Source organism: Bos indicus x Bos taurus, chromosome 15 (assembly GCF_003369695.1).
Source record: "Bos indicus x Bos taurus breed Angus x Brahman F1 hybrid chromosome 15, Bos_hybrid_MaternalHap_v2.0, whole genome shotgun sequence".
NCBI lineage: Eukaryota > Metazoa > Chordata > Mammalia > Artiodactyla > Bovidae > Bos > Bos indicus x Bos taurus.
This window is the reverse complement of record NC_040090.1, coordinates 11,858,869-12,147,226: the sequence shown is the minus strand read 5'-3', so window position 1 is coordinate 12,147,226 and position 288,358 is coordinate 11,858,869.

The following is a 288,358-nucleotide window of genomic DNA, read 5'->3' as shown; positions in this document are numbered from 1 at the left end:
TTATTGTGACAGCAAGTCTGGAAGGCCAAACAAGACTTGATTTAGGCCTACAACACAACAGCAAGAAACACACAGCAGAATGTAACTGAGGCACAGCAGGAATGTCCTAATAAAAGCAGTTTACCAAGTTTCCAGGAGTGGAGGTAGGGGAGAGGATAAAGCACTCTAAAGAAAGAAAAACTGATCTAAATAGGTTGGAAATCCAAGGAAGAGGGAATGTATGTATATGTGTGGCTGATTCACTGCTGTACAGCAGAAACTTAATATTGCAAAACAACTATATATCAACTTTAAAAACTGTAAATATTTTAAATTAGCAAACAACAATAAGAGTGCAAGCACTTTAGGCATGAGAGAAGATGACAAGAACTAACATTATGTCCCAAACACATGCCATGCATGATAATAGGCATCAGGTTGCTATTTTATTTGTTGAATTGTCTTCATTTACATATGGCCAGCTTCTATATTTTTCTGTACAGTTCTCCAAAGTTTGACACAGGGTAACCACTGCCACAATCAAGATATATACCCACTGGATGACACCAACATCACCCTGTGTCCCACTCTGGTCCACCCCCTCCCGCCACTTACAACCCATACAAACACTGGCTGGATTTCTACTGTTATTTCTCAAACTTCCCCTCCCACCACCTACAACCCATACAGACACTGACTTGATTTCTCCTGTTATCTCTCAAACTTCATCTCTCTAGAATGTCATAGTAATGGGGTCACGCAGTATGCTATCTTTGGAATCTGGTATCTTTCATTTAGCATAATGCATATGAGTCTCATCTGCATTGCTGTGTATATCAAAAGTTCACTCCTTTTTACCACTGACTAATAGTCCATTGTATAGTTCTAGGCTCCAAAATCACTGCAGATGGTGGTTGCAGCCATGAAATTAAAAGACGCTTACTCTTTGGAAGGAAAGTTATGACCAACCCAGACAGCATATTGAAAAGCAGAGATATTAATTTGCAAACAAAGGTCTATCTAGTCAAGGCCATGGTTTTTCCAGTGGTCATGTATGGATGTGACAGTTGGAATATAAAGAAAGCTGAGTGCAGAAGAATTTATGCTTTTGAACTGTGGTGTTGAAGAAGACTCTTGAGAGTCCCTTGGACTGCAAGGAGATCCAACTAGTCCATCCTAAAGGAGATCAGTCCTGGATGTTCATTGGAAGGACTGATGTTGAAGCTGAGACTCCAATACTCTGGCCACCAGATGCGAAGAGCTGACTCATTGGAAAAGACCCTGCGGCTGGGAAAGGTTGAGGGCAGGAGGAGAAGGGGACGACAGAGGATGAGATGGTTGGATGGCATTACAACTCAATGGACATGGGTTTGGGTGGACTCTGGGAGTTGGTGATGGACAGGGAGGCCTGGCATGCTGCGGTTCATGAGGTCACAAAGAGTCGGACACGACTGAGTGACTGAACTGAACTGAATAGTCCATCGTATAGATACAACATAGTTTGTTTATCCACCAGCCACTAGAAGCACAGTTGGGTTGTTTCTGCTTTGGGACAGTTATGAATAATGTTCATTTGCAAATAATGTTCATTTGTGTAGAGATTTTTGTATGAACATAAATTTTCATTTTTCTTGGGTAAATATGTAGGAGTGAGATAGACTGGTAAATATATGTTGATCTATATGAAATGCTGTCAGATTACTTTCCACATGGCTGTATCATTTGTATCATCATCAATCCAGCCAATGTACAGGAGTTTGAGTATTTCTGTATCCTCACTGAAACTTGGTACTATCAGTGTTAAAAAGGTGACGACGATGATGTCACGGCTAAGGATTTCCAGCAGTCATAAGAAGGTAGGAGAGTCAATGAAAGATTCTTCCCTAGCACCTTCAATGGGAGCAAGGTTCTGCTGATACTTGGATTTTGTACTTAAAGCCTCCAGGACTGGGACAATAAATTTCTGTTGTTTTAAGCCACTCTGCTGCCGCTGTTTAGTTGCTAAATCATGTCCGACTCTTTGCGAACACATGGACTGTAGCTTGCCAGGCTCCTCTGTCCATCGGATTTCCCAGGCAAGAACACTGGAGTGGGTTGCCATTTCCTTCTCCGGAGGAGCTTCCTGACCCAGGGATCTTATATGTCTTATGCTTGGCAGGTGGATTCTTTACCACTGAATGACCTGGGAAGCCCTCTTAAGCCACCCAGAATTTGTGTTAATTCACTCTGGCAGCCCTAGGAAATGAAAACACCTACTAATGATGCTGAGTATCTTTGAACTTGCTCATTGACCAAAAAATATCTTCTTGGGTGAAGTACTCAAATAGTTTCTCTGCCTATTTTGTAAACTTGTGTTGTTGTTTTCTTATTATTGGATTTTGAATATTCTGTATATGTTTTAGATACAATTTTAGTTTTAAGATATGCAATTTCAAAACATTTTCTCCTAGTCTACAGCTTGGCTTTTCATTCTCTTCATTCACAGAGCACACATTTTAATTTTAATACAGTTGTATTATCTTTGGTTCTTTAATAGGCAATGATATTGGTGACCTAAGAACTGTCGCTAATTTGCATTCAGAGGTCAGGACTAGCATGGATTCAAACATACATTAGGGGTTATCTTTCTGCATATTCCTTCTCACTGATAAACACCCATATTCTTCAGGTTTTAGGAACTCCTTGTCTTGTGCCTTTGGCCAAAAAAAAAAAAAAAAAAAAGGGAGACTTTTTCCCAAAGTTTTACTGCTTTCATCTCTACTACCATAACTCCAATTGAGAAAAAAAAATTGGAAAAAACATGAGGCAAGTTCACCCGCTTTCAGGGTGTTTCTTCAATTTTTGACCTTCTTTCCCAATCTGCCTTCCTCTGTTTAATTTTCAGAGTATGCACATTTTTTTTAAGTTTTATTTTTATTTTGTCCAGAATTTGGGTCATAATCAGCAAGAAAAGATGACTGGCGAGGGTTTTCACCATATTGATCAGAACATCTGATTTTTTATTTATTTCACATATTTGTTTTTATTTGTGCTTAGGGAAAAGCTAAACCCACTTTGGCAAAAATATGATGTGTTCATGAAGGTTGCTGTGAGAATGTAAAAGGTAATTCGGTGCTAGATTGAACAGAGGCTGACATGCCAACCTAAAAATTCTGTATTTCTATTTAGTAGGTCATAGAAAGCTATAGAGGAATTTTCATTCAAATGCCTCAATGTGGTTGGCAGTCCTTGAAAATAGTCTTGCTGCCTTTTCCTTTTTTTTTGTCAACCATTCTGAAATAGCAGTGAAATAATTTCAAGTTTGCTTCCATATTCTAGTCCTGGCACCAATCTTATTTCCCCAGAAGGCGTTTCTATTACTGCAAGTGGCATTCAGGCACTGACAACCACACATTCCCTCATTATACATTGCATAACACAAGAGGAAAGACCAATAAAATCATGGGCTCTACTTATAGTGAACCAACAGCATTTGGGGCAGGGCTGGCTTTCTGCTACATGCATATGTATCATATATCGTGGATAAGACCGCTAAAGATGAATTGATGAGGCAAGACATACAAGCGACTATGTATACCAAATGTTAAGCATCCCCATAAGAAGGCAACACCTTAACATTTCTTTTTTTTTTTTCCTTTTTCTTAATTGACTCTGTAGAATAATCCATGTTGTCTCTGGTAAATAACTGTCATATCAAACACTTAACTGACACTCTCTTCTGGGTGCCTGCCTTTGACTAGGGTCTCCAGAAACACACCATGAGACACAGATTTGTATGAACGTTTACTGACAAGTACTCTTGATCAATACCCATGCTGGGAATGGAAACAAGATTGGGCAAAGGGAGGAGTTAAACAGTACAGTGATTACAACAAAGGCCCTTCTAATCCCTTGGGGAATTTTGGAGCCAAAGCAGCCTTTCAGTGATGCCCCATATCTGCTGGGGGAGGAGCAGATCATTACAGTCTCCCACCAACTAGTCAGAGAAAGATGGCTGATCTGTGGGAATGTGGTATAAACTGTGGCCACGAAGCTTTCTTCGGGGGAGGGACTTCAGGAGGCTCCCAGTGGCGCAGCCACAGCATCTGTCTCAGTGAAGTAAAGCCGTGTCAGTTTTCTCATCTGCGAAATGGAGGTAATAACCTATCTGAGCCTTACAGCAGGTAGAGTGGTTTATGATTTTTGAGGGTTGCTTGCCTGCTCAGTTGCTCAGTCATGTCAAGTTCTTTGTGACCCCATGGACTGTATGTCGCCCACCAGGCACTTCTGTCCGTGGGATTTTCCAGGCAAGAATACTGGAGGGGGTTGCCAAGTACCCACTAAATAAATCCACTTTGAGTTTGGACTGGGAGTTGTACGTGTCTGTATTCATATTCTAAGCATATTGTCTCATACGAAAGTAAATGTTACTGTCATTTTTCACACAGTATATATTGCATGTAAGTATCAATAATTGAGAAACCAGTTTTTTTTTTTTTTTGGTCATACCACATGGCATGTGGGATCTTAGTTCCCCAACCAAGGATCAAACTTGTGTCCCTTGCATTGGAAGTGCAGAGTGTTAACCGCTGGACCACAAGGGAAGTCCTGAGAAACCATTTTAATATCTTCCAGGAAACTGATGTAAAGGGAAGCTGATGCTTTGCCTAATAATTTCCAGATAAGAAGATTCTATTTCTTGTCCTAATTCCTTTGTGCTACAGCTCTTCATATGAAATCTCGAGAGATTTCAACTCAAATAAATTCAGCCAGATTTCTACATGTTTTATTTTTTTGTTGTTTTTGCTTGTTTGCTTAATTATTTGTTTGTTTCCCTACAGGTTGGTTTTTACCTCTGAAGATCTCGGGTCTGTATATTCCCCGTTCTGTAGGAAGGGGGAAAAAAGACTGCATGTTCTATCAAGTCTTTTTAAATTAAAAAGAGCGAGTTTAAAATAGAAAATGTAATTTTAACACATGCAGATATCCCCATGCTGAGAAGACAATTCTATTGTATTTTTCAAACATTAAAAAAAGAGAGAGAGCCAGAGACAGTGAGGAAAATAAAATTAGGCCATATTGGCATAAACACAAGCAGGCCCTTGGCAAAGCTGTAACAGCCGTTCCTGCCAGTGTGCAGCAGAGCAAAAAGGGTCCGCTTTTGCTGATCATCACGTATCATGGACACCTCTAAATATGATATTTCAAATCAGAATGAGTAATATGGCAATTTTTCTTTCACAAGGGAGTCAATAAAATCTGACACATACCATTAAGTGGAAATTTTGGAGGTATTTTCATTTCTGTTGGATGGAAGCTGGCATATTTATTTTTTGTTTCATCAGTTGTATAATGATTTGGCCTATTTAAGAGAGAAAAAGAGTGTGTGTGTGTGTGTGTGTGTGTGTGTGTGTGTGTGTGTATGAGAGAAAGAGAGAGAGAGAGAAAGAATGACTCCAGGAGAAAGGAGAGTAGAAAAATTCATAGCTTCGTGCACCCTCCTCTCATATGACAACAGAGCCTGGGGTGACTCTTTCATTTGCTTCCTGACTCATTTCCAACAGACCTCTATTGCAACAATTGTCACAGCAACAATATTTTCTGTATGGCAAAGAGATTTCCCAATTCACCTATTTTAAGAAAGTCTGATTTCTAGGCTAACGAAAAATAAGTCTAGTCACATGGCTGGTTGTAATAGACTCATGGAACAGTCTAATTTAACAATAAGCATAATGGAGAAAAGACTATCTTACCGAGACTCAGGATCGCCACTGCTGCTAAACAACCTGTCTGCCTTGGTTCATCTCCCCACTCACCTACGGAACAATGCGTGTGTGGAGACGTTCTGTTTCTGTCTGCTCTGTGTAGATCGTGTTCTTTCTGAAACATGCCTCACTCATCTTAGTCGTTCATTTAACCTGGGCTTTGACCCCGTTCTGATAGTGGTGGAGGGGCGTGCATGATCATGTCTAGACAAAAAAGTACGTATTTATTTTGCTTCCCTGGTCTATATTATCCAATGGCATTCAGTCCAAGCCTTTCACTAGAACTGTTGGGAAAGTGAAGCTCCTTTTCATCAGGATAGCTGAGCTTCTCGATAGTTACGAGATGCTGATGGCCATCTTAATATCAGACCACAAACAAGGAGAGATCTTGCCTGGGACTGCAATTGAGAGAGAGCAAAGCAGAGACGAAGACTGACCCAAGTGCTATGGAGCCAAGTATCGGGACTCAGCTGCGTGCAAAGACAATGCCATCCATGCTTTTCATTTGTGTAAGCGACTCAGTTCTATTCTGTGGCTGTGGAGGTGCTTTTTTCCTTTCCACTTAAAGTTGAAAAACTCCTGAGGAATTCACCTCACAGTTGACATATATTCATTATTCACTTAAAAATATGCCCAGTTTGGAGGAGCTCCACTTTCAAGCCACTCCTTGCCTCTCTCTGCTGTGTCACTAACTCCCCTACTGGAGAGCAAGAGCCCCTCAACCTGTTGCAGTTTGCAGGGGGAGAATGGGGCTCTGTCCTTTCTCTTCTCATTGGGGCATTAGCCTGCCACAGAAGAGCGGGTGTTCTCTATCTGGGACATACAGTAAGATGAACGTGTGATGAAGCTTCAGTTTTCTCAAACTGTCTTTGATTGGAAGACTGTATAAGTCTGTCTATTTGACAGTTTAGGGAGGACCACTTGCCTGACAGAATAAACTGCACATTCTAATAAATAAACATCGTCAGGGTAAAGGTGACATTTGCTCCCTACCTATCTTACTTTGTGCTTATCCCTGTGTTGAAGCTGAACTCTGGCAGGCAAGAAGAATGTAATTTATTGGGTCTCCTCACCGAACTCCAAAAAGATGATACATGCAAAGACACTTAGATAAGCAAAGCCACTGCATGACTAGGGAATACTAAAGTGTTTGCTGTATCTGGAATATAGGATACAAGTGAGAGAGTGAAGAAATTAAGGCTAGGCATATAGGCAGGGATCAAGTTGCAAAGGACCTTCAGAGACATCAATGGCGTTGGAATTCTACTGTACATGCAATGTGGTGCCACTGAAGAACAAAAATTTGCCATTTGCAGCCACAGCTAACTCCTTTCTTACCTTGGAAGCATTCGGTAACTGAGAAATAGTGGAGCTAATCACATAATAATCTCTGTGCCTCATTTTCCTTATTTCTTAAATGAGGTCCTAATAGGGCTACCTCACAAGTGAAGGTAGTTCTGGTGGTAAATAACCCACCTGCCAATGCAAGAGACATAAGAGATGAGGGTTTGATCCCTGGGTCAAGAAGATCCCATGGAGGAGGGCATGGCAACCCACCCCAGTATTCTTGCCTGGAAAATCCCATGGACAGAGGAGCCTGGTAGGCTACAGTCCATAAGATCACAAAGAATCAGACATGACTGAAATGACTTAGCACGCACACAAGTGAACAGGTGATTGTAAAGATTAAGTTACTGTGTGTAAAACATTTAGAGCACCACCTGGTTTCAATAAGTAGTCTGAATGTTCACTGGAAGGACTGATGCTGAAGCTGAAACTCCAACACTTTGGCCACCTGATGCGAAGAACTGACTCATTGGAAAAGACCCTGATGCTGGGAAAGATTGAAGGCAGGAGGAGAAGGGATGACAAAGGATGAGATGATTGGATGGCATCACTGACTCAGTGCACTTGAGGCTGAGCAAGCTCTGGGAGTTGGTGATGGACAGGGAAGACTGGCATGCTGCAGTCCATGGGGTCATAGAGTCGGACACAACTGAGTAAATGAACTGAACTGACTGAATTGAAGTATTAACTACTGCTATTATTATTTAAAATCATTGTGATGGTAATGCACAGATGCTTTCCTGGGATTAATGAATAATTTCCGCTTCCAAAGTTCTCAACCATATTGCTTATATTTTATATTTTATTTGTTACAAATGATAGAAGGATACATTTTATAAAAAACTGAGGTGCTTTGACATAGACTCGTCATTTTTTAAAGAATATAATTACATTTGAGAATGATATTATTTTTTAAAATGCATAGGATTTAGAGAAATTTTTAGTCCTAATACAGGAAGGTAGAATTATATAATAAGCCAGAACATACATAATTAATATAGGGCCTTTTATAGTGTACCCTAAGCATTATAGATTCTAACTATAAAAACCCATAATTTTTCCATTTTCCATTTCATTAATTCAGAGAATGACAGATTGAGGGGGTAGAGCACATAATGGATCTGACACGAATTTAATTGATGTGTTATTATTTGGAGGAATCAGAAGAAATATTATACAAATTATTTTAAATGATTTCTGTTGGCAGTGCATTCTTAGTTAGCAAGCCCCATCTCTGCAACCAACTAGCTCTGTGACCTTGGGAAAGTTACATGTTTTCTTTGGATTTATTAGGAAGTTTGAGACCTTATTGGATCATCAAATCTTCAGGCGTCCATTAAGAAAAGAAAAAAAAAAAGAAACGGTACTAACAGGTGCTCATTACCAGTCCACTGACAATATCAGATATGTTCTGTCTGCAGACCAGGGACAAGAATCACACCAGGTGGTATTTGATCCAGTTGAAACATACCCAGTAGCTCAGTCAGTGCTTAATGTTGAAAGATTTTAGTAATTCCAACAGTCTCCAACACCTCCTACGTCTTTTGAAAGCTGATCTCTCCTTAATTTTATCTTTACTGAGAGTATGTATGAATAATGAATCTCAGAGATTATTCCTTAACCTTGAACTGCGCATCCTGCCTTTGGCAGTCTACATGGACACGTATGGATACAGTACCTTGTAAACACCTACAACCACTTGGCAACCCTGGTGGAAGGGTAGAAACACAGTGCCTGGGACTTAACAGGATCTCCTTAAATGCATGTTTAAAGGGTGAATACCTCTAGACATGGCATGATACAGAGACAAGGAAGATCACAGGACTTTACGCTATTCCAGCCTCAGATCAAGTAACCAGCTCAAACTAATCTAAGTAGACTGTTTTGGGAAAATTGTTTCCACTCTCTGGGGCTGTGGGCTCACGATGGGAATGATAATATCCGCTTCGGATACGTTGTGAAAATAAGAGATAACATGTTCTCGTGGATGTAGGAATGCCTGTACAAACTTTATTTATGCCATATAATAGCCAAGATCCTAAATTCTAACTTTCAAAAAACCAATTCTAGTTAGCTTAAGCAAAGAGGATAGCCTTAGAATTCAGGGGTTTGAAACGCGGTTTTAAATAAAAACAGATACTGGGGATAAACATCAAAGCTTTACTTTTGATCTGTTTGCCTTTTTCTGAACTTGATTCACATTCCTTTCCCTTTTTCTAGAGATTCACAATTCTGGAGTTGGTATGTTACTCTTCTAGTTACCAACAGAGACTTATTAACAGTCTTAACTTCATTCACAAAGTCATGGGAGCAAAAATCAAACTGCTCCCATTTCAGTAAGATGTCCACGCTGGCTCAATTTTCAGTGACCAGAAGACAGGCTCCTGGGCTCCTGTTTTATAAAGTGACTGCTGAGGAGACTGTAGATCCGGCTGGGGATGGCTTTTCCAGACAGAGAGTCATTGCTTCTAGTCAATCTCTAAGTTTTTCTCCAAAAGGTATACAAGACAGAAATAAGGTGTGTAAAACACCTCATGCAAAGCCGGGAAAACACCAAGCATTAGATCAGAGGTTATAATAATTATGAAGATGAAATATAAAGATAGCCTAGCACGGGGGGAAAAAGGAAGGTACAATCTGTTTGTAGGACTTAACCTTAAAAATGCATTCCAATATACACTGCTGCTGCTGCTGCTGCTGCTAAGTCGCTCCAGTCGTGTCCGACTCTGTGCAACCCCATCGATGGCAGCCCACCAGGCTTCCCGTCCCTGGGATTCTTCAGGCAAGAACACTGGAGTGGGTTGTCATTTCCTTCTCCAATGCATGAAAGTGAAAAGTGAAAGTGAAGTTGTTCAGTCATGTCGAACTCTTCGCAACCCCATGGACTGAAGCCTACCAGGCTCCTCCGTCCATGAGATTTTCCAGGCAAGAGTACTGGAGTGGGGTGCCATTGCCTTCTCCGCCAATATACATTAGGTGTAGACAAATACTGTTTGATTACACTTATATGAGGGACATAGAATAATCAAATTCTATGATCAGAAAGCACACTGGTTGATGGCAGGGGCCAGGGGGTTGGGGTGTGGGGGGAGGAGGGGAAATGAAGAGTTCGTACTTAATGGGGACAGAGTTTCAGTTCAGGAAGGTGAAATATTCAGCAGATGGATGATGGTGAGAGCTGCACAATGTGATTGTACTTAGTGCCACTGAACTGCGCAGTTAAATATGGTTAAAGTAGAATGTTTATATTATGTGACTTTTATCACAACGAAAATATATTTTTTTAATTTAAAAAAAAATGATAACCTACATCTGCACCTTCACTGAATCAGCTTTCACTGAGCTCCATATTACAATTTAAATGTTAGCCTTGTACTGTGAAGAACAAAATAACTCTGGCCCCAACCATTGGGAAGCTAATTAACACAAAGAAGAGTTGTTCCTCTCCCCTTAACTCCCCCAAACTTAGCCCTTTACAAAAAGATTTCTCTCTCTAAGAATTGGTAATTCTGATACATTTTGCAACTCAAAAGAGATGTTCTTTCTTTGTAATTCACAAAACAAATTAAACTCATCTTTCCAAGCAGGTAACCATCCTGATTTGAAGCAATTCCATGCTCATGGTTCTTTTCATAAACTTATTTGAAAATGCTTTTCAAAGGGGCATTAGTGTTTTGCGTTTACATCCCACAACTGGGAAAATTGAATCAAAGAGGGACTCAAAAGTTGCCCTAACTGACAAGACAAAGAGACTGGGTTAGCTGATACTGTATTCCCTTCTTGTCCTAAAAAGGACTCTCATGCTACATCCAAAATAACTGGAAATTTCCATGTAGTGACTGAACTGAACTAGCCATAAAGTAAAAATCAAGCACACTTCATAATTTTAACAAGTTGTCATACATAAAATACAAATACCCAAGATGAAAGGGGAAAATCCCTCATCTTAAAGTCTCATAAATACTGATTTCTGGACTGGCTTCATTATCTTCCAAGCGTATGACCTTGTATAAGCCTCTTCACCCTCCCTTGTCCTCAGTTTTCTCATATGAAGAAAGAACTTTAAACGTTCTACTATTCCTTTCAATTCTAAATCAGACATTGTAATTACCCTGGCTATAGAATGATTTTGTGGGTATAAACTTCTAGGTTTTTTTGGATAAATTATATATATGAATTGTGGAGAATTCAGAAAGCACAGGTATATGAACATAATATAAATTAAAAAAAAAACAAAACACATCAAATTCTATTTGCCAGAGTCTCCCACATCCAATATTATTATGTTGAGTTTTATTCTTTAGTCTATTTCTCTGCATGCATATATAATTTGCTTTGCAAAAAGGGATTTCATAGTGCATATAAAGCTTTGCACACATTGTGTATTTATAATGTAAGCATGTTGGGAATGTATGTCATATTTACTGCCATCCGGCACCTTATCAACATCATAACTATAGTTGAGGCAATCCCCACATCACGAGTCCTACCAGTCCAAGCCAAGGTAGAAGTCAGCTCAATTTTCCAGCCTAGGTCACGTCCTAGGTGTTCCAGGCTGCATCAACAACCCGTACTTACAGCGTCAGGCTTCTCAGATGGTAAAGAATCTGCCTGCTATGTGAGAGACCAGGGTTCGATCCCTGGGTCAGGAAGATCCCCTGGAGAAGGGCATGGCTACCCACTCCAGTATTCTTGCCTGGAGAATTCCATGGACACAGGAGCCTGGCGGGCTACAGTCCATGGGGTCACAGACATGACTGAATGACTAACACTTTCGCAGCTTCAGGCTTCCATTGAGAATAAGGTGGCATAAGGAAAGAGACTCCACAGGGAAATCATCTTTGGCATAGTCTGGCCTAGAGGCATGGTGCTTTCAGAAGCTCCCACTGGTGGTGGCTCAGGGGTAGCGAAATTGCAGAAAGGCCTCTTGAGGGCTCTGAGGAGATGCGGCTCTTTCTGTTTTAGCACAGGTAGAATTCAGTCAGAGGCTAAGTGACAGATAAGAAGTGATTTATTAGACTAGGACCCTTGTGAGGCTTACATGTAGGTGGGTGAGAAGACGCCAGGTGAAGACCTTAGTTGGCCACAGTTTTATAATCAAAGGAAAAGTAAGGAGGAGGAGGAACCCACCTTCCTTCTCTTTCCTGAGTAGATATCAAGCTTCCATCATCAGTTCCTCCTCCATGGCAGGTGGGGGAGTTTTCCTGTTCCAGTCACGGCACAAAAGAAATAAGCATAAAGGTGGTAATATATGCTAAAAATAGTAACTCATCTCGGGTTTTAGTATAACATCATCTTTTCCTTATATTTTTGCTTTATTGCATGCAGAGAACTGTGTCCTACCCTGGAGAAGGAAATGGCAATCCATTCCAGTATTCTTGCCTGGGAAATGGCACAGACAGAGGAGCCTGGTGGGCTACAGTCCATGGGGTCTCAAAGAGTCACACACAGTGGAGCATCTGAGCATATTCTTATGAATAGCAGTGTGTTTTAATGAGTAAGTAATGTTTCTTGCTGTAAAATCTTTTAGTTGTTTTGGGTCGGGATAATCTAAGCAACATAAATTCTCAACATGAATAACTCAGGATTGGCTGGAAAATAAGAGTCTGAATTGTTGCTCTTCAACTCTGCTGCTGCTGCTGCTAAGTCGCTTCAGTCGTGTCCAACTCTGTGCGACCCCATAGACAGCAGCCCACCAGGCTCCCCCGTCCCTGGGATTCTCCAGGCAAGAACACTGGAGTGGGTTGCCATTTCCTTCTCCAATGCATGAAGTGAACGGTGAAAGTGAAGTCGCTCTGTTGTGTCCGACTCTTAGTGACCCATGGACTGCAGCCCACCAGGCTCCTCCGTCCATGTGATTTTCCAGGCAAGAGTACTGGAGTGGGGTGCCATTGCCTTCAACTCTGGGGACCCCTGAATTATACAACCTAAGATGAAAATGTACAAACTGCAGCTGACATCCAAATGCTTGGCTGCTCTCATCTTCAGTTATTTGCTCCTCTTTTCTCTTCATGCCAACTGGGCTTCCCCTCCCATGTTCCTTTCATTCTGTTTGCTAATCTTTTCCAACCGCAGGAAGCCCAGAGATGCGTGAGACTGCCCTCAGCACTGGGCCTTTCAGCCAGTTGATCCCGGCTGACTGTGACCCTCCCCGTCACAGCATGCTGTCCTCTGGCTGCCTTGTATTGACCAACAAAATCCTCTGTTTTCATGTTGCATTTTAACAGGAAATCTTTTGCCAAGTCATGACACTTCTGGCTGGGTGTAAGATTGTACCGATAACTTCAAACACTGCCTTTCAAACGCACAGCAAACTGGTACTCAACCCACACCACGTTTGAAAATCAAAATGGCATTTCCCTACCTTTAAAAAAATATGCTTTTATTTATTTTTTGAAGATGGGGTAAAATAAGTTCAAATCAATACAGCCTCTAATAGAAGTGAGACTTCTAGCCTCAGGCTTTTTCTATAATCAAAGTTTCTCACATCCCAAGGGTTCTACTTTAAACATCTGATTAATTATCTCAGGAATTATAATGACCTCAGATTTTAGTCTCAGCAATCATTTGTGGCACCATTTAATTATTTATTTTCTAGCTGTGACATGTAGAACTGGCACTAAAAGAATAGGATTGAATAAAATAACAGAAGGAAATCTCCATCTCAAAAGCAAGCTGTTGAAAAAACTCTCAAAGGTTCTGATAACTCCCATCTTTTTACAAAACTTTACAGATATGACTTTCTCATCTAGAACTGAGAGAAGCGGTAAACTCTATGTGTCCACTGAAAATAAAATTTTAAAATGCACTCTCTAGTTTATATTGTTACGTGAATTTCTTGGAGAAGCCAGAAGAGGGCAGAAGATGCTGTGTGTAGAACTACATTTGCATTTAAAAAGTTCCTTTAAACAAAGATCCCAAAATCTATTCAAAAGAGTATGAAGACATTCTGGGGTAACCAGCTTGAAGAGGGCCCATCTTGGTGAGAATGAGGCACTTTACACAATAGGGTGGTTGTGTTTTATTTTCACTTCAGCCAGACCTCCTGAATTCTTTCCTTCTGAACATCCTAGTTTAAATGAAAAGAATAAGAACTCAACATGAAAAATAAGTCAGTCACTATACCTGTTCCTTTACACTGGTAATTTGCTCAAGTCTACACAGTAGAGAGTCCACTATTGATTCCATTTTATAGATGCAGAAACTGAGGCTTGGAGAGATTAAGGTCATGGGCACAAAGTCAGGTAGCTGTAAAATGCAATTGTTGTTTAGTCCCTAAATTGTGTCTGACTGTTTCTGTGACTCCACGGACTGTAGCCCATCGCGTTCCTCCATCCACGGAATTCTCCAGGCAAGAATACTGGAGTGGGTTACCATTTCCTTCTCTAGGGGATCTTCTAGACCTAGAGATCAAACCTGAGTCTCTGCAGATTCTTTATCCCTGAGTCACCAGGGACTTGATTTTAAATATAAGGAATTGAACTCTGTGATGGTCTGAATGTTTGTGTTCCTTGTAAAATTCATACATTGAAATCCTAACCCCTTACTATGGTACCAGGAGGTGGGGTCTTTGGTGGTGATTAGTCTTTGGGAGTAGAACTCTCATGAATGGGATTAGTGATCTGGTAAAAGACACGGAGCTTCTTTGCCCCTTCTACCATGTGAGAAGGTGCTGGCTTGGAAGCAGGGAGAAGGCTCTCACTGAACCAAGCTGGCACCCTCATTTCAGATGTCTAGGCTCCAGAACAGTCAGAAATATGTTACCAGTTTTGATAAGCTACCCAGTCTGTGGAATTTTGTCCTGACAACCCAAACAGACTAAGACATCTTTCTACATTATGATAACCACATGGTCATCCCAACACTACCAGGAAAAATGATCTACAAGAAACTCTGGAAAATTCTTAAACAGATGGGAATACCAGACCACCTGATTTGCCTCCTGAGAAATCTGTACGCAGGTCAAGAAGCAACAGTTAGAACTGGACATGGAACAACAGACTGGTTCCAAATAGGGAAAGGAATACGTCAAGGCTGTATACTGTCACCCTGCTTATTTAACTTCTATGCAGAGTACATCATGAGAAAAGCTGGGCTGGAAGAAGCACAAGCTGGAATCAAGATTTCCAGGAGAAATATCAATAACCTCAGATATGCAGATGACACCACCCTTATGGCAGAAAGTGAAGAAGAACTGAAGAGCCTCTTGATGAAGTGAAAGAGGAGAGTGAAAAAGTTGGCTTAAAACTCAACATTCAGAAAACTAAAATCATCTGGTCCCATCCCTTCATGGGAAATAGATGGGGAAACAGTGGAAACAGTGTCAGACTTTATTTTTCTGGGCTCCAAAATCACTGCAGATGGTGACTGCAGCCATGAAATTAAAAGGCGCTTGCACCTTGGAAGAAAAGCTATGACCAACCTAGACAGCATATTAAAAAAGCAGAGACATTACTTTGCCAACACAGGTCTGTCTAGTCAAAGCTATAGTTTTTCCAGTAGTCATGGGTGGATATGAGAGTTGGACTATAAAGAAAGCTGAGAGCCAAAGAATTGATGCTTTTGAACTGTGGGATTGGAGAAGACTCTAGAAAGTCCCTTGGACTGCAAGGAGATTCAACCAGTCCATTCTAAAGGAAATCTGTCCTGAATATTCATTGGAAGGACTGATGTTGAAGCTGAAACTCCAGTACTTTGGCCACCTGATGTGCAGAATTGACTCATTTGAAAAGACCCTTGATGCTGGGAAAGATTGAAGGCAGGAGGAGAAGGGGACTACAGAGGATGAGATGGTTGGATGGCATCACCGACGCGATGGACATGAGTTTGGGTAAACTCCGCGAGTTGGTGATGAACAGGGAGGCCTGGCATGCTGCAGTCCATGGGGTCGCAAAGAGTCAGACACAACTGAGCAACTGAAATGAACTGACTGAACTTTCGCGGCTTCAATCTTAGACCTAAAAGTGGATTAATTCCCTCTTTTTTAGGTCTGATGTGATTCTTTGGGGGAAAAAAAATGTTAAAAAGCAAAAAAAACCCCAACTTCAAGTAACCCTGGACACAGAGCCTGTTGTGATCACATGGGACATTTGCTGACTCCCTGGAGAGCTTCATCTTCATCTCAGCAATGCTGCGTTACCACCTTGGAGCTGGCATCACACCATGTCTCCTGTTCTCCCCCTACTTCCTTGTCTTGGAAATGACTCTCAGTTAGCACTGAGCCAACTTGCCTGGGCTTGATGTATTAATTCTCAGTTTTTGATGTCATTCATCTCTGGCATATTTGTATTTGATGAAAGGCCAATCTCTATACAGCCAAGGGCAAACAAACTTATCTGATGGTAGAATTTTAGTTAGGGATGGCATGGGGGCCAATATCCTAATCAATGTTGATTTTACTTAAAAAAAAAAATGGAGGGCATAGTTGCCTTATAATGTTGCATTAGTTTCTGCTGTACAATGAAGCAAGTCAGCCATATGTTTACATATATCCCCTCTCTCTTGAACCTCCCTCCCCACTTCCCCTTCTTACCTCTCTGGGTCATCACAGATCACCAAGCTGTGCTATACGGCAGCTTCCCACTACCTATCTCTTTTACGCATGAGAGTATGTATTTGTCAATCCCAATCTCCCCATATACCCCCATGCCCTGTGTCCATTCTCGACGTCTACGTGTCCATTCCTGCTCTGCAGATAGGTTCATCTGTACCATTTTTCTAGATTCCACATACATGTATTAATATATGATGCTTGCTTTTCTCTTTCTGATCATTGTAAGTCTGATCCTGATGAAACTATGTGTTCAGATCAGAGCCTTATTTTCACTGTCCTAGGACAGAGAAGAAGAGCTTTGCGAGAGGATGTAGGATTGGAACCAAAAGGTGATAAACCATCTATTTGCTATCAGTTACTTGTAAGAAGATAAAATTTGACCTGGATATCACAGATTGAACATGAAAAGTCAAGGTTGTTCATGAAACTCTGCCAGATTGGACTCTGCATTTGTGTTCTGTATCCAAAATAGCTCCAGTCATCTTCAGTCAATACCCCGAGACTGCAGCATTACTTTATCTAATGCTCTGTGTGATAAGCATTATAGAAAGACCTGTTAAGTGATCCATAAAAAACTGTGGTTACTCCGAGAGATCAAACCAGCAATGGTGAGGATGGCACAGAGAGAGTGAAGAGAAGAACAAAGAGAAGTAGTATTAGTAGTGACAGAAGAGGAAGGGGAGAGGACCAGAGACAGAAAGAAGGAGAGAAAGGGGAATAAACAAACGGAAACCCTCCTGGAGGTTCATCGGCACTTTGCTTTTGTTGAGTTGTGTCCAGCTCTTTATGACCCCACAGACTGTAGCCCGCCAGGCTCCTCTGTCCATGGAATTTTCCAGGCAAGAATACTGGAGTGGGGCTGCCATTTCCTTCCCCAAGGAGATCATTCTGACTCAGGGATCGAACCCAAATCTTTGTGTCTCTTGTATTGGCAGGTGGATTCTTTATCCGTGAGCCAGCAGGGAAGCCCTATATATGGTGAAAGTCAAAGGCACTTAAGTGGGCTATCGATTTCCTTTCATTTTTAACTGTGCTTTTTAAATATTTCACTATAACTATCCATTTAATTATTTCACCATAAATAGTCTATGCCACTGCATGTTGCTATCGTTCATCTTAATTGAGGAAGAGGAGAGAAAGAAGAAACTCTTTGAATAGAGAGGGAGAGAGGGGAGGGAGAATGAGGCAGTGGGAGACAAAGTGGAGGAGGAAAGAGAAGAGGAGGAAGGAAAGCAGAAAGCAGAAACAGTCCTCTGACATCACGAAATAAAGCAACCCAGGGAGCCTGGTGGGCTGCCATCTATGGGGTCGCACAGAGTCGGACACGACTGAAGCGACTTAGCAGCAGCAGCAGACTGGAAGCTGAGCTCATGGGTTTGAGTTTCCTCTTCTTTAAAATGGGGATTGGAATGTATCTACCTCTCAGAGTGGCTGAAAAAATTACATGAGAAAATGTATGCAAGACAATTATCAAAAAATCCTTGGAATAATTACTGGCACACAGCAAGCACTTAATGAATGGTAGTGACATTACCACTATTCTTATTAGCTCCTATAAACCTTCGTGAGAGTCAGAACTCTATGGAAATCTATTTCCCTTTGCACCACAATAGAAAAACCAAGTAATTTTGCTGAACTGTAAATGCACCAAATTAAATGCCCAGGCATATGAATTAGCATAAGCAATATCTCTCCACAAAATTGGCACTCAATATCTCTCAGCACATAATCTTTACCATCAAAGGAATGAGCATCTAAAATAAGCACATTAGTCAGCTACCAGACACAAGCAATGTTAATATCTACAGCGAGCTACAAATTATCCAACAACCACAACACATGTTTTTAGAGGAAAATATCAGAGTACAGAAAATCAGACTTTGGTAGTACAAGGCTCACGATGCAATCAGCTTCCAGGGAGGAAATCAGGAAAAGAAGGAACTTAGCTCTGGGAAAGGAGCTGGAAATGGGGAGACATGTGTTTTTCCTACCTGTGTGTGCGTGCATGCTAAGTCACTTACTTCAGTTGTGTTCGACTCTATGAGACCTCATGGACTGTAGCCTGCCAGGCTCTTCTGTTCATGGGACTAATCAGCAAGAATGCTGGAGTGGGATGCCAAGCCCTTCTCCAGGGGATCTTCCTGACCCAGGGATCAAATCCATGTCTCTTAAATCCCCTGCATTGGCACGTGGGTTCTTTACCACTAGCACCACTGGGAAGCCCCTTCCTACCTTAATTATATGTAAAGTGATAAAGTTTACTTAATAAGTGTAACATATTTTAAGTCTGATATTTTCTCAGGTCTCATACCCACTTAATAAAAATCTAAAATATCAGCCAAGATTTTTCAGGACCAAACAATTGACCATCCTCATCTAGGTCATTATTACCCACTTTCTCCATAACCAGGGTAAAATATGTTAGAAAATCTTATAACCTTAGAAAGTTGAAGCTGAGAAATAATACAGAGAACATAGCTTCTAATATTCTCATTTTGAACATGGGAAAACCTGAAGTTAAACAACTTCCACAAAACACTACTTTTGGTAACCAGCCAAATCAGAATTTGAAATTACAACAGGCATTGGGTCCCACAGTAATTCTAGTTCCATTTTTCACTCTTCTGCTCTGTTCACACTGCCCCTGGCCCAGTTTTTCTCTTATTTCCTCTTGCCTAAATCTTGCAGCCCAGTCATATCTTACCTTTCTGCAAGCCATTGAACCCTTTCTCCAGCTTCCACCCAAGAGTCCATAAACACTGCCTTAAATGCACATCTAATCTTGACTTTGGCTGGTGGCAGAGTGACCACCCCAAAGCACTCAGTATATAAATCGGAATCATTTCACATGACTTTCAAGGCCTTGTGCATTACATATCTGCTAACTTTACATATCTGCTAACTTTATATATGGGCATTACATATCTGCCACATAACTACATATCTCACCAGCACTCCCTTTCCTCTCACCCTCTGGGTTTTCTAACCTACCTGTGGTTCCCCCAGGGTCAGACCACATGCTCTGAACCCCTTCACCTGGGACCTTTCTCTATCTGCCTGGGTACCTCCTCCCCATTAAGCCCAAGTCTTCATCTGCAAGGTCATAAGTCCCTTCTTTCTCACCCAGCATTAGACAGGTTCTTCCCTCATGCTCCCATGTATTTCTTTCATAATAATAATTACAACTGGATGCAAAAGCCTCTTTGATTCTTTTTCCCTCTCAATTTTCAGCTCCCTGAAGGTGGACACTGTGTCTCATTCATGATATTCCCAAGGCCTAGAACAAAGCCTGGGACCCAGTGAAAGTTCAATAACCCTCCTTAATTAAATGCCTTAACTCCCAAGCCTGATATATTTTTGGTATTCTACCATATCTCCCTAGCACTTAATTATCTACTATTGGCTTCACATGGATTAGCCATGGCTTATCAATTGTATGAAAAGCAACTTGAGGGCAGAGATAGTGTGTTACTCATCATTCTTGTCTCCTTTGGGACCAAGTCTATAGGGCACCTTGTTATGGCTAAAGGAGTTATTTATTTTCATATTTTATATCTAAGGAACACTTTATATAAAATTGTATGTAGAACAGAATAAAATATTTTTTAAAAAATCCACAGAGAGAGAGACAGGAAGAGAGCTACTTAGCAAGCTGCTCTGGTTTAAACGGGGGTCTGTGGAAGCCCACCTACAAGCCCTGAGGCTGTATCTCTACAGGTGTCTGTTTCAAAATGTGAGTCATGGTCCATTACTGGTGAGTGACATTAATTTATTGAGACACAATTTGCATTTACAAAATGCAAAAAGAAAAGATTAGCTTTCATCATATGTAGTAAAGACAAGCAGTGTTATGGCAGATGCCTATTCTATTATTATTAACTTATACAAGGATCTTAACTTATGTTTGTCAAAGAATTAATCAGGAGGTCTGCTGTACAACACTGTGTCTATGGGTAACAGTCCTCTATTATAGACTTAAACCTTTGTGAAGAGGGTAGAATCTCAGGTTAGGTATTCTTACTATAAAATGAAAAAAAGTTTAAAACATTTGAAATCCACCGCTTAATCACAGGTGAAAAGACCTGGAGGAGTAATTTGTTCTCAACGTTGGTTCACATGGGGAAGGCCTCCATATTTGAGGAAAATACAGAGGCCCAGCCACCCCTGCAGCAGACTGTACGTCATGTGGTGTAGGGGGGGCGAGGCATTGCTTTAAAAAAATGTTTATTGTAATTTAGTGCTTTACAATGCTGTCCTACTTTCTACTGTACAGCAAAGTGAATTAGCTAAATATAAGCCTTCCTCACGATCAATGCAAAGAAACAGAGGAAAACAATAGGATGGGAAAGAGGAGAGATCTCTTCAAGAAAATTAGAGATACCAAGGGAACATTTCAGGCAAAGATGGGTACAAATAAAGGAGAGAAATGGTAGGGACCTAACAGAAGCAGAAGATATTAAGAAGAGGTGGCAAGGATACACAGAAAAACTGTATAAAAAAGATCTTCACGACCCAGATAACCATGATGGTATGATCACTCCCCTAGAGCCAGACATCCTGGAATATAAAGTCAAGTGGGCCTTAGGAAGCATCACTACGAACAAAGCTGGTGGAGGTGATGGAATTCCAGTTGAGCTACTCCAAATCCTGAAAGATGATGCTGTAAAAGTGCTGCACTCAGTATGCCAGCAAATTTGGGAAACTCAGCAGTGGCCACAGGACTGGAAAAGGTCAGTTTTAATTCCAATCCCAAACAGAGGGAATGCCAAAGAATGCTCAAACTACCGTACAAGTGTACACATCTCACACGCTAGTAAAGTCATGCTCAAAATTCTCCAAGCCAGGCTTCAACAGTATGTGAACTATGAACTTCCAGATGTTCAAGCTGCTTTTAAAAAGGCTGAGGAACCAGAGATCAAATTACCAATATCCCTTGAATCAACTAAACAGCAAGAGTTCCAGAAAAACCTCTACTTAATCTTTATTGATTATGCCAAAGCCTTTGACTGTGTGTACTACATCAAACTCTGGAAAATTCTTAAAGAGATGGGAATAACAGACCACCTGACCTGTCTCCTGAAAAATCTATATGCAGGTCAGGAACTGGACATGGAACAACAGACTGGTTAGAACTGGACATGGAACAACACACTGGTTCCAAATCAGGAAAGGAGTATATCAAGGCTATATATTGTCACCCTATTTATTTAACTTATATGCAGAATACATCATGAGAAATGCTGGGCTGGATGCAGCACAAGCTGGAATCAAGATTGCTGGGAGAAATACCAATAACCTCAGATATGCAGATGACACCAGCCTTGTGGCAGAAAGTGAAGAAGAACTAAAGAGCCTCTTGATGAAAGTGAAAGAGGAGAGTGAAAAAGTTGGCTTAAAGCTCGACATTCAGAAAACTAAGATCATGGCATCTGGTCCCATCCCTTCATGGCAAATAGATGGGGAAACAGTGGAAACCGTGACAGACTTTATTTTTCTGAGCTCCAAAATCACTGCAGATGGTGACTGCAGCCATGAAATTAAAAGACATTTACTCCTTGGAAGAACAGTTATGACGAACCCAGACAGCATATTAAAAAGCAGAGACATTACTTTGCCAACACAGGTCTGTCTAGTCAAAGCTATCATTTTCCAATAGTCATGGGTGGATGTGAGAGTTGGACTATAAAGAAAGCTGAGCACTGAAGAATTGATGCTTTTAAACTGTAGTATTGGAGAGAAGATTCCTGAAAGTCACTTGGACTGTAAGGAGATCCAACCAGTCCATCCTAAAGGAAATCAGTCCTGAATATTCATTGGAAATACTGATGCTGAAGCTGAAACTCCAATACTTTGGCCACCTGATGCGAAGAACTTACTCATTTGAAAAGACCTTGATGCTGGGAAAGATTGAAAACAGGAGGATAAGGGGATGACAGAGGGCAAGATGCTTGGATGGCATCATCAACTCAATGGACATGAGTTTGAGTAAACTCCAGGAGTTGGTGATGGACAGGGAGGCCCGGCATGCTGCAGTCCATGGGTTCTCAAAGAGTCAATACAACTGAGTGAATGAACTGAACACATATAATCCCTCTTTTCTGAATTTCCTTCTCATTTAGGTCACCACAGAGCACTGAGTAGAGCGTTTTTGAAGGTCCTCACTAGTTACCTATTTATTGGTGTTTAGTTGCTAAGTCATGTCAGACTCTTTGCAACCCCACAGACTGTAACCTGCCAGGCTTCTTTGTCCATGGGATTTCCCAGGCAAGAATATTGGAGTGTGTTGCAATTTTCTCCTCCAGTGGATCTTCCTGACCCAGGGATCAAACCCAGCTCTCCTGTTTGGCAGACTATTTTAACACTGTGTCACTTGGGAAGCTCTGGATATTTTATACATAGTATCAATATTATACATATGTCAATCCTAATTTCCCAATTCATCTCACTGCCTCCCTTTCCCCTTTGGTATCTAAACATTTGTTCTCTACATCTGTGCCTCTATTTCTGGTTTGTAAGTTTGTCTACACCATTTTTTTCAGATTCCACATATGTGTTAGGTCCATATAATCAAAGCCTTGTTTTATCCAGTAGTCATGTGCGGATGTAAGAGTTGGATCATAAAGAAGGCTGAGTGTCAAAGAATCGATGCTTTCCAAATGTGGTGCTGGAGAAGACTCTTGAGAGTCTCTTGGACAACAAAGAGACCAAACCAGTCAATCCTAAATGAAAGTGAAAGTCACTCAGTCATGTCTGACTCTTTGCAACCCCATGGATTACATAGTCCATGGAATTCTCCAGGCCAGAATACTAGAGTGGGTAGCCTTTCGCTTCTCCAGGGGATCTTCCCAACCCAGGGATCAAACCCGGGTCTCCCACATTGCAGGCAGATTCTTTACCAGCTGAGCCACAAGGAAGCCCAAGAATACTGGGATGGGTAGCCTATCCCTTTTCCAGTGGATCTTCTTGACCCAGGAATCGCACTGGGGTCCCCTGCATTGTAGGTGGATTCTTTTTATTTATTGCACACATCACCTCAATTTTCTCATCTCTCAGGGTGCTTGAGAGAGGTTCACAAAATACCAAGATCAGACATAAATGAATAAACATAATACGTAAGCTATAATGTCATGAACAGTTTTTCACTATTGTAGGAGTTCAGGAGTATTTTTTCATTAGCTGAGAGCTGATAAAGATGTGTGCTTCTTACATTCCAAGCTAACCACTGTCCTCCTTTTTCCTTCTAAATTGACTACTCGATTAAGCCTTGAAAAACAAGAATCCTTGGGACTTCCCTGGTGGTCCAGTGGTTAAGACTTCACCTTCCAATGCAGGGGATGTGGGTTCGATCTCTGGTCAGGGAACTAAGATTGCACATGACTTAGGGCCAAAAAAAACTAAAACATAAAAAACAGAAGTAATATTGTAACAACGTCAATAAAGACTTAAAAAAAAATGGTCCACATTAAAAAAAAAATTTTAAAAACAAATCAAAAACAGGGACTGTTTTGCTCTCTGAATAGCTTTGGTGCTCAGCACAGTGCCTGCCATTAAGAAAATGTCTATAGATTGAATGAACCCACAAGGTAGAATCAAAATTCCTCTAAATGTGGTATGTGTAGATGAACTCTGTCTCCATAGACCTTTCTTGGTTTCTCAGCCCAGTGTTCACTCCTTTAGGCTTGTACTCCAGTTGCTTTCCTCAGAAGGTACACATATCTTGGAGACAGCAATTGTAAGATGGATGGAGCTCTAAAGTTTTTCACAAGTCTGCAACTTCCCAGCAATTTTTAATGGTTGCAATAGAAATGACATGAAATGGCTTTCTTATTCACAATTGTCCAAGCATCTCTAAAAATAAACTAAATGTCTCAACTGAATACTGAGACAAGCAAAGGCATTTATGTGCACACACTCCTCCCGAATACTGGTTAAATCTGGAGATTCCAGCCTGATTTTATTGGTTGTAAAAAAAAAAAAAAAACAAATTGAAATAAACATGCTCTTTAAACAAAGAATCAAATCAAGGTCAATTTCCATCCTACGCTCTTATACAGATTATCATGTAAATCATTATTGCAGGAATCATTACTACTGCGGGAATATTTTGAAAACCTATTAACTATTTTAGTCTATTTTGCTGACTGTGACTCAATAGTGAGAAAATGCAAAAGTTAAATATCACAGTTTTGATTTATCCTCTTTATAAAAATTTGGTCTATTTGGTCATACTGGTCAGACAAATTGACAGAGAAAGACTTGTTCATCTGTCAGTGATCTTTAAGAGTTCTGTTGAACTTGCTGCTGCTGCTGCTAAGTCACATCAGTCGTGTCCAACTCGTGCGACCCTATAGACGGCAGCCCACCAGGCTCCTCTGTCCCTAGGATTCACCAGGCAAGAACACTGCAGTGGGTTACCATTGAAGACCTCATTATTATAGGTATTGCTATCCATGCCATTTGGCAACCAAATATACTTTAGCAGCACTTAAGCAACTTTTTAAACATTCTACAGCTTAGTTGAGAATCATTATGTCAGGAGAGCCAATGATGTATATGTACATGTTTGTGTAAACCTGCCTGTGAGTTCAGTTCAGCTCAGTAGCTCATTTGTGTCTGACTCTTTCTGACCCCATGAACCACAGCACACCAGGCCTGCCTGTCCATCACCAACTCCAAGAGTTTACTCAAACACATATCCATTAAGTTGGTGATGCCATCCAACCATCTCATTCTCTGTCGTCCCCTTCTCCTCCTGCCTTCAATCTTTCCCAGCACCAGGGTCTGGCCAAAGTACTGGAGTTTCAGCTTCAGCATCAGTCCTTCTAATGAATATTCAGGACGAATTTCCTTTAGGATGGACTGGTTGGATCTCTTTGTTGTCCAAGCGACTCTCAAGAGTCTTCTCCAATACCACAGTTCAAAAGCATCAAATCTTCAGTGCTCAGCTTTCTTTATAGTCCAACTCTCACATCCATACACTACTACTGGAAAAAAGATAGCTTTGACTAGAAAGACGTTTGTTGGCAAAGTAATGTCTCTACTTTTTAATATGCTGTCTATGTTGGTCATAACTTTTCTTCCAAGGAGAAAGTGTCTTTTAATTTCACAGCTGCAGTCACCATCTGCAGTGATTGTGGAGCCCCCTAAAATAAAGTCTGTCATTATTTCCACTGTTTCCCCATCTATTTGCCATGAAGGGATAGGACCAGATGCCATGATCTTAGTTTTCTGAATGTTGTTGAGTTTTCAGCCAACTTTTTCACTCTCCTCTTTCACTTTCATCAAGAGGCTCTTTAGTTCTTCTTCATTTTCTGCCATAAGGCTGGTGTCATCTGCATATCTGAGGTTATTGATATTTCTGCTGGCAATCTTGATTCCAGCTTGTGCTTTCTCCAGCCCAGCATTTCTCATGATGTATTAAGTTAAATAAGCAGGGTGACAATATACAGCCTTGACGTACTCCTTTTCCTATTTGGAACCAGTCTGTTGTTCCATGTCCAGTTCTAACTGTTGCTTCTTGACCTGCACACAGGTTTCTCAGGCAGCAGGTCAGGGGGTCTGGTACTCCCATCTCTTGAAGAATTCTCCAGTTTGTTGTGATCCACACAGTCTAAGGCTTTAGTGTAGTCAATAAAGCAAAAGTAGATGTTTTTTCTGGAACTCTCTTGCTTTTTCTATGATCCCTTGGATGTTGGCAATTTGATCACTAGTTCCTCTGCCTTTTCTACATCCAGCTTGAACACCTGGAAGTTCATGGTTCATGTACCGTTGAAGCCTGGCTTGGAGAATTTTGAGCATGATTTTACTAGTGTGTGAGATGAGTGCACTTGTGCGGTAGTTTGAGCATTCTTTGGCATTCCCTTTCTTTGGGATTGGAATGAAAACTGACCTTTTCCAATTCTGTGACCACTGCCGAGTCTTCCAAATTTGCTGCCATATTGAGTGCGGCACTTTCAGAGCATCATCTTTTAGGATTTGCAATAGCTCAACTGGAATTCCATCACCTCCACTAACTTTGTTCTGAGTGATGCTTCCTAAAGCCCACTTGACTTCACATTTCAGGATGTCTGGCTCTAGGTGAGTGATCACACCATCCTGATTATCTGGGTAGTGAAGATCTTTTTAGTATAGTTCTTCTGTGTATTCTTGCCACCTCTTCTTTATCTTCTGCTTCTGTTAGGTCCATACCATTCCTGTCTTTTATTGTGCCCATTTTTGCCTGAAATGTTCCCTTCTAATTTTCTTGAAGAGATCTATAATCTTTCCATTTTTATCGTTTTCCTCTATTTCTTTGCAATGATCACTGAGGAAGGCTTTCTTATCTCTCCATGCTCAGTAAATCTTTAATTCAATTTTCTATTGATGGGTGGGGCTGTGTCCCCTCCCTGTTATTTGACCTGAAGCCAAACTATGGTGGAGGTAATGAAGATAACGCCTAGAGTATCATATGATAAAGCAGAAGCCAGAGTTATCATGCTTCTAGATAAGGCTGCTGCTTGCCCTCTGCCAACTTCCCATTAAAAAACTTAAATCAGATCCAAGACCAACTATACAATCTGATGGGATCCAGTGAAAAATGAAAATATGGAGCCGGCTGTCCAAATTTTATTAATAATTTCAAACTGGTGGCTTTAGAGCATTAAACCAAGAGGCCATTTGTGACTGCATAGATCACACATCCAAAAAGCTGCCCCCGAATGCAGGGCAGATTTAGTGTGGGGCACTGACAGAGTTTGTAAAAGAGTACAAAGATTTGACTTGACATATTAATCAGATTGCGCTGCACCAGCAAACAACCCTCAAATCTCAATGCCCTTAAAACAATAGTCATTCCTCACTCCCCAATGAGCCCGCAAAGGTGTCCTGAGCTTGGGTTCAAGTCGGCTCTCTGTGTCTTTTGTTTTGAAACCAAGCCTGAAACAGCAGCAGCTCCCCAGAGCACAGTAGCTAGTCAGCCACAGAAATGCATCAAAGCCTCTGCTCAGCCACCTCTATTCACCTCCTATTGGCACAATAAAATGACATGACCAAGCTTCAGGCTGGTGTGGTGAGGATGAGAAAGCACCTTCCATGGAGGTGGGAAGGAAGAGTATTTGCTGAGCAATCATGTCGTCTGCCATGGTTGAGAGGGTGCTCTCCTGAGCACCTAATTCAAGCAGTATTTGGAGCAGGTTTGCCTCAGCTGCAAAGGCATCACATAGGTTTGCCTGCATGTTCTTTCTTTATAGGCATCCACAGTGGTGCCAGTGGTGAAGGAGCCACATGCCAAGGCAGGAGACACAGGTTTCATTCCTGGGTTGGGAAGATCCCCTGGAGAAGAAAATGGCAACCCACTGCAGTGTTCATGCCTGGAAAATTCCATGGACAGAGAAGCCTGGTGGTCTTATAGTCCACAGGGTCACAAAGAGTTGGCAACAACCGAGTGACTGAACACACACACATAGCTTATTTACAAGGTTGTGTTGTGTCCGATGTACAGTGAAGTGAGTCAGCTGTACATATATCCACTCTTTTTTAGATTCCCTTCCCATAGAAGGCATTACAGCGTATTGAGGAGACTCCCCTGTGCTATACAGTAGGTTCTTATTAGCTATCTATTTTGTATATTAGTGTTTATATGCCAACTCCAATCTCCAAATTTATCCCTCCCCCTAAATTTGTTTTCTACATTTGTGGCTCTTTTTCTGTTTTGTATATAGGTTCATGTGCACCATTCTTTATAGATTCTACCTATAAGTGATATCATATGATATCTGTCATTTTGTCTGACTGACTTCACTCAGTATGACAATCTCTAGGTCCATTCATTTGTCTGTTCTAAGGACAGTTAAAAAGTGCCATCAGGGAGCCAAGAAAATTGACTCGTGAAGGTAAGTGTAATCCTAAGACATACAGCTTGTTTCCCCTCTCTGAAGTTAAGGAGAGGAGGATATTAAGAGACAGATGAGTTAAGTATGGGGCATCTTAAAGGAAGGAAAACCTGGGATTTCATTCCCTGACACAAAGCCCGTTAAACCATTGTGGACCTTCCGCATACAGCAGGAGCAGACAGAAACGCACGAGTGGGATGCGACGAAAGAAAAAGTCAGAAAGACTGCTTTAGAAGCAACCTGCATTTCCGCCACTTAGGGGGACAAGTGACCACTAGCTGCAGCTAGCTAGGACATGCCCTGCATTGCCCACACTCAGGGGCATCTTCTGGACTAGAAAGCTATCACAATAAAACAGTTGAGGAAATACAAACTGGAATCAAGGCTGACAATTAGCGATGAAGAAGCTGAGTCCCAGTCAAGTACTTCATGCCAGGAGACTAAGTAGGAGGGGACCCAAGAACCATTCAAAAGAATCAACAAATATGTACCCAAGAAGGAACCAGAAGTTGAGCCTTATTTTGCACAAAAGCAAAGTCAGGTAGCCATTTGCAACAGACGTCAAAGAGCAAACAGTCACAGAGGTGATTTGCAATTACAGCTGAGAAAGGAGACAACTAACCTGCTACAACTTAAGGCCATCTTTTCCTCTTCCTCTTCCTTATTCTGATGTCAGAGAAGTAAACGGAGTAATGAAGGTCAAGTCATGGATGGCAGAAAGAACAAATGGGATGTATATAGCCGTTCCCCACTAAGTCCTGGACAAGAACCATAAATCTAATCTACACCTGGAGGAATATGGGAGCTTTAGGCAACATATGAAGAGAAAAGTCTTAAATGGACAAGACTGTCAGTTGTGATCATTGAAATGAGTCTGTTTTAATACCTGGAAGTGTTTGCAACATTGTAATATTGGTATGAAATGGTACAAGAAGTTCACTGTCCAGCAGGAAAGGGGATCTGATGACAGTTAGTGGGAGTTTCCGGAGAAGGCAATGGCACCCCACTCCAGTGTTCTTGCCTGGAGAATCCCAGGGACGGGGGAGCCTGGTGAGCTGCCGTCTATGGGGTCGCACAGAGTCAGACACAACTGAAGCGACTTAGCAGCAGTGGGAGTTTTGCATGTTTTCCTTTACAAAAATCCAAAATGTCATGAAAGCATACAAAAAATAGTTTCAGGGGTCAAAAATCAGTGCTTTTCACTAAAATGTAGAGAGAGAGAAGTTATAATGCCTTTATCTTTAGAAGACTGCTAAAAAAAGCGATTGGAATTACTGAGTGTATGCTCGGTACAGTTGAGATATAATATGTGGTTTCAACTCTTGAGGTAGAAATAATAGGTTTGCATAAAATGAGAGAGGAACAATGTTTCTGCATATTCCTTAAGTATAGTTCTCTGCTATATTGGCACATGCGTGTGTGCTAAAGTCGCTTCAGTTGGTCCGACTCTATGCAACCCTATGGACTGTAGCCCAGCCCACAAGGCTCCTCTGTCCAGGGGGATTCTCCAGGTAAGAATACTAGAGTGGGTTGCCATGCCCTCTTCCAGGGAATCTTCCAGATCCAGGATTGAACCCACATCCCTTATGTCTCCTGCATTGGCCAGGGTGCTCTTTACCCCTGGTGCCACCTGCGAAGCCCCTTGACACATAGTTCTGTCATATTAGCTGTTAGGCAAATGAATATTGAAATGCTGATGTTCAGGACAATTATTTTTGGATACATCTTAAAGGAGATTCAATAGTATCTCTGTAAAAAAATCACTCTCACTTTTACCTCTATGACAAGATGCTGTCTTGAATTAGAAAAAAAAGGACTGGGAGAGTTACAGCCAGCTTGTCAAGCATTCCCAGAGACCCTCAGGGAAATGTGACATTCCTATAAACACCATCCATCACGCATTTCTAATGGAAGACAGCTGGGAAGTGCTGAGCGTGTAACCACCTCCTTGCTCCACCACGTAACATAGACCATGGCTCGCTTGCTCTTTCTGCAACACAAGGCAGTTGGAAACAGAGCAACAGAGAGAAGGGATTGATGCAGGTTCCCTACAGAAGGCATTTTCCCTAGTGGCTTTTCAAACAAGATTGGGAGTAATTTCTAAGAGTCAGCCACACAATAATGCTGCATAACAAATCACCATAAAACCTGAGTGGCTCACGATGAGCACTTAATTCTCTCCCTCAAAAAGATTGTGCATTGCCTCATTGCTCAAGATGCCTTTGCTTCAGGCTGCAGGTGAGTTTGTGCTGAGTGATACTCTATTATCTACCACAGATAGTACACTGGTTTGGTAAGTAAAAGAAAGCCTGCTCTCTGGTACGAAACTTGAGGGAAAACACCTTAGAATAACTTGACAAAGAAGAATTAAATGAATCGGGAACTGAATAAGTAAACTGAGGGTTTTTTTATGTTGTTCATTTGTAGAGTTGAGATAAATTATTATTATTTAAAATGATTAGTAGCTTCAACTGTACCAAGAGAATAAGACAGCAGCAGTCTATGAAATATTAAGCATTTAGTGTCTCATTCAATTATTGATTTCCCATTAAATATTATTCACATATTTAGATCAATGCATACTGACCAGAGACCATATAGTTTAGAGAATGGTTATTTATGCTAGATGTGAATGTTATGATTATTATATAAATATTAGATAACATCATTACATTCTTAATGGTGGTCATTGAGATGAAAAAACAAAACAAAACTGAACACTGGAGTAAAAAGTAAACCACAATTTAAATCTGGGTTGGACACTTTCTATAAATGTAACCTGGAGAAAGATACTTAACTACACTGACTCTTACTGTCATCTACAGGGACTGGTTAAGAATTTGCCTGAGGGAAGGAAAAGAAATAATAGATTTTTCTTCCTCATCCACAATTTAGATTAAAAGACTGACTATATTTGGAGAACATAATGCTAAGTAAAATTAGCCAGTCTCAAAAAGACAAACACTGTATGATTGCACGTATGAACGTCACTCAGTCATGTCTGACTCTTTGTGACCCCTTAGACTGCAGCCCATGGAATTCTCTAGGCCAGCATACTTCAGTGGGTAGCCTTTCCTTCTCCAGGGGATTGCACTTTTCAGTTCAGTCGCTCAGTCATGTCTGACTCTTTGCGACCCCATGAATCGCAGCACGCCAGGCCTCCCTGTCCATCACCAACTCCCGGAGTTCACTCAGACTCATGTCCATTGAGTCAGTGATGCCATCCAGCCATCTCATCCTCTGTCGTCCCTTTCTCCTCCTGCCCCCAATCCCTCCCAGCATCAGAGTCTTTTCCAATGAGTCAACTCTTCGCATGAGGTGGCCAAAGTACTGGAGTTTCAGCTTTAGCATCATTCCTTCCAAAGAAATCCCAGGGCTGATCTCCTCCAGAATGGACTGGTTGGATCTCCTTGCAGTCCAAGGGACTCTCAAGAGTCTTCTCCAACACCACAGTTCAAAAGCATCAATTCTTTGGCACTCAGCCTTCTTCACAGTCCAACTCTCACATCCATACATGACTATTGGAAAAACCATAGCCTTGAGTAGACGGACCTTTGTTGGCAAAGTAATGTCTCTGCTTTTGAATATGCTATCTAGGTTGGTCATAACTTTTCTTCCAAGGAGTAAGCGTCTTTTAATTTCATGGCTGCAGTCACCATCTGCAGTGATTTAGGAGGCATCTAAAAGGGTCAGTCTCACAGAAGTCAAGACTAGAACGGTGGATGCCAAGGACCAGGGAGAGGGGGATACAGGCAGATGATTTTCAGTGAATATAAAGTTTCAGTTATATAAGTTAAGTAAGTTCTAGAGCTCTGCTGTACAACACTGTAGTTAACAAAACAGTATACACACTTAGAATTTTGCTAGAAGGATAGATCTTAAGTTAAGCGTAGTTATCACAGCAAAAAAAAAGGGAGGGAGCACAAGAAAACTTTGGAGGTGATGGGTATATTTATTAGCTTGACTATACTGAGAAGTATCATGGGCATATGTACTCATCACATTGTACATATTTAACATATGTAGTTTTTTGCATATACATTATACTCTAATAACCCTGGGATTTCTTTGGAAGGAATGATGCTAAAGCTGAAACTCCAGTACTTTGGCCACCTCATGCGAAGAGTTAACTCACTGGAAAAGACTCTGATGCTGGGAAGGATTGGGGGCAGGAGGAGAAGGGGATGACAGAGGATGAGATGGCTGGATGGCATCACCTACTCGATGGACGTGAGTCTGAGTGAACTCCGGGAGTTGGTGATGGACAGGGAGGCATGGCGTGCTGCGACTCATGGGGTCGCAAAGAGTCGGACATGACTGAGCGACTGATCTGATCTGATCTGAAACCTGTTTTAAGAAATGAAAGAATATAAAATTTTGAAGGTGAAGACAAAAATGTTGCTTTACTATTGATAAAGCTGAGTGGAAGATGTCACTTTAATAAGAAACAATAATTCACCCGTTCACCTCCAATGAGACAGACTTACCTCCTTGTGATGTCAAACCATTTTATATTTCTCCTAATAACTACTGTATCTCTAGTGATTCTCCTGACATCACCAGTGGGCAACAGTTGTCCCTGCCTGCCAATGAAAAGCTCAGAAATGTTTCAGAACAGCACATTAACTCCAAGGTACTGCTGTAGACTAGGCTGAAAATTAATACTTGAGATTCCACTTCTCATTTCAGAATATCCACAGGTAAGCTGTCTAATATATTGTGCTAGACGTTAGATAATGATTTTAAGTGACAGTATAAACTCCAGTAACACAATGCCTGCAAAACAAAAATTCCCCCAATTTAACATAACCTCCCTCCCTTATCAGCTTTCTGTGCTAAGTCGTTCAGTCATGTTCGACTCTTTGCAACCACATGGACTGTACCCCACCAGGCTCCTCTGTCCATGGGAATTCTCCAGGCAAGAATACTGGAGTGGCTTGCCATTCCCTTTGCCAGAGAATCTTCCCAACCCAGGGATCAAACCCAGGTCTCCCACAATTCAGGTGGATTCTTTACCGTCTGAACCACCAGGGAAACCCTATCATATTTCTAGTGGAGATTAAAACAAAACAAAATCACAAGTATATGGTAAGATCCAGATAAATTAAATCTCACGTCTTATGGTGGTGAGTTAGTTGCTAAGTTGTGTATGACTCTTGCAACCCCATGGACTATAGACTGCCAGGCTCCTCTGTCCTTCCCAATTTCCATTTTGCCCAGTCAGGCAGGATGCTGACTCAAATTTCTAGATAGAAGGATGTCCCCCACTTTTTTTTTTTTTAATTGTGATAGATGCAAGTCCTTTAAAACTGTCAAACTTTTGATTCTTTTTGCATACCTTACTTTTTAAAAACTTTTTCTTTTGAAAGAATTGTGGATTTACAAGAAGGCTGTAAAAATGGCACAAAGAAATGCTATGGTAAGGTTGTCAGAAAACACACTGGCCATCCAATTAAATTTGAATTTCATGTAAATAATTATTTTAATATAAATATGCTCCAAACATTGACAATAAAAGATATTCAGATATGTTAGAATTTTAAAAACAGCAATTTTAAATATAAATCTATCCCATGCGCTAGTTGGATAAATCTCTAACAAAAATACCCCTTAGTTATCTGAAATTCAGATCTAACCAGGTGTTCTGTTTGCAAAATCTGGCAATGCTACCTGTATACCCTTCACTCAGATTCTCCAAATGTTAACATTTTATCACGCTTCTTTTCTGATTCCCTCTTTCTCAAGGGAAAAAAAAGTTTAAGTTGAAAATATAATATGATGTCTCTATACTTGTATAAATAGAATATCCTCTTACATAACCATGGTATAATTTTTCCAATCAGGATATTTATGGTGATTCAAAGTGTTATCTAATCTAGGACCTTATTCAGACTTCGCCAATTAAATATCCTTTTTCTCGGATGGCATCCAGCAGCAGGCACTTGCTTTCCCTGTCCTGTGTCTTTCGTCTCCTTCAGCCTAATAGAGTTTCTTTTTGTCCTTCATGTTGTTTTGACTTTAATGTGTTTTTTTCTTTCTTTGACGTTTTTTCTTATCTTTAATAACCTTGGTAGTTTTGAAGATTACAAGCCAGTGATTTTGCAGACTCAATTTGGGTTTGTCTGATATTTCCCCATGATTAGATTCAGATTATACATTTTTGGCAGAAATCCTGCAAAAGTGAGGTCAAATATGTCTAGGTGCCTCATATCAGGGTGCTTACTTAAAAGTACAAAATGATAAAAGCAAACACTAGTTTATCACAGCACAGCCTATCCTTATCATATTTAGAAACATAACCTGGTACCTGTCCCCTGGTACAGCTCTTCAAACAAAATGATATATTATTTGTATAATTCAGACCCAACTTTTGCTCGAAACCAAGAAAAGATTCCTTTCAATCTGAGGCAAGTTGGGCAGATGAAGTAAACTTTGATTTCTCTCTAGGATGATAATCAAACTGTGTCATCCATCCGCAATTTGTGAGTTTACACTTAATTTGCAGAGACTTCTATTCAAGAGATCCATGATAGTTCTACACGTGGTCTAGGTCAAGTCAAGGTCTAGGTCATGGTCAAGATGATGGTCTTCCCAGATTCACATATGGTTGTGAGAGCTGGACTGTGCAGAAGGCAGAGTGCTAAAGAATTGATCGCTTTTGAACTGTGGTGCTGGAGAAGACTCCTGAGAGTCCCTTGTACAGCAAGATCAAAACAGTCAATCTTAAAGGAAGTCAACCCTGAAACTCCAGGATTTTGGTCATCTGATGCAAACAGCTGAATCTTTGGAAAAGTCTCTGATGTTGGGAAAGATTGAGGGCATAAGGAGAAGAGGATGTTAGAGGATGAGATGGCTAGATGGCATCACCAATGCAATGGTGCAAACTTCGGGAGACGATGAAGGATAGAGAGGCCTGGTGTGTGCTGCAGTCTATGGGGTCTCAAAGAGTTGGACACACCTGGGTGACTGAACAACAGCAATAACACATGTGGTCTATAAGGGAAAAACCACACACAAAACTGCATTCTACTTTTACACTTGGTCCATTGTCTTCTTACACATTTTAAAGACTTCTAATGGTGGCATTCACAACTTGATCTTCTTAGAGTTGCCTGTCTTTTTTTTTTTTTTTATTCTTACAATCATTTTATTTTATTTTTAAACTTTACATAATTGTATTAGTTTTGCCAAATATCAAAATGAATCCGCCACAGGTATACATGTGTTCCCCATCCTGTCTTTTTTATCTAGGACACCCAAAACCCTTAAATATCCCTTTCACCTGCTAGCCTTAAGTTTCTGATACATGAGTGCTGAATAGGAGGATCATGGCTTATCATTTTTAAGCAGGTGATTCTAGTCTGATGCTAAAGTAACTACTGCTGCTATTTCCTGCCACAGCATCACCTGAGATTATAAAATCTCCATCACAGGAAACGTTTCCACTTCATTCTTAATTTAGATTTTGCCAAAGGATCACCCTCAACAGATTCTGTTAATGCTTCTGATATTAAACTCCTAGGGGTATCACCAGAATCAATATCTTTGCTATGTTTTCTTTATTGACACCTCACCCTTCCCTGACTTCTAAAATTTATAGACTTGAATAACTTATGTTACTTCAATGGCTGCTAAAATATTTTCAACAATTTCGTTCATGGTAGTAGACTATAGATATGTTTCTAATACTTTCTTCTCTCAATCCTCTGTCACTTTGGGGAAACTTTTGTTGAGATTCTCACATATTATCCTGTCCCTTTCCTTCTTTCCTGGTTGGAGCTGGAGAAATTGCTGGATATGAGGACTTCTGTTCTCTCTGAGTTTTATATTGCCTTCTGGCCCCTGTTTTAAAGTCATTTTTATTTTGGGGAGCTTTAGTTCAGTTGCTCAGTCGTGTCCGACTCTTTGTGACCCCATGAATCGCAGCACGCCAGGCCTCCCTGTCCATCATCAACTCCTGCAGTTCACTCAAGCTTATTTCACTATATTTTGTACTGTTTCATCCTCTCTTTTGAAGAGATGGGATAACAATCATCTGAGGTCTCCTAAAAGGATTCATGTTTAAGCAAATATCATCCACACTCACCTTTCTGAGGTGGAGAAACTCAGACAGGAATTTACTTTTCCCTGTGGAAGAACCCAAGCCTCAGCTTGCTTTATTCTTGTCTGGCCTGGCTCCCCTGACATGTTTTATTTTTGAAGTTAATTTGTGTTGGCATATAGTTGCTTTACAATGTTGTATTAGTTTCTGCTGTACAGCAAAGTAATCAGTTGTATGTATACACATCTATCCTCTCCTTTTTGGATTTCTTTCACATTTAGGTCACCACTGCTGCTAAGCTGCTAAGTCACTTCAGTCGTGTCCGACTCAGTGCGACCCCATAGACGGCAGCCCACCAGGCTCCCCCGTCCCTGGGATTCTCCAGGCAAGAACACCGGAGTGGGGTGCCATCGCCTTCTCCACAGAGGACTATATTTTGTTCTTCTTCCTTTCCATGGAGTCCTAACTCCATAAATTACTTCAACTTGTTCCCTCAGGGCACAGAGAGTATCTTTATCTTTTTCTTTGGTAGCTATGTCAATGTGGTGGTCATCTCCCAAAGCTTATGATCATCCACAAGGAATGTTTCCAAATGTTTTTTCGCTTCTATCTACAACTTGAAGAGGGACCTCTGAATGTTTTCTCTAGGACTCTTGGGAGGCTTGGGGGGATAACACTTCAGTCTCTCATTGAGATAATCTTTTTTTGTGCTAGACTAATTTAAACCCTAGATATCCTTCACATCTAATAACAATTAAAGTGTCTGCCCTTTTCCAAGTCCCTCTGTTAAAAGCAGTTCTCCCTGGGTACAACCCTTTTCCCTTTTGAATGTATCTAGCCTGATTTCCAGTATCTAATTTCCTGTATATATCTAATCTACTTGTCAATCTTTCTCAATGAAATTTGTCTCTTTCAGCTTAATCATGTCATGTGTCTTTATTTTTCTTTTATTACCTCATTGCTCTGATTCTTGTACTTAGAGTAAAAAAAAATTTTTTTCTAAGTAATACAGTTCCTCCTGAGCAAAATTGGTTCTTTGCAAGACTGTTCCAACTACAGGCTTTTCTGACTTTCGTTATTGACTTCTTAACCATTGGGGTTGAAATAAAAATATAGGAAGTTGCTTTTCTAGGTTATAAAAAAAAAATCTGTAGCCTGTGTATAATAAGGGCATTCATTCCTTTTTATAAAAATTTTCCCCTTCCAGTAAATAAAAGCACAGTCATGGACTTCAATATTTTCAATAGTATTCAAAGACTATGTAATTAAACTATCTGGAGCCAACTTGGACCATTTGGTAAGGGTTTAAACCTTTAACTGTGACAAAGCCCATGAGGCAAAGAGCCTTGCCCAGTCTAGTTCTTCCTGTTGGCTCTAAATGCTGCTCAAAATAACACAGAAAGGAACAGAGCTTGGACGTTGATCTAGTTTTGTCTACTAGGCCTGGCAGGCACCACACACTCGGTTTTGTGGAAGCCAGCTGTCTTTGGAGTGTCACGTTCCACGTTGCAGACACAGCTGAACCACCAAATAAAAGCAGTCAAATACTGCTTTTCGAGATCCCCATAGCAAGACTGCAACCCAGGAGGCTAGATACTAAAATTCTACTAGTTTGAAATAACTTTTGACTAGTAATAAAAGCCTTGCTCTACATCCCAACATCGAGCTTCGTTTGCTCAGGTAAAATGTGTTTCTGCTCAAGTCAACCAGCATTACCTGCAACAGCTGAGCCTCGAACGCCCAAGGAAGGCCCAGGAAGCCTGGCTTCCTATTAAATATTCTCTCTGCATCCGAAAAACTAGACACAAGGAGCAGCTCTTACCTGTCAAAGTGGGCGGTCGTAGGTCTTCATGCCCAAATCCCAAGTCTGAGGTCGTCATTTTCAGTTATATCAGCAGCCTTAAATCTGTGCCAACTTGCTCCCGAAATGCCAGCGTTTCAAAACTGCAGGCTAAAGTCCAAGATTTTGGTATGTTCAGGGAACCAAGAAACAGCGCTCTCCTTTTCTCCTCCTGGGTTAGAATCGACTGAGAGCTAAGCACTCCAGTTAGAGTGAAACAAAAATGCTAACACTGCTAGCTTAGTTCTGGACAAAGCTGAATGGAGATGCGCTTAGCTCTGTGGTCACAAGAGGCTTTTGAAAGTTCGCCCCTGGATTGTTGAGCCCAACCTACCAAGTTCTGAGCAGAGAAGGAAGCCTCAGGCCTTCTCAAAGAGCATATATACTCCAGTTTGTTTTCAAGACGAACACCTCCAAACATCTGCAGATCTAGATGAAAAAGCCAGAGGAGGTTAAACCAAGCTTGTTCTGTTCTCGCTCTTAAATATACCAATTAGATAGGTCATTTGTCTTCCTTTGGAGAAGAACTGGGGAGCTAGAGGGAATAAGAAAAGCCATAAATATTCTAATAATTTTCTCTCCCAGAGCATGAGGTAGAAAAATCTCTTCCATGTATGGAAATGTAGATCTTGGAAAATATACATTTTTGCCTCCAACAGACATTTCACGATGATTATAAACAGTGAAATAGAGGAAAATCTTAGCAGGGAATGATTTTTCCTTACTCTTCACGTTTCCATGGGGAAGGCCTTCCAATAGGGCACCGCTGCTGATTCTTTTCTTATTTTCCCCACCTGAGAATCGTTCTTCTGATATAAGATTCAGCTGTGCTTAAACAGTCTTTCCTCTCTCTCTCCTCTGAATATTCACAGTCCTATTGCATTCCTCCGTGGAAGGGCCTGCAGTTTGGAGTAAGTTGTGGTATATTTGCAGGTATATGTGGTTGCATCTGAATCACATTCTCCAACACCTTCAAAAGTCATAAAGCTGATATTTTCATCTCCATCTGCCAATACCCTTTGTTTGCCTCTCAACTGCTTATGAACGTAAGTGAAAAGAAGGGGTATTGTTTATCAGGTTTCCTTAGCCCCAATAAGAATGTAGAGGAAATATGCAATAGTGCCTAGCATGAGACAAGCAGTTAATAAGTCTAAGTTTTCTTCCCTTTGAAGCTAAAACATCTATCATACAGATTCAAAGGCCATTTTTTCCCAGACACCCCACCCCTTAGCTTGCATATGATTTAAAGACTATTCAACTGGATAAAATTCAAACTCTTCTCCACTCCTTCTATTATATTTTACTTCATTGGGCTAAAATAACACATCAATTATCTTCCGGCAAAATCCTTGAATGTTCTTTTTCATATCTCTCTATTCATCTACATACTCTGGGCCCAAGTGATGATCAGCTTTTTGTCAACTCTCACCACTCTAAACAGGCCTTGCTGAAAAAGAAGGTTAGGAATAATCAGGCAGTACGGGGCAGTTAATATCTGTGAGCCCAAAGACAGCTAATGGGACCGCAGACGCTCTGAGGGGAGTGGTTCTTTGTTGTAAAATGGGTCAGATTTGTTTTCCATTATGAGTCTGCATTGTGCAAGTCTGCGCTATTGTATTTCTCTATTCTGTTCAGAAAGCTCCTCTCATTCCTGCTGTGATGAAACAGGAATGTCTGTTTTCCCTGAAAACAGCCCGGCTTCTCAGCCTAGAGATGGAACACAATGCACATCCCCATTGCGGTTGTCCCAATTTGCAGCTTCCATCCTTCTCTGGACAATCCCCAGGGCCATTCTTGAATAACCACCTTCATATGTAAGAAGAGTGATTGTATGGCAAATCTACTTCTGAAGAGGGCTGAACAAGAGGACATAGCTTGGAATTATACCAACTCTATGCAAGTTGAACATTAGTAAGAACTCTCAAATAATAAAGCTCCTGTTGAACGTGGATAAAGGTTACAACAGGATAAGATTATCCAGGTCATCCTTAGGAATACATTGACAGAAAGTCAGTATGTAGAAAGCTGTAGGCCTGAGCCGGGCACCTAGCTGGCCCAGGTGCCACTGTTTCCCAGTTCCCTCATCACGACAGACTTCACTAATTGATCTTCGAACTCCCATTGAGCCCAGACATGGCCATAGAATTACTCTCAATATTGTGTTTCAATGGGCTATTATCGATAGATCAAAGGAGGCACATGAGATAAAAATGTTGCCATTACTATTTTAGGCATGCAAAGAAGTCTCTGAAGTCTCGGATATCAGTACTGGCTTTCAGGATTTCATTTTCGAACATGCTTTCCTTTGACATAGCAAGGTGCGTTCGTGAAAATCCATTGTCCTTTTAGTATATTATGTTCTAAGGAAACTGGACTAATAATGATGAAGTTTCTGAAGATGCTGAGCCCAAAGATCTCTAGCCTAATCCTGCCACATACTATATGCCAGACGGAGTGAAAAACAAAACAAAACAGCATGGATACTTAAAGAAAGATACCCTCAGGAGATGGAAAAATCACTATATAATGCATGAAAATATTCTTATGTGCTGTTCTTTTAAGTATTTAGTAAAAAAGTGCTGCAACCATTTTTTTTAATTTAAATTTATTAACTTTAATTGGAGGCTAATTACTTTACAATATTGTATTGGTTTTGCCATACATCAACATGAATCCACCACGGGTGTACACGTGTTCCCCGTCCTAAACCACCCTCCACCTCCCGCAACCATTTTAAAAGATGTTAGATAAAAATGCAAACCAAAAAACACAAGGTAACTTCAAGCAGACATATACCAATCATTAATTTTCATGGTTGAGAAGTCACCATGAATTTAAGAAAACTAAAGAGAAAATGTAAAATCCACCAACGTGATTTTCATATATTTTTAATTTTATATTAGAGTATATCCAGTTCACAGTATTGTGAGAGTTTCAGGTGAACAGTAAAGGGACTCAGCCATACATACATATGTATCCAATCTCCCTCAAACTCCCCTTCCATCCGGGTTACACATAACAGTGAGCAGAGTTCCCTGGGCTATTCAATAGGACCTTGTTGGTTATCCATGTTAAATACAGCAGTGTGTACATACTGAGAGATGCTCCAGTCTGGACAGATAAGAGACTGCCCCAGCAGGCATATTGGAATTGTTTTTTTCTTGTTGTTGTTTTTGTTTTTAATATAAATTTATTTATTTTAATTGGAGGTTAATTACAATATTGTATTGGTTTTGCCATATATCAACATGAATCTGCCACAGGTATATATGTGTTCCCCATCCTGAAGCCTCCTTCCTCCTCCCTCCCTGTACCATCCCTCTGGGTCGTCCCAGTGTACCAGCCCCAAGCAACCAGTATCATGCATCGAACTTGGACTGGCGATTCGTTTCATATATGATATTATACATGTTTCAATGCCATTCTCCCAAATCATCCCACCCTCTCCCTCTCCCACAGAGTCCAAAAGACTGTTCTATACATCTATGTCTCTTTTGCTGTCTCGCATACAGGGTTATCGTTACCATCTTTCCAAATTCCATATATATGCGTTAGTATACTATGTTGGTGTTTTTCTTTTCACAGGCATACCTCAAGAAACAAGAAAAAAAAGTCAAATAAAACCTAACTCTACACCTAAGCAACTAGGAATTGTTATATTTTGTGACTCTCCATTTCATTCTCTTCAAAAGTAATCACAGCATAAACAGGATTCATGACATAATATAACCCAGCAATAGTCACAGGATAGCCACTTCCTCATTACTGTCAGGTTCCTGGGAATATAAGCCACAGAAATGCAGAAGTCCTCATTAATCAGAACACATAAATATTTTTGTACATGGAATACACAGGACAAGAAGGTACTCACAACGGCCACCCTTCATGTTGTAATTGCCCTGTAGCTTTAAAGCTGAAAGTGAAGTCACTCAATCATGTTTGACTCTTTGCAACCCCATGAACTGTAGCCTGCCACATTCCTCTGTCCGTGGGATTTTCCAGGCAAGAATACTGGAGTGGGTTGCCATTTCCTTCTCCGAGGATCTTCCCAACCCAGGGATTGAACCCAGGTCTCCCAGCACTCCAGGCAGACTCTTTACTGTCTGAGTCACCAGATAAAGCTGAAGCAGTTATGAAAAAGAATACTGAAAGAAGAAAAATATTTGTTGTGCTTTTATGATATTCAGTTCAGTTCAGTCACTCAGTCATGTCTGACTCTTTGAGACTCCATGAATTGCAGCACACCAGGACTCCCTGTCCATCACCAACTCCCAGAGTTCACTCAGACTCATGTCCATCGAGTCGGTGATGCCATCCAGCCATCTCATCCTCTGTTGTCCCCTTCTCCTCCTGCCCCCAATCCCTCCCATCATCAGGGTCTTTTCCAATGAGTCAACTCTTCACATGAGGTGGCCAAAGTACTGGAATTTCAGCTTTAGCATCAGTCCTTCCAGTGAACACCCAGGACTGATCTCCTTTAGGATGGACTGGTTGATCTCCTTGCAGTCCAAGGGACTCTCAAGAGTCTTCTCCAACACCACAGTTCAAAAGCATCAATTCTTTGGTGCTCAGCTTTCTTTACAGTCCAACTCTCACATCCATACATGACCACTGGCAAAACCATAGCCTTGACTAGATGGATCTTTGTTGGCAAAGTAATGTCTCTGCTTTTGAATATGCTATCTAGGTTGATCATAACTTTCCTTCCAAGAAGTAAGTGTCTTTTAATTTCATGGCTGCAGTTGCCATCTGCAGTGATTTTAGAGCCCCCAAAAATAAAGTCAGGCACTGTTTCCCCATCTATTCCCCATGAAGTGATGGAACCAGATGCCATGATCTTCATTTTCTGAATGTTGAGCTTTAAGCCAACTTTTTCACTCTTCTCTTTCACTTTCATCAAGAGGCTCTTAGTTCCTCCTCACTTTCTGCCGTAAGGGTGGTATCATCTGCATATCTGAGGTTATTGATATTTCTCCTGGCAATCTTGATTCCAGCTTGTGCTTCTTCCAGCCCAGTGTTCCTCATGATGTACTCTACATATAAGTTAAATAAGCAGGGTGACAATATACAGCCTTGACGTACTCCTTTTCCTATTTGGAACCAGTCTGTTGTTCCATGTCCAGTTCTAACTGTTGCTTCCTGACCTGCATACAAATTTCTCAAGAGGCAGATCACGTGGTCTGGTATTCCTGTCTCTTTCAGAATTTCCCACAGTTCATTGTGATCCACACAGTCCAAGGCTTTGGCAGAGTCAATAAAGCAGAAATAGACCCGGAGACAGCCTGCATCTGAGTTGCATAAACTTCAGTATTACATTGTTTTCCATGTTACCCTGTTTTAGTATTCATTACATAAACATCCTCATGCACACATATGTAGCTCTGTGTAGTTTTCTACTTATAGCATCACATATTGTAAGTAATACAACCTTGGGGTCAAAAGACATGGTTTTGAGTCTCATTTCTGTAGTTTATTTGGTGTTTGATTTTGGGAAAGTTAAACTTGATGTATGTTACTTTGAAATCTTTTATGACCAAAAAAAAAAAGAATCCACCTTCAATGCAGGGGACACAGGAGACCAGTGTTTGATCCCTGGGTCAGGAATATCCTCTGGAGAAGGAAATGACAACCCACTGCAGTGTTCCTGCCTGGAAAATCCCATGGGCAGGGGAGCCTGGTGGGCTACAGTCCATGGGGTCACACAGAGAGTCAGACACGACGGAGCGACCAAGCACACATGACCATTCTACTTAACACTCTTATGAAGTTATTAAGCAGAGTGTCTGACCTAGAGTAGTGATTTAGCAAAATTATTTCCACTGCTTTATCATAAACAAACAAACTCAAACCAAGTAGACTGACTTAAATTTCCTTGGTAGTCCATTTCCCTGAGAAACCTAGGAGGGATCACGCCAATGGGTTGCTGCCCGCCACTCCAAGCTTTACCTGGTGCAAACCCCTGAGGCCTAAGGTCTCCTTAAAGGCATCCTGGTATCTACTGGGCTGACCTTTGAGACAGCAGTTAGGAGTTTATCTGCCAGTATGTTTTTATGTCATAAGTAGTACAGCACAGGGAATGGGAGACAGATCGCCTGACTTCAAATCCCAGCTCTGTGTCTTACTAGAGATGTATACCCTTGGACAAGTTTCTTCACTACTTGGTACCACTGTTTCTTTCATCTGTAAATCAGAAATAATGATAAGTCTCTACCTAATAGGGTTGTCCAGAGGATTAAATGATTTAATGAATGAAAGTACTTAAACATTCTCTGATATGCAGTTTTGTGTGTGTGATATTATATGTTGTTGTTGTTTAGTCACTAAGTTGCGCCTAACTCTTCTGAGACCTTATGGACTGTAGCCCACCAGGCTCTTCCGTCCATGGGATTTTCCGGGCAAGAATACTGGAGTGGATTGCCATTTCCTTCTCTAGGGTAATTTCCCAACCCAGGGATTGAACCCGTGCTTCCTGCATTGGAAGATGGATTCTTTACCACTGAGCCAACAAGGAAGCCTGATATTGCATAAATGCCAGATACTGAAGAATTGATGCTTTTGAACTGTGGTGTTGGAGAAGACTCTTGAGAGTCCCTTGGACGGCAAGGAGATCCAACCAGTCCATTCTGAAGGAGATCAGCCCTGGGATTTCTTTGGAAGGAATGATGCTAAAGCTGAAACTCCAGTCCTTTGGCCACCTCATGCCAAGAGTTGACTCATTGGAAAAGACTCTGATGCTGGGAGGGATTGGGGGCAGGAGGAGAAGGGGACGACAGAGGATGCGATGGCTGGATGGCATCGCTGACTCGATGGACGTGAGTCTCAGTGAACTCCGGGAGTTGGTGATGGACAGGGAGGCCTGGCGTGCTGCGATTCATGGGGTCGCAAAGAGTCGGACATGACTGAGCGACTGAACTGAACTGAATGTTATGTCTACCAGGCTTGCTCATCTGATGCCCATAAAATCCATTCATGGTAAATGCATCCCATTCCTTACAATACAGTGTATGTACAACTCCTTAGCAGTGGGTTTACTCAGAAGATGAGGATGTGTAAAGGGTTAAGTTCCCTGACATTTATTTCCTCTGAATAGGAATACCCATACTGAGAAGCAGACACAGCATTTTTTCCCCACTCCAAAGAGGAGGCTGAATTTCAGTGTATTGGAAAAAAGAAAAAAAATTAAAAGAAAAAAAAAAAAAAAAGAAAGGGAAAATAATCCTGGTAAATGGACCTGAAATGAAAATTCTGTCTTATTTAAGAATACTATTCACAAGTACAAAGATGTGGCCTTGTTTTCCATTGCCTGGCCCTTGTTCTCTTTCCGACTCTTCATTCAATTATGAAGAGCACATTCCAAGTAGCCTACATATAAAAGGAATGTTTTTCTGATTAAATATCGAACATTAAGATGGTCAGGCCTATGTACAAACAAGGGAGGCCTGAGTCAGTGGGAAATCTCGGCAACAAGGAAGGGTCCCAAGGAGGCTATCCATCCCAGAAAAGTGACAAAGACATTTATAAAACTGTCTGCAGATTATAAATCAGATTGAGAGCCCAAAGAAATTACTGTATATTGGATATATAAATATATATAATCACGTATACACAATAATGATTCATGGCACTGAGGGATGCAAAAAAGCAAAGTTTAAGGCATAAATAATTCTGAGTTTCTCAGATGTGCTTTTGCCAGGAGACAGGGAGCAAGGATGGAGCTCACTGCTCATTGGTCAAACAAGCATAAAATAAATGAGTGGAACCTGAGAATTTCAGGTTTTAGGCTATGCAAAATTATGGTGTGGCGCTAAGCATCACCCTACTTAGCAAACTTGACCGATAAATCTCTCTAATAGCCCCCAGGAGGCAGATTGTGGCATTATCCCATTTTATGGATAAGGACTCTATAAAATGTAGGCTTGTGAGTCTGCCCAAGGCTAGAGGAAAATTTGTTTTGGTTCTCCTTGTGAGGCTTAAGCAGCGGAGCTGTAGTAGAAAGTAGGGTAGACTTGGAGCCCATTTAGGTTCTGGACTTGGTCAAATACCTTATTTCAGCCTTAATATCCTCAGTTTTTATCTTAAAATTGGATTTAATATTTTAGTTATGCCTTTAGAGAGCACTTCACTATGGAGAAAAGAGTGCGTGTATGAATGCTAAGTCACTTCAGTCATGTCCGGCTCTTTGCTACCCCATGGACTGTAGCCCGCCAGGCTCCTCAGTCCATGGGGATTCTCCAGACAAGGATACTGGAGTGGGTTGCCATGCCCTCCTCCAGGGGATCTTCTGGACTCAGGGATCAAACCTGCATCTCTTTATGTCTCCTGAATTGGCAGGTGGGTTTTTTTTTTACCACTAGTGCCACCTGGGAAGTCATATAATTGAGGGAATGACTTATTGGGAAAGACCCTGATGCTGGGAAAGATTGAGGGCAGGGGGAGAAGGGAGCGACAGAGGATGAGATGGTTGGATGGCATTACTGACTCGATGGATATCAATTTGAACAAACTCTGGGAGATAGTGAAGGACAGAGAAGGCTGGCATGCTGCAGTCCATGGGGTCGCAAAGAGTTGGACACGACTGAGAGAAGGCAATGGCACCCCACTCCAGTACTCTTGCCTGGCAAATCCCATGGATGGAGGAGCCTGGTAGGCTGCAGTCCATGGGGTCGCTGAGAGTCAGCCACGACTGAGCGACTTCACTTTCCCTTTTTACTTTCATGCATTGGAGAAGGAAATGGCAACCCACTCCAGTGTTCTTGCCTGGAGAATCCCAGGGACGGGGGAGCCTGGTGGGCTGCCGTCTATGGGGTCACACAGAGTCGGACACCACTGAAGCGACGCAGCAGCAGCAGCAGCAGAGAGACTGAACACCAAATGTCTAAAATTGTAGCTAGCTTTTCCCATGGTCATTTCAGTTCTTCTCTGTTTCCTACATTATACCGGTATCCCCTCACCTCCCTTACCTGCCATTCTGGCTACTTTCAGCTCCTTCCCCCCAGCTACTGTGCCTGGGCTATCAAAACGATCTAGAGATCTATTAAGACCTTTAGAGGCTCACAGAAACAATACATTCAATGAGCAAACACTTATGTTCTCTGCTGTGTAGTATAGAAAGGTTATAGCAACAAAGTGAACACCGATTCATTGACTGGCTTATTCATTCATTTAAGCAGTCATTATTTACTGAATGCTCACTATATGCTGGGCACTTTCTGGGCACTGAGGATGCAACGGTGAACAAAGCAGACACAGAGTTACTACTCATGGAGCTATGTTCTAGTGGAGTAGACAGATAATATACAGATAAAGATGTAAAATATATAACATGTTACACTGTGAAAGGACTAATGAGAAACGACAAAGTAGAAAAGGAAGATATACAGTCATGAGAGGACGGCTAAAATTTTAGATAAGTCAGCCAAGGGCAACCTCAAGAAAAAGATAACATCTAAAGCAAAGACCTAAGGGTGAGTAGCTATTTTTACTGTTCTCTTTGGGCTTCCCAGAGGGCACTAGGGGTAAAGAACCCGCCTGCCAATGCAGGAAACATAAGTGATATGGGTTTGATCCCTGGGTCAGGAAGATCCCCTGGAGAAGGGCATGGCAACCCACTCCCGTATTCTTGCCTGGAGAATCTCATGGACAGAGTAGCCTGGCGGGCTACAGTCCACAGGGTTGCACAGAGTCAGACAGGACTGAAGCTACTTAGCAGGCACACACTGTTTTCTTTATGCAAACAACCCTGTGAAGTCAGTGTGTTTTCCCGATTTACAGATGAGGAAGCTGAGTCTGGTTAAATCTAGGATTTCCAGAATTATCAAGTAACAATACAGAACTCCCAGTTAAATTTAAATTTCAGACAGGTAAATTCCATGCAACATTTTGGATTCTTAAACTAAAACAGTGTTGTTTAGCTGAAGTTTCTGGCCTGGTAAATGACTGTGAATTGCCTAAAGAGATTCTCAGTAGTACTAATACTAATATGAAAGACTTATGTAGCATTTACTATATAAATTTATTACATTTTCTACATTAACATATTTAATATTCACATATTCACATAATTCTTTGAGGTAAGTACTATTTTTGTTTCCAACTTAAGAATGAAAACACACACACACACAGAGTAGTTAACCTGTGATTATGAATCCAGGAACTGAGTCTTGGATTGAAAAAATATTTTATCACTTTCCTAAGATCTAATATTAATGATAGGTATTGTTTTGGAAAAGATGTTTATTCTCTTTCTACATTGTTTTTTAACTTATGTACCAGCTAAAGAGAATTTTGTATTTTATGTTTATTTTGTGCATTTGAGCAGTTGCCAATTATTGAGCTATTACAGTCCAGATTTCTTATAGCCTTATCTTTAGTCCTTTAAAAATTTTTGTAAAAAATATTGTTTTTCTCAGTTCAGGAGGTGGCTGAGCTCAGCTGGGTAGCTTTGTTCGAGGTTTTTAGCATAGTTGCAGTTGATGACAACTGATGCGATTATCTGAGGGCCTCTTCATTCACACCTGGCTCCTGGACTGAACAGCAAGAGCTGTTGGATTATGGTCAGGCATCTCTCTCCACCTGGCTTCTAACTGTGAATAGCTTGAGCTTCCTTACAACCTGGCAGTCTAGGAGAAACCAGTTGCTTTCAAGAGAATCTGACTTCCCTCAACACTAGCATTCCAAGCGCAGAATCTATTATTTATAAGAATAGAGGAAGATGATTAAAATACTGGCCCTAGATAAAAAGGAATTTTAACTTGAATTCATCTTACCCAAAAGCTGATCATCTTATTCTTCCATGCTAACGCCTCAAGCTAGTGACAGAGGAATTTATTCTACAGACAAATTTCCCACCTCAGTATATCCTATTTAAATATATATATAAATATATATCAAGTTTTCATGTGAATATGAAGGATTTTTAACATGTCTTTAATTACAGCACAACACACTATATTACATTTTTTAACAAAATTCAAAATACAACTAACTTATTAGGAGTAAACGGGCTTTGCCTATAAATCAACCTCAATCACAAAGCATTCCTGCCAGATTTCTTCGTTTGTCTTTCCATTACAGTGTTTATCTCTAGATAAAAACTCAAGAGAAGAGTTCAGATGTAGCAACTTTTTCAAGGAGAGTATTAACTGACAAAGAAGGAAACAGGTTTTAGATTCTCACTTTACAATCTCAGCTAACTTTCCTTTGAATGAAGATCCCTAGGTAGAAGGAATATTCTCCTTGATCCTTTACAACAGCAGAATTTTAGGGAAAAATAAAAAGGAAAACTTTTTAGTTACCTTCTTGCTTGGATTCTAATTCTCCCTCATTTAAAATTTAGTTTAGGCATTTGCAAGGTACGGCTAGAAATACAAAATAATTTGCATTCCAAATCCATCTTAAAAATAGAATTTAAAAGTTTTTTTAAACTTGCAGGATCTGTCCTTGTGGCCATGGAACTCTGAGTCCTTGTGGATGCTACTGAGTATCCAGGAGGTAGAGAGCAAAAGCACAGAGGTGTAGATGAGAAGTTGTAAGAGGCTCAAACAGCAGCAGCACAGATGCAGTTCGAACAGACACGAAGAGGCTGCTGCTGCTGCTGCTAAGTCGCTTCAGTCGTGTCCGACTCTGTGCAACCCCACAGACAGCAACCCACTAGGCTCCTCTGTCCCTGGGATTCTCCAGGCAAGAATACTGGAGTGGGTTGCCATTTCCTTCTCCAAACACGAAGAGGCACATGAGTTCAAACTGAAGTCTTTGAACGCCCTATCTACTAGGGAACATTATTTCACCCTGTGGGAAACATAATCACTGAAGTCTTTGAGTAGGGAAATGTCCTCATTTTTTCCTATTTTTACGATTTAGAATAACTGAACCGCCTGTTTGAGGATGGATTGGACAGGTAAGTCACAAGATCTCTTTTGGTGTTAGTTTTCCTTACTGTAAGGTAAGAGAAATCACCCTAACTTCCTCTTGGTGTGATCTGTATATATATCAACCATGACCTCTTTTTCAAAAAAAAATTATGTATTTCTTTCTTTATTTTTGGCTGTGCTGGGTCTTTACTGCTGTTTGGGGGCTGTTGTGACCAGCGGGGGCTACTCTCTGTGTGGTGTGCGGGCCTCTCATTGCTGCGGCTTCTCTCGTTGCAGAGCACAGGCTCGAGAGCACACAGGCTTCTGCTCTTGTGCTCACGGACTTAGCTGCCTCAGAGCACGCGGTATCTTCCCAGAGCAGGGATCGAACCCATGGCAGCCCGATTCACATCCACTGGACCACCAGGGAAGCGCCCATGACCTCTTTTTAAATGCCCTACCTTTTCTGTGTCATCTCCAAAATCAAACTTTCATATAATTAAGTATTCAAATGGCTCCTTTCCTAAAGAATCACAGGCACGAGTCAATGGCATGACATGATTAAGCATATGTTTCACTGGATGTTTTACTTCATGTCTTTCCTTAATGCAGGATAAAATATTTTTTTTTATTTTGAATCAAATTTGAATCAAAATTGAATATTTGAAAGATTCAGTAAGTTCTTTCCATCTTTCTTAATCAAGAAAGAGTAAGCAACATTCAAAACAGACTTAAACAATAGCAAGGAACATTCTTTTTTTTCAGTAGGGACATTTTGAAATTCATAGTCCATGTGTAAGACTCTCACTGAAGTACTGAATTAAACAGGAGTTATAATTTCCCAGGTGCTTCATTTCTGGGAACACCTCCTTTTCTGCAAGATATCCTAGTACTCCCTTGGCACTAAATAGAGCTTGATTCATGTTTTAACTCTTCAAAATGCCAAGTCAAGCGTTCTAGCAAGTAAGAGTAAAATGAGTACTCCCAGGCAGACAATCTCACATTTTGGGTTGCTGTCTATGAAATCAAATAACTTCAGATAACTAGGGGATTTGATGTGCAAATATATGCAGATACCATTTTTAAAAAACAGTCTAATTACAAAATAGGAAAATGCATACAAAGAGACTGTTCTTGAAAAGGAAGATCCCAAATAAGACGACAAAACGGTTTCAGCATCATTAACCATCAGAGGAATGCATGTTAAAATCACCGTGAGATATTGACACACACCTATAAGAATGGCTAACATTTTTTAAAAGTAGTGACAACACAAAATGTTGGCAAAGCTATGGGTGAAAAGGAAGTGAAAGTGTTAGTTGCTCAGTCATGTCGGACTCTTGCGAGTCCATGGACTGTAGCCTGCCAGGCTCCTCTGTTCATGGAATTCTCCTGGGTAGCCAGGCCCTCTCCAAGGGATCTTCCCTACACAAGGATCGAACCTGGATCTCCTGCATTGTAGATGGATTCTTTACTCTCTGAGCCACCAGGGAAGCCCTGAGGCTAAAAACAAACATTGTATATTGTTGATGGGAATGTGACATGGTGCAGCCACTTTGGAAAACAGCTTTAGAGTTTTAAAACTAAACATGTAATTACCTTATGATCAAGCAATCATATTTCTGAACGTTTATCCCAGACACACAATAAATTATATTCACACAAAAACTTATGCATGCATGTTTGCAGCAGTTTACCCATTAATTGTCAAAAACTAGAAAGAGATGCCCTTCAACAGGTGGTTAAACAAACATTGGTATATCCATACCATGGAATACTATTCAGCGATAAAACAGAACAAATTCTTGATATACCCAACCACCTAGGCACATTGTATCGTCCCTGAACTCCCCTCCCATCCAGGCTGCCATATAACATTGAGCTATACAGTAGGTCCTTGTTGATTATCCATTTTAAATACAACAGGGGAAAAGGATCAGAGGAAGGGATAGTTAGGGAGTTTGGGATTGACATGTTCACTGTAACATTTCTAAAGACCTGGATTCTAGTCTAGCTATGGCCCATGTCCTTATGAGAATAATTTCCTTCTCCTTTTAATCTTTAACATGGATGTTTCATGACCAATACTTAAGGAGTTCATCCAGACTCAAGAGCACTTTTCCTTTTTAGTCATTTTTTTTCTTTGTTCCTGTTTCAGAAGGCAGTGTTAGCACCCCCACCTCTTTTACGATGCACCAGGAAAGAAAGCATGAGGGAAACACGGCGTGCTGGACTAGATGTCCGGGAGGCTGGCACCAACCCGGTCTCTCAGTGTGACATTGGAGCAGAGAGTTAAAACTGCTGATATTCAATTTGCTCACCTAACAATGGTGAGTAAAAAATAATATCCCATTCTCATTTATTATGTTTCTATGAAAGAACATATTTCTTCCTTTTTTAATTCCATTTTTTTTTTTTTTACAATTTTTCTACACTTTAGTTCTAGGGACACACTTCTTAATTAATTTTGTTCTATGTAGACAATCATTTTTCACCAAAATGTCTTTGTCAGACTCAGAGAAGTGAACATATATAAATCTCTATCAAGCTCTCATTTCATTTGTAATTTGTGTGCACACATGGGTATAAACAAAATATAGGACTTGACATTTTTTATTCATATAATTTTCTGAAAAAAATCTTACCATCACTGTTACGTATTTTTCAACTGATCTCTGAATTAGATTTTTTTTTTTTTTTTTAAAGAGAGCCCTGAGAAGCAATGCTGTTTCTGTTGTTTGAAATCCCACCAGGGTCTCTCCATTTGGCTCATCTTCCATTTCGAAAGTGTTGCCCCATCAACCTGGAGCATTTATTAATACTTCTGTCCATCCCATCCCACCTCAAAAGACAAATACTTTCTGTTTACAGGAGCTGCTTTATGTTCTTTGTATGGTGACAACCTACTTAAGAGAACTCATGTCCTGTGTAGGAGTATTTTGCTCTCGGCTTTAAAGGGCTTGTACTCAGCCTGTCAGAGAAGGGAAACCCAATCTCATTTTCACTGAATACACACTGCAGGAACATTACTCTGATATGAAGCAGAGCTTGAAAATGGAGAAACAATTGTTGTTGCTAATCAGACACAAATTTCATGTAGAGACAATTGCTTTTTTTTTTTCTGCACAAATAATATACTCACTCATTAAATTCAGTCACACTCTCAACACAATCTGATCAGAAGCCATTCTTAGCCCAAGATACCTCAGAAATGCTGGCTTATGTTACACAAGAACACACTTCCTATCTACTTCTCTCTGACGCGAGAGAGATGAAGGAAACAAAGCAGCTACCATTCACAAAGCGTGCAGTAATAGCCGAAACTTATTGAACATTCATTGTGTACCAGGTATTGTGATAGGTGTTTATTTCTTTTTTCATTCTAGAACAAGTCAAAGAAGTGTATACTGTGAGGCCAGTGTCATTGATAAAATTAAATAACTGATCCAAGCTCACACTGTTAAAAATAGCAGTAGAGGGTTCAAATTTAGTCCGTTTAGATGGCAAAGGCTGTGTACTCTCTCTACATACCAGATGGCTTACAAAAAAGGTACGAATTGCCTGCTCATCATCCATGTGAATAATCCACATCCACGTAACTTCAAAAATAAAATATATAGCATATTAGAAAGTGATACAGGCTATAAGGGATGAAAGGAGCAGAGGAAACAAGAAGGGTATATGCAGTGAGTGAAAGCTGGACACAGTTTTGAACTGAGTGATCAGGATGTGAGAAATTGTAAAGGTAACATTTAAACACATATTGGAAGAAGACAATGGAGTTTGATAGGCAGAAATCGGAGGGAGAGTGCTTGGAAGAAGCGGGGAGCAACTCGTGCCAAGACAATGAGGCAGGACGGTGGCTTGTATGTTTGGAGCAGGTAGGTCTGGAGGAGAATGGGCGACCGGGTGAACAGATGGAGCTGAGCTTGGAGAAGTAACATAGGCTAACAGAAAGCACTGGGCTTTCACTACGCATAAGATGGGAACCTTGAAAAGTCTGGGGCTATGAAAAGACATTATCTGACTCTGAAAAAGAATCACTCTGGCTGCTATATTGAGAATTGAATATATTGGGAGTGAAATGAACATAGAGAGACGTGTGAGAATGCTCATCCAGGGTAATAACAAGTGGTAAAAGCCTGGGTATAGTGTGAAGGGGGGACAAATAGGGTTTTCACTGAGACCTGATGTGTGAGAGTGAAATCCAGGATCGTCCAAGATTTGTGGTCTCAAAAAATTGAAGGCTAGAACTTTCATAATACATTGATAAAGCCTGCAGATGGAACAGGATTCCCTCATGGCTCAAACAGTATAGGGGAGTTTGGGGGAGAATGGATACATGTTTTTGTATGGCTGAGTCCCTTTGCTGTCCACCTAAAACTAACACAACATTGTTAATTGGCTATGCGTGTTCAGTCGCTTCTTTGTGACCCTATGGACTGTAGCCCATGGGGCTCCTCTGTCCATGGGATTCTCCAGGCAAGAATACTCGAGATTGCCATACAGGTTGCCATGCCCTCCTCCAGGGGATCTTCTTGACTCCAAGAGTAAACCTGGGTCTCCTGTGTCTCAGGCATTGCAGGCAGATTCTTTACTGCTGAGCCTCTGTGGACACCTGATATTCAGCTATACCCCAATGCAAAGTAAAAAGTGAAAAAAAAAAGTTTGGATTAGAAGTTCAGTTCTGAACACATTAAGATGTCAGTTGTACATCCAATTGGTGGTGCTGCACAAGCACTTGTACCTATCAGCCTGGAGTTCAGGGTTTTGGTCTGGTCTTGAGGTGTAGATCTGGTAGATGGTGGTACAAGCAGAGAGACCAGATCATCAAGAGGGTGAGTGTAGATGGAAAAAACAACAGGACCAAGGACCTCTGTAAGAAGTCCAGGAAAAGACGAAGGATCAACAAGAGAAGGCTGAGAAGGACTGTTGAGTGAGAGAAGATGAAAGTGAAGAAAACAATGTCCTAAAAGCCAAATAGTGAGAGTGTGTCCAAAAGTAGGGAGTGATGGCCATGTGCAAGTGTTACTTAAGGCTAAAGTGATATCCCTGGTGGCTCCGATGACAAAGAATTCGCCTGCAATGCGGGAGAGCTGGGTTCAATTCCTGGGTTGGGAAGATCCCCCGGAGAAGGAAATGGCAATCCATCCCAGTATTCTTGCCTGAAGAATCCCTGTGGACAGAGGGGCCTGGCAGGCTACAGTCCCATGGGGTTGCAAAGAGTCGGACATGACTGAGCAACGACTAAGCACTATTTATATCAATGTAAAGTTCTAAGAATTAAGATGAGTCATGTTGAAAACGAAGAAGGCAATGGCACCCCACTCCAGTACTCTTGTCTGGAAAATCCCATGGATGGAGGAGCCTGGTGGGCTGCAGTCCATGGGGTCACTAAGAGTCGGACACGACTGAGGGACTTCACTTTCACTTTTCACTTTCATGCATTGGAGAAGGAAATAGCAACCCACTCCAGTGTTCTTGCCTGGGGAATCCCAGGGACAGGGGAGCCTGTTGGGCTGCCATCTATGGGGTCGCACAGAGTCAAACATGACTGAAGTGACTTAGCAGCAGCAGCATATTGAAAAAGCAACATTCAAACAGGATCTGAAGTCATTTCCTTACCAAGAGAAGTAGCTCAAATATTGGTTAGTAAGAACATTAGTGAGGGATAGTGAGTAGATGATATAATGTGATGACATGAGATATCAGTCTGGGGCTTTTAGGCAAAGATCTGGAAACCTAAGTGGGGCAGGAAGATAAATGTCCCACCACCCTGACTAGTGGTTTGACAGTGACAGGAGAGAAGATAGCCACATTTTACTGGATGTTAGGGGATGAATGTTCTCAGAGTGTATCCAGGTTTCCTTCAGAGCAAAAAGATACAGGAACATCCATAGAACAATCTGAGGACACAAGGAATTCTGCCGATGACAGACTATTAATTCAAGAAGGCACATTGGAAAGCTTTTGGAAATTGGAAGTCATCAAGTAATGGAGAATGTGCAAAGTTTATGAAGATTTAAAAATACGAGAGACAAAGAAAGACTGCAACTTCTTTCTAGTTATTCTGAGAGCCCAGAATTCCTCTTTCCTCCTGATATGTAAACTGGCGTAGAGGGGATGATATATTCGTACTGTTTAAAATGGGTTAAGCTCATAATTCCAAAGAGAACCTTTTTATGCACTGTTCCCAGTTCTAATAAACCTAAGGTTTGGGGAGTATGAAAGTTTTTCTCCCCACCCCCCACTCCCACCTACAATCCAGATTACTGAGAGGGTGGCGGTGGGGGGAGGTCTAAGGATTGGAAATTCTCCCTCTGAAAATAGGAGGGAGTCTACAGATATCTCTGTGAGCAAGGAAAGGGTGTGTGTGTGTGTGTGTGTTTTGTGTGTGTGTTTTATTTGTGTGTGCATTCACTGAGAATGGAAAACCAGAGAATATGTTCTCTAAAGACTATTACTGTATTTCCCAGGTAATGAGGAATTGTGTGAAAGGAGAGACTTTCTCCCAATAAGACTAAAAGCTAACAGTTTTTAGCTTTCTAGCCCCAAATAGCTGATAATAATGAATCTTCCTCCTACCCCATGCCTGCCTCTGATACTCCACAGAGCCTCCCAGGATGCACAGAATACAGAAAGCAATGGTTTATCTTCCTGTAAACCATTTTTTATTCTTCCTCTCACTCAGACAGGGTGTGAGAGAATGGCCTTCAAGCATGTTCACTACTCATTTCCTCTGTGCGAGAATCTGTCATTTACCAAATCATTACCCCATGCTAAATATCAAAATAATATTTTTTAATTCCACACTTTAACATATTGGAGACTTTAATCACAGACATTTGATCCCTTTATCTGACCCTTATTAATATTAATACATATATTACATTTAACCCATTGTCAATTTTCTTCACAAGAACACCAAAGGATAGCCTCTTCTTTCTCCATTTCTGTCCAACTGCTGCTTTTTCACCCTTTTTCATCATCTCTGTGGACACTCAGTCCATTTTCATCCCTTGACTATCACTAGAACATTCTCTAAACTTCTGTAACTTGATTTTGCCATACAACAACCTCAATAATTGTCTGAATTCTCTTAGACAATAACCACCCCACCCCGCCCTTCCTGGAAGCCTACATTAATGCATGAGGCAGTACAAAGTGCTTCTAGAATTTTGGCCTCTTAAAAGACAGTAGCCAATGGTGGGCACTTACAATTCAGAGAATCAGGACAGTGGAGACAGTGCTTGAGTTCCCAAGATGTGAATATGAAACCCACTTCTTTGGGTTCAAAAGGAGAGAGGTAGTGGGATGTAAGAAGTACTGTACAAATTTTAACATGTTGTATAAAAGTTAAATCATCTTTTCTTTTTGAGTCAGAAGCTGTAATATATAGATAAGCAGCCCACTTAACCTCCCACAATTTCTACCCAACTGCCAATACTGAAACGCTTCTTGTCCTTTCTGTCCTTACCTTTGGCAAGTTTGCTAATTTCTCTAAGGCTCATTTTTCTCAACAGTAAAACTGATTAGTATAAACACAATGTGTGTGTTGTGTGTGTGTGTGTGTGTGAGAGAGAGAGAGAGAGGAAGGGAGACAGAGTTAAACACGCATGTTATTTGCATGCCACTCACCCAGGTAAGCAGGGGACCAGGAGCTTTGTCCAGGCTGGATTTCAAGGCGCCTTGCTAGGCATGGACATGTGTAAGTTGGTGAGTATCTGTGAATGTCTGAAGGTCATGGATCAGAACAAGATTCCAAGTTTGGGATGAAAGAAGGCCCAGAATACAAGGTTTAGTTGAAATACAGATAAGTAGCAAAGACTAATAATTGGATTCAGAGGAAAGGGCTGGCTCTACAAAATAGATCTGATGAAATAAACAGATTCAGGGAGCAAACCAAGAAACAATGCTGGGAAGCACACACGGGATTATAAATACACTCAGAGTAAAAGTGGGAGGGATGCTAAGCTTGTTTAGCCAAGAAGGAAAAAGGCGCCCCACACTGAGTCCAGTTACACAAGGATTCCTGATCTAACCAGATGTGTCCTAGACACTTTCGCGCCTCCAAAAGGATACTTGTCACAAGTGTAGAAACACCAGATCCTTTTGATGACTGGTGAGGAATAACAAGCCTGCCTTCCTAGCCCTAGGAGAGAAACAAAATGATCTTTTTCTATCATTTGGAATAATGTGAAAACTGACTTAAAAGATTTTTCTTTTAAACATTACCACTGGTGTGATATAAATACATATGGTGTTTCATGGCACAGTCAAAATGCGAAAGGATGTTGCAGAGAATGCTCGTTTTCTGAAACGCGCTCTGCAGAAAGCTGTCCCTCATGTGGCAAAGGAGAATTCCAGGCAGCTTTCCTAAGCAGGACTCCCGGTGGGTCTCTTTGTGCCATTGATCTTGTGTCCTCAGTTCTCCTGTGGTGGAGTGAAGCCCAAAGGAAGTGACAGGACCAGAAGCAGTGCAAGGCTTTGATTTAATGTCTTTCCTCTATTTCAGAATTGTCACAAGCGTACCAAGGTCCGAGGTGTTCATAGATATGCATTTCCTCAGCCCAGGCAGGGCTGAAGGGAGCCAGGGGCAGCCTCATCTGGTTTTCTCAGCATGCCTGACAAAAAGCACCCGAATTTGGGGGGCCCATGAGATGAAAAAAGATGTGACATGCAGAGATAATTAGTAAGAGGGAATCTGGAATATACATCTATTCATAAAGGATGAATCTCAGCATATAATAAGGGGTAGTATGACCGTGTGGAAAGAAGAAAAAATCTCTAACAAGTGAAGTTAGCTTGACATCCAGATTGTCTACCAGCTATGGGAAGTTTGCTTTATTTAACCCTCCTAAGTCAGTTTCTCGTCTGTGAAGTAGAGACAGTAACCACCCTTTTTGGAAACTTCTGACAGGCTGAAACACAAACTGCTTGGCCAAGTACTCTGTGTGCATACATGCTCAACAAACTTTAGTTTCATTCCCTGCCTTTTGCTCATCATGACTGTGACTGTATGTGACTACAATTTACTCAATTATAAGGCCCAACGCCCCTTTGAGTGAGAAAAGGATTTAGGAAACCCTAAACTCAGGGTTTCCCATATAAGAAAAGGAGTTTTAACAGTGCATAGAATGTCAACTATTGCTCCCTCCTATTTAAATATGACTCAGCTCCTCTCCTATGAAATATTCTTCACTTCCATCCTCAACTTCCAGTGAATCATTTCTTCCCTCCGCAGACCCTGCTGCTTGCTTATTTACCTTTAGTTTCTGATTCCATATTGCCCTGCATTAGAGTTATCTCATTGGTTTTCAGTAGGGCGTCCCAGCTTCCTGAAATGGTCTTTTGTGATGACTCTTTGAACTACTGCTCCTCTTAAATCTAATTCTAATGACAATTATTATTAAAACGGACTCTGTGCGTGTGCTAACAGCTAAGTCACTTCAGTCACGTTCTACTCTTTGCGATCCTATGGACTGTAGCCCACCATGCTCCTCTGTCCATGGGGTTCTCCAGACAAGAATACTGGAGTGGACTACATGCCCTCTTCCAGGGGATCTTCCCAACCCAGGGATCAAACCTGAGTCTCTTCCATCTCCTGGTTTGGCAGGCAGTTTCTTCATCACTCGTGCCCCCTGGGAAGCCACAGCTGATTCACATTTTGTAGGAAAGAAACCCACACAACAACGTCAAGCAATTATCCTCCAATTAAAATACACACACACACACACACACACACACACACACACACACACACACACACACACACACAAACTGACTATCTTCTAAGAAGGGTTTTAAGTGTTTTAATTGAAAGAGAGCATTTAATCCTCACAATGACTCAAGCAGGTGGGGAGTATTCTGGGTTATCCCAATTTTCCGAAACTGAGGTTCTCAGAGGTTAGGTCAGTTGGCCACGGTCATGTGGCAGAAACATGGTGGAGTCAGCATTCAAGCTCAGACTGACTGCTTCCAGAAGCCAGGTTGGTAACTGCTATCTGGTGACATAGCATGTTGATTTAGAACACAGGCCATCCCTTCCCCTCTCTGTCAGGCTGCAGCTGAGATTCCCAGGCAGAGTGACAGCATGGGAACATGAGCGCAGAGCAGACAATGTGTCTTTCAGAACCTAGCGCATCAGCAGAGGTATTTAAATTAAATTGTCATGTTCCCTCCCACGCACAGCGCAAGGATTTGAGTCATCTTTCAGGAGCAGCAGCGCGAGGCTGAGGGTAAACTGCCTCCCGCAGCACCAATTTGGATGGCAGTCCCCAGTCCAAATCCACATCTCGCCACAAATCAAGGTGGGTACCGTCTGTGCTGGGAGACAAATGATGTCAAACATCTGCTGAAAAACAGATTGTAGCAAGCCAAGCTTACAAACAAGCTCAGGCACAGACGGCTCAGTTACCTTGGTGGTGGGAGCCTCATGGGTCTCAACTGGGCTCTTTCAAATAACAAGAAAGTTCTTCTGCAAGAGATCACCTAGGCAAGGTGAGTGGGATGCAGAGAGAAGGAAGGGCCAAAAAGAGCAGACCTGGAAGTTAGCTTTATTGAGTTTCAGCGACTATGCACTGTCAAGCAGTTTACAGATGTTATTATTTTTAACTCTTTCTCCTTCTGTGTCATACCTCTGTGTGTGTGTGTATATGTGTTCAAAACACATATATACTGCATATATATGCACATATTGATATATATGATTTCCCTGGATATATTCAATTATCAAGGCAAGAGATTATTTTTGTATAAAGCATTATAATTTCCCCACTACTTCAAAGAAATCCAATAAGTAAATTTACAGTGAAGATTCTTGATGACAATTATGAGTGAACACCAGGCCCCGAGGAACTCAACCTACAAGCCCCAGTGCAATTTTATCTGTGTGTGTGTGTGTGTGTGTGTGTGTGTGTATCAATTTTCCATTGAGATAAATAAGACTTGTAAAAGTTTGGGGCTTCCTAGGTGGCATTAGTGGTAAAGAACCTGCCTGCCAATGCAGGAGACTTAAGAGACACGGATTCGATCCCAGGGTTGGGAAGATCCCCTGGAGGAGGACATGGGAACCCACTGCAGTATTCTTGCCTGGAGAATCCCATGGACAGAGGAGCCTGGTAGGCTACAATCTGTAGGGTCACAAACATTCGGACACAAATGAAGTGATTTAACATGCCATAAAAGATTAAAAAGTTGCCTAAGGTAAGGTGGGCAGAATCACAGAAGGATTCAGACTCAAGTTCAAGTTCTCCTGATCCTCTAGCTTGCTCTCTTCCTGCTGTCTTCCTTCAACCTCAAGCAATGGCTTTCATAAAGGCTTATTATATTTTATTCATTCATTGGGCAAAAATGATTGTGTACCTAATAAGCTCCAGTACTGTTCTATGAACTAGAGATCAAACAGAACACAAAACAGACATGGTCTTTAGATTCACGGAGAGGGTGGAAGACAAACAAAGAAACAACAACAAAATCGGTGTATCTGGTGGTGATAACTGCCATGAAGAAAAATAAAGCATAATTTAGTAAAGAGCAAAGAGACATCCTATTTTCAAAGAGGTCGTCATGGACAGTCCCTGATAGCATGGTGCTGAGCAGGGAGTGGAAGGATGCACTTCTAGAAGTATATGTGAGCTGCACTAATTTGAGCATGATAAGAGCATTTTAGCCACAAGAAGCAAAGACTCTAAGAGTGTATGTGTTTCATATGTTTGAGCTAGCTCTTTCATAAGAAGAACAAAGGGGCTATTGAACCTGGAGCACAGTGAGAGAGAGAGGAGCAATAAAATTTAGGATAAATTGATATTTGAGGTCAAATAAAGTAGGGCCTTATAATCCATGAGTTGGAAATTACTTTCAGTACAATGGGAGGCTACTGGTTTTGAATAGAAAAGTTGCACGATATGACTTAAGTTTACCCCTACTGCATAGAAAATAAATTATCATCGGGGGTGTGGGGTGAAGGTGAAAGCAGAAACACCAGTTGGGAGACATCTGAAATAATCTAGGTTAAGAGATTGCGGTAGAATGTTCCAGAGTCAGAGAAGTTGGGGGATGTGAAGTGCTTAAAACCAGGACGTGTTTAAAGATGAGAGTCTAAGAATCGGGGCTTCCTTGATGGCTCAGTGGTAAAGAATCTGCCTGCCAATGCAGGAGACGCGGGTTTGATTCCTGATTTGGGAAGATCTCACCTGCTGTGCAGCAACTAAGCCTCTTGTACCACGACTATTGAGCCTGTGCTCTAGAGCCCAAGAGATGCAACTACGGAAGCCTGAGTGCCCTAGAGCCCGTCCTCCACGACAAGAGAAGCCATCGCAATGAGACGTCTGCCCACCGCAACTAGAGAGTACCCCCCGCGTGTCACAACTACAGAAAAGCCCACACAGGCAAGAGGCCCAGTAGAGCCGAAAGTAAATAAAGAAAGAAAATTTTACAAAAGAGTAAGAATTTATGGGCAAACTGCATGAATGAGAGAAAGAGAGGAGCAAGTAAAAAAAATTATTTAGGCTACTAAAACAAAGGACCCTCCATTACTGAGAAGGGGAAACTGAAGGAGTAGCAGTTATGTGGGCAGAATCAAGAGTCTGAGGGGTTACTAACCTTCTCTTCTGCTTCTGTTAGGTCCTTGCTATTTCTGTCCTTTATTCTACCCATCTTGGTGTGAAATGTTCCCCTTGGTATCTCCAGTTTTCTTCAAGAGATCTCTAGTCTTTCCCATTCTACTGTTTTCCTCTATGTCTGCATTGTTCACTTAAGAAGGCTTTCTTATCTCTCCTTGCTGTGCTATGAAACTCTGAATTCAGTTGGGTATATCTTTCCCTTTCTCCTTTGCCTTTCACTTTTTTTCTTTTCTCAGCTATTTGTAAGGCCTCCTCAGACAACCATTTGGCCTTCTTGCATTTTTTTCCTCTGGGATGGTTTTGGTTACCTCCTCGTGTACAGTGCTACCTCTGTCCACAGTTCTTAAGGCACTTTGTCTACCAGTCTAATCCCTTGAATCTGTTTGTCACTTATAATGGGTAAGGGATTTGATTTAGGTCATACTGGATGGCCTGATGGTTTTCCTTACTTTCTTCAATTCAAGCCTGAATTTTGCAATAATGAGCTGTTAGAGGCACAGTCAGCTCTCCATCTTGTTTTTGCTGACTGTATAGAGCTTCTCCATCTTTGGCTGCAAAGAATATAATCAATCTGATTTTGGTGTTGACCATCTGGTGATGTCCATGTGTAGAGTCTTCTCTTGTGTTGTTGGAAGAGGATGTTTGCTATGACCAGTGCGTTCTCTTGGCAAAACTCTTTTTGCCTTTGCCCTGCTTCATTTTGTACTCTGAGGCCAAATCTGCCTGTTATGCACTATTATGTATTTCCCCATAATACTTTCTTAATTAAATGTGTCCTTTACATTTAGTTTCCAAATACATGAAATTTTAAAAGTATTTTTATATTAATTTCTCATTTTGATATTAATTTCTCATTTTAATGCTTTCTTCTCTGCAATCACCTGCTGTGTTTTTTCAGTCTTCTAACTTTATTGAGATTTTTCAACGGCTAAGTCAAAGATCTCCCTTGGTAAATGTCACATTGCACTTGAAAATATGTGGCTTATTTTCAAATATCTTTTGATATTGATTTCTAACATAATTCCATAGGGATAAGAGAACAGATTCAGTAGGACTTCAATACCTTTAAACTATGAAGTTTTTGAAACTTTTTTTATTACCCTGGACATGTTCAAATGTCTTCTAGTTTATAGTCTATGGGAACTTTGAATAGAATTTGTATCATACTATTGTGTGAAAATTGTATAAATCTGAATTATGTTGAATTGGCTCATGGTATTTTTAGGTCTGCTCTATCCTTATACTTTTCTGTATATTCATTCTATTAATTTTGAGAATTTGATACTGAAATTCCATCTAAAAATCCCAATTTATCTACTTTAAAAGAATTGTAATATATGTTGGGATTCCTGGTGGCTCAGAGGGTAAAGAGTCTGCCTGCAATGTGGGAGACATGAGTTTGATCCCTGGGTTGGGAAGATCCCCTGGAGAAGAAAACGGCAACCCATTCCAGTAGTCTTGCCTGGAAAATACCATGGACGGAGAAGCCTGGTGGGCTACAGTCCACAGGGTCACAAAGAGTCAGACACGACTGAGCAACTTCACTTTTACTTCATATGCAATTTGGTTCTGTATTTTCCAAGTCTCCTGTAAATGTGTTACTGTACTTTCATAATTTAAAAGATAGAAAAGGAAGAGGAAAAAAAAAAGTCTCCTTTAGTTCATTCACCAGAGATGTTACAAAGGGAATACATTTAACAAAATGAAAAACCCAGAGTTGGTAATTATGTAATCAGGGAGATTACAGGGGACAGTTAAACCACATTGCTTTCTCAATTTCCTCTCAAAATATATAGTCTGTGGGGAGTAAATTCTCCTTACACAATTGCTAATCAAACTCTTCTAGATTCTTTAAGTAAATCAGTCAGTGTTCTAAAAAGGCAAAGAATTATTGATTAAATATCTCAAGAAGAAACTGGAAGGATGAAACAGTTGCAGAAAACTTGAACATGTTTTTTTTTTGGCATGAGCATATTTTGATTAATTTGTTCTTGTAAGGAACATTGTTGAGCCTTGTATTATGCAAAAAGACATATTTTGGTACAGAAAATACAGTTACGAAAAAATCATAAACATCTTCCTTCATGAAGCACTTTGCTTCCTTGAAGGGGAAAGGTAAAATACATGTAATTCGGAAGCAAATAAGATAATCTCAGATAGTAGTAAGTGATATAGAAAATAGGTTATGGGATAGAGAATGTCTGGTGTAGGTGGTGGGGGTTAGAGATGGTGGAAGAGACATTTGAGCTGTAACAAGAATAAACAGGAAAATCTGGGCACGTGTTAATCAAAAGATGCAATGACATGTGTACCAACCAATTAATCAGCTGTCTTTAGTATATGGGGAGAAGCAGCAAAATTATGTTAAACGATGAAATATTTTCTCATGAGAATTATGCTACTATTTCCACATGGGAAATAATGTGAGAAAAATGAATCTTTATAAAAAACATTGGTCTTTTATATCTTTAAATATTCTCCAAGAAAATGTGTTTTATACTTTACTAGACTATACCCATAATCTACATACTGTGTACATTTTCAAATAGACTAGAATCTCCTATTACAACTGTTTTCGTTTGATGAAAACATCCAACATCTGGCCAGATGATGCATGTCCTATCACATTTGAGACCAGATCTGAACAAATATTCATTAAGCTTTTAAAAATCCATAAAGAAGCTATTAAAAAGCAATTGGATTTTTATAGCTGGTATTCAAAGTTAACAGATAAGCAGTTGGAAAGAGAAAGTGCTGTTGAAAAATGGAAAACAAATCTAGAGAAATAAGACGGTCTGGACTTGGTTTTGTCCCTCACTGGTTGTACAGACTTGAAAACATCTTGAACTTCTCTGATTGTCTATGTCCTCATCTCTTAAAGGAAAAGAATGGACTGATATCTCTAAAATTCTACATCTAAAATTTTATGAAAATATAATTTGTTTAACACAAACTCAGAGCCAATCCTTTCCCTTTTTTTCTTACCCACAGTCTTCAACTCACCTATTCCTGCTGTTTTTCTATTTTCATTACAAGGGCCTATTACTTTTTGAATAGCTCCTTTGAAATGAATAAATAAAGTCAATTCAAATCACAAGGTTAGCGTCTTGAAAATGTTCTTCTCTCTAGTAAATTGAATGTATGGTTTTTATGCACTAGCCACATTTCCCTCCTCATACTTAGAAATCCTTTTATGTTTTGCGGACTCTCAAGCATTTTCAAAAACCATCCATTCAAACTGGGACTGTTCTGGCTTGTCTTGTGTTTCCAAGAATATACAGTTATTCTAGAAGGCTTTGATTTAATTCGCAGGGATTTCCAGATCTATTCAGGAAAACTCAATAATGTCTTTGCCTTAGAGAATATTTAGAAAAGATGTAAAGACCAGCATCTCTCATAAAGATTCATTTCTCTAAGATTATTTTCCACATGGGAATAATAGTATCAGTCTCACAAGAAAATATTCCATCTTTTAATATAACTTTGCTGCTTCTCCTCAAGCACTAAAAAAAGACAATTAATTGAGATGCATAGTAGAGGAGAAAAGTGGTAGAATTCTGTACTCAGAGTCAAAAGAAATAGTCTTACTCTTTTACATGCCTCATGTGAGAATCTGAAAGACGGTTTATTTAACTTTCAAATGCAGAGGATGAAAAAATAATAATGCCAATTGAATTCTTACCACATAGTTTGACAGTGCAGTAGACCTGGGTTTGATCCCTGGATTGAGAAGATTCTCTGGAGAAGGGCCTGGCAACCCACTCCAGTACTCTTGCCTGGAGAATGCCATGGACGGAGGAGCCTGGTGGGCTACAGTCCATGTGGTCACAGAGTCAGACACGACCGAGCGACTAACACTTTCACTTTCACCAAATGGGCTCAGTGACAAGCGTGTCATGTATAACATCTCATTTAGTTATTCATAATTCTGCTGTGTAGGTATTCTCTTTTCAAAAGCAAAAAGTCTAAAGTTTGAAAAGAAAGAGAGCTCAAGGTCTCAGGGACTATTGATCTTTACACAGCTGCTGGATCTTGATCTGTACACAACTGTTGGATCTTGTCTTAATATCACTATATTTCGATGCATGGTGCTGGATGCTTGGGGCTGGTGCACTGGGACGGCCCAGAGGGATGGTATGGGGAGGGAGGAGGGAGGAGGGTTCAGGATGGGGAACACATGTATACCTGTGGCGGATTCATTTTGATATTTGGCAAAACTAATACAATTATGTAAAGTTTAAAAATAAAATAAAATTGGAGGAAAAAAAAAAAAAAAGGGTAATGATGATGTAAAAATGAAAGAAAAAAAAAATTCACTGTAGGCTATAATTCAATAAACCATAATGTAATTATTAGTAAAAATTCAAAAAACATTATGAAGACTAAATAAAAATAATTTATGTGAAAGAAAAAAAAAAATGCTGATTTTTATCCTCACAACATGCTTAATGTACAGTGTGCTGTGCTGAGCTTAGTCGCTCAGTCGTGTCTGACTTTTTGCAACCCCATGGACTGTAGCCCGCCAGGCTCCTCTGTCCATGGGGATTCTCCAGGCAAGAGTACTGGTCTGGGTTGCCATGCCCTCCTCCAGGGGATCTTCCCAACCCAGGGATCAAGCCCAGGTCTCCCGCATAGCAGGCAGATTCTTTGCCAACTGAGTCACCAGGGAAGCCCCATGGTACAATAAATTGTTTAAAATCATTATACCTATTCAGATAAAAAGGATGGAGATGATAAAGATAGATATGATTTAAATGATGCTACTGAATCTGTCAGCCTCGGAATTAACCCTGTGGGGGGAGACGATGCTTACAGAATGCGGTAATCTATTGAGTTTGTAGTAATATCTGCTGCCCCCATGTGGTACACTGTGTGACTGTCCTCTTCTCACTGTTGATTTCCCTCTTGCAGTTAGTTCCTGTCCTGTTACCCCTGCTGGGACTTCCCAGGCGGTGCAGTGGTAAATAACTGCCTGCCAAAGCAGAAGATCCAAGAGACTTGGGTTCGATCCCTGGGTTGGCAACTTCCCCTGGAGTAGGAAAAGGCAACCCGCTCCAGTTTTCTTGCATGGAAAATTTCATGGACAGAGGAGCCTGGCAGGCTACAGTCTGTGGGGTTGTAAAGAGTCGGACATGACTGAGCACGCACACACACACATTATATGTGTTACATGATTCTTTCTGCTTGCTCTGGAAATGAAATAGATCGTAAGGAATCATGATTATGGTTGGACGAAGTTTAATGACTGATAATGTATTCTTGTGTGTATCCAAGCATGTTGGTTGGCTCTTTAATTCACCAGAAACAAAGAGAATCTGTTGAAAAGATACAAGGACTTTCCATTATAGACGAGAAACCATGAAACAAATTCCAGTGGAAAACTCTAGACAGTCTTAGTAACAGGAACTATTCTACCTCTCTATCTCAACAATACCAGAATAAATAAACTCCAGCCATTAACTCTATTTTTGCCTTGTTGAGGTCAGTCATCAGAGTCCTGGAAGACAGCATTCAATTGATGAAACTGAGGGTAAGGTCCAATCTTTTCAAAGTGCTAACTGGAGAAAGGACTGATATAATAGAAGGGACCTCCAGGATAGCTGTTGACTTTTGTAGTGATAGCACAGGACATCTTGGTTTGCTATAAAGTAAATAAGAATAGTTAGATGACCATAAAGTAAGAAAACATAGTTAGATGACTTCAGCATGGAAAATTGAATATTGGGCAACCAAAACCCACAAATGCTCATTATGTTACTAGTTGTTTAGTCACAAAATCATGTCCAACTCTTTGCAACCCCACGGGCTGTAGCACACTGGGCTTCTCTGCCCCTCACCATCCCCCAGAGGTTGCCCAAGTTCATGTCTATGAATCAGTGATGCCATCCAACCATTTCATCCTCTATTGCCCTCTTCTCCTTCAGCCTTCAATATTTTCCAGCATCAGGGTCTTTTCCAATGAATCAGCTGTTTCCATCAGGTGGCCAAAGTATTAGAGCTTCAGCTTCAGCGTCAGTTCTCCCAGAGTATTCAGGGTTGATTTTCTTTAAGATTGACTGATTTGATCTCCTTGCTTTCCACGGGACTCTCAAGAGTCTTCTCTAGCACCACAGTGTTACTAGTCAATTGTATTTAATTTAAAATAATGAAAAGTGAAAGTGTTAGTTGATTAGTCATCTCTGACTCCGTGTGACCGCACAGACTGCCACACAATATGATCAAATATCCTTTTTGATAAATGCTACAGAAGGAAAGACTTCTACTTATGTATGGTAATTGGTATCAGACAAATGCACACACCTACAGACCAAAGGAAAGTTGAACAAAATACAGAGATCATCTGTTTGGGTGTGATGAAGAGTCAGCAACATAAAAAAAGATGGACCTAGATTCAGTAGAGGAAGAACTTCAGAAAGATAAACTGACCTTCTGAAACTATTTTTATCCTGGGGAATTTAATGATTCTGACTATTAGTTGGAGACCAAGAATCTAGGAGTCAGAACCCAGAACATCTTTGCTGAGTGACAGAGAGAAATAATAGAGTTTTGGCTGATATTGAAGTAACTGGAAGCACATGGACAGTCATCCTCTAAGTAAAATTGCTAAGTTCTAGTTTTGTTATGGAGGAAGGCCATATAACCTAAGCAGAAAAATATAGGAGAGAAAGGTTCTTAGCAAAATCATGTAAGGCAAAAATCCTAGAAAGACAGGGGCAAACCCAAAGTTGACTCAGTCTTAAGAGGACTTCAACCTAGCCTTGACTCAGCCCCACTCAAGATTTGATTGATATAAGCAATCACCACTGTATATGTCCAGTGTGGGAATGGGTGAACTCACTCTTGAGAGAGAGAAGATAATCTGCAACCATGGACAGTTTTTAAACTACTGTCTGGCATTCAACTTAAAAAAAAATCACTAGGCCCACCAACAGACAGAAATTCAGAACTGAAGCCACAGCAGAAAACAAAAAGCTATAAATGTAGACCCATAAGTGACTAAGTTATTGAAGTTAATTGACAAGGACTTTAAAATCATGTTTAAGAAATTGAGGGAAAGACAGGAAATAGATGGAATGACGAATTCCACCAGAGAGATGTCATCCTTAAGAATGAAACAGAAAATCTAGAAGTGATGCATGCTATAGAAAATTTTGACCTGCTTCTTGAGAAACCTATATGCAGGTCAGGAAGCAACAGTTAGAACTGGACATGGAACAACAGACTGGTTCCAAATAGAAAAGGAGTACGTCAAGGCTGTATATTGTCACCCTGCTTATTTAACTTATATGCAGAGTACGTCATGAGAAATGCTGGGCTGGAAGAAGCACGAGCTGGAATCAAGATTGCTGGGAAAAATATCAATCACCTCAGATATGCAGATGACACCACTCTTATGGCAAAAAGTGAAGAGGAACTAAAAAGCCTCTTGATGAAAGTGAAAGAGGAGAGTGAAAAAGTTGGCTTAAAGCTCAGCATTCAGAAAACTAAAATCATGGCATCTGGTCCCATCACTTCATGAGAAATAGATGGGGAAACAGTGGAAACAGAGTCAGACTTTATTTTTGGGGGGCTCCAAAATCACTGCAGATGGTGACTGCAGCCATGAAATTAAAAGATGCTTACTCCTTGGAAGGAAAGTTATGACCAACCTAGATAGCATATTCAAAAGCAGAGACATTACTTTGCCAACAAAGGTCCATCTAGTCAAGGCTATGGTTTTCCAGTGGTCATGTATGGATGTGAGAGTTCAACTGTGAAGAAAGCTGAGCACTGAAGAATTGATGCTTTTGAACTGTGGTGTTGGAGAAGACTCTTGAGAGTCCCTTGGACTGCAAGGAGATCCAAGCAGTCCATTCTGAAGGAGACCAACCCTGGGTGTTCTTTGGAAGGAATGATGCTAAAGCTGAAACTCCAGTTCTTTGGCCACCTCCTGTGAAGAGTTGACTCATTGGAAAAGACTCTGATGCTGGGAGGGATTGGGGGCAGGAGGAGAAGGGAATGACAGAGGATGAGATGGCTGGATGGCATCACCGACTCGATGGCCATGAGTTTGAGTGAACTCTGGGAGTTGGTAATGGACAGGGAGGCCTCGCGTACTGCGATTCATGGGGTTGCAAAGAGTCAGACACAACTGAGCGACTGAACTGAACTGTGATTAATTAGTTCCAGAATAATTGACTTGAAAGACAGGTTTAGAGTATATAATCCAAACAGGATATAAAATGAAAACAAAACAAAACAAAATTAGAGACAAATGAAATTTAAAGAACACGTCTAATATACATGTAATTGGAGTCCTTGGAGGACAGAAAAGAATAGGTCAGAAATAGTGTCTGTAGAGATAATGGCCAATAATTTTTCAAAAATTATAATGTACATCAATGTATAAATTCATGAAGCTTTGAAAACCCCAAAATAAGTAAATATAAAAATAACAACAACAACAAAAAAAACCAAAGTAAAACAAAAAGTAAATCATAGGTTTATCATGACAGGTCTGCTAAAAATTTAAGAATAAATCTTCAAAGAGTCAAAAAAAATTACCATCAAAGGAACAAGAATGAGATCGACACTTAACTTCTCAAGAGAGATGATAGAGGCCCTACAAAAAGAAAAAGAAATGCACAATAAATTAATCTTAAAAAAGAGGCATATTCTGTTAAGATTTGTAGATGTGGTTTTTTTTCATACAGAGCAGACTTAATTGTAAAACCCACAACGATTTAAAAAGTTTTGGAAAAGCACCCCTAGATTGGATCAAAGAGACTAAAAACATCCAAATTCAAACAACACCTCTGGCCTAAAAATTTCTAGAGCTAGGAAACAGCCTAGGAAATCATCCTCATCTCTAAGACTTAAATTATTCTATAATGTCTCTTTACTGCCTAAGCCACTAGAGAAGCCCAAGAACATATATTAAGGTGCCTGCATGCATGCTAAATCACTTCAGTGTTGTCTGACTCTTTGCAACCCCATGGATGCAAAGTCTGCCCTGCGGACAAAAAGTCACTGTGGATGTTGACTGCAGCCATGAAATCAGAAAACAACTACTTCTTGGCAGGAAAGTGATGACAAAGCTAGATAGTGTGTTGAAAAGCAGAGATATTACTCTGCCAATACATAGTATAGTCATGGCTATGGTCTTCCTAATGGTCACCTGTGGTTGTGAGAGCTGGACCGTAAAGAAGGCAGAATGCCAAAGAATCGATGCCTTAGACCATGGTGCTGGAAAAAACTGCTGAAAGTCCTTTGGACAGCAAGAAGATCAAACCAGTCAATTTTAAGGGAGATCAGCCCTGGATATTCACTGGAAGAACTGATGCTGAAGCTGAAGCTCCAGTATTTTGGTCATCTGGTGAACAGATGACTCATTGAAAAAGTCCCTGATGCTGGGAAAGACTGAGGGCAGAATTAGAAGAGGGAGTCAGAGGAAGAGATGGCGGGACAGCATCACTGATGCAATAAACATGAACTTGGGCAAACTCTGGGAGATGGCACAGGACAGGGCGGCCTGGCATGCTGCATTCCATGCAGTCACGAAGAGTTGGACACAACTGGGCGACTGAACAACAACATATACTGTCTCTTTAGAAATCACCAACAAAAAAAAACTGGGGAGAAAAAATGTATCCAGGAGTCATGGAGTCCTACGGACTTGGGACCATGCCAATGAAACAGATCAAGATCTCAATTAAGGAAGATTCCATGTCCCCAGAAAAGCCAAATGAAGCAAAATTTGTCCATTGAGATTTCAGAATTTCCAAGGAACAGTGATTGCTATGTGCTCTGTATTCATCGCTCTTCTAAATGAGTGTTTATTAATTTATTTGGCCCCTGAGTTAGGCATGTAGGATTGACTTGTCTTTTTTTTTTTTTTTTTCTCCCCTCTAAAGACTGCAAACAGGAGGAGGAAAATACTTACCTGACATAAAGCATAAAGTTCTGGTCTCTGAGCCTCCTACCATGATCAGATAAGACTTTGAGAGTGTCTTGAGAAATTCTGTGTATTAGATAAATTTTGTGTATTAGAGGGATGTAAATAAATGGCATCAAGAAAGCAAACTGTGAAAGGCTGTATTGTCATTCCCAACGTTTCACTATTCCCTGCATCCAGACATTTAAGTGATGTTGCAGCAGTCATATCGGACTTGGTCGTATGACTTGATTTCACCAATAAAATATGGACAGAAGTGACATTATGCTAGTTTTCAACCAAGGGTGGAAGAAGGATATATGTGTCCACCCACTTCTCTTGCATCTCTTCCATTGCCATAAGGATAAAATGTCCTAGGTGGCCCACTGATCCAATTAGGATGAAGAATACATATAACTAGTCTTCAGCAACAGGATACTAAAAACTCATGTTGAGAATATAAGTTATTCCACCACTATTGAGTGGCAGTATCTACTAAAATGTACCATTTGTTTGTCAAGCATTTCTATTTCTTGGTTTAGATTCTAAAGAAATGTATATGCCTGTGTATGCAAGATCACTGATGAATCTCATAAGCATAATGTTGAAAAAAATCAAGCCATACCTAAGACAATTAATGATTCCAAAAAGCTCAGAAGAGGACAAACTAGTCTAAGTTCATAGAAATCAGGGGAGTGATTACTTTTGGGGAGAAGTGACCTTAGTAGAAATAAGGGGCTATCTGTTTGATGCTAATACACCATTTCTTGATCTGGGATCTGATTCCTGGGTGTTCATTTTGTGAAAATTCATTGAGTTTCAGACTCATGATTTATGTCTTTTCTGTACGTATGCTATTCATAAACAAAACACAATAAAAATACTGCGGGAAGATTAATGGAGGATGTTCTATTTTTCTTTCACCGGTTACCTCTCCTTTTGTTGCCAAAAAACTGTTAGTAACTTATAATTTAAAAATAAAATTAATCAGAAGGTCTGATTTATTTATTCCTGGGTGAACCAAAGATATTGATTAAAATACACATAGGCTGCACTTATATTAAGGTTTGTAAATAAAAAGGTATGTAGCTGGTATTGAGAAGATAATAGAATTTTTAAAAAATTTCAGAAAGGGGAAATGTTAGGGAAGGTAGAAAAACTGCAAAATATAAATTACAGTGAATACACTCACTATATTTTGCTGCAGCTAGCAGCTTGGGTTAGGCCCAGGCCGAATATATCAGAGCAATAAATAGTTTCACAAATAGGTTAACCCAAAGCATGTACAAAATAAGTGTCAAAAATGTTTGGCCAGTTTGGATTTTCTCCTTACTCAAATAGACAATGAGATTTCTCTGCAGTTTTTAAACTGATCACAACCTTGCTTCAGAAAGCTACATCTGCCAGGAAGTAGGGACCAGAGTCACAAGTCATACCCATTTGAAAAGTTGTAAATTTTCAAGGCAAGAATAATCAAAGCCTAAACTTGGCCCATGAAAAGTAATTTCAAAAGGAGTTCTTTTGGTAACACTCCTAAAATGATGCAATGCAATCACTTGGCCAATTTCACTTCACAGGAACAAATTCTACTGATACTTCATTAGAAAATAGAAACAAGAAATAAAGTCCCTCTTTACCTGAAGTCATCACTGTGTTGTGTAATGACCAGACAGACTCAGAGCCTCCATATGGAGCCACAAATGCCTTCTTAACATTGTCTTAGCCTCTTCAGTTTCTGCTACTATACTCCTCAGAGTAGAGTTCCCTCTACCATGCAATGCATGTCCTACCACTGGGACTGTGGGTCAGAAAAGCCTGTGCAGATGACTCACAGCAATAAAATCCCAGTTTTATCCCATTTATGAAGTGCCCATTTGAAACAGTATCTTTTTTCCAAGTAGAAAACAGATTATATCCTATCTCCCCCCAAATGCAGCTTCAAGTTATTCTAGCAGGTTACGGATATTCTTTCTATAGTGCATGAACATTTCTGGAAAGGTTAATTTTCTCTCTCTACTTCCCTTATGGTATAAGGCAGGCAACCAAGAGAGGGGAATGTAGCTACATCTCTGGAATCTTTTTGGCATCAAAAGAGTTTTTGAAAATAATTTTACTAGACACTTAATGTTCTCCTATTTTTTGACATACTGCATCAGTTCAGTTCAGTTCAGCAGAGACATTACTGTGCCTACAAAGGTCCGTCTAGTCAAAGCTATGGTTTTTCCAGTGGTCATGTATGGATGTGAGAGTTGGACTATGAAGAAAGCTGAGCGCCAAAGAATTGATGCTTTTGAACTGTGGTGTTGGAGAAGACTCTTGAGAGTCCCTTGGACTGCAAGGAGATCCAACCAGTCCATTCTAAAGGAGATCAGCCCTGGGATTTCTTTGGAAGGAACGATGCTAAAGCTGAAACTCCAGTACTTTGGCCACCTCATGCGAAGAGTTGACTCATTGGGAAAGACTCTGATGCTGGGAGGAATTGGGGGCAGGAAGAGAAGGGGCTGAAGGGGATGAGATGGCTGGATGGAATCACCGACTCAATGGCCATGAGTTTGAGTGAACTCTGGGAGATGGTGATGGACAGGGAGGCCTGGCGTGCTGCGATTCATGGGGTTGCAAAGAGTCAGACATGACTGAGTGACTAAACTGAACTGAACCTTGTGGTATCTTATCTACCCCTGACCAGAGACTGAACCCATGCCCACAGTAGTGAGAGCACTAAGTCCTAATCACTGGACTGCCAGGAAACTCACTCCTACCCTTATATACAAACATCTAAAATATGACTTTCTTACCTATCTATCATCTATCTATCTCTTTGTATGTAGCCTATCTCTTACAGATAGATAGATGGGAATAACTACATCACCTTTATGTGACATTAATTATGTTGGCACGTACTTTTTGGGGGATTTGGCATGACAACACTTGTGAAAAATGAAATAAATACTGGTGTTTATAAATATATATATATATAGGAGAAGGGCAAGGCAACCCACTCCAGTATTCTTGCCTGGAGAATCCCATGGACAGAGAAGCCTGGAGGGCTACACTCCATGGGGTTGCAAAGAGTTGGACACAACTGAGCGACTAACACATATACCTATATGCAAATGAATATCACATTCAGTAATGTAAAGCAGCTGAGGTATGTATTCAGTCAATTTAATATTTAGTTAATTAGAAACTCTCTTATTAAAACTCATACCTGGTGGAAAACATATAATTTCTGGGTATCTGCCAAGGGTCTGAAGGCCACTAAAAAGTGATAGAAATATTAGAGGTCAAATATGTTTCTCCAAATTAAAATAGTTTTAAAGTATTGCAAAGGAATCAAAGTAATTGTTAGGACAGTGGAAGACGTGAAAAATTTTTGAGAGATCCATGCATTATGCATATCCATTGACTGTCTGAAACGGTTGCAAGGCCAGGAAGGTATGTTCTTACAAAGTGGTCTCCAATGTTTTTGGCGCTCGTGACCAGTTTTATGGAAGACAATTTTTTCATGGACCACAAGGTGGGGGAATGTTATTGGGATGATTCAAGGTCATTACATTTACTGTGCATTTTATTTCTATTATTATTACATCAGCTCCACCTCAGATCATCAGGCATTAGATCCCGGAGGTTGGGGATCCCTGTTTCTACAGGCAGGTGCTGAGAGGCTGTTTGGCATACGACATGCTTGCTTCCTGTCTTTACTGCGGATTCCATGAATGCAAAGAGAACTCTGCTACGATATAAGAGAGGAAATAATGAACAGCATGGTTATGGACTGCATGCTCATGAACTCCTAAAATGTAGGTGTTGAAACTCTAACCTTCTGTTTGGCTGTATTTGTAGGCAGGGCCTCAGTGGAGGTAGTTAAAGCTAAATGAGGTCATAAAGGTGGGGCCCAGATGAGATATGATTTGTGTCATATAATTAGAAAAACCAGGAGCTTGCTCTCTCCACTCACACATACTAAGAAAGGACCGTGTGAGGATAGACCAGGAAGGCGGTCACCACCTACAAGTCAAGAAGAGAGCCTGTACCAGAAGCTGGCCATCTCTGTGACTTGAGCTAGGACTTATAGCCTTCAGAATGGCGAGAAATGTTGGTTTAGCCACAGTCTATGATATTTTGTTATAGCAGCCCAAGAGACTAATACAGACATAAAGGAGAGCTTTTTCAATCGCCCCATGTATTCTAGTAGCTGCGTGAGCTTAAGAGACTTGAAAGGAAGGGCGGAAGCAAGTTAAAAACAAGAAAATTAACAGAAAGATCCCAAAGGGGCAGAGAAGATGCACAATCTTTGTAAAATATTTGGGTAGTGAATTATGTGGCAGTGGAGTGTGAAGGTGTGAGAGAAAAATGATGTCTGCTTCATTAGATTTACACATTAAGTCTAAAGCACTTCCCTTCCAGGACTGAATTACAAAGTTATGCATAGGATCACCTACACAGAATCACTTGGAAGCTTCAAAACACATGTTTTCAAGTCTTGCTCAAATTAGAGAGCTTGATATTGAACTGGGAATCTGTGGTATTAGCAAGATTTTGTATGAAACTTTTAAATAATACATTTTGATAATTTGCTGTCTTAGAAGGATAGTAAATGTGACTATTTACTACCTAGGGTAAGTCTCATGTGACTTACACTACGGTTTTGTCCTATTCAATCCATTTAAAATATTCTGGAATGAATTAAAAACTACATACAGAAGAATAAACCCATGCTTTGAGTTACACTAAAACATGATGAAGAAGGCTGAATAAAAGTTCAATAAAACAACCCATCTATATCATCTAAAATCTGTAAACATCATGGATTTGTAGATTAAAAAAATATTTGAAAATTTCAGGATGAAGAAGAGTCTATTGACCGAGATATTTTTTTATTTATACCAGGACTCTTTTGGTAGCTATGGCCCTGCAGGCAATAGGTATTGTCATAGTGATTTTTTTTTTTTTTTCCCAAAGGCATCTGATTCAGAAACTCAACCTATAAAACAGGTAAATTTGAGCAGATCTGGTCAGGTGAGGGTAGGGGCAAAGCATAGCTGACCCTGAATCTACCTTACCTGGGCAAACAGCCACTGAAACGCCCCCAGGCACTTGTTCATCATTCAGTCACCCAGTCATGCCCAACTCTTCGCGACCCCATGGAATGCAGCATGACAGGCCTCCCTGTCCCTCACCGTCTCTCGAAGTTTGCGCAAGTTCATATCCATTGCATCAGTGAAGCCATCCAGCCATCTCATCCTGTGATGCCCTCTTCTCCTTCTGCTCTCAATCTTTCCCAGCATCAGGAACTTTTCCAGCATCAGCATTGGGGAGTTTTCCCCAGACACTTGCATCCTCCTCAAAGCACAGTTTAAAAATGGTTATTGGACAGCCTCATTTTTGAATAGCTGTGTGCTAAACCATTGTAGGTGAAAGCCAACATTTATTTTACTAATCTGACTTTCCTAGGCATTTCAACCATTTACACTTTTCTCATTCCTACTGCACACAACGGGTGCCAAGCAAATGTGTTAGCTAAGTTTTGTGTTCATTGATAATTTCTTCAGTGATATTTCCTAAAAATTGAAAGAATTTTAAACACTAAAGAATATTAGCACATAATACTACATTGTATGCACTCAAAAAAATGAAAGTTGCTCCAATGAATTCTCTTCCCAGCTTTATACCATGTACTCAGGTCTGGCTGACATTCATCACAGAACACTATGTCTCAAGATGGAGTCATTTTGTCCTAAATTAGTTTTAAGTGGAAGAAAACTACTGGTCCTGCAGCAGGCCTAGAATATCCCACCCCAAAGTCAGAGTCTAGTTTCAGTAAAAGAAAGTGGACTTGGATCACTGAGAGGAGATAAATTAGGAGAGAAAGAGCCCATCAGTATACAGCTCACTGTCCCACTGAGGCACTGTATTTGTGTCTCAGGGTTACAAAAGATTACCATCAACTAGGCAGCTAAAAACAAGCACCACATATTGTCTCACAGGTCTGGAGGACACAACTCCAAAATCAAGGTGCTGGCAGGACCATGCTGCCTCTGAGGACCCTCGGGGAGAATCCTCCTTGCCTCTTCCTAGCATCTGATGCTGGTCAGCAATCCTTGGTGGCCTATAGCTACATTATTCTGGTTTCTGCCTCATTCAAAACAGCCTACTTCCCTCTGTGTCTTCAAATATGTCTGTCCTTACAAGGACATCAGCCATTGGATTTAGGGCCCGCACAATTTTGCATGACCTCATTTTAACTTGATTACACCTGCAAAGACCCTATTTCCAATTAAGATCACATTCACAGATACGAAGAGTTTGGAGTTGAGTGTATTTTGGAAGGAACACTATTTATCCTCTAACAGGCCTTAAGTGAATTCTGGAAAAAGGTAGTTCTTAGGTTGGGGGCTGTTCTGAAGAGAAGTCCAGAGGAATACCTAAAATTAACCTGGTCTTCTTTAGCTTCCTGCAGTGTGACCTCTCCAAGTGGCATCCTGGATTGAAATCCTTTGTGTGTGTGTGTGTGTGAGAGAGAGAGAGAGATAAATGGTGCCACCTGCCATCCACTTTCTGCATCAGAAAGATAAACACACACTTAAAAGAAAACTCTACATTGTCAGAGGAACTAATTGCATCCAGAGATGCGATGGGATTCTGCAGAGTGCTCTTTGCAATCGTGGAGCTATTTCAGTCCTTAAGTGCCTCAATCCAGAAAGAAGAGTGGTATGTGCCCATTAAGATAAGTGGCACTTTTAATTACAGGCTCAGAAACAAAGGTTTCAGAACATTCTGTGATGGAGCACCCCACTTTCCCTACATCTTTCATTATAAATACAGATCCTAAATCAGTTAAGTTAGTCCTTTTACAGCAAAATGACCCTAGATTCTCCATTTCACTAAACTTTCTTTCCTGCATAGGTTTTAGTGTGCCTATAGCTGATAAAGTCAGAGAGCATCAGATTTTTCTTGAATCAACACATATTTATTGAGCAGCAACTATGTGCCAGGCCCCACTCGGAGTTTCTTGAGATACATCAAGAAAACAAAAAGCAGCTGAAGTCCCCTGCTGTCCTGATGCTTACATTCTACTTACATCTTCACTGACTATTATTTTATATATCTAAGGCTATGGTTTTTCCTGTGGTCATGTATGGATGTGAGAGTTGGACTGTGAAGAAGGCTGAGCGCCAAAGAATTGATGCTTTTGAACTGTGGTGTTGGAGAAGACTCTTGAGAGTCCCTTGGACGGCAAGGAGATCCAACCAGTCCATTCTGAAGGAGATCAGCCCTGGGATTTCTTTGGAGGGAATGATGCTAAAGCTGAAACTCCAGTACTTTGGCCACCTCATGCGAAGAGTTGACTCATTGGAAAAGACTCTGATGCTGGGAGGGATTGGGGGCAGGAGGAGAAGGGGACGACAGAGGATGAGATGGCTGGATGGCATCACTGACTCGATGGACGTGAGTCTGAGTGAACTCTGGGAGTTGGTGATGGACAGGGAGGCCTGGCGTGCTGCGATTCATGGGGTTGCAAAGAGTTGGACATGACTGAGCGACTGATCTGATCTGATCTGATTTCTGCTGTTAATTTTGGATGACAAACCTATTTATGGGTAGTTGAATTTTTCAAGTTTTTTTTTTTTTTCTTGATGTGGACCATTTTCAAAAGTTGTTACAGAATTTGTTACAATATTGCTTCTGTTTTATGTTCTGGTTTTTGTTTTTGGCCCAGAGGCATAGAATCTTATCTCCCTGACTGGGGATTGAACCCACACCCCCTGCATTGGAAGGCGAAGTCTTAACCACTGGACCACCTGGGAAGTCCCTAAATTTTTGAGTGAGTCAGTGTTAGTTGCTCAGTTGTGTCTGACTCTTTGCAACCCCATGGACTGTAGCCTGCCAGGCTCCTACGTCCATGGGATTATCCCAGCAGGAATACTGGAGTGGATTGCCATTTTCTTCTCCAGGGGATCTTCCTGACCCAGGAATCGAACCTGCATCTTCTGCATCTCCTGCAATGCAGGTGGATTCTTTATCCACTGAACAATTGGGGAACCCTGAATTTTTAACTGGAATCAAAATGTGTAAGGATGAAAATGTTTTGTGTTGGAAAAGTCTAATACCTTTCTTTTCTTCTTTCTTCTGTATTTTCTTTCATATATTTTTTTTAATTTAGAATTTCAACAGTTGTAAGTGTTATAACCGAGATAAACTGACTAAAGTGTTTGTCTTCCTGGTATCTTCAACTAAGACTTGATGGAATGCTCCCTTCCTGAAGCTCAACTTTAAAGGCATCTCCTCCACCTAGTTTAGTGACTCCCTACTTAAGGTGTTAGCAGTAGTGGAAAATATTCATAGATTAATATTCTTTGATTTTTCCAGTCAGAAAGGAAAAACTGGGACAGACCAGAGTAAATACACCTCAATGTGACATTTTATTGAATTTTCTCTTATATGACACTCTATTCTAATGCTGTTTGTGAGCCCTGTTTCTCTAGCTCTGATAGTAAATTCTGTGAAGGCAAAAAAAAAAAAAAATGCTTCTTTTGCTATCCCTCCACTTCTCACTATAAGACCTGCCTCAGCCATACAGTAGATACCCAAAAAATGCTTTTAGAAAGTACTATTTTCCACTTGACAATTCTTAGAATCCTGTAATTATGGATATTTCATCAAATGCATATATTTAGTTCATGGTCATAGTCAACATCATGAAAGAATGAAATTCAATCTAGGACATCAAAAGTCTATGAAACATTCTCTTCTTGCCCCATGCTAAACACAGTGTGTCTGACTTTTATAATGCTCATAATTAGCACAAGAATTTTAGACATGAAGAGAACTCCAATTTGCCAAATGTCAGCCTAACCATAATCCATTAAATGCTTGTATCCTCTTGTTTCAAGCTTCTATTTGAGTTGTACCTGTGTTCACGTTTAGTTCAAATGTGGCTTTAATTGTTAACGATGTTTGCTTGATTCCAAGTCAAAAAGCTGCCTCTTTACAACTATCACTAATGAATCTTAGGGCTGGTAAGTAGTTTCAACTCATGTGATGGACAGATTCTAAGGTGATTTCTATGATCCCTATTTCCTGGTATTCCTTCCTTCCTTTTAAGCATGGTGGACCCTGTGATTTGCCTCTAACCAACAGACTATAGCAAAAGTGATAGAATATACATGATTATGTATAGATGATTACATTACATAAGACTGTAACACTTATGTTGTAAGGAAAGTCCCTTCCTCTTGCTGACTTTAAGGAAATAAGCTACTATGTTGATAATGTCCATATGGCAAAGAACTGATAGCAGCCTCAGGAAAAAAAAAAAATGTTAGCAAGAAATTGAGGACCTCAGTTAAAAAATCCAGAAGGAATGGACTGCTGCCAATAACCACTTGAGCATGGAAACAAATCCTTATTCTTCCTTCAAGCCTCTGATGATAACTCATGCTCCGCCAACATCTTGATCGAAGCTCTATGAGATCCTAAATCAGAAGATCCAGCTAAATTGTACTCAGGCTTTGGACTTACAGAAAACTGTGAAATAATATATGTTTCTTAAGTCACAAAGCTTGTGGTATTAATAGACAACTTACACATTGCATATCCCAACTCTGAGCATTTTAGTTAAACTTCCTGGATTACTAAGATTAAGAAGGATTTTGAAAACATACTTGCACCCACCAAGAAAACTGCCATAAGGTATTAGCGAGGTTGTAGTGAACAGATTTATGAGAAGTATATTTAATGCTTCAGCTCCATTCTACTCTCATTTATACTTTGTGAGATCAGAAAAAACAAATGAAATGTTTCCATGTATCAGCTCCTGTCCTCAAGATCAACGCTGTAGGCTGAAGGATTCAACGCTGGTGGTCAGCAAATGGACATGGGTGACACGAGCTATGTGTAAGTGCTTATGCAAAAATTGTATGAAGAACTGTGAGTGCAGCAAACTGTCCCAGACTAAAGGACTCAGCAGTTCCTGGGCTAAAGAAAACAGTGTCTATGGAAGATGCTGGTCCAGTACTTCCATATCTAACCATGTTTCAACAGAAGCTGAACTTCCCAATTTTTATGAAATACGTTTCACTTTTATAAACACTAATTTTTATGCACAACTCTTATATTAATTTCCTCACCATATTCACTGCACTATTGTTGAATCACACACTGCTATGGATGTGCTTTTTCGAGAGTTCACAGTCTGACCCATTATGTAATATTAGTTACCAATGCCATTTCATTTCCACCCATTTGAAAGGCAACTATGATAATTATCCATCAACTAGACTTGTTTCCAGGCTTACGAATTAAGAGGTAGATTGAATATCTGAGGATGAAATGCATGTAACGCATAATATTCGGTTGACGATATTGAAGGCAAGACTTGGCCCTCAACCAGTTTTGGGCACATACTTGCATTGTTGGTGGGAGCTGCTTATGAATGTTTGTCCAAAGAGCTGCTGAAGCAGAAATCATGATATGTTCATGGTAGTTTATAATCTATACCAAAGTCTTACTTTTTTTCCAGTGATGACCAAACCAGTCTAATTTAATGAACTCATTATTATCTAGACAGCTCTGAATAATTTATTGCATCTCTATAGTTTGTTAGCAATGATGATGAAGTACAAACTCTAGTATGAACTTTGAGGATCAGTAAGAAAAGATACTATGTTTTGGCCCTCAGAAAGCTTATATTTTAGTGGAGACAATGAATAAAAGTCAAACAACTATAAGTGAGTTACTGATTTTTCATATAAGCTGACCTCAGAAGAATTTTGATAGAAAACAGCTTCATTCTCTCTCATTGTTCCTACAAATTCATTCTGTGGACTAATTGTTATTATTCTAGTGGATGAAATATTTCAGTAGTCCCAAAACCCTTTTCAGTTCAGTTCAGTTCAGTCACTCAGTCGTGTTTGACTCTTTGTGACCACATGAACTGCAGCACGCCAGGCCTCCCTGTCCATCACCAACCCCCAGAGTCCACCCAAACCCATGTCCATCAAGTCGGTGATGGCATCCAACCATCTCATCCTCGGTTGTCCCCTTCTCCTCCTGCCCTCAACCTTTCCCAGCATCAGGGTCTTTTCAAATGACTCAGCTCTTCACATCAGGTGACCAAAGTATTGGAGTTTCAGCGTCAACATCAGTCCTACCAATGAACACCCAGGACTGATCTCCTTTAGGATGGACTGGTTGGATCTCCTTGCAGTCCAAGGGACTCTCAAGAGTCTTCTCCAACACCACAGTTCAAAAGCATCAATTCTTCGGCACTCAGCTTTCTTCACAGTCCAACTCTCATATCCATACATGACCACTGGAAAAACCATGGCCTTGTCTAGATGGACCTTTCTTGGCAAAGTAATATCTCTGCTTTTCAATATGCTGTCTGGGTTGGTCATAACTTTTCTTCCAAGGAGTACGTGTCTTTTAATTTCATGGGTGCAATCACCATCTGCAGTGATTTTAGAGCCCAGAACTATACAATGGACTATTATTCAGCAGTAAAGGAGAGTGAACTTTTGATATACACAGCAATGCAGATGAGACTCATATGCATTATGCTAAATGAAAGATACCAGACTCCAAAGATAGCATACTGCGTGACCCCGTTACTATGACATTCTGGAGAGACAAAGTTTGAGAAATAACAGTAGAAATCAAGTCAGTGTTTGCATGGGTTATACGTGTCTCGGTTAGTCAGAACTTTCCTTCCAAGGAGTAAGTGTCTTTTAATTTCATGGCTGCAATCAATATCTGCAGTGATTTTGGAGCCCAGAAAAATAAAGTCAGCCACTGTTCCCACTGTTTCCCCATCTATTTGCCATGAAGCAAAGGGACTGGATGTCATGATTTTAGTTTTCTGAATGCTGAGCTTCAAGCCAACTTTTTCACTCTCCTCTTTCACTTTCATCAAAAGGCTCTTCAGTTCCTCTTCACTTTCTGCCATAAGGGTGGTGTCATCTGCCTATCTGACGTTATTGATATTTCTCCTGGAAATCTTGATTCCAGCTTGTACTTCTTCCAGCCCAGCATTTCTCATGATGTACTCTGCATATAAGTTAAATAAACAGGGTGACAATATACAGCCTTGACGTACTCCTTTTCCTATTTGGAACCAGTCTGTTGTTCCATGTCCAGTTCTAACTGTTTCTTCCTGATCTGAATACAGGTTTCTCAAGAGGCAGGTCAGGTGGTCTGGTATTCCCATCTCTTTCAGAATTTTCCACAGTTTATTGTGATCCACACAGTCAAAGGCTTTGGCATAGTCAATAAAGCAGAAATAGATGTTTTTCTGGAACTCTCTTGCTTTTTCCATGATCCAGCAGATGTTGGCAATTTGATCTCTGGTTCCACTGCCTTTTCTAAAACCAGCTTGAACATCTGGAAGTTCATAGTTCACGTACAGTTGAAGCCTGGCTTGGAGAATTTTGAGCATTACTTTACTAGCGTGTGAGATGAGTGCAATTGTGTGGTAGTTTGAGCATTCTTTGGCATTGCCTTTCTTTGGGATTGGAATGAAAACTGATCTTTTCCAGTCCTGTGGCCACTGATGAGTTTTCCAAATTTGCTGGCATATTGAGTGCAGCATTTTCACAGCATCATCTTTCAGGATTTGAAATAGCTCAACTGGAATTCCATCACCTCCATTAGCTTTGTTCATAGTGATGCTTTCTAAGGCCCACTTGACTTCACATTCCAGGATGTCTGGCTCTAGGTCAGTGATCACACCATCATGATTATCTGGGTCATGAAGATCTTTTTTGCACAGTTCTGTGTATTCTTGCCACCTCTTAATATCTTCTGCTTCTGTTAGGTCCATACCATTTCTGTCCTTTATTGAGCCCATCTTTGCATGAAATGTTCCCTTGGTATCTCTAATTTTCTTGAAGAGATCTCTAGTCTTTCCCATTCTGTTGCTTTCCTCTATTTCTTTGCATTGATCACTGAGGAAGGCTTTCTTATCTCTTCTTGCTATTCTTTGGAACTCTGCATTCACATGGCTATAGCTTTCCTTTTCTCCTTTGCTTTTCACTTCCCTTCTTTTCACAGCTATTTGTAAGGCCTCCTCAGACAGCCATTTTGCTTTTTTGCATTTCTTTTTCTTGGGGATGGTCTTGATTCCTGTCTCCAGTACAACATCACAAACCTCCATCCATAGTTCATCAGGCACTCTGTCTATCAGATCTACTCCCTTAAATATATTTCTCACTTCCACTTTATAGTCATAAGGGATTTGATTTAGGTCATACCTGAATGGTTTAGTGGTTTTCTCCACTTTCTTCAATTTCAGTCTGTATTTGGCAATAAGGAGTTCCTGATCCGAGCCACAGTCAGCTCCTGGTCTTGTTTTTGCTGACTGTACAGAGGGCAAAGCATCACCCAAGAGGAGCTACCCTGCATCCCAGGTAAGGAGCAGCAGCTGCAGTTTGCTGGAGCAGCCGTGAAGCGAGATCCCATGTCCAAGGTAAGAGAAACCCAAATAAGATGGTAGGCGCTGAGAGAGGGGATCAGAGGGCAGACGGACTGAGACTACAATCACAGACAACTAGCCAATCTGATCACATGGACAACGGCCTTGTCTAACTCAATGAACCTAAGCCATGCTGTGTGGGGCCACCCAAGACAGACGGGTCATGGTGGAGAGGTCTGACAAAATGTGGTCCATTGGAGAAGGGAATGGCAAACCACTTCAGTATTCTTGCCTTGAGAACCTCATGAACAGTATGAAAAGGCAAAAAGATAGGCTACTGAAAGGGGAATTCCCCAGGTCGGTAGGTGCCCAATATGCTACTGGAGATCAGTGGAGAAATAAGTCCAGAAAGAATGAAGGGATGGAGCCAAAGCAAAAACAACACCGTGTTGTGAATGGGACTGGTGATGGAAGCAGGGTTCAATGATGTAAAGAACAATATTGCATAGGAATCTGGAATGGTAGGTCCATGAATCAAGGCAAATTCGAAGTGGTCAAACAGGAGATGACAGGAGTGAATATCGACATTCTAGGAATCAGTGAATTAAGATGGACTGGGATGGGTGAATTTAACTCAGATGACCATTATATCTACTACTGTGGGCAGGAATCCCTAGAAGAAATGGAGTAGCCCTCATAGTCAACAAAAGAGTCCAAAATGCAGTACTTGGATGCACTCTCAAAAACGACAGAATGATCTCTGTTCATTTCCAAGGCTGCTGCTGCTAAGTCACGTCAGTTGTGTCTGACTCTGTGTGACCCCATAGACGGCAGCCCACCAGGCTCCCGTCCCTGGTATTCTCCAGGCAACAATACTGGAGTGGGTTGCCATTTTCTTCTCCAGTGCATGAAAGTGAAAAGTGAAAAGTGAAAGTGAAGTCACTCAGTCGAGTCCGACTCTTCACAACCCCATGGACTGTAGCCTACCAGGCTCCTCCATCCATGGGATTTCCCAGGCAAGAGTACTGGAGTAGGTTGCCATCGCCTTCTCCATTTCCAAGGCAAACCATTCAATATCATGGTAATCCAAGTCTATGCCCTGACCAGTAACACTGAAGAAGCTGAAGTTGAACAGTTCTATGAAGACCTACAAGACCTTTTGGAACTAACACCCAAAGAAGATGTCCTTTTCATTATAGGGGACTGGAATGCAAAATCCTTTTGGTAGCCAGCTAATGAATAAATTGTTCTTTAACTTTGGCATACACACTGGAAACATACAAGTGCCTAATGCTGTTAGATGTAGTCTTGGCCCATCTTTGCAAGTTCTTAATAGAAGTTCTAGCACAATCCTCTGCTATGCAGGAAAACTTGGTACTTTTGTTTTATTGATCTTTGGTATACCTGGAAAACCCCAAGAAAAATTATATTTACCATGCTACTGCCGATGCAATGAAGACAAATGTGAAAATAAGTGAACTTTTGAAATGAAAAATTATTTAATGCTAGAGGAGAGAGTCTATCTGGATTCATCTAGGCAAATAATGAAATTACACTCGATGGAGCACTTAGAGCACACACTGCATCTCTTAAATCTGACAACAATCCTATGAAATTTTAAAATAGAACTTAAAATAGCTGAGTAAGATTGACTGTGTTTCAACCCCCATCTAGCACAAATTGATGTATAATCTTGGGAAAATGTTGAGCTTCTCTGAGAGTCATCTGTACAATTTCTTCATCTATTTAAATGAAGATAATGATTATATTATCCTCATAATATAACAAATGATTAATCTATTTATTATAATAAATATGTAATAATGATCACAATAAATGATGAACAAGTATTATCTTCATAATAAATTAACCTTCATAATAAATAATTAATCTATTCCAGGCATTAGTCCATATATTTTACATGGATTATTTCATTTAAAACTCACCATAACCTTGTAAGATAACACTACCATCATTATGCTAACTTTATAATAATGCATGTGTGCTCAGTCATACCTGACTCTTTGCAACTCTGTGCACTGTAGCCCACCAGGTCCCTCTGCCTGTAGGATTTTCCAGGGGAAAATACTGGAGTGGGTTGCCATTTCCTCCTCTAGGGGTTCTTCGCAACCCAGGTATCAAACCCCACCTCATGAGTCTCCTGCACTGCTGTCAGATTCTTTACCATTAGAGCCATCAAGGACTAGCTCCATATGCCAGCTTTGCTAAGGAGGAAAATGAAGATCATTGTGGATAGGTAAGTAGTCACCAAGATCTTACAGGTATTCAGGCCTCAGAAGTTTGTTTCTAAAGCCAAGGATCTTAAATATTTTAGCATATTCATCACCTACTGTATTAACACATATATATGGAATCCAGAAAAATGGTACTGATAAAATTTGCAGGACAGGAATGGAAATACATATGTAAAGCACAGACTTGTGGACGCAGCAGGGGAAGGAGGTGCGGGGGGGGGCAAGTGGAGAGAGTAGCATTAGATATACTACCATGTGTAGATGGACAGCTGGAAGGATGCTTTTGTTAGCACAGGATGCTCAGCCCAGTGCTCTGAGATAACCTGGAGGGGTGGGATGGGGATTAGGGTGGGAGAGACCTTTCAGAGGGAGGAGATATACGTAAACTTATGGCTGGTTTGGGCTTCCCTGGTGGCTCAGATGATAAAGAACGTGCCTGCAATGTGGGAAACATGGGTTCGATTCCTGGGTTGAGAAGATCCTGTGGAAAAGGGAATGGGCACCCATTCTAGTATTCCTGTCTGGAGAATTCCATGGACAGCAGAGCCTGGTGGGCTACAGTGCATGGGGTCACAAAGAGTTAGACAGCTGAGCGACTAACACACGTGGCAGATTCATGTTGCTATATGGCAGAAACCAACACAACATTGTAAAACAATTGTCTTCCATTTAAAAATAAATTTAAAAAATTTAGTAATGCATATAAAGTAACAAGAACATGAAAGGTTTTCAATCCATAGCTGCGCATATGAATCAGGATAATAATATTCAAATAGGAAAATGTAGAGACTGAAGAGTTTTGAAGGAAATGCAACTACTGGTTTATTTCCCATGCCATCTAATTTAAATATTGTGTGTGTGTGTGTGTCAGGGTATTTTCTTGTCATCAAAAGACTTCTGTTTTTAGCACTGCATCTTTAGGGCCTTCTATGTGTTGGATGGGCTTCCCTGGTGGCTCAGACAATAAAGAATACACATGCAATGCAGGAGACCTCGGGTTGACTTCTGGGTTGGGAAGATCCCCTGGAGGAGGCCATGGCAACCAACTCTAGTATTCTTGCCTAGAGAATCCCCATGAACAGAGGAGCCTGGTGGGTTACAGTCCATGGGGTCACAAAGAGTCAGACATGACTGAGTGACTAAGCACAGCACATGAGTTCGATATTAATAACCAAAGGAAAGAGAAAGTTCTTCTGCTCCATCCCCTGCCCTGCCCCTCTTGGAATGGGGGAATAGCCCTTGGGACAGCAGAGCCAATGCCATGTTGTTACTCCTAACAGCCATGCTATTTCCAGTTGGCTTCTTTTCTTTTAATGAGAGGAAACTTCTTTCCAATGTGAACAGCAATTCTCCATGGATCCTGCCTACAGAACAATGACGCTAGATCTCACTCTGGTTACAAATGGGAATCTAGTTGCCAGTGAAATTTCAGAGGACTCGCAAGGTTATGCTGACCCTGAGATTTAGGTTGCCAGTTGGCCTCCTCATAGAAGAAAAACCCAGCTGGTCCTCTGGGGAAAGCAGAGGTTATGAGCAGGTATTCTCTGCGCAGTGTCTCATCTGTGACATCAGCACCCATACATGCTGACCAGACAACAGCCCATCCCTGGTTCATTCTTGGTAAATTGTAACCGCCTGGTTTTTAGAACTAAAAATTTGTATTTCTCATATAAGCTATACAGCTTGGCTATAAACTAAATGTAGAAGAAAACGTGTATGCATCTGTTCAGTAGGTAAAATGAGCGATTTCTTACATACATAGTAAACGTAAAATAAGATGAACAGAAATTTAAAATGTACGGTGATACAAGACATTGAGCATCATAAAAGAATTTGGTCATGAGGACATTAAGAGTCATGAAGAGTCATGAGGACATTACCAATGTGAATTCAAAACCTGAAACAATTTTATGGTTGTAGAACTTTGACTGAGGTAATTTTGATTTTGATGTAGTTTTGATTTGATTGTAATTTAGGTACAATAGAGTTACTTCTGAAATATGATGCTTTTTAATCAGTCTGTAATGTGAGTTCTTGTATGTCTACGTATATTCACATTCATGGACATCCAAGTTTAATGCATAGAGGCTGAAGCAACTCTGGTGCACCGGGAAAGACCACTGAACTCAAAATTAGCAGACCTTGGTTTGAGCACCAGTTTTACCCCTTGTAATTAGCACTTAGAAAAATCAGTTAAGTATATAGGCCTTGTTTTATATCAAATGGAGATTGTAATGCCTACTTTGTTGTTCTGAGAAGCATAATGAGGTGAAAGATATAAAAGTACTTCCTGCTGTATCTAGTCCATTGCAATGGTAGTTTTCAAGTCATTCCCTTGGAAAATGAGGGCAAAGATAGATTATGAATCAAGCTTATCTTCTGAAAAGATAACAGAGTGTATTGTATGGTATTCAGAATGTTTTCTAGTTAGACATATTTGAACACTTAACAATGCATAACACTTATACAGCCCTCATTAAATCACAGTCTTCTAAGCACTATAGATACATACGCCCATTTAATCATCACTGCAACCTAGAGTAGCTTGATATTGCTTCCCTTTCTTTCAAAGAAAAGGAAACTGAGTCATGAAGAAATAAAATAGTTTCCCCGAGATCCTTTCTATAACCAGTCATTACATTTTTAAAACCTGTTTCCCTGCCTGTGAATTGGTTATAATAATAGTCCAACTTTTAGGTGAAGATTAAATGTGAAACTTAACCCAATTTTGTGACATGTGGTAAGAAGGTAAGAGTGTTAACTCAATACAAATTCTTAAAGACTATAAAAGTGAGGCTAAATGAGATTATCAATCAAAGTTTGAGTTTAGTGGCTAGAAACAGAGGCTTATAATAAAGGTGGCATCAGAGAGATGTGCTTTTTTCCCCCCTGTCCTATAAAAAGGGGACCAGAGATAGGCACTTCAGAGCTGATATAGGATCCTGCTATACCTCTTTAAGACACTGCTTGTCAGCAGGTCACAAGGTGGCTGCCAGGATTCCACCCATCAAGTTCAGATTCCAGACAGGAAGAAAAGGGGAAGAAATCAAAAGGGTGTGACAGTCGAGCATGCCCTGCTTTTTAAGATTTCTGAGAAGTCTAGACCAATGGCTGCATTTCATTAATGAAAATTTTGTTGTATGGTGAACATGTGAGGTTTCTTGAGTAAAGTGATGAAGAATGATTATTGGATAGTCAATGAGCAGTTCTTGCCACCCAAGATTAAAGGAATTGGCTTCAATGCTGATTGCTGGTAAATGCTTCCCTAAAGACAGTGGTGTGAACATTACTCCAAATTTGCAGGTAGCCTTAAAAATGCAAAGCCAATTTGTTTATCAATGATATGATTACGCACTTTTATAAAATGAAACTAATTTAAAATGCATCAATCATAATAAAATCCCTAAAAGTTCTAACTGGGTAGATTAAAGCAACAGAAATTTATTCTGCCATACTTCCAGAGGCTGGAAGTCCAAACGCAAGGTGTCAGTAGGGTTCCTCCTGGAGCCTCTAAAGGAGAATCCGTTCTGTGCTTATTTTCTGTCTGGTGGTGGCTGGCAATCCTTGGATTTTGTGGTTTGTTGACAATCACTTCAATCTCTTGTCTCTGTTGTCACCTGGCCTTCCCCTCCGTGTCTCTGTGTGTCTTCTCCTTTCCTGCCTCTTATAAAGACACTCCTTGTTGGATTTAGAGTTCTCCCTAAGCACAGGATGATCTCATCTAGAGACCCTTAGTTATTTCTGCACAGCCACACGCATCTACAATTATCTCAAAGTAAATATTTCCATATAAAGGTCACATTTGCAGGTACCAAGAGTTAGTATTTGGATATATCTTTATGAGGCCACTATTCAACCCACTATGCAACCAAAGGACAGAGTGAAAGTGTTAGAAAGGTCATAGGCATGGAGTGTCGAGATATTCATAGCTCAGACTGGAATGGTTAAGGGAGAGAGCCAAAGAGAAACCGTGGCAGGAGTCCATTGATCAGCACGACCTGCCAGCTTCACCATTCATTTAACTTCTTCAGGGAAAGAGGATATTTATCTGATCCCCCAAAGAAACAAAGGTCCAATCGGCCATGCTGAAATTAGCTTTTAGCTTATTCTTGACCAACAGAAACAATAAACAGACTTTTTGTCCATGATTAGTTTTTCCTTCTATCAGAACAGCACTGACACCAGTGCAGCATGGCCTCCTCCCATTATCACCGGATTTTAAAAACTGCATTCATGGCAATAGCAAGGAAATGTAGGAAATATTTTGGTTGTTTTTCTTTATAACCAACACATTTTTGGCAGGGTTCTTTTAAATATTTATTATGACGATATTTGGAGAAGGCAATGGCACCCCACTCCAGTACTCTTGCCTGGAAAATCCCATGGATGGAGGAGCCCGGTAGGGTGCAGTCCATGGGGTCACTAAGAGTCAGACAAGACTGAGCGACTTCACTTTCACTTTTCACTTTGATGCACTGGAGAAGGAAATGGCAACCCACTCCAGTGTTCTTGCTTGGAGAATCCCAGGGACGGGGGAGCCTGGTGGGCTGCCGTCTATGGGGTCGCACAGAGTCGGACACAACTGAAGTGACTTAGCAGCAGCATGATGATATTGGCTTGTTCCTTTTTTTTTTTAAACCACACAACACATTAGGTCTTAGTTGTCCTACCACAACCTACAACCCCAGCATTTAAAGGGCAGAATCTTAACTACTAGACCACCAGGGAAGCCCCATGGGGAATTTCTGTACTAGGAGTCTGCAAATACATTTGTTTGGAGGGGCCAGTAAAGTCAGCTTTGTATGAAAAATCCATTACCATCTCCAGTTTGGTTTTGTTTTCATTTCTTATCGAAGTATGAGTTCAAGAATGGTTTTAAATTTTTTAGTTGAAATTTAAGAAAAGTGATATCCTAGTTCATGAAAGAAAATGGCAACTGATCTTAAATGTCAGTGCCATGGAGTCAATGGGGAATGAAGGGAAGGACAAAGTGGAGAAGTCTGGGCCCATCCTAAGAGAGATGAGCACAACAAAGCTACTCTTGATTATTATCCTAAAGGAATGGAGGTCCTGAAGGACCACATCCTTTCAATATTTTTTTGAAAAGTATCCAAAAATTCTTTCTCTTTATAAAAATATGATAATTTTCAATTCTAAAATATTAGGAATGATTAGAAACACTTCCTATTTTAATACTCATTGAGCAGATTAATCCTGCACAGATCAAGTAAAAATAAGGTGGGATAAATTCAATTTAAAATTTCTGCATACTCATTTATAGGTGAATGCACACAGATATATGTTTCTGGAAAAACAGCACAATTCTAAATTATAAATCCAGGCACATGCATGTCAAGGAGACAATGACATCCTTGCCTTTAAGGAAAGCAGCAGCAAGTGTATAATTTCTGAGTTTTACATAAGAAGGTCGTTTCTTGCTGAAGGAATATTTTTATTATCCTATCTTGCAGGTCAATTTGTTCACAACTGTGTCTTGTTGTTAGATGTTTCCTTAAGAATTTTCTTTTACATCTGTGGTTTGATATTAAAATGAGTTACATGGATAATACTGGGTTTCATTAAAGTCATTTTGAGGGTCATTTTATACTTTATATATTTGGTTGATAAAATGAGGCTATTGTCAAAGCCTCCAGGACGAAGTATAAGGCCAAAGTCTAAACCAGTCTTCCTTTCACATCCTACCAAGTTCCATATTCTATTCAGGGTCTCACTGATGATATCCATATTTTTCTTTGAAGATTTGCTGTTATTGTTTAATCGCTCTGTCAGACTCTTTGCAACCCCACAGACTATATGTAGCTTTCTAGGCACCTTTGTCCATGGGATTCTCCAGGCAAGAGTACTGGGGTGGGTTGCTATTTCCTTCTCCAGGGGATCTTCCTGACCCAGGAATTGAACTCATGTCTCCTGCATTGGCAGGTGGATTCTTTCCTGCTGAACCACCAGGGAAGCCCCCTTTAAAGATTAATAGGCCTGAATTATGGAGAAGGCAATGGCACCCCACTCCAGTACTCTTGCCTGGAAAATCCCATGGATGGAGGAGCCTGGTAGGCTGTAGTCCATGGGGTCGCTAAGAGTTGGAAACAACTGAGCGACTTCCCTTTCCCTTTTCACTTTCATGCATTGGAGAAGGAAATGGCAACCCACTCCAGTGTTCTTGCCTGGAGAAACCCAGGGATGGGGGAGCTTGGTGGGCTGCTGTCTATGGGGTCGCACAGAGTTGGACACGACTGAAGTGACTTAGCAGTAGCAGCAGCAGGCCTGAATTATGGTGGTATAACTTTTCTCCAAGGTCTTAGAATAAAATCCTGTAGGTTCCTTGGAAACATACTTTGTTCTAAATTTTTTGAAGAAAGCAATTCTTCAAACTTTACAAATTAGGGTACCCTCTTATACTTGTGCCAAGTGTTAAAAAGACAAAGAATTTAACTCTGCAATCCTTCACCAAATAAGGGTTCTACTGAATTACTACTCTGTGCTCATGTTTGTGCTAGAATCTAAGATATTATTCATGTTTCCAATTCTCAAGGCTTGAATCCTTGAGTAAGATTATGAGAACTTCATTCATAATATATCTCTCACAAGTCATCAAATCTACCCTTTCTAACTCCTACTACAGAAATTAACATGCTGACCACATCAACACTCTAACTCAGAATTCAGGTACTTGGAAATCCTGGGATTTCTACTCATAGACCAAACCAGTGCTAAGCTCCACGAACAACTGTTAGCCTGAAGGTGCCCATTTTAAACTCAAACTTTTCAGAGGTTACCAAGGATATATCCAAGCAAATGTCATGAAAATATTTTAAAGAATTGACAAATATAACAAGACTTTTTTGTATGACTAGTTTAAGGCACTAAAGGATCAAATATTTCAGAAGGAAGGTTAAGATCAGGATACTATTGGAGGATATTGTGGGAAGGAGGCCAGAAGTTTCAGATTCTGGCCTCAGTTGTGTTCTACATTCTGGAAAAATTCTCAATTAATGTAAAACACAAGAAATCAGAACAAACTAATGTCAACACCCCATGGCTTCTCTGGTGGCTCAGCAGTAAAGACTCTGCCTGCTATGCAGGAGAAGCAGTTTTGATCCCTAGGTTGAGAAGATCTCCTGCAGAAGGAAATGGCAACCCACTCCAGTATTCTTGCAGGATACAGGCCCCTGCAGAGGGGCCTGCAGGGCTACCGTCCTTGAGGTCATGATTTAGCAACTAAACAACAAAATATCAACTCCCAAGTTGATTTTGAGCCCCACAAATCAGTGAAAATTTATGGTGAGCCAGACTGCTAAGTCACTTCAGTCGTGTCCGACTCTGTGCGACCCCATAGACGGCAGCCCACCAGCGTTCCCCATCCCTGGGATTCTCCAGGCAAGAACACTGGAGTGGGTTGCCATTTCCTTCTCCAATGCATGAAAGTGAAAAGTGAAAGTGAAGTCGCTCAGTCATGTCTGACCCTCAGTGACCCCATGGACTGCAGCCCACCAGGCTCCTCCATCCATGGGATTTTCCAGGCAAGAGTACTGGAGTGGGTTGTCATTGCCTTCTCCGAGCCAGACTAGACTAAACAAATGATCCTAGGAGATAAATCCAAATTAGAATCTAGGCATACCACATGCCAACTCCAACAGAGAAACAGGCAGAACAGAAACCCACGGCTATGTGCTGATCCTCTGCAGCCCACTGACTCCTCCCTTTCATAAACACAGTCCAGTCAAGGTTCCGAGGTCTCCCCAATTAAAACAGTTTCCTTCACCTGGAGAGAAGTGAAGATGGGAGCATATACAGGAGGTCTTGAAAACATGCCATTTCTTATATGTGAACACCACTCCTTAGATTCTCTTAAGTTACAAGAAGATACAGTTTATGGGACAATCTCCATATCATATAATGAAACTTTTTAATAACAGTGAATCATGAGATGTGTAATAATGTGATTTCATACTTATAGCCTCTACTTTTTTCAAATAATCAAATGTGCAGATCTTGAAAATTACATACCTCTTATTAGAACATAATCATAAGGGATTTGATTCAGATCATACCTGAATGGTCTAGTGGTTTTCCTTACTTTCTTCAATTTAAGTCTGAATTTTGCAATAAGGAGTTCATGATCTGAGCCACAGTCAGCTCCCAATCTTGTCTTTGCTGACTGTATAGAGCTTCTCCATCAGACATGACTGAGCAACTGAACTGAACTCTTAGAACATATATACAGTTAAGAAATGTTTTCTTTGGGTATATGAACAAATAATGTCAATACTGTGCTATCATTGCAGAAACAGTGGTGTATTTAAATAGCAGTAGCACAGATGAAGGATGAATCAATTCTATGGGAGACAAGAGGAACCAATCCCACGATCTATCGATTGTGAAGGAGAAGTTCAGAAGGCAGATGGGGGTGGGGGTGGCAAAGAAAGGCTTTTCTGTTGGAGGAAACAAAATGCTCAAAGGCTTAGAAGCTTAAAACAGCATGGTACCTTGGAATGAGAAGAAACAGTTGGTCTGTCTGATCTTATGTTTTGCTAAATATGAGGGGAGAGGAGAGGAATTTACATAGTTCAATAAGTAAAGGAATCCAAGTCTATAGCATCTTCACAAAAGCCTATTTATTATATTATCTCTGTCCTGTATTTAGATTTGCTTCTCCAAATACTGAGAAATAACTAGAAAGCATTTTTTTTTCCAGTGGCAATTTAGTATTTCTGTCTGGATTAATAACCTACATTATTTATAGTGAATATTCTTCCAGGAAACTAATGATGGCTAATCTCCAGAAGGAGCATATACTGAGGTACCTAACACCTGCAGCTTGCCATACTGAAAAGGCACCATGTTGGGAAGTTAATTACTGGAGGGTAGGGAGTGGCCAAGAGGCCCTGAGGCATAAAATAGACAGAATCATGTTTGGATTCTTTGGAACAGTGGGAATCTCTCATCACTTATGCAGTTAATTCCACCAGAATTTGCCCAGCACAGCTTGGTAATACAAACATTGAACAGTGAACGAAACAAGCAAGCAAGCAAAATACATGAAGACAGCTATGTTCATTACAATTCAGGACAAGTATAAAATCATCTTAGAATATTTTGCAATGTGTACCTACTCCATGCACAAGATTAAAACAAATACCTGGGTTAGTTTCAACTTTCAGCCTAAAGCTAGAGGAAGTTTGGCATTGACTTTAGCAGAATATATATTATCAACCAGATCATCAATGTGCTCCTCCCCATATTGATCCAATATCATAGAATATTAAAGTTGACTTTGTTGCTATTACTGTACTACACAGTCATTCATATTGTTTTTTTTTTGAGTACAAGGTAAAGATCCTCATCCCTTTCCGTATCCTTTTCCAATGCTTTTGCTTCTCACATATCCTTATAGATGTGATTTATGCATATATGAGTAGTATCTTTTTTCTATTTTCATAAAAATAGTGGCATACCAAATACATTTCATGAAACTTTTATTTTTCACTCAAAAAATACATATAGACAGTGTCTGTACATAATGAACTTCATCATTTTATACAGCTGTATAGGATTACATTATTTGAGTGTACTACAGTTTAGGTAACTAGTTCTTTATGATCATTTAGGATATTTCTAAATTATGTCTTTAAGAATGTCACAGAATAACTTTGTTCACCTGTAATTTTGAACCTGTACAGAACATTTCTAGGATAAATTCAGGGAGGCTAACTATGTTCGGAAAATGGGCAAAGACATGAACAGATTTTTCACCAAAGAGGATATACCAATAACAAATAAGCACGTGGAAAGATGTTCAACATCATTAGCAACTAGGGAATTCAAAACAATTCAAAACCACAAAAGGATACCACTATCAAAATAACTAAAAAGTAAAAAAAAGAGTGGCAACACTGTATGTTGGTGAGGGTGTGGAGAAAAGGGTCACTCATACAATGTTGGTAAGAATGTAAAATGCTGAAGACAATCTGGAAAACTGTTGTTCAGTTCCTTAAAAACATGGAACTACCATAATACCCACCGATTAGAATCTATTATGGCATTTATGGCATTTACGGTAAAGAAATGAAGACTTATGTTCACCAAACACTGTACAAAACTGTGTAAGGTAGTTTTGTGTGTACACGTGTGTGTATGTTAAGGTAGTTTTATGCATAAGGGTCCCAAACAACCCAATGCCCTTCAGCTGATAAATTGTTACTACTCAGCAATATAAAGGAGCGAATTATGGTTATATGTGAAAATATGGATAAATCTCCAATCATTCTGAATGAAAAAAAAAAAGCTAATCCCAAAACACTGTATGATTTGATTTATATAGCAATCTAGAAAAGTTATAATTAAAGAAATGGAGAATAATTCATAGTTGCCAAGGGTTAAAGGTGGTAGGGGTGGGAAGGAAGTGTTTGTGACTATGAAAGAGCAATATGAGGGATCCTTGTGGTGATAGGAACGTTCTGCATCTTGACTGCGTCAGTATCAATCCTGGTTGTAATACTGCAAGATGTTAACCGCTGCTGCTGCTGCTGCTGCTAAGTTGCTCAGGTCGTGTCCGACTCTGTGTGACCCCATAGACGGAAGCTCACCAGATTCCCCCCTCCCTGGGATTCTCCAGGCAAGAACATTGGAGTGGGTTGCCATTTCCTTCTCCAATGCATGAAAGTGAAAAGTGAAAGGGAAGTCACTCAGTCATGTCCGACTCTTCGCGACCCCATGGACTGCAGCCTACCAGGCTCCTCAGCCCATGGGATTTTCCAGGCAAGAGTACTGGAGTGGGGTGCCGTCGCCTTCTCCACTAGGGGAAAGAAAATGGGAGAAAGGATGCAAGGAATCTCTTGGTATCATTTCTTATAACTTCACACACATCTATAATTATCTCAAAATAAAGATTTAATTAAAAAGGAAGTCTAATTGTAGTCTCAAGATATGTACAATTATAAATTTAGTAAATACAGCAAGACTGACTCCATTTTCCCCCTTTGTTCTTTTTTTTACATTTGCACTCCAACTAGTAGTGAGTGAGAGATTCTTGTTTTCAACACTTTGTGACTTTGTGTCTCCAAATCCAACAGGTAAAATGGTGAGATTTTCGTTCTTTTTCTGAATGTGTTTCTCAACCAGAAGATAAAAGACAAATCACTTCCCAGTAAAAATAAAAACATACAACTTCAATGACAAGAAAAGCAAGCATACTCTTATATTAGGAAAAAAAAAATCTGACAGAAAAGCACCAACAAATTGGATTCAAAATTCCACTTCCAGGAAAAAAAAAAAAAATGTTTGTTACTTAGTGAAAATACAGATAACCAATTGTATTGAAGGTGGATTCAAAGTTGGATGACAAATTAGCTGGAGTTCTTTAGGGCTTTTTTTGGGTATCGTTTTAATTGATTTCATTTACTTATTTTTAAGTTCAAACATCCATATATCACAGCAATAAGCTGAATTTATGTCACACATGTCTTCGTGCATCTGGCGATGGTAAAACAAAAGGCTCTTCCTGGTTTTGAGAGCCCATTTATTAACATCCAAGGAACAGAAGGCAGAAAAAAGTCACAGGCAAACAATTAAGAGCAATTATCACATTACTGAGTTTTGAGAGGCATTTCAGCTTTAGGTAATTGACTTCAAACCAGCTGTGAATCAAACTGATGTACTTGTGACCAGCTAAACATTTCTAGTGCTCTCTAGCGCTTCCAACAAGCTAGCTCCAGCAATACAAAGCATTGCTTTAGGAGTTTCCAAAAATAAAAGGAAAGGTAAGTTCTCAGAGTTTTTTTTGTTTGTCTGTTTGTTTTCGCTTTTTTGTCTGGTAGACAATGACGTTACCTGGTGTTCAGAATTCTAAATGTTAAAGTGAAAGAGTTAGTCGCTCCGTCATGTCTACCTCTTTTGTGACCCCATCGGTTGTAGCCCACCAGGATCCTCTGTCCACTGGATTCTCCAGGCAAAAATAATGGAGTGGGTAGCCATTCCCTTCTCCAGGGAATCTTCCCAACCCAGGGATCAAACCTGGTCTCCCGCACTGCAGGCAGATTCTTTACCATTTGAGCCACATATTAATCACCTAAGCATTTCGTTAATGGCGTTTCTGATTCAGTAAATCTAGAGTGAGGCGTGAGATTCTATCCTTTTTACCAACTCCCAGGTGATGCTGACACCCCTGGTTTATGGCACACATGTACAATAGTAAAGATGTGGAGAAGAGGAATATGACCCACACTGATACAACTTCAATCCTTAAATCAGACTCTGAGTTTCCTGTGGGGTTATAACCTCTTGTTGCATACGTATTTCCAGCCAGATGAACTATAATCTCTGCCATTTTCATAAAAAGCACATAAAAATAAAACAACTTTGATGTCTTTCCCCATTAGAAAAACATCAGCAAATCCAAAAATATATTCCTATAAAAAGGACAACACATGATAGTAATTACATTAGTTTGCTAAGGCTTCCATAACAAAGTATCATAGATGGGATGCTTGAACACTGGAAATTTATTATTTGCTAGTTCTAGAGGCTGGAAATCCAAAATTGAGGTGTTGCCAGGCTTGATTCCTTCTGAGAGTTATGAGGGGAGAATTTTTCAGGCCTCTCTCCATGGCTTACAGATGGTTGTCTTCTTTCTATGTCTCCTCACACTGCTGTCTCCCATCTTTGTGTCATCTATGCATCAGTATATCAAATGTCTCCTTTTATTAAGGACATTGGTAGTATCGGATTAGGGCCCATTCTAATCACCTCACCTTAATTTGATTACCTCTGTAAAGGCCCTGCCACCAAACAAGGCTACATTTTACAATATTGGTGGAGGGGTTGGGAGGTGGGGGTGTTGGTTAGGACTTTAATATGTAAAATTTGGGGTGGACACAGTTCAACCTGTTACAGTAATTTTCATTTGCTTCTTCCTGTTCTAATCTTTCATCTTGTTGTTTTTGTCATCCCATGGACTGCAGCACGCCAGGCTTCCCTGTCCTCCACTTTCTCCCAGTTTGCTCAAATTCACGACCAGTTGGTGATGCTGTCTAACATCTCATCCTCTGCCGCCCCCTTCTCCTTCTGCCTTCAATCTTCCACCTTAAAATGGATAAATTATACCATTGAAACCATGACATTTAGCAACCATGGATAGAAGAAGAGGCATCACTCCACCAGCTGATAATTTCAAAGATGTATATAATCTGGAGTAAATGTTGAAATATCTTTCCATTTAATGGCTAGAAAGACAGGGAAAAATAAATGTATGGGTGTATAAATATCAAGCCTCTATGACTCACTAGATCTAAGACTTTTCACTCATTACTAAAATTTCTTAAGGCTCAGATTCTTGTGAAATGGGGTAAAACATTTTCTCATGAGATAATTGACCATTAAATTATCTCATGTGGTAGACTGGAGATTGTCCCTAGTTATAGGAGTCAGGGTCTTGTCAGGACAAAGAAACCACACCAGTAATTTGAACAGGGAATTTGTAATATAAACAACTGTAAATAAGAAAAGGTGGTTAACTAACAAAAATATTAAAAAAAAAAAAAAAGACTCTAAGGGGCATGCAAGAACCAAGTACAGGAGACATTTACTACCTTTAAAGCAGAGGGAGAATGAACAGGAAAGGGACAAGCTATGCAGAAGAATCCTTCCCCTCCAGGCTGAAACTGTAATGCCTTGGAGAGGGTATGACTGCCTGACCAGACCACAAGAACAGGATCCTGCTGGTGGTGAAAGAGCCTGCCAGGATCTGATCAGGAGCTGTGTGAGGAGTAACGTGCTGGAAGGTGAAGGCTGAAGCTGAACTATGGGCCTCTGATATGATTGTCACACACTAATTCCATGTCTGTTACAACAGAAAAACAAACAAACAAACACAAAACAGCTCAGTGGAACCTGGATGGGTTTGTCAGAGAAAATACAGGACATCCAGTATAATTTAAAATTCAGATAAATCATGAATAACTATATCCCTTGCAATATTTGCTATATGCTCACCAGTTCAGTTCAGTTCAGTCACTCAGTTGTGTCTGATTCTTTGTGACCCCATGAACCACAGCACGCCAGGCCTCCCTGTCCATCACCAACTCCCAGAATCTACCCAAACCCATGTCCATCGAGTTGGTGATGCCATGCAGCCATCTCATCCTCTGTCGTCTCCTTTTCCTCCTGCCCCCAATCTTTCCCAGCATCAGGGTCTTTTCCAATGAGTCAACTCTTCACATGAGGTGGCCAAAGTATTGGAGTCTCAGCTTCAACATCAGTCCCTCCAATGAACACCCAGGACTGATCTCCTTTAGGATGGACTGGTTGGATTGCCCTACAGTCCAAGGGACTCTCAAGAGTCTTCTCCAACACCACAGTTCAAAAGCATCAATTCTTCTGCACTCAGCTTTCTTTATAGTCCAACTCTCACATCCATACATGACCACTGGAAAAACCATAGCCTTGACTAGAAGGACCTTTGTTGGCAAAGTAATGTCTCTGCTTTTGAATATGCTATCTAGGTTGGTCATAACTTTCCTTCCAAGGAGTAAGCGTCTTTTAATTTCATGGCTGCAATCACCATCTGCAGTGATTTTGGAGCCCAGAAAAATAAAGTCTGACACTGTTTCCACTGTTTCCCCATCTATTTGCCATGAAGTGATGGGACCAGATTCCATGATCTTAGTTTTCTGAATGTTGAGCTTTAAGCCAACTTTTTCACTCTCCTCTTTCACTTTCATCAAGAGCTTCTTTAGTTCTTCTTCACTTTCTGCCATAAGGGTGGTGTCATCTGCATGTCTGAGGTTCTTGATATTTCTCCTGGCAATCTTGATTCCAGCTTGTGGTTCCTCCAGCCGAGCGTTTCTCATGATATATGCTTTTAAGACAAAGCAAATCATTTATTACTTATCTGAAATTCAGATTTGCTAAGAATCCTTAATTTTGTTTGCTCAATCTGGCCACCTTCTGGCCAGAAGGAAAACCTTTTGCCCGGCTGAGTCTTTGCAGTATCTCTCCAGCATCCTCTATTGACAGTTTAACACTGAGCCCGCTGTGTGTGTATGCTGTGCTCAGTTGTGTGACCCAGTGGAGTGTGTGACCCCATGGACTGACCCCATAGACTCCTCTTTGTGACCCCATGACTATCGCCTGCCAGATTCCTTGGTTCATGGGACTTTCCGGGCAAGAATACTGGAGTAGGTTGCCATTTCCTTCTCCAAGGGATGTTCCCGGTCCAGGGATCGAACCCGCATTTCTTAACGTCTCCTGCATTGACAGGGATATTCTTTACCACTAGTGCCACCTGGGAAGCCCACTGAACTAACAGATGTTTGCAGAGTTCAGCTCCAGTAATACAAAGTAAGTCCATAAAATGCAGATTTGGAACTAAGTCAATACATTGGTAATAGGCATTTTGATAATTTCCTCCTAAGTTTTCTGTTAAAGAGGTAGAACATCTGTGACAGTTACAATGTGATTTGCAGATTCACCTCACTATTGCATAGCATACATCTCACCTCACTGATGTTGAGTCTGGTCATATGATGTGCATTGGTCAATGGAACATGAGCAGATGTAACATATGCATCATCAAAGTGAAAGCTTTAAGGAGCCTTGTAAGTTTCCACAACTCTTGTTTCTTCTCTGCTGCCATAAGATAATATATCCACTTTTCAGCTTGGGTACCTAAACATGAAAATGCTTGGGGCAGAGTTTCAGCATCTCACGTACAACTGCTGACAAGCAATGTGAGGAAACAGACATGTTTGATCTTAAAAGCAACTGAGATGTGTCTTTAACAGCAATGCAGCTGAGTAATACACTTAATGAATATAACGCACCAGTTATACTGCCTAGCATATTGGAGAAGGTGATGGCACCCCACTCCAGGACTCTTGCCTGGAAAATCCCATGGACTGAGGAGCCTGGTCAGCTGTAGTTCATGGGGTCGCTGAGTCGGACACGACTGAGTGACTTCACTTTCACTTTTCACTTTCATCCATTGGAGAAGGAAATGGCAACCCACTCCAGTGTTCTTGCCTGGAGAATCCCAGGGAGGGGGAGCCTGGTGGGCTGCCGTCTATAGGGTCGCACAGAGTCGGACACGACTGAAGCGACTTAGCAGCAGCAGTAGCAGCAGCATATCATTTGGCTTTGGATAAAATAGGCAATATGGCATACAACATGTATTTTGCAAAGTAGGTTTGCTTTCCAAATAAAGTTTTATTATATAATATCCAATGTTATTGTAATAAAAGGATCCCCAAAGAGGAGCTAACCACTAAAGGATACTGGCAGGAAAGCACCATCATCAACTCTATTGAAGAAGTTTGCTCCCATGAGGTGTTCAGCAAAATTTTGCTGTGAATGTTCAAATAGCAAATCTATAGGACACTGGTATGTGTTACAGTTACTGAACTCTGCTACAGTTGCATGACAAGAGTCACAGACAACATGGATATAAATAAGTGTGGCTGTGTTGTTATAATATTTTATTTTCAAAAACGAGAGACAAGCAGGATTTGACCTATGGGTCATACTTGGCTAACTCCTCCTCTGGTGGAACTTTTTCATTCTTAGCCTTTGACAAGCAACTCTCCACACGAAAGCCAAAATAATCTATTTCAAATATAAAACAGATCATGTCACTATCCTGATTAGTAATATTCAGTGTGTTTCCCACACACTTAGGATAAAATGTATGCTCTGTACCATGAAATCTTAGACCTTTGAGACTTTGTACGATGACCTCTATGTTTCTGGTCCTTGACTGCTTTTCCTTAGTCACTGTGAATGTCCCTATACGGTAAATGTCTTAGACGTTCCTGAGCCTTGGGGTCTCTTGTTCTCAGCACCATTGCAGACATCAGCTCTTGCTGGGCCCTGACTGCATTCACACAGGTGCAACTTGACAACACCTTCCTTCATGCTGTACAATGTGTCTCACATCTCCTGCCCCAGGGCATCTGCACTGATGCTGAAATATGAAAAAACCAGACTTCCTCTTGGTCTAAAGCATGTACCTCCCAGAAGTTCCAGGGATTAATACTTTATGGTGCAGACTCCTTTGATCAATTGACAAGGATGGTCGACAGATCATTTTTCTCCTTGAGTTCCAGTTTTCACGTGATTTGGAGAGGACGGTTCTTTAAGGTCAAGCACGCAGGCACTCTTAGCAGTCAGCTCGATTCCACATCCTGAGATTAGCCCACCTGCCTACTCTGTTCCATTCCCCTTGAGTCTTACTTCTGCTCCCTGGGCTTTCACTTTCTAATAGACCTGTACACATGTGTTTTGGCTCAGAGCCTGATATTTGGAATTAAAACAAACACACAAACAAAACTGAGGCAGTCCATCTCACTCATGGTTTTCTAGCCACCACCACCCTGTCTGTAATCAGAACGATTAAGCTTGCTCTTATCCTAGGGTATTTGCCCTTGCTGTTTCTTCTTCCTCCAGATCTTTGATTGAATGGTTATTTCATGTCATTCAGCCTTCAGCTCAATTGTCTCCACCTCGGAAAGCCTCCCTGACCACTAAGTCTAAACAACTCATACTCCTCTGTACTGCATATTCCAGTTTAATTATGTTCATACCATGTATAACTCTATGAAAAATCCTAATTGCTGTGCTTGATTGCTTTGTTATTTCCCTTTCCCCACCGCTTCTAGTCAACTCCCAGTATATCGTAAGCTCTGTAAGAGTGGAGCCCTTTCCTCCGTGCTTACTGAAGCCGCCCCGCACATGGAATGGTGTCTGGCACCTGAGAGGAACACCATTGCTGTTATTTAGTCGCTGAGTCATGTACCACTCCTTGTGACCCCATGGACTGTGGCCAGCCAGGCTCCCCTTCCCGTGGCATTTCCCAGGCAAGAATACTAGAGTGCGTTATCATTTCCTTCTCCAGGGGATCTTCCCAACCCAGGGAAGATCCTGCCTGTGATGACAGGTGAACTCTCTACCACTGAGCCAGCTGGGAAACCCAAGAGGAACATCGTACATAGTGTTTAATGCAAAAGTATAAATCCAAACAATGGAGGGCTGTGATTTGAAATGCTACTTCAATAGAAATTGTGGGAATCATCATCAAGAACATAAAATCAATAGAAAAAGAAGTTTATCTTTGCAAAGCAGATCCACTGTCTCTGAGATGGGTACAGCTAGACCTACACCAAGTCCCCCTAAATGCCCAGAGAACATCTGAAACCCTAAATGACACACCAAGTTTAACGATGGCTTTAGGAATCTGAGTCACCAATCACATTATCTAGCTTGTAATTTTCACAAGAGAAGGCTAATCAACTGTGTTTTGAACTGGGGTGAAAACATGAATTCAGGAGGCAGGAGAAGCAGCTTAAAATGATCATGTATGATGTGATCCCCTGGGAGTATTAGATAAATCTTTGTGAAACAATCACTTTGATCACTTTCAGGAAGTCATTGTAAGAACTTAGTATGTTGCAAAATGCTTTTCTCTCTGACTCTGATTAGAGCTAAGCACATGCTAGTTACGCACGAGCACATACTTGTTATGGCTTTGAGAAATGAGGTTTCAGAAAAATAAGGATAATTAGTTTTAACTCAGAATGGCATAAGGAAACTTTCCCCCAAACCTGCTGCAGTGTCATGCTTTAACCAAGGCTAAAGTAGTACAGAATGAGATATAGCACAGCTTACCTACAACTTCCTACATCTAACAAAATAAAAATCAGCAAATATCAAAATCTTTAAATATTGTCTCATTTTAAAATGGTTTATATTCTAACACCAGAAGAATGTCAGAGGAAAGTCTGTCCCATCTTCAATGAGATTATTCTTTCATTTCCCTTACTTTCTCGTTGCCATCACATCATATTATCTTTTTCAACTTTCTATATATTTATTTAAAAGTGTTCATTTAGGACAGATGGTTCTGAAAATGTATAAAAATAATTTATGTATTACATATATTATCTTGATCACATAATTAATGTCACCTCATATTGTATCTGTTACACAGTCACCACTCAATAAATATGTCTAAAGTCAGGAATTCCTTACTTAGCCTGGATTTAATGTATCACTGCTACCAAGTGACATTTTGGGGATTGGAATGCTAATTTTATTCCCATAATATCATCTCTAGGTAGCAGGATACTACTTGAACTCCTTTCTGAAGACACACAAATGATTCCCTATAGCGAGGAACAAGCATATGACTATTTATGCACCAGAACATAAGCTTCTTGATTGCAGCTGTTACTATGAAATTTAAACGCCCTGAGATAATGAGAAGTCCCGTTTATTACATACTGAGGCCCAAGTCCATCTGTTCTCAAAGACAATAGCAATCTGACCTAAATCAAAGCCCATTCTTCTTTGATGAGCCTTATACAGGACATGAATCCATTGGAGAAATCCTGGAGACTGTCCTTTCTTAAAACAGACAATTTTTCTTCCCCTCTCTTTCTACATTTTCTGCCATCACTTGAATAGAAAGAGATAAAAGGCCATTAAAGTATGCAGGTAGCACAGTCTGTAATGAAAAGACTGTTCAAGTCCCCAAAAGAGGGCAGAGGTGGTTTCTCAGCTGAGAGTTTTCACTCTGGTAGCACAGAGGGCAGGAAAAAACTTAGAACAAAATTGAAGAAAATTCCACTTTTTCCTCATATTTGCCCAAATCTAAGTATAAAGATTCAAAAGAATCAGAGAAAAGGGGGAATGAATCATTCATAAGGCCCTTCAAAAACTCAACCAGCTCTACGGGTGGAGGGGAGGATGCTATTGAACATAAAGCAGTTGAATGAAACTTGGCTGAGCTGTAATGACCCAGCACTACATACGCTAAAAATAAGAGCCTAAAATAGCGTCACACTAGAAATGTAGGCAGCATCATTCCTGGATGTCATATCTCCTCTGAAAAACTCTAATTAACCCTTGAAGCAGAGCCTTCACTTTCATCATTGTCTTGAGCACCATACCCTTAGTTTAAATATTTGTTAAAACTAGCCCCCAGCTTGTTAAATATCCTTTTTAATTAAAACATTGTGTCACCATGGTGACCTAGTGGGTCACCCTAGTCATTGAGATCAGTAGAGAAGTTTAATCAATTCCTAAATAATGAATCAACTTTTTATGCCCTTTGTAATCTCATTGTAACACACTGCAATTCAAGGCCATTATACTACATTTACTTTAATGAATAATAAATGGTACATTGGTATTGACTGAACAACTGATTAACTATTCCATCGGTAGCAGAACACAGAAATATTTTTAATTATTGATAAACCACAAGCTTTGCTTGTCAGGTACAATCATCTTCTGGCAAGAACAACTTATTTTTCATTTTATTATCAGAGACAAGTGGAATCAAATGTCATTGCAAACCACTTCTGGTCATTCTCCAGCATAGAAATGTCAACGTCTAGCCTCGCTCCTTGCCGGGTGTAAAGGGCAACAGGTTTGCAAAAGAACAAAAAATATGAAAAAACCACTCATGTAAAAACCTGAGAAAGAAGGTTAGAAATAAAATTATGTTCTCAGACTTCCTTATGTTGATTTAAAAGGATAGATGTAAAAAAACAATACTTGTGAAATATTGTGGGACAAATATATAAAATTGCTAAGACTTAGAAAATATACTTATATGATGCATAGAAGAGTTTACCCTTATCAAAGAGAGAGAGAGAGAGAGAGAGTGTGTGTGTGTGTGTGTGTGTATATATATATATATATATATATATATATGTGAAATATATATGTTTTATCCTCACTGTATCCAAAGACAAGAAGCAAAGATGCTTCAAAATATAGAGACAGCCATTCACTTCTCACCCTTTGAACAAATGCCTCTCATAAGAGACACCTTCATTAGACAGCTATCATGTCTTATTGGTTAGAATGGCTAAGTGTCTATCTCTAGATTAATAACCTAGAACACCTCTAAAAACATCAGGTTACTGTTCTAAGGAAGAAGACAGAAGGCAGATTTTGGGGGGACATAAAATAGAGTTACCTGCCATGGATCTTTAGAAAAGAAGCTGTGCACAGAAACAAATGGGGCTGTACATCTGATAAACAATGTGCAAGTGGCAGGTATAAGTGGTAAGGGAGGGAGCACTCTACAGTAATAGGTGGGAGGAGCACTCTACAGTAATAGGTGGGAGGAGCACTTTACAGTAATAGGTGGGTGCTTCACGCAGGAAAGCAGCTACGATGCGCCACAACCAAGATGACGAATTTTCAACTCTGTCCATCCATAAAAAAGGGAGGGGGAAAGAAGAGGCAGGACGGCACTAGAGCAGATGGTGTACTGTAAGTAAGCTAATATTTATTGAGCATCTAGTATCTGTAAAGACTTTTATCAAGAACTGCAGACCATTCAGAAATGTGTCTTCCTCTAGTATTTTAGCTCCTCTGCTTCTCTTGGTTTCTCCATACTCACTCAGTATATATAGGAAAGGATGTGTCTGAATTTTGTGACTTCATATAACTTAAAGGTGGCTAAATACTGGGTTGGCCAAACAGTTGGTTTATTTTTTTTACCTATAAGATAGCTCTAGTAGTACTCTGTTGTCTAACTTCATTTGAAGCATTTTTCCTAGACTGCATTATGACAGCTGTCATATCAGCCTGCATTAAAACAAACAAACATCAAAACTGGTGAATTTTGGTGTAGCCACTTTAGCGCTGAAGATGGAGGGAAAAAGTACATTTTTAGGATAGTATGCCTTATTATTTTAAGAAAGGTAAAAATGCAACTGAAAAGCAAACAAATAAAAAGATCTGCACAGTGTATGGAGAAGGTGCTGTGACTGATTGATGTATCAAAAGCAGTTTTTGAAGCTTCGTGCTAGAGATTTCTTGTTGGATGATTTTCCACGGTCAGGTAGACCAGTTGAAGCTGATAGCTATCAAATCAAGACATTCAATGAGAACAATCAATGTTATACCATGTGGGGAAGAGCTGACATATTCAAAACATCCACATCAAGCGTTGAAAATCATTTGCACCAGCTTGGTTACATTAATCACTTTGATGTTTGGGTTCCACACAAATTAAGCAAGAAAACCTTCTTGATCATATTCCACTTGTGTTTCTCTACTTAAACATAATGAAAATGCTCCATTTTAAAAACAAATTGTGACAGGAGATGAAAAGTGGATACTGTGCAATAATGCGGAATGGAAGAATCGTGGGGCAAGCAAGACGAAGCACCACCAAGGGCACCAAAGACCAGTCTTCATCCGAAGAAGGTGACACTGTGTATACAGTGAGATTAGAAGGAAATCCTCTAATTTCCTTCCAGCTCCTTCCAGAAAACAAAATGATTGATTCCAACAAGTACGCTCCCAATTAGACCAACTAAAAGTACTTAATGAGAATAATCTGTAATTAGTCGACAGAAAACGCATCCTCTTCCATTAGAATACTACAAGACCCTACGTTTCTTTGATGACCAAGAAAAACCTGTTAGAGCTCAGCTGGGAAGTTCTGATTCATCCACTATATTCACCAGACATTGCACCTCTGTATTTCAATTTGTTTCTGTCTTTTAAAACTTTTCTTAATGGAAAAATTTCAAAATCCCTGGAAGAATAATTTAAAAAGGCACCTGGAACAGCTATTTGCTCCAAAAGACAAAAGGTCTTGGGAAGATGGAATTATGAAGTTGCCTGGAAAATGGCAGAAGGTAGCAGAACAAGCAGACTTATTGGAAAAAATGCTGATTCTGGGAAAGATTGAAAGCAAAAGGAGAAGGGGGCAGCAGAGGATGAGATGTTGGATGGCATCACTGACTCAATGGACATAAACTTGAACAAACTCTAGGAGATAGTGAAGGACAGAGAAGCCTGGTGTGCTGCAGTCCATGGGGTTGCGAAGAGTCAAACATGACTTACTGACTGAACAACAGCAGAACAAACTGTTCGATACATTTTTCAATAAAGTTCTTGGTGAATATGAAAAATGTGTCTTTTATTTATACTTAAAAACCAAAGGAACACTTGGCCAACCTATTAATAGTTCCTGATTAAATAAAGTTAAGAAGATGGATTTCTAAATTGTCTATGCGGCTAAGTCACTTCAGTTGTGTCCGACTCTGTGCGACCCCATAGATGGCAGCCCACCAGGCTCCCCCGTTCCTGGGATTCTCCAGGCAAGAACACTGGAGTGGGTTGCCATTTCCTTCTCCAATGCATGAAATTGAAAAGTGAAAGTGAAGTTGCTCAGTTCTATCCGACCCTTAGCGACCCTATGGACTGTAGCCTACCAGGCTCCTCCATCCATGGGATTTTCCAGGCAAGAGTACTGGAGTGGGGTGCCATTTCCTTCTCTGAAATTGTCTATAGCATAATCAAATCCCCCCACCTGGATGCCCAGCTTGCTGCTACAGGGGGTGATGAGGGCACTGATATACAGTCTGCCTCATCCCCTGGGGCTGTTACTGCCAGACTCTTCTGTTTACCCCAGCACGCATTATGCGTGTTATTGCTTACAGTGCTCTGCGATGGGAAAAACAGTTGGATACCCCGGCCATAAATGAGGGTCTGATATTGGTCCTTGAAAACTGGATGAATTATTAATTCCATAGTTTTCACCCAATTGGAAAACAGAGAAATGATCATTAAAGGTCAACATGCATTCACCAGGACAAAACTCCCAAAAATGTTGGTTTCCTTTTAACATTTAAATAAGATGAATACCAAAGGTAGAGTCTCTCATAATGTTATAGAAGTCAAGATGAGACAATGCTCATTCCTAACAAAACAAAACATATTTAGATAAATTAACCAAACCAAATCAAGGAGTTACACTCATGTTTTCAATAAACAAAGATTTTTTGAGTACCTAAGCTGCCCTGGTTCCTGCCCCATGACTCAAAGAACACAAACCATGCTACCTCTCATTTTGTACAAGCCTCTTCTGTAGAACAGAAAAATTACACACTGCCTTTTTCATCCGGCATTTTCATAGGAGTGACATTTTAGTGGAGCCATAAGGAAGAGATGAGATTTCCATATGTGGGAAGGACAGTCCAGATTGCAATACTTGTAACAATCATGGTGTTTACCTTCATAGGAAGATGCTTACTAGAGCTGGCTGGATACTAGAGCCTACAGTGTTAAGAATTAAGTGACAAGTTACAGCCAGTATCAGAAGCTGGGAAGTAAAGATTGATTTTAAGTTAGGGTTCTCCTGAATTTGCTATAGTTCCTGGAGTAACCCCCTTAAATAATGTTAGGAAACTGATTGCTGCATCACTCACGGGGCTGTCGGAGGCTACCCAGAGCTTGCAGAGATACCCAATCAATGAGTAATGAACCCCTGCTCCAAAGACTCATCAGGAGGCATTTAGGACCCAGGAAGTGGCCTGCCCACCAAAGGTCTGCCAAACTGGGATGATACACATGAGATTTGCATATCTCTCTGGCTTCCTCTGAGAGCTAGTTCAGCAAATAAGCCAAGAATGTTCCAAATGAAAATGAGAGGACCCAGCGGTGGATCCAGAGAACAGAAGCGAGGCAAAGATGGGGGAAGCAGCTTGATTTATAGTGACTTTTCCATTTTACCAAGATCTGAACTGACTCCATCCAATTAGCCTCCTTTTTATAAGAGGGCTAAAACAGATGGCTGTTTTTCTGTAAGGGAGAAAGACAACTTGTGGAGGAGGAGAACAGTACTCTACAAGGCTAAGAGAGGAAGGATCAAACATGCAACTCGGCTTGAGCAGTGACTAGGAATGCAGTATCACTGGTAGGTATGGGTTTACACTTGAACACACACACGAGTAGCCTTAAGGTTTGATTTAGTTCTAAATTTAACTGGCCAAGCATACAAACTGTTAGAAGCAAAGAGATTACAGAGGCAGGACAGAAGCAGATAAGTCTTCCCTTGTTCCCCAAAATTTCAAAAGGAGACAAGCACCTGCTATTTTCAGGAAATGCGGGAACTTTCCGCTCCTGGATTATTTGATGTTTAGTGTGGCCCTGATGTTTTTTAGACCTAAGGATGATACCACTGTTCTGGAGACTAATAGCGATAACAACAGGCTCTCTGCTGGCCCTTAGCAGCTACGTGACTCCGTTTGAGTCAACCTGTATATGCCTCAGTTTCTTCAAACATAGAATAAGGAAAACATCATTTTTTTTTATCTAATACGGACTTTAAAGTATAATTGAACATACATAAATATAATAATGCTTAGGATTTAATAACTATTACATATTATTAATATTGTACATATATTAATACTTATACCATAAATGTACAGCTTTTCATCTAAGGAAAGATTTACTAACAGTAGACTCTCCCGGTTTGTAAACCACTAATATCATGTTAGAAGGACCATATCCTTATCTGGAAGGACAGACAGACTCTACCCCCTGGAAATTCTGAAGAATATTTCTGGACTGCCTTTATAACCTCATGAAAACCCATCCCTGTGCAAGATAGCTTGATCTTCTCAAAAGCATGGTTCACATAACCCTGTCTGTCCCCACTGTACACTCAGCGGGAATGTATATATGCAATTCTGCTGTTATTTTACACTTCTCTCTTTACTAAAATCATCCAAATAAGCAGAAAATTCTTAAGGGCAGAAACCATGATTAATTTATCCCTGCAAGTCCAATGCCTGAAACATAATAGGCATTGCTTTAATATTGGTTGAGTAGTTGGTTGAGGAATGAATGGATGAGAGTAACAGAAAACAAGAAGACAAGATTAGAAAAGATGGCTATAGGGTCTTAGGGCTTTGCAGTCAGACAAATGGATTGAAAATCAATTTCACAACTTTCTGGCTGTGTGATTTTATTTTATTTTTATTTTATTTTATTTTTTTTAATTTTATTTTTAAACTTTACATAATTGTATTAGTTTTGCCAAATATCAAAATGAATCCATCACAGGTATACATGTGCTCCCCATCCTGAACCCTCCTCCCTCCTCCCTCCCCATACCATCCCTCTGGGTCGTCCCAGTGCACTAGCCCCAAGCATCCAGTATCGTGCATTGAACCTGGACTGGCATCTCATTTCATACATGATATTTTACATGTTTCAATGCCATTCTCCCAAATCTTCCCACCCTCTCCCTCTCCCACAGAGTCCATAAGACTGTTCCATACATCAGTGTCTCTTTTGCTGTCTCGAACACAGGGTTATTGTTATCATCTTTCTAAATTCCATATATATGCGTTAGTATACTGTATTGGTGTTTTTCTTTCTGGCTTACTTCACTCTGTATAATAGGCTTCATCCACCTCATTAGAACTGATTCAAATGAATTCTTTTTAATGGCTGAGTAATACTCCATTGTGTATATGTACTACAGCTTTCTTATCCATTCATCTGCTGATGGACATCTAGGTTGCTTCCATGTCCTGGCTATTATAAACAGTGCTGCGATGAACATTGGGGTACATGTGTCTCTTTCCCTTCTGGTTTCCTCAGTGTGTATGCCCAGCAGTGGGATTGCTGGATCATAAGGCAGTTCTATTTCCAGTTTTTTAAGGAATCTCCATACTGTTCTCCATAGTGGCTGTACTAGTTTGCATTCCCACCAACAGTGTAAGAGGGTTCCCTTTTCTCCACACCCTCTCCAACATTTATTATTTGTAGACTTTTGGATTGCAGCCATTCTGACTGGTGTGAAATGGTACCTCATAGTGGTCTTGATTTGCATTTCTCTGATAATGAGTGATGTTGAGCATCTTTTCATGTGTTTGTTAGCCATCTGTATGTCTTCTTTGGAGAAATGTCTATCTATTTCTTTGGCCCATTTTTTGATTGGTTCATTTATTTTTCTGGAGTTGAACTGTAGGAGTTGCTTGTATATTTTTGAGATTAGTTGTTTGTCAGTTGCTTCATTTGCTATTATTTTCTCCCATTCTGAAGGCTGTCTTTTCACCTTGCTGATAGTTTCCTTTGATGTGCAGAAGCTTTTAAGGTTAATTAGGTCCCATTTGTTTATTTTTGCTTTTATTTCCGATATTCTGGGAGGTGGGTCATAGAGGATCCTGCTGTGATGTATGTCAGAGAGTGTTTTGCCTATGTTCTCCTCTAGGAGTTTTATAGTTTCTGGTCTTATGTTTAGATCTTTAATCCATTTTGAGTTTATTTTTGTGTATGGTGTTAGAAAGTGGTCTAGTTTCATTCTTTTATAAGTGGTTGACCAGTTTTCCCAGCACCACTTGTTAAAGAGATTGTCTTTAATCCATTGTATATTCTTGCCTCCTTTGTCAAAGATAAGGTGTCCATATGTGCGTGGATTTATCTCTGGGCTTTCTATTTTGTTCCATTGATCAATATTTCTGTCTTTGTGCCAGTACCATACTGTCTTGATAACTGTGGCTTTGTAGTAGAGCCTGAAGTCAGGTAGGTTGATTCCTCCAGTTCCATTCTTCTTTCTCAAGATCGCTTTGGCTATTCAAGGTTTTTTGTATTTCCGTACAAATTGTGAAATTATTTGTTCTAGCTCTGTGAAGAATACTGTTGGTAGCTTGATAGGGATTGCATTGAATCTATAAATTGCTTTGGGTAGTATACTCATTTTCACTGTGTTGATTCTTCCAATCCATGAACATGGTATATTTCTCCATCTATTAGTGTCCTCTTTGATTTCTTTCACCAGTGTTTTATAGTTTTCTATATATAGGTCTTTAGTTTCTTTAGGTAGATATATTCCTAAGTATTTTATTCTTTCCGTTGCAATGGTGAATGGAATTGTTTCCTTAATTTCTCTTTCTGTTTTCTCATTATTAGTGTATAGGAATGCAAGGGATTTCTGTGTGTTGATTTTATATCCTGCAACTTTACTATAGTCATTGATTAGTTCTAGTAATTTTCTGGTGGAGTCTTTAGGGTTTTCTATGTAGAGGATCATGTCATCTGCAAATAGTGAGAGTTTTACTTCTTCTTTTCCAATTTGGATTCCTTTTATTTATTTTTCTGCTCTGATTGCTGTGGCCAAAACTTCCAAAACTATGTTGAATAGTATTGGTGAAAGTGGGCACCCTTGTCCTGTTCCTGACTTTAGAGGAAATGCTTTCAATTTTTCACCATTGAGGATACTGTTTGCTGTGGGTTTGTCATATATAGCTTTTATTATGTTGAGGTATGTTCCTTCTATTCCTGCTTTATGGAGAGTTTTTATCATAAATGGGTGTTGAATTTTGTCAAAGGCTTTCTCTGCATCTATTGAGATAATCATATGGTTTTTATTTTTCAATTTGTTAATGTGGTGTATTACATTGATTGATTTGCGGATATTGAAGAATCCTTGTATCCCTGGGATAAAGCCCACTTGGTCATGGTGTATGATCTTTTTAATGTGTTGTTGGATTCTGATTGCTAGAATTTTGTTAAGGATTTTTGCATCTATGTTCATCAGTGATATTGGCCTGTAGTTTTCTTTTCTTGTGGGATCTTTGTCAGGTTTTGGTCTTAGGGTGATGGTGGCCTCATAGAATGAATTTGGAAGTTTACCTTCCTCTGCAATTTTCTGGAAGAGTTTGAGCAGGATAGGTGTTAGCTCTTCTCTAAATTTTTGGTAGAATTCAGCTGTGAAGCCATCTGGACCTGGGCTTTTGTTTGCTGGAAGATTTTTTATTACAGTTTCAATTTCCGTGCTTGTGATGGGTCTGTTAAGATTTTCTATTTCTTCCTGGTCGTGTTTTGGAAAGTTGTACTTTTCTAAGAATTTGTCCATTTCTTCCACGTTGTCCATTTTATTGGCATATAATTGTTGATAGTAGTCTCTTATGATCCTTTGTATTTCTGTGTTGTCTGTTGTGATCTCTCCATTTTCATTTCTAATTTTATTGATTTGATTTTTCTCCCTTTGTTTCTTGATGAGTCTGGCTAATGGTTTGTCAATTTTATTTATCCTTTCAAAGAACCAGCTTTTGACTTTGTTGATTTTTGCTATGGTCTCTTTTGTTTCTTTTGCATTTATTTCTGCTCTAATTTTAAGATTTCTTTCCTTCTACTAACCCTGGGGTTCTTCATTTCTTCCTTTTCTAGTTGCTTTAGGTGTAGAGTTAGGTTATTTATTTGACTTTTTTCTTGTTTCTTGAGGTGTGCCTGTATTGCTATGAACTTTCCCCTTAGAACTGTTTTTACCGTGTCCCACAGGTTTGGGGTTGTTGTGTTTTCATTTTCATTCGTTTCTATGCAAATTTTGATTTCTTTTTTGATTTCTTCTGTGATTTGTTGGTTATTCAGCAGCGTGTTGTTCAGCCTCCATATGTTGGAATTTTTACTTGTTTTTCTCCTGTAATTGAGATCTAATCTTACTGCATTATGGTCAGAAAAGATGCTTGGAATGATTTCTATTTTTTTGAATTTACCAAGGCTAGCTTTATGGCCCAGGATGTGATCTATCCTGGAGAAGGTTCCATGTGCACTTGAGAAAAGGTGAAATTCATTGTTTTGGGATGAAATGTCCTATAGATATCAATTAGGTCTAACTGGTCTATTGTATCATTTAAAGTTTGTGTTTCCTTGTTAATTTTCTGTTTAGTTGATCTGTCCATAGGTGTGAGTGGGGTATTAAAGTCTCCCACTATTATTGTGTTATTGTTAATTTCTCCTTTCATACTTGTTAGCATTTGTCTTACATACTGCGGTGCTCCCGTGTTGGGTGCATATATATTTATAATTGTTATATCTTCTTCTTGGATTGATCCTTTGATCATTATGTAGTGACCTTCTTTGTCTCTTTTCACAGCCTTTGTTTTAAAGTCTATTTTATCTGATATGAGTATTGCTACTCCTGCTTTCTTTTGGTCCCTATTTGCATGGAAAATCTTTTTCCAGCCCTTCACTTTCAGTCTGTATGTGTCCCCTGTTTTGAGGTGGGTCTCTTGTAGACAACATATGTAGGGGTCTTGTTTTTGTATCCATTCAGCCAGTCTTTGTCTTTTGGTTGGGGCATTCAACCCATTTACATTTAAGGTAATTACTGATAAGTATGATCCCGTTGCCATTTACTTTATTGTTTTGGGTTCGAACTTATACACCGTTTTTGTGTTTCCTGTCTAGAGAATATCCTTTAGTATTTGTTGGAGAGCTGGTTTGGTGGTGCAGAATTCTCTCAGCTTTTGCTTGTCTGAAAAGCTTTTGATTTCTCCTTCATACCTGAATGAAATCCTTGCTGGGTACAATAATCTGGGCTGTAGGTTATTTTCTTTCATCATTTTAAGTACGTCTTGCCATTCCCTCCTGGCTTGAAGAGTTTCTATTGAAAGATCAGCTGTTATCCTTATGGGAATTCCCTTGTGTGTTATTTATTGTTTTTCCCTTGCTGCTTTTCATATTTGTTCTTTGTGTTTGATCTTTGTTAATTTGATTAATATGTGTCTTGGGGTGTTTTGCCTTGGGTTTATCCTGTTTGGGACTCTCTGGCTTTCTTGGACTTGGGTGATTATTTCCTTCCCCATTTTAGGGAAGTTTTCAACTATTATCTCCTCAAGTATTTTCTCATGGTCTTTCTTTTTGTCTTCTTCTTCTGGAACCCCTATGATTCGAATGTTGTAGCGTTTAATATTGTCCTGGAGGTCTCTGAGATTGTCCTCATTTCTTTTAATTTGTTTTTCTTTTATCCTCTCTGATTCATTTATTTCTACCATTCTATCTTCTAATTCACTAATCCTATCTTCTGCCTCTGTTATTCTACTATTTGTTGCCTCCAGAGTGTTTTTAATTTCATTTATTGCATTATTCATTATATATTGACTCTTTTTTATTTCTTCTAGGTCCTTGTTAAACCTTTCTTGCATCTTCTCAATCCTTGTCTCCAGGCTGTTTATCTGTGATTCCACTTTAATTTCAAGATTTTGGATCAATTTCACTATCATTATTCGGAATTCTTTATCAGGTAGATTCCCTATCTCTTCCTCTTTTGTTTGGTTTGGTGGGCATTTATCCTGTTCCTTTATCTGCTGGGTATTCCTCTGTCTCTTCATCTTGTTTAAATTGCTGATTTTGGGGTGTCCTTTCTATATTCTGGCAGTTTGTGGAGTTCTCTTTATTGTGGCTTTTCCTCGCTGTGTGTGGGTTTGTACAGGTGGCTTGTCAAGGTTTCCTGGTTAGGGAAGCTTGTGTCGGTGTTCTGGTGGGTGGAGCTGTATTTCTTCTCTCTGGAGTGCAATGAAATATCCAGTAATGAGTTATGAGATGTCTATGGTTTTGGGGTGACTTTGGGCAGCTTGTATCTTGAAGCTCAGGGCTGTGCTCCTTTGTTGCTGGAGAATTTGCTTGGTATGTCTTGCCCTGGAACTTGTTGGCCCTTGTGTGGTGCTTGGTTTCAGTGTTGGTATGGAGGCGTTTGATGAGCTCCTGTCAATTAATGTTCCTTGGAGTCAGGAGTTCCCTGGAGTCAGGGTTTGGACTTAAGCCTCCTGCTTCCAGTTATTGGTCTTATTTTTACAGTAGTTTCAAAACTTCTCCTTCTATACAGCACCATTGATAAAACATCTACGTTAAAGATGAAAAGTTTCTCTACTATGAGGGTCACTCAGAGAGGTTCACAGCTTTACATGGAGAAGAGAAGAGGGAGGAGGGAGTTAGAGGTGACCCAAATGAGATGAGGTGGAATCAATAGTGGAGAGAGTGGGGTAGCCAGTAGTCACTTCCTTATGTGCACTCCACAACTGGACCACTCAGAGATGTTCACGGAGTTATACAGAGAAGAGAAGAAGGAGGAAGGAGACAGAGGTAGCCAGAGGGATAAAAGGGGAGAATGAAAAGGAGGGACACAGATCCAGCCAGTAATCAGTTCCCTAAGTGTTCTCCACCATCTGGAACACACATAAGCTCACAGAGTTGGGTAGAGTAGAGAGGGGTTAGGGAGGAGACACAGGCAACCTGGTGGAGAAAAAGGAGAGTCCAAAGGGAGAGAGAGCAGTCAAGCCAGTAATCTCGCTCCCTAGTGAAAAATGGGTCCTGAAGATTGGGTTCTTAAAGGTACAAAATTGGTAACAAATACATAAAAGCAAAAATTAAAAATCTAGAGTAGAGTTTGGAATTTCAAAAATACAATGTTAAAAAAAAGGAAGAAGAAACATAAAGAGAGAAAACCAACAAACAAAAACAATGTCGCAAAAATTATAAAGAAAATATAGGTACAAATTTGATATCAAATACAAAAAAGCATAAATTAAAAATCTAGAGTAGAGTTTGGAATTTCAGATATACAATGTTATATAAAAGAAGAAGAGAATGAAACAGAAAAAAAAAATCACAGAAATTATAAAAAAAAAACTGTAGGTACAAAATTGATAACATATACCAAAAAGCTAAAATTAAAAAACTAGAGTAGAGTTTGGAATTTCAAAAATACAATGTTAAAGAAAAGAAGAAAAAAAAAAAACAAGGTCAAAAAATTATAAAATATATATATACGAAGTTTGCTGAAGAAGAAAAAAATAGGGTCTTTTTTTTTTTTCAAAGTAATAGGTTATAAAAGTGAAAATTAAAGGAACAATAGAGGACTTAAAAAAATTTTTTTAATTAAAAAAAAAAAGAAAGAAAGAAAAATGATCGTAAAAATAGTAAAAATATATCTAGGACTTTCTCTGGTTTTGTTGTATTGTGGGTTCAGTTCATTTTTGGCTAGTTCCTTGGTCCGACTTATATTTCTCAAGATCTATAGGCCCCTTCCTATGTAGTCCGTAGTAACCACGGGGTTTTAATCTATTGCCTGTAGCTTCCAAGGTGTTTCCCTCTGTTATAACTTCTTCTGTTTGCTGGTCTCTTCAGTGTCTGGCTTCCGCCCTGACACAAAGGGGACGGTGGGGGAAACTTTTTTTTTTAGGCTCACTTGTTCAGTCGCACTGTGGGGAGGGAGGGAGGGATGCTGCAAACAAATAACACTGGCATGCGCTCGCAGTGCCTCAGCCACACTGGGTCTGCCCCCACTAACGGCGCGTGTAGCCTCCCTGCCCACACTGCTCGGGCTCTAGGTTGTTCCACCGAGAACAATCCGAGGCCGGCCCTGGGCTGCATGTACCTCCCAGGTCCAAGCCGCTCAGGTTCAGGCACTCGGGTAGTCCTCAGAGGCGCAGACTCAGTTGGGCCTGCATTTTGTCCTCTTCCCAGGTCTGAGCAGCTCAGGTGATGAGGTGTTTGGCGAACGCCAATGCTGCGACTTATCGCCTCCCCACCACTTGGTTATCTGGGCGTAAAACCGGCACACCTTCTCAGGCAGATGTTGACCATCCAGACCCCCAAGAAGTTTTAGTTAGCAAAGAAGCCTGCTTACAGTTTTACAGATAATGTCTCTCTGGAGCTGCGATTGCCCCCTTCCGGCTCTGGCTGCCTGTCACCGGAGGGGGAAGGTCTGCAGCCGGCTATCTCTGTTCAGTCCTTTGTTCCGTGCACGGGCCTGGCAGTGTCATAGGTTAGGGCTGGCTTTTCGCGTGGTAGATATCCCACAGTCTGGTTTGCTAGCCCAAATTATTTTGCTCAGATAGTGCTCAGGGTATTCAGGCCAGATTCTTACTCTGAGCGATGCAGCTGGCGCCGCGCCTCCCTGCCCAGCCCCCGCTTGCTAATGGCGTGTGCAGGCGTCTGCGCTGCTTCTCCGCTGGGGGAGTTACCGTAGGGCTCGCAATCTGCGAGTTTTACTTGTTTATTTTTTCTCCCTGTTATGTTGCCCTCTGTGCTTCCAAAGCTTGGCACAGATTCGGCAGTGAGAAGGTTTCCTGGTGTTTGGAAACTTCTCTCTTTTTAAGACTCCCTTCCCGGAACGGAACTCCGTCCCTCCCTCTTTTGTCTCTTTTTTTGTCTTTTATATTTTTTCCTACCTCCTTTCAAAGAGTTGGGTTGCTTTTCTGGGTGCCTGATGTCCTCTGCTGGCATTCAGAAGTTGTTTTGTGGAATTTACTCGACGTTTAAATGCTCTTTTGATAAATTTGTGGGGGAGAAAGTGTTCTCCCCGTCCTACTCCTCCGCCATCTTGGCTCCTCCTTCTGGCTGTGTGATTTTAGACAAGTTACTTAATCTATTGGAGCCTCAGTGTCCTCATCTGTCAAATTAGGATTATAATAAAAACTCTAGGTAAGGATTAAATGTAAAATCCATTTAAAGTGCCTGGAATAAGGTGCTTGATAAATGTCAGTCACTGTCCTTTTTATTCTTGGCATTATCAATTCTGGGTTAGTGAGTGTATAGCAAAGAATTTGTTAAGGGATATCACAAAGTTATAAAATATTATGTGAAACAGTGGAGAAATTTTACAATCCTAAAAATCCTAAAAAATTTTATGTACATGAATTATGTACATGACTATGTACAGGTTATGTACATGAATCTGTACATAAGTACAGAGTCATGATTCATTTTAAGGCATTGTGAAAAAAATACATTTAAACACCAGGTATTTCGGAGAGTGTTTTGCCTATGTTCTCTAGGAGTTTTATAGTATCTGGTCTTACATTTAGATCTTTAATCCATTTTGAGTTTATTTTTGTGTATGGTGTTAGAAAATGCTCTAGTTTCATTCTTTTACAAGTGGTTGACCAGTTTTCCCAGCACCACATCACAGCAGGATCCTCTATGACTCACCTCCTAGAATATTGGAAATAAAAGCAAAAATAAACAAATGGGACCTAATTAAACTTAAAAGCTTCTGCACAACAAAGGAAACTATAAGCAAGGTGAAAAGACAGCCTTCAGAATTGGAGAAAATAATAGCAAATGAAGCAACTGACAAACAACTAATCTCAAAAATATACAAGCATCTCCTACAGCTCAATCCCAGAAAAATAAATGACCCAATCAAAAAATGAGCCGAAGAACTAAATAGACATTTCTCCAAAGAAGACATACAGATGGCTAACAAACACATGAAAAGATGCTCAACATCACTCATTATCAGAGAAATGCAAATCAAAACCACAATGAGGTACCATTTCACGCCAGTCAGAATGGCTGCGATCCAAAAGTCTACAAGCAATAAATGCTGGAGAGGGTGTGGAGAAAAGGGAACCCTCTTACACTGTTGCTGGGAATGCAAACTAGTACAGCCACTATGGAGAACAGTGTGGAGATTCCTTAAAAAACTGGAAATAGAACTGCCTTATGATCCAGCAATCCCACTGCTGGGCATACACACTGAGGAAACCAGAATTGAAAGAGACATGTGTACCCCACTGTTCATCGCAGCACTGTTTATAATAGCCAGGACATGAAAGCAACCTAGATGTCCATCAGCCGATGAATGGATAAGAAAGCTGTGGTACATATAAACAATGGAGTATTACTCAGCCATTAAAAAGAATACATTTGAATCAGTTCTAATGAGGTGGATGAAACTGGAGCCTATTATACAGAGTGAAGTAAGCCAGAAAGAAAAACACCAATACAGTATACTAATGCATATATATGAAATTTAGAAAGATGGTAACAATAACCCTGTATACGAGACAGCAAAAGAGACACTGATGTATAGAACAGTCTTTTGGACTCTGTGGGAGAGGGAGAGGGTGGGATGATTTGGGAGAATGGCATTGAAATATGTATAATATCATATATGAAACGAGTCGCCAGTCCAGGTTCGATGCACGATACTGGATGCTTGGGGCTGGTGCAATGGGACGACCCAGAGGGATGGTATGGGGAGGGAGGAGGGAGGCGGGTTCAGGATGGGGAACACATGTATACCTGTGGTGGATTCAGTTCGATATATGGCAAAACCAATAAAATATTGTAAGGTTAAAAAATATAATTAAATTAAAAAAAAAAAAGAAAACAAAAACAAAACACCAGGTATTATAATTAGCTATTCCAGCTTTTTGGCCTTCATATCAGTTAAGATCTGTTCAAGAACACCAAAGCCAGACTGTGCATTTCAATAGATATAATTTAATATAGGCAATTTCTTAACACATGTATCCAAGGACTGAAAAGTAAAAGAAAGCACTAAATGAAAAAGAGATGATGACAGAAGAAAGTAGCTGCCATCCTTAAGGCTGGGGGAATATGGGGCAGCACTTGGAGTTACAAAAACGTGGAGAAGACTTTTAAAAAACAAAGGAAGCTAGAGGCTGGAAACAGCAGCTGCTACCGAGGTGAAGGATGTTTCCGAGATGCTGAGATGAGGCGGACAGGAACAAAGATGAAGGAAAGAACTAGTCCTTTCTGCCCTCCTCCTGATTTTCAATTTCCTACAACTGCTCCCCATTGGCAGGAACTTAGAGCAAGGCAGCTGGCAAAGGAAGGGCCCCAACGTCACAGAGAAGTGGAGCCGAAACAGACAGTTCAGTGACTGGCTCAACCTGATGCCTGTTCAGAGACGAACTCAGCCTCCCTTCACTGTGCTTTCCATTTCTATTTCAATTCAAGCTGCTTCTCTCCTTGAAAGGGCACTTTCACATATGTTACTATATTGTCACTCACAGACTTCCTGCACTAAAGATATTAACCCCAGTACAAGGATTGAGAATACACAACTCAGAGCAGTGCTTCTAAATGTAATGCACAAACAAAACCACCTGGAGATCGTGTTATTATTCAGATTCTGATTCACGGGGTCTGAGGTTGGGTTTGAGAATAAGCCTTTCTAACACACCCTCAAATACACTGAGGCTGCTGGCCCACGGACCGCAGTTTGGATGTAATAGATACTAAGAAGAGGATCCACAAATCACTCCTAGGTATTCTGATAATATATACTATATGTTCTAATAATATATACTATTCTGATAATATATACTGTATGTTCCCCACAGCAAATCACCATTCAGTTCACTTAATTTTAAATACCACAAGTTTTCATTAAAATTAATAATTTTCTACTTCTGTATTACTTTCTTAAACCCTCCTTTATATGTGGGTACTTTACTAGTGGTAAAGAACCCACCTTCCAATGAAGGAGACATAAGAGATGCAGGTTCAATCCCCGGGTCGGGAAGATCCCCTGGAGGAGGGCACAGCAACCCACTCCAGTATTCTTGCCTGGAGAATCCCAAGGATAGAGGAGCCTGGCAGGCTACAGTCCATGGAGTCTCAGAGAGTCAGACACGACTGAAGCAACTTAGCATACATGCATGCACTTTATATTTATTATTAGTGTAACTGGGCATGAAAGTATGAGAAGTATATGCCCCTTACATGTTGAAAGCTTATATTGTTTGTGCGTATCTGTGTGTATGTGTGTATGTATAGCTTTTTTGCTTCTTTCATGGCTCAGTGGTAAAGAAATTGCCTGCAATGCAGGAGATGCAAGGGAAAATCCCATAGACAGAGGAGCCTGACAGGCTATAGTCTTTGGGGACACAGAGTCAGACATGGCTAAAGGGACTGAGCACATGCACATACATGTTTTAAATATATACTTACGGTCCTATGGACTCTATGGGAGAGGGAGAGGGTGGGAAGATTTGGGAGAATGGCATTGAAACAGGTAAAATATCATGTATGAAATGAGATGCTAGTCCAGGTTCGATGCACGATACTGGATGCTTGGGGCTAGTGCACTGGGACGACCCAGAGGGATGGTATGGAGAGGGAGGAGGGAGGAGGGTTCAGGATGGGGAACACATGTATACCTGTGATGGATTCATTTTGATATTTGGCAAAACTAATACAATTATGTAAAGTTTAAAAATAAAATAAAATTTAAAATATATATATATACACTTATAGATTATATATGCTATATATAATTTTATTTACACAAACACAATGACATGTAGATTCCTCTTTCAAAGGGAAGATAAAATTTAACTTAAGGCTCATAGTCAAGTAAGCATGAAATTCATGGCTGCTTCTCCTAACATTTCCCTCTGGTTTTGATTCTCAGGTTTGACCTATGCTTAGAGAGCAGAAAGTTATATCAGCAGTTATGGTCTCAAAAGTGCCACTCTGCCATTTGTTTCAAAGTGCAGTTTAGTGCTACAATTGCTGACTTTACCTACAAAATACACTGTGCTCCTGCTAACATTGCAAATTCTAAAGAGCAGTGGGCTGGTTACACCGAATTCCATTCTACATTAGAATAGTCAGCACAGTTCTGAGGAGTGAAACTCTGTAACTTGACCAAAGGTACCTTGTTGGCCAGCTTCACTGCGGAGTAGGGAGTCATGTAGTTTAGGAAGACTAATTTGGGGATTGCAAATTCAGCCCATTAAGAGTGGATTGATTTATTCACTTTGATGTAGACAGAGCCAATGTCGTCGTTTTTATCTGGACGTCTTAAAGCCAGAAAATGCACTTAAAAGCACATTTTAAGCAGTCATCAGTCACAATTTTGTTTCTCACAATTTAGTGTAAATAAATGACTACATTCTTTTTATGCACCATTAATTTAACTGTTAACACTATAAGAAGATTAGATAATTGGTTCATACTCTATCTCGTGGTTCAGAAAGATACAAAATGATATTAAAGTGTTATATACTTTGTATGGCTTTATATAATAAACAAAGGGGACTAAGCATTGGTTTTAGCACAGCAAGTTCTGCTAATATGCAATCATTCTAAATTAATCAATTTGAAGGATATCAAGATAATGCCAGGATATTCTAGTTTAATTCTAATTTCCAGATTTTATTTTCTAAATAAAACTAACTTAGCTTTCAAGGTTATTTCTTCTAATTCTGCTACTCTATGTCCCCCGCTAAACAGTGTACTATTTCTGAATAGAGACCATGACACACTCTCCCAATTTAAGTCTGGAATCACTTTCCTATGTCATTTGTTAAGCAATCATCTCACTACTATTCCACATCCTTCAAATTCTTCCTAAAATGTTATTAATGTCTGTTTTACCTCGAGATGTAATGCCCTTCTTTCCTAGACATGTTTTCCTATCATTTTGTACTTGTTAGAACTAACCTTTTTAATTTGACATAATTGTAGATTCATGTGATTTTGTAAGATAATACAGAGAGACCCTATGTATCCTTTATCAATCTCTCCCAATGATAACACCATACAAAACTAGTATGATATCATAAATAGGATATTGACATTGATGCAGGCAAGACATAAAATATTTCTATCAACTTAAGGATAGAGCTTCCCTGGTGGCTCAGACGGTAAAGAATACGCCTTCAATGCAAGAGACCCAGGTTCAGTTCCTGGGTCAGGAAGATCCCCTGGAGAAGGAAAAGGCTACCCACTCCAGTGTTCTTGCCTGGGAAATTCCCATGCACAGAGCAGCCTGGTGGGCTACAGTCCACAGGGTTGCAAAGAGTCAGACACAACTTGTTGATTTTCCACCTAATTTTCTTTCAGTTGCTGAGAGAGTAAAACCACGGCCTTCAGCTATAAGATTAATTTTTGTCTATTTTTCCTTTTAGTCATACAATTTTTACTTCACGTATTTTGAAGTTCTGTTGTTTGGTACACACACATGTCTTTTATGGGGGACTTTCCTTTCGTTATTATGTAGTGTTCTTATCTGACTCTGGTAATTTTCTTTACTCTAACATCTACTTTATCTGGTATCAATATAGACACTCTTTTTCTTTTAATTCATGTTTGCATGATATAAATTTTTTTCACTTTTTCTCTCAATTTATTCATATTGTTCTATTTGAGATGAATTTTTTGTGGGAATCACATAGTTGGGTTAAGCTTTTTAACCCACCCTTCCACATCTGTTCCTCAATTACTGAATTTAAATTTACCATCAACACTTAATACAATTATTGATATATTAGGGCTTGTCTATTATTTGATATTCTTTCCTGTTTTTACTCCCTGTTTTAAATTGTCTTTTTCTTATTCTGCTGTGAATTAAATGAACATTTTTTAGACTCCATATTGATTTTCTATCGAGTTTTTGTGTATATTTTTACATATATATATTAGATCAGTCAATAGGTAGGTAGATAAAGAATATTTTTACTGTCTTCAGCATTCAATCATAAGTATGACATTTTATCACAGTCTTCTGGTGTCAATATATTACCATTCAAGTGAAGCGTACTCTGCCTCTCCCATTTGTAATGTAATTTTCATAAATATTTCCTTTACTTACATTGAGAAAAACAAAAATGTGTTATAATTTTAGTTCCATGTAACAAACATAATTTGGAAAACACAAAAGGAGAAGGAACAGGTATGAACTTACTCATTCTTTTTACTCTTTCAGCTGCTTTTCCTCCCTTTTTTGATGTTCCACGCTTCCTTCATCCATCATTCATCTTATTTCTGTTTGGAAAACCTTCTTCAGTCATTTTTTAATGTAGGCCTGATGGTGACAAATTTTTAGTTTTTCTTCATCTTAAAATGTCTAGTTTCCTCTGCATTCCCGAAGGGTATTTGGCTAGATATATAATTTCTGATTGGTAGTTCTTTTCAGTAAGCACTTGAAAAATTATTATGCTGCTTTCTTTTGGCTCCATGTTTTACAAGTATTCAAATTGTTTTCCCCTGTAAGATGTCATTTCTCTCTTATTGTTCTCAAGACTTTTCTTTGTTTTACTGGTCAGAAGTTTATGTTGTGTCTGGTTTTTTTTTTCTTTTTTTAATCTCACCTCTTTGGAGTATGTATGCTTAGCTTCTTGAGTCTAGGTTTATAACTTTTGCCTAATTTGAGGATTTTTCTATCCATTATCTCTTCAAGTTCTTTTTCCAGTCCATCTTCTTTCTCATTTTCTTCAAGAATTCCAATGATGTGTCTGTTAGATTTCTCTTATAGTTGTCAGGTAGGTCTCTGAAGGTTATTATTTTTTTTTTTTCTATTTATTTTCTGTCTGATTTTTCAGGTGGTTGATTTCTAGTTTTATGTTAAAATTCACTGATTTTTTTTTTTCCTGGATGATCTCATTTCCATCCACACAGTTATAATTGTGGTTATTGATTATTTCTAGGTTCTAAATTTTCCATTCATTCTTTATATTTTCTATGTCTCTGCTGATACTTTCAAGTTGTTCTTTTGCTTCAAGCATATTTGCTATGGCTCATTGATGCATTTTATTATATAAATGGCTTAAAAATCACCCCTGAAAAGCAGTCCTATGTTCTTACTTCTTCACAGTGTTTTTTTTTTTTTTAGCTTAAAAGCCCACCAGCACCAGACTTAAATTTTACATATTCATCATTGTTTAAAATATAGCCCTAAGAAGCCAATTTTTAACCACTTAAAGCCTTCCTGCATTGCATACTCCATGAAACTGTATCACTGTCTTCTTTGAACAGTATTCTGGCAGAAGAAGAAAGAGTTATAGTCAAGTAGAAATAGAATCTAAGGTCTCCACTAACCCTTTGTTGATACTTGAAGGGTAGCGCCTCCTTCCTGCTTGGTGGAATTCAGAGTTCCGGCTCCCCAGCAGAGCTCTGTTTAGGAGAGACTTTGAGAGGCACCTGTGGGCCTCACTGCTGCTGCCCTTGTAGCCATCACTGAGGTGACCTTGGAGGTCACCAAGGAGGTGGCCTTTTCACTGCTGGACAATGGTGAAAGTCCTAAAGCCACACCAGCCCTCTTTTGACACTATCCAGCTGGGAGGATGGGGTCAATGTCTTGGCTCTGTATTCAGCCTTCTCTGACAACTCCTTGGTGGCGGCGGTGGTGGGGTGGTTGGCATACATTGTTATAACCTGGTGAACGTGGAACTCCTGACTTTTCTCTCAGATTTTGCTGTTGTCAGTAGAGGCAAGAGGAAAAGTTACAGTTTTCTCTGTAGTATTTGGCTAGAACAGAGCACCTATTGTCTAAAAGATTTTGGTCTTACTGGCATGATTTGTTGGGCTTTTCTTTTTTTTTTTCAATTTGTAGGTACCCACTGGCTGTATTTCTAGCTTCCTCATCTCTAAGTCTGGGATACATAGGAAGAAAGAAAACTCAGTGATTTTTACCACCATGTCATGTCTTGGAGCCTGTGGTCTGTAATCTGTCTGCTTCTCTTCACCTTTCAGAACTGTGGTGTTGGAGAAGACTCTTGAGAGTCCCTTGGACTGCAAGGAGATCCAACCAGTCCATTCTGAAGGAGATCAGCTCTGGGATTTCTTTGGAAGGAAGGATGCTAAAGCTGAAACTCCAGTACTTTGGCCACCTCATATGAAGAGTTGACTCATTGGAAAAGACTCTGATGCTGGGAGGGATTGGGGGCAGGAGGAGAAGGGGACGGCAGAGGATGAGATGGCTGGATGGCATCACTGACTCGATGGATGTGAGTCTGAGTGAACTCCAGGGGTTGGTGATGGACAGGGAGGCCTGGCGTGCTGCGATTCATGGGGTCACAAAGAGTCGGACATGACTGAGCGACTGATCGATCTGATCTGATCTGATATCTTTTTTTAAGACTTGGATATAAGGACCCTTTCCTTGTAACTCTTCCCAATCACTCCATTTTCTCTGATAGTGATATTCCTTTCTCTGTAAGTTCCCAGAGAACTTTTATTGTAATTTGTTTTCCTTTCATGGCTGTATCCATAAACTAGGTGTACCAGACTATGAAATTCCTCAGAGTGCATGTGTTTGTCTTATTCCTTCCTAGGTTCTCCTATGACTAGCCCCCTAGTTCAAATGTGGCAGCCAGCGTTTACTAACTGAATGAAGGAGTGAGCGTACCGTATGGTCTCTCAAGATATTTTTCATGACACAGTCCACCTCTTCCAGAGTGCTTTCTGTGAAATCCTCAAACTGAGCGATTTCTCTACAATATTACCATGTTATCTCTTATGTCCCTCTAACATCACAGCACATCATCCTTATTGTATTCATTTCCTCTGCTATACAGCAAGAACTGTATATTTGACTTTCTCCCTTGATTTTTGGTGGAGATGTTTGGACATAATTATAAGATATATGAAGCCAGGCACCATCTTGGTATTGGCTCATGGCTCACAGGTATTCCAGAACTTAGCACAATTCTCAAGTACATAGTGCTTGTTGAACAAATGAACAAAATAAAAAATGAATGTAAAGATAATAGGAACTCAACAGATTATGAATGACTCCATGTATCTGTTGCATCTGTTACATGAAAAAATCTATCCAATTTGCCTTCCCAGAAATGTCAAATTTGTCTCTTTGGATCTCAACATTTATGAATTACACATTTTTCTAATTATATAAAAATAACTTTTGCTATATAAACTTTTTTTTGTGAATCATTTCAAAAACGGAATGATGAACTTGTTTATGAAGTATCTACATATTTTTTCCTCAAATTCCTTAAAGAATTTTCGTGTGTATTTGTCATAGTTTATGAGACAGCAAGAATGTAAAAGGGAGACAGCTCTTTCATGTGACAAGCGTTAGTAGACTGTACTTAGAGGGCTCTTTTAGAGGCCAGTCTGGAATATGGCTTTACTTGCTAGTCTCATAAATGGCCGAACCTATTGCTATGCCCTTTGTAACTCAAAAACAGTTCATAAATGGCTTCTCAGTATTTTATTTCCATGTCTCAAATTCACGTCTATAGCTCCAAAGTCCACATCAGTAAAAAATCTTCTAGAAGAGTTATTTTAAGTGTTGTAAGATTCCCATGTGAACACTCATCTTTTTACACAGTTAAATGATTTACCCTCTTATTCACACGCCAGTTGGTTAAGCATTGCTGAGAGTGAGGCAAAAAAAAAAAGAGCTGTAAGGCAAGAGTGCTTCTTTACACACAGCTCCAGGGAAAGACACTAAATGACAAAATGTTAAGAAGAGGAGGAAAAAGATTCCTCCAAAATCACAGTGTCACAAAAGTAGAGACAAATTCTGATCCCCTACCATAATCCATTGACCGTCATTCCATTATACGATATTGAGGTTAGGCCTTGGTGTTTGGCATCTGCTCTGGAGGTTATATTTCAGAAGTTCAATCTTAAACCCATAGGATGGGTGAAAGATAGATGTTTTGATACTGCCACAGTTCTTATAAAGCAGATTTCCTGAGGGGTACCATGAACTTGGAACATATGAATCAGATGTGATAAAATAAAGATGACACTCCCCCAAAGACTAATTATACAGATGTAAGACTCTATATTATGTTTCAAAAGTTGTAGGGAAAAGAGAAAGAAAAAAGAATTAGTTTGAAATTTGCATTTTATGAGGACTGATTTGTAAAAGAATTAATGAAGAACAGAAACTGTGGGCATAGCTTATATTATGTAATCAGAAAATGAAATCAAATACTAAACTATCCTCAGGCAAAAATTTCCTGCTGCTTATCTTCTTTTTTTTAAGTGGGCCATGACTATACCATAGTCATGTCTGACTCTTTGTGACTTTTTGGACATTAGCCCTCCAGGCTCCTTAGTCCATGGGATTTCCCAGGAGAGGATACTGGAGTGTGTTGCAATTTTCCTGCTCCAGGGGATCTTCCTCACTCAGGGATCAAACTAATGTCTTCTGTGTCTCCTGTATTGCTGGCAGATTCTTTACCCAGTGAGCCATCATGGAAGCCCTTCTTAAATGAACAAAGCAAAGAAGTAGAGGAAAACAATAGAATGGGAAAGACTAGAGATCTCTTCAAGAAAATTGGAACAATCAAGGGAACATTTCCTGCAAAGATGGGCACGATGAAGGACAGAAGTTGTAAGGAGCTTACAGAAGGAGAAGAGATTAAGAAGAGGTGACAAGAATACACAGAAAAACTATACAAAACAAAGGTCTTAATGACCCAGATAACCACAACGGTGTGGTCACTCACCTAGAGACAGACGTTCTAGAGTGGGCCTTAGGAAGCATTATTATGGACAAAGTTAGTGGAGGTGAGGGAATTCCAGCTGAACTGTTTCAAATCCTAAAAGATGATGCTGTTAAAGTGATGCATTCAATATGTCAGCAAATTTGAAAAATTCAGCAGTGGCCACAGGACTGGAAGATATCAGTTTTTTATTCCAGCCCCAAAGAGGGGCAGTGCCAAAGAATGTTCAAAGTACTGGAAAATTACACTCTTTTTGGATGTTAGTAGGCTTATATTCAAATTCTTCAAGCTAGATTTCAATAGTACATGCACTGAGAACTTCCAGATGTACAAGCTGAACTTAGAAAAGGCGGAGGAACAAGACATCAAATTGTCAACATCCATTGGATCATAGAGAAAACAACAGAATTCCAGAAAAACATCTACTTCTGCTTCATTGACTCCTTGAAAGACTTTGACTGTATGGATCACAACAAACTGTGGGAAATTCTTAAAGAGATGGGTATACCTGACCACCTTACCTGTCTCCTGAGAAACCTGTATGCAGGTCAAGAAGTAACAGTTCAAACCTTACATGGAACAACTGACTGGTTCAAAATTGGGAAAGGAGTACATCAAGACTATATACTGTCACCCTGCTTGTTTAACTTCTATGCAGGGTAAATCATGTGAAATGCCAGGCTGGATGAAGCACAAGCTGAAATCAAGAGTGCTGGAAGAAATATAAATAACCTCAGATATGCAGATGACACCATCCTAATGACAGAAAGCAAAGAGGAGTTAAAGAACCTCTTGATGAAAGTGAAAGAGGAGCGTGAAAAAGCTGGCTTAAAACTTAACATTCAAAAAACTAACATCATGGCATCCAGTTCCAACACTTCATGGGAAATAGATGGGGAAACAATGGAAACAGTGACAGACTTTATTTTGGGGGGCTTGAAAATCACTGTGGATGGTGACTGCACCCATGAAATAGCTGCTCATCTGAAGATAGTTGTATTTTTCTGCAAATATGTATACTGAATACTCACAAGAGGCTTAAAATATATTCATTTTGAATTTACCATTTGCAGAATGTAGCTTTGATCAAGTCAAAAATAATCAGGTACACACTCTCCTAATGGTTCTGTCACTACCCTAGTCTATAAGCTCCCAGAGATAAGATCCCTGATTTTTTTCAGTAATGGAATCCCTGGCATCTAACTTAGAAGCAGGCAAAAAGTTGATGCTCAAAGCAAGTGATCTGCTTAGTTGAACTGAATTGTCACGTGCAGCTCTCTGAATCTGGCATGAGCCCAAGAGGTCATCTGCAAAATTAAGGAAATATGTTTGATACAACAAACTATCTTTTTACTTAGCTCATACAGAATACCTTATTTCTACTTCCTAGTCCACATTTCTGAAGAATGTTCTCTGCCTTGCTTGATAATTCATCACTGTGTTCAACAAATCTATTATCCTGCTGTACTTTGAGGATTGTATCCGAGACTTTGAAAACTAGATATTTGTTTATTTGAAAATCTATCACTCAGCCTGTATGTATAAATGAGTAACCACTGCAGAGTTGATCCATTTAGCCTCTGCTTTATCTAGTCAGCATGCCAAGCAGATTCTAGTAAAGTACTGGCATTAACTAAAAAAAAAATATTAGGAGTTCCCTGTTAGTCATGAAGCATACTGAAAGTACTTTTTGCCTACTTACTATTCACTTCTCTACTAAATCATAAATTTCTTCAGATTATAAAAGAAGCTTTTGTTTTCTATGTTTTTAAAACCACCCAAGGGCCATAGTCTCTTGGTTAGCTTCCTTCTAATTTCTAAATGATTAGACTATCGTGGCTAAGCACATAGTCTCTAATGTAGAAATTTTATGCAGTCAAATCATTCTGCCATAACTAGACCTGCAAAGAAATGTTCTAGAAAGGGAACCATTCACACTCTATCTTCCCAGTCACTATTTTAGCAGTTGATCTTGAAATGAAAATATAACTTTTATGAAGTAAAAAAGTGAAAATGTTAGTCTCTCAGTTGTGTCCTACTCTGCGACCCCATGGACTACAGGCTCCTCTGTTCATGGAATTTTTTAGATAAGAATCCTGGAGTGGGTAGCTATTCCCTTCTCCAGGGTATCTTCCTGACTCAGGGATCAAAGCCGGGTCTCCTGCATTGAAGCCACCAGGAGGACCCCTTTATTGAAAAAGACAGCCAAAAAGAAAGCACTTGAGACCTCTAACTAAGCCTGGCAATAACAGTCTATGAGCCATGAACATGAAAATCCATTTAATAATCAATTCTAACCATAGCAAAGAATTCCATTCTGCAAAAGAAAACCGGGAATAAAGTGATCTAAGAATGTCTGTTCAATGAGATTCTAGCTCACTAAACTTTCTCGATTCATCCTCTTCTTTCAGACACTGAGCATTCCAATCAAACAGAAATAAAAAGAAAATAAGCCTCCCCTTCACATAGAAGGGCCAGTTCATTTTGACTCTCCAATTTTAACCACTGGTGGAAGACTAGTGTATGGAGGGGCAAGTGGTTCAGCACTCAAATGCAGAACATAATATCATCCTCAAAGTCCCACTTATGTCTACTTTATGTAAGGAATCTGCTTCAGGGAGGGCCTAACTAGAGCAGCACAGGGTTCCTTCAGGGGATGCTCTCAGGAAGACTTCTTCAAAGTGCAATCACCAAGGTACCAACTCTCCATCAAATATAACCAGTTATTTTGCACGAGTTCTTAAGACATATAGAAATTTCAACTGAGATTACTGTCCAGAATTGTGACATTCATTTCTCAGCTCCTTTTCTCTCAACTTGGGTCCAATTTAGATTCCAACTAAATGTGTCTGATAAACATTTAATGTGTAAGACTAATGACTTATATTTCTAAAATATATATACTGTTTATGTAATTTTACATGAGAGAAGCTCTGTATTCTCCACTGAGTTCTGGTTGCCTGAGTAATGAGTCTTCGAGGTGTGGCTGGTGAAGAGTTAATATCTTTGACTTCTGTCTTTAAAGAGGACAATGCAAATGCAAATTAGGGGGATTAGCTCTGACCTGTTTACCAATAAGTTATTTGCAAAACTAAAATACTTGGCCTGATTCAGTATCAAAGCACAGTCTGATCTTTTTTTGTAGTGACAACTCATTAAGAATTGGCAATAATTATTTTTTATTTCTAAACATTAAAAGCAATGATTTTTGCTTGTTATTTTTTTCCTGTGTATCATCAATGTGCATCTTCTTGCTATGCATGCTCAGTCAGTCCTGTCAAACTCTTTGTGACCCTTTGGAATGTAGCCCACCAGGCTCCTCCTTTCATGGGATTTTTCAGGCAAGAATAATGGAGTGGGGTGCCATTTCCTCCCCCAGGGGATCTTCCTGACCCAAAGATCAAACCTGCGTCTCTTGCTGCTCCTGCATTGCAGGTGGATTCTTTACCCTACTAAGCCATTGGGGAACGCCCCCTATTATCAGTGAAATATATGCTTATTGTAGAAGTTTAGAAGGTATAGATATGCTCAAATTGTATATACAACATTTTATCTTGTGTTTTTCCATTTAGCATCATATTCAGCACATTTCTTGTTATTAAAAACTCTACAAATAGCATTTAAGTACCTTTGTTCAAATTTATAACTACATTAGTATTCTAATATTTTGAATAATACTGTTGTATATGAATTATCTGGACTTCTCAGGTGGCTCAGTGGTAAAGAATCCGTCTGCCAATGCAGGAGGTGTCAAAGATCTCCTGAAGTAGGAAATGGCAATCCATTCCAGTATTCTTACCTAGAAAAGTCCATGGACAGAGGAGTTTGGCAAGCTAAAGTCTATGGGTTCACAGAGTCACTCAGACACAACTGAGTGACTGAGCTCACATATAAATTACAATGTTAGCTAAACCATCAGTGTTTTATATTTTAAATCACACTATCAACATACAAATATATCAAAGAATATAAAATATATGGCATATATATACATTAGGTTTTTTTATATGACAGAGCAAAGATAAAAAGATTTGCAATTCAGGATTTTTCCAACTAAGAGGATTATTATTCATTTTTCCTCAGCACTCCTAAATTAATTTGAAATGTTAAAAAGTAGGAGATGAAAGAATTTATTTTCACTCTGATGAGTTCTCAGTAGAAAGGCTGAAAAGTCAAGAACTCCACGAAAAGTAATAGAGCCATTTTATTTGTGAAATGATTTCCATTCCAGTGTAGTACTTTATTTTGCACTTTTTATTAGGGCATTATGAGGTACTTTTGCAACCACTTGACTCTGCTTGGCTCATTTCTCTGAATGGAACAGCCAATCCAAACAGAAGTCCTTTTCCAGTAATTTCTACTTACTACTGAGGTGTAAATAGGATCCAACTTTGCTTGGAGTTCTGTGAGTTTTCATGGACACAGCCTAATATCCCAAATTGCAATGATAGGATTCTCTGAAATTGAAGGAGATCATCAAAAATGAAGGAAAACTGACTGAGATCCAGTCCTATTTGTCATTCTGTGCTCAGTCACTTCAGTCATGTCCAACTCTTTGCAACCCTGTGGACTGTAGCCCCCTAGGCTCCTCTGTTCATGGGATTCTTCAGGCAAGAATACTGGAGTGGGTTGCCAAGCCATCCCCCAGGGGACTGTCCCAACCAGGGATTGAAACTGAGTATGCTGCATTACAGGCAGATTCTTTACTGCTAAACCAATGGGCAAGCCCTCCTTTTCATTCTAGATGCTCTCATTTCCAATTCAGGAGATGCAATAGACATGGGTTTGATCCCTGGGTGGGGAAGATTTCTGGGAGGAGGAAAATGTGACCCACCAGTATTCTTGCCTGAAAAATTCCATGGACAGAGGAGCCTGGCAGGCTGCAGTCCATGAGGTCTCACATGATTGAGCGACTGAGCATGCATGCATGGTATACAAGCAGCAATGTTTATATGAAGGTGACAATGTGAAATCTGAATGACTGAATTCAAACGAAACCAAAAAGCAAGAAGCGAAAATAGGATACCAACGTACCAAAGACTGAGGGTAGAAAATGCAGGAGAATGTAGGTAAATAGAAGGAAGCTAAGCCAGGTAGAATTTCTGGAATCCTACAGTAAGTTAAGGCAGGTTTGTTCACAGTTCCTCAGGGCTTTGGCATGAAACACGGGAGCTAAGGAAAGGGGTTAACAAGAACAGACCTCAAACAATCCATGGGTTATTCCTATCAGGACCCCTGTACTAAACCTAGATTGAAAAGGTCATCAAAAGGGCATGGAGGCATTTAGAAGGACGAAGAAACAAGAAAGAGATGAGTTGCCTAAATGTGGCAGAAATCTGAGCACGACAGTATGAAACAGACTTTGAGGCATGTTATAGAAATTTGATGTACTAAAAATGCACATAAGGGAATAACAATTTAATGGGGTTGTTCCCAACAAAATCTTTTACAGCTCTACTGGTGCATCACAAAAGCAGTAGCATCACGACTATTTAGCACACGAAATACCATATCTGGAAGACAGAGCAATAATGGATGGAAAGCATTTCACCCCAGTAATGATGAACCAGCAAAGCGATCTTGCCAACAGTAGCAGTTTTCACCCTCACAAATCTATCTGTTTTTCCTGTGTTGAAAATAATATTGTAAATAGAATTTAACGTGGTGGTGGAGGTGGGGGGAGTTGGAGACTCAACTCACCCCCGCTGCACCAGCACTTTCTTCTATGGTGAAATACCCAGAGCTGTGTTAAAACTCTTTCAGTGCGGATGCTCACTGTATGTGGCGAGACAGGAAAGCTGAGACATCAACCTTATGATGTAGGAAGAAGCTGCTCCTTGAAATTAAAGGACACATGGGTTTCAAAGGATTTTTCTGCCCTTTATCTTCTCCACCTTGGTCTGTGGTTTAACCACTCTGCATCTCAGTTTTAAAATCAATATCATTGGTAAAATACAAAAAGCTTTTACTTAAAATTGTTATTGAAGTGTAATATTCATGAAGAAAAGTGTATATACTCAATTTTATAATTCAATAAAAACATCTGTGACACCAGTGCTCAGATTGAGAAACAGACCTCAGAAGCACCACTTCCAATCACTCCACAGTCCAAAGGAAACTATTTTACTAACCTCTCACAGAAGAATCTACTTCTGAGTGTCACTGAATTTTATGTAAATGGAATTGTTGCAGGAAGGGGGACGGACCCCTTCCAGGGCCCGAAACTGGGCTCTTGTCTAACACTCGGAAATGAATTGTCCGAGGAGACACATGTGCTGACAAAGCAAGAGATTTTATTAGGAAAGGGCACCTGGTGGAGAGCAGTAGGGTAAGGGAATCCAGGAGAACAGCTCTGCCACGTGGCTCGCAGTCTCGGGTTTTATGGTGATGGGATTAGTTTCCGGGTGGTCTTTGGCCAGTCATTCTAATTCAGAGTCTTTCCTGGTGGCGCACGCATGGCTCAGCCAAGGTGGATGCTAGCGAGAGGGATTCTGGGAAGTGGACGGACACGCGGTGTCTCCTTTCGACCTTTCCCGAGCTCTTCCGGTTGGTGGTGGCTTATTAGTTCCTATTCCTTATCAGGATCTCCTGTCATAAAACAACTCGTGCAAATGGTTACTATGGTGCCTGGCCAGGGTGGGTGGTTTCAATCAGTGTGCTTCCCCTAACAGAATCATACAACCCTGCTATTTTTATTGGGCCTCTTTTGCTCAAATTATGTTGTCAAGTTTCTCCATACTGTTGCAATTTTTAAAAGTTTGTAATAAGATAATTTTTGTGAAAATACATCAGTAATGAATATAGAAAAAAAGCTCAACTAATAAGTTTTTGCTATTTTTATAGGAACTGGGTTACAACATGTAATAATAAATAAAATAAAAATTTTAAAAACAGTAGTAGCACCAGCTCAAGTGAGCTTAGTCGGCTTCAGTCATGTCCAACTCTTGGCAACCCTGTGGACGTTAGCCCACCAGGTTCCTCTGTCCAAGAGATTCTCCAGGCAAGAATACTGAGTGGGTTGCCTTTTCCTTCTAAAGGGGATATTCCCAACCCAGGGATCAAACCCACATCTCTTAAGTCTCCTGCATTGGCAGGTGGGTTCTTCACCTCTAGCACCACCTGGGAAGGCGCTGTAGTCTAAAAGCACAAGTCACTCTCTCAAAATAGATTCTGAGCGTGACTGTGCCTCCTCACACAGGTCGATGAGAGTAGGGCAGCTTTTACATCCAAGCATGGGCTCACTCTACACCACAGGAACTCTGACATTTAAAGAGATAGTGTGCATTTATCACAATTGTCACTTGCCATTAATTTACATTCCCTTTATGCATCTGTTCAAAAAATAATTAGAATTTTATGCTGCAGTAAATATGCTTGTTCATCCATTAGCGCAAAGCAAAAGATTAATTGCATTACAATGGGAATCAGGACTACAACACTCGGAGCCACAATGATAACAGTGACAGCTGGGCTGCCCACAGTACTTTGCTCTGATAAGCTTCAAAAACAAGTGTAGATGGGAAAATAATTAAATCACTGACAAGGCGGCACCAGCCTTATTTTCCCTCTTGCATTCAGCTTACCATCACCCAACAAAAGGTTCTTGCTGCATATTAACCAGGGGCCTTTCTTGTTTTCCCCGCACCCCATCTCCAAACACCCTGGTTTAACATTAGAAATTAGCTGAATTCTAACAGATCTCACTTGAGCCATTTATCTCAGCAAGCTAAAGAAGGGAGATCCAGTCTCCGGCTAGTTATTTACTGAGAAGTCAAAAGACAGGAAAAGCTCTATGGATATGTGTCCAGTACAGTCAAAGGGGGCCCAGGGCTTAGTTTAATGCTCTGTGGTCACCCCTCTTAAATTCTTAATACTTTCCCATCCCTTCTGGACTTCCTTCCCATTCAGTTTACACAGTGTATCAAGTAGAGTTTCCTGTGCTTCCTAATGGTCTCATTAGGGAGGGGTTTTAGGCAATGGCACCGCACTCCAGTACTCTTGCCTGGAAAATCCCATGGACGGAGGAGCCTGGTAGGCTGCAGTCCATGGGGTCGCTAGGAGTTGGACACAACTCAGCGACTTCACTTTCACTTTTCACTTTCATGCATTGGAGAAGGAAATGGCAACCCACTCCAGTGTTCTTGCCTGGAGAATCCCAGGGATAGGGGAGCCTGGTGGGCTGCCATCTCTGGGGTCACACAGAGTTGGACACGACTGAAGCGACTTAGCAGCATATGTATTAACAGGGCTTCCCTGGTTGCACAGACAATAAAGACTTCTTCTGAAAAAAAAAAATAATAATAATTCTCCAGCAATGCAGGAGATCCAGGTTTGATCACTGGGTCAGGAAGATCCCCTGGAGTAATAAATGGCAACCCACTCCAGTATTCTTGCCTGGACAATCCCACAGACAGAGGAGTGTGGCAAATCTAGAGTTCCATGGAGTTGAAAAGAATTGGACATGACTGAGCGACTAATAATACACTATATATATTAACATATATATGGTTGATTAATTTTGCTGTATGGTAGAAATGAACACAACATTGTAAAGCAACTATACTCCAATAAAATTAATTTTAAAAAATTCTTAATATTTTTTTAACAATGGGCCCCATGTTTTAATTTTGTACTGGGCCTTATAAATTATGTACCCAGTCCTTCCAATAGATATAATCAGTTCAGTTCAGTTCAGTTCAGTCGCTCAATCATGTCCGACTCTTTGAGACCCCATGAATCACAGCACGCCAGGCCTCCCTGTCCATCACCAACTCCCGGAGTTCACTGAGACTCACGTACATCGAGTCGGTGATGCCATCCAGCCACCTCATCCTCTGTCGTCCCCTTCTCCTCCTGTCCCCAATCCCTCCCAGCATCAGAGTCTTTTCCAATGAGTCAACTCTTCGCATGAGGTAGCCAAAGTACTGGAGTTTCAGCTTTAGCATCATTCCTTCCAAAGAAATCCCAGGGCTGATCTCCTTCAGAATGGACTGCTTGGATCTCCTTGCAGTCCAAGGGACTCTCAAGGGTCTTCTCCAATACCACAGTTCAAAAGCATCAATTCTTCCGCACTCAGCCTTCTTCACAGTCCAACTCTCACATCCATACATGACCACAGGAAAAACCATAGCCTTGGCTAGACGAACCTTTGTTGGCAAAGTAATGTCTCTGCTTTTGAATATGCTATCTAGGTTGGTCATAACTTTCCTTCCAAGGAGTAAGTGTCTTTTAATTTCATGGCTGCAGTCACCATCTGCAGTGATTTTGGAGCCCAGAAAAATAAAGTCTGGCACTGTTTCCACTGTTTCCCCATCTATTTCCCATGAAGTGGTGGCCCCATACATATATATGTATATATATATATATATATATATATATATATATATATATAGTACACACATACCCACACACGTATGCAAGCACATGTGTACACTCAGATATATGTCAGTGAATTCATCCTCACTCATACTCATTCCTGCATTTCCCCCAAAGGAAACAAAAACAAGCTTCATTTTCCCCTTCTTTTCCCTGGTCAATTAAAAAAAGAAAGAAAGAAAGTGATACTGAATGGAAACAGAGCATCTGTTTTTTGAAGAGACATCTGAGAAGGAAGAGATGTGCTATCCTTGTACTCTAATTCTCCTGACTACAGATAACAGATACTATTCCAGGGTCCAAAATAAGACTGATCGTTGTTTCAGCAACAATGGGAGTTGACAACATCTTAAGCCTTGGGCTGGAGAGTATATTATTCAAGAAAACATCTGTGCAATGTTTTGAGTAATGATCTAGCCTACAAACTACATCTCCACCGCAAGAAAAAAGTCAGAAGAAATGGTTACAGAAGTGCTCAGTTCTTTCAGAGAACTTCTTTCTCTGATGCCGAATCAGTGTGACAACAAATGCCAGGGAACTACTCTCAGATCTGACATTCCCACAAAAAGCAACTAATAGACGGTGGTGATTCTAACCAAACTGAAATGTCTGGGTAATCATCTTTGATGGATCTTTTATCAAAGCAACTCCTCTCATGGCAGTGACTTCTTGCTGCTGCCTCTGCTGCTAAGTCACTTCAGTCGTGTCCGACTCTGTGCGACCTCATAGACGGCAAAATTTGACCCAGTAAGGAATTGCTTGATGACATCATGTATCAATACTACTCAGCTAGATAGTAGCCAGAGTTTATCCTTCTATATGGTTTTTTTAATCTTATGTTTTTAAAGGTCTTTAGATTTGTTAAATATTATTAATCACAATTTTTCTTCTTCAAGTTGGAAGACAAGAGAGGGAGTTTTGTTACTGATAGGGGCTGAGGGCTTCAGAAATAGGTTAGGTACAACCATGAGTAAGATAGCCTGCTTCAGGGGAAGGGAAATGTAAATTAACTATTGTAGACGTGGGTTAGTTTTAGCCCTGGCAGCAGCTGCTGACTAATTAGGGCCCAAAGGCCTTCATAAAGGTTATAAGTCTTGTTACTATGGCTAACCAAATCTGCTTGAGGAATTTTCCCATCACTATGGCAATTACGGGGTTTTAACTCACTAGGTAGCTGATTTTGTGGCGTGTACATATTTGATGTGTCAGGGAAAATGAGCTTCTGGCGCTCCCCTACGGACCACTTTAGAGCTATGATCATAAATCCTCACTAAGAAACTGATTCTTGGCAAAGGCAGTTTTAGGGCTGGGGGTGGAGTGAAAGGTGGGAGGAAGTAGCAAACATTTCATAAGCAATGGATCTGCAAACCTAGATCGTGATACAATGCACAATGTAATATAATATCATGAGCTGGGCTACACTGTCTTTTAATGTCACATAACACACATTTCTTCTTTTTTGGTTATACTACAGGTAAGCACTCATCCTAGACAATTTTGAGATGGCTTAGATCCCTGGGTTACTTTTCCCATGAGTACCCCTTCCTTTCCCAAATGCCCCCTGTCAGGGCTGTGAACCCTGGCCCTTATACTGCACCTTTTCTTATGGAACCCTGTGCCTCAACTCTGCTTCTCACTTGTCACAATATCAAGTTTGTCTCTTATTCTGACACAAAATCTGATGTTAAGATGGGCTAGAGAGGCCAACAGTGTGAGAACAGACATGGATTTGATTTCTGATGGCACTAGTTCTGTGAATTGGGTGATTAATTTCTTTCAACTACAGTTTTCTTACTTTTGAAATGGAAAATTGTTATTGTTAGAGGTTTCTTGCAAACATCAGATGTAAAAGCATACAGAAATGTTATTTTTAATCTTAAATATATTTGTCTATCACCTCTCATCATCTGGGGCTTCCCTGTAGCTCAGATGGTAAAGAATCTGCCTGTAATGTAGGAGACCCAGGTTTAATTCCTGGGTCAGGAAGATCCCCTGGAGAAGGGAATGGCAACCCATTCTAGTACTCTTGCCTGGAGACTCCCGTGGACAAAGGAGCCTGGCGGGCTATAGTCCACGGGGTCTCAAAGAGTCGGACACGACTAAGTGACTAACACTGCTATACTCTCATCATCTAGGTACCATTGCTTTCTTCTTGTATCTTCCATCTATCCATTTATCCATTTATTTTATCCTGTCCTTAATATGAAGACAAACACATTGATGAAGCTTAAGCATGCCAATTCACATCTTTCTATAAAATATAAAGTCTATGTTACTAACACATACTTTACATAATTTCAAAGCACTTTTGACATTTAATTAGTAAAATGAAAAAATAGTTATGCAACATAGCTTTGGTGTGGTCAAAGAAGATATTCTACCCACAGCTGAGCATACAATAAGCCTGGGGATTGGTATTGTTGGCCCTTGTATAACAAAAAGTCCATCAGTAAATGAAAGTGTATTTGCATCTCTACAGATTTTACTTTCCATACCAAGGATCCTGGTTCGCAAATTTTATTTTATTATCGACTAAATAAAATACTGCTAACAGATAATGTTCTAAAATATAGATATTTAAATAGACATATAGAAATCATGAATTTATTAATAACTTATTAATAACTTTCCATAACTAAATAGAGTTTTAATTTTGTGTATGTGTGCACAAGTCCCTCCTTTTTCAGTTGGTGAGGCATAAAGTACTTTATGTTGATTAATAGAATGTATTATTGTTGCTAAGAGACCTGGCCCAGGATTATGTTAAACTCTGAGTGCCGGGAGCCGGCGAGAGACATTCCACTCGTGAGGCTCTGAGGAATTACAGTCAGGATATGGATAGTCATCTGTGGAAAAGGGGATATTGGGAGTCAGAAGATGGAATCAGTGTCAGGGAAAATATTTAATTATAAATTTACCAGCCTTCTTCGTGTGATCTAATGTAGAAGGATAATTATAATCACCTTTGATGTGGACAATGAATATTTATGGAAATCATATGCAAATATGTATTTTAAATGTCTAAGACTAGTTTACTTCTGAAATAGTGTGCTTGTGTGCAGGCTCAGTCTCTCAGTCATGTCCAACTCTTTGTGAACCCATGGACTGTAGCCCACCACACTCCCCTGTCCATGGAATTTTCCAGCATGAATACTGGAGTGGATTGCCATTTCCTTTCTCCAGGGGATCTTCCCAAACCAGAGATCAAACCTATGTCTCCTCATCTCATGCATTAGCAGGTAGATTCTTTGCCACTGAGCCACCTAGGAAGCCCTTCTGAAATGGTGTACATGCATGCCAATGTGGATTCAAGATATGGCCCCAAATCACTGACCTCTCCAACACACCCACTGACCTGAATGGCATCACTCAGTTTCTCCTAGATAAAATTTCAGAAGCCAGCCATTTATGACAAGCCAAAATAAAACCTATATGATAAAGACAAATTCTCCATACCATAGACAGCTTATATAAGTACTACCTCTTAGGAACACAAAGATGCAGAGATAGTAAGACAGTGATCTTAAGTTATAACCTCAAATAGTATCTAACCACAGGAAATTTGATCCTTAGAAGTAAGCTTGTCTGTGATTAAACCACACTAACTGAAAGGTTAGGTTAGGTTCAGTGTAGAAAGAAGCAAATGCCTGTATCACATGACTCTCCATCTCATTTCTACTTGATCTAATACAGAACTGGATTTATACCTCCATACTTATGATAGTCCCAAAAGAGTAGAAAGGCAATAAAGCATATTTGAGATCACTTCAAATGTCAGTAACAGACAAAAATGGACTCCAAACACTTACTAATTAATTGAACTGAGCAAGTTATCTAATTTCTTTGAAACTCAGATAAATTTAATGGTTATTGTCAGGATAGAGAAAATGTGCATGACATTATTTGCATACTATTTACTATAAAATAACACTCTATAATGTTAATTATTTCTTTTTTATCATTGTTATAATTATTAATAAAAATATTAAATATGGTACATAACTACAGAGACTCTAGTGCTCTGATATATGGGGCAGAATATTTTTAACTTGGGCTTCCCTGGTGGCTCAGTAGTAAAAGAATCCCCCTGCAAAGCAGGATGACGCAGGAGATGTGGGTTCTAGCCCTGGATTGGAAAGATCCCGTGGAGAAGGAAATGGTAACCCACTTCAGTATTCTTGCCTGGAGAATTCCATGGACAGAGGAGCCTGGTGAGCTACAGTTCATAGGGTTGCAAAGAGTCAAATATGACTGAGCTACTGAGCACATATTTTAAGCATAATATTCAAGCTTCCCATATACCATTTTGATTTGAAAGGTACAGACCAAGAGTCTAAAATCTTCTTTTGGGAATCCCTCTTCTGCTTCCTCTTTTTTTCAGCTAAAATGAATGGACATTTGTGTGGATGATTTGGTGTCTACTTCTTTATGAAACCGTTCCTGGTAACTCTACTCAACACTGCTCACTTTGTTGACAGCCCATGGTGTTAATTATACAGAATGTGTTAACACATTTATCTCTTCATCAGAGGGTCTCTGCTGGGCTCCTGTGCATATTGCCTTATTAACACATCTGTTAAATTCCTGTAAGTCAGGGATTTTGCCTTATGTTTCCTCTCGGTCTCCCATGGCACATAATTAGCACATTCCAAAAAGATTCTAAGTCATATTGAATCAGAATCCCATATTCACCTCATTTTTGGTAAAGTTCCCAGTTGAATTTCAACTACTTCCTTTCAAAATACAGTTTCCATAATAGTATGTGGTACTCCACTGATGTCCTGAACTGTGCTACTTTGGAGTACTGTTGTCGTTGTTCGGTCACTAAGTTGTGTTCAGCTCTTGGCAACCCCAGGGACTGCAGCATCCCAGGCTTCCCTGTCCTTCACTGTCTCCCAGAGTTTGCTCAAGTTCATGTCCTTCGAATCGGTGATGCCCCAACCATCTCATCCCCTGTTGCCCTCCTTCTCCTCCAGCCCTCAATCTTTCCCAGCATCAGAGTCTTTTCCAATGAGTTGGCTCATCACATCAGGTAGCCAAAGTATTTGAGCTTCAGCTTCAGCATCAGTCCTTCGAATAAATATTCAGGACTGATTTCCTTTAAGATTGACTGGTTTGATCTGCTTGCTGTCCAAGAGACTCTCAAGAGTCTTCTCCAATACCACATTCAAAAGCATCAATTCTTCAGTGCTCAGCTTTCATTATAGTCCAACTCTCACATCCATACATGACTACTGGAAAAACCATAGCTTTAACTAGACAGACCTTTGTTGGCAAAGTGATAACTCTGCTTTCTAATATGCTGTCTAGGTTGGTCATAGTTTTTCTTCCAAGGAGCAAGTGTCTTTTAATTTCAAAGCTGCAGTCACTATCAGCAGTGATTTTGGAGCCCAAGAAAATAAAATCTGTCATTATATCCACTTTTTCCTCATCTATTTGCATGAAGTGATGGTCCTGAATGCCATGATCTTCGTTTTCTGAATGTTGAGTTTTAACCCAGCTTTTTCACTCTCGTCTTTCACCTTCATCAAGAGGCTCTTTAGTTCCTCTTCACTTTCTGCCATTAGAGTGGTATCAAGTACATCTCTGAGGTTGTTGATATTCCTCCTGGCAATCTTGATTCCTGCTTGAAATTCATCCAGCCTGGCATTTTGCATTATTTTTTCTTCAGAGTTACTGTTTTCTAGATGCCTATTTCTAAATTTCAGAGTCATCAAGCATTTTGCTTTTGTACCATTGTAATTGTTAAACTATTTTGACTTCTCTATATCCATAAGTTATTCTGTTTATGGTCTATTTTGATATCTGAGTTTTAGTTTATAACAATGCATGCATTCTATAAAAATATCTTATTTCATTATTCCATTCACTTAATTATTATTCAAGGAATATCATGCTAATTTGTTTAAAAAAATTATCACATTTTAAATTTGATCAAGATTTTAAGTCTGTATTTCCTGCTGCATAAGCTTCAAATTAAACTTGATTAATCTTTTATCATTCTATTATTTCAAAGATTGAGTCTACAAGATGCATATGTGTGGATGGCGTTTATTTTTTATTTAAACTTACAATTTTTTCCTATTTCAAACGAATTAAATTGTCATTGAAGAAAATTTGGAAAATTTGGAGAGGTAAATAAATATAAATAAATAAAACCCCATGAGATCTTGTACCTAGAAATACCCACTGTGAACATTTTAAAACTTTTTTTGGAACCAATTTTAGATTTACAGAAAAACTGCTGAATTGTTCCTGATGTTTTCACACATTCCCTCAGGTAGATTCTCTTAATGATGGCATTTGGCACAACCATAGTGCAGGGGTCAGAACCAAGGAAAAACCACTGGTAGAATGCTACTGACTTTTTGGTTATTATTCTCTTCCCTAGTTACCACTGTCTTTACCAACCTTGTACAAATTTCCCTAAGCCACATCAGACTGGAGAGCAAATATGGCAAAGTAATAGTAACAAGACACTATTCCTCTGAACACAAACTCATCTATAGGGCTGAGGAAACATCTGGATCATTCACATTCTTCATTCATTCATTAACTGTTCAATTCCAGCTTCCTAAGGACCAGCTCTTATTCAGGCTCTGGAAATACTGCTTGAGCAAAGACTTCTCTTGGTAAAGCTGTCACTCTAGTGAGGGAGACAATACGAATTCATTTATATTACAGTGTCAGGAGGTAATGCGTGCTAAGGAAAGGAGCAGGGTAATGGGGTAGAATCTAATAAAGGAGGGAGAAAATTGTTTTACATAGTATGGATAGGGAAGATTTTTCAGTCATGTAGCATTTGAGCAGAGTTCAGTGTCAGTCTAGTGAACCTCTAGAAAAGGAGGTTTTCAGGCAGAATGTTTTTTTTTTCCTTAGAAGAACAAATGATTAAATAAGTCAGGTCAGTGTAATCAGAGCAGCTCTCAAATTCCCTATGGTAAAAGACAAATTGATTTTTATTGATCTTTTGTAAAATAGAAAACAGGCTTAAGTCCTCATGGGTCAGTGGCCTACAATTTACTGACTAGTGCCAGTCCTCGGACCACACTTAGAGTAGCACTGGGCTGCATTTAATCAGAGGTAACTACTGGGTGTTCTTCCCCTCCCACTCTTATCATGGCTTTTTTAACAGGGGTGGAGGGGTGGGAGGGAGGGGGCGGGGGGGGGAGGGTGGTGGGAGGGGGTGGGGGGTGGTGGGAGGGGGTGGGGGGGTGGTGGGAGGGGCGGGGGGGGGGGGGGTGGGGTGCACCCCAACCATAAAGGAAGCTCAGAGTAGCGGTCCACCACTTTGAATAACTTAGCTTGTTACTATGTATCTGACCAGCTACCATGAGTTACAGCCCTAAGGCAGATGGGTACTCTCCATCTCAAACTGGTGGTGTTAGATGACAAGTCTCCATTTGTCAAAGGTACTGACTGATAACCTCAGAGTAAATGCTGATAGTCTCAATTCTGCTGGGAAGAGATGGAAGTACAGATGGATACACTGACCAAAGTTTTTGGACAGGGGAGCCTTTCTTAGGCAATACTCCAAATTACCAATAAATCACAGTATTTAAAATCTTAGGGCTTTATGTCTGAGAAATAGCCATACAAGTATTTTCTAAACCTTGTTTTGCTTTAGTCAGCATTTCTTTGAAACCAGAGAAAATCAGCCAGTTAAGTAGGTGTTCTTTCTTTGTCACTTGGAGTTCCTGGTAGAGTTTCTGACAGAAATTTTCTATCTCAAGGAGGCCCACTCATTTGAAAATAAATTAGAAATATCTGTCTGGCACAAAATTATCTTTGCAATAAGTGGTACATTCTCCAAGATATTTATGATGATAACTATTAGCTAAAATTTCAAACTCAAAGAAGACAAAAGGAAAAATTCTGTGTCTACCTCAATTTTTAAATCTTGAAGTAAACTAAGAGCTCTGCCCAAAAGATTTAGATATTATGTTAACTGTTGACATCACCAATAATATCCATTGCCTTCTTGAGTTATGAAACCTACTGGGTGAAATATGATACATCAGCCAGGATCCTGAAAGAGTTGACCTATTCTACTATAGACTATCCAAGAAAGACCCCATGTTTTAGCATTTTAGTCCTCTTCCAGCCTCATCCTTATCCATGGGGAGAAAAAAAAAAAAAACAAAAAAAAACTATGGACCAAAGAATTGTATCCTCCAGGAGTCATAGCTAGTTTTCTAGACTATGTTTCAGGTACCTGGTACCTGTGAAATTTCCTGCCCAAATAGTCTGTATCCACTTGGAACTTTTGTGAGGGCCCCTCAAAAGATTCAACTTGCCTAAGGCAAAATACACAACCAGTATGCAAACCCATAAGCTCAAAGAGTGTCCAAGAGATGGCTGTGTGTCTAACTTGAACATATGAGCTGGGGTGTCTACACATACATGTATGAGGCTTCTCAAGGTGCTGGGTGGTGTTTATATAAAGGAGAAGAGAGAGAGGCAAGCCAAGGTATCTCCACATTCCAACTTGGAACTTATGGGGCCCAACAATTCTATATTCAAACCTGCTTACCCAAGTCATTTGTAACATTACATTTGTTCATTACATTTGTTCAAGTTCAGAGAAAAGAACATTCTTTAAAGAGTTTGATAGAATGATTTAAGTTTCCTAAATATTTCAGCATATGGTGTATATGCCTCAGGTTTCCCCTGCCTTACCCCATGTATTCAGGGAAGATCTGCAGAGGGCATACACGAAAGACCTGAGTAAAGAGAGTTTAATGAAGGGATATTTACAAAGATGTTAAAAGGATAAAGGGAAATCAGTTGCCAGCAGTAGCAGGAATCTACTATCATTTGTAAGCATGAGGGCAAGGGTGAGGGTTTATTTAAGGAACCTAGAGAGAAATCAGTTCAGAAGACATTCCCCAGATGTTTAAGCTTTTGCTACAAGAAATGCAGTCACTGACAGCCCACAGCCTGGCAGAGAGGGATAGGCCATGAATATCACAAACTTCTTTCTTCTGCTCTCTCATCTCCTGGGAGTAGCTTCTATTGGCTAAATTCAATTAAAAGCCAGATGGAAAAAGAACCTAATCAATGGAATCCAAAAAGTAAAGCCTCCCAGTTTAGAGTGCAGAATGGAGAAGAGCAGAGAGAAGGAAAAGGCAATATGAATAGGTTAGGGTCAAACAAAATTCAGATCCAAACACTTTAATAACTATGGTGCCTTGAGTAATTTGTTTATCAATTCAAAGTCTTCACCTCTTCATGTGTAAAATGAATTGTCTTAATAACATCTTCTTTATAAGGATGTAAGGATTAAGTAAGAATACTTTTATAGCATTTATAATAGTATCAGGTCTGGTAGATGTGGAATTCTACAAGATGAAGTCACAGCTTTCAGTACATTCAGTCATAAACTCTATGAGATATTCATTCATCAAAAAAAAATTTATTGAGTGTGTACTGAGTATTACTTTGCCAACAAAGGTCCATCTAGCCAAGGCTATGGTTTTTCCAGTAGTCATGTATGGATGTGAGAGTTGGACCACAAAGAAAGCTGAATGCCAAAAATTTGATGCTTTTGAACTGTGGTGTTGAAGAAGACTCCTAAGAGTCCCCTGGACTGCAAGATCAAACCAGTTGATTCTAAAGAAAATCAGTCTTGAACATTCACTGGAAGGACTAATGCTGAAGCTCTAATACTTTGGCCACTTGATGCAAAGAACTGACTCATTAGAAAAGACTCTGATGCTGCAAAAGATTGAAGGCAGAAGGAGAAGGGGACAACAGAGGATGAGATGGTTGGATGGTATCACTGATTCGATGGACAGGAGTTTGAGCAAGCTCCAGAAGTTGGTGATGGACAGGGAAGCCTGGTGTGCTGCAGTCCATGGGGTCACAGAGAGTCAGAGACAACTGAGTGACTGAACTGAAGTGAACTGAGTATCAGCCACTGTGCTGGCCTATGGGATACAGAAATGAACAAAACAGGTTAAAATACCTGCTGTCTTGGATAAATGAGAAAAAAATTCCCTGCAGTAATGTAGTTTTTAAATTTACTGGGGATATAAACAAATAAATAAGAAGTTTCTATATAAAAAACTAAGTATGGGGGATATTGTATTTAATTACTCTGGAATCAGACTGTTTAGTTTTGAAATTTTAGATTTTCTACTTACTAGATTTTTTACTTTGGGAAATGTTCTGGTTACACCAAAACCTAACAACAGTTTAAAACAATCATTTTATTACACTCACTAATTCTGTGGTCATGGATTCAAAAAGAGCATAATGAGCTTGGAACTTCACCTAATAAGTCTTGGAAGCTCACGATGAGGATGACTCAGGGATGAAATCAACAGGAGGTGGGTGTGTTCATTCCCATGTCTAGCAACAGATGCTGGCTGAGACTAGCTCTGGCTGTAGGCCAGAACGCCATGGCCAGTCCTTTTTACCTCAGCTTTCTCACAGCATGACAGCCACAAATCTTTTATCTGGCTGCTGAGAGGTTCAAAAGTGAGCATCCCAAGAGAATCATTTGAGACTGATTGTCACAGCTCCCTCTCTAGCTTTAGAAGTCAGAAAGTATCTCTGCTTCTGTAGTCACAAGCCACCCAGAATCAGATATAGGAAACACAGACTTCATCTTGCAAGGGGAGCAATGTTAGAGTTGTTATAAAAGAACATATAAGAAGCAAAAGCAGCTAGCTTTAGGAAAATATAGCCATGCTTATCCTGTCTGCAAATCTGTTTCCTTCATCTATAAAATGAAGATGGGATTAATACCTAAGAACATCATTATATTAAACAGGATGAAACATATATGCTTAAATTGTACCTGACATACCATACATGATCAAGAAATATTAGGTGGTATTTTTAAAACCCAAATACCACTGAAAGAGCATAGATAAGGTCCCTGGATTTGGTGGGATGTCAGTCAAGTAAGATATCTAAACTTAAATGTGAGAAATAGGTAAGAATAGCTTAAGTGAAGCAAAGAGCAAGGAAAAGGAAGATTTTTTCTTAAGCAAAGACTGAGATGCTGTAACAAAAAGGCCCAATAACTTAAAACACAAAGAAATTTCTCTCTTGTAGATAGCCCAAATGGGAATGCCTGAGTCAGCAATATAGATCTTTTTCACATTTTCACTTACAGGACTTGAGTTCTTTTTGAGTCTTTGCCTCTCAACTTTATAAGGCATAATTTATTGTCTGATATCATTGTCAAAGCTGATCACATAATATATGGGTTGCAAGCAGTGGGGAATGTGAAAAGAATGTGAAAGGGCATACTTGATATATTCAGACTGAGTCCTAGAAGCAATATACAGCACTTCTTACTTTTTGTTGGCAAATATTAGGCCACGTGACTTTCCCTAATAGCTAAGATAGCAGGACATAAATCTAGCTTGGCAGCCATATGTCCAATCAAATGAATAGAATCGGTACTGTTGGAAAACTATCACTCTCTTACATCCAGACTAAGGGAAAATACCCCCAAAGCAAGAGAGACCCTGGTGGCTATAAGTTGTAAGTTTATCAAATAAAGGGGAGGATAGAACAAGATGAGAAGGACAATGACACAAAACTGAAGAGACAAGAGTTAGATTATAAAAATCATGATGAACCAAATTAAAGGGTCTTTATTATACATTAGTAGGAAGTCAATCAGAGTTTTTAATATGGAATAAACATTGTCAGACTTGGAATTTCAAAACTCACTGGAAATCATGTGGAGAATGAGTTAGTAAAGTTGACGTTTAGAGTCACAGAGATGAATTACGAGGATGCTACAGTAACTGGAACTTCAGTTCATCTGTAATTCTTAACATGGCATAGGAGGATACGTCTGGACAGGATGTACTTACAAAACAAGTGAATAAATATTCAGTTCAGTTCGGTTGCTTAGTCATGTCCAACTCTTTGCGACCCCATGAACTGCAGCATGCCAGGCCTCCCTGTCCATCACCAACTCCCAGAGTCCACCCAGACACATGTCCGTTTATTCGGTGATGCCATCCAACCATCTCATCCTCTGTCATCCCCTTCCTCATCATTTATTCATTGCATATATTTTTCATGTCTTTTATGTATGTAAGAAATATCAATTAACTGATATTCATAAGTCAGAATTTGTGACCGTATTTAAAAATCTAAATTTATTTGTTTGGTTTAAAAATATCTCTATACTCCAACATTTGGCAGCACTATAACTGATACTATATATAAAGTATGTAGTCATTTTCTATGAAGTAATCTCACAGAAATATGACTTCATTTAAGCCAACACCACATTTGTTTATAGCTACTGCATATAAATAAGTCAATATACTTTAATTATCACAAATGAATCTTTTGGTTTTCATGAACATTCTTGAGCATTCACATTAACTCACACTGAAATTTTATGTACAAAGTTTATGCTCATTAACTTGAGTAGAAAGTTGAGAAAATGACCCTATGGCAACTATCAAAATGCAGTTTGTGTATAACAGCTATCTGAAAAGAAGAATCTAGATTTGCTTGTAGAGGTGCAAGTGATGAATACCTGGAAAGAGGGTGATCTAACTTAGATGTGGAGATCGAGAAAGGTAAATAAGCAGAGAAATGAGGTTTGCTCAAGTTAGGAAGGCATAAGTTTTGGAAACAGATTTTATTCAGGGTTTTTAACTTCAGTTCTGTCACTCGCTAGCTCTAAGACAGTCACTCTAAGAAAGTTATCTTACTTCTATAAACCTATTTTATTATATTTAAATTTATAGTATTTATGTGAAATATGAATATTGTGACTATTCAATTTATACACACATAAATATGAGTAGCAGAGTACTGTCACAATACACATTCCTAGAGAAAATCTACAGCCCTTTTCTGCTCTTTTCTGACATTTTGTTGGCAGCCAATCCCTGAAACCCAAGAAGAATTCTGCAAAGTATAGCAACAGCCACAATGTTGGGAATTTCATCTTTGCATTGAGAGCAATCTGTCAATATAGGAAGAGAGCATTGCATAGAAATACAAAACGTAATGGACTTTTAATTTGTGAGAATGTGATACTTTTAAATAAGGTGATAAAATAGAAAATTGAAAAGTAATAATTTTCCGTTTTGGGAATTTCAATATGTTACAAAATCAATAATATCTTGAAGTCCATTTATTTAAATGATTTAGAATAATAAGCCTACTAAAATAAGTATAAAATGTGCCCTAACTTTTATTTCTCTTTCTAGAGTAAGTTTACTGTTAAATGAGTATAGAATGGTATTCAAAATCTGCCCCAGATAATGTGTCAAAAATCCTGATGGATAACAGAAATATTCTAATTGGAGACAGCAGGAGAGAACTAGGAATGTGGGATTTAACAGTAAAGTCTGATGAATCCAAATGTTAGCATACGCTTTTTAAAAATCCATTCTTTGGCATTCAGTACGATTGTCATCCTTTGGCAATAAAGACTGTAAATGAAGCTTTATGAGAGGAGTCTTCAACATGTTTAACATCTAACTAGTGATTTCTAGACCAATGTAATAGGACAGCACAATTTTTCCTTAGATAACTTTTCTGTATTACAACAATTCAATTGAATGTAATAAATGCTAATTGTATGAATGTTACATGAAAAGCAGAAGTCTAGATGGATATTGGGGGAAACAGCAAATGAAATACCATGCCTTCTGGATCTCACAAGATCAAGGGAGTTATTAATAGATCACAGACACACTGAGAAATTCTTCTAAGGTTAACTCCACTTTCATTTTAAAGTAAAACAAAAACTGAAATCACTTGATTTTGTTTTCAAATAAGTTTGGGAGAAAATGTATTATGAATACCTGGAGAAAGAAGATGTCAATTTTGTGTTAAGTGGGGGTAAAGGAGGTGCTTTGTAAAAGGCAGTATTTGTTTAATGCTGGCCTTGAGAGAGATGTGCAGGTGTTCAAGGACAGAGGTGGCACAGTTGAAAGAGAGTGAACACCACACGTAAGGGCACGAGGACGTGGACCTTCAGGAAGAATTATTTCTCTGTGCTCGTAGTAGAGTTCCAATGCTGGGGTGAGGACTGGGAAATAAATACATTCTAAGAAAAAAAATCTGAAAAGGGAGATTTAAAAAAAAATAGCAATGTACTGAGATATAATTTGGTATCATACATATAACTTGGCATCATACAATTTACTCATCTAAAATGTATACTTTTTTAAACCATATTTACAGTGTGGTTCAACCATCATTACAATCAGGCTTGACTATTTCATCATTTGGAAAAGAAAGTCTCAATTCATTGCCAGTTATTCCTTATTCCCACCAAGCCAGAAAAGGGAATTAATCTATTCTGCGAAGGACCTTAGATCTTGATTTACTAGATTATCATGCAAAACTACTGAAGTTTTTTAGTGATAGGCTCACATGATCACCTTCGTGTTTATAGAAAATGATTCTGGTAGCATTGTGTACTATGGAAAAGAGGCACTTAAATCAGAGGAATGGATTTTTATTTTCTCATATTCTTTAATTTCTGCTAATTCCATATATAACTATGGAAACATCATACTCCATGGGTTATATTCCACAGAAATTCCTGCATTTACAACACTGTAAGCAAAACATTAAGTATTGTGTTTACAACAGAGGAGAGTGAAAAAGTTGGCTTAAAACTCAACATTCAGAAAACTAAGATCATGGCATCTGGTCCCATCACTTCATGGCAAATAAATGGGAAAACAGTGGAAACAGTGACAGATTTTATTTGGGAGGGCTCCAAAATCAATGCAGATGGTGACTGCAGCCATGAAATTAAAAGATGTGTGCTCCTTGGAAGAAAGTTATGACCAACCTAGACAGCATATTAAAAAGCAGAGACATTACTTTGCCAACAAAGGTCCATCTAGTCAAAGTTATGGTTTTTCCAGTAGTCATGTATAGATGTGAGAGTTGGACCATAAAGAAGGCTGAGCATCGAAGAATTGATGCTTTTGAACTGTTCTGTTGGAGAAGACTCTTGAGAGTCCCTTGGATTGCAAGGAGATCAAACCAGTTTATCCTAAAGGAAATCAGTCCTGAATATTCATTGGAAGGACTGATGCTGAAGCTGAAACTCCCATATTTTGCCCACCTGATGTGAAGAAATGACTCATTAGAAAAGACCCTGATGCTGTGAAGGACTGAAGGCAGGAGGAGAAGGGGATGATAGAGGATGAGATGGTTGGATGGCATCACCGACTAAATGGAAATGAGTTTGAGTAAACTCTGGGAGTTGGTGATAGACAGGGAGGCCTGGCATCCTACAGTCCATGGGGTTCCAAAGAGTTGGACATGACTGAGCAACTGAACTGAACTGAACCAATGTTTACAATTAGGCTACTCTCTTTTTCTTTGATTAAATTCAGTTCTCCTTTTAGCCTGATTTAAGAGCACAAGATGGTCATTTTATATACTTCTCAAAGTCACCTGGTAGATTAATATGGTAAAATTACTATCCCTGATTTTAAAGTTAAAAAAAAAAAAAAAAGAATGCATGGTCAAAAATGTTAGTACTTTCTCAGGAGACTCACAATTACCAAATGTCAGAAAGGTTATTGAATTACTGACCTTCTGCCTTGGGGATCAAGGTCCTTTTTATACTATAGCACAGCAGCTGCCTCAGCAGTTCACCATGACCTGCTTTTATGTTGAGTCAGCAAAAATAAAAGCTTTATTTTTTTTTTCCCTCACCCCAGAAGTATGTGTATATCTGTACATGCGTGCTCAGTCAGAAGTGTGTGCTGCTGCTAAGTTGTTCCAGTCGTGTCTGACTCTGTGCAACCCCATAAACAGCAGCCCACCAGGCTCCCCCATCCCTGGGATTCTCCAGGCAAGAACACTGGAGTGGATTGCCATTTCCTTCTCCAATGCATGAAAGAGGAAAGTGAAAGTGAAGTCACTCAGTCATGTCTGACTCTTCGCAACTGCAGCCCACCAGGCTCCTCCATCCATGGGATTTTCCAGGCGAGCGTACTGGAGTGGGGTGCCATTGCCTTCTCTGCAGAAGTGTGTGAGACCTAAATAATATGGGAGAAGTTAAGATACGCAATGATTATTCTTTCTTTAGATTTGTTTTAAAATGTTTTATAAACCCAAGTATAGGATTAGGAAATACATTTTGTTAAAAAACATCAAGGATACAGAATTTTCTTAGCGTGAATTTGACAAGAAAAGCATTAACAATAAACCTCCACCTATGAGTGTATAAACCCTAGAGTAATGCTACCCAGTGCATAGACAACCATCAATCTTGAAGCTAAAACGATTAAATTGATCATTCTAAATAGTAATTCACTTTTAACTAATAACTCATTGTGTTGTTCACATGGCCACTGATTAATAAACTTGTTCAGGTCACAAAAGCCGTTTCCATGAACCATCTGAGAGCAGCTCTCACAGAAACTCTACAAGGTAGAAAACCTAAGGCTATGAGAGGCACAAAGATTTTCCCATGTCTTTGAGTCCATAGGTCCCTTGATTCCAAATAACAAGGGCATCTGAAAGGGTTAAAACATAGACTGCACATTTTCTCATTCTCCTAGTCTTCCAAAGAAAGGATGCTGCATTAGGCAAGGTTTAAATTCCATTCCCAATGCAAGCCTTAGACATTGGTCCTTGACCTGACACAAGCCTGAATTCTCAGAGGAGTATTCTTTTTCTTCCTAATGTGCCACACAATGCATAATTTAAAGGACATGAACACAAATTATCTTCCTCTACTCAAGTCCTTCACCTTAACATCAGCCTCCCAACTACATCAACAGGACTCCTCATCTAAGGTTTCAGTCTCCTTAATGAGTGCTTCTTTTCTCTGGGCTAATTGTTTCTCTAATGTGTGGACTTTAATTAGGGGCCTCAGAATCCCAAATCTTAATACCTCTTCCTCTTGAGCATTCATAGAAAGATTGTGTGGAGACATGGAGATCTATGGATTTAACGTGGTTTCCTCCACTTTTTGACACTTTCTTATTTCAGTGTCACCCTGCTGGTTACAAAATTTTGACAAAAAGAGACCCTGGTATTTCACTATCTTTCAAAGTGTTGCCAAGTGTTTCTGGGAAAACATAAAACCCAATCTAAAGAGAAAATCTTCAAAGTTAATACACGGTATCCAAACACATGAGAACTTCCTTGGAGTGAGATGATGTCCTCCCAAAGGGGTATCAGAGTGATTTGGAGATTAACATTCATATCGTGTAATGAAGCTTCCTACTTTTGCTACTAAAAGAAGGACACCAGGATGGATTCTCCATGCACACCCCATGTTGGCAAGAGTACAGAGAGTCGTTTGCCATATGTCTAAACATTTAAGGATGTAAATCATGCTCATGCTAAAAACAACGTTCTATCTCTGAACTTTATCATGACCTGGAAAGTCAAGTTTAAATTTAGAAATTCTCAGATTCCTCAGAGTTTTGTGCTAAAACCTGGCTGCATTGGGAGCACTGGTCTGGACTCAGAAAATTTCTTTTTTCATACATTGCTCCACGCCATTTGGGGGCCCCATCTGCAACTGGCGTAGTGCCTCAGCCTCCCATCCCAAGTGCTCTGCCCCTTCCCAAAGAACCTTCTCTGAGGCCTAGAGGTCAGGATATCACTTGCAAATTCCACCTCTGAGGATGCATCCAGCCTTGGGAGCTCTGTCAGGTTCAAGGAAGGCAGGGAATTCTTGTGCTCTGATATCCACTGTGTGATATAGGAGAGGGTATGATATACACTTTGGGGAAAGGTATAACCAGAGGAGAGTCAGAGAAGACCCTTTAAAGAGCAGGATGGGAAACTTATTTCCCTTTTGTCCAAGTCTAAGTATTCTCTCTCCTACACACACACTCTAAGCAATCGATCAAAAAAATCCACTAGTTTGCCACCTTGAAAGTCATGTAAATAACTTCAGTTCAGTTCAGTCGCTCAGTCGTGTCTGACTCTTTGCGGACCCATGAACCACAGCATGCCAGGCCTCCCTGTCCATCACCAATTCCCGGAGTCCACCCACAACCAACCATCTCATCCTCTGTCATCCCCTTCTCCTCCTGCCCTCAATCTTTCCCAGCATCAGGGTCTTTTCCAATGAGTCAATTCTTCTCATCAGGTGGCCAAAACATTGGAGTTTCAGCTTCAACATCAGTCCTTCCAATGAACACCCAGGACTGATCTCCTTTAGGATGGATTTGTTGAATCTCCTTTCAGTCCAAGGGACTTTCAAGAGTCTTCTCCCATACCGCAGTTCAAAAGCATCAATTCTTCAGCGCTCATAACTTCAACCTCTAGTAAATGGCTAACTAACTTCAACGTCTAGTAAAAATGGAGTGGTAATGGTATTGACTGAACAGAGATCTAAGAGGTCACCATGGCCCTCAATGAGTTCAATCAACCAGAATGGATAGACAAAGGGACATGAAGTTCCAAACAAATTTAATACAAAGATCAAAGGCATAAAATAGTGAGGGCAGGGAAGTTAACCACTAAATTATTAATAAGAGGAGAAATGCAATAGGTGAGACAGTGATTCAGAGAAGTTCAGTAACTAGCCACATGTCACACTAATAATCTAGAAGAGACCAGTTCCAGGTCTTTCCATCTCCAAAACCCCATGTTTTTTCCTACTTCTTGGAAATGATCTTTTTTTTTTTTTAATTTTTTAAATATAAATTTATTTATTTTAATTGGAGGCTAACTACTTTACAATAGTGTATTGGTTTTGACATACATCAACATGAATCTGCCACAGGTATACATGTGTTCCCCATCCTGAACCCCTCCTCCCTCCACCCTCCCCATAACATCCCTCTGGGTCATCCCAGTGCAACAGCCCCAAGCATCCTGTATCATGCGTCAAACCTGGACTGGCAATTCATTTCATATATGATATTATACATGTTTCAATGCCATTCTCCCAAATCATCCCACCCTCTCCCTCTCCCACAGAGTCCAAAAGACTGTTCAATACATCAGTGTCCCTTTTGCTGTCTTGCTTACAGGGTTATCATTACCATCTTTCTAAATTCCATATATATGTGTTAGTATACTGTATTGGTGTTTTTCTTTCTGGCTTACTTCACTCTGTATAATAGGCTCCAGTTTCAACCACCTCATTAGAACTGATTCAAATGTATTCTTTTTAATGGCTGAGTAATACTCCATCGTGTATATGTACCACAGCTTTCTTATCCATTCATCTGCTGATGGACATCTAGGATGCAATCCCTATCAAGCTACCAATGGTATTCTTCACAGAGCTAGAACAAATAATTTCACAATTTGTATGGAAATACAAAAAACCTCGAATAGCCAAAGCAATCTTGAGAAACAAGAATGGAACTGGAGGAATCAACCTGCCTGACTTCAGGCTCTACTACAAAGCCACAGTCATCAAGACAGTATGGTACTGGCACAAAGACAGAAATATAGATCAATGGAACAAAATAGAAAGCCCAGAGATAAACACACACACCTATGGACACCTTATCTTTGACAAAGGAGGCAAGAATATACCATGGATTAAAGACAAGCTCTTTAACAAATGGTGCTTGGAAAACTGGTCAACCACTTGTGAAAGAATGAAACTAGACCACTTTCTAACACCATACACAAAAATAAACTCAAAATGGATCAAAGATCTAAACATAAGACCAGAAACTTGGCAAAACTAATACAATATTGTAAAGTTTAAAAAAAAAAAAAAACTCCTAGAGGAGAACATAGGCAAAACTCTCCGACATAAATCACAGCAGGATCTTCTATGACCCACCTCCCAGAATATTGGAAATAAAAGCAAAAATAAACAAACGGGACCTAGTTAACATTAAAAGCTTCTGCATAACAAAAGAAACTATAAGCAAGGTGAAAAGACAGCCTTCAGAATGGGAGAAAATAATAGGAAATGATCTTTAGAAGTATTAAATTTCTATCTTCCTTTCTCCTTTATTTTCCAGCAGAAATATGTTAAAGGACATTTCTTTATCTCATATGCACTCGTTATCCCCCTTTCCCTGCTTCATTTCAGAACCTACCAGGATTACTTACTTTAGTTTTGTTAATTTCTCAATTTTCCACAACCAGTGTTCCCTGTTCTCACCTCTTATCCCTTTTACTTTCCGTCTGTACCAACACATTAGTCTTCCAGGATTCTGATCTGATTTGTGAAGGTCAATAGGGAGTACCACTTATCTGGGACATTTCATAAATGACAGGAAACTTGGACTTGAATAGCCAATTCTATCCACCTTCCCCTTCTGCATGCCCCACATGGCTCATTACCCACCGGGGGAAAAAATGTTCTTCCTTGCTAGTTTCAAAGCACCAGGTGATTACGAAAACAATTAAGTGATGTGAATTTCTTAATCAATTTCATGCTGAGAGGATCAGCAAGTCATAACAGAAAGAGAATTTTAAGGGAATTAATACACTATCTAGTTTGAACCTTTCTCTGTATCCACTAGGCAGGCCTAGATACTCAACACTGTCAGCAAAATAAGCAATATGTCAATGGATAAATAAAACAGTGATCTTCAATTATGATACCTTTTCAAATACTAATTATCAGAGGCTGTGTATAGAATGACAGTAACATTTGCAACTATCTGGAATGTTACATCTTCATAAAGATAATATAAAATAGCTGCAATTGATAATGACCTACCAGGTTCCAGATGCTTTATATTTGCAATTTCTAATCTCTGCAGTACTGGGTTTTGGAATGCAATCTCTGCATTACATACTGGTTTTTCCAGTAGTCAGGTATGAATGGGACAGTTGAACCATAAAGAAAGCTGAGCACCAAATAATTGATGCTTTTAAACTGTGGTGTTGAAGAAGACTCTTGAGAATCTCTTGGACAGCAAGGAAATCAAACCAATCAATCCTCAAGGAAATCAGGGCTTTCGTTGGAAGGACTGATGCTGAAGCTGACACTCTAATACTTTGGCCACCTGATGCAAAGAACTGACTCATTGGAAAAGACCCTGATACTGAGAAAGATTGAGAGTGGGAGGAAAAAGGGATGACAGAGGATGAAATGGTTGGATGGCATCACCGATTCAATGGACATGAGTTTGGGTATACTCTGGGAGTTGGTGATGGACAGGGAAGCCTGGTGTGCTGCAGTCCATGGGGTCACAAAGAGTTGGACATGACTGAGCGACTGAACTGAATCTCTTCATTTCTCTGAGTTATTTCTCTCCTCATATTAGATATGAGAGTATAAGATATTGAGAGGCAGAGAATTTTTCCAAGGTCACACAGCTGATGAGAGGTAACATTGATTTATAACCCCCTGTGTTTGAATCCAGCTTGACATCAAGTTATCCTGTTCTTCCAAGGTAAACCAAGGATAAAAATAACCACAACTTTGGAGGAAATAATTCTAAAGCTTGGCTTCCCTGCTGGCTCAGTGGTAAAGAATCCACCTGCCATGCAGGAGACGTGGGTTCAATCCCTACTCTGCAAGATTCCCTGGAGAAAGAAAAGGCAACCCACTCCAACATTCTTGCATGAGAAATCCCATGGACAAAGGAACCTGGTGGTCTATAGTCCATGGGGTCTCAAAAGAGTCAGATACGACTTAGCAACTAAACAACAATTCTAAAACTTAGGGAGCAAAACTTTTTCGCACCCCTGGGATAGTTTCAGTTTATTCTTTTTCCATGTTTCTGAAGTCTCAATAGTTCTTGGAGTAATAGCCTAACATTATAGAAAAGATGGAGATCTTGGAACAGGATGGACCTGCATCAAAACCATAGATATCCCTTTAATTACTTGTGAGACCTTAGACATGTCACATCGTCTAAATCTCAGTTTAATCTTCTGGGAAATGTATTTTATACAGATGAATTCTAGTCCATTGTGAAGGTGAGTAAGAAGAGTAATTTATTTCAACTTAGCTAAATTTCTATAAGCCTTCATTCTGCAAAAGGAGGTCGAAATCTATCTCAGTCAATGGATGCCTTATGCTCCTTCCTTTATTTGGAATGGGAAAAGGCTTGCAAAAGCGTTAATGGTCAACAGTAAAGAGGAATGATTCTAAACATTTGTCTGGACCAAAATCCACTGAGGCCAGCATCCTCTTGGGTTGTGTTTAAGCTTTAGTTCGTGAAAGTCACCATAGAGCCATGTAAAGGTTCAGTGACTTTCTTAAGTATATTTTTATCACTGTGAGATACATGGAAATCCTCCTGATTCCAAAACATGTGGGGAAAAGAGATCCTCTATATGGCAGTCCCCAAAGTTTTTGGCACCAGGGACTGGTTTCATGGAAGACAACTTTCCACGGAACACGGAAGGGGAGTGGGCGAGGATGGTTTCAGGATGATCCAAACCCACTAAATTTATTGTGCACTTTATTTCTATTATTACATCAGCTCCACCTCAGATCATAAGGCGTTAGATCCTGTGGTTTGGCAACCCTATGGCACTACAACCTCATCTACCCAGTAGAGCGCTTGCCATCTCTCTGGTAGGGTCTTGCCTTACCACTGGGCTCCAAGTAGACAATAAGCCAGAGCAGGCATGCCTAGAGTATTTGTTGTCCAGAGAGCTAGTTTTGAAAACTCATCCTTTATACATCAAAATGATTGTCAAGTAATAATGAAATAACATGAACAATAATAATGGTCAGAAAAAATACATTTAATAAAATTTTCTTTTACTGAAATTTCTCTATATGATCATACCAGTAGAAATAAATAATAACAATACAAAGGAAAAAAAAGGTAATAGATTTGTACTTTCTAATTGCCCTAATGTTTCTGTGGAGAAAATTAAAAATAGGTAGTGCTCTTCTGCTATGATAACACTGTCATAATTTAATAATAACTACAATACAGAGATGAAAAATCTCTAGGTTAAAGGTATTTAAAATCAGTAAAATATTTTATGCATAAACTAAACTGTATACTTAAGCAAGAAAAATATCGTACCTTGTAGTTCATGCTCTATTGAACTCTTTAAAATTCTAAGTACAAGCAAAATTTTCATTAAGTCACACATTATGGCATAAGTGAAACAATTCAAGTTCTGTTTCTCATCTTTGTAACAACCATGCTATCACTATTTATTTCGAATGTTCTGTTAAGCACAGTAAATGGAGCCAAATGCTATAGAAGGGAACTATAAGGAATCCAAACCACCACAAGTTTACTCTAGGAATGAATTTGTGTACAGCTGAGCAGGTGGATGAGGGGGGTTCTATTAGTTTCCTAGGCCTGCATATGAAATTATTAATACTTGATGGGTTAACATCATTGAAATTCATTCTCATAGTTCAGAAGTCCAGATATCCAAAACCAAGGTGTTGGCAGGGACACCCTCCCTCCACAGACCCCAGGGAAGACCTTGCATCTTCCAGTTTCCGGAACTGTCATTACTCCTGGGTGTGGCTGCAATTCCGTATGCACTCTTCTCTTCTCTATACATCAATGTCCCATGTGTCTCCTGTAAATGTACTTGTCATTGGATTTAGGGTCCCCTTTCCTCAATAATCCAAAATGGTCTCATCACAAGAACCTCAATTATATCTGCAGATACTGTTTTGCAAAACTGTCACAGGTTCTGGGAATTACGATATGCACCTAACCTTGGTGGTGTGGCACCAATAAGCCACTGCCGAGGCCAACTTAGGAGGCGTTCTCTCCATAACTTCTATATGGAGTACGACATTTATTAAAGGAAAACTATTTTAAAAGTATGAATAAATTGTAAGTTTGGGTGTATGTTATTAAAACTCAACATGAACTACAGCAATTGTTTAGAAACTGTCTTTTTTCTGAGAGAAGCATGTTAATACTGACACTGTTTGGAATAACCTGCTCATGGTGATAGTAAAAAGCAGACTTAAAGGGCTTCCCCAGTGGCACAGCGGTAAAGAATCCACCTGCCAAGGCAGGAGACTCAGGAGACACACGTTCGATCCCTAGGTTGGGAAGATCCTCTGGAGTAGAAAATGGCAACTCACTCCAGTGTTCTTGCCTGGATAATTCCAAAGACAGAGGAGCCTGGTGGGCTACAGTCCTTGGGGTGGCAAAGAGTCAGACACAACTGAACATGCACACAAACGTTTAACTAGAGCCCTTACTCTATGTCAAGAGTTTGAAACGATGCCGCAATGAAGAGCCCACGTGGGGCAATGAAAACCCTGCACAGTCAAAAACCAAATAAACAAAAAAAAATTTTTTTAAAGCAGATTCCAAGTTGGTTTTATTGCTGTTGTTGAATCCTTACCATCAATGCATCTTTTTACTGCCTGTGGCCAGGACAGACTTGGCCTCCCACTTCCCTCAATTACTTTTGTTACCACATAGAAGGGCACAAGCCCCTCTGTTTGCAAAACCTATGAACATATTTGATGGTTCATCACTTTTTAGAATGTGTCCCAGAGAGCAGACACTGGGCCCCTTCCAACAGGACTTATCGTCAATTCTGTCTCATTTTTTCCTTGACTCTCATTTCCTCTCATCCTAGAAAAATCCTTTCCTACCTTGAAGGACAGACAGTAATAAGAAGGTGAGAGCAAGTGAAATTTAAACTTAACGCACTGCTTTCTCTCCAAGGTTTTCCTATATACCAACACTTAGATTCCCTTAGGGGCCTAGGTATTCTGAGCCATGCAGTCATGAAAAGTCTCTTTCTCTCTTGCTTTCTGTTTCTCATCCTTTCCCTAAGGCATACCGCTCTTTGGGAGCACTGCGATAGAAAGTGAAAATCTTTATCTCCAGCTCTTTGGGGTTAGTTACTGTGTTCCCCCCACTTGCAGAAGCAGAGATATCCCCTTAAGGCTTACTTATTTCCCAAATGTTTTTCTTGACCAGAAATTTAAAATATTTTCCCTTAGGCCTCAGGCTTTAGAATCTGCTTAGTTCAGTTAGGCTGAGCAAGATATGGATATGGATGAGGTCTTGATTGCAGGTTCAATTCTTACATACATGCTATCTATCTATCTATCTATCTATCTATATGGCTTCCCAGGTGGCTCAACAGTAAAGAACCCACCTGCCAATGCAGGAGATCCAGTTTCAATCCCTGGATCAGGAAATTCCCTTGGAGAAGGAAATGACAACCCGTTCTAGTATTCTTGCCTGGAAAATCCCATGGGTAGAGGAGCCTGGCAGGACACAGTCCATGTCGTCGCAGAAGAGTCGGACATGACTAAATGACTAAACAGCAATAACAAAATATATATATATAAACAATATTAACAATAACAATAACTAATATATATATATATACACACACAGCTATATATATGTTAGGTTGCAGGTTAATTCCTTTATCTTTATTACCTGTAAGAAACAGGACTGTGTAGAAACTCAGTGTTGCCTTCTCCTCCCCAGACAACTATCTTCTAAATGCACACTCCCTCACATGATGTGCCTTCATTGGAAATCTAAACTATAAAGCACAGCACAGTTCCTAAACATAAGGGCTGGTAACAAAGAGCATGATTTAATCCTCAGTTAACCCTGGTGGCTCAGAGGGTAAAGCGTCTGCCTGCAATGCGGGAGACCTGGGTTGGATCCCTGGGTTGGATCTCTGGGTCAGGAAGATCCCCTGGAGAAGGAAATGGCAATCCACTCCAGTACTCTTGCCTGGAGAATCCCATGCACGGAGAACCGTGGCGGGTTACAGTCCCTGGGGTCATAAAGAGTCGGACAGAGTCGGATACAACTGAACGACTTCATTTTGACTTTTCTCTTTCAATGCAGACCAAATACACTCAATTGCATCATCTTCCCAAGCACTGTCTCCACTCGTCAGCACCTCAGAGACTTTTCCATATTCTGTAGACCAACATGATATGTGTCCTACCCTATTTCAAAATTAAAAGTGTAAAGAAGATCTCTGCAAAATGGCAAGTTTTTAAATCTTGGTAGCCTTCCCCCAAAACATCTATGGATTATTCTTAAAAAGTGAGCTATTAAGCTTCTTCATTTGCCTGTGTTTCATTATTCATTCACCTCAAAGAGGACTAGAGCCAGCCTAATTGAGAATTTTGTTTCTACTACTGAGTTTCAGTTTGTTTTCCATAATCTCATTCTTACATTTTCCACACAGTTGCAATGTCCCTCTTTCTATACAAGATTGACTATAAAGTTTCTGAATCATTTTGGATACCATATTTGAAATATGTAGTGTTGACAACTTTCATTGAAAGTTTCTTTTTTCATACATATGCTTTCAGGAGAGATCTGTATTCTGCTGTACGAGAGCATGGGAGAATGAGTTTGCCAAATGGGAATCTCCTAAAAAAATACAGTTGTGGGGAGAGAATGAGAGGGAAGCTGCAACTGTCAAGAGTATTTCCAGTAGGAGTGTGCTATGTCAATCCAATATGACCATTAGTATTTTCTTTCTAATAGGAATTGTTCACAATACTTTAGAATCCAGCAATAAGAATGGGAAAAAAAGGGAAATTAACGTCTTTCTTTTAGAGGAATTATTACAGTTGAGACTGATTTTTGCAGTTGAGACTGTCCAGTTAGTTGATTTTTAAAAATTCGTGTCTCCTGTACATTAGTCTGCAAGCTTTACTGAGGGCAGGGACTACGCCTTTTGCTTACTTTTCTGCTGGGTTCTACAAAATACTCCATGCCTAGTAAAAAAAAAAAAAAAAAAAAGTCTGATATACAGAAGGTACTTAATAAATATTTATTATATGAATGAACCGGCTTCCTTCCTTAGTAAAAAATGACAGCACTGAGATTGGGACTTCTGACTGTTGGGAAAAGTCACTATAGTCATTAGTCTATGGTTTTGTTGCTCATGTGTATCTAACAATTGCTTCAACTCTACAAGATGGGTTTCTAGGTGGTGTTATAGAGACATGATGACATGCGTATGGTCTAATCTCTGGACCATTTGGCAGCCCCTTAATGATGACATTTTCCACCAATCCCAGGAATCCTGTCATTAGTCAGAGAGCAGGTTCCAAAGCTCACCTGCTGTATCTACAGTTTGTCATTATTACTCATTCATTTGCCTGACTTGGATCATAATATTGAAACCCTGGGAGCCTTAAAAGAGACCTGGTTCAGCAATAATGCATATGCAGATTTTCCCCTTGGCATGCACAAATAGAATAACCGTGGTAACAGATGCCTTCTTAATATGACAGTGAAATATATATAGCTATTTAAATATTTTATTAGGTAGCTGTAGAGGTTAAAAGGGAACTCCCGTTATTTGAGGTCCAACAGCACAGGGGATTCATAAATTCTGTTCTGTTGACCAGTTCATACTAAAGGCCATTTGGTCTATCCACATCTTCCCTTGTGTATACATACTCGCTCCTGCACAGAGCTGTGGTGGCACTCTTAACATCTCTGGAAGGAAGAGACTGTTCACTCTGCCACCCTCCTCCTAGTCCACCTCACCAGTTTTACATCTTGACTTTTAAACCTCTCTCTAGAGAATGATTCTCCCATCAAAGACCAACCACTGAATAAGTAACATATTGCCTTCTAGCCAAGTTGATTTTCTACCACTTTAACTCAATACTTGTAACAAGTTAAAGGTAAAAACAAGTTACATATCAGGCTAGTTTAGGATATATTGAAAGGTGATACTTCAGGGAAATTAGTGAAAACAATAAATGTAAACTAAGTTTGCAAGCTGGCATTTAGAAGCAGTCCTGATGGAAGACGGGCAATGCTAGGAACCAGTTCATATTCATTATGAAGTAAACAAACATCCAAAACCGCCTTCATTCAACCTCAGTAACCAGTAACCTTCTCTCCTGGATATTGAAATGTTTCAGAAAGGTATACTGATTAGATCGCCATACTTTTCAATAGCCCCTTAGCAATGTACAGAATGAGGTCATTTTAGAGTCATGATAACTTTGGGGGTCCACCTGAATGAGGTGTGATTCATATTTCTTCTTTTTGCAGTACAATCAACACAATTTGAATAAACATTTCCAGAGGTCTAAATCTGTAATGAAGACAGGGTCAAGCTTCGTATTACTATTTTCAGGCTTAGGCAAAAGAGTGAATTTTCTCTGTAATGAGTTCTAGATTCACTGAGCTTATTAGTTCTCAGAACTGCATGTGTCAGTGAGGATGGGCTACAGAGGTTACGCTGCTGTGAAAACACCAAATGCCATTGACTTAAAACAACAATGGTATACACCCCTTGTGTAGTACCTGTCAGCCTCTCATTGGCGGAGCACTCACTCTACTGACTGTCAGTGCATTCCACACTGCTGAAGGAAGCACTGTCAGAAAAGCAAAAGTAGCTGTAGAACCAAAGGGAGAGCTTTAGAGGGTCTTCACACAAGTAATTAAATTTTCCTACTGGAAGGGATGCATATTGCTTTTCCTTATTACTGTCACTTGCCCCACCCAAACAAGGGCGTTCAAGAAATACAATCCAATCCAGTGGCGGTAAAGTTTCAAGAGAGAAATGGCTAATAAGTAGCAGTGATAACCTCAATTTCATGAGCTTCATAAGGAAGGATGCATAAAGAGGTGAGATGTCAAAACGGGATTCTTCAATGGAATAGGGCTTAACAGGGTAGAGTTTATCTTACTTACTTAGTTAGTTCAGTCGCTCAGTCATGTCTGACTCTTTGCAACCCCACAAATCGCAGCACTCCAGGCCTCCCTGTCCATCACCAACTCCTGGAGTTCACTCAAACTCACGTCCATTGAGTCGGTGATGCCATCCAGCCATCTCATCCTCTGTTGTCCCCTTCTCCTCCTGCTCCCAATCCCTCCCAGCATCAGAGTCTTTTCCAATGAGTCAACTCTTCGCATGAGGTGGCCAAAGTACTGGAGTTTCAGCTTTAGCATCATTCCTTCCAAAGAAATCCCAGAGCTGATCTCCTTCAGAATGGACTGGTTGGATCTCCTTGCAGTCCAAGGGACTCCCAAGAGTCTCAACATCACAGTTCAAAAGCATCAATTCTCCAACATCACAGTCTCCAATTCTCCAACATCTCCAATTCTCCAACATCAAGTCTCCAACATCACAGTTCAAAAGCACCAATTCTTCGGCACTCAGCCTTCTTCACAGTCCAACTCTCACATCCATACGTGATCAATGGAAAAACCATAGCCTTGACTAGATGGACCTTTGTTGTCAAAGTAATGTCTCTGCTTTTCAACACGCTGTCTAGGTTGGCCATAACCTTCCTTCCAAGGAATAAGCGTCTTTTAATTTCATGGCTGCAGTCACCATCTGCAGTGATTTTGGAGCCCCAAAAAAATAAAGTCTGACACTGTTTGCACTGTTTCCCCATCTATTTCCCATGAAGTGATGGGACCACATGCCATGATCTTCATTTTCTGAATGTTGAGCTTTAAACCAACTTTTTCGGTCTCCACTTTCATTTTCATCAAGAAGCTTTTTAGTTCCTCTTCACTTTCTGCCATAAGGGTGGTGTCATCTGCATATCTGAGGTTATTGATATTTCTCCCGGCAATCTTGATTCATCTTAGTCTGCCTTATTGTATAGCTCCTATTATGCTGACCCCTTTGTTTTTGCTTGTTTACTTTTTTCATCATCTAACATTCCCAATGATACTCTACATTACCTTTTATTTTAGAATATCCTATAGACTCCATGGGTAAGAGATACAGTTGATTGTTTTTGCTTCCCTTTATGTGCAATATAGAACATGTGACTCCTAAATCATCTTTACTATAGCCTCTGAAATTTTGAGTGGAGAGATAACTGAGACTTAGAGGAAAATACCTGGGGTATAGAAACCAAACAAACTCTGATTAAAAGATAATCTTATGTTGACTGACTATTTTATATCAAAGCTTCATACAATCATTGAGTGATTTCTTTGATGAAATATTATGGAAATGGAGAGAAGGATTTGTCCATCTCTTCCTATATCATGAATCCTTATAGGAGAGAAACCACTGTATCAGAAAAGGAATTGACTAATATAAATGGGAAAATTTATGTTTTTGAGCTGCATTTGAAAGGCTTTCTTGTCTCCTTATAATATTGGCCAAAGGGACAAGATAAAAGCATTTTCTAAGATTCTGCAAGAAAAAAAAAAATGAAGCTTAGTCTCTGTTCTGCATAAATTACTGGGTCACCACAAAGAGTTCAAGGTTACTAATGGGATGCAGTATTGACAAAAGAAAGGGCAACTAATACAGGAATAAAGTAGAAGGGAAAAGCAAATAATAGAGGGAAACATAGCAGGTTAAATGTGTTATTTTCTTTTCATATTAATATTGGCGCTGAGGAAAAAAAAACATTATTCAATGGCTCCCCCACTACCTCCCCCGGTAAGTACAGAGAGATGCTACTGAATTCAAGGTTCTCAACCACAGATCATTGCATTCAAGGTCCTCTGTGCGTTAATGAGTTAACTTTTTCCTGAGAAACTTTTGACACTTTGTCCTGGCTCCTCAGAGGGAACATCTAAGTCCTGTATGCCCTGCCTGATAGGAGGCTCTTTGTTTTCTTCGGCACTGGGCCACACCAGACAGTCCATTTTAACAATGTGATTTATGGTGGCAGGTGAGAGGAGAGACTTGGACCATGCTTATCAACTCAACATCTCGAAGGACTGGAGGCTAAGGTCAGTCATATGTGTCATATGTGCAACCAACAATGTTTGTGTGATTAAGCAATAAAAACTCTAAACACAGAGACTTGAGTGAACTTCCCTGTTGGGAATCAGCTGTGACAAGATGGTGAGGTTATTCTTGGGTTAGAAGTTGGTAGCCTCTTGGTTGACACAGGCCCTCATCTCTCTTTATAACAAGCCAACATTTTCTGCTGCTGCTGCTGCTAAATCATTTCAATCGTGTCCGACTTTGTGCGACCCCATAGACGGAAGCCCACCACGCTTCCCCATCCCTGGGATTCTCCAGGCAAGAACACTGGAGTGGGTTGCCATTTCCTTCTCCAATACATGAAAATGAAAAGTGAAAGTGAAGTCGCTCAGTCATGTCCGACTCTTTGTGACCCCATGGACTGCAGCCTACCAGGCTCCTCCATCCATGGGATTTTCCAGGCAAGAGTACTGGAGTGGGGTGCCATTGCCTTCTCCGCACATTTTCTACCAGATACTAAATATGCAGCAAACCAAACCTATGGTTCCCCAAACTTCTCCAGGTATACAACTCTGCTTGGAAGCAACCTAATGTGAAAATAAATAAGTAAATAAATATACTGAAAGCCTGTTCCATTTGCCAAAAATATCAATTTGTCAGTGACAATATGCCAAACTCGCCAAAGGTACTGACTTCCCAAAGACTTTTTTTGTGGTTTCTCTCTGGACACCTTTGAAACAGTCGTCTTTTATTTTTTCAGTGGGACGAGAGAAGGAAGGCTCATTCCCTGAGAAGGGCCCCTACCACCACCTCCAACAGCCCAAGGTTAGAGAGCTTGGCTCTGGCCTTGGTTGAGGAATTTGAGTTGATTCTCTGCTCCTCCAGACAGGGAAGTGGAGCTTCACCATTTCTCACCTGCATGCATTCACTCCTGGCCTTTATGAGTCACAGCCTGCATGGGTCCGATACCAGCACCGCACCATTCAGAGTCTGCTGTGGCCCCGCTCAGATCCGAGGTAGCACAGCCAGGGGAGAAATGGAGGCCGGCCTCATCCCACCCGTGGCATGAGTCCCCCTCTCCCACTGGTCAGAGGGACACTGATCTGTTGCTCCTAAGCTCTGGCCTTTCTTTTTTGGTATGCAGCAGTGTTTTTTTGTATATTACATATTATACACTTCTGTTATATATATTAGCATAAACATATATGTGTGTATATAAACACACACAGACACACACATATATATATTTGGCTTCTCTGGCGGCTCAGTGGTAAATAACCCGCTTGTCAGTGCAGGAGATATGGGTTCAGTCCCTGGATTGGGAAGATCCCTTGGAAAAGGAAATGGCAACCCATTCCATATACCTGCTGGAGAATCCCATGGACAGAGGAGCGTACAGTCTGTGGGGTTGTAAATAGTGGGATGACTTAGCAACGGAGCACACACATGTATGTGCACATGCATGCACGTGCACATACACACACATACACACACGCACACTCATATACATATAAAGTCAATAATTTGAATATGACTCAAAATTTCCATGTCCGTTTTACATCAAAGCAGAGACTTTTTGACCAGAGACTTATAGAAAGATTCACATCGCTAAAGGATAGAAAAAGAATTTGAGTTTTCTAAAGTACATGCTTGAAGAGAAGAGAGGGGAGAGACATATGAATTCTGTAAGGGCCCAGGTAAAGTGCAAGTCAGGGGCCTAGAGTCAAGAAGAACTTATCTCAAGTTTAGACAAGTTGACAAACGTTAAGGCCATCTTGGTCAGGTCAGAGCTCTGTCTTTTTCAGAGCCCTATATGTGTCAGTCACATTCAATGTCTACATTGTGAGTTTTGCGAGGACCTGAAATTTGCCTTGCCAATACTCATACCTCTCACGTGGGGGACTGTAATTCACAGGTAATTATAATGTATGCATTGAATCAGTATAAATACCAGGCAATGATAACTGTGTGCGTGTGTGTATGCGTTGATGCAAGGATTGTTTCTGAATCGGTCCTATTCCTTCTCTTCTAAGGAGCTCCTTTGCCCTCTATCACGCACAGAGTTAGAGATGGAATTCTAATAATGCTTGAGGAGCTACTCTCATCTTCCGACCCCAAGATATGCTGACAACTCATATTAATTGCCTACTCTGCTGACATTTCTCTGGAAATAGATGCCATTTTCTCACAGAAAGGTTCTGTCAGAAAAAGGAGGTAAGGCAGGAAAGTTTGGATGGAAATACCAAGAGCATATTTTGATAGAGGTACAGACTCTCTCCCATCTTTTCAAATGTCAGTCTTGGAATCCAGCCTGCACAGGAAAAGGTGAGACAGGGCAGAGACGTGCACTGAGCCCACAGGATGGTCCCTGAGTCTGATTCATGCTGTGCTGTGACTAATGTACTATCTGAAGGACCACTTAGCAAATAACTCGTATGCTCCCTGTGCCCTCAAGCTTCCACCTCTAAGATTCTGAGTGTAGATAATTTTCCCCTGAAATAAGAAAGCCAGGATTGATAGCCAGAGCCTCTGAAATCTCTGCACCGCAAATGCAAAAATAAACAAAAAATTCAAGGATTCTTAGAACTCCTTAAGACTATCCTTTGAATGCAGAGCTGAAAGTACTTTTGCTTCAGTTCTGATCATTAGTCTTTCCCTATCATAAATGGGAAAACAGCAAAATGTGCAATAGAAAGTCAGTCACTCTGGAGAGTCTTGCAAATAAGTTGGTCATTTGAAAGGATAAATCATCTCCAATCACAACCCAGCGGTAATCTCATTTGAAGCATTCTCATCTCCAAAATGGCAATATATTGAGTTGCTTTGCTTAGAAATATGCTAAGAAAGGCTTTGCTCAACATTTTATTCCTACAGTAAACACAGCCAAGCTTTTCTAAGGCACTAATCCCTCTGGAGCTCTTTGCCTAGTGTGAATGCAAATGCAGGAGACCCTGGCCTCCAGCATGACAATAAAATCACCTTCTTTAAAGAAATGAACCCTAACTCTTCCTTCTTTGTTTTCTTCCCTTTCTCGGCCTTCCATTGAAAGAGACTCACTTGGTAAGCCATCTAGATGTAGATTTGTGTGTGTATGTGTGTGTGTGTACATATTACACATATATTTATGTACATATATATGTATATAGATGTATACATATCTCAGAATAAATGAAGTAAAATAAATGATTGTGGGTTGAATTGTGTACCCCCAAAAGATGTGTTAAAATTCTAAACTCCATACCTGTGAATGTGATCTTATTTGGAAATAGGCTGTTTGCAGATATAATCTGGTTAAAATTAGGTCATATTTGATAGGGGGAATTTTAATCTAAAATGACTACTTTCTTTGTTAGAAAAGAGGACAGAGACACAAGAAGAGGATATCATGTGAAGACAAATAAAAACAAAGATAACAGCCACGTGTAGATGGGGGTTGAAGCTGGAGCCCATAGGGCTGTTAAAAGTTAGGAGATGCAAGGAAGGATCCTTCGTAGAGGCCCTAGAGGGAGCACGGCCCTGCCAACACCTTGATTTTGAACTTAATGGCTGCCAGAATCATAAACGAATAAATCCGTTTTGAGATTCCCAGTTCGGGGTAGTTTGTTACCCAGCAGCCCTGAGAAGCTAATACAAATGGTTAGCGGCCTTTCAGAAAAGGAAACCAGGAGCCGTCATGGTATCCAGCACTGGACAAAATCACTGCTTGTCAGAACCTGGGGTTTCCTCCTGCACTTTGGCAGTGGGTTCTCCCCTGTGAGAGGAAGGAGCCTGACAATTCTCCATTCACATTCCAACTCTGCTTCTTATAGGCAATTATTTCAGGTGGTGATTTAGCCTCTAAAAGTTTGATTTCACTCTGCAAAAATGGGCATAATAATAGCTACTAAGCAGTGTTTTGGTTTTGCTTTAGTTTTGGTCTTAGGATTAAAGGAGATGATACATGTAAAACACCGGACATATTAAACTTCCAATCAATCTAGATCCCTTCCTTTACTGTCTCTTGTTTCTCTGTAGGCATCCACCTTCCCAACTACCAGCCGTCAACTAATCCCCCCTGAGGTTCAAGCTGATAATAGCTTCAGATTTTATATATCCCAGAGATACCTATAATTTAACAGATAACTCTTAAAGGCAGAAAGGCCCTTGAGGCCAAAGCAAGGAATTCTAATAGAAAACTTCAGGCCTTTTGATAAGCAGTGGAGTAGTTATTTTTTCAGCTGGGGAACTTGTCAGAAGGCAGTCAGATCACACCCAAAAGGCTTCTGGCCCAACTCCTGCAGCTAGCCCTGCTTGTTAATTGTTTCCTTTTGGAGAACTGAGTCTTTATATTTTCTGATCTGTTGCTCCTTTTCATGCCTTCATTTATTAATCAATTATTCCTTTATTCTTGTATTCATTCTCTCATTCAATGTATTAAGTTCATAGTCTATTCAGGATCGACTTAAAGTGAGTGCTTACTTTTAAGGAGCTTGTTATCTAGCAGACAAGAGGAAACACTAAAAAAAAAAAAAAAAAGGATAATAAATATAATTTACAAATTTCTAATATTCAGAACTGAGATTTTGGTTTTTGTGAGACCTTCCTAACTAATCACTTGATCTCGTTACTTTCTATCTTTACTCTCCTCTCTTCTTGCCTCCTCCTCATCTTTTTCCTCTTTTTTTTCTTCATCTTAAATTTACACTTACAAGATTAAGAGCTGATGTGCCTGTAATAAAGCCTTTTTTCCCATGTTTATGTGTAAGAATGCATTAGTGTGTACATTTGTGATCATCTACAACTGAAGACTGTAAATTGTAGAAGTTTTTCTCTCTCACAGTAGTCTCAATTATTGAGACTAATCCCATTTCTACATTGACTCCCTGCACTGGACATTAATGTCAGTATTCTCCTTCCATTAAAACAAGTTCATTTACTCATTCCACCTCTGCTGAACCTCTCTTATAAGTCTGAGAACACTATGAAGATGATTTCTTCATTCTTTATTTTCTCTAATCAAGGGTCTCCAACCTCTAGGATCTAATGCCTGATGATCTGAGGTGAAGCTGATGTAATAATAATAGAAATAAAGTTCACACTGAATGTAATGTGCTTGAATCAACCTGAAACCCTCACCCCCACCCCTGGTTCATGGAAAAACTGTCTTCCACAAAATCGATCCTTGGTGCCGAAATTGTTGGGAACCACTGCTCTAATCCAGGTAGCAAACATTTGAGGAATTAACTCTTTTAAAACAAGTGTTTTTTTGTTTTAAAGATTGCTAGACTTAGAGTCCATATATCTGAGTTGATGCTCTACCTCTGTTCTTACATAATTGTCAGGTTTTTTCCATCAGCAGTAGCAATACTAGTAAGAATAACAGTAGTAGTAGTTTATAATAGCTGACACCTGCTGAATATTTATTTATGTACTAGACACTGTGACAAATTCAAGGCGAATTATATTACTATGTCAGTAACTCAAAGAGAAATATATTCATTTTTTTATTTTTAATATAAGCTCTCAAAAGTTATATAAGAAACAACAGCTTTGAAAGTCAAAGTATTTGATATGCATGAAGCAAATGTTTCTGAGAAAAGTCTACTGAAAAATAAAAAGGAAATCCCTACAGGAAGCAAGATTTAGAGTGGACACATTAGCAATACATTGAGAAGAAAGTAGAGAATTATGTCCAAGGGAAACTAAATGAGGATCAACCAGCCTGGGAAGGGGCAGAAGACTGGGATATGAAGGGGCATGGCTGTGGATACCTAACTCAGCAAGGCTGGGCCTGGAGATGGGAGAGGACCACACAGAAAGGAAAGGGTCAGGATGGAGAGGCAGCCAGGTATCATCACCATGATCGGAAGGTTGCGTGTTTGAGGATCAATAGCTATGCCACTTAATTTTGTATGTCAACTTGCCTGACCGGGGGTATGCAGATTAAACATTATTTCTAAATATGTCTGTGAGGGCGTTTCTGGATGAGATTTGCATTTAAACTGGTGACCTCCCCAGTGTGGATGGGCATCACTCAATCCATTGAGGGCCTGAATAGAACCAAGGTAGAACACGAAGGAACTTGCTCCATCCTGCTTGATTACTTGAGCTGAGACATCCTTCTTTTCCTGTGATCAGTGTTCCTGGCTCTCAGGCTTTAGGACTCAGACAAAATCACAGCCCTGGGTTTTTTGGTCTCCAGTTTGCAGATGGTAGATTATGAGACTTCTCAGTCTCCATAATTACATGATCCTATATATAATCTCCTATTGGTCTGTTTCTCTTGAGAATCTGGACAAATTCAATGGCTATAAATTGAATGAACACATGTTGCCATGTTAGTTCTTCATATGCCAGTGTCTTCTTTCTACAGCTGTCTGAAAGATAGCCATGGCTTTTTGAGCAGAAATGATACCCATGTGTGTCCTAAGTCTTTGAGAATTTCCTTCCAAATGGATCCATAGAAACATCCTGCCTTTTGTTAGCTCAAAACACTTATTAACACTCCAAACACATCTGAAGCAGTAAGATGCTTCAGGAGAAAAGACTCCGAAATCTATAAATTAAACAGAATGGGCCTAGCTGACAACTTACCATGAAAAATCAACTTTGATTTATACAGGGATAGCACCTGTAATATATTAACCTCTGAATTATCTGGGTGTACTTTCCGGCTCTACTCATTTCAGAATACCTCATGACTGGAGTAGCACATCTAGCCTAAAAAAAAAAAATAAATCTCCCACATGCCTCAGCATCCTTCCAGATGGGTTCCAAGCATCAAAAAGGTGCTTTTGGATAAAGATTATCCATCTCAATCTGAGATTAGTGATAAAGATGGTGGTAAGAATTAATCCGAAATCACAAAGTTTCCTCCATGACTTCTAAATTTATTGGGGCATATTTGTTAAGTCAGTTCAGCTGCCCAGTCATGTCCGACTCTTTGTGACCCCATGGACTGCAGCACACCAGGCTTCCCAGTCCTTCACCAACTCCCAGAGCTTGCTCAAACTCCTGTCCATCGAGTCAGTAAAGCCATCCAACCATCTTATCCTCTGTGGTCCCCTTCTCCTCCCGCCTTCAATCTTTTCCAGCATTAGGGTCTTTTCAAATGAGCCAGTTCATTACATCAGGTGGCCAAAGTATTGGAGTTTCAGCTTTGGCATCAGTCCTTCCAATGAATATTCAGGACTGGTTTCCTTTAGGATGGACTCATTGGATCTCCTTGCAGTCCAAGAAACTCTCAAGTGTCTTCTCCAACACCACAGTTCAAAAGCATCAATTCTTCAGCGCTCAGCTTTCTTTACAGTACAATTCTCACATCCATACATGACTACTGGAAAATCCATAGCTTTGACTAGACAGACCTTTGTTGGCAAAGCAAAGTCTTTGCTTTTTAATATGCTGTCTAGGTTGGTCATAGCTTTTCTTCCAAGGAGCCAGTATCTTTTAATTTCATGCCTGTAGTGACCATTTGCAGTGATTTTACAGCCCAAGAAAATAAAGTCTGTCACTGTTTCCATTGTTCCCCCATCTATTTGCCATGAAGTAATGGGACTGGATGCCATGATCTTAGTTTTTCTGAATGTTGATTTTAAGCCAACTTTTTCACTCTCCTCTTTCAAGTTCATCAAGAGGCTCTTTAATTCTTCATCGCTTTCTGTCATAAGGGTGGTATCATCTGCATATCTGAGGTTATTTACATTTCTCCTGGAAATATTGATTCCAGCTTATGATTCATCCAACCCAGCATTTCACATGATGTATGCTGCATATAAGTTAATTAAGCAGGGTGACAATATAAAGACTTGACATACTCCTTCCCAAATTTAGAACAAGTATGTTGTTCCATGTCCAGTTCTAAATATTGCTTCCTGAATGCATACAGATTTCTCAGGAGACAGGTCAGATGCTCTGGTATTCCTATCTCTTAAAGAATTTTCCACAGCTGTTGTGATCCACACAGTCAAAGGCTTTGGCATAGCCAATAAAGCAGAAGTAGATGTTTTTCTGGAACTCTCTTGCTTTTTTGATGATCCAGCAGTTATTGGCAATTTGATCTCTGGTTCCTCTGCCTTTTCTAAATAGAGCTTGAACATCTGGAAGTTCATGGTTCACGTGGTGTTGAAGGTTCACTTGGAGAATTATGAGCATGACTTTACTAGCGTGTGAGATGAGTGCAATTGTGTGGTAGCTTGAACATTCTTTGGCATTGCCTTTCTTTGAGATTGGAATGAAAACTGACCTTTTCCAGTCCTGTGGCCACTGCTGAGGTTTCCAAATTTGCTGGCATATTGAGTGCAGCACTTTCATAGAATCATCTTTTAGGATTTGAAATAGCTCAACTGGAATTCCATCACCTCCACTAGCTTTGTTCATAGTGATGGTTCCTAAGGCCCACTTGACTTCACATTCCAGGATGTCTGGCTCTAGGTAAGTGATCACACCATCATGGTTATCTGGGTCATTAAAATCTTTGTTGTTTAGCTCTTCTGTGTATTCTTGCCACCTCTTCTTAATATCTTCTGCTTCTGTTAGGTCCATACCATTTCTGTCTCTTATTGTGCCCATCTTTGCATGAAATGTTCCCTTGGTATCTCTAATTTTCTTGAAGAGATCTCTAGTCTTTCTCATTCTATTGTTTTCCTCTATTTCTTTGCACTGATCACTGATGAAGGCTTTCTTATCTCTCCTTGCTATTCTTTGGAACTCTGCATTCAAATGGGTATATCTTTTCTTTTCTCCTTTGCCTTTCGCATCTCTTCTTTTCACAGATATTTATAAGGCCTCCTCAGACAACCATTTTGCTCTTTTGTATTACTTTTCCTTGGGGATGGTCTTGATCACTGCCTCCTGTGCAATGTAACAAACCTCCATTCATAGTTCTTCAAGCAGTCTGTCTATCAGATCTAATCCCTTGAATCTATTTGTCACTTCAACTGTATAATTGTAAGGGATTTGATTTAGGTCATACCTGAATGATCTAGTGATTTGCCCTACTTTCTTCAATTTAAGTCTGAATTTTTCAATAAGAAGTTCATGATCTGAGCCACAGTCAGCTCCCAGCCTTGTTTTTGCTGACTGTATATAGCTTCTCCCTCTTTGGCTGCAAAGAATATAATCAATCTGATTTTGCTATTGACCATCTGGTGATGTCCATGAGTGAAGTCTTCTCTTGTGTTGTTGGAAGAGGGTGTTTGCTATGATCAGTGTATCTTCTTGGCAAAACTCTGTTAGTCTTTGCCCTGCTTCATTTTTTTACTCCAAGGCCAAATGCACCTGTAACTCCAGGACTCTCTTGACTTCCTGCTTTTGCATTCCACTCCCTCATCATGAAAAGGACATCTTTTCGGGTGTTAGTTCTAGAAGGTCTTGTAGGTCTTCACAGAACTGTTCAAGTTCAGCTTCTTCAGCGTTACTGGTTAGGACATAGACTTGGGTTACTGTGATATTGATTGGTTTGCCTTGGAAACAAACAGAAATCATTTTGTTGTTTTTGAGATTGCATCCAAGAACTGCATTTTGCACTGTTTTGCTGGTATGATGCCTATTCCCTTTCTTCTAAAGGGATTCTTGCCCACAGTCATAGATACAATGATCATCAAAAAAGCAAGAGAGTTCCAGAAAAACATCTATTTCTGTTTTATTGACTATGCCAAAGCCTTTGACTGTGTGGATCACAATAAACTGTGGAAAATTCTTCAAGAGATGGGAATATCAGACCACCTGACCTGCCTCTTGAGAAACCTATATGCAGATCAGAAGAAACAGTTAGAACTGGACATGGAGCAACAGACTGGTTCCAAATAGGAAAAGGAGTGTGTCAAGGCTGTATATTGTCACCCTGCCTATTTAACTTAGATATAGAGTACAACATGAGAAACGCTGGGCTGGAAGAAGCACAAGCTGGAATCAAGATTGCCGGGAGAAATATCAATAACCTCAGATATGCAGATGACACCACCCTTATGGCAGAAAGTGAAGAAGAACTAAAGAGCCTCTTGATGAAAGTGAAAGAGAAGAGTGAAAAAGTTGGCTTAAAGCTCAACATTCAGAAAATAAAGATCATGGCATCTGGTCCCATCATTTCATGGCAGATAGATGGGATACAGTGGAAACAGTGGCTGACTTTATTTTTCCAGGCTCCAAAATCACTGCAGATGTTGATTGCAGCCATGAAATTAAAAGATGCTTACTCCTTGGAAAGAAAGTTAGGACCAACCTAGACAGCATATTAAAAAGCAGAGACATTACTTTGTCAACAAAGGTCCATCTAGTCAAGGGTATGGTTTTTCCAGTGGTTATGTATGGATGTGAGAGTTGGACTATAAAGAAAGCTGAGCATGGCAGAATTGATGCTTATGAACTGTGGTGTTGGAGAAGACTCTTGAGAGTCCCTTGGACTGCAAGGAGATCCAACCAGTCTATTCTAAAGGAGATCAGTCCTGGGCGTTCATTGGAAGGACTGATGTTGAAGCTGAAACTGCAATATTTTGGCCACCTGATGCGAAGAGATGACTCATTGGTAAAGACTCTGATGCTGGGAAAGATTTAGGGCAGGAGGAGAAGGGGACGACAGAGGATGAGATGGTTGTATGGCATCATCGACTCGATGGACAGGGTTTGGGTTGACACTGGGTGATGGTGATGGACAGGGAGGCCTGAAGTGCTGCAGTTCATGGGTTCGCAAACAGTTGGACATGACTGAGTGATTGAACTGAACTGAGCTGAATTTGTCCATTCCAGTTCATTTTAGTTTCAGTCCATTTAGGGGCATATTTGAGCACTCCTTTATTTTATTGAGGAAGCAGGTAAGATGAGATGCAGTGGGTGTTATATTTTCTAACAATGACCACAGCAATGAATCACATCCTACATCTAATATGTATGTTCTGCAGTGTGACTGCCATTCTGGTTTTGTTTTGCTTTGTTTTGTTTAATTTATTGGGGTGTATAGTTTCTTCACATCATTGTGCTATTTTTATTGTACAGAGAAGTGAATCAGCCATGTATATATCATACCAGTCAGAATGGCCATCATCCAGGAATTTAGAAACAACAAATGCTGGAGAAGTTGTCGAGAAAAGAGAGAGAACCCTCTTGCACTACTGGGGGGAATGTAAATTGATAGAGTCACTATAGAGAACAGCATAAACATTCCTTACAAAACTAAAAATAGCACTAAAACTTGATCCAGCCATCCCACCCCTGGGCATACACCCCAGAAAACCATAATCCTAAAACATGCAGGCACCCCAATATTCATTGCAGTGCTATTTACAATAGCCAGGACATGCAAGCAACCTCAGTGTTCTTCAGCAGATGAATGGATGAAGAAGTTGTGGTATATATACACAGTGGAATATCACTCAGCCATTATAAAGAACAAAACTGGGTTATCTGTCATTATGTTTAAATTGCTTTCAATTCATCCCATTCCCACCCTAGATTCCCAGTTTAGGATTATTGGAGATGGCTGAACACACAATAGTCAACTCTAGCCACGTGACAGGAATAGAAGTTATTAGCCACATATATTCAGAGCCCTAGGGAAGAGGACATCGTGTGCCATACACTGCCACCTGGGGAACGCACTTGGGAACAGAGTGAAAATCCGAGGGCTGTGAAAGACAGGCATTGTAATACCAAAAGGGTGACACCTGGGCCCAGATGGAGAGAGTGACTGGCTTGTTTAATTAGCTCTGCAAACTGAAACAAATTACCCAGAGATAGGTGGGAACTGTGCCTGCATCTCTTAATAAGGGCGGTTGTTTGTTAGGACACCTTATCTGTGAGAGCAGAGAAAGGAAGAAAACTTGCAGTTAGGCCATCCAACGTGAGGCTCTGGTTTACCAGATGTCAAGACAGCCTATAGCATTGGTTCTTAATTGTAACCTTCACAACACGTGCCTCCATAATGAGATGGGGACTAATACTCTCTCTTTGTAACTAAGAGAATGTGGTGAAAGTGATATCATATAACTTCCAAGGGGGGAAGTCAGAAGAAACTGGAAGCTTCTTGGGAGGCTTATTCTCTGGACAATCTTCTCTCAGAATCCTTTCTGTGATTCCAAGGAAGATGCCCCAAGAGACATGAAAGGTGAAGGTGGCCAGTTAAGAGTCCCTGCTTTTTTTACCTAATTGGATTGTCACTCAGAGGGAAAAAGAAACGAAGGAAGAGGGAAAGAAAAATCGAAATGCCTGAACAGAGAATCTCTTATTTAAAACCTGAGGATATGAACTTATCCTTAAATTGACGATTTTAACTTGGTGACATTATAAGACGAGGTAGAAGAAACCAGCAAGAGAACAGAAGGGATTTTACTTTTTTTGCACATCTAATTTATGCTGGGGGAAAATATACTTGCTGTGTATTTCTCCAGTCTCAACATTTAACAAATACTTAACACATGCTGATGATATGGCTGTAACATCCTTCTTTGGAGATGTCCTCAGGGTCTTGAACAAAGGAGCAGAGCTGGGGAGGGAGATATTCTAGGAGCTCACAGCTGACCCTGCCAGGCTGAAAAGTAACTGGAAGAGTATCATGCATTGTAATAGGTTCTCTGAAGTGTTTGGCAGGGAGGTGGAATAGAAGAGAGGCCCTCTGCCAGAACTGGAAATTCAGAAAAGGGAAATGGAAGTGGTTATAGCAGATTGATTATTTGTTCCTCCTAGTACTTTTATTAGTAAGCTGCCAGGCAGCCTGAAGATGTGAAGAAGAATAACAGAATTAAGAGAGCATTCTGCTTCTTCGTGAGTCCCTCTGACCCCAGACTCTCCAGATTGTCTCTACCTATAACCTCAGTGCTCATCTCCCATTACTCTTGAGGCGGGCCCCAGTTTTATACAGAGGGGTGTACCATTCTGAGAAAGTCAATTCCTAGGCAGATTGATAAGAAGTCCAGGGTCCCCAAGGAGGAGAAAGGGGTCTGGGGCTCTTGAATTGGAGATAGGGGTCTGGAATTCTCAAGGAGGAGAAAAGGACAAACGTTTTTATTCCTCTACATTCCTTCAATTCAGTTCAGTCGCTCAGTCATGTGCGACCCCATGAATCGCAGCACACTAGGCCTCCCTGTCCATCACCAACTCCCAGAGTTCACTCAGGCTCACGTCCATCAAGTCAGTGATGCCATCCAGTCATCTCATCCTCTGTCGTCCCCTTCTCCTCCTGCCCCCAATCCCTCCCAGCATCAGAGTCTTTTCCAATGAGTCAACTCTTCCCATGAGGTGGTCAAAGTACTGGAATTTCAGCTTTAGCATCATTCCTTCCAAAGAAATCCCAGGGCTGATCTCCTTCAGAATGGACTGGTTGGATCTCCTTGCAGTCCAAGGGACTCTCAAGAGTCTTCTCCAACACCACAGTTCAAAAGCATCAATTCTTCAGCGCTCAGCCTTCTTCACAGTCCAACTCTCACATCCATAAATGACCACAGGAAAACTGTCTTAGTCAATTACACAACTCACTTTAAACTCTGTAATAGGGATTATACAACAACAATGTATCCTGCTCGAGGACAGTTTCTCCCTCCTGAAAACGTTTTGGCTAATCTTGTTATTTTAAAATAAAAATTGTGGGAGTGGGTCTGGTAAAATTTTCACAAACTTGAGACATTCTTTTGATGCATTGTAATAACTAATTAAAAGGTATATAACTAACATGAGCAAGGGAGTACTCTTTCTGCCCCCTTCTGATTTCTATGTCAGAAGCTTTCTCTATCTCCTTTAATAAAACTCTATTACACAAAAGCTCTGAGTGATCAAGCCTCGTCTCTGGCCCCGGATTGAATTCTTCCCCTCCGGAGGCCAAGAATTCTGGCGTCTTTTGTGGTTCAGCAACAACCTTTCAATTCCAGCAACTACCTTCCATCCTGTTAAACTTTGTTCCCTTGCTCTTAGATTCAAGAAGCCAGTTTTGCATTTGAAAGCGCACACAGTTAGTGATTTGTATATTCTAGAGTTGGGTTGAGATCCGCTAGGTCAATAGACCTGCTATTGTTAGCCTGTCTTGGGTAAAACGTACTTCCTTTAAAATGGGCTTTCTGGGCAAGGTGGCCCTTGAGGTCCGTTCTGCTCTATAAACTCTGTAAACCTGCGAGATATTTTTTGTTGTTGTTGAAAATATAAAATTTAATAGCAGAAGAAGAGAAAGCACCTGTATATTTGATTTGTCAGGCTTATATACATAGGAATATTTCTTAATTTCCTTCACACTATTTTTTTAATTCTGTCTTTGTAAATTGGGATTCCTAGCGCCAATATTTCCATGTTTGCATCAATCTTGGTTGCAAGTGACAGAGAACAAATCTACTTCATGTGGCAGAAAGGTAATCTATTGACAGTATAAAGGGTAGTTCATAAAATGAAGAATTGTCAGCAAGGCAGGAAAGCTCCCCAGTTGTCAGAAAGTCAAGAATGGGCAGAATGCTGAGGAAGCTAAAGGGATTAGTACTACAGGTATAGTCACACTAACATGGGAACGGCAGGGTGAATTCTGGGAGCTGCCACCAGCCCAGATGCCACAGGTACCATGGATGCTGGATCCATCTTTGCTATCTAGCACTGAGTATGTTTCATTGTTGTACTGGCTCCACTTCAAAGTGACAGGGAGAAATAACCAATTGACCAAGCTGAGCTCACATGCCTGCACGGTATCTATGCTGCTGCTGTTGCTGCTGCTGCTAAGTCGCTTTAGTCGTGTCCGACTCTGTGCGACCCCAGAGACGGCATTCCACCAGGCTCCCCCGTCCCTGGGATTTCCCAGGCAAGAACGCTGGAGTGGGTTGCCATTTCCTTCTCCAATGGATGAAAGTGAAAAGTGAAAGTGAAGTTACTCACTCATGTCCAACTCTTAGTGACCCCATGGACTGCAGCCTACCAGGCTCTTCCGCCCATGGAATTTTCCAGGCAAGAGTACTGGAGTACTGGTTGCCATTGCCTTCTCCAGCACGGTATCTACAGAGAATGGGGAAAAGGAGTATTTGAGCTTCTTTATCTCTGTAGTAGTGGGCTGGCTATGTTTTCACCAGGTCTCTTGTATTGGGAAGCCCCCTCCAAATAAGTCTTTTTTGCACCTTAACCTTCAGAGGACAGAAAATTTCAGAGGTTAAGTGTGGTATGTCATGGCCGGCACATAGAAGGTAAGCATTCCTGGGAGTTGTATTTAGGAACTGGGCTACACTGGCTGTCTACCCCATAACTGGGGTGTTAAAAGTAAGTTCATTAGGGATGCTAATGAGACTCAAACTATGCAGTCTAATGATTCATGAAAAGCAAACACAGCCAACTGCCTGAACCCTGCACCAGCCAGAGAGAATTGAGGCTCAAGGTTTTAATAGCACTATGGCAAAAGCTGCAGCTTTTGATATCCCGGTCCCCGGTGGAGACTGCCAGGTAATCCTCCTCTCGCCAAAGCCTGTCAGCCGAGTCCTTGTCAGATACTGAGCAGCTGTGAGTCAGAGCTCTCTGGCCATTGGGGTAAAAGCTCTGCTTAATTGTTCTTGGTAATTGCTGCCTCTAGGGAGCTGGCCTACAGAAGTTATTCATTTCCTCCTCTCTTAATACTCTATTTACATTCTCAAACAAAATACTTATGCAAAAGCGGTTTCTCTCTTTTTATTGAGGCTAATGATAGCAGTTACCTCTATAAATGGAAATCTACAGGTATGCTTTTTAAATTATTTTTTGAAAGAATTCGTGAAACAGTTTCATACGCATTATATAATTTCAAGCTCACAGTACTCAGGCAGGAAACTAATGGTCAGAGAGAAGTACCTTTGAAAAGGCCACTCAAAGGGGTGTATGGGTTATTGTGGACTGTGTAGCCCCGTTGCGTGCGTGTGTGCGTGCTAAGTTGCTTCAGTCATTCCGACTCGGTGCAACCCTTGCACTATAGACCACCAGGCTCCTCTGTCCATGGGATTCTCCAGGCAAGAAAACTAGGGTGGGTTGCCATTTCCTTCTCCAGGGGATTTCCCCAACCCAGGACTCGAACCCAGGTCTCCCACACTGCAGGTGGATTTTATCAGCTGAGCCACCAGGGAAGACCATACTTTCTAAACCCAGAACATATGGAACTCACACAATAAATATCTACAAGGTCAGACTGAAAAGGGAACTTTTTTTTAATATGTGTATATATCTATATTCTTTTCCTTTGTAGTTTGTTACAAGATATCAAATACAGGGCCCTATGCTATATAGTAAATCCTTGCTGTTTAATCTATTTTATACTTGGCAATGTGCATCTGTTAATCCTATACTCCTAATTTATCCCTCCTCCTCCTTCTCCTTTTGTAACCATAAGTTTGTTTCCTGTGTCTAGAGTCTGTTTCTGTTTTGTAAACAAGTTGATTTATTAAAATGTTTTCGATTCCACATAGGAGTGATATCATATGACATTGGTCTTTCTGTCTGACTTACTTCACTTAGTATTGAGGCAACATGGCCCATCCATGTTGCCGCAAATGGCATTTTTCCCTTTCTTTTATGTCTGAGTAATATTCCATAGTATATACATACTACATCTTCTTTATCTATTCATTGGATGATAGACATTTAGGTTGCTTCCCTGTCTTTGCTATTATAAATGCTGCTGCAATGAACATTGGAGCACGTGTATTTTTTTAAATTAGACCTTTCGCATTTTCAGATATACGCCCAGGAGTGGGACTGCTAGATCATAGAGTAACTCTATATTTAGTCATTAGGAAACGTCCATGCTATTTTCCATTGTGGATGCATCAATTTACACTTCACAAACACTGGGTAGGAGGGTTCTGAAAGAAGAACTCAAATTAATTTCTTAAGTGAATTGGTAAGTGTCTGAGAAAGAAGTCCCTGGAGATTACACAATTCCTCCATAAAGTTATCTAAGTACAAGGACCACCTTGAACTGAGGCTCTGTATGTTTGTTGATTTGTTTTCAAACGGAGACTGCATGAATACAGTCTGAGATCTAAGGTTCCTAACTTGGAAACCTAGCCTGCCACTTCCCTGTCTTCTCAGCTGCTTGAAGCTTCAATTTTCTTATCTGTAAAGACTGCATTTGTGGTTTGGCATCATTGATGCTTATTATGACAGTTCTTCCCTCTCTGGGACCTCCTGTCCTCTCTATTCCAGGGAAGTCTACTATGAGTTCCTTAATTACCTGCAGAACATAAAAAAGCCTGGCTTCCATCCAGAGGATGTGGAGGTGGCTAATTTCTTTCTGATTTTGACCCTAAGTTCCATCAACTCCAAAGCAGCATAAGCACCTTAGAGAGGAGGAGGGTGTAGATACTGAGATATTCACACCTTTCTGCTCTCATCTGAATCAGAGCCAGGCCGCAGTACTGCCAACTGTCATTCTTTTTGCATAAGATTTAGGAGTGGTGTTCATCTTCATTTGATATCAACTTCCAAAGTTAGATGATGTTTCTGAAAGACCCTACAAATGGAGGATTCAAGGATAAAGCAAGCTTTATTAGGGGTTTCTATGCATTTCCATAGCTTTGATTTTGCTAGAGATTTGAAGGTTTTTGAACTTCAAAGATAATTGAGACCTCTTTTTACTAGTTGAACTTTTTGGAGAAGTTCATGGGAATTCAGAGTTGTTTGATGAACTTATGTAACTTGTTTCTTGGAACCTCCCTACCACAAGGGACAAAATTAAAGTCAAGATATTAGTCATGCATTCTTTGCATTCATCTAGAATCTGAACTTGAGGCACTCAATGCATAAGGCCGAAAAGAAGTGAGTAAATACAAGAAAAAAAAATCAAGGATAGAGCCAAGAACATCTTGATGTGGGGGCAAGAGGAATGAACAAAGCTTGTGTTCTGGGGAGCTCAAGCTGTAGACTTGTGGTACTACTTGTCTTTACCACAAAGGAGTCTAGAGAATGGTTATCTTATCAGTTCAGGTCCCCTTCAACCACGAGGAGCGTCACGCTTTACAATGGAGCTGACAGAGGCCTTGAAGGATGAGTAGGATGTCTGTTTATCAGACTTCTGTTTATCATCCTAAGAGTTGAGGGAGGATTCAGTCAAAGCAAACAACTTAGGGGTGTGAAAATACACATTGTGAAGCATCAGTAAAAAACCGGATATAGAGCAACCACCACTGAGTAAGGAGAAGCGACACAATTATGGTCATAACTCAATCCACAGATAATACGCTTTAGTAATAAGATGCATCACATCTAGCCCTAAAAAATGATGCACATAACCTTTGATCGGTCCTTGTGTATCTCTTTTTACTTACTCATCAAAAACTTTTGTGTCCACTCAACCACTATCTTACATCATACCTAAAAATCAACTCAAAATGGATTAAAGACTTGAAAATCTGAAACTGGGAACCGGAAGACTAAACAGCAAACCTGAGATACATAAAATGGAACCCTTGTAAACTGCTGGTGGGAAAGGAAACTGGTACAACCACTATGGAAAATAGTATGGAGGTTCCTCAAAAAATTAAAAATAGAACAACCTGATGATTCAGAAATTCTTGGGTACATATCTGAAGAACATGAAAATACTAACAAAAAATATGTGCATTACCATGTTCACTACAGCATTACTTACAATACTTAAAACATGGAAACAACCTCGGAGTGTGTCAACAGATGAACAGACAAAGAAACTGACATATTGAAAGGAAACAGAATATGCCACCCCAAAATATGACATTTTGGCATATGGATCATTTTGAACTGAAGGCAATCAAGATGCAGTAGACTCAGGAAAAACCTTTACCTCTCCCTTACCTACCTAAAAGAATTCAGAGGACCTATACCAGAAAAAGAGCTGTTACCAGAAATAGCTTTTTTTAATCTGAAAGATCTTCTAATTACCTAATATCTGCTCTTCTTATCATTCAGTGAGGCACTCTCCTCCCCTTTGAAACCCCAAACTCCTATCTCATTTCTTAATTCAGGATGGCATTATAAGCCTCAACTGCCCAATTTGCCCTTGAGTCCCATATCTTTGGGTCTTCTGTGCATACAAAATTAATTTCTCTCTTGTTAATCTGATTTATGTTAATTTAATTATTAGACAAGCCAAAGACAAGAAGGAATCTTTTTTCTTCCTCCACAATATATATACGGGCATGTGTGTTCAGTCACTCAGTCGTGTCCGACTCCTTATGACCCATAGACAGCAGCCCACTGGGCTCCTCTGTCCATGGAATTTTCCAGGCAAGAATACTGGAGTGGGTTGCCATTTCCTCCCCAGGGTACAGTAGACATACAATGGAATATCAGCCATAACAAGAACAAAATCATGCCATCTGTGACACCATGAATAGATATTGAGGGCATTATGCTAAGTGAAGTAAGTCAGAGAGAGAAAGACAATACTGTATGATCTCTAGTCCATTTGGAATCTAATAAAGAAAAAGAAAGTTTATAGATACAGCAAACAGTTAGTCGTGGCTAGAGGTGGGAGGTGGGAGGAAGCATAGATTCTGAATAATTTTATATAAACTTTAATAAAAAAGCAAACATAAGTGCTATAATTACAAAGTTTTCATTATTCATGGTGTTATGCTTGGGTGATTAGCTGTGACCCCACACCTGAAAGGAAAGAACAGTCTAAGAATCATACCTATGTGCCACTTGCAGTGAGAATATTGTAGAATCTTAGTTAGGGAAGCAGGGACCTATCAAGTCATATAGCCTAGGACAGTGGTTCTCAAAGCCTGAATCCTAGACCAGGAGTAACAGCATTAATTTGGATCTTGTTAGAAATTCAGATTCTTTGGTCACAGCCCAGACCTGCTAAATCAGAAACTCTGGGGATAGAGCCCAGCCTCCTGTGGCTCAAGAAGCCTTCCAAGTGATTCTGGTTTGTGTTAAAACTGGAAAACTAATAGTCTAGTGGCTAGGGATACAAACTTTCTCAATTCAGATCATAGCTCTGCTACTAACAGCTGAGTGAACACTGGGAAAAATTATTTCGCTATGATTGTTTCCTTATCCATAAAAGTGGCTGAAATCACCCACCCTGGCCAGGCACCATAGTAATCACTTACATGAGTTATCTTACCACATGAGGTCCTGGTAAGGAATGCAGAACTAACAAGCTACCACCAACTGAAAGAGTTCAAGAAAGGGTAAAAGGAGAGAGGAGACTCCAATCTATATGTCCTACTAACCTCCCAGAATCCTTCTTGCTGGAATCTATTTTGGCTAAGCGATGTAATGTGTGTGCCACCAGGAAGGACCCTGAATCAGAATGATTAGTTGAAGACAACCCCAAACTAACCCAATTACCATAAAACCCTAGACTGTGAGCCATGTTGCAGAGCAGTTCTCCTCAATTCCCTTCCCCTGCTGCTCTCCATCCAGGTGTCCCTTCCCAAAAAAGTCTCTTTCTTAGTCAACATGTGTGTCTCCTTGGACACTTCTGAGTGTTAGACAAGAGCCCATTCTCAGACCCTGGGAGGGACCCCTTTCCTGCTACAAATTAAAGATAATATTAATACCTGCCTCAGAGGTTTATTAAGAGAATTAAATGAATCAACTTCAATTTTTTTTTTTTTTTTTGCCTGATCCCCTATTAAGTGAAGTGAAGTGACAGCTGCTCAGGTGACTCCAACTCTTTGTGACCCCATGGACTGTAGCCTGCCAGGCTCCTCTGTCTATGGAATTCTCCAGGCAAGATTACTGGAGTGGGTTGCCATTCCCTTCTCCAGGGGATCTTCCCGACCCAGGGATCGAACCTGGTCTCCAGCATTGCAGGCAGATCCTTTACCGTCTGAGCCACCAGGGAAGCCCTCCATCTACTACTAAGCACCATGTACATGTTAGCTGTTGCCTTTGAGGTAGAAATGGCATGAACCTTCCGTTCTGCCTTGACTTCTCTTTTAGATCTTGGAAGCACTGTTTTTTAGAACTGTTGGATTATTTTCAATTATAAAATGAGAACAATCACCAACATTCCTTTAACACTTGAAATGGATTCTCCAATAAGGAGCTGCTTTTTGGTCCTTTATTGAAAGAAAAATATCCCTTACGTTCCAACACTGAAAAAAAAAATACCCATTATATCCGATCTACTCTTACCACAAGCCTCAGGACACATGTTTCCAGAGTAAATTACAAGAGCCGCAGGCAGCAGCTATTGCTTTTCAAGCAGCTCAATAATCCATCACTCTGCCCTCACTTATTTTCCTGAAATTCACCTGAATGCAAACAGGTTTGCACCTAACTTTTAGCAAAACATCAGGAATTCAGGCTCCAAGCTCAAATCCTTGTCTTCATTTTGTTTAATATTTTGACAAATCTGACTTTTTAGTATTGATTGACTGTCCAAGCAGGCAATCAAAATGCTTAATCAATCAGTCTTTTGGTGCCTGTTGTCCTTCCAGAGCAATAGGTGGTTAAGCTCCGTTGACCTTCTCTTGTAATTAATTCCAGCCTTTATTAATAAGCCCCTTACAAGCCTTCAAAGCCCTGCAAAATTGCATCTTCCAAGAAGGAACTTTGCCCTCTGGATTTTCCTGAAATCAACGAGAGTGAAGCACAACCTGGGTGATGATACAGGGACAAGCAGGAGCTGGGTGTGTCCCTTGAATGGATCTGACAGCTGATAGATGAAAGCCCAAACCTTGAAGTAGATCCCCCACCCCTGCTATTTGGCTCAGGGAAGAACACCAGAATGGCTAATTGGCATTGCTTCTGACTTCACTGCTTTTGCCCAGAAGCAAAAGTCACTAGGACAGGAAGAATTAATTTGGGTTCCCAGAAGGAGCACATATGACTCTGTGTGGTGTGTTCAATAAGAAGTCCAGAGAATTGACTGCCAATAATGAGAATACATAATTTTTGCCAAGTTGCTTCAACTACATGGATGTCAGTTTCTTTATCACTCAAATGACAGGATCGTCCTGGGTGGTTTCTTGAGTTCTCTTCTACCTCTAATCTTCCACAGTTACTTCATTTCTCAGAGCCACTTCTCTCACTGGCAGACATAATTACCAGGGCAAGGCTTTTGCAGATTTGGATCCTCTAGAAAGATGCCAAATTCCACTTCTTTATGAATTGTTTCATAGCCCATTACAGATGTGACAAAGGACTGTATTTGCCTTTTCTAGTCAATAAAAACATATTCAGATTTCAAGGGTTAAAAACCCAGTATTACATATATTTAATTCTTTCATTTAGAAATCTTATTTCTGGACAAAGAAGAAAGAAGATTAAAATGAAAAGTTAGAATGGCACAACCTGTAGTTGTACATACCACCTAAAATAGACAATTATTATATTTTGTAAAATTTGCTTCATTTCTTTTCTTAAATTATAAAAAGATACACATTATAAATGATGTTACAGGGATCTTTGCTTTCATCTAGTTTCATTTCAGCAACTGTCTTCTCATTCCCAGGCAATCATGCTTATGAATTCTATTCCTATTATTCTAGTACATTTTAAAACATAAATGAATATATTAATGGATTGATAGAAACATGGGTAAATTCATGAATGGATAACAACTTCTGATAGATATGGATGGGTACAGACAACACATTTATTTATATATATATATCCATGTGTAGTATTTTTCAGTGATCCAATGGATGTTGGCAATTTGATCTCTGGTTCGGCTGCCGTTGCTAAATCCAGGTTGAACATCTGGAAGCTCACGGTTCATGTATTGCTGAAGCCTGGCTTGGAGAATTTTGAGCATTACTTTGCTAGCATGTGAGAAGAGTACAATTCTGCGGTAGTTTGAGGATTCTTTGGCATTGCCTTTCTTTGGGATTGGAATGAAAACTGACCTTTTCCAGTCCTGGGGCCACTGCTGATTGCTGGCATTTTGAGTGCAGCACTTTCACAGCATCATCTTCCAGGATTTGAAATAGCTCAGCTGGAATTCCATCACCTCCACTAGCTTTGTTTGTAGTGATGCTTCCTAAGGCCCACTTGACTTCACATTCCACGATGTCTGGCTCTAGGTAAGTGATCATACCATTGTGATTATCTGGGTCCTGAAGATCTTTTTTGTGTAGTTCTTCTGTGTATTCTTGCCACCTCTTCTTAATATTTTCTGCTTCTGTTAGGTTCATACCTTTTCTATCCTTTATTGTGCCCATCTTTGCATGAAATGTTTCCTTGGTATCTCTAATTTTCTTGATGAGATCTCTGCTGCTTCTGCTGCTGCTAAATCACTTCAGTTGTGTCCGACTCTGTGCAACCCCATAGATGGCAGCCTTCCAGGCTCCTCAGCCCATGGGATTTTCCAGGCAAGAATACTGGAGTAGGTTGCCATTGCCTTCTCTGACAAGATCTCTAGTCTTTCCCATTCTATTGTTTTCCTCTATTTCTTAAAGAGATGGGAATACCAGACCACCTGACCCGCCTCCTGAGAAATCTGTATGCAGGTCCAGAAGCAATGGTTAGAACTGGACATGGAAAAACAGACTGGTTCCAAATAGGAAAAGGAGTTCGTCAAGGCTGTATATTGTCACCCTGCTTATTTACCTTGTGCAGAGTACATCATGAGAAACGCTGGGCTGGAAGAAACCCAAGCTGGAATCAAGATTTCTGGGAGAAATATCAATAACCTTAGAAATGCTGATGACACCACCCTTATGGCAGAAAGTGAAGAGGAACTCAAAAGCCTCCTGATGAAAGTGAAAGAGGAGAGTGAAAAAGTTGGCTTTAAACTCAATATTCAGAAACTGAAGATCATGGCATCTGGTCCCATCACTTCATGGCAGATAGATGGGGAAACAATGGAGACAGTGACAGACTTTATTTTGGTGGGATCCAAAATCAATGCAGATGGTGATTGCAGCCATGAAATTAAAAGACACTTGCTCCTTGGAAGAAAAGTTATGACCAACCTAGACAGAATATTAAAAAGCAGAGACATTACTTTGCCAACAAAGGTTCATCTAGTCAAAGCTTTGGTTTTTCCAGGAGTCATGTATGGATGTGAGAGTTGAACTATAAAGAAAGCTGAGCACCGAAGAATTGATGCTTTTGAACTGTGGTGTTGAAGAAGACTCTTGAGAGTCCCCTGGACTGCAAGGAGACCCAACCAGTCCATCCTAAAGGATATCAGTCCTGAATATTCATTGGAAGGACTGATGCTGAAGCTGAAACTCCAATACCTTGGCCACCTGATTCAAAGAACAGGCTCATTTGAAAAGACCCTGATGCTAGAATGATTAAAGGCTGGAGGAGAAGGGGACGACAGAGGATGAGATGGTTGAATGGCATCATCGACTCAATGGACATGACTTTGAGTTAACTCCAGGAGTTGGTGATGGACAGAGAAGCCTGGCATACTGCAGTCTATGAGGTCACAAAGAGCTGGACACGACTGAGCGACTGAACTCAACTTATATGTATATATGTATATATATGAACTCAACTTATATGTATATCTGTGGCTTGAGATTTGCATATGTATTTATTATATATATATTATTCTTAAAATAACCTATTTCTGTCAAAACATAGTTTTTGAGATGACCTGTGCTATAAAGGAGTATACTTCTTTCCTTTTAATTGGTGTCAAGCATTGAAGTGTAAAAATGTATCATATTAAATTTTCCATTTTTTCAGCATTAGCTTTTGATCATTTGTAGAATTTTGTTTTTATTAATGATGGTGTCATAAATATTCTTTCACAAGTCTCCTATTACACATTTTAGAGAATCTGTATAGAAAATAATCCCAGAAGTACAATTGTTAGCCATAGGGTTGCACACTGACAATTTTATTAAGTAGTGTTGTGACTCTGCTCTCCAACATGTTAACATGATTTTGTGATTCCATTTTCTCACATCTTGGCTAATAATTGCTACTGTTAAACTTAATTTTTGCTAATCTGATGGATGTAAAATGGTGTGTCATATTTGTATATTTCATTTTGTCTCATGTTAGCAATTCTTAGCTTAGTGTAACTGAAAATTATTTCATGTTTAATGACATTTCAGGGCTCCTCTTCTATAATGACTTACTCATTACCCCTGTTTTTTTTTTCAATTTGTTATTTTATTTAATGATTTTTATGAGCTATTTATATTTTTACATATATGGAATTTATTCGTTATGTACGTTCAAGGTCATTTTGATTCAACAAAGTCATCTTTGGGGAGACATACAGGAACTGTTGTTTTCCTCTTTATTGATTGCTAGTTTATTCAAAGGGTCACTTTATGATATTTGAACATACAATGTTTTCTTTCTTTAAACAGATCTCCTAACTTCCCATCCCCACAATGGTGGTGGAGGGGAGCCTCCCTGACATCAACGAAACTCATATTGGAAGTCCTAGAATCTAAAATGTACCATTAGACCTTTAAACAGTCTCATTTCTTCCTCGAATCCACCAACAGTTATGTTCAGTGCTGTGTTGTGCTGTGCTTAGTCACTCAGTCATGTCCAACTCTGCTATTCCGTGGACTGCAGCCTGCCAGGCTCCTCCCTCCTTGGGGATTCTCCAGGCAAGAATACCAGAGTGGGTTGCCAGGCCCTCCTCCAGGGGATCTTCCCAACCCAGGGAGTGAACCCAGGTCTCCTGCATTGCAGGCAAATTCCTTACCAACTGAGCCACCAAGGAAGCCCTATGTTCAGTGCTAACTGACTATAAATCCTTTTGCCAGCACCCAAATGTGTCCTCATTCCAGTAAAACTTGGAGAAGGAAGACTTTTTAGAGATAGTCACTACACTTAATTTAGTCTTTTTAATGTGGATGTGTGGGCGGGAAGTATCGCACTCTTGACATAAAAGTGAAGTGAAGAGAAAGGGGCAAACAGAAGGATATTAAATTAATGAGTTGCTACAATAATATTAGCACTTTGCTGTTGTGAACTCACTTTATCCTTATCAGAACACTTTAATGGAAATAGCATCATCCCCATTTTAAAAGGTAATCTGCTGAATTTCAGAAAAGTAGCTTGTGTATTGATGGTCACAGAGCTAGGAGTTGGCAGAGTGAGATTTCTATTCCATTCCATAAGACTCCCTTAATACATTCTTGCTAGTGTGCTTGTGTCAACTGATCAAGAAGTTGGAAACCTGTACCATATGAGCACAATGTATCAGACATAGGCATTTTTGACATAAATGTAAGGTTTAGTGTTTTGTTTTTTTTTTCTGATTGTTTAACCTTTATGATGTGTTTGCCATACATAGTCTGAATTCGCAAGCACAACATCTTAATATATGGGTGAAGATATATCCAAGTTTGCCTGAATATATGCCTATTGTCTCAAGTCCTATTCAGTTCAACATTTATCCTAGGTTTTTCATTTTTAGTAATGTATTATTTATAGTAGTTGCATTAAAATTTTACTTTCAGCTCCTGCTATGATCTTGTATAATAATGGACAAAATTCATGTGTAATGATCAGTGTTCTAACTTTAACACGTGGCTATCTGGAAGACGACCAGTCTTTTTTTCACTCTTCTTTTCCAGATTCTGAAGGCAGAATGAGAATATTTTCTATAAAATACTTATAATAGGACATTTACGGAAAAGTTGTATTTTCAGGTCTAGAGTAGATGATTTAGACTCAGCTGTCCCTGCCAAACACTTGGAATGCCAGCCATTTATGTCAAGATTTGAGTAAAACAAGCTGTTGATCAAGAAATATACTTAGAATTTCTTGTGTAATATAAATTAGTAATTGCTTTGAAATAAGCTACAGTCAAAATTCGTAAATACATATGTAGAGAAATAGAAAAACTATAATTTTTGTGTATATATGGTTGCTGTTGCATTAAAACACATTTCAACATGAATTTACTTAGGCCTTTTATTTTCCGCCATCATCAATTGGATTTTAGAAATAAACATTTTAACAATTACTTGGGTATCCGTTTAAGTGCTCTACAATGGTACTGAACTTGATTTATGACCAAAACCTTTAATTTGGGCTGCATTCCATTCACAATCAATCAAAAATCTTTAATCAATTTATTCAAGAACAAAATGTTCAGCTTCTTAAGATTTACTAAAGGTAAATCACTAAATTTTAATTACTAAAACATAAAGCTTGCAAAGACGGAATCTTGAAATTTATTCCTACAAAAGTAACAGTGGATTTGAGCTAATTAATTGTGAAAGTTCAAATATTTAGAATACAGGTTTTAACCTTACAACTCTATAGTTGAGTTTTATAATATTTCAACTATGGAAAGCATATATTCATGGAGATCTTACTTTTAATTTTAATCATTTATTTTTTACTCTGCAAAGGAGTGGAGTTTAGAAGACCTGTAATTTTCATATCTAAATCTGGTAAAATATTCAAAACAATCAAGGCACATTTTTAACAAGTACTATTGTGTAGAAATATTTGTTGAAGACAGTGCTATGAATCAATATAAGTAAAAAGACAATGTACGTAGAGTTGAAAGGAGATATAAACTGGTTTGGAATTATATTATTTGACTCACCACATCAAGCCTCTTCAAAGTTTTATTGTAATTTATGATATACGAGACTTTGTGTTTTCTTATTTTGTAGCACAAGTTCGAGTTGTATTTTTTATTATTGTCATCAGAAAGAAACATAATCATGCTAAGTGATATACCTGTTTTCCTCATTATATCTGAATAAGGAAAGGCAGTTTCACTGGTTGCCTGAACTACTAAATTTTTTTTAAATTCTACTTTTCTTCAATCACCAAATCTATAGAATCTGCTCATTGTGTGATCCAATTTTCTAATCTCCAGACAATCTCAACCAATAACACCTTTCTAGTTTAAGTTTTCATCATGTTGTTCTGAATCATTTTAATAAAATCTCTCCAATTCATCATCCACATATCTTTAATTTCTCTGAAGAAAATTTGCTCTTATGGGTTTGCTTAAAAGCTCTTTGTTCCCCACATCCTTCAGAGTGAGATACAATGTTGTTGGTATGTTTACAAAGACCCTCATATTCATAGGCATTGCATGGTTTCCCCAGGAAAATTTTCAATATCTTCCTCCCCTTCTACCATGCTTCATAGTTCATGCACAGTTTCTACCCAGGGCCAAAAATTACTCTCCATCTCTCACCCAAATGTATTTTTTTGAGATATAAATGCTTTTACCTTTTCCTCTTCCTGGAATCTATTTTTAAAGTTGTTCATCTGAATATTTTAAAGGTACAGTGCAATATTAATGGCATCATAAAGTTTATTTCTTAAAAGTTGGATAGTTAAACTCTCATCTAATCTATAATACTCTGTAAATATTATGAGAGCATTATTCACATTGATTCAATATAAAAATTTTGTCAGTTTCTTCCAGTAAAAGATATGGACCTTAATTGATAATGCTGGGCTTCCCTGGTGGCTCAGCTGATAAAGAATCTGCCTGCAATGTGGGAGACTTTGATTCAATCCCTGGGTTGGGAAGATCCCCTGGAGAAAGGACCAGCTACCTACTCCAGTATCCTGGCCTGGAGAATTCCATGGACTGTATAGTCGACGGGGTTGCAGAGAGTAGGACAGGACTGAGTGACTTTCACTTTTAGCTCACTAGCATATCCCCCCAACCTGAGACCATGACAGACACAGGAGAGATGCTTATTGGTTACTTGAGGAAAGAAAACTTAAATAACTGAACATACTTTGGATGAATTATTTATATTTTATTAAAATTCTCATATTTTGAAATGCTTCTTTTCTTCTAAAACTGCTCTACTCCTGTAAGCTGCAAATCATCCTCAAAGCACAATGTTTCTCAGAGTTATATAACCTAAAGAATTACCAATTCTATATTCCACAAATATTCATGCATGCTTTCCTATAGCAGAACTAGCCCAGAACCAAATACCATACTGAGAGCATCTATTAACATAGATTAGTCAGTTTTACAAATGGACTATGGTGTATTTGCTAACATTCTACAGAGTCACATGAAGGTAATTAAAACTGAATCTATTAAAATAAATTAAGTGCAGCCAGGGCTGTACCATCCTTGCTTTTAATTTATTTTAAATCACTAGTCAACCAGAAAATATGGCAATCAACCATGGATGTATTAGTTTTCTATGGCTGCTGTAACAAATTATCAGAAACTTAATAGCTTACAGCAATGCAAATTTATTATCTTACAGTTCTTGTAGTCAGAAATCCAAAATAGGTCTCAGGGCTTATGTATCAGCAGAGCTGTTTTCCTTCTAGAGGTTCTAGAGGAGAATCCATTACTTCGCTTTTTCCAGCTTCTAGAGGTCACCATTAGAGGTCATTCCTTAGCCCATTGTCTCCTTTTCTATTTTCAAACCCAGCAACATCTGGCTGAGTTCTCATACTTCACTGCTCTGTTTCTCTTTTTTGTTCCCCTCTTCCACTCTTAAGAATTCTTGTGATTATATTGGGGCTTCCCTGGTGGCTCAGATGGTGATTATATTGGGTTCATTCAGAAAATCCAAAATAATCTCTCTATTTTAAGTTCAGTTGATTAGCAACTTTAACTTCACATGCAACGTTAATTCCATTTGCTGGGTAGCCTATTACTGGTTCTAGAGATTAGATGTGGACATCATTCAGGGGCTACTATTATCTCTATTACAGTGGAAATATCCGGGAGAAACATGGTTTTACCTGATCTGAAATAATGATAAGTCCCCCTGTAGAACCTGCACAGGAAGACAGGATTCTAACAAACAAATTAGGGACTGTGTAAGTGGTCAGTTTGCATACATGGAGGCTGGGCTTATAAGATGGGTTAAAACTCAGTTTCCTTCCTACCCTCTTCACTCTTTTTCTTTATCCCTTCTTCCTGAAATGTTTACTAAAAGACTACTATGTGGTAGGCTCTGTGATAGTTGGACATAAAACAAACAAAAAAAATCCCATGATTGGAGGACTCACAGTACAATATACAAAAAATTATAATATTACATGACAAGGGGACTATTACAAGTTTGTAAAAAAATGTTTAGGCAAGATTTTCCAAAGCATGGATTATGGAATACTTTCCCAGAAATTGCTCTATATAAAGAGTTCCAAGTCAAATGTTCTACTGTGCAACCTTTCTCATTCTCTAGGCAACCTCCTTACTCCTCCTTATTCACTGGGTTTAAAATGTACATTAGTGTAAGAGGGTTCCCTTTTCTCCACACCCTCTCCAGCATTTATTATTTGTAGACTTTTGGATCGCAGCCATTCTGACTGGTGTGAAATGGTACCTCATAGTGGTTTTGATTTGCATTTCTCTGATAATGAGTGATGTTGAGCATCTTTTCATGTGTTTGTTAGCCATCTGTATGTCTTTTTTGGAGAAATGTCTATTTAGTTCTTTGGCCCATTTTTTGATTGGGTCGTTTATTTTTCTGGAGTTGAGCTGTAGGAGTTGCTTGTATATTTTTGAGATTAGTTGTTTGTCGGTTGCTTCATTTGCTATTATTTTCTCCCATTCTGAAGGCTGTCTTTTCACCTTGCTAATAGTTTCCTTTGATGTGCAGAAGCTTTTAAGGTTAATTAGGTCCCATTTGTTTATTTTTGCTTTTATTTCCAATATTCTGGGAGGTGGGTCATAGAGGATCCTGCTGTGATGTATGTCGGAGAGTGTTTTGCCTATGTTCTCCTCTAGGAGTTTTATAGTTTCTGGTCTTACGTTGAGATCTTTAATCCATTGACAGCAAAAGAGACACTGATGTATAGAACAGTCTTATGGACTCTGTGGGAGAGGGAGAGGGTGGGAAGATTTGGGAGAATGACATTGTAACATGTAAAATATCATGTAAGAAACGAGTTGCCAGTCCGGGTTCGATGCACGATACTGGATGCTTGGGGCTGGTGCACTGGGACGACCCAGAGGGATGGTATGGGGAGGGAGGAGGGAGGAGGGTTCAGGATGGGGAACACATGTATACCTGTGGTGGATTCATTTTGATGTTTGGCAAAACTAATACAATTATGTAAAGTTTAAAAATAAAATAAAATTAAAACCAAAAAAAAAAAAAAAGAAAAAAAAAAATGTACATTAGTGTATTTAAAAAGCTAAGCCTTCCTGTAATAGAGAAATCCTTTACAATTTAGTTGACTAAAATCTTTTTTTTTTTCTTCTATAGTGGATCTATTGGCTTTCAAAAAATTCTGTTGAGCATACTATGAGAAGCACTTTTTTCAAATAATAGACACACAACATTATTAACTTTAATTGGTGTCATTCAGAAGCTGAGTCAGTCTGTTGGAAAATGGAAATAAGGTTGAACTTATACTGCAGGTGGTTTTGGAAGAAGAGTCATACAACCCACCCACCCACCGCCACCACCTAAAATGAGTATGTCACTAAGCTTATTTCCCCTTCCTTTGAATCTGAGTCAGCCTTTCAACTGTCTTTGACCAAGAGAATGTAGCAGAAGTGGTATCTGAAGTCATAAGGAGTTAAGCAGCTTTCACTCCTCTCTCTTTTAGTTGAGCTGTCATGCTAACATAGGAGAAGCCCAGACCACATGGAGGGGAATTAAGATGCCCCTGTGAGTGGCTTTAGGTGAACAGTGGCTGAGCTGACAGTGAGAACTGAGGTCTCAGATATTTGAGCCCACTCCACCTCTTCCTGAGAGGTGAGGCCCCAGCCCTCTGAGATGTTCAGGATGACTATTTAAACAGAGATCGGCTGTTCTGCTGAGTGCTGCCCAATGTGCTGTAGCCTCATGAGTAAATAATAAAATGGCTTTTATAAATAATTAAATTTCAAAGTGGTTTGTTCTACAGCAGTAGATAATTAAAAGATATGCCTTGAAAAATGAATAGACATTTGGCAGGTATTCCTGATATAAGAAACACCCTGAGCAGAGGCAAGAATGTAAATGATCACGGCATGTTCCAGAAACAAGTAGCTCAGTGTGACTGAAATGCTGGGTACAGGAGGAGAAGGCACGATCTTCAGGGCTATAGAGGTAAACAGGCCCAATTAGTAGTGGTTTGGTGGTGCTAGTGGTAAAGAACCCTCCTGAAAATGCAGGAGACGTTAAGAGATGCAGGTTCGATCCCTGGGTCGGGAAGATCCCCTGGAGAAGGCAATGGTAACCCACTCTAGTAATCTTGCCTGGAGAATTCCATGTACATAGGAGCCTGGTAGGCTACAGTCCTTGGGGTTGCAAAGAGTCAGACACAATTCAAGCAACTTAGCATGCACACAGCGGTAGTGTGGAGACTGGCATAACACTTCAGTTAAATTATCCTGAATATACCCTATTGTGTCATTTTGTCTGCTCTGGATTTTTCCTTCCTTCTCCTGGTAAGACTCCCCTCTTTTTCCCTTTGGCCCAATCTCAGTGTATATGTGTTGGGTGGTGCAAATCTATATAAACACTCTCAAAAACAGAAAACATACACTCATAAGAGGCACGTGTTGGAGCACTTAGCCCAGTCCCGTACTTCCGGCTCCAGGGCAGGTAAGAGACAAACCCCTGATTCGAGCTGAATATCTGGATTAATCTTGAAAGTTTTCTTGGTTACCAGGAATGCTAAAGTCCTAAAAAGCAAACTGAAATAACAAAAAAGAATTAAGCAAAAGGGAGAAATTAGGCTAAAACTGGAAATAGAATCCTATGGAATCCTAGATTTAACTTAGGTCTGTTATGTTAGCCAATTCAAAAAAAAATTTTTTTTTCCTTTAAACTGGTTTGAGTTGAGTTTCTGTCACAACCAAAGGTTCCAGATTAATAAAGAGAAACACAAGTTTTAAAATATGCACATAATAAGATTGGTTGAGTTCTAGAAATGCAGCTGTGGCTTCAGTAAGGAGGAAACAGCCAAACAAGAGGAAACATTTCAGACAAGAGCTAATGAGGACTTTCTCAACCATAATATGAAGTAGGGAATTCAATATTTAGTCTTCCCTTCACACTGAGGAACTAAAGACAATCCAAGGGAGAAAGAACATAACTGAATTGACAAGGAATGTAAGTGTATAATAATTCACATTTTAATCAGTGGTCACTCACTTTATTCATTCAACAGATATTGATCTCTAGCTCTGTTTGACCATGAATTCTCAATCCTGCTGCTTATTAAATCAGATTTCCAAGGTTAAACCCAATTATTAGCATTTTTAAAAAGATCACTAGGGAATTTTTTGCAGTTAAGTTTGCACCTTGATAAGCATAAAAATTATATAACAACTTCTTTAAAATATTGATTCACTAGTTATAGCATATTAACATTCTTATTCAGTAAGATTGAGCCAAGGTAGAGAATCAGTATTTTCCAAAACACGGTAATAATAACTTCTACCTACCCACTTAGCACTTCTCTATTCCTGAATCAGTCATAAGCAAGCTATCAGTAAATCATCAATTTCTGATCTGTCAGCTTAAAAGGATCTTGCCCTACTTCTGAAGATAGAGTAGCGAGGCAGTGGGAGGGATCATGGGAATGTGTGTGCTCATCAACCAGCCTTTTGATTGGTCTACTTGACGCAACAAAGCACAGACACACAGGCACCTTCCTAGACCCTAAAACATTTAGATACCAACCAGAATAGAAGCCCTTCTTTTAGTTAATTAACTGGGTCCTGAAAGCTTATATTTTTGGTGCCAAAAACTCCCACACTGAGAAATATTCTAGTTTAAAAAAGAAAAAAAAAATATTCACAGCAAGATGACCACTGCGACCGAAGTAGAATCAAAAGAAAAGGCAAATCAAGAAATTAGATCAAAGAGTCAGCAGAGGACCAGATGGTGTAGAGCCTCACAGGTTTAAGAATTTTGTCTTCACTCTGAGAGCAAGTCTTTACACCACTGAAGAAGTTTCCCTATGAAGGTCAATTCATCTTACTTTTTTAATAGGATCATTTCAGCTGCCTGCTTAGAAGATTAAATAGGGCAACAAATAGAAATATAGAGACTGGTTAGAGGGCAATTACAGTAATTCATACAAGAGATGGTAATAATAGCAGGTTTCTTCTATGTCCCCTATGAATTGGCCAGGTTCTTGATAGGTTTTTAAGAGTCAACAGACTTTGCTAACTGATGGAAGAGATGGGGTGAGAATATAAGAGACAGGAAGTAAATCTGACCCTAGAATTTGAGAATCATGTAAATAAAATGAGGACTCTAACTGAAACAGGGAAGACTGGCAGAGAAACAGGCTCTGAATTGAGAGATCAGAAGCTAATTTTTTAAAATAAAAATATCCCCAGTTTTATTTTTTCATTTTTTATTGGAGTATAAAGGAGTTACAGTGTTGTGCTCATTTCTGCTATACAGCAAGGTGAATCAGTTATACATACACGCACTCTTTTTTAGATTCTTTTCCCATATAGGTCATAGAGTATTGAATAGAGTTCCCTGTGCTATACAGGAGGTTCTTATTAGCTATCTAGTGTATATATAGTAGTGTTATATGTCAATCCTAACCTCCTAATTTATCCCTCCCCTATTCCTCCTTGGGAACCGTAAGCTTGTTTTCTACTTCTATGATTCAACTTCTGTTTTCTAAATAGGTTCATTGGTATCACTTTGTTAGATCGCACATATAAACAATATGACATGATATTTCTCTTTCTCTGTCTAACCTACTTTATCAGCATGACAATCTCTAGGCCCATCTCTATCACTGCAAATTTCAGCAGCTCCCACTTAACCCAGATGGCTTGAGGGGAAACTTCCCAGAATAGAAAAGCTTTTCATTGTTTCTTTTCATTTTGGCCACACTGTATGTCAAGGCTTATAGGATCTTGGCTCCCTAACCAGGGATGGAACCCATACCCTCAGCAGTGAAAACATGGAGTCTTAACCACTGATCTGCCAGAGAATTCCCAGAAGCTAATTTTTAACCTTAAGATTTCTCTTAGTAATACAAGCAAATATATTGAATTATTAGATATTTTACCCCAAGGTTCCAGGTCAGTTCTGGGCTTACCCTATAAAACTCAGACTGATAAGCATACAAGTGGTATTTAAGGCATGGGGTTAGATAAAATCACCATGTAAAGGAGTGTGGATAGAATCAAAGAGAGATTTAAAGAGTGATTCTTGACTTCCCTGGTGGTCTAGTGAATAACCCTCCTGTCAATGCAGGGGATGTGGGTTTGATCCCTGGTCCAGGAAGATCCCACAGGCTGTGAGGCAAATAAGCCCATGCACTGCAACCGCTGAGCCCACGTGCCACAACTCCTGAAGCCCATGTTCCACACTTTCTCTTCCAAAACAAGAGACGCCACCACAATGAGAAACCGGTGCCTGCAACTAGAGAAAGTCCACGAGCAGCAATGAAGACCCAGCGCAGCCTAAACACAGGACTGAGCGACTGAACAAAAACTACAATGTGGAGGAAAGAAAAGACTGACTCCTTAGGTAGACCCGCATGAAAACAGAGCGATGAAGAGGAGCCAGCAAACAAGATGAGAAGACTGCTTTCAACAAAGCGAAAGAAACCACTCCGCTGCAGGGCCCTGAAATTCAAGTGAGGAAACTGCGTCACGGAGGACAGAATGGTCTTGTGTCTGCCTGCTGGTGACATGTTGAGTACGGAGAGAGACTGAGCTCTGTCCATGTGTCTTTAGCAATGTATCTGCCAGGCATCGCCTTAATGAGAGTCATTTTGGAAGAGAGTTCAGAACTACAACCTGGCTGAACTGAAGTCAGTGAAGAATGAGAAGGGAGAAATTTGAGACAATTCATAGAAGACGCCCCTGAGGAAAAAAACAGACATGTATTTGAAAGATACTATAAGGTCAAGAGTGGAGAAGGAAATGGAAACCCACTCCAGTGTTCTTGCCTAGAGAATCCCATGGAGGAGCCTGGTGGGCTGCTGTCCATAGGGTCACACAGAGTCGGACATGACTGAAGCAACTTAGCATGCATGCATGCATTGGAGAAGGAAATGACAACCCACTCTGGTATTCTTGCCTGGAGAATCCCAGGGACAGAGGAGCCTGGTGGGCTGCCATCTACGGGGTTGCAAAGAGTTGGAAACGACTAAAGAGACTTAGCAGCAGCATAAGGTCAAGAAAGTTTTCTTTGTTTTTTAATTGAGAAATACACGTATTCATGTGCACTTGAAAATTATAAAGAGAAGAACTGGTGGTCTAGGAGAAGGAAGCTGCTACTGCTGCTAAGTTGCTTCAGTCATGTCTGACTCTGTGTGACCCAGTAGACACAAGCCCACCAGGCTCCCCCATCCCTGGGATTCTCCAGGCAAGAACACTGGAGTGGGTTGCCATTTCCTTCTCCAATGCATGAAAGTGAAAAGTGAAAGTGAAGTCGCTCAGTCGTGTCCAACTCTTCACGACCCCATGGACTGCAGCCTACCAGGCTCTTCCGCCCATGGGATTTTCCAGGCAAGAGTACTGGAGTGGGGTGCCATCGCCTTCCCCAAGGAGAAGGAAGAGTGAATAGCAAAAGGATATTAATCTTTGAGAGATGGGAGACAAATTAAGTGAACTCTACTGTGATGGCTAATTTTATGTGTCTATTTGACCAGAATAAAGGCTATCCAAATAGCTGTTAAAGCATTACTTCTGGAGGTATTTATGAGCATGTTTCCGGAAGTGATTAAAATTTGAATCAGTAGACTGAGAAAAGATTACTTTCACTAACACTGTGGCCATTATCCAATCCATTGAGGGCCTAAATAGAACAAAAGCTGAGGAAGCACAAACTTGGATCTTCTGCTGCCTTCAGACATAAGTGGTTCAGGTTCTTAGGCCTTGTGATGTGGAATTAAATTATACCACTGCCTTTCCTCATCTCACACACTAGCAAAGTAATGCTCAAAATTCTCCAAGCCAGGCTTCAACAGTACGTGAACCGTGAACTTCCTGATGTTCAAGCTGGATTTAGAAAAAGTAGAGGAACCAAAGATCAAATTGCCAACATCATTGGATCATTAAAAAAGCAAGAGAATTCCAGAAAAACATCTACTTTTTTCTTTATTGACTATGCCAAAGTCTTTGACTGTGTGGATCACAACAAACTGTGGAAAATTCTTAAACAGATGGGAACACCAGATGACCTGACCTGCCTTCTGAGAAGTCAGTTTTCAGGTCAAAAAGCAACAGTATGATGGAAAAACATACTGGTTCCAAAACAGGAAAGGAGTAGGTCACAGTTTTATATTGTCACCCTGCTTATTTAATTTATATGTAGAGTACATCATCGGAAATGCTGGACTGGATGAAGCACAAGCTGGAATCAAGATTGCTGGGAGAAATATCAATAACCTCAGATATGCAGATGACACCACACTTATGGCAGAAAGTGAAGAGGAACTCAAAAGCCTCTTGATGAAAGAGGAGAATGAAAAGTTGTCTTAAAACTCAACATTCAGAAAACTAAGATCATGGCATCTTGTCCCATCACTTCATGGGAAATAGATGGGGAAACAGTGGAAACAGTGACAGACTTTATTTTGGGGGGCTCCAAAGTCACTGCAGATGGTGATTGCAGCCATGAAATTAAAAGATACTTGCTCCTTGGAAAAAACATTATGACCAACCTAGTCAGCATATTAAAAAGCAGAGACATTACTTTGCCAACAGAGGTTCATCTAGTCAAAGCTATGGTTTTTCCAGCAGTCATGTATGGATGTGAGAGTTGAACTATAAAGAAAGCTGAGCATCAAAGAATTGATGTTTTTGAACTGTGGTGTTGGAGAAGGCTCTTGAGAGTCCCTTGACATCAAGGAGATCAAACCAGTCCATCCTAAAGGAAATCAGTCCTGAATATTCATTGGAAGGACTGATGCTGAAGCTGAAACTCCAGTACTTTGGCCAGCTGATGCAAAGAACTGACACATTTGAAAAGACCCTGATGATGGGAATGATTGAAGGTGGGAGGAGAAGGGGAGGACAGAGGATGAGATGCTTGGATGGCATCACTGACTCAATGGACATGAGTTTGAGTATGCTCCGGGAGTTGGTAATGGACAGGGAAGCCTGGTGTGCTGCAGTCCATGGGGTTGCAATGAGTCGGACACGACTGAGTGACTGAACTGAACTGAACAACTGGCTTTTTTTTGGTGTTAAACTTGCAGACAGTAGATCATAGGATTTACTCTCCATAATCATGTGAGCCAATCCCTCATAATAAGTCTCTTTCTAAATATCTGTATACCTGTCTGTCTGTTTATCACTTCCTACTAGTTCTGTTTCTCTGAGAACCCTAATACAGTATGTAACTGAATAATGGGGATTTACAAAAGAGAGGCCAATGAAAGTTTTCCAGAGGATACATCTGTAGAGGAAATGCTTGGAATTAAATTAGAGGGAAAGATGGCCAGGGCATTCCACATACAGGGAGCAGCTTGTGTAGCCTTGCCAGTTCAGTTTAGTCACTCAGTGGGCTCCGAGTCTTTGCGACCCCATGGACTATAGCACACCAGGCTTCCCTGTCCATCACCAACTCCTGAGGCTTGCTCAAACTCATGTCCATTGAGTCAGTGATGCCATTCAACCATCTCATCCTAGGTTGTCCCCTTCTCCCACCTTCAATCTTTCCCGGCATCAGGGTCTTTTCCAATGAGTCAGTTCTTTGCATCAGGTGGCCAAAGTACTGGAGTTTCACCTTCAGCATCAGTCCTTCCAATGAATATTCAGGACTGATCTCCTTTAGGATGGACTGGTTGGATCTCCTTGCAGTCCAAGGGACTCTCAAGAGTCTTTTCCAACTCTACAGTTCAAAAGCATCAAGTAGCCTTGTAATGAAAGTAAGTATTGCTGTGTGGGCCTATAAGAGCCAGTGTGGTTGAAATGCAGAAATCCAGTAGAAACTCAGTTATAAACATGAGATAGAGATTTTTAAGGCTTGTTAAAGAAATTTAATTTTGTTTCTCTATAAGCACTATAAAATTGGTAGAGGATTTCAGGGGCCGCAATGCAGAGGTTGAACTGATTGTATCTATACCTTGTAATCTAACAAGGTAATTCTGGGTGGAATGAGGAAAATGGATTAAAGAACCAGATGTTATGGATAATATAGTTCCTAGAACAGTATTTTCTACTTGACCACACTCCATTTTGAATTATTCCTTACCTCATGTTCAGAAGTCTTGCCTTTCAAGTATATTTTCATCTATCCTAAAGAAGGCCATTGAATTTTAATTTCTTTCTTCTGTATATAGCCACCAGGGAAGACTTCAAAAAGCTGAGATTCAATCTTAGCACACTGGTACTTAAAATGAAGTTCATGGCATTTATGAGACAACACAGGACTTTTATGATCCACCAGATATTAGGTTTACAGTTTTATCCTTTACTGCTCTCTCTCTGTACACTGTATTTTAATCAAATAAGACTACTTATTTTTCCTGACATACATCATGCTCTTCTTTCATAGTTTATAAATTTTACTATTTATTCTTTCTTATTTTTTTATCTGAGAACCCACCATTGTGCCAATCACACAGTAGAGTTTGAACAAATGTTGTTTTAATTATTTTGAGCTTGTTTTCTTAACTATTCCTAGCTCAAAAGTGGACACAGCATGTTTAATGATGACACAAGCATAAATTTAGAGCACAAAAAGGATAAGGAAAAACCAGAAGTTTTTCTAGTCTCTGTAAATTGATTTTATAAGTGTTGATTACTAGATATGATATGGAAAACAAGCCAGTCAATGTTCTGGGCTAACTATTCCTTCTTTATTCCTCAACTATCAAAATAAGAAAGGAAAATAATTATCACAACACTAAGATCAACTCATGGATAGAAAGTTCATAGAAAATTTTCACCTTTTGAATATTTTAACTGGATGTAATATTAATGAACCTTAGTCATTTAAATAATATATTCTTAGATGTGGTACTCTCTGTAGTAAAATTAGGGGATGGTTCATTCATAATCCATTTCCCAAACAGACCTACGTACCTACCAAATTTAAGGTTCTTAGACAAACTTAGATGAATTAGATATTTCAGCATCTACTGAGATGAACTCTACCTGTTTTTTCATTTTTATTTTTGTATTTTCATGAAACAGTAATTCCAAATATACCTTAAAATGTATAAATTATATATACCTTAAAATATAAGGTTCAAAGTTGGGCCATGTTGATAATGTATACATTTGATATGATGTGATAAAAATGGCACTTTAGTTCTGTGGTCTTGCTCCCAAGGGTACATGACCCCAATATAATCATGAAAAAGACATAAGACCAATCCCACAGAGATAGAGTCTAAAAAATACCTGACCAGTACTCCTCAAAACTTTGAAGGTCATAAAAATTAAGGAACCTGCTTAACTCCTTAAGGCTCCAGACATCATTTCTGCTACATTTTCTTGGTTGAAGACAGTTGAAAGTCTGACTCAGATTCAAAAGGATTTAGCTAGTATGTGTGTTACTTTTTTCTTTTTATTGAAGTATAGCAAATGAAAAGGATATATATGTTAAGTATGCAACACAATGGATTTTCACAAAATAAAATACATTCCTACAATCAGAGCCTGAATCAAGAAACAGAGCATCATCTGCATCCCAAAAGTCACCCTCACACCCCATCTGTTACTAACCACACAAGAGTAACTGCTATCTTGACTTCAAGGAGGAATAATGTTCCCTCTATGTTAGTTGTATGTGAATGGAATCAAATATATGTACTACTTTTGTGTCTGGATCCTTTCCTCCATGTTGTTTATGAGATTCATCTATCTTACTGCATGTAGCTGCAGTTCATTTACTCTCATTACTGTATAATATCTCACTAGATTTATCCTTTCTATTATTGATGGTTGTTTTCATTATCAATCTATCACAAATAATGCTGCTATAAACATACTTGTATAATACTTTTGGTGAACGTAACTATGCAGTTCTGTCGGGTATACTCTAGGGAATGGAACTGCTGAGTCCTAAGTTATGAGCTAGTTCAGTTTTAGTGTATCCTGACAAAGCATTTTCTAAAGTGGCTATCTCAGTTTATATTCTCACAAGAAAAAGATGAAGATTCCATTTGCTTCACACCATTACTTAACATTTGGAATTGTCAAACTATTTTACTCATTTTAGTCATTCTGGTGGTTTCAATTTGTATTTCCATGATGACATATAAAGTTTAGCACATTTTCCTAAGTTTATTGGCCATTTGGATATTTTTAAATGAAATGTCTGTTCAAATCTTTGTGTGCTTTTGGTGAGAATGCAAAATAGTGCAGCTGCTATGGAAACAACATGAAGGTTTCTCAAAAAATTAAAAACAGAACTACCATATGAGCCAGCAATCCCACAACTGGATGTTTACCCAAAACAATCAAAATCAGGTATTAGGAGTCTCATCTCCATTTTAGCACTATTCACAGTAGCCAAGATGTAGAAACAGCCTTAATGTCTATCCATAGATATGGTGGTACAGTGTTCAACCTTTGAAAAAAATGTAATTCTGCAATATGTGACAACTTGGAGGAAGTGATGCTAAGTGAAATAAGGCAGTCACAGAAGGACAAAATATTGCATGATTTAATTTATATGAGAAATCAAAATTAGTCAAATTCACAGACTCAAAGAGTAGACTGCTGGTTTCCAGGAGCAAGGAGGAAGAGTAAGTGGGAAGTTGTTGATCAATGGGCATAGTTTCGGTTAAGCAAGGGAAGTTCCAGATAGCTGCTATAAATCACTGTACCTATAATCTACAGTACTGTATTGTATACTTAAAATTTTAAGAGGGAATGCTGCTGCTTAGTTGCTTTAGTCATGTCCGAGTCTGTGTAATCCCATGGACTGCAGACTGCCAGGCTCCTTTGTCTATAGGATTCTCTAGGCAAGAGTACTGGAGTAGGTTGCCACGCCCTCCTCCAGGGGATCTTCCCAACTCAGGGATAGAACCTAAGTCTCCTGCATTGCAGGCAAATTCTTTACCACTGAGTCACCAAGGAAGCCCTTAAAAGGGTTATATCTCATGTTAAATGTTCTTACCACAATAAGATTAAATTAAAAAAACAAAATCTGTTCAAGAATGTTCATTTTTTCCTATTGATTTACTGTTTTGTATTTATTTAGAAAGTTCTTTATACATTCTAGGTATTATTTTGACAGGTATTTGCATAAAATATTTTCTCTCATTTGAATTCACTTTTTACATTTTTAATTATGACTTTGACTTAATTTTAATGTAACCTCGGAGAAGGCAATGGCACCCCACTCCAGTACTCTTGCCTGGAAAATCCCATGGATGGAGGAGCCTGGTAGGCTGCAGTCCATGGGGTCGCTGAGGGTCAGACACAACTGAGCGACTTCACTTAAACTTTTCATTTTCATGCATTGGAGAAGGAAATGGCAACCCACTCCAGTGTTCTTGGGGACGGGGGAGCCTGATGGGCTTCCATCTATGGGGTCACACAGAGTCAGACACGACTGAAGCGACTTAGCAGCAGCAGCAGGAGGTGGGTCACAGAGGATCTTGCTTTGATTTATGTCATCAAGTGTTCTGCCTATGTTTTCCTCTAAGAGTTTTACAGTTTCTGGTCTTACATTTAGGTCTTTAATCCATTTTGAGTTTATCTTTGTGTATGGTGTTAGGAAGTGTTCTAATTTCATTCTTTTTCATATGGCTGTCCAGTTTTCCCAGCACCATTTATTGAAGAGGCTGTCTTTTCCCCATTGTATATTCTTCCCTCCTTTGTCAAAAATAAGGTACTCATAGGTGCATAGGTTTATTTCTGGGCTTTCTATCTTGTTCCATTGGTCTATATTTCTGTTTTTATGCCAGTACCATACTGTCTTGAAGACTGTAGCTTTGTAGTATACCCTGAAGTCAGGAAGCTTGATTCTAAATATTTTTTCTGAAACTTTCACTTTTTTCTTACACATTTAGATTTAAAATTGATTTTCATATATAGTTTAAGGAACAGGATAAGATTGATCATTTTTCTATATGAATACTCAATCTCATTTATCAAAAATAAATATTTTTTATAAATAGTCTCTCACTAAAGTGAGAGAATTCTCTCACTTTTCTCTCACTGAAGTTTAGTCTTTCCTTTGGAAAAATGAGGTATCCATAGATGTGTAAGTAAGTCTCTTTCTGGATTTTCTCTGTAGTTCCAGTGGTCACTTTATCTATCCTTACCTTGATTCCACATTGTCTTATTTACTATGGCATTTTGTAATATTACATTTTCAGTGTAATATTAATCTAGCTTACTTATTATTTTTCAAGCCTGCATTAGTTTTTGTGTGTCCTCTGCATTTCTCTGTAAATTTTAGAGCCACTTTCTTAATCTTCACACATGCATGCTTACACATGCATGGACAGGCATGCACACACACAACCCTGCAGGTAATTTTATTTAAAATGCATTTAATTTATGGATCAGGAAATGGCAACCCACTCCAGTGTTCTTGCCTGGAGAATCCCAGGGATGGTGGAGCCTGGTGGGCTGCCGTCTATGTGGTCACACAGAGTTGGGCACGACTGAAGCGACTTAGCAGCAGCAGCAATCTATGGATCAATTTGAGAAGAAGTTATACCTTTAAGACAGATTCTTTCAAATCATGTATATGAAATATCTTTCCATTTTAAAAGTTAATTTTACTGTGGTATTACTCACATAAACTGCATCCATTTAAAATGTACAACTTGCTAAATCTCACAGATGTATGTATATACCCATGAAGCCACCACGACAATCAAATTGTAAAATCTCTATCTTCCTCTAAAGATCCTCACATTCCTTTGCAATCTGTTCCTCCCTCTGCTTCCTTCCTCAGGTAACAGCTGATAGATTACTTGTCCCTGGAAATTACTGTGAATTTACCACAACTTAAAATTAATGGGGGACTTCTCTGGTAGCCCAGTGGTTAAAAATCTGCCTTGCAATGCAGGGGATGTGGGTTTTACCCCTGGTTGGGGAACAAAGATTCCACATGCCATGGGGCACCTAAGCCTGCATGCTGCACACCACAATTATAGACCTGTCTGACACTACGAAGATCTCACACGCCTCGACTGAGGCCAAACACGGTCAAATAAATACTGGTAATTATAATAATAAAAGAGTCACATTAAAAGATAAAGTATATGGAATCATCCAGTATGTATGGCTTTGTGCCCAGATTCTTCACTCAGAGTAATTATTCTGAGATTCAGCCGTAGCGTGTTTCAGCAGGCAGTTTCTTTAGATCCATGTACATTAGTCCACTGTATGGAAGTCATACAATTGTTTAAAATCCATTTGCTTGTTAATAGGAATTCTGAGTTGTTTCCAATTTGGATATATCCTGGATGAGTTTCTATACATATTCTTGTACAACTCTGTGTGAATGTATGCTCATTTTTAAAATAAATGCTCAGAAGTAGAATCTCTGGGTTATGCTATGTATATATTTGTGTTTTTAGGAAATCACCAAAGAGTTTTTCAAACTGGTCATGCCTTTTACAGTCCTGTAGAATGTAAGCATTCTTACCCTCTAACATCTTTAAATAAACATTTTCTATATTTTACCTGACTCTTATGTTATTATTGGCTATAGTACAGTCTGCTTACTATACAAGCAAGAGTCTATTTCACTTAATCTTTACAAAATATACTGATATAGCTATTATTCTATCTTTATATTTTAAGAAATTCCTATATATAAAATTTGAGCTGAGTGCCTAAATAGTCACAGCTATTCAATAGTGGAACTGGGATTTGAATTCATATGTTACTACTAGGGTTTGATATCTCTTATTATCCCATGTCATTTTTTAAAAATACAGTCTTTAGTAAGAATAAAGATTTAAGGATTTAATTTTGAGGAAGCATTAAAATGTTATTTAAGTTTTCCCTACTGTACTGTCAAAAAGGCAGTGCCAATGAGAAGCTCAGTTTCTGAGCTCACATCTTGACTTAGCTGTTTATTAGATGCATATACTTGCACAGTCTTTTAAGACTAAATTTCCTTGAATTTTAAATGGTTGTAACACTAGGACTTTTCTTACAGGGCTGTTGTGACAATGCAATGTGATTAATGAAGGCAAATGCTGATCTTAATTCCTTACACACAGGAAAAACCAACAGGCATTACTGCCTCCAATCCCCTAGTACTAAGTGAGTAAATAAACCAATAAATAGAAAAAGACATCAAATCAGTGAAAATAAGAGAAAGAAAGGCTCTTGGAGAAATATTTTATTTTATAAAATGTATAAGACTTTAGACTCAAATATTAATGTTAATATCATATTACATAATCATACTTAGTTTAAGTTCTCCTTTATAAAATTTACATTTTAGCATGTACTCCCTCTGAGAGGGAGCTCCCTCTATAATACTACATAATCCTAGATTTAAAAGTGGGGTACATTCCTCATTGGGCTTCCCTGGTGGATCAGTCAGTAAAGAATTTGTCTGCAATGCAGGTAGACCTAGGTTCAATCGCTGGGTTGGGAAGATTCCCTTCAAAAGGAAATGGCTATCCACTCGAGTATTCTTGCCTGGAGGATTCCATGGACAGAGGAGCCTGGCACTCTACAGTCCATGCAGTCACAAAGAGTTGAATAGGACTTAGCAACTAAACCATATTCCTCATCAAATGGAGAAAGCCCTATATAGAGTAAAGCCAGAGAGAAAAAAAAGGCTCATTCAGGACATGGTGAACAAGATATAATTGACATTGTAAGAGTACCTTAAATCAGTCTTCCTGAAGTGGATTTCTTTTTGTTTCTGAGGAAGTTTGCATTAGATTTCTATGAATTATACTCAAAAAAGATTCACCAAACACACATTTTCAGTATTTTTGCTGGACAACCAAACACCCTTTTCCTGAGATCCTTTTTCTCATTTTAGTTTAGCTACGCATTCCTTCAGGGACTCTCACATTTTATTACAGATGTAAGAATTATCACTGAAAAGTTATTAATAAAGAAAAAACAATACTTAATTTGCCTTGTGGTGGAATTCCAGGCATCTGTTGCCCAGGACAGATTTTGGATATGACGAGTCACTGTGCTGACAGACCAGGCACTGTGAAAATATTGTTATCATTCATTTAGAATGCTTTTGTTTGAGTAATGTTTCAAATACATTCTTGATGTCATGTTTAATGCAAAATTAGCAAGGGAAAGTTTCAATGCTCTTTGATACAGAGACCACAGGATATAGTAATAAAATCCCATGGTCTCCATTAGACAGATCTGAGCCCAAAAGGGCAGGACTTATTTTTTGTGTTTCCAATTTATATATTAACACATTCTTAAAACCAAGAACAATGACTAGAATGTATTAGGCATTCAATAAATTTTTGTTGAATAAATAAATGCTTTAACCCAAATTTAGTCACCAACTGCATTTCATTAGAAAAATTATTTAACCTTTCGAAATGTGTTTCCTCTAAATCTGAGACTTCTCGTATTCATTAGAAATTGTTGGTATTTATAAGAAGGGTAAGTATATTTCATACATTTACCTATTAAATATTTTGTCCTTAAATGAAACATTAATATTATTTGCTTATAGAGTTTAAAAAATTATAACAGTCATTGGTTTAAGAAAGATAATTTAACTTACAAATTTGTAACAAATATTTGTACCGAATTATCAAAATTATTTGCATTTTATTGCCTTTTTCATATAGAAGTTTAAATTTTTATGCACTCAAATTTAACTCTGTGTGTGTGTTATTTATTTATATCTTACAGATTCTAGTCTGGGAAATCATTTGCTCTTTAGAAATTGAATAAACATGTATTATATTTTGAAAAAAAAAAGAAATTGTTGGAAGAGGCAGGATTCTTTTCAAAATATGCAAAATTATATTGAAATGTAATCCATGGTAGAAATATAGAAAAAATATTTACACATATATGTTTCAAGCAGTTTGACTTTCTAAATGGGTGGTGGGGCAAGGGGTGGACCAGAGATTCTAATGTCTTAGTACCAAGATTTTGTGAGGACTGTGCTTCTTGACCTACTTATTGAGTAAGGGTTTCGATGAGTGAGAGGATCTGGCTTATAAGAATGGAATGGAAATAATGTACCAACCAGGAGATCTCAAATGTGTGAGAGCCTTAAGTGAAGTTGCTCAGTCGTGTCCGACTCTTTGCCACCCCATGGACTGTAGCCTACCAGGCTCCTCCGTCCACGGAATTTTCCAGGCAAGAATCCTGGAATGGATTGTCATTTCTTTCTGCAGGGGATCTTCCTGACCCAGGAATGGAACCCAGGTCTGCCTGCATTGCAGGCAGATGCTTTATCGTCTGAGCCACCAGGGAAGCCCAAGAGCCTTAAAGTATAGGGATTTAACCCCTTACTGGATTTATCAACCTTCAGAAATAATTCTACTACACTTTTGGACAATATTTCTCGTAGATGCTGACAAGTGTTTTGTCTGTATCCAAAATCTGCCAGCTTCAATTAAAGTCCATTTGCAGGACAAGAAGAAGAAAGACAATTTTTTTAAGAAAAAAATTATTGACAGTGCTGTAGCTTCCATGATCATATGTTTGGACTCTAGCGTCCTGAAGAAAGAACTATGAATTATCCCAAATCCTGTTTTTTGTTGTTGTTGTTGTTAATATTTATATATCAAAGGATTGGGAGTTTGGCATTAGCAGAATTAAAATATATATGTAGAATGGATAAACAACAAAGTCATATTGGACAGCATAGGGAACTATACTCAATAATCTATGTAAGCATAAAGGAAAAGAATATGAAAAAGTATGTATATATATATATGTATAGACACAGTGGAATCACTTTGCTGTACAACAGAAATGAATACATTGTAAATCAACTATACTTCAAGAAAATATTTTAAAATGATTTGTTAGGTGGGATGAGCAGTGTTGGTCTTGGGCTAATTATTCTCTGCTAATGAGATAAGATGAAGAAGGAAATGGCAACCCACTCCAGTATTTTTGCCTAGAGAATCCAGTGGACAGAGGAGCCTGGTAGGCTGCTGTCCATAGGGTCTCACAGAGTCGGACACGACTGAAGCAACTTAGCATGCATGCATGCATTGGAGAAGGAAATAGCAACCTACTCCAGTATTCTTGCCTGGAGAATCCCAAGGACGGAAGAGCCTGGTGGGCTGCCGTCTATGCAGTCACACAGAGTCAGATATGACTCAAGTGACTTAGCAGCAGCAGCAGCAATGAGATAAAAACTTTCTTAGAACTCTACCTGATGCTCCAATAATCATGAGGTTTTTGTCTTTCTATTGGGAACATATGATATCATGAGCCCTTTTTGTGCTCTGATAAGTATTGCCTCAGATTCTCTCTGAAGGTCTTTCCCCATTCTTGGGTAGTTCATCAAATGCATATGTGAATCAGAACTCTACTGAATGTCTGAGGAACACCTGACTGATATCTGGAATTCTCTCTTTGTGGGGTTCTCTCTTGTTTGGGACCATGTCCCATGAACTATGCCTCTCTTCTTCTTATCTCCTTGAACTATGGACTCCTTCTCAACTCAGGGAATTCACCTGCTTCTTCCTGGACTTCTGTCCTTGCAATGCAACCTGGAAACTCTATGGAGACAGTACAATAGTAAATTGGGACATGTGTGAGTGTCTTAGTCTGATCAGGCTGCTGTAACAGAGGTACATAGTCTTGGTGGCTTATAAACAACATAGACTTATTCCTCACATTTCTGGAGGCTGGGAAGTCCAAGATCAAGGTGAGATGTCAATAGATTTGATGTAGGGTGAAGGCCCCACTGTTTCTGGTTAATAGATGTCCCTTCTCTCACCGTGTTCTCACATGGAAAAGGAGTAAGGGAGCTCTCTTGGGCCTGTTTTATAAGGATACTAATCCCGTTCATGGGGGTCCCACCCTCATGAGCTAATCATCTCTTAAAGTCTTCACCTTCAAATATCATCACACTTAAGACTAGGCTTCGGAGTTACCTGGGGGTCCAGTGGTTGGAAGTCCACCTGCCAGTGCAGAAGAAACGGGGTCCATCCCTGGTCCAGGATGATCCCACATGCCTTGGGGCAACTAATTCTGTGTGCTGCCACTTCTGAGCCCACACACCACAACTAGCAAGGCCTGCGTGTCTAAGGCCCGTGCTTTACAAGAGAAGCCATTGCTATGAGAGGCCCGTGTAACCCAAGTAGAGAGCAGCCCTCACTCGCCACAGCGAGGGAGAGCTTGTGAGCAGCAACAAAGATCCAGTGCAGCAAAAAGAAAGAAAAAGACTAGGTTTCAACATATGGATGTGCGTGGGGGGGACACAAACATTCAGTCTACAGTGCGAACTACACTCAGTAGCCCTTCACAGCATGACTTACAACTGCAATTTGGCATCTGTTTGGGTGGTGATTTGGCACTTGTTACACACTTCCTGGTGGCTCAGACAGTTAGAATCTGCCTGCAATGCCGAAGAAGGGAATGGCTACTCACTCCAGTATTTGTGCCTGGAAAATCCCATGGGTCGAGGATCCTAGAGGGCTACCATCCATAGAGTCGAGAAGAGTTGGACATGACTGAGGGACTAACACTTTCACACACTAAACTCTAAATTCCATGACATTAGGACCCTTATCTGTTGTCAGTCACTATTTTATAATTAGCAACTAACAGTTTCTCCTGCGTAATGGATATAAATAGCATTCTTAAACGAATGGTCTTAACACACTTTACATCTGTATTCTTTTCTTGGAAGTTTGGACTGTAAATTCATCAGACCAACTTCCCTTTTATCCTGAGGGAAATTTAGCCTCTGGGAATGGCTTAAAATCTCCTATGACAACAAAATGTTGTGTCTCTTGCCCAATTTTAGAGATATTAGGAAGAGTTTCTTTTAAAACATTATATCTTGCAAATGAGTTAATTATTTTTGTTTGGATTGTAGTGATTCTGTAATTGTAGATTAATTGGTTCCATCTGCTCTGTGATTTTCCAATTAACAGGTAATAGCTTTTGAAAGTTAGTTCATTTCTGACATGTGCAGGAATGTATTTAAGATGGTAATTTTTCCCCTTAATGCTCTCTGCTGCTACTTTTTTTTTTCTCAAGTCCTGAGGCATATGGTATATTTTTCCTCTGTTAGTTGAGGGCTTTTCAGAACAAATCTTCCTGAACAGGGTCATAAACTTCTTTTTTTGCAATTGGTATTCTGAGTTCACTTACTATTTGCTGCTGTTCCTAGTACTGATTAATGACAATAATTTTTAAGGGTAGAGGTATTTTATTATTTTTTAACTTAAAAATTGACTGTTTGATTAAGTTTCTTCCAGCTGAGTTTTCATATTAATAGAGATTTCTGACTGGAGAATAATACCTGCCGTAAGTGGGTAGGAGGAATGGAGAGTGAAGGAGGGAGCTTTCAAAATTATCTGAGCATAAATATTCAAGTCTATCACTTCCTACTACAAAGCTGACCTTGGATATTACGTTACCTAATTGTAGGTATTATGAAACACTTGAAGTTTTTGGAGTACCTCCTTTCCTTTTCTTTATCGTAAATGCCATCACCCAGGTCAAACAATTTTTAGAACCTCCAAGGTATAATCTATATGATTTTGCTAAATAGTGACAAAGGGTGGATGTATTAATAATAGAGAAACTGGTCAAGTAACCAAAAGCTTCCAGGTGGATCAGTGTTTCCTCTGAAAAACAAAGGGCTTTACAGGTAGTGCTAGTGGTAAAGAATCTGCCTGCTATTGCAGGAAACGTAAGAGATGTAGGTACATTCCCTGGTCAGGAAGATCCCCTGGAGGAGGGCATGGCAACCCACTCCAGTATTCTTGCCTGGAGAATCCCATGGACAGAGGAGCCTGGCAGGCTACAGTCCACAGGGTCGCAAAAAACCAGACACAGCTGAAGTGACTCGAAATGCAGAGACTAGATTTATTTTCCTTCTTTAAAAAAGAAATAAAGAGAAAAGCAGACAAAATAGATGAAACAAGGGTCTTCAAACACTGGACAACAGGCAGAACAAGACTGTGATGTTTTCATAAATTAAATGTGCAGAAGCAGTTTCTAGACCATGATGCAGAGAGTAAGACTTCAAGCAGAGATGTTTTGCTGCATTGAGGATTTAGTCTTTCAGTGCTCAAGAAGAGGTCTAGGGGCCCAACTCATTTGACACCAGACCTGATAATATGGCACAGTTGCCCAGGGCATCACAAGTTGAAACAAGTTTTGAGCAGAATGCTGCTGCTGAGAAGAGCAGTTTTACTGTGAAAATCTGGAAGTTGACCTCCTTGAGAAAAAGCACACGAGAATGGTGTATAAATCAGAACTCTTGGCTTCCCTGAGCCTCAGAAGAAAGAGAATGATGTGGGCTTACAGCAGAAGGCAGGGAATACAGAGAGGTGGAAGGAGTAGTGGTCAGTGTTGAGAAGAGCGACCTCAGAGTTTTTCAGTTCTCCAGTCTAACCCTGGCAGGGTAGGTCACATTCATATACCAGAAGTCCCATATACCATGAAACATCAGCCTACTTTTAGTGTTTCAAATTATTTTAAAAGAGCAGAAGGAACACATGTATTCCTGTGATGGATTCATTTTGATATTTGGCAAAACTAATACAATTATGTAAAGTTTAAAAATAAAATAAAATTTAAAAAAAAGAGCAGAAGGAGTAATTTTAGCACAGATCAGATCACTGACAATAATGTAACTAGTGACTTCTAACAGGAGTATGAGACTTTTTTTTTCTTGAATCCAGGGTAGGGTCTACAGGTTGGTTGGTCCCTCTGTGACCCTAGATCTCATGCGGAAAGTCTGGTGAATGGAATTACAGATTCCATTCTGTTAGGCCTATGACAGAAATGGTAGGTTGCCATGGGCAGTTCAGGATTTATTTTTCTAGGTCTGATTTAAACCTCCACTTTTCTGTCTCCAAGGTAATGATGGATTCCCCAAGAGGAACAGCTAGTAACATTCCATAGTACCATCTGATGCTTTTTGTAACTTCTGTCAAGAACTCTTAGGTCCTAAAGACTACTGGTTCCTGGCAAGGATGAATGGGGTCATATCCTCATTAGAACATGGTCGTCCTTGCCACCTTGACCTTGCACCTCTAATGAGGGGATCTGCTGATATTTTGTCAAAGTGCAAGGAGGCCATATCCAAGCACAATGTCTCCATTGTAGAGGAGCTCAGAAGAGTGCATGCAAAACCTGGTGCAAGACTTTGTTGAAGTTGCAAAGTTAAAAGGAACATATGCATATTCACACAGGTGAACATTTCTTTGCCTACTTAAATTATGGCAAATTGTTTACAGAAATGATGTGAAACTGCCTGTCCGCACTGGCAAAACGGCAAACTTCCTCTCTTAAATTGTACTCCAGGATGCTGCTGAAGTCAGCTGTACGCTTGAAATGAAATGCTTTTGGTAGAAAGTTAATGGCACAGGGTTTGAGGCTTCAGGCTGCACAGTGGCTTTGGCAACTTTAGAAAACTACTAAGTTGAGGACTATTAATGATAAAGGTAACCCTTGTGCTGTTATATTTCTAAGTTGATTTTTTTTAAGGGATGCAATTCCTGAGACCAAATCAAAGTTCTGTCAGGGTTGAGTGATGAAGTCAAAAAGTAGTTAGCAATTAATGCTATTAAAAGTAGCCCATTTTAAAATGGAAAATTAAAGCACAAAATTTCTAAAACAATTTTTATACAATTCTGTGAAGCATTAAATTGCATTTAAGTGGCCTCTAATAGGAATATTTCTATTATACAATGATGCAAATATGCTTATATGATGACTCTGTGCCTCTCTAAAAGAAAGGTCCTTAAGGACATGACTGTCTGCTACAAATATTTTAAGATATCTCGTGAAAGTAGTCCTAGGCATCAGAAAATACAATTTTATTTGTATCTGATTATAGTCACATATACTGGCCTTTGGTTATGCTAAAATTGGGTCGAGTGAGTACTATCTCAGATTATTATTAGGCATACTTTTGAATATTGCATTTTTTGATAAAATATAGATTCTGCTGCAATATTATAAAGAAATGACTCATTTGAAAAGACCTTGATGCTAGGAAAGACTGAAGGCGGGAGGAGAAGGGGATGACAGAGGATGAGATGGTTGGATGGCATCACCAACTCAATAGACACGCGTTTGAATAAACTTTGGGAGTTGGTGATAGACAGGGAGGCCTGGCCTGCTGCACTCCATGGGGTCGCAAAGAGTCGGACATGACTGAGCAACTGAACTGAACTGAATTACAACACTGTGTAAAAATTCTTATACACTAATTTAAGCTACAGCAAAGTTTAAGTAAAGCTACGTGTTAAGTAATTAAAATCACATGGTATTGGGAAAAGAAAAGGAAAGCAAATTAATGGAATAGAAAGAAGAGATCAGAAAAAAATTACACACATATGGATATTTAAATTACAACAAAGTGCTATAGAACCATGGGGGAAATGAATGGCATCTCAATAAATGATACAGTGACAATTGGATATCCACGCTGGAAAAAAAAGGAATAAAATAATCCCTCCCAACAACGAGTCAAATAAACACAAAATTCCAGTTGGATTGGAGATATCATGCATACATTCACAGTGTCTGTAATCCAAGATAAAGCGACCAAATAAGCAGGAAAATTCAAGCATTAACAATGAAAAAAGTCAGTCAATAGCAACAGAAAAAGAAGTGTGAAAGATGGTGGAATTTTTAGACAAATATGCTGAAAGATAGCTTTTATAAATATGGCATATATGTTCAAGAAGGAATAATAAATTATTAAATCTATGAGAAGAGAATGGAAGATGCAAAAACAGAACTCAAATAAAATTTATGACATTGGAAAATATGTGAAACAAAAATACACTGAGGGATGTTAATAGAGATTGGATATTGCAGAATAAAAAGACATGAATTTGAAGACACAGCAATAGAAACTATGGAAAATAAAGCACAGTTAGAAATGAAAGACTAAAACATTTTCTACTGAAATTTAATAGCATAAATTTACAGAAAAAAAAAAAGGATATCTCCATAGCTTTGGAATAGGGAGAGTTCTCATGGGATCAGAGATTACTGGAGTTGAAATAGAGACTCTATGTCCAAAAAGAAAAAAAAAAAGAGAGAAGAGATAGTCAGAGGATGGGATGCATAAAACCGAGATTACAAAAGGCCTACATAATGCCAAATTTTAGGTCATGATAACAGAAGTGATTTAGGAGAACAGACTCACTGATGGGGAGAATTACAAAGGTGTGCAGGCCCAGTGTTTGATTGTTTAGTTGCTCTGTCCTACCTGACTCTTTGTGACTCCAGGAACTGCAGCCCATAGCCTCCTCTGTCCATGGGGATTCTCCAGCAAGAATACTGGAACGGGTTGCCATGCCCTCCTCCAGGGGATCTTCTGAACCCAGGGATTGAACACAGGTCTCCCACATTGCAGGTGGATTCTTTACTGACTGAGCCACCAGGGAAGTCAGACAGGCCCAGAGTTACAGCTTTAGAGTGAGTTAATAGTTGACAAAACTAAATTTCAAATCTAATTCTTTCTAACTTCAAAGCCATGCTCTTTCCAAAAGAAAACAAACAAACAAACAAATCTTATCCTTTATAAAATGTAAAATGCTACATAGTAATTAAACCTGAGGAATTTCATGAACTCAAGTGGAGGTTTCAGATCTGGATTAAAGGAATACGTTGGAATCAAAACATCTTTCTCCCAAGAAAACTCAGCTATCAAATGAATAATCCATGATCAGGTGGGAGCCAGCCAGGCTAAAGTCATAAGGGCACACAATCACCTAAGACCGCCACAATGGCACTTGCTTGAGTGTGGATTTAATTAGTAATGAGACATGCATCGTGTATTCACTACAGTTCCAATGGTATATTTCTGGAAATTTGGTTATACTTCCTAGTTTTGCCATGTCCAATGATTCATGAAATAGATACTGTTAGCCTTTCCTGGTGCCTCTGCACAAACACATTCCAAATGATTGAGAAGGCCTGGCTCTGAATTTGAAAAGAAAAGGCAAACACAATGAGGCTAGTCTAGAGAGAACGATGCAAAAAATAGTCATTCTTTCAACAGAATCATCATTTATAGTATAAATATAATATTGAATGACTTAACACAACCTTTCTCAGCACTGTTTGTGGGCAGCAGTTTATCCACGTTTCAAAGAGCAAATATTTTTACCAAGTTATTCAGGTTTCAAGGATATATTTCTTTCATAATATTAAATTTTATATTTTGAAATAATGATAGCTTCACATTAAGTTTTAAGAAAAAAAGAGCTCCTATGCCCCCTTTACTAGTTTCTTCTTAAGGTAATATCTTGCAAAATTAGAGTTTAATATCATAACCAGGTTATTCCCATGTACACAATTCAACAACTTTATTCTGATTTCTGTAGTTTTACTTGTTCTCATTTGTTGCATGGGTGTGTGTGTGTGTGTGTGTGTATTTCATTCTATATAAGTTTACCGTGTGTAAAGTTCATGTTTTCACTTCCACAGTCAAGAAACAGAAGTTTCACCACCACAAGGATCCACCTTTTGGTCCTTTTATAATCAAATCTCCCTCCCTATTTCCCTCCTGTATTACTAACCTTACAACCACTGATCTGTTTTCCATCTCTACAATTTTTCCTTTTCAAGAATGTTATGTAACTCAAATTATTCAGCATGTAAATTTTGTGGCTGTCTTTCGCTCAGCCAAAATTCCTGTAGATCCACCCAAGTAGATGAGTATAATTAATAGTTTCTTTTTGCTGTTGAGGAGTATTCTATGGTATGAATACATTACAGTCTGTTTAAGTATTGGGTTGGCCAAAAAATTCATTTTGGGTTTTCCCACAAGATGAATGAACTTTTTGGCCAACTGAATATTAACCCATTGCAGGATACCTGGATTGTTTCCAGTTTGGTTTATTATATATGAAGCTCTTACGTACATCTGTGTATAGGATTTTTATAAATATAAATTTTAATTTCTCTGGGATCAATGCCCAAAAGTGCAACTGCTAAGTCAGATTGCTAATGACCTGTTTAGTTTCACAAGAAACTAACAAGCTGTTTTCTAGAGGAGTATACTGATTTTAAAGAAACAGAAATAGTGTTTATTGAGCACGTACTATGTATCAGGTGCTTAATTTGTTAATTCGTGCTTAATTTATTTTACAAACATTTATTTACTACCTACTACAGTCATGGTACTATTCAAGAACTGGGACTAGAGTGATGAACAGAACAGTTTCCCTGCCAGCATTCTACTATATGAAGAAAACAATGATAAATATATAAATAGAAATAATCATCTTAGACAGTGGTGAGAGAAATAAAAGCAATAAGACAGGTAATGGTTTGGAATATGGCAGCGGAGGCTCACTTTAGCTAAGGTGGCCAGAGAAGGCTTCTCAGAAGTGGTGACTTACAAGCTGAAAACATTTCTGAGAAGGAAGGAGCCCAGCATATATATGGGGAATGATGGTTCCAAGTAGAGAGGATGGTGCATGCCAAGGCTCTGAAGTATCAATGATGCTGGCAAGGGTGTGAGACAGAAAGGAGCAGAGTGGGAGAGCAGACCACAGATGGAAGTAGAGAAGTGAAAGAGGCTGGAGAAGCAGATGTGTCTCTCGCTACATACTTTACTTTCAGGTCCCAAGATGTTTTGCTGTTTGACATTCGCAGTCCAGGTTCGATGCACGATACTGGATGCTTGGGGCTAGTTCACTGGGACAACCCAGAGGGATGGTATGGGGAGGGAGGAGGGAGGATGGTTCAGGATGGGGAACACATGTATACCTGTGGCGGATTCATTTTGATATTTGGCAAAACTAATACAATTATGTAAAGTTTAAAAATAAAATAAAATTAAAAAAAAAAAGAAAATGCAAAAAAAAAAAAAAAAGAAACTATTAGGGGCTTTTTCACAAAGGAGGGATAGGATCTGACTCACATTTGGTACCTTGTGGAGAACAGACAAGATGACCTGTAGAGTGAGGTCTCATCAGGAAAATAAAAGCCCTGTTACCTCACTTGAACCCACCCTACCTGGGATAGAATCCTACCCAGTAAGCTGAGGGATATTTAGGCAGAAGGACACCACTAGGGGTAGCCAGGACCCAAATCCCAGGCAACTCAATTCCTTTACAGAAGGTGGGAAAGGGTCCCTAGATGCAATGAGACAATTTTGAGTTTTGAAGTTCAAATTCTGACAGCCATTTGCCAATAGCCTCAGAAAACTTAATCTTTCTGGATCCCCATTTCCTTATTTTGGACTAAAGTAACAAACCTCACAGAACTGTTAAAAAAAATTAAACAGGAAAGGAGCTTCCAGTTCAAGATATTGGAGTAGAAGGATGTGCACTCATCGTCTCCTATGACAGCACCAAAATCGCAACTAGCTGCTGACCAACCATTGATGGGACCTTGAAACCCACCAGAAAAAGATACCCCACATCCAAAGACAAAGAAGAAGCCACCGTGAGACAGTAGGAAGAGTACAATCATGATAAAATCAAATCCCACACCTGCCAGGTGGGTGACCCACAAACTGGAGAACAAAACAATAACACCAAAGAAGTTCTCCCACTGTTGTGAAGGTTCTGAACCCCACGTCAGGCTTCCCAGCCTACGGATCCAACAAAGGGACTGGGAATCCCCAGGAAATTTGGTCCTGAAGGACAGTGGGATGTGACTACAAGACTTCCACAGGATGGGGGCAAACAGACTCTAGTCTTGGAAGGCACAGACAAAATCCTGCACACACCAAGACCAAAGGAAAGGGGGCAGTGACCCCAGAGACTGAACCAAGACGACCTGCTGGTGCTGGAGGGTCCCCCGTGGAGGCGTAGGTCAGCAGGGTCGGGGGCACTGGCAGCAGCAGGCCGGGAAGGCCCCTCCTTGGCATAGGACCTCTTGGAGTTTGCCATTAACTCTACCATAGAGCCCATATACCCCAGGGCTGGGTCACCTCAGACCAAATAACTTACCAGGTAGGGAGCAACTGCAAGGCCCTACCCACCGCAGCAAGACCCAATTTTTCCCACTGCCAGTCCCTCACATTAGGAAGTTTACATAAGCCTCTCAGCCTCCTCTATCAGAGGGCAGACAGAAGAAGCAAGAAGAACCACAATCCCACAGCAGCTAAAACAAATAAATGAAACCATGTCAATAAGAACTTGTCCACAGGGTCTCATTCTATGGCTTATATTGGCCTTGAAGAAAAATCAGTACAGGACCCAAGTACCTCCTGGAATTTCTTGACACAAGATCCCCTCACCAAGTAGTAAGATTATGAAATTATGTATAAGCCATAGCTTTAAAAAGTTGTAATTATGAAATCAAAACATGCATGTTTATGTAGAGATCAGAATTTGATTTCAAATTCATATCAGCAACCCACTCTCCCAATTAAATAAACACCCAAAAAAGTGTGAATTACTTAGGGATTTCAAATTCCTTGCATTCTTGGGCAAAGGTAACTGTTAATTGCACATCTGTGATTATTATAATCAATGTTAATTTACTATAAACCAGTTTGATCATTGTTGTTTATCTAAAAACAACATATGCAAAGGGACTCACTGTTTGAAAATATCTCTATAGTCTTGACTAAATAGGAATTAGGAACAGATTTCAAAGTAAACAAGAACACACTCCTGTTCTGATTCACATATGAAAGATAAAAAATAAAAACCTGCAAAAAGGGAAACTGTTTCACAGGACTTAGGTTGAACAAAGTCAAGTTTCAAAATGTTTGCACGTCTACAAATTTTGAGTATCCCAGATGGACAGTAGTTTCATGGATGTATTATCCCCTATCTTATCAAGTTGTATCCATTAAAAATCTAACTTTTTGTTTTAATGTCAATCATATCTCAATAGAGTATTTTTTTTAAAAAGATAATGAAATGCAATAAAAGTGGAGACCTTCTCATTAAAAAAAAAAATCAGTTTAAAAGGACTTAATTTTTTCTCAATCCTATTCTTAAGCATTTTTATCTGCCTAGAATTCCAAATGAATGGTCACTTCTTTAAACATGAGCAAAGAAATGGAAAAGTCCAATTCCTCGGCTGAATTAATGTTATATTGGGGTCTCTTGCTTAGTTCAAGTCACCAGTGTGGTAGAAACTAGGCAATCACAGGCATAATGGATCATGACTTGTAAAAGCATTTGTAAGTCAAGAAGTAGTGGTCACTTTGTTCCTTTGGGGAAGTTTATTCAGAGAGTAGAGGAAGCTTATTAATTTCATTTTTGGTTTCTTTCTAATCAGACTCTGCCTCTCTGTTCATGCCTGCTCCTTGGTGTCAAGTCTCAACTGTGAGAGGGAAAGGGAATGAGTAACCACTCCTTTGGCTCAACACTGCACCAAAGGAAGCCAGAAAATATGGACTGAGAACTAAGATCCTTCTAAAACCACCAAAGCCATGAATAGGTACAGACAGCATCAGGTTACAAATTCCTGTCAGAATTCCAAGGCTTCAAAGTCCATCAGATACAAGGGATTCAGAATTGACTTAAGATAATTAAATTGCTGCTTTGAAATGACTTTTTAGTTTAAGATATTTTGCAGTCTTTATACTTTTCATTCTTTGCATCAACAGAAAAGTTGTGTTGGTGTTATTACCTGAATTTCATCACTTACTTAAAGTCACTCATGTCTTTTTTTTTCTTTTGTAAATCAATGAATGCTTTGTGGTGATGACCTTAATACAGAGAAGATTACATATAGAGTTGGTGTATTCATCATTTGTCGTCCTAAGTCATACAAGACGTGTTAGAAAACTTGTTTGTATTTACTAACTACAATGAAACTGCCTAAATTCTAGTTCAATTAATATGTGCTTCCATGTTGTTTGAAGGAAAAAGTGGTACATGATTTGCTATGCTATTAATAGAAATAATACTTTGTCTTATTAAGAGGTGCTATTTTTGACATTTACCCCCCAAAAGTATCATTAGAAAGAATTATTCTTGACTTTTTTTTCTTTTTTGTGTGTTCAGAATTAGATGATCTTTGATAAACTGTAAATGTGACACAAATCAAGTTCTGAAAGAGTCATTTAAAGATTCATTTAATAATTCATGGGACTATGAAAGGGTAGCAATTAGGGAAAACATAAATAGATACCATATTCAAATAAAATTAGGATAAAATAATTTATTAAATTGATCAAATCTCAGGAAAACAATAAAAAAGGAGAATATTTTTCACATCTGTGCAGAACAATCTTGAAATAAAAAACATAAATTACTTAAATATGGAAGCATCTGACTATATTAAAAATTTTATATTTTATATATGTATAAATGTTTATATAGACAATTAAAGAATAACTATATCTGTAAACATTAATAAATAGAAAAGCACAAATGCTCAGGCAGTTCAAGATCTTTAGGAATATGTTCTGAACCATTAGTAGCATCTATGGGTCCATTCTGAAGGAGATCAGCCCTGGGATTTCTTTGGAAGGAATGATGCTAAAGCTGAAACTCCAGTACTTTGGCCACCTCATGTGAAGAGTTGACTCATTGGAAAAGACTCTGATGCTGGGAGAGATTGGGGGCAGGAGGAGAAGGGGACGACAGAGGATGAGATGGCTGGATGGCATCACTGACTCGATAGACGTGAGTCTGGGTGAACTCCAGGAGTTGGTAATGGACAGGGAGGCCTGGTGTGCTGCGATTCATGGGGTTGCAAAGAGTCGGACACGACTGAGTGACTGAACTGATCTGATCTGATCTGATGGGTATAATGCTATAGGTTTACACTAGATGGAACTTTTACTTTTTAAACTATGCATTTGTAGATTTCACTTTTTTATAATAGATACATAACTTAGTGATTATAAAATAAAATGATTTTAGTTAGAAAATAAAAGAAATGCAATTTGATATGTAAAATAAGGAAAGGCATTTGAAGATCCAAATCTTAAGGTTGTGATTTCCTTTTTCTTGTGAAATAATGTTTCTGAACTTTTCTTGACATCTTAAAAGATCCAGGTTTGCTTTGAGGTTTGAGTAATGACTGGGTAGACTCATATTTGATCTGTCATTTCCAGTCTTTTAATTACTGTGAAAGATTGCTTAGGTACTGAAGAGAGAATTCCTGTACTAACAGGATGGTTATTTGAAGAGAAGCAAAATTTGGCATCAACTGAAAAATCATCAACTCTTAGTATTATTTAAACCACTTTCTAGATAGAGTTTACTGAAAACATTTACATGAAACATTAAAAAACCAACACTTTAAAACCAGAGAATGTGCTTTTGATCCCTTTGCCAGAGTAGTTACTGATACTTGAGATTACAAGGAGTTTATGAAAAATACTATTTATCTAGATTTGAATATTAATGAAGACAGATGGTATTTTAGAAAAGAGAAACAATAATCAAAGAAACAATACTGATGATTCAGTATTTCTGTTGTTTAAATGCATTTGTTTGTTTGTTCAAGGCCAACTGCTCTTATATTTTGTGGTTGCATTTTTAAACCAAAAATGAAAAAAAAAAAAAAACCAAAAATGTGTTTAAAACTTCTGCAAAACCCAGTTATTTCTTTGTAACTGAACCATCAATTTCAATTCAAGTGCCCACTATCAAATAGAATTTCTAGACGATTCTGTTGCTATAAAAATGGTTAAGACAAAGTTCCTGGCTTCCTGAATTTAATTCTTGTCTTTGTAGCTAGCAAGCTACTACCAAGTTTTGTTTTCAATTCCATCTTTTGTGATGTAAATATTGTTAGATATCTGATCAGGGTATTATTAAAAGCACACTCTTCAGGGTCGCTCATGTAAACTTCTCTTTCTTCTTCTTATCACAGGTTTTGAAGGTTGGATGAAAACTTATTAACTTTAATAACAACAAAAGAGCAATGACAATAGTATCTATGCAACACAGAACTGTGCTGAAGACCTGAAGACACAGAAACAGACAGGTTAACTGACAACTAGCAGAGTAAGGATTTTAGCCAAGAGTCATCTGACTAACCTGGAGAAAGTGAAAGTGAAGTCGCTCAGTTGTGTCCGACTCTTTGCGACCCCATGGACTGTAGACTACCAGGCTCCTCCATCCATGGGATTTTCCAGGCAAGAATACTGGAGTGGGTTGCCATGTCCTTCCCCAACCTGGAGAAGGGCATGGCAGCCCACTCCAGTATCTCTTGCCTAGAGAGTCCCAAGGACGGAGGAGCCTGGCGGGCTACAGTCCATGGGATCGCAAAAAAAATGAACAGAACTAAAGTGACTTAGCATGCACTCACACATACCTGACTCCAAAGACCTATTAGAGCATCTCAGTCAGTTTCTTACCAAAGCTGTTGGTATGTCCTACCATTAAAAGGACACATTTGGATTTAATTATAATGTGCTCAATCCCCTAACTTTCCCTTGATATTTGTGTGACTCTGACCAAAGCATCTGATCTAAGTCAGGTTTCCTCTTGTATAAAACAAGCACTCCAATATCTGGTTTAAGGGTGCCATGAGAAGTCAAAGAGACAGTATGCATAAAACAGCACAGCATCTGCATGGTTTTAAGTACTTATATATGTGGCAGTAGTAATTATTCTTATTTTAAACATCATATTATAAATAGCCAAAATGAGTCAGTAAAAAGAACTTACTTGCCCACCGTTAAGTAGCATCAGAACTTGAACCTGGGTCGCTTGAAAGCCAGATGTGTCTCATCTCTCCAAGTGGTTATAATTTCCATGTGCTCCATAGCAAAAACATCATAAGTCTGGGGACATATATAAAACTTTTAAATTCCCTGTTGCCGAGGTCCAACCCCGGCTGATCCAGGGAGTTCGAAGGGGAGATGGCTTCGGCGAGTTCACTGGATACAATAGCTTTATTTAAATATTCATCAAAGATATAAAGAGTAATAGAATGAGGATAGCTCAGTAGGAAAATTCAGCAGATAAAAGAGGCTGAGTAGCTTGGTTTACGCGGAAAATCAATATAACCTGTGACATCAGCTTAGCTCTGACCACGGAGGCCACAGGCGCCCTCTCAAATAGCGGAAGGTGCCCCACCTTAGGCACCTTTTCAAGTGGGTCTTAGAAGCCCAGGCAAATAAATGGTCGCAGAGGACCTCCGCGCTCCAGGTGGAGACTCAGCCAGAAATTGAGAAAAAAGAATGACGTGGGGAGACCAAGCTTCGTTGAGCAAGGCCCGTAGCTTTATTTTCAACAGGGGCTTTTATACCCTAAGTTGCACATAGAGGATAATAGGGGATGTGAAATCATGCAAAGTCAGCAGTCTTTGATCCTTATTGAAACCAGTGTTTCTTTCCTGCAAATTTATCGTATACAAATGGTTTAGGTGATTTACATCATCTTCTGGCCAGAAGGCCTATTAACATTTTATGACTCTTGACAAAGGTTTGTCAACCGTAAGACTTATTTTCTCTAAGAGTAGTTATTTTAAGGTTTGGCACCATCCTCCAAAGGTGTTAGATAAAGTTGCATTCCTATAGGGCAGAGGTGCAATGGGTTTACAACAAAGGAAAGAATTTATTACCTTAAGGGTCTAAAGTTGCTAACACCAAGGCCACTACTTATTTTTTCTACATACCAACTATATTAATTAATACACATTCAAGGATACAACACAGGGGATGTGGAAACTTGGCAGCAAGCATTGGCTCATCAATGAAATCTTTTACTAGTTTTATTCTGACAGTTTCTAACTCTCTGAGAGGCTCTAAGCTATTTGAATATCTTAAGCTTCCCATGCCTCTCGAGGCTGAGAGACTGTAAACAATCGTATGTATAGCTGTAGGAGTCCAGGTAAACTTGTCAGGCCAGTTAGAGAGCTATCTGAGGGGTTTGGATTTAAACACTCCTAATGCCCAGGAACTTATTAACTGGAGCTATAAGTTAATTATTTATCAGAGAGAGCGAGATGGTGGTGGGGGACAGCCCCCAGTAAAGTCAGAGGTGAGAGCACAAAGCAGTAAAGTAGGCAGACTCTCTGGTCTTTGGGGGTAGATGCTCGAGAATATCCAGGGGGACTCCTGAGGCTCGATCCCGCCTTTGTGTATGCCGAGCCTCCTTCCTCATGACCTTTGCCACGGGCGGAGCTCCTCACGCCGGCTTCCGGCACCCTGTCAGGTAGTTTCATGATGTTTACATTCTTAAGGCTGATATGTGACAACCCTATAAATGTCAGCTTCTGACTAAGCTAATAGTCCACGGTGGCATTAGCAGGTGAAATCTGTTCAATAAGCCACACCTCTATTCACAGGTGATCATTCTGTCACCACTAGATCTTTACGACTCTCTTGCCCCAATTAAGAGCCCATCAACCCACTGAGTTTCAATACAAATCACCTTCATATTTTGAACAGACTTCATTTCAGAGGAACTACCTTGTACCTTTAAGGTGAAAACCCATAGAGTTTATCGTTATTGGGGGAAGGTTTCTAAGCTCCAGCTGAAACAAGTGCCAAAATTGTGCTCAGTTTGGAAGCAAATGTCTTAAAAATAGAGAGTATCAAATCATTATCATCTTCAGAATAATAATACTTTTGACTGGGACAAGATGGTGTTGAACACTATCGGGATAGTGTTCACCACTTTGAACACTAGACATCCACGATTTCATCTGGTCATAATAATTAAATTGCATATGACCTTTTTAGAATAAAGATGAAACCAAGGCTCAGATACTGTAAGAACTTACCTGATATATCACACAGTAAGATCGGTGAAATGAAAAATGTGCCTTTTATTTCTACTTAGAAAACTAAAGAAACTTTTGACCAACCCAATATCTTTCTACTGTAAGACAGAGTTCCTTTAGTAAACAGACTATATATAATGTGACTTGTTTTCCTTTAGTCAGAAAGTCATGTCCTACTCTTTTGCAACCCCATGGACTGTAGCCTGCCAGGCTCCTCTGTCCAGGGAATTTCCCAGGCGAGGATATTACAGTGGGTTGCCATTTCCTTCTTCAGGGGATCTTTCTGACCCAGGGATCAAACCCGTGTCTCCTGTGTTGGCAGGTGGATTCTTTACCACTGAGCCACCATGGAAGCCCAGGTATTGCAATTAGGGGGCAGTGCATACCTATAGCCTACCTTACTAAATAAACAATTTCTCCTAGAAAATAGGTATAGATGTATTTGTCCTTTATATAAGTTAATACATATCTTACAAACTTAGGTGACATAATATACAGAAGTTACCTTATAAATTATGAAACGCTGAGCCTTTGAAGAGGAGAAAATATAGCGGAAATGTTACCGAGCCAGATCCAGCCGCCTGATGCACTTGGGTTCCAACGCTGAGAAGCTGAAGTTCACAGCGGAGAGTTTATTCCCAAATGAGGCCAAATGAGGAGAAGGGAGAATACTTCTCATGTTCCTCTTCTCAAGAGTGAGAGGTTGGAATATTTCTGGATAAACAGAGTGGTTTTAGGCATTGGTGAAAGATGACTAGAAGAAACTGGTGAGGTCCTGGGTGTAGTGCGCACGTGCATCTGGGCTACATGCGTCTGCATATTCAAAACGGCAGCACTTAGCATCTTAAGAGGGTGGAGTTTTCCTGCCCTGTGACATTAAACGGCCACCCAAAAGATACCTTCACAGGTGCAGTTTACGGGTCTGTGGTCCCAACCAGCCCCCAACAGGCTTGCATTGGGCAGGATCATCGGATGCCAAATTCCTGAAAAACTACTGAGCTGCATGAAACTGGGAAGGAAAAAGAAATACCCTCCCTCCCCTTGCAACCTAAAGCCAAATTAAATCAATGAAGGCAGTTTACAAACGAAAGGGTTTTTAACAAGCTGTTCCCCTAACAGTTCTGTAACACAAGTTCAAGAAATTTCTAATAGTTATCAGTCCCATTAACTCCATGGGGCTTGGTTTCAGAAGTATTACTAGACTTGGAATCAGAAGAGCCTGGGCTGAACTCTGAATCCATCACATATTTGTTGGGTGACCTTGTACATAACGTTCCTCAATTTTAGTTTATCTTTAAAAGTACATCAAAGTATATTTTTTTAAGAATGAAAAGTGATACACAGAAGTTATATATATATATATATATATATATATATTTACCTATCTATCTATAAAATGTAGCCTTTCTAGAGGTAAACATCCAAAAATTTAGGAATTATAATTATTTTTTAAGGTAAATCCACATTTGAGTTGCCTTCAAGTTCCATGTCATCCATGTGCTTCTTTCTGTCTTTTTCTTCTAAATTTTTTTTTCTTTTCTTTCTCAGAAAAGAGCTTCCAGAACACATCCTCAAAAGCTGTAACCAGAGCATCTTAATGATTTCCAGTCCCCGTGGACCTGGATGGTTCATGTAGTTGAGCAGCAGTTGCCCGAAGCCCTTGTTCTTGGCACTGAGCTGCCCAGTAAGGCTGCGTAGCTGGGAATTGCATAAAGTGACAGGATGCTGGCCTATGTCCTTTCCCCTGTCAGAGTCATCCTTTGTTTTTTGCAACAGAAAGTGAGCTCAGACAAGCATTTCCTGCTCTTGGCACTAGTGTGAACACTTCAGAATAAGGATTTGCCTCTATCGACTGAAATTTCCAAATCACTAAGAGAATTTCATTATCCCTTGTTAAAAATTTCTCACCTCTGCTCCAATATTGGACAGGGATTAAATTTGGTTTTGAAATTGTTGTGTTTTCAAATGTAAATGAAAATGCCACTTGCTGTCAATTTTGGTAAGTCATTTATATGTAAAATCTGACTCCCTCTCCTCAAGGTATGGCAGCTGTTTGGAGACTTGATAAATCATTTAACAAGGAAAATGAAGTAGAGTTAATAAATGTTCCTTTCTTTCCCATCTTAAAATTTTTTTAATTATTTTCATTGCAATATTCATTTATGTTGTCTTTCATCACTAATTTCAGATAATGTTTAATAATACCAACAAAATAAACATGATTAACATTTCAAAAAACATTTATGATATCAGTTTTACAAGATAACCATTTTGCAAATGTGGAACTACAATTTCTGGTGTTTTCATCTATTATTTTTGATTATAAAATAAATGTGGAAACCAGCAAGAAGTCATAAGGACTTCATTACAGGAATTCATATTCTAAATCAGTAGTTCTCAGAATTTGGCATAGCTCTGTTGTTGCTGTGCAGTTGCTAAGTCGTGTCCAGTTCTTTGCAACCTCATGGACTGCAGCATGCCAGGCTCCCCTGTCCTTCACTATCTCACAGAGGTTGCTCAAATTCATGTCCATTGAGTCGGTGATGCTATCTAACCATCTCATCCTCTGCTGCCCGCTTTTCCTCCTGCCCTCAATCCTTCCCAGCATCAGGGGCTTTTCCAGTGAGTCAGCTATTAACATCAGGTGGCCAAAGTACTGCAGCTTCAGCTTCAGCAACAGTCCTCCCAATGAACATTCAGGGTTGATTTCCTTTAGGATTGACTGGTTTGATCTCCTTGCTGTCCAAGACTCTCAAGAGTCTTTTCCAGCACCACAGTTCAAAAGCATCAGTTCTTCGGTGCTCAGTCTTTTTTATGGTCCAACTCTCATATCCGTTCTTGACTACTGGAAAAAACATAGCTTTGACTATATGGACCTTTGTTGGCAAAGTGATGTCTCTGCTTTTTAATATGCTATCTAGCTTTGTCATAGGTTCCCTTCCAAGGAGCAAGTGTCTTTTAATTTCACGGCTGCAGTCACCATCAACAGTGATTTTGGAATCAAGGACAAGAAAATCTGTCACAGCTTCCACCTGGCATGCCTCAGAAACACCTAAAAGGCTTAAGAAATAAATGGACATTCCTGGGCCCCATGTCAGTTTCTGATTCAGTAGGTCTCTGAAGGGATCGTAGAACATACAGATCCAGAAAATTCCTAGGTGATGCTTCTGTTGCTGCTCAGGGGGATCTCATGCTGAAAATGCCTCTAAATCATCCTGATAAGCATGTTAAAGTAATATGAGCAAGGAAAAGGAAGGAAGAGTATATACTAAAAGTTTGCTCTGAATCACTTTGCTTTCACAATAACAGATATTTTTGTCTTGTTTTGGAGGTATGCAAATTAAGGCTTAGATGTGTTAAGGAACATCTCAAAGCTACCTAAGAAAGGATGATATTGGAATTCAAAGGGGTGCCAGTGGGATTCTAAAACTGGATTCAGGGACTTCCCTGGCAGTCCAGTGGTTAAGAATCTGCACTTCAAGTGCAGGAGGTGTAGGTTCAATCCCTGGCCAGGAAACTAAGATCCCACACAGGAACTAAGGTTGCATATGCCAAGTGACATGCCAAAAGATTAAAAAAAAAAAATCTAGGTTAGAAAATTCAAGCACTTTTAAGGGAAATACATTTAATATACTTAAAAGAAGCCGTTCGAATGATAAATGGCTACTGACACTCAGTCCCAGTTTCTGGAAGACAACAGGAAGCAGTGGAGATTATAGTGACCGTTAGAGGAAATCTCTGGCTCAGACTGTGTAAACTGTTACCATGAGGGATATTATAGAACTGTGCCCCCTCCAAATGTATATGCTGAAGTTCTAACCCCCAGTACCTCCGAATGCAACTTTATTTGGAGACAGAATCTTTAAAGAGGGAAAGAGACACAGGTACCCCAATGTTCATCGCAGCACTGTTTATAATAGCCAGGACATGGAAGCAACCTAGATGCCCATCAGCAGATGAATGGATAAGAAAGCTATGGCACATATACACAATGGAGTATTATTCAGCCATTAAAAAGACTACATTTGAATCAGTTCTAATGAGATGGATGAAACTGGAACCTATTATACAGAGTGAAGTAAGCCAGAAAGAAAAACACCAATACAGTATACTAACGCATATATATGGAATTTAGAAAGATGGTAACAATAACCCTGTGTACGAGACAGCAAAAGAGACACTGATGTATAGATCAGTCTTATGGACTCTGTGGGAGAGGGAGAGGGTGGGGAGATTTGTGAGAATGGCATTGAAACATGTATAATATCATGTAAGAAACGAGTTGCCAGTCCAGGTTCGATGCACGATACTGGATGCTTGGGGCTGGTGCACTGGGACGACCCAGAGGGAAGGTATGGGGAGGGAGGAAGGAGGAGGGTTCAGGATGGGGAACACAGGTATACCTGTGGCGGATTCATTTCGATATTTGGCAAAACTAATACAATATTGTAAAGTTTAAAAATAAAATTTAAAAAAAAATAAAGAGGAGAGTGAGAGAAAAAAAAAAAAAACACATTATCTGTGAAGCAAAATAAAGCAAAGTACAATGAGAAAAAAAAAAGATTAAATGATGTCATGTTCAGTTGTGTCCGACTCTTTGCAACCTCATGGGCTATCGCCCACCAAGCTCCTCTCTCCATAGAATCTTCCAGGCAAGAATACTGGAGTAGGTTGCATTTCACATGATAAGCCTAATCTAATACACCTGGTGTCCTTAGGAGACGAGAGATTAGATTACACAGAGGCGACCTTGTGAGGACACAGTGAGAAGGCAACCACCTGTGAGCCAAGAAGAGAGGCCTCAGAGGAAACCAGACCTTCCCACACCTTGAATTTGGACTTCTAGTCTCCAGAACTGTGAGAAAATAAATGTCTATTTTTAAAGAAGATATCCAGTGGTGGTATCTTGTTATGGTAGGTCCAGCGAACGAATATAAGAATGTTGTATGGTAGCCAACTACATCTTCAGACTGTTTCCAAGAAGTCAGAAATTTGGAATATATGTAAAATCTTCTGATTTTCAAATCTTAGCAACTAAATCAAATTTATTTAAAACATTGCAGATATAATTCTGCAGGTAAAATAAAACAGAGTTAATTTCTATGGTCTGTATGCAATTTGTAGCACAAAATGATTGTTTACCAAATGTTAGTGTTCCTTCCTTATTAGGCAATAGTAAAATTTTGTGGCGTTGTTGGAAACATTGTCATTTATCTTAGAGAAATTCCCCTGGAGTTTTGGGAATAGAAACCACTTAAATGTGATCTGTTACCTTCCTTTCTTGTTCTTTCAGTTTGAAGCTGATACCAGAAGACACTCTTGAGAGAGTTGAGATTGAGAAATGTGGAGTCAATTTCTGCAAATTCTAAGAAACAAATACAAAGCACCAGAAAAAAGTGAATTTGGGGGAGGTAGAGCAATTTTGTTTTCCAATGAAGAACTGCAACATGGGAGCCGTGGTTTTGTGCCTCTTTCATGAGACCTCTTTTTGGAGGTCTCTTTTATGTGCCTTTTTTGTGGACACTTATCAGAAAGATGCAAATGGACAAGAGCAGATTATAGTTACCCATTTTTCCAAAACTCAGGCAGAAGGATAAGAAATATGACTGAAAATTTTTCATTTCCTTCTGAGTAAAGGATGCATTTAAAAGACAACTGTGTGGGGCTTCCCCAGTGGCTCAGCAGTAAAGAATCTGCCTGCAATGCAGGAGATCAAGGTTCAATCCCTGGGTCAGGAAGATCTGGAGGAGGGCATGGCAACCCACTGCAGTATTCTTGCTTGGAGAATCCCATGGACAGAGGAGCCTAGCGGGCTATTGTATACAGGGTTGCAAAGAGTCAGAGGAGACTGAAGCGACTGAGCAAATATGCACACCGGGAAAGTACCAAGGTGACACGCAGGAATCGTAGCACAAGTCCAGTGGGGATTGGAAGTCTGTCTTTGAACAGAAAAACATTTTGAAAAATTTTAACTTCAGAATCTCTGCTACTAAGCACCACATGACATTCGTCAAGTCTGAGTCTCCCTGCTGTCTATGTTTACTGTAATCTTGGAAAAAAGACTGTATTTCCTGCTACAGTGGAATTTCATTAGAGTGACTCTCAAAGTTTTTTGACTGCAACCAACCCCAATAAATGGAGAAGGCAATGGCAGCCCACTCCAGTACTCTTGCCTGGAAAATCCCGTGGACGGAGGAGCCTGGTAGGCTGCAGTCCATGGGGTCGCTAAGAGTCGGGCATGACTGAGCGACTTCACTTTCACTTTTCACTTTCATGCATTGGAGAAGGAAATGGCAACCCACTCCAGTGTTCTTGCCTGGAGAATCCCAGGGACAGAGGAGCCTAGTGGGCTGCTGTCTTTGGGGTCGAACAGAGTTGGACATGACTGAAGTGACTTAGCAGCAGCAGCAGCAGCAGCAGCAACCCCAATAAAAATAGTTTTACATCATTATTTAGTACACACAGATACATGGATAAAACTGAAAAAAAAAAAACATTTTATGAAACAATGAAACATTTCATCAAACACCACTATGCATGATGTCTTAGTATTTGTTTTTCTATCTCATTTTTTGAAAATATTGGTTACAGTCACCAAATCGATTTTATGATCCTCTAGATGGGTGGTAACCTACAGTTTAAAAACTTAAGATATTGGAAAAACTGCTTTAAAAAATTTAAGAAATTGAAAGGACCAAGAAGGATTCATAGTCTAATAATTCAGTTTGATCTGTGCATATCCATAGAAGTTTTTCTCAGATTGATGTAACAGAAGATTAAATGTTAAGATTTAGGAATAAGTTGAGAACACACTACATTTCATGTATTTTTCTAGGTGGTTACATAAATGAACACAAAATTTTAAAGAAGGTTCCTTCATCATGAAAGAAGGTTCCTTCTTCTATGAAGAAGCTGTTTATAACAAAGACATTCATAATTTAATGATGGGTTCCAAATAGGAAAAGGAGTACATTAAGGCTGTATATTGTCACCCTGCTTATTTAACTTATATGCAGAGTACATCATGAGAAACGCTGGGCTGGAAGAAACACAAGCTGGAATCAAGACTGTTGGGAGAAATATCAATAACCTCAGATATGCAGATGACACCACCCTTATGGCAGAAAGTGAAGAGGAACTCAAAAGCCTCTTGATGAAAGTGAAAGTGAAGAGTGAAAAAGTTGGCTTAAAGCTCAACATTGAGAAAGCGAAGATCATGGCATCCAGTCCCATCACTTCATGGTAAATAGATGGGAAATAGTGGAAACAGTGTCAGACTTTACTTTTTGGGCTCCCAATCACTGCAGATGGTGACTGCAGCCATGAAATTAAAAGACGCTTACTCCTTGGAAGGAAAGTTATGACCAACCTAGATAGCATATTAAAAAGCAGAGATATTACTTTGCCAACAAAGGTCCATCTAGTCAAGGCTATGGTTTTTCCTGTGGTCATGTATGGATGTGAGAGTTGGACTGTGAAGAAGGCTGAGTATCGAAGAATTGATGTTTTTGAACTGTGGTGTTGGAGAAGACTCTTGAGAGTCCCTTGGACTGCAAGGAGATCCAACCAGTCCATTCTAAAGGAGATCAGCCCTGGGATTTCTTTGGAAGGAATGATGCTAAAGCTGAAACTCCAGTACTTTGGCCACCTCATATGAAGAGTTAACTCATTAGAAAAGACTCTGATGCTGGGAGGGATTGGGGGCAGGAGGAGAAAGGGATGACAGAGGATGAGATGGCTGGATGGCACCACTGACTCATTGGACGTGAGTCTGAGTGAACTCCAGGAGTTGGTGATGGACAGGGAGGCCTGGCGTGCTGCGATTCATGGGGTCTCAAAGAGTCGGACATGACTGAGCAACTGAACTGACTGACTGACTATACTAAAAGCCATGAATAAAATATAGCCTCGTGAGACAATGGAAAATTACCAGGAGGAGTATATTTTTAGGTAATGTAGTCACAGTAGTAGTTTCCAAAGGATTAGTTATGTGTTTTCTTTAATTATGTTTCAGAAGAGGGAAAGAATAGGTGGAAGGTTATATTTTGCCAGATGAGTAAAATGAAGCAAGGGAAGGGATGAGACATAGGGAGCCGCCGTGCGTGTGTAAGGGAATGATTTTCATGACAGATTATTGAATGTAAACAGTGGAAGGAGAGAGTTGAAGATCTGACGGAGTTCATGGTAAGTAAAATAAGTAGTTAGGTCAGGGAATTAGAGAAAAGATGGGGTTGAATAATTACTGGAATAATTGCTATTCCAGAATAAATTAGTTGGAAGTGTTATCATAGATTTTAACTTTTGAAAGCAAGATTTTAGAAGTTGTACAGCTACAGATAATAATAAGACTTAGTCTACATTTATTGAAAAAAGTTGCCAAGGTGACAGAGAGGGAAATAGAGCTTGAAGTGAGACACTCAAACACTGAGACCCTAAGTTGCTGGATGGATCACGTCTAGAAATGTTCAAACGCCAAAAATGAGAGTGACAAGGTACTGAAATGTTCAGTGACTGAAGAATGTTCAAGAGGTCTACAGATGACTTCATATAACAGGACATAACCATACATAGTTATGGTTGTGCTTCAGAAGATCTGTATTCGCCCCCAAGAAGAAGGAAGAAACAGTTTCTTACTATAAAACTATGTAAAAAGAATTCTGGTCCCAAATCTAGGCCCAGAAGTAAAAAGAGTTTGATATCATCATTATCAATCAATATTGATGATAGTAACAATTTTCGTATTGGTAATAATATCTCCACATATATACTTGCTTCTTTACTTTAAGTGAGGGTCTCCAAAGTCTATTTTAGGTCTCAATACTCTATGAATTCATGTATCCATGATCAGCCTAAAGAAGAGCACATACACTTAGAAGAGAACCAGCTGAGATGAGGGTATAGATAACCAAGAAAAGAGCTCCTTCCTCTCTCATTACCTATCAAGTTCTCCCTAGGACAATGCCTGACAAGCAGAATGAACTCACTAGTGTTTTTGGAAGGAAGTGAGAATATAGAAAATCAGGAAGGAAGGAGGAAAGGTTGCAATTAGGTACTCATGCCTGCTCTGTCATGTCCAGAGCTCCAGGAATACATATCCCAGTTATACCACACAAGGATGGATGAGGTCAAGGCAGGGAGCTCTCCTATTAGCCAATGAGGCAAGTCTTCATAGAGAGGGGGCAATGAAATCCCCTTGGGCTTAAGAAGTTCAAAGCTCCATAGTGGCTATGTTTATGTTCCCCTAATTCCCTAGGGAAACAGGGTAGAAGGAAATTGTGTTCCCAACTCAGAGTGACACTGAATCTTTCATTTAGCCACGGCCACTCTCAAAGTTTTGCCTGCTTCAAAGAAAGTTATCCTAGACTATTTTTATAAAGCTTCATCTCCCTGGAGTAAACTGTTGCATTCTGGGGAGAACTGCTGCTCCATTCCACTCTGCTCTGTTTTATATTTCTCAAGCAGCCTCCATCCCAGAGGAACCCACAGCCATGATTCACAGGTAATGGCACTTAGCATTTCTAAGTACTTCAAGTACTTATCACCTTGCAGGCACTCGGCAAACCAACTAACTACTCCATAGAAAGGCACTGTGGGAAAAACACACTTATTCATGTTTAGAAAGGTGCAACTTAAGGGAGGAAGAAATATCAATACATCCACCAACAAGGATACAGAGGCAGATGGAGTAGGATCTCGGGCTTGCAAGGGAGTGCTCCCCAAGACTGTGCTAAACATGACTACAAATGAACACTGTCACAGGCAAACAGTGCTGACATTCCTTGAATTTATTCTAAAAATTATTATATTTAAAGAAATAGCATATTCAGTTCAGTTCAGTTTAGTCGCTCAGTTGTGTCCAACTCTGCGACCCCATGAATTGCAGCATGCCAGGCCTTCCTGTCCATCACCAACTCCCGGAGTTCACTGAGACCCACGTCCATTGAGTCAGTGATGCCATCCAGCCATCTCACCCTCTGTCGTCCCCTTCTCCTCCTGCCCCCAATCCCTCCCAGCATCAGAGGCTTTTCCAATGAGTCAACTCTTCGCAGGAGGTGGCCAAAGTACTGGAGTTTCAGCTTTAGCATCATTCCTTCCAAAGAAATCCCAGGGCTGATCTCCTTCAGAATGGACTGGTTGCATCTCCTTGCAGTCCAAGGGACTCTCAAGAGTCTTCTCTAACACCACAGTTCAAAAGCATCAATTCTTTGGTGCTCAGCCTTCTTCATAGTCCGACTCTCACATCCATACATGACCACAGGAAAAACCATAGCCTTGACTAGACAGACCTTTGTTGGCAAAGTAATGTCTCTGCTCAAAATTAAAGGGGCCCTTTTCTTCAGAAAGAGAAAGTAACATCAATGGAAGCTTCATAAACAAGTGGTACTCTAACACACTGGAAATAAAAGCTCTTAATAAGCTGTATCAGACCTCTACATCAATATAGCCAAGTAACCATGCCTTTTCTCAGGTTTGAAATCATGAAGCAGCAGCATAAGGTACTAAGAGCAAATAGTATCATGCTAAGAAGCTTCAGTCATTTCTGACTCTGTGCAACTCTATAGCCTGCCAGGCTGCTCCATCCCTGGGATTCTCCAGGCAAGAATACTGGAGTGGGTTGCCATGCTCTAAGAATAAATAGGCTCCTATTTAAAACAAATATCAGGGACATTCTTGGTGGTTCAGTGGTTAAGACTTAGCCTTCCAAAGCAGGGAGTATGGGTTCAATCCCTGGTCGGGGAGCTAAAATCCCACATGCCTTGCCACTACAAAACTGAAGCAATATTGTAACAAATTCAATAAAGACTTTTAAAAGTAGTCCATATTAAAAAAACAAAAAAACAACAAAAAAAAACCTTAAAATAAACCCACAAATATCCATGACAGCATATAACATAGAACTTTCCAGGGGAAGTGATTTTTGAATAATTGTTTTTAATGCATTTCCTTATTTTCTTGCACAGACAGTAATAAGAATCTACCTGGTAGAAATACATAAGTAGTCCCAGTCTTGAACACTTCCATAAATCAGCAGTATTGTTATGTGAAGACTCAGTTTCCCAACACCCTCTATTGCAATGAAGCAGATTGGGGCTGAAAAAACAGACATTAACTGGAGCTCTGGTTGTTTGCCTTATTCTGCTACTATATACCAAGGGTTTTTGTTTAAGCCAATTCCCCATTTTCTAGGTGAAATAAAGAAGTTGGTGTTCTCAAGAATCCCTATAGACCAAAACTCATTGGTTGCCGAGATGGTAATTGATATACTCATGGTTATATATACACACCAAACAGAAGATTTAGCATATTCACCAGCAGCATTTATTGAACAATTATTTAGCGTCTTTTTTCAGGCTTGGTGCTACCCACAGAGACAGACACAGTCCCGTATTCTAGAGAATTAGATTTATATTGATCCAATATTCACGTAAATACAAGTAGAGTCCTATAAGATATACTGACTATCTGGAGGGGGTAGCTATTCCCTTTTCCAGGGGATCTTCCTGACCCAGGGATCAAATCCAGATCTCTTGCACTGCAGGCAGATTCTCTATAAGATTTATGATACAATATAAAGATAAACAATGTGAAGAGAAGGTACAAAAGGTGAGCCTAACTTAGCCTGGGAAGTGGGATATGAAAGTCTCTCCCAAGAAAATAACTTTTAGGCTAAGATGTAAAAGATGTAGAAATGATCCAGTGAAGAGGGGGAAAGAGCACTGCAGAGAGATGTGATTCAGAAGTGAGCATGATGCGTTTTTGCAGCTGGCAGTGGTTCATTGTGGGTTGAGAACAGGAGTGGGATATGGGGCTGAAGACGGAGCAAAGGGCCAGACTCAGCATGGTTGGGGGGCTGCACTCAGGTTTTAGATAAGAGGGAAAGGAACCCATTCAGATATTTTACGTAGTAGAGGTAAATGTGTGTGGATGCGATGTAATCACCACTGTGATCGAAGAGATCGATCTAGTTTGGATCTGGAACAAAAAGAACTGTGGTTCACCAGGCAAGAAGTTGTGATGTTTAATTTTATGTGTCAACTGCAGTCAGCCACAGGATACCCAGGGAGCTGGTGAAACATTATTTCTGGTTGTATCTGTGAGGGTGTTTCTAGCACAGATTAGCATTTAAACTGGTGGATTAAGTGAACCAGATGGCCCTCTGCAACGTGAGTGGGCGTCTCCAGTCTGTTGAAGGCCTAAATAGAACAAAACAGTAGAGGATGGTGGAATTCTTTCTGTCTGACCGCCTGAGCTAAGACATCGATCTTCTCCTGCCCTTGAAGCTCTTGGTTCACAGGCCTTCAGACCTGGACCAGAATCTACACCATCAGCTCTCTGACTCTCAGGCCTTTAAACTACACCACTGGCTTTCCTGGGTCTCCAGCTGTCATCACCAAATTGCGGGACTTGTTAGTCTCAAGAATTACGTGAGCCAATACCTTATAGTAAGTGTCTTCTTCTTTCTTTCTTTTCTTCCCCTCTCTCTCACTCTCACTCTCTTTCTCCCTCTCTTTCTTTCTCCCTCCCCCTTTCTTTCTCACTAACTATCTACCTAGCTCTAACTTTTTCTGGATATTGCCAACATCCAAGGAAGACATGATAGAAATTTGTCCTAAAGGGTTGTTGAAAGTGATGGAGAGAAGAGAAAATGCTCCAGAATTATTGATATAAGTGGGACCGGTGATGTATTGGCTATACTTTAGGGAATGGTTTAGGGAGAGTTTAGTGTCAAGAATGACTCCTAGGTTTTTGGCTTGTCAGATTCATATCAGTCAGAAACATTCACTGAAAAGGTTAACATAGATAACATTATTATAAGAAGACCAAGATTAGGGTCAAGAGAGTACTCATCATTTCTTTTTTGATGCTGAGAATGTAAATTGTCTTTCATAATCCAGGTAGATGTGTTGAGTAGACAGTAGGGGCTTATGGATTTAGAATTAAGAATATTGATCATTATTGTATGCATATACTTGAAAGTTATTTGCATGTACTCTGGTAGTTGAAGCATTAAAAAGAGAATTCCTTACTTAACTAGAGAATATTACTCTGGCTGTAGAGGGTCTTGCTATTTTCTGACATATGGAGCAGAGCAGAGCATGTCACTTGCTTGAACAAACAGACTTAGAGGTCTGGGAACACCCAAGTTGATATAGACAATAAGATGGGCTAGAAAGGTGGGTTTGGGAATGTATTTATTTCTTGGGAGTGTTATAACAACTTAGCACAGATGAGGTGGCATAAAACAGCAGAAATTTACTCTCTTACAGTTTCGGAGGCCAGCATTCTGAAGTCAGATTTTCAGCAATGCAGACTCCATTTGGAAACCCCGAGAGGTAATTTGTGCCATATTTCTGTCCTTGCTTTCCAATGCTAGGTGATTGCTAGCATTCCTGGTGTTCCTTGGTTTATCGATACCTCCCTTCACTCCCTACATCTACTTTTACATTGCCTTCTCTGTGTTTCTGTGTTCTCTCCTACTGTTTCAAGGACACAAGTCTTTATATTTAGGGCCTACCCTTGTGGCTCAGGTGGTAAAGAACTGCCTGCAATGCTGGAGACCTGGGTTCAATCCCTGGGTTGGGAAGATCCCCTGGAGAAGGGAAAGGCTACCCACGCCAGTATTCTGGCCTGGAGAATTCCATGGACTCTGCAGTCCATGGGGTCGCAAAGAGTCAGACACAACTGAGCGCCTTTCACTTTCACCCTGAATTTAGGGGAATCTCATCTCTAGATCCAGAGCTTAATTACTCTGTGTGCATGCTCAGTCGCTCAGTTGTGTTTGACTCTTTGCAACCCTATGGATTGCAGTCCACCAGACTCCTCTGTCCATGGGATGCCCTCCTCCAGGTGATCTTCCCAACCCAGGGATTGAACTGGTGTCTCTTACATTTCCTGCATTCGCAGGTGGGGTCCTTACTACTAGCGCAACCTGGGAAGCCCTTAATTACATCTACAAAGACCTGTTTCACATTCACAGGTATTCAGGTCTAGGACTTGGATATATCTTTTGGGGGGATACAATTCAACCAACTACAGTGGAATATCAACATATAGACAACAGGGCAAGCAAGGTGTGATGTTATACAGGGAGTGACTATAGATTATTCAGGAGAGAGTAAAGAATGGAGACTTGAAGGATTTAGCAATTTGTAAGAAAATCCAGGCAAGATGATTATAAGAATATGGCATCATAAAAATCAAAGGAACAGAACCGTTCAGAAAGAAGTTGAAGGCAAAAAATAAACATAGCAGAAAGTTTGAAAAGCATCCTCTAAATTGCCAATAACATGGTGATTGACTTTACATGAAAAGATTTAGGTGGGGTGATGATATAAAATCCTTACAACCATGGTGACTGACTTTACATGGAAAAACTTAGGTCGGATGATGATATAAAATCCTTACAACCCTGAAGTGTAGATAATGTATCTAAAATTTCAGACAGCAGCATAAAAGATGCTAATTTGTTCACAGTCACAGCTAATACGCATTGGAACAAAAATATGAATTATCTATCTCATTAACTCTCAATAATATAGTATAATAGAAAGAACCGGGTTGGGAGTCAGCTACTTCCTAACTGTGTGAACTTGGCGAGATTAACTAAATTCTTTGAGCCTCAGTTTTCACATCTGAAAAGGAGGGTTAATAACCATATCTGTTTCCCAATTTGGTTGCAGGGAAGAATACAGAAAATGGAGGTTTAGAATATGTGCTTAGTCTCCCAGTCTTGTCTGACTTTTTGTGATCCCATGAACGGCAAACCACTAGGCTCCTCTGTCCATGGGAATTCTCCAAGCAAAAATACTGGAGTGGGTTGCCATGCTCTCCTCCAGGGGATCTTCCCAACCTAGGGATTGAACCTAGGTCTCCCATTCTGCAGGTGTATTCTTTACTGTCTGAGCAACCTGGGCTATACAAATGATTTTATATGCTTGTCATAATTTTTCCCATAAAAGTAGAGGCCAATTAATCAACTATATGTAGAGATTATGGATAAAATCTCTCAGCATATAGCAATATATGCAGCAAAGTTTTTAAGTAGGCCCAAGTGTAAGACAGAATTATCTCCCCAATTGTGTTGTATTTGTTACTAATAAACATTTTTTTTAAGTATTTTAAAATAAGAATCCAGGAAAACTATAAAAATATTATATATATTTTAAGATAACTATAGTTTCATATGTAAAGTTTTGAAAACCTGGTTAAAAATGTACTTGGTTTCTTTCTTGTCAAATATCTTTTCATCATCACAATATGATGAAAAAAAATGACAATGACTCACATAGCTAGGAAATAGAATCCAAGTTGTTGGTGGCATCTTTTGAAGAACTGATCTAGGAAGAAAGTGTCTAAATATATAGAAAATATTTTTGGAGTACTTAAGAACTTAGGAAAGCAACTGAAATTACTTATAAAATCTATTTTATCTATTTATGTTTATTTTTGGCTCAATCAGGTCTTAGTGAAGGGACACAGGGACACGAGAACTTTCCTTACAGCATATGGGCTCTTGTGGTGTGTGGATTTCTCTCCAGTTGGGGCATGGGCTCAGCAGTTGCCCTAAGGCATGTGGGATCTTAGTTTCCTGACCAGAGATGGAACTCATGTCCCTGCACTGGTAAGCAGATTCTTAACCACTGGGCCAGCAGCGAAGTCCCTGAAATTACTTCTTTGTTTACCATTGTATATGGAAATGCACATTACAGCATTACCTACTAAAACAATATGTTTAAAAAATTATAATAAGCCAAAGAAAATATTATCCTTTTTGTACTAATGAAAATAAAGGAATCACATGTTTTTATTTTATTTGTTTAATTTTTCTACTTATAGGGATTATAAGTAATGTGCAGCATAGGTTCTAGTTAAGTGAAATAAAAGATGATCACAAAACAATACAGTGTCAGCAACACAATAATTTTTCACACGGGAAGAGACTGAAACACAACATTCCCAAAGAGAGTTGTTGTCAGGTTGTAGGATTTTTGACATTTCGAAGTTTCTTGTTTTAAATTGTTCTTAGATGTTAATTTTAAATAAAATAAAAACATGTACTCAATGCTAAAGAATGCTCAAACTACCGCACAATTGCATTCATCTGACACGCTAGTAAAGTAATGCTCAAAATTCTCCAAGCCAGGCTTCAGCAATACGTGAACCGTGAACTTCCAGATGTTCAAGCTGGTTTTAGAAAAGGCAGAGGAACCAGAGATCAAATTGCTAACATCCGCTGGATCATCGAAAAAGCAAGAGAGTTCCAGAAGAACATCTATTTCTGCTTTATTGACTATGCCAAAGTCTTTGACTGTGTGGATCACAATAAACTGTGGAAAATTCTGAAAGAGATGGGAATACCAGACCACCTGACCTGCCTCTTGAGAAACCTATATGCAGGTCAGGAAGCAACAGTTAGAACTGGGCATGGAAAACAGACTGGTTCCAAATAGGAAAAGGAGTATGTCAAGGCTGTATATTGTCACCCTGCTTATTTAACTTATATGCAGAGTACATCATGAGAAACGCTGGGCTGGAAGAAGCACAAGCTGGAATCAAGATTGCTGGGAGAAATATCAATAACCTCACATATGCAGATGACACCACCCTTATGGCAGAAAGTGAAGAGGAACTAAAAAGCCTCTTGATGAAAGTGAAAGAAGAGAGTCAAAAAGTTAGCTTAAAGCTCACCATTCAGAAAACGAAGATCATGGCATCTGGTCCCATCACTTCATGGTACATAGATGGGGAAACAGTGGAAACAGTGTCAGACTTTATTTTTCTGGGCTCCAAAATCACTGCAGATGGTGATTGCACCCATGAAATTAAAAGATGCTTACTCCTTTGAAAGAAAGTTATGACCAAACTACATAGCATATTGAAAAGCAGAGACATTACTTTGCCAACAAAGGTCCATCTAGTCAAGGGTATGGTTTTTCCAGTAGTCATGTATGGACATGAGAGTTGGACTGTGAAGAAAGCTGAGTGCCGAAGAATTGATGCTTTTGAACTGTTGTGTTGGAGAAGACTCTTGAGAATCCCTTGGACTGCAAGGAGATCCAACCAGTCCATCCTAAAGGAGATCAGCCTTGGGTGTTCTTTGGAAGGAATGATGCTAAAGCTGAAACTCCAGTACTTTGGCTAACTCATGCGAAGAGTTGACTCATTAGAAAAGACTCTGATGCTGGGAGGGATTGAGGGCAGGGGGAGAAGGGGACAACAGAGGATGAGATGGCTGGATGGCATCACCGACTCAATGGATGTGAGTTTGAGTGAACTCTGGGAGTTGGTGATGGACAGGGAGGCCTGGCGTGCTGGGATTCATGGGGTCACAAAGAGTCGGACACGACTGAGCGACTGAACTGAACTGAACTCTTTGATATTAGGGTTTGGGGAATTGATTGAGCCAGAACATTACATTGTTTCTGTATACAGTTTAATTGACTCTCACTCTCCTTTCAAACCTTCCATACATGTCTGATACCTCCAAACCCATATTCCTCTTCTTTTAGAAATAACCTTCTAAAGGTGGATAAGATTGATGTTACAAGATTGGTACCATTTTATCTTTCTGTTGCCTTTAATAAGCTATATCCTACCATTTCCCCAGTGGCTCAGTGGTAAAAGAATTCACCTGCAATGCCGGAAGTCACAGGAGATGTAGGTTTGATCCCTGGTCAGGAAGATCCCCTAGAGGAGGGCACAGCAACCCACTCCAGTATTCCTGCCTGAAGAATCCCATGGACAGAGGAGTCTGGTGGTCTACAGTCTACAGGGTCACCAAGTGTCGGACACAATTGAAATGAATTAGCGGGCATGCATGCAACTGTATCTTCACCTACATTTTCTTCTTCAACCTCTGTGAAATACTGAAGATATCTATCTGAAGTCTCAGAAAACCAACTCAAACTCACTCAAAGTAAAATATATCAGCTTATTTATCTGAACATCTGGGGCCTGAGCTGACTTTCACCTCAGGCCTATACAACAGTATTTTCAGGCCTCATCCACCGGCCTCATGCTCTGGACGACTCTGTGCTACATTTGTGCCTATGTGCCGTGTTCTTTGTTTGCATCGTATTCTCTGTTCTCATCATCTTCTCAAATGAGGTCTTCACACTTCAAAACTTTAATGACTGCAGGTCCAGAGATGAAACGATGCATAAACTGAGAGAGATGTTGTGCTGCTACAGAAGCGAGACGTTTCACGGACACCAGTGTCAATGTGCTTCTTCTCATTCAGTAACCACTCAGTATAAAATGGATGGGGAGTCTAGTATGTGCTGCAGATTTAAACCATGTTATGAGTTCTGATGGAGGAGGCAATGGCACCCCACTCCAGTACTCTTGCCTGGAAAATCCCATGGACAGAGGAGCCTGGTAGGCTGCAGTCCATGGGGTTGCACAGAGTCAGACATGACTGAGCGACTTCACTTTCACTTTTCACTTTCATGCATTGGAGAAGGAAATGGCAACCCACTCCAGTGTTCTTGCCTGGAGAATTCCAGGGATGGGGGAGCCTGGTGGGCTGCCCTCTATGGGGTCGCACAGTCGGATACGACTGAAGCGACTTAGCAGCAGCAGCAGCAGCAGCATGAGTTCTGAAAACAAATTACCTAGGATTTTTTCATAAAAGCTGAAGAAAACTTTCACGATTTCCCCAGTTTGTTGTAAAGGGATTCCTGATTTGTCAAATTTAGAAATTCAGGGCTACCATTTCTTCCTTTCTCTTTCTTTGGTCCCATCTTCCTTCCCTTATCACTGTGTATTGATCTAACCTATTGCTTTCAAGAGTTGCATACATTTTATAGAATCAATTATTATATATAATTTATCCACTGTTTCCTTATTCTTAATTTATTTTGCTGTCATAAAAATACCAAAATAAATCCATTTCTTTATACATAAATCCTGATGTACTACTGTTATTTCTATAGATTAGATGTCCTAAATGAAGCTCATTGGAAATATCTTTTGGAATTTTTTGCAAAGACTATATATAGTTTTATTAAAGTTATAAAACTTACTTTCAATAAAATGTTATTATTAAACTGCAAAGAATTTAATTTCCAAGGATGACTCAAAAAATGATTATTTAGAGACAAAGAGGTAGTTTCGTTAGAGTGTTTTAGCAAAGGTTTCAAACTGGCTCTTTGCTTATTGCCAGGCAAAGCCGTTAGCTCTCTTCCTCAGATTCCCTCCTTCAGGATCTGGCTAATTTCTCACTTTGGACAAATACAATGAATGAATGCTTGTGTGTGTGTGTGTGTGTTTTAACAACTTAGTGTCTTTCTCAGGATAAATTTATTTTAAAGAGGGAACAATGGTACCTTTCATCCATTTCACATGTGATCACCTTGTATTCTCATACCAGAGAATTCTGCACTTTCACATGTAATTTTCAGAAGACTATCTATTTCCTAACTTCCACGCCCACTCCTGATGCCCTCATTTGTTTTGAATACTTTATCTCTCTCCCATAATACTAATGATGGCAATCAATATTTGGAAAACTTCATGTGCTTATCTCATTTCATCTTCTCATAACAGTCATCTGAGGCAGGTAGCCTTACAATTCCTGGTTTAAATGCATGAAGATTAACACAGTCATGCTCAGGGTCAGACTTAATAGGCTGTGGAGCCTGGACTGAACTCATGAAATAGCAGACTAGAGCCTATACATTTAATTTTTTAGAATTCCTGCTTGGAACAATGTTGACTTCTTTTAGGTATCAAAAATTGGCATTATTCAGAGAGGCTTGAGAAAGGTATACATAATTTGCTATGACGAAGGGCAATGGAGACCTCTGAGTTTATAAGAAACAATCCATGTCTCCTTGGTGAGTTAGGTTTGAGATGGACATGGAGAAAGATAATTAGGTCCCTTCTTCCCTCAGTTTGTTAAATAACAGTATATAATCACACATCTGCACTCCTAAGGCTACCATGTGTAAAACTTTATATTAATCTGGATTGACAGCAACAAAATGACACGGTTTATACCTTCAAGAACCAACCCACCGCTGTCTAGACCCAAGAGGAATCATAAAAAGGTAAGGAGTTGCCAAACAGAACCTGATCTAGAAGGAAGTGTAGTAGGCACTTTATGTTTTCTATTCCTCTGGTCTTGAGCTACTTAGCTTGCCTTGTTCTGGTCCTGACTGAATAAATGGATTTCCATTAAGATTAACTTTCTGATTTTGAAAAACCACACCACCTCTGGGCTTTGTTTTAACTTTGATTTCCAGATTCACAGCTTCCCTGGACATTTAAGCTTTAGCCATACTGTCCTGTTCGGACTTTCAACTTCTGTACAATTATTTCTAGTTGCTGCCAACAACCTAGTCTTAGGAGATGACTGTGAAAAGACAGCCAATCCCCACTCTCCAGTTCTCTATGGTCTCTCATTTAATACTGATTTCTAGGTCTCATTAATCCAAGTAAAGCTTCTGAGTCAGTGAACATATCTACATGCTGAGAGAATGACATGCCCCAACTCTACAGGGGCAAAAACACTTGTTCTCAGGACCCTTATGTACCTTGCCCTATGGACTGCCTCATCTGACTATTCATTCATAATCTTTATTATATTCCTGAATTCATGCTAAGAATTTAACAAGCAGTATCACATTTGATGCTCAGGAAAACCCTATGAGGTCAGTTCACTCATTATAACCACTATAAAGATGAGAAAACTAAAGCTCAGAGATGTTAAACAGCATTTCTAAGGTCTCATGACTGGACAGTGAAGCAGGATCTTGACTGATTCCAATACTTTTAACTTTGACCTTTACTCAAGACAAGGGAAATACATATATAGTTTTCTACACATAGATAGTACACAGATCATTTCAAAAAGTGTATTTCATTGTCAAATTTTCATCTCTGAAATTAGAACTTGTGAACCCCAAATAGGTATTATAAAAAAAATTGTTAGAGACGTCCCTGTGACTCGGTAAAGGAGTCACCTGCAATGCAGGAGACCCAGGTTCAATCCCTGAGTTGGAAAGATCCCCTGCAGAAAGGAATGGCTACCCACTCCAGTATTCTGAAAAGTACTGCAGAAAACAGATACTTCCAACTTTGCAGTCCATGTCTTGGTGCTCAGGCACCCCTTACCTGGCCACAGAGATGAATGCTGGAGGGAAATGGAAAGCCTTATGCATTGTCTAACTAAATTTTGTTTAGTGATATAACTACAGTAAATTGATAATATTTAACATCTTAACAAGAACAAAGTGATTTACTTCTGGTTGTTTGAAAAGAAACACTTGTAGACACTAATGTAAGATTCTTCAAAGACCAAGAAATCTGAATCAAAAGGTCTTATTTTAAAATAAAATCAGAATATCCAAAGCTAGTCCACATGTGTTGATGATTTCTTAGGGCTTCAGTATTAGTCACTCAGTCATATCTGACTCTTTGTAATCCCATGGACAGTCTGCAAGTCTTCTCTGTCCATGGGATTCTCCAGGCAAGAATACCAAAGTGGGATCCATTTCCTTCTCCAGGGGATCTTCCGAACCCAGGGATTGAACCCAGGTCTTCTGCATTGCAGGCAGATTCTCTACTCTCTGGGGCTTCCCTGGTAGCTCAATTGGTAAAGAATTCGCCTGCAATGCAGGAGACCCCAGTTCAATTCCTGGGTTGGGAAGATCCCCTGGAGAAGGAAACAGCTATCCACTCCAGTATTCTGGCCTAGAGAATTCCATGGATTGTATAGTCCATGGGGTCGCAAAGAATCGGACACAACTGAGTGACTTTCATTTCACTTCTTTACGCTCTGAGCCACCAGGGACGCCCCCTCTTAGGGTTTCAAGTCTTGGATAATTACCTGAGGAATCCTCTTAGCATTACCACCGACAGGGTTATAATTTCATAATGTGTTACTCAATTGTCTAAATTTTGAAACATCCACTTTTCTCAAATTTTAAGAAAATGAAGCAGAGTATTGTGAAAAACAGCAATCTCTAATAAGTTCCAATTACCCCTTTGGACAAAAGGTCTGCTGCAGAAAGTGAAGAACAGTTTCTTTATTCCCACTTCAGATGCGTCAGTTAAAAAGAACTAATTGCACAATAATTAACATTTTAAAGAAGCCAAATATTTCAGACTTTATTTCTGCTCAGGAGAATTCACCTGCAACAAGACAATCCGACATGCTGGCACATAGAGTAGGTCAGGCTCTTTGAAGGCAAATGTGCAAACTAGCAGGTATGTTACACATTTTCCATGGAACACATTTTCTAAAGATGACCTCTCATGAACTGTCTTCAGACTAATGCTCCTATTTACTACCTCCTTCTGATTTTGATATGAGTTTGAATACAATATCTGTGTGGTGTTAGGGGACACATCTGATTTCTTACACATCCCTTAAACAATGGCTAAAGTAATACCATCAGCAATGGCATTTTCGTCTCTCGTGTCCAGTCTACATTAAAACGTGCTCTCATCTGTCACTCATGTTGCACTAGCTATATGCTTTAGTCTTTCATGCCTGTGATATCGGAAAGCAGGGCACATGTTCTCTTGTGACTCATTATTTGAATAATATTCAATATTTCAGTCATCTCACAGAGTCATTGAAAGGAACTACATTCCTGCTCCCATGTCACTTAAGTATGTGCTGTGTGCTGTACTCAGTCGCTCAGTTATGTCGGACTCTTTGGGACCCAAGGGACTGTAGCCCACCAGGCCCCTCTGTCCAGGTGGATTCTCCAGGCAAGAATACTGGAGTGGGTTGCCATGCCCTCCTCCAGGGGATCTTCCCAGCCCAGGAATTGAACCCAGGTCTCCCGCCTTGCAGGTGGATTCTTGACCATCTGAGCCACTGGGGAAGCCAATTTAAAATAAGGAGACAAACACACACCCACACAAACAACCCTTCTCTGAAACTGTCAGATGCTATTAAAATCATGGTCCATTTTTGCTGAAGCCACCTCAGGCAGACCTCACCATACATTTCTTCCTTAATTCTGTAACAGTGAGGCTGTTTAGATACTTTTTTTTTTTTTTTTTTTAAGCAAAAGGCCAGAGGATAAAAACTGGAGGAATCTACACAGGAAAGAAATACACAGTATGAAAAATAACATTTCATTGTGACTCATATGAAAAAGACCCAGAAACTTCAGTGAGCTGTTAACGGGCTGTTAGTGAGTGTTTATGATGTGCAGAGCTTTGTGGCCAATCATATATACTCTGGTGGTGAATGCATTTATTTGTGATCCTATTGAACCATTCATTACTAGAGCTGTGCTGCTCAAGTGGGGTCTGTGTACTGGGTAAGGTCATAAGTATAAAAATTGAGAGATAACACTAGGAACACTTTTTTTAGAAATATTTATTTATTGGCTACACCAGGTCTTCATCTTGGTGTGTGGAGTACTTAGTTGCAGCTTGGATATAGTTCACTGACCAGGGATTGAACCCAGGGCCCCTGCACTGGGAGCATGGAGCCTCAGCCACTGTACCATCAAGGCAGTCTCAACATTAGGACTTTTTATATGAATGTAACAGAAATTTTACATCATTTGCATCATTTTACATCATTCTAAAAGTTTTTAAATACTTACATTTTAAATTTCTTTTTTTCTTTTTCTTTCTTTCTTCCTTTCACATGTATATTGACTTTCCCACACCTCTTTAGAGAACTTTCTCTGAGCTATCTGAAGTGCTGTCTCCTGGGCTGCATCTCTCATTTTGCCCCAAATAAAACTTAATTTTCAACTCTCATGTTGTGTATTTTTTAAGTTGACACCTGTTTCTCAAGTAGATTCTGAGGCTTCTCAGTTCACATAAGCCAATTGATCATAATCAATTTCTCTATGTGTGTGTGTGTGTGTGTGTGTGTATAGTATATTAGTTATATATGATCAATTCTGCTAATTATATTGATATATTATTAACAGTAAATATTATTTATTTTGATTCTTTGGAAAACTCTGACAAATATCCCAAGACAAAAAGAAATTGAGATAGCTGGATAACAATGTATGATTTACATTCATCATTCCAAATTCTCATCTGTTGCTGGTTAAATGAACTCTACTGATCAGCCAAAGTTGTGCTTTTACCAGTAGTCTTGTATGGATATGAGAGTTGGACCATAAAGAAAGCTGAACACTGAAGAATTGATGCTTTTAAATTGTAGTGTTAATTGGAGAAGGAAAGGGCAACGCACTCCAGTGTTCTTGCCTGGAGAATCCCAGGGACTGGGGAGCCTGGTGGGTTGCCATCTATGGGGTCGCACAGAGTCGGACACGACTGAAGTGACTTATCAGCAACCTAGAAATGTATTAGAAACCCTTCCTGGAAAAGGCATGGAATTAGCATATATCATGCTTGCTAAGTGCTTCCTAGGTTTTGTTTAGTAAGCCGTAAAAGTCACAAATCTCACATCATTATATCAAAAAATGAATATCTTTCTCCGTACTTTTGATCTGTATTTAATCATGGATCATACCGTGGATTGTAAAAGGTTTTATTTCAACTATGTGTGAAATTAATACATGGTTATTAATAAAAGTGAAAGACTTTTAGAAAAAAAATAAATTGTAGTGTTGGAGAAGACTCTTGAGAGTCCCTTGGACAGCAAGGAGATCAAACCAGTCAATATTTAAGGAAATCAGTCCTGAATATTCATTGGAAGGACTGATGCTATTGGTGAAGCTCCGATATTTTGGCCACCTGATGCATAAAGCTGACTTATTAGAAAAGCCTCTAATGCTGGGAAAGATTGAAGGCAGGAGGAGAAGGGGGAAGTAGAGAATGTGATTGTTAGATAGCATCACCAACGCAATGGACATGAGTTTAGGCAACCTCTGTGAGATTGTAAAGGACAGAGTGTGCAAAGAGTCAGACAGGACTTAGTGACCAAACAACAATGACTGATAAGTTTCATGAAATCATCTGAGCACTGGTTAGAAATTCAGACCCACTCCAGACCTACTGAATCTGAATCAATATTTTTCAAGATTCCCAGGTGATTTGTATGCACATTAAACTGTTAAACTTTGAGATGCATTGGCTCTGAAAGACTATTGTGCTGCTGCTGCTGCTGCTGCTGCTAAGTCACATCAGTCATGTCTGACTCAGTGCGACCCCATAGACGACAGCCCACCAGGCTCCCCCGTCCCTGGGATTCTCCAGGCAAGAACACTGGAGTGGGTTGCCATTTCCTTCTCCAGTGCATGAAAGTGAAAAGTGAAAGTGAAGTTGCTTCGTCATGTCTGACTCTTAGTGACCCCATGGACTGCGGCCCACCAGGCTCCTCTGCCCACGGGATTTTCCAGGCAGGAATACTGGAGTGGGTTGCCATTGCCTTCTTCAGAAAGACTATTTTGGGGACTCTCAAAAAATAGAACACTTCATATTCTCCAAGAATAAAACTTACATTAAAAACTTTCACTGCAATATACAGTATATTTCATTTGTCAGCTCTTCAACTCACAAAGAAAAATGCCAACGTACACCTAAATCCTTAATTTGGATTGTTTTGATTCTAAACTTATTCCCAGCAGCCTTTTGCTACTTGTGTGGCAGAACTCCTTGAAGAGAACAAGAGCAAATCCTAGCGCTTGCCTGGAATTCATATTGGAAAAGATTCAAATGTAAATCACCCTGGGCACTTTCAATTTAATATGGGCAAATTCAGTTATTCCATATGAACCCTGATCTAAGATATAAGGAAACTGGACCATAGAACTTCCTAGTAAGGTTTAGTATTGGATGGTTAAAACAGGAAAGAGAACAGGGATTAAACACCAATTTAAATTAAAAAATTTTTTTAATTAAAAAAAAAATTTGGCAAGACCGATCAGAGAGTCAGAGTTTGTATAGTATATAGCTGTTTGAAAATTAAGAATCTTAGATAAGATGCAAAAGAGCAGAAAAAAAATCCACAAAGAGAAGTCCTGAAGATGGGTAGGCAGTAAGGAACTGGTGTTGAGGAAAGCATTGGAAAAGATGAGCAAGTGTTTTTGTAGCAAAATCATTAGGAATGACTAATACATATGGATAAGCATGGTATAGGTGTGATACACAAACAGCAACTAATCTATGATGAGAAATAAGTAGCAGATAAGGATCTGTTTTTGCTATCAAAGCAGGTTTTTTTGTTATTTAGTTGCTGAGTCCTGTCTGACTCTTTGCAACTCCACGGACTGCAGAACACCAGGCTTCCCTGTCCTTCACTATCTCCTGGAGATTGCTCAAATTCATGTTCATTGAGTCGGTGATGCTATCGAACCATCTCATCCTCTGCTGCCCTCTTCTTATTTTGCTTTCAATCTTTCCCAACATCAGGGTCTTTTCCAATGAGGTAGCTCTTTGCATCAGGTGGCCAAAGTATTGGAGATTTTTAGCTTCAGCATCAGTCCTTCCAATGAATATTCAGGGTTGGTTTCCTTTAGCACTGACTGGTTTGATCTCCTTGCTATGCAAGTGACTCTCAAGAGTCTTCTCTAGCACCACAATTCAAAAGCATCAGTTCTTCTGTTCTTAGCCTTCTTTATGGTCCAACTCTCATATCTGTACATGACTACTGGAAAACCCATAGCTTTGATTATATGGACCTTTGTCTGCAAACTGATGTCTTTGCTTTTATACACTGCCTAAGTTTGTCATAGCTTTCCTTCTAAGGAGTAAGGGTCTTAGTTTCACAGCTGCAGTCACTGTCAGCAGTGAGTTTGGAACTCCAAAAAATAAAATCTGTCACTGGGTTCACTTTTTTCCTTTGATCTACCATGAAGTGATGAGACCAGATGCCATGATCTTAGTTTTTTGTATGTTGAGTTTTAAGCAAGCTTTTCCACTCTCCTCTTTCACCTTCATCCAGATGTTCTTTAGTTCCTTTTCACTTTCTTCCTTGAGAGTGGCATCATCTGCATATCTGAGTTTGTTGATATTTCTCCTTGCAATCCTGATTCCAGCCTGTGATTCACCCAGCCCGGCATTTTGCATGATGTACACTGCATGTAAGTTAAATAAGCAGGATGACAATATACAGCCATGACATAATCCTTTCCCAGTTTTGAACCACTCCGTTGTTCCATATTGGAGAAGGAAATGGTAATCCACTCCAGGACTACTGCCTGGAAAATCCCATGGACAGAGGAGCCTGGTAGGCTACAGTCCGTGGGGTCGCAAAGAGCTGGACACGACTGAGCGACTTCACTATGCACTATTGTTCCATATAAGGTACTAACTGTTGCTTCTTGATTTAAATACAGGTTTCTCAGGAGACAGGTAAGATGGTCTGGTATTCTCATCACTTTCCACAGATTGTTGTGATCCACACAGTCAAAGGCTTTAGCATAGTCAGTGAAGCAGATGTTTTTCTAGAATCCCCTTGCTTTCTCTATGATCCAACAAATCAAAGCAATTTGATCAAATCAAAGCAGGTAGCTACAATAAATTTTTGGAAATTTATACTCAGTTTTACCCAGCTAATCTCTCACTTTTCTTGCCATTATGTTTAAATGCTTTAAAATAAAATATTTCAAAGATAGCTGTAATTTGCGTTTCTTGCTATGGAGGAGGAGGAAGAAATTATCCTTTACCTTTTTAGCTTCTTCTGTCTGGTTTAAGAATTAAATTGGCCTAAGTCAGATTCATAGGAGAAAATTAAACAAAAGTTTAACAGTGTGTTTACATGGGAGAGACCCAGGAAAACTACATAAGTCACCAGACTAAGTTTCTGTGTGTATGTGTATGTTTTATTTATCTATTTTCCAAATTGGCCAAAAGAAAGTGAAAGTGTTAGTCACTCAGTCGTGTACCACTCTTTGCAACTACATGGACGGTAGCTTGCCAGGCCCCTCTGTCCACGGAATTCTCCGGGCAAGAATACTTGAGTAGCCATTCCCTTCTCCAGGGGATCTTTCCACCCCAGGGACTGAACCCAGGCCTCTTGCATTGCAGTAGTTTCTTTGCTGCTTGAGCCACCAGGAAAGCCCCCAAATGGCCAAAACCTTCACCTTAAAAACCACGTTCAATGAAAGACAAAAGAGAATGTTGGCAGAATAGTGGTTTGGGACTTCAAAGGGCTATAAGGCAATACACATGGGGATGGAAAAACAAAAGTTTGGTAAACAAAAGTTTGTTGGGCCAGGCAGAGACAGTGAGACACAGGTATGAATTTTAGCAGACAGACTTTGCCAGGTTCCTCCCTGTCTTCCTCGCTGATAGCTCAGTTGGTAAAGAATCCACCTGCAATGCAGGAGACCCTGGTTTGATTCCTGGGTCAGGAAGATCTGCTGGAGAAGGGATAGGCTACCCACTCCAGTATTCTTGGGCTTCCCTTGTGGCTGAGCTGGTGAAGAATCCACCCACCATAATGCAAGAGACCTGCATTCAATCCCTGGGATTGGAAGATCCCCCAGAGAACAGAAAGGCTACCCACTCCAGTATTCTGGCCTGGAGAATTTCATGGACTATGTAGTCCATGGGATCGCAAAGAGTTGGACACAACTGAACAATTTTAACTTTCACTTTCCCTGTCTACACACTTAGTTCATACTATAGCTCTCTACAGTCATAGCTCTTTCCTGGGGCAGGTTCTACACCTACATTCTTTTAGGTAGTTGGAGGGAAGTTCTAAGGCTTGTCTTGCACCTTTGAGGCTTTAAAAATAATCAGCCTACATAAATAGTCATACAAAAGAGATGTAATTTGAGGCGGTAAATTTTGCCACCCTACATCACCTCAACTCCTATCATTCACCACACACCACCCAGCCTGAAACTATACCAATTTCAAGTAATTGCATTTCCTTAACTGATGGCACTCTTTTATTTTCCCTAGGTGTTAAGAACTGTGATAATTAAATGAGGCAATTAACTGCTTAGTTCTTTGTCCTTTTATAGCCCAGAAATCAGCAAACTTTAAGTTAGTTCAGTCGCTCAGTCATGTCCAACTCTTTGTGACCCCATGGACTGCAGCATGCCAGGCTTCCCTGTCCATCACCAACTCCCCGAACTTGCTCAAACTCATGTCCATCAAGCTGGTGATACCATCCAACCATCTCATCCTCTGTCATCCCCTTCTCCTCCTGCCTTCAAACTTTCCCATCATCAGGGTTTTTTTCCAATGAGAATCCATCTGATTATAAATAAGTAAATATGGAAGTTCTAGAGTCACAAAAACCTTAGAGGATGTTGGACACCTAAAGCTTTGAAATAATGAGGCTTGAGATCAGAGAGCTCTTGAATTTTCTCATCCCTTTAAACTCTTAAATTCTATCTCAAAGCTCCCTTCTCTCAGCGAAGGGGAAATTTACAGGATTGCCATCAAGGTCTATTCCAGGGAAGGATGCATTTTCACCTCTTCAAAACCTCTTCCTGATGCTAGTTGGGTTTCTCTATCCTCAACCGTTGGCATATCTGATATTTCTTTAGCACTCACATCATCTCTCTTTTCTCTGTTTTCCTCCATCCAAGCAACCTTTCAAGAGGCAAAAGAAAGATGAGAGAGATGAGGCCAATATTTTCAGAGACAGGTTGAGGCAATGGGTAAATTCGAATAGAGATTCTATTTCTCCCAGACCCTATGCTCATTTCACCTCATCTGGCTTCAATCCCAGCTTCTTGTTCTTGCTTTTATTTCCCTTCTGCTGTTTCTTTCCTTGAGTTGCATTTCTGATGCCAGGTGGGAGCAACAGCTGAACACGGTGGAGGCGTAAGATACGGAGGGCTGGATGAGGCTGCTAATGATGTTCTCTGACAAAGAGGTCCCATTCCAGCCTCAGTGATGGATAGTATCACTGGAGCAAACCCCACAAAAGTGTTCAACTTTTCTCATGAGTCTGCAGTTTCTTCCAAAAAAGTAAAATTGTATCAAATGGTAAAGGAAACAGACATCTGTTTCCTTCAGCAGTGACTTTCAGACAGGGCACATAATATAAAATAAAACCCAAGGCCAATTCCTTATTGAATTGACCTGAGTTAAACTCTGATTGAAATTTGTAGCCTTTAGATTAGAGATCACATAAGAATTGCTATTTTTTGAAGTGTATGTACATGCTAAGATGTACACGCCAAGACAATTCAGGGAGGATATGAAAAGGTTATTCATTTGCTTGTCAACAAATATTTGTGAATATTTGCAATAAATGTCATGAATTTGCCTGGCAGTAAAGTGTCTATTAGGTATCAGGCAGCTTGCTAGGCTCCATCATCATCATTTCTACATGGGCCACAGAGAATTGTAGAAAATGTCATGTTGATGCCTTTCTGAATTATGGGAAATATTTCCTATGAGATTCACATTTCTTAAGAGGAGAATGGCATACAGTTCCAAGCTATTATTAAGTTTGAAGCCATCTGAACACCTGCAAGATGACTTGTACATGACAAGGGCATCTGTGACACTTCATGGCTTTGGGATAATGTCCTGGGATATTTGGGGCTTCCCTGGTGGCTCAGATGGTAAAAAAAATCTGCCTGCAATGCAGGAGTCCCTGGGTTCAATTCCTGGGTGAGGAAGATCCCCTGGAGAAGGAAATGGCTACTCACTCCAGTATTCTTGCCTGGAGAATTCCATGGACAGAGGAGTCTGGCAGGCTACAGCGCATGGTCAGACACGACTGAATGACTCACAGTTTCACTTTCCTGGGGTATTTACTGATTGTTACGTGTAGAGATCTGATATTGACAGAAGAATAAGGAAACGTAGTGCACTTATTTTTCTAAAATACAATTTGTATAGAAATGACACGGTTAAATCTATACCATTTTGCCTATTAACATTTCAGTAGCGACTTACTTATTTAAACTGGGCTCGTTAGTCTTTAAGAACATCTTAACACACATCAACAACACCCAAAGAGCCATAGGAAAATTAAACGAGAAGCCTAATTTATCTGGTGGTCAAGTACAACCATGTCATTCGATTTACTAATAATTGCTTCTCTGTAAGGATAGCTGATACACAAAATCTAGTATGGCAGAAACCTGCAACCAGACATAAAACTTATTTGAATGAGATTTCAGGGCTTTGATATCATCTATTTTGACCCATAATTTTTCAAATGAGACAATTGAGACCCAGGGAAATTATTTATGGACTTTAGTCTTAGTAAAAAATAGATGTGCTTGTTTCAGAACAGGTTAGACCAATAACAATAAAAATTGAGTTTTTGCTTTTCTTGCTTTTCCATCATCTCTCTCTTCCTCTCTTCCTCATCTGTCTCTCTCTCTCTTGCCTTATACCTCTCTTCTCCCTTTCTGTGATATCTTGCCCCTTGTTCCATAAATAATTTCTTGGTTGATACTTGAGCAGAACATAGTACAAAATGGGACCAGAAAAAAACAAAATATCTAAACGCAAATTATCCCAGTTTGTATCATCTGGGTAGTAGCAATGTTACAGAAAGAGATTTCCTGCCATTATGGCTATTACTTAAGAATGCATTTTGACATTTTCCAAACTTTAATAGCTTCCAACCTATGGTTGTGTCAATAATGTAACTTGCCTTATTAAACACGAAAGAGAAAATCAGGGGAAAATGATTCCAGATTTGTTTTTTGCATTCTTCATTTAAATCAGAAAAGCAGACAAGAAACAAAGTATAAAAGAACTTCCTAAGGAATATTATGCAACTTAGATCAGCTTGCATGATCATTCAGTGTTACTAATGATATAGATGCAGCATGAGTGCTTCAGAATATTTTTATAAAGTAGGGAATACACGTTTTAGGACATGAATTCACAGCTATTGGAAAAAAGAAAACCAGATCCTGTGCTTCATCCATTCACTGCTCTGATAACTCACACCACCACCTGCCCTCAAAACCAGCTGTGCTCCTGCCTGCACCCCACCCCACCTCGTGATTCTCTGTTTCTGCTTTCTGTCTCTATCTTGGTGCTCTCTCGCTCTCTCCCTTTTTCTTCCTTTCCTTCATTCATCTTTCCTTTATCTCTTGCTCTCCTTTTATTCTCTCTCATAGGAGGGGAATTTAAGCTCTCATGCCCTGTTGTACTCTATGAAAAAACAGAGCATTGCACGTTTGTAAAATACAATTGTCTTTTATTTACAATTTACATTTTAAATTGAATTTACAATACAATTATTTTTAATCAACTTTTAGCAGCAAACTCCCCAGGAATGCCAAGATGAATTAGTCCATCCCAGACAAGTCACAGTTTCCTAGGTGGCACAGTGGCAAAGAATCTGCCTGCCAATGCAGGAGACTCAAGAGATGCTGCTTTGATCCCTGGATCAGGAAGATCCCCTGGAGTACGAAATGGCAACCCACTCCAGTATTCTTTCCTGGAAAATTCCATGGACAGAGGAGCCTGGTGGGCTATTCAGTTCATGGGTTGCAAAGAGTCAGATATGACTGAGCACATGAACACACACACACACAGACACACAGACATGTCAAAGTCAGTCTTTCAAGCAAAGAAGTGCGTCCTGATTTGGGGAATGACCAACATTCCTATTCATATTTGGCTGCTCCTATCTCAAAGTGAATAGCTGTCCAAGAATTTGAGATGATGCTGGAGTACGACTGGTCTTTCTCTGCTAAAACTTGGTCTTACAGAAAGATCTGAGATTCATTCACACTATATTAACTAAAGAACATTTAAAGTGCTAGAAAAGAGATTGTGTGCTCAGTCGGGTCTGCCTCTTCGTAGCCCATGGACTGTAGCTCATTGTGCTCCTCTGTCCATGGAGTTTTCCAGGCAAGAATCCCGGAGCAAGTTGCCATTTCCTACTCCAGGGGATCTTCCCAACCCAGGGATCAGACCCACATCTCTTGTGCCTCCTTCACTGCAGGTAGGTTCTTTACCATTGTGCCACCTGGGAAGCCCTAGGAAAGAGATTATAGACTTGAAAGGGATATCCTTTAGTCAGGTCCAAGCACCAAGTTAAAATGGCTACCTTGGACCTATAAAAATCATATACATCATGAAGGCAATCTCATACCCCTAAAACAGGTAACAGTTGTTTGGCTCTGAGGAGAAAGAATTAAAGAAGAGAAAGAAGGAAACAGAAAAAAGAAAAAGAAACGAAAAGGATAATTAAAGATAGCTGCTGCTGCTGCTGCTAAGTTGCTTCAGTCATGTCCCACACTGTGCGACCTGAGAGACGGCAGCCCACCAGGCTTCCCCATCCCTGGGATTCTCCAGGCAAGAACACTGGAGTGGGTTACCATTTCCTTCTCCAATGCATGAAAGTGAAAAGTGAAAGTGAAGTCGCTCAGTTGTTTCCGACTCCTAGCGACCCCATGGACTGCAGCCCACCAGGGTCCTCCATCCATGGGATTTGCCAGGCAAGAGTGATGGAGTGGGTTGCCATTGCCTTCTCTGAAAGATAGCATAGGGACACTATTTGAATTGAAACTAAAATTCCCAATTTATATGTGGCCATGATGTCAGGCTATATGTAAAAGAGATAAATTGCATTATCTATCATCTCACCGGAATGTATCCTTCTACTTGAATGACCTCTTCCAACCCCCCTTGACCGTTTTCCCATATTCCTTAGTTTGCTATTCTCCTGGTCTTTCCTCCTCATTATAATGTTTGAGGCTTTTTTTTTTTTTTTTAAGAAAAAGAGAAAGGATCTTTGAACTGTATCTTGAGGGTTTTATAGGAAAGGTTTGAAAGAAACTCAATGGATATGCTAAATAAATACACTCCTGGAGTGAGCAACTTGAGGTTGTGCCCTCAAACTTTAACTGAATAAGACTTTTGCAAGATAAATTGTGAATCAATGCAGTTCTTTCCCAAGTGGAGTATAAGACTATATTCATACTTGAATTTTATAGATATTTCATTTATCTCTCTGGGTTTTCTTTTTTAAAAGAATATTAAATTTCTGATTCATTATTTTAATTTTTTTTTTAACATTTCTGAGACTAGCCTCTCAGGTCAGCTACTCCTCAATGCAAACGTGCTTCATCTAAATTCTTTTACTGGAAGATTCAGTAGTGTCTTGGTAAGTGACATTACTTTAAGATGAGACAGGTTTCAATTGCAAGCTATGTTCTTTATTAATTGTATGAATTTAGATATGTTATTAACTTCCTGAGACACAAGTTTCTCATCTACAATATATTAAATTAATTCATCTCATAGTGTTGATATGAAAACTAACAAACCAGGGTCTCATCAGAGCAGTTATTTAAACCCTGACCTGGGTGTCTAGTGCAGCCTGTCTCACTATGGAGATTTGAATTTGCTATAATAATGTTGAATGGAGATCTTCAGATATGACTTAATGGGAGCTGCACATCATAAATTCCAGCCGGGCAAGATGGGGATTTCTGCTAGCTAATCTGCTTCCATGAAGCCCAGGGCTCACCTCTTTGATAAGACCGGAAGTCATCAAACAAACATGAGGCATCTCGACTTTTCTGCTGTGTCAGAGAAGGTTTGGGTTTCTTGACTTTAAGCTACCTACCCCAGTTTCCCATCTCCGTATATCTCCCCTCAAAGCTTAGCCTGTGTTACACTGGATTCCCTGCCTGGAAATTAATTTAAAAAGAAGCATTCTTACACTCAGGATTCAAATTCAATAATAATAGCTACCTACCCCTCCTTGGACTTTGTCAAATTATATACTCTGAGTTGTGTTTATGCTTCATGACATGATGTGTTTAAAGAAAAGTTGTATTTTAGTGTTCTGGTCTGTGTGTGGGTTGGGAAAGAACTTTCAGATACAGTGTACTGCAGAAGGAAATGTGTTTATTAAGAATAAAGAGCAGAGGTAAAGAGGTGTGTTGCAGATATGAGGCAGAATGAGAAGGGAATAGAGTCTGTCAGAGCAAGAGACGCTGTTAGTACAGCGGGCTGGCTCAAGGGAGAGCCAATGCCTTTCGTGGGCTAGTAGCCAATTTTTGTAGCCTCAAGACAAACAAAATGCCTGCTGGAAGGGTGGTATTAGGTGATTGGTTAGGGTGCTAGAGGGTGGGTATTTTTACCGAATATGAAGTCAGGGAGCTGGCTGATTTATATCAGGGGGCTCATGGCAATGGTTGCCATGGGGCTCAGTCAGTTCCAGAGATAACCTTGGTATGGGTTTCTGATAACCTTGGTATGGGTTTCTGATAACCTTGGTATGGGTTTCTACGCCTGTGACGTTGGTATAGGGCTCCACAGTTAGTCTCTAATGACCCCCAACCAGAGCTCTTTCTCTTGAAGCAGTCTCAGAGTCAGGGAAGGCCCAGGCCATACAGAAACCCCAAGCAGTCTAGTAGTGTGATGCCTCTATAAATTTCTGCTCCATTACTACTTCAACGCTTATCTAGAGGGAAGGATAAATGCTGTATGGAGTAAAGGCAGAGAGTAGCAAAAAAGGACCAGTATTTACAACTTTTAGGCTCTCTTTCATTACAATGAGAAACTCAGATCCGTTTCAAGGTTGAAAACTCACCATCTAATAAAAAAACTCTATAGTTAGTTGTATCTAGTCTCAGAAGAAAATTTACCCGTGTTTATTCTCAATATACGACTCAGGGTGTTATCAGCACTCCTCCTGAAAAAGTAGCTTACCAAAGTAGTACTTCCAAACGTTTGAGAGGTCCATCTTGCTATATTTTCGATATTTATGTGTGTGTGTGTGTGTTCCTGTGTGTGTGTGTGTTCCTGTGTATGTGTGTGTTTTTGATCACTGTCCCTTTGGGTATCTCTCTGGTACTCAGAGAACATTTTGCCTCCAGAAAGCTATGGAATGGAACATTCCATCCATATTAATTAAATCACCCCCCAATCCCACACTAAACTCAAAACTAAAAATTTATACCTTATTTAATTCCTATTTCAAATTAAATCTAGCCACATTCCTCTTAAAGGCCTTCAGAACTTCTACAAGATTAATTGATAAAAGAAGATACTCATTATAAAATGCCTATAACATAGAGATGCCCTAAAGTAGAAATTAAATCCCTTCTTCAAATCAAATTACTGTGAATAAATAAATTCAAGATTAAATCCCTTTGCTGTTGTAAATTCAAGTCCAAAGGAAATTATCTTGTTCTTATGTGTTAAAGCACAAAAATAAGTCAACATTCTTAACTTGTCTTAAAGAAATTAAAAATCTTTGCCTTTTCCCCCGCTGATTTCTCTTAGCTCCATGGTTTCCTCATGCCTGGGAGGAGCTGAAGTTTTGTTATCCTTGCTCTTTTCAGTGTCTTCCACTGGAATAGATATACATGTTAATTTTCTAGGGCTGTCATAACAAAATACCACAAACTGGAGTGTTCACCAGCGGTCCCCAACCTTATTGGTACCAGGGACCACCTTCACATAAGATGATTTTTCCATAGACCATGGTCGGGGGAATGATTTCAGGATGATTCAAGCATGTTATATTTCTTGTACACTTTATTTATATTATTATTACATCAGCTCCATCTCAGGTCAACAGGCATTAGCTCCTGGAGTTTGGGGACTTCTGATTTAAACAGTAGAAATGTGTCTTCTCACCAATCTGGAGGCTGTACGTTCAAGATCAGGATGTTGGTGGGCTTGGTTTCCTCTGAGGCCATTTTCCTTCCCACTGTGTCCTCACATTACTGTTCCTTTGCTCAGGCACGTGTTGGGTATTTCTCTTTGCGTATGCATGTGTGCATGTATGTGTCCAGATTTCCTCCTCTTATAGGGACACCAGTCATATTGGATTACACCTGCCTTCATGACTTCCCTATAAGTGAATCACTTCTTTAAGACCTTATCTTCAAATGCATAGCCTCGGAGGTACTGGAAGTTGGTACTTCAACATGTCAATTTTGAGGGAACACAATTTAGCCCCTAACAATGAAATCCTTCAGGATCTCAGAGGTATAATTAATTCTATGTCAATTATCTCAAGGGTCCAAAGGGACCCTAGGATAAACAAATCATTAAAGCACCATTCCAGCTACCAGAAAATTAAACAAGAAAGAAAGTCAATTCTCATCACCTACGGTAGCTTATCCAGGAAACTGTATTCCTGAAATTAAGCCTTTGATACTGCCGAAATCTATTGCAGTAACTCAGTGATGCCTGAGAGGTGTCAGAAAGAGAAATCCTTCATTGTATTAGCTTTGCCAGGGTGCGTGTGTGCTAAGTCTCCTCAGTCCTGTCTGACTTAGTGCAACTCTATGGACTGCAGCCCACCAGGCTCAAATGCCAATCAACTTGGGTCTCCCTGGAGAACACCAACTCCAAATTTATTATTAGTTGGGAGACATCTTCCATCATTAGATTATTTCCATTTATTTTACCATTTGTCAGGGGTTGGGCAAGGGGATGCAGTCATGTAAAGTATCTCTTTAAGCAGAGAGACCTTCAAGATAATTGTATTTTATTAATCTTTAAAAATTTCCAAAGGGGTAGCCACTTATTGAACTGTCATTTAATTTCACCCAGAGTATTAAAAAGCTCTTGGTTTTCATTTTTTCTTTGTTTCCATATCTCTGGCACCTTCATGGTGAAATGGAAAAACCATCTGCAGATTCCTTAGTGAATGGGTGTTTTATACCTGTAACAGCACTGTTTGCCCCTTGCTGTAATTGCTAAAGCTTAGTAATGTCTCCAGAAAAGGCAATGGCACCCCACTCCAGTACTCTTGCCTAGAAAATCCCATGGACGGAGGAGCTTGGTAAGCTGCAGTCCATGGGGTCGCTAAGAGTTGGACACGACTGAGCAACTTCACTTTCACTTTTCACTTTCATAAATTGGAGAAGGAAATGGCAACCCACTCCAGTGTTCTTGCCTGGAGAATCCCAGGGACGGGGGAGCCTGGTGGGCTGCCGTCTATGGGGTCGCACAGAGTCAGACACGACTGAAGCGACTTAGCAGCAGCAGCAAGTAATGTTTCCTGGGCTTCCCTGGTGGGTCAGATGGTAAAGAAACTGCCCGTAATGCAGGAGACCAGGGTTCAATCCCTGGGCCAGGAAGATCTCCTGGAGAAGGGGATGACAACCTACTTCAGTATTCTTGCCTGGAGAATTCTATAGACAATGGAGTCTGGTGAGCTACAGTCCATGAGGTCGCGGAGTCAGGCACGACTCAGTGACTAAACATAGATGCAGGTAATGTTTCCTAGGGGATTCCCAAGGTGCTCTTGGTCCTTTGGAACCAAGCTGGTCACATATTTCTCCTGAACAGAAGAGGAAGCACCAGAACATAGAGGGAATGGAGTGTACGTGGTTTCAAGAGACACAGAGTTTAAAACAGACTCTGCATGGGGCGGAAGTTCATTTATAAGGGCATGAGCACCAATGTCTCTGCTTATTCGTCTCAGACACTGTCACTCTTCAACTCTCAATGTTCCAGACACTGAGCAGCATTTGCTTTTGATCCATCGTTTTTTGGAAGTTGTGGCAAAATGCCTCTAGTATTCTGATTTCTTCTTCAATTACTTTGTACTTTCAAAAAGTTCACCCACTTGACTTCCTAAGAGTTAAACCTGCTAAGAGTTAAAAATTTCATCTGATTGTATCTTTATCTTATCTAGGGCTGATTTTATCTGATTTTATCTAGGGCTGTTTGCTGGAAGTAAGTACCTTAGTTTTATTACTTTCCTTTGCTTTCTGGCCCTGACATTTGTTTTTCTAACAGGCTTCTTTACAATTTGCTTTATGGTAAGATTTAGTAAAATTTCATAAGTAAGTGATAAGAAATTAATGAGTTCTGTCAGAAGCATCTACACTCATCTTAGTATATTGGATTAGCCTACCCAGTGACTCGTCTCCTGTCAGAGAGTCAATAACCCAGACCTGCAGCTGAATAAAACATTCTCCCAGTATTAAAGAAGAGAGACACTTTTATTAACGAAAGAACAAAACCAAGCTGGTCACATATTTCTCCCGAACAGAAGAGGAAGCGCCAGTACACAGAAGGAATGGAGTGCACAGGGTTTCAAGAGACACAGAGTTTAGAACAGATTCTGCATGGGGTGGAAGTTCATTTATAAAGGCATTCTCAGTTGGATGAGAGCCCAGAAACTTCCTGCTCATATGCCCTTCTGTAAACGTAGATTCAAAGAGCTAATTGAGATAATCAGAGATAATGAAACAAGAATTTGTGAGTTGGGTGGTGAGGCTCTGGGGAACTTTGAGGACTGCTATGCCAATGGACGTGAGTCTGAGTGAACTCCGGGAGTTGGTGATGGACAGGGAGGCCTGGCGTGCTTCAACTGATGGGGCCACAAAGAGTCGGACACGACTGAACGACTGAACTGAACTGATGCCAAGTAAATATATACATTTCAGACGCATACAAAACCCAAAAATCTTTAACAAGAATGCATGCTGAAGGAAAACAAAACTTCATCTGAGGCTTTCATTCCAAGATGTATGAGCAGACTTTAGGACATGGTAGAAAGAAGTGATAATAGCATATAAAATCTTCAGTGAGTAAGGGAGTGCCATAATTATTATATTGCTCCTAATCTAAAAACACAGGATATTTTTAAGGTGTGATTTTTAAGTATAAATATAATTACTAGCAAAAATATCAAGCAGGACATGAAACTATAAGAGAAGAAAATACTCAACTCATGAAATCAAACTCAGAAAATAAAAGAAATAATTCATATAAACGTGAAATATATTTGTAACTTAACCAGCTACGATGGAATCATGCTTGCTTGTGCTTGTGCTCAGTCATCGTTGCCATTTCCTCCCCCAGGGGATCTTCTGACCCAAGGATCAAATCCCTGTCTCCTGTGGCTCCTGAATTGGCAGGCAAATTCTTTACCACTGAGCCACCTTGGAAGCCCATAACAGAATCAGAGATGTATTAAAATATTTTTAAATATAGCTACTCTTTTTCAGTCAATAAAACATAATTCATGCAAATGCAATTTGTAAACTCTAAAACAAATGCTGCTGCTACTGCTAAGTCGCTTCATTTGTGTCCGACTCTGTGCGAACCCATAGATGGCAGCCCATCAGGCTCCCCCATCCCTGGGATTTTCCAGGCGAGAGCATTGGAGTGGGGTTGCCATTTCCTTCTCCGCTAAAATAAATGAGACAGTGTCAAATTTGACAACTAAAACTTTGGACAAATATTTACAAGAAAAGCAAATAGATATAATAGAAGCAATATTACTACATAGTTTAAATTTTAGAAAGAAATAAGAGCATTGCGTGGAAATAAATTAGGATGTAAAGTCACAAATCACATTGTCTAGTAATACAGTATCAACATAAAGAAAAAAGAGGTACACCTACAGTAAATTATTGTAAGATCCTGGGAAACCTCTACCAGATCACAAAACATTGTTAAAATGACATAGAGCTTAAATCATTAATATATTAGCTAAGAGATTTGGGCTTTGTAAGTAAACAAAAATATGTTTAAATCCCACTTCTCAGCTTGCAAGCTTCCCTGGTGGCTCAGACAGTAAATAATCTGCCTGCAATACAGGAGATCTGGGTTCGGTCCCTGGGTTGAGAAAAACCCCTGGAGAAAGGAATGGCTACCCACTCCAGTATTCTTGCCTGGAGGAGCTGCTGGACAGAGGAGCCTGACAGGCTGCAGTCCATGGGGGTGCAGAGTCAGACACGACTTAGCGACTAACATTTTCACAGCTTGCAACGTGCATGTGTGCTGAGTTGTGTCCGATTCTTTGCAACTCTATGGACTGTAGCTCACCAGACGCCCGGGTCCGCTGGATTTTCCAGGCAAGAATACTGGACTGGGTTGCCATTTCCTCCTCCAGGGGATCTTCCCGACTCAGGGGTCAAATTTGCATCTCCCGTGTCTCCTACATTGCAAGCAGATTCTTTACTAATGAACCACTTAGGGTTAATCTGTCTACAGAAGACTCAGTGGCCTCATGGGTACAATGCAGAAAAGAAAAATAAACAGCCTTCTGGATTACTGTGACATTAGCAATGTGACATAGAAAAAAAAATGTTTGGTACACTGCTTAATATATAGAAGAATTGCAAAATATTTTAATTATTATGATCATTACTACTCTTATTAGGTATGGACAATTTATCATAAAACCAACTCACAAAAGTCTCAATAAGTGTAAGTGATCTATAGTACAAGAAACACAGAAATTAATATCAAAAGTTTATATTTACTATAAATATATTAAAATTAAAATAAATATATTTTCACAAATAAAATTCCTTTCATAATTAAGTAGCTCTTGTTTATAAATTACAATTATAGTAGAAAGAGTGAGAAAGACATTATTACTCAGGAGCCAATAATGTTAAAGAGAACACACATGTTCCGTTAAACTCAGGAATTAGACAAAGACCCCCACCATAAGACAATCAACAGTGAACAGTATACATGCTATTAAAACACATTTTACTGAAGGATATAACTTTCAATTTAAATAAATGAGTGGAAAAGCTTAATGACTTTCTGTATAGGAGCCTCAATATGTCAATTATCTCTTAATGAGTTTATAAATGCTCAATTTACCTGTTAATTACTGACTGTATGGAATGATTTCAATTGAAGTCAAAATTCCACATAATTTTTAAAATATTTAACAAAGTTGTTTTAAACATATACAAGAATAAAGGGTGATAATTACTAGAATATTTTTGCAAAAAGACTAATGTGAAGAAATAGATTAATAAACTATTTAGAACTATTTCTATGCAATAACTATATACGTATATCCTACAATAATTTAAATTTGTGACTTTTTCTCAAGAACAAATAGGCTGTTGAAAGAAAGAATACATATAGTTTATAAAACCTTAGTGAAAGTAAACTTGGCACTTTCCTATGGGGAAAGAAAGTATTTTTAATAACAATTATTGGTAGAATTGACTAAATAACAGACAAGAATTTAAAGCCACCTCTCTTATACACTGGAGAAGGTGATGGCACCCCACTCCAGTACTCTTGCCTGGAAAATCCCATGGATGGAGGAGCCTGGTAGGCTGCAGTCCATGGGGTCGCAAAGAGTCGGACACGACTGAGCGACTTCACTTTCACTTTTCACTTTCATGCATTGGAGAAGGAAATGGCAACCCACTCCAGTATTCTTGCCTGGAGAATCCCAGGGACCGGGGAGCCTGGTGGGCTGCCGTCTATGGGGTCGCACAGAGTCGGACACGACTGAAGTGACTTAGCAGCAGCTCTTATACATACTACAAAAATTTTCTTTTTATCTAATTCCATGAACTGCAACTTTTGCATTCACCCACTCACATTTTTTATAACACATTTTTTTCACTGTCTTTAAATTAATACATATACATCATGGAAGATGGGAATATAGGGAAAATTGCATGGAAGATATTAAACAATATTTATGGATCTTATTACCTAAAGATAGCTGTGGCTAACATTCAGTATTATAGTTTGTCCAGCTTCTCTCTCTCTCTCTCTCTCTCTCTCTCTCTATATATATATATATATATATATATATATATTATAGATATATAATATATCTGGTGGCTCAGATGGTAAAGAATCTGTCTGCAATGCGGTAGAGCCAGGTTCAATCCCTCGGTTGGGAAGATCCTCTGGAGAAGGAAATGGCAACCCACTCCAGTATTCTTGCCTGAAGAATTCCGTGGACAGAGGAGCCTAGCAGGCTACAGTCCATGGGGTTGCAAAGAGTCAGACACAACTGAGTGACTAACACTTTCACTTTCCTATGTGTATATACATATATACATACACACACACACACACTTGCAACACTTAAAACTTCTTGCTGCTGGGCAAGACTTGGCATAGAAAAACTTTGAGACTTACCCCTGCTAGCCTACCCTCTGCCCATCACTCCAATCGTGCTACACAAATAGGCCTTCTGACCCCACAGGTCCCTGACAGTGGGGATGGGAGAATCCACTGAAAAAAGCCTCAGATATATAGACTCAGAGAACAGACTTATAGTTGCAGGGGGGAAGGACAGGAGGAGGGGATAGTTAGGGAGTTTGGGATGGACACATACACACTGCTATACTTTTAACTGATAACCAACAAGGACCTACTGTCTAGCACATGGAACCCTGCTCAAGGTTATATGGCAGTCTGGATGTGAGGAGAGCTTGGGGGAGAATGATGCATGTGTATGTATGGTTGAGTACTTCTGTTATTCACTTGAAACTATCAGAATATTGCTAATCAGCTACACCCCAATACAAAATGAAAAGTGTAAAAATAAAAATAAAATGCATATTAGGTAACAAGGCATGTTACGGTAATTCTCTGGGAGAGAAGAGAATTCTGCTGAACTCCAAATGCTTCAGTTAGATCCGAGCGACTGTCTGTATTTGTGCAAAATTCTGTCTCTGGCTTATCATTAAAACAGAGGCTATGTGATTTAGATTTTAAGAATATAGATTTTAAAACTAGGCAGTAACATACCAGCTTTGTGAACTCGAGCTATTTTATTCAGCTCATTGTTCTTCAGTCTTTCTCTAAAAATTGGCAGCACTACAGAAGCAATGTCTTAAGATGTCCTAATTTTGAGTGAATTAAATGAAATAATACATGACAAGAGTTTTGAGGTCAAAATATATAATAACATAGCTAGTGATTAACAAAGTGATTTCAGAGACTCATTTGTCTGGATTTTTATTTCCGTTCCATCACTTGGGTAAGTTTTTAAATCTTTCTGTGCTTCTCTTTCCTCATTTGTAAAATAGTGGTAGTAATTGTACCACTACGTAGGCTTACTGTGAACATAATGAGTTCACACATAGCAAGGTTTAGAAGAATGCCTGGCATTTTGAGAAATGCCAGATTTTTCTGTCACCATTTTATAGATGAGAAAACTGAGGCACAGAGAAGTGAAGTGATTTGCTCAATGTCACCAGCAACTCAATGGAAGAAGTTTGCTTTGAACGCAGGCATTGGACTTCGTAGTTTATTTTCTTAACTACTGTAATGCCTGTGTTTAATATATCAGATCAGATCAGTCGCTCAGTTGTGTCCGACTCTTTGCAACCCCATGAATCGCAGCACGCCAGGCCTCCCTGTCCATCACCAACTCCTGGAGTTCCCTGAGACTCACGTCCATCGAGTTAGTGATGCCATCCAGCCATCTCATCCTCTGTCGTCCCCTTCTCCTCTTGCCCCCAATCCCTCCCAGCATCAGAGTCTTTTCCAATGAGTCAACTCTTCAAAGGAAGTGGCCAATGTACTGGAGTTTCAGCTTTAGCATCATTCCTTCCAAAGAAATCCCAGGGCTGATCTCCTTCAGAATGGACTGGTTGGATCGCCTTGCAGTCCAAGGGACTCTCAAGAGTCTTCTCCAATACCACAGTTCAAAGCATCAATTCTTCGGCGCTCAGCCTTCTTCACAGTCCAACTCTCACATCCATACATGACCACAGGAAGAACCATAGCCTTGACTAGACGAACCTTTGTTGGCAAAGGAATGTCTCTGCTTTTGAATATGCTATCTAAGTTGGTCATAATTTTCCTTCCAAGGAGTAAGTGTCTTTTAATTTCATGGCTGCAGTCACCATCTGCAGTGATTATTTTCATTGTTAGTAGTTAAGTCAGAGGTGGCACACAAGGATGATTTCAAAACATTTTCTAAAAACTAGAAAAAAAAAATAAAGATTAAGAAATGAGTCCTGTTCATTTCTTGGATAGTGGTTGTTGCTCCTATGTACGTATATACGTATGTATATAAGTATCAATACCTATCCATTTATGTATATCACATTTAATCCTCTACCTCTACAATCCATATAATATGATTCTCATTTAGATAAAGATTGAGTGTGAGGAATGCTATGCTTTAATTATATGTGAACCTAACATTAGAATTAAAATCTAACCTCAAAGCCTGGGTCTTTCTATGACACAACACTACGACAATGTCTTAATATTGGTTCTGATGTTCATTTTGCTCCTGCATAGTCACTGTACTCAGAACCTAGGGTTGTTTCATATTTAGAGTAACCTGCAGAAGACACTTGCATTGCCTTGGTTTCCCTGGAAATCTCAGGCTCTGAGGAACATCAACATGGGGGGTCAGGAGATGGCAAAGTGAAATGGAGTTTCACTGATGGCTTCCTCCCTCCGCACTCAAAAGGATCTTTTCCAGAAAAACAGAAATGCAAAATGGATCCATGATAAAAATACTAATAATACAGTGGTTCCCATCTTCAAAGCCTTTGATATTGCTAAGTATTCTATTAGAAAACATCAACACGCTTTCTCCTCCTTTGATCTGGATCTTGAATTATTTAACATTCTGGCGCCCAGAGTCTACCCTTTCAAGGTTTTCAGGGTAGTTGCTCCACAGCCATGCTCTCTATGTTTCATTTCTGGGTAAACACTACAGCTTCATTCAGGAGAGATGGGATTGCTTCAGTGGTAGGCACTTACTGGCTGCCTCCTCAGCTTCCTTTTTTTCTGCCAGCAAGAGTTGAATTTCTTTTTGGTAAATTACTTCTCTACCATTGCGCTACAGCCTTACTTTTGGTAGAGACTGACCCCCAATTCCTGGGCTTCCCAAGTGGCGCTAGCGGTAAAGAATCCGCCTGCCAATGCAGGGGACTCAGGAGACTTGGGTTCAGTTCCTGGGTCCAGCAGATTCCCTGGAGTGGGAAATGGCAAACTGCTCCAGTATTCTTGCCTGGGAAATACTATCGACAGAGGAGCCTGGTGGGCTACACTCCATGGGATCACAAAGAGTCCCACACGACTGAGCAACTGAGCACTCATGACCCCATTCCTAGTTTCAGAGGTGGAGCCTGATTGGTCTAAGCTAACATTCCATCAGGATCCAGTTTTGGCCAATGAAAGAGACTGAATCTAAACATCTGAGCACCATTTATTTTATATTAGCTGCTTAGTCTTGGCTAAGTTACAATGCATAAATTTCTCCATCTATAAATTTACATATAAAATTTGATAGGAGAAATATTAATAGATACGTGCTTACTGAATGCCATGAGAATTATTGAATGGGTAACTCCATAGTTTACTTGTGCAATGCTTAAGGTTCTTGGGGCTCTCCACTGTCTACTATAGCAAAAAGAAGCTATTAATTCAATAGAAAAATGCTGCTGCTGCTGCTGCTGCTGCTAAGTCGCTTCAGTCGTGTCTGACTCTGTGCGACCCCATAGACGGCAGCCCCGTCCCTGGGATTCTCCAGGCAAGAACAGTGGAGTGGGTTGCCATGGCCTTCTCCAATGAATGAAAGTGAAAAGGGAAAGGGAAGTCGCTCAGTCATGTTCGACTCTTCCCAACCCCATGGACTGCAGCCTACCAGGCTCCTCCGCCCATGGGATTTTCCAGGCAAGAGGACTGGAGTGGGTTGCCATTGCCTTCTCTGCAAAGAGGTATAGGGCTCCCTTAATTAATGCAAAACAATGTGAAAAAAAATCAGAAGATACTGGTTTCAGAGAAGCCGCTACTAATGCTAAATATGTTAATTTCCTCACCTGGACAATAAAATAATCACCAGGTTCCACTGAGGTACAAATTCCTGTTGTTGCCTGTTGTCACCTTGTAAAATTTTCACTTCATTCACTGTTATTGAACAATTCACTGCTATTTTAGAACAATAATTTTAGCTTCATTATTCAAAAAGACCAAACTGTTGTCTAAATAAGCTACTGATTGAATCACTTCTGGTCTTTGCCATAATTCACAACAATGTTTAAAAATTCTAATCACTATTAATTATAACCCAGATGCAAAATAATAATAACAGTTAACTTTTCTTGAGTGTTTCCTTGTGCCAGAGATTGTTGTTAGCAATTTATACATATTAACAAATTTAAACTTCCCAACCTAGTCTGATGGGGTAGGTTTGTTGTTATCATAAACCTCATTTTAGAGGTGAGACAAGGCATGCACAGAGAATTCATGCAACTTGCTCATGTTTTTTCCACTAGTAAATATTACAGCCTGGATGGGAACTCAGACAGTCTGTCTCCTGGAGTCAGTCTCCTATTGACTGCAGGACACAGCAAAATGTAATTGCTACCTCCTCAATTTTCCCACGTGCCTCTTGCGATAGTAGCAGATCCATGCTTTACATTATAGTTTAGCTACACCAAATCAGGAGACTGTGCCTCCCAAATTCTTTTTGCAAAAAAGAAATTAAATAAATAAACCCCATCAAAAGTTATAGGTAGCATGCAGACAGTATAGCCAATCTGGTTTATGAGTAGACCTAATGAATAAATAGGAAAATTATAAAATCAATTTTGAATGTTTATTGTAGCTTTAGGGAAGTTCTCTTTTATTTTAATATTCACTGAAACAGTCCAAACACCTGAATACAAAAAGTTTAGGACAAAAAAGAGAAAAACAACTAGGAACTAAATAACATTAAGCTTGATGTTGTTCAGTCGCCAAGTCGTGTCTGACTCTTTGTGACCCCATGGACTGCAGCACGCCAGGCCTCCCTGTCCCTCACCATCTCCTGGAGTTTACCCACGTTCATGTCCACGGAAGCTATTAAGAAGCAAATTTATTTTGCTTGTATCTGAATGAAATTGTTGTATCTGAATCAAAGAGTAAACACAAAACTGTGTCTAAAACACACAATAACTTCCAACTTGTTTTTTAATTTTTAAATTCTGAGTAATTACTTTTAATAATTATTTTAAAGGTAATATATAACATTTATTTTTTCATATTTAGAAATAGCCAAGTGTCCTTCTGGGGAGAATGAGACTGAGCTGTTCCTCATCTTTCTTTTATGCTTCAAATATAATCTTTCTTTTCCCCACCTCCATTCTAAATTAGCCTGCTCTTTTATCCATCTTATGGACTTCCCTGGTGGCTCAGACGGTAAAGCATCTGCCTGCAATGCTGGAGACCCAGGTTCGATCCCTGGGTTGGAAAGATCCTCTGGAGAAGGAAATGGCAACCCACTCCAGTACTCTTGCCTGGAGAACCCCATGGACAGAGGAGCATTGTAGGCTACAGTCCATGGGGTCAAAAAGAGTCAGACATGACTGAGAGACTTCACTTCACTTAATCCATCTTATCAAACCCCTATCCTCTGTTTACGAAGAAACAGGAAAGCTAAACTGATACATTAATTCCTGGTCATGAAAAGGGGTATATTTCTGACCCTTATTTATACACAATATAATCACTTTATAAGAAGTGACAACAAGAACAGTCCTAAAATGATGAGTCCAATTAAATAAAACAAACCAAGTGAAAACAGCTGAAAATGTTAAAAAGTGAAAAAAGAACTTTTGAAGTTATTCTTTCTCCCTGATTTTGCTTCATTTTGTTTTCCAAAACGGAAAGAAAGAAGGAAGGGAGGAAAAGAGAACACACAAAAGCAAAGGTTCCGTAGGCATGGGGAGAAGGTGGATATCAAGTTTTCTTAAATGTTTCTACTTTCTCATTTATGTTCTTCATTTTTGGCTTTTCTGTTTCATCATCCCCAGGCACCTGGGCTTTGATGGAGATGCAAACTCAGTAACTCCCACGAATCCAATGCTGCATGTTACTTTTATAATCAGAGCCCACGTGGTAATTACTGTCATGTGTATAATCAGTGTTCCTGAACACTCTCAATTACTATTACCGAGTGATAAGGCAGACATATGTTTTGTTTTACATGTTATGAGGTAGGCAATGGATGTAAATTTACTATTCTGCACAATCAGATGATATTTCTTCATAACGTTATTAGTCAATTAATGAACAAATATTGCTGAGAATTTAACACGACCTCAGAATGTGACATAGTCTTAAGGCCCAAGGCTAACAGAGTGGAGTATATTTCCTATTGATGTAATAACCATAATTCTAAATGTTGCCTGAAACAAAGTAACTTATTACAAATGAAAATACATGTCACCCGTGTAAGTTAATGATTTCTACTTCTAAAAGAAAAATGGAAGACTACTGTAATAAAGTATCAAAAATATGGGAAGTATGTATGTTGTGAACCTGCTGTGTGTATCACACACTGGTCCGACCTGCATAAATGCCCCTTTGGTGTATTAGAATATTTGAGGTCCAGATCTGCAGATGAATGTGAACATTACAGGTACTGTATTTAGCAGAGGGTTGGTAACTAACTCATCAGAACCAGTCATTGGGAATTGCATTACACAAGCGAGGAAATGTTATGGGCACAATAAAATTTAGATTCAAATAAAACTCTTTCCTTGCACCCAAAATAAACACAAGATATCTTTCCAAACCACTTTTTCTGTATGCAAACAAAATGCTTGAGAATCCATGGCCCTGATATCATCTCTATACCATTAGAACAATGCTCATCTTTTACAGTCTGTAAATTTGACTCCATAGGCAGTTTTTCCCACTTAGAGACTCGCTGGTTCTTGAAATACTATTATTGCACAGTGAGGGTTAGAATTTGGAAACTGGAGTCTGACTACCTGCCTTCAAATCCCTGTTTGTCATCTTCTCATTCCTATAAATTTAACTTCTTTTGGTTGTGTCAGTTTTATCATCTATAAAAAGGATCATGATAATAATGTGTACTTCCTATCTGTGTGAATTAAATCAGTTTCTACATAGAAAGTGCTTAACACAGGAGATAACTCTATAGTTTAGCAATTGTTAAATGTATCGGGGTAAAAGGAAACAGCTGAATACCGAGTGAGGGCTAGAAAGTGAAGGGTAAGAGAATGAAGAGAAAAAAAAGCATAAAAAAGATATTCTAAAGATCAAAAGAGCTCTTTCTTCAATCATTGGCCATATTTTGGTTTCTTAATACTACAGGTCTCGAAGAAACACTCCCTAAGACAGCAAGATGAATGACCCCAGGGTATTGAAAACAGACGCCGGGCGTCAGGAGTGAAAAAGGGAGAACAGCTGGGTGTTTTCACTGATGCGACAAGTTTGTTTGCAACATAAGGTCTCTGACTTTAGCCTCATATTTTAAGCCCCATTTTATATATTTATTTAACAGACGAGCAGATTGTAGCGCAGATTCACCTTTTGTGCTTTCTTTTGCGTGAGTTTCCTAAGCCATAATATAAAGTCATATACTGAAAGCACTTCCTCTTTTCGAAATGAAACTTTCAGATAAAAGGGAGTTTTGCCAGAGATATTATCAATGTAACTAAGACAGAATAATAAATAATATTTGCTTTGTTTTCCCTTGAGGATGGTAAAAATAAAATTAAGATGATTTGCACAAAGACCACATCTATCAACAATATTGCCAGGCAGACTGGTTTAAAATCCTTTCTCAATGTGTGATCATCATCAAATTATTTAATCTTTCTAAAATTTGTTTTCCAATCATGAAATGGGGATCATAACAGTCCTAGTTTGTAGAATGTTTGAAACATTTAAATGAGTCTATATAAAGTTCGTAGAACAGAGCTTGCATATAACTACCCCTCAGTATTTGTCCATCTAGTGTCATTATCAGTGATTGATATCTGATGGAACGGGTCCTATTAAATTGTTTCCTATGATGTACCTCATAAGTATAATCAACTTCCTGAACATGACTAGGAAGAAACCAGTTCTAAGGAACAAAATGGAGAGCAAGTATGTATTTATCATCAACTTTTCTATAAAGACATAGATACCTGTAAAGATGGAAGATACCTCTTGGAAAGATACCCCTTCCATTCCACATTCCAGAGAATCTACACCATGGTCATGACAGCCACATTACCTTATGAATGATGAAATTCATCAGCTGCCCCTTTTTGGGAAAATGGTGCCCACCCTTACAATTATGAATGTGGTTGAGCACTTTTGTGGGTAACATTCCATGAACTTGTCTGGTGTCCCATACTCTTGATCTTAAAGTCAAATCTACTTCCTCCCAGTCAAACCCACAAGCCCTGAATGTATTCACAACACAGCAATAGACAGAGTGGCCTCTTGCAACCATCTTTCTGAAAAGCTACCAAACTATGCCAACAATAAAGACACTCATTTTCAAAAACTCAATATTTGCCCTTACTCTTTTTTTAAACAAGAGGCCTTAATGCAGGGAGTTTGTTTGTTTTTTACCGAGGTGAAGAGCAGCTGCAAAGCCAAAGGGGAAACAATGAGGTAGCCCAGAAAATGACAACAACCAGAAATGTCTACTACCCTCTAATAGAGAGACAAGGGAGGAGGTTCAGAAAGAGAGCCTAGGGGCTGATGTCTGTTGATGAAAGTTGGAGCCATGAAGGGTGGAACCACCAGGGAGATGCAGCTGCTTCTGGAGGTGCCACCCAGT